Here is a 250,956-nt window from a genome sequence, read left to right as displayed (position 1 = left end):
CTCGAAAGTGTCGAAGGCGATTTAATACATCAGTAAGTAAAATTCAATGGGTTGTACACAACTCTATCAATTTGAGGTCTTATACAATTCTCATTTTCTCTTGCTACGGTATCATCTTTTCTGTAGCCCCTTTAAAAGATATGATAAAAGCATCCAAAGACATCAAACTGATAAAGCTAATCAGAGTCTATGACTTAATGTGGTCTTAAAATGAATGTGTCATTGTAGAACAACGCAATAAAAATGAATAAAGCAATAAAAAAATGATTAGATGCTTTCGAGTAACCTTCGTGATGTTATAATAAATTGGAACAAAAACTTTATTAATGAGGCATCATCGGCAACTGAAAACGGTTCTAAAGATAACTCTCAATCAGCAATAAAACCATCCACGTACTCCAACGCTAACCTCAATCGAAAACGGTAGTGAGAACAATATTTAAATTGGTGTAAAAAAGAAATTTAGGTAAAAGTCATTATTATCAAGTTGTGTTTGCTTCAGAGTAAGATAATATGAACACAACTTGGGAACCTCAATCAAAAATGGTGTACGTTTCATGTCAATTAATGTCGTCGAGAAAAAATACTTTTCCAAATACAAAACTTCATGTTTCATGTAAAATCAAATAGTTATTACCTCTATTCAAATATGTATTTAAAAGTCCATAAGGTCGATCAGTAAGTCTTACTGGAGGACGCATGCATAATACTTGTCTGTGTACACATGCTTTAAGTGGACGAATGGGAGCACAGCAATCTTGAAGTAAAGTTAGATGCTTTCAATTCTGTTGGTAGCCATCATGAACAGGAAGCATATTTTATGACAATAGCATATCGTTTGGCGAAAAGTTCTCTACGCCAAACACGGTCAAACTCTTTAATTATGTCGATTATCACGAACTTCCATGATCAAGCGCCTCACAAAATGCCCAGCAAAATGAAGGCATTGGTTCTCAGTTGAATCACGAGGTCTGAAACAATATTTATGTGAAAAACTACAGAAACAAGCTCAGTAGCAAAAAGTTTAAACATAAACCCGGTTTAATGGCACTGATAAACGCCAAAGACATAGAAAACAAAAACAAAAAAATCACAAACAAGAAACATGAAGAACAGCACAAAACTCCACAAACAGCAAGGTGCATAGTACATACTATATCTAAAAAAAACTAGGTATGTTTATCAAGGATTGTTAGGTACCGCCTTCAAACGGTCGGTAAAATGTAAATTTACTGGGGGGTTTAAACCAGTTTACGTGCACAAACCTCACTCTTATCCCAACAATCCTAAATAAAGAAAAAACGTATAACTAAAGGTAAATTTTATCAAAGTATGCATAAACCTGGACATCGGTCAGAATATTGTTGTTAAGAAGATGATTGAATCGATGCTTACAAAATCTCTTTCGAAGACTTTGCAAAGATAATAAAATGGTTTAAGCCGATAGTTGCAATCTAAATTAGACCCGCTTTCTGTGAATTCTGTAAACTTCCTAGAGCGGTGAAGATATTTCCTAATAAAAAATCTCATCATAAAAAATAAACAAGGAATTTCTCAATATCATATTGTTTTGTCATTTATAATATGACAAAATATTTAAATTTAAAAGAGAGGATATTTGCCGAGTTCATCGACGTTTACTGTATAATATGAGACAGTAAAACGCTTTAAATAAATATGAAAATTAATAAAAAAGAAATGAAACTAAAAGGCCATATCAGCCGATTTTGGAAAACAGCGATTTTATATTAAGGAATTTGCAAGATTTACTTCTTCACAGTCATTTCTGATTTCAATATCGTACTTTTGTTGCGTATGTAAAGAGGACGATTGTTAAGTTAACCTTTGAGACTATTATTCATGAGTATAGAACGTCATGATTTTTAGAAAATAATTTAAAATTTATTAATTTACCAAAATACCTGCAGAATCATAGTACGTGTTCCCTCCTGTTTCACGCTAGCTGCGATGAATACTCACTAAAAATTGTTTTCCTACAATAAGATTTTTTTTTAATGTACATTCACATGAGGCATGTGATCGCCATAACTCTTTTTGAATGCAGTGAAATGTAACAAAATGCATAACATGGATAATAAGGATGTTATCCATTATTTGTATTACGTTATATTTAAATAAATGAAATAGTTATATAAAGTTACTGACACTGACAAAGACATATATGATGTCTAAAAATGATTGCGAGAAAGAAAAGCACAAAAGGGTTGCTCATGTTAAAGATCTACTTTGTAAACCTTGTTGTATGAAATTTACATATTTGTTAGCATTTTAAAACAAACATAAATTGATAGTTTTAAGCAAACATGGTGTTAAGACAAAGAAAATAGTGGATTGTTAAAATTGTACGATTATAATTTCTCCTTGTTATATTGGCATAAGAAGAATGAACATTTAGAAATATTATTTACGTCAGATCAAGCATGTATAAGTTTATAGAATTGTTAAAACCTGAAAATAAGAGTACTGTTTAAATTGTCTAAACATATTTAAGAATCTGTAATTTCTAAGATTTCTACTTAATAATTGGTAATAAGTATATGTATGTTCATCCTCTTATTGTTCATGCATGAATATGCATTTTCTCTTGACAAATTAGTTATTTCTGGTTGTATTCAGCCTACATTGGTTGTGTTTAACCTGACTTGTTGAATTTACATTTGTAAATGTTTGATGTTGTTTGGTTATGTACTTTGTTGGTATACGTCTAATAAAATACTGTTCTGTTCTGATTTGTAAACGCAATCGCAGGTGCACGACTTTACATACTGACCAGCCTCTATATGAATGAAATATGTGTGTATGTGCAGCTAATTTAGAAATGCATCCGACATTACTAACTCAAAGGCCGTAACTTTTAAAAGAGAGTGTTAATTGTCACAAACATTTAGAGCTACATGGGACGGTTGCAATATTGAAAGAAACTCAGTAATTTCATCAACAATCTTGCAGCTTGTTGGACACTGTTGGATAACTGTGAGGTAACCCGAATAAAAGATTTATTGATATTTACGAGCTTAAGTAAAGTAAACTTTTATTTCATTTTTATTTCATTTTTGTGTCTCAAACCATACTACAAAATCACGGCATGGTTTGGGAGCTGTATTGACCCTGAAGGTTTCATTACAGCTTCTATTTGCTAACATTGAACTAGCATGATAATGCACTAGCCGCATAGCCGACTTCTTTTTAATGAGTTCATGACTTGAGACATGGCCGCCGTTGATAAAGATGTATGAACACACCAGGGACTGCAGATTTTTAAATATGTCAGAATGATAGGGATCGAAAGTACTGCTTAGCATGATAAAAAGGTTATTTAAATACAATTTTTTATCTTCAATATGTTAAAATTATTCTCAGTTAAAACACCAAACTACCGCTGTCAGAAATACCTGACGAAATAGTTGGCCCAAATCATCATCATCATCTTTATTAACAATATGTCTTTTTTCTTACCACCAAAGTTTCATACCAAGCAGTCGACAATAAAACATCCGGTCTAGTACGGGGGTCTGTGGCTGCTGTACGGGCACTTCGTAACGGCGATTATCCCAATGGTCAGCAGTCATACGGACACTGAGTCCATCAGTGTTGATATAATCTTGTACCTTTGCAGGGTAATTACAAGGCCAAGTCACACAGCATTTAGTCAAAACATTGACATATTTTGTATTTTACAGGGCCCTCTGTCATTTTTTTTGTAAAAAAATCATTTAAATGACTGTAAAGCAAACAATAGTAAATATTTCACCTTTAAACGTATCAATACTAACACCAATAAAACATTACCTTCCTCATCCTCGTTACCATTACTATCGTCGTCATCGTCGTCGTTGTCGTCCATAATCACTATCATTGAATCGCCCATTGTTATTTTGGTGAAATTCCTTAACATCTATAACGTGTCGATCCTCATTTCCACCACTTTCGTCGTCACCGTCGTTGTTGTCGTCCATAATCAATATCATTGAATCGCCCATTCTTATTATGGTATAACGTGTCGACAAACTTCACTAATCTAAGAAACCGAATACCGCCATCAGCAATATGGCGTACACTTTACGTGTGAGGTGGAACTTACAACTAATAAAGTCAGCAAAATACTTTTTTTCTGTCAACACGTGCCTCGGACTGTTCTTTCTCTTACATAAAAGTTTGACAGTTTTCGACCTTTCACCCTTAGGGTATGGTTCAGTTTAATAAAAAAACAACGTTTCGGTTTATTGAAATGTTTGGCCTGGAATTATAAAATAGCTATAGCGACTTTGTTTATTACATACTTATATTCTTTGACACGCTTTAACACTTCCAAACGTATATGTTTATCTGTAAACATTTATACAAGTGCACTTTGTATCTTAGAAATGTATCACATATTCGTATAAATCATTGTTTTACATATTCTCTTCCGTGATATTTTGCTTTCTTTATTTGTTACATATTCTCTTCCGTGATATTTTGCTTTCTTTATTTGTATAATTCTTGTACTTTTCTTTAAAATAATCTCGTACTTTAATGTATATTTAATTTCCTCATATGCTCATACTGTTTTCCGAATCTTGAGTCTTTAAAAACAAAACGTGTATGTATGCACTGTACTGCTTGTGGACTTTTGTGCTGTTCTTCCATGTTTCTTGTTTGTGATTTTATGTTATATGTCTTTGGCGTTTACCCAGTGCCATTAAACAGGGTTTATTTTTAACCTTTTTGCTACTGAGCTTGTTTCTGTAGCTTTTGGCATAAATATTTTTATATATTTATTAAATATATTCTCTGCAAAATTGTGTCGTTTATTTATGTTTTGCAGTGTATCATTAGGAACAGCTTTAATGATAGAGAACAGTATTTGCTTTGGTTGTTAACAATAATTCACGAGACGAGCTTATGCCATATGCTTTAAAATGTATTTCGTTGAATAAATATAACAATATCAAAGAATTTCTACACTTCCTATACGTATCATCTATAGACAAAAAAAATCTTACAATGCAAATTCAGCTGTGTAGAAATGAAGAAACATCAAGGTAATAATAATAATAATAATAATAATAATAATAATAATAATAATAATATAATAATAATAATAATAATAATAATAATAATAATAATATAGAAGATATTAGTTTTTGTCAGTGTCAAATCGTATTTTATTTCTCGAGTTTCATAAAAAACATATTTTCACGATTTAGAAGTTAGTTTTTCTATGAACCCGAGTGAAATTGAATACGATATTACACTTAAATAAATAAATTTTCTGGGGGCTTTATGCTAATTTTCGGAGTTTTATAATAGTTTGATTTATGGAAACTTATGCAACGCTTTTTTTTCAAATAATTTTATGTAACATTTTCTAGTTCACAAGTGACGTGTTTAATTTTGATAAAGGGGAAGTTACTACAGTGGATTTTTTAAAGTTGATAGTTTCGATCCTTAGTTTGCATTTATACAAGTGCACTTTGTATCTTAGAAATGTATCACATATTCGTATAAATCATTGTTTTACATATTCTCTTCCGTGATATTTTGCTTTCTTTATTTGTATAATTCTTGTACTTTTCTTTAAAATAATCTCGTACTTTTATGTATATTTAATTTCCTCATATGCTCATACTGTTTTCCGAATCTTGAGTCTTTAAAAACAAAACGTGAAACTTGAATATACGTTAATTAAATTGTTAAGGATTAAATCTTTACCTCCACTGTTAATCGATCATCATTGTTTTATCGTTTATCAGTAAATGAAAAAAATATACAATACCTACAAGAGTCATCTTTGTGTGGCTTTAGTATACTTTTAAATTCGAAATTTCTGTGTACGTCCAAAATGCCACATATGTCCTGAATTAGTTTTGTATTTAATAAATTATAGATGTAAACATCAGGTAAACTCCATTTTATAACCGAATAAGTACATTCTGCAATGCGTAGTGAAATCGCATGAAAACAGCTTGACTCACGTAGTCAAATACCTGAATGACCCGATTGCTATCAACAGGGTTGTTCTTATCTAGCTATGCCGCTCTAGTTCTAACCCACTGAAAATGAATTGGGGAGAGGTTGCTGACAGGTGTTTCGATTGTTTACTTTATTTTTTAGCTGTTTATTGACACTTGTAAAATTATAGATATGTTTAGGCGAGTCAGTAACAAAAGTTAAATTTTCACGAGTGGATTTGTATCGAATAACTTACTTCATTTGTAATAGATTTTTAAGTGTATATTTAACTTATATGTTGATTTAAATACTATCATTGATATTATTGACTTTGTAAAAAATAATTTTAGCTCATTATTAATGCTGTTGAAATTGGCACACACTTGGGTGATAAACACCGGGTTTAATTATCTAATATATTTTTATGTATATTTCACACCCGCAAAATGTTCATGATGTATTTGTACACATTCAATTTATGAAAATTGTTGATATATTGCAGGGTGGACAGTATCGGGGGTAATGGCCGTGTAGCGCATGAGGTCAAAAAGAAATGGACAGATATGAAGGTACTGAACAAAGTATTGTAACAGATGATGTGTGGTATTAAACATTATGTTTTCAACATATTGTAATATGTATAGCAGTTAGCTTGATATATTTTGGATTAAAAACATCAAGCTATTTTGGTTGCATTGGACTTGCAGAGTTTCTCTCTTACTGGAAATCAGACTGAAAAATCATCAATCTCCCAAAAGTATACATTGAAACCATCTATTAACAAGTCAACTAGTACAATTGTGTATAAATGCATTCCTTATTTATATATTCATATTTTTCAGATTATGTATCTTTAAAGTTAATTTTGCGTTATTTACTTGTTTTAAATATACTATCGAAAGTGTCAATGTTGCTCTGTAGAATATCCCCATGTGTAACTTCATTTGATTTCATATGATATTATTAACATTGACGCATGGGAAGAAATGGTTATTATAACCCTCAGCCACATACAAACAAATGAATCAATCTGATGCAACAGTGCTTGTTCTTGAAATATATGGATCCAATATAAATATATTGAAAGTGTACTGCTATACTGAAATGATTCTTACCATATGTTTTCTAATGATTTTTACAGATCAGCGAAATAAGAATTATAATTTTCTTTGTTTCAAACATTGATATATCTGTTTGATATTTTTCTTTGCTTCAATATTTTATCCCAATCTTACCTCCATATCGAACAGGAATTGATTATATGGAATATAAATATATATTTATATGTAAGTCTACCATCTCTAGTTCATCACATTAATTTGGTTTTAGTTCACACAATTTAGAAATGATGAAGCCATGTGTATTTTGCGGTGACGTTTATTACCAAACATGATTATGCAAATGGACAGCCAGTTTTTTGTTTTATTTCCCTTGAGCAATGTTGTGATAAACACCTAGTTTTGTATGTATGCACTGTGCTGCTTGTGGAGTTTTGTGCTGTTCTTCCATGTTTCTTGTTTAAACTATTTTTAGTAATCAACTGTTGAATGTTGCCATATGCCAGGGCTCTTGCAAAGCAAATGCGACTACGGCTGCATCCAGTCCCAGTCTACAGCGCCGTTTGACATAATACCCAACATTGCAGGGTACCAATAGTTGGTATTGGTTTCTGGTACTATGAGAAGGTTGTAATTGTTGTGATGCGGTTTACGCTTGAGACTTCGACGAAACCATAATTTCTGACTCTACCTCACAGACCATAGTCTCTCGCAATGCAGTTCATTCCGACCTGAGGAAAATCATGAGTCTACGGGCAGTGACGAGAAGGGACGACCGAATAGCTTAGGTAGCTGGCTTGGTTATATGTTTGGGTCATGTCGCCAGCAGCGTTCTTCATGACGCCATTCTTGGTATCCAATTCTGACCTTGGGACAGGGTCACCTCCAGAAAAGGAATGCATTTTCGATCTTTCATTAGTTGGTGCAATACCCAAAGGGGCTGCTAGTGAATACTCTGGAGTAGTTAAATGCACCTTGTTGAGGTATGAGTGATGCTAAAGATTGGGGTTTTGTTCTGGGCTTGGTTCCTGTCCCCTGAAATGAAAATTGGACAAACGGAAAATGAATATGTCTATCAAATCACTTCTAGCATCTGCTCTTCACTTATTGTTGGAGTATCAGTAGTTGATCCTTCATCCCGCTCTCGAAATGCTCAAATGCACACAAAAATTCTATGTGTCAAAAAGATGTTAATGAATATTTACTTTCACTTGGGATAATGATTTTTGAAGTGAAAATAGAGATGGTATATACAATAACAATAGAGGGAATAAAAAACTAATTTATATTAACAACAACAGACATGTTATATATTCTGAACTTAATTTGAAAATATGACTTATGCGTAATTTTAAACTAATTTATTTCCTTGAAATCAGGCAAGAAGAATTATTTAAACATCTCAATTATATTTTAAACACTTAGCAGTTTCAATTCCAATTGCCAAAGTAAAAATGTTAAAGTTCATCACTGATATCATGGGAAATATTTTAGCTGGACGAGTCACTGAAAAGCTGATAAGATGACTGATACATCGGGTGTGAAAGAGATGCAAAATGCAAACCCAAAAATAAAGTAGCTTGAAATGTTGTAGTAAATTAAATTTTAGTCAAACAAAAACAAATATGTATGAGAGCTAATGCGAAGTTTAAGTGTTAAATGTAACTGAAAAAGAGTATTTCCAGGGAAAAAAATGTATGAACCCTAGAATTAAAAAATGGACACTGAACTGGAATTGAAATATTTAACGTTAGTGAAAACTATGAGTTAAATGTTGTAATGAATGGAACAAAACAACAAACGATGAAACACTGAATAACAACAGAACAATGACATGCACTTACTAAACAATGCGGAATATGAGTATAGACTCACAAAATAATGTTTAGAGGTATGGGGAAGAAATTCAAAATAGGCCGAGCAATTGAAAAATAAAAAAAATGAAATAAAAAAAAGCAAGGTTTAACAATGAAATAAGTTTTTTTAATGTCAAAATTATATGAATATGCAAAATTAAATATTCCTATCAATTCTGTATCATTATTTGTAAGCAAATGACACTAAAACGCGATGCAGAATAATAAACATTGCATGAAATCATGAAGGCTTTAAACACTCGAGATGTCAACAATATTGCAATACTAAACAAAAGAAACAGTGTCGTCGTTGAAAACAAATAATGAAATATGTCATTTAATATCAATATTAAATACAAAAAGACGAAGAATTTCACATGAACAATATAATCAATAAAACGAACCAAAACAATGCATAAACACGTTGCTAGACGTTATATATATCTACATTAATACCAATTTATTCATGATAATTAATTCAAGCATTGCAGTATTCCGAAGTATTAATAACCAGTAGCATCAAATAATGCACGTGGCATGCAACACGTGGCAATAAATATTACAATCTATAAAGTTCTAATAAAGTATTAATATTTATAAAATGTAATTGTGCGTACCAGGTACGCCGTTATTGCTTAATACCCTTAAATAAAACTGTTAAACAATCATTTGTAGAAAATGATTGAAATCTATATGATTAAAATATTGCTTTAAAATTAATTAATTAAAACAACGACATGAAGAATCAAAATGAGTTCCTCATTACTGAGAGAAGATATACACAAATAAACAAGCAGAAATACTGACAAATACGATTGTATGTATTGTTCATTGACAAAGTATAAATCGTTGATACTAACTATGATCTTATATGTTGCTTGTAAGCACATTTGGCTTTCATTTAATTTGGATATTAATACATTTTCAAGAAACATCAAGACACCTATATCAATGATAATAAATAATAAACATCGTATAAAACAAATCATTTTAAATGAGAAAAGAAAACAACAACATCGAAACCTATTGAGAAAAAGCTTTTCAGAACCAGACGAACAATGGGAAACAACCAAATACAACTAATTATAATAATTTTGAAAGATACCCTGTAACAGCAACATTTTTATATCACTAGATATTTGTAGAAGTAAAAAGTGTGAGATACGCCTAGTGGTATCATACCAGGTTTATCCCACCAACATTTTTTTTGTTATAAGGAATTTAAAAATACGGTGTATAATACAGAAAATGCATTCTCTAGTCTGCATTTATGTTTTAAATCCTGTAGTATTTCAGAACAAATGTGAATTTTATTCATAGCTCGGCGGAGAGCACGAGTGGGGTGGAGGGGCCGATGGGAGCGGATGCTCTGACTTGTCTTATACACCACCCACGGGATAGTTAGGCGGGGGAGGGGATTGAAACCCATACTGCGTTACTCGTGCCAGCTGTTGTTGGTGTATAAGCTCTTGTTGTAGTCGAACTTGCTCTTGTAGTAATCTGTTTTGTTCATGCAGAGTTATAATACCGCAGTCCGTACACTTCACGCTCATTTCTGTATCCCCAGTTTGTGTTGAATAGCCTGAGTTGTTGCCCGTCGCTGCTGTCCCAAATGTTACCTCTGCTGCACCTTGATTTTTAATGTTAATGCCTAAATGGCTCCCGTAATTACATTCAGTGCACATGCCAAACAGGTTAACTCCTGCGGACAATATGCAGCCAGCTATAGTCACACCAGATATGGCTCTTACTATGTCTACATATCCAGTTTCCTTATCAAATTCGTTTTTTCCGCGTAGCCCCCCAAAGCCGGCGAAAATTGTGCCTATCAAACAGCCAATGAATACACACACGGACAAAATGAACTAACAAGTGATCTGAAAAACAAACATGGATATATATTAGTTATCGTACAAATTTTGAATTTTATGGAATATATCACAAGCGAGCTTAGCGAACATTTATTGCTGATTAAATTTAGAAAACGATTAAAGAGACAAAGTTATATCATTAATCTCTTTTTCTTGCATTTTGGCTATGTTTGGGTAATTGTGAGGTTGAGCGCGTTCATCGCAACATTTAAGGTAAAACGATTTATTGATATTTATTATCGTTTGTTACGAAGTATTGTGCTTTTTTGTTGATTATCTGTATGTCTCTCCATCTTTGTACCATAATACGAAATAACAGCAAAGTTTGGAAGCTGTATAAACCCTATGGGTGCCATTGCTGTTCCTATTTGTTAACTTTGTACTTGCAGACTAAATCACTTACCGCATGGACTACTCCTTTATTACTTTATTATTTGTGTCATCGGCGCCTTTGAAAGCGATGTACGAACATACCAATGCATAGACCAGTGCCTGTGTGTTTGTAAAACATTATCAGATTAATGTAGAAATAAAAACAGTTAAGCATGATGTACACATTCATCATTTTATTATACTTTTTTATTTAACAATATGTTAAAAATATCAATTCAAAATAAACCATAATTCCGCCGTCAAAACACTGGTCACCTTTTGTGATCCAAATGACCATAATCATCATCTACTGGTTATCATTTCTTTTAATTTCTTAACAAACATTTATTTATACCAAGCAGCCGACGATAAAACATCCGACGTAATATGGGGTTCCGACGCCGCTGACCGGGTACTTGATAACGGCAGTTACTCCAATGACAAGCAGTCCGATTGACAACACTAACTTCAGTATTGCTTAACTTCTGTATCTCTGAATCACAAACGTACGGTTCAACTGCTCAGCCTCTGTTTGAAATGTCGATATACTTAATATTTCATATGGCGCTTTACTAATTTTATTTTAATACACTTTCATTTAAGTGATATGCTTGGGAACTTTACAGTTCGTTGTAGTTCTTCCTGTGACAAGTAAGTGTAAGTTGACGATAAATGCTAATTAAAATTATCGTTATCAAATTGTTATAACCCATACACTACTACAATCGCAAAGGTTACACTTGTATCACTTGGAGCTATTTCAAGTCGTCACAAAATTTTCGCTTGTTTCAGAATTTTCAAACTCAATCCGCTTTATATTTGTTACAAATCATAAAGTGACCACTCGAACGATAAAAAAAGAAAACAAAAAAGAAGGCTTTCGGAAGATAAAGTTAGTGTTGTGTATTTTTTTCAAGCCGTAAACTGTACAACACATGTAACATATAATGCACATGCAATTTTTCATTCCTGACATCTAGATTGAAGCAAATGCCACTGTTTTTATTTCATCATAATTCTGATATTATACTGGAATATGCCTAGAAGACCTTCTGGTAGTCAGTAGACATTACACCAGATTTGCAAAGAATATTTGAAACCAAACGCAGAAGTGCTAACATTAGATATGTCAAAATGCTCAACACTATCCAAATGTTATAATTTTTTCTTGGGATTCTACCTACATTTGTAGGATGGGTTAAGTCACGATTGTGTGGTTATTGTGTGGTTATAAGTTTTGGTTTTACACGCGCTTTTTTAATCGAAATCGATTGTCTTTACTTTTCGATAATGTTTTTAAGGTTTTTGGATATGACTTCTGAAGGATGTACATGTTTTGGTGAATTTGATAATACAAGTCTTACTCTAGGTGCTTATATTTGTGAATATGCGTTCATAAAGGTTGTCATGAAGGTTATCTTAAAGGCTGTCAATATAGTATCCTGTCTAAAACCGGGACATATCGATTTAAATACGAGTTTCAGAAATGCATGTGTCCTTTGTATAATTTGATAAACTTTTTAAAAACTGATGATTCGTTTTCGTGATTAAAAAGCCGACCAGCCCGACCAAGACCCACAGTCCGACCAGCCCGACACAGGCCTCTAAACCAACCAGCCCGACGTATCCCAAAGTTCGACGAAGGCACAAAACCCGACCATTCTGATGGAGGCCAAAGCAAACAGGCAATGAATTTGAGATCAGGAAGTAGCTTGCCTTGTTTAAATAAAAGCGTTAAAGGGACTGGGTCATATTTATGTTAAATGAATTTTTTGTAAGACGAAAGAAAGTGTGGCAAATTATAAGGAGTGTTAAAACAAGGATGTTGATATTTGGCCAAATATCGTCATAGACCACAATGTTCATTAAGGTTAATAACGTCTTTCTTGTGGCGTGATTGGTTGATTGACATTAATTATCACGTGATGTTATCAACATATTGTTTAAAGACATGATATTCAAAATGTTTGTATAAGTTCTGGTGGTGGCCTATAAGTTTAGGTATCGTTTTTTTAACTTGTTCTTGACTAAACCAGCGTGGGTTCGCACTCCACTTTACTTAAAATACTTTTTATACTATAATTGTATTTTTCTGCTATTTCTATACTAAAGAGTAAAATCATGATCAATTAAGTATTTTCAGATAAATTGCCAGAAAACAAATGTTTGGCCCAAAGATATTAGCGAGTCACTTTTACAATATTGATAATAACATACACATTTACTAAGAAAAGTAGAGAAATATTGTACATTATCATCATTGTTTTGTTTTCTATTCAATGATAGAACCCTCAAACACGCTTTAACACTGCCAAAACACATATATGTACTTGTAAAGAGCAATAAAATTGCACTATGTGTCTAATATATATCTCATATGCTCTTGTGATGTTTTGTATATCGCATGTTCTCTTCTTTAAAATAGCCTCGCTCTTATTATTTTAAATAATTATTTCTCTCACATACTCATACTGTCATGCTATTGACTACCATGGTTCTTTGAATAACCGTGAATTTATGGCAATGCTTGAGTGTATGTCCAAACTAAAACATATATCCTGGATTAGTTTTGTATTCAAACATAAATCTTTTATGAATTCTGTATGTAAACAGAAGGCAAACATACCATTTAACATAGATCCGTACTATTACAAAATAACATTTTTTATTTCAAAATGGGATCGCGTGTAAACAGGCACGCTTCACAAAGCATACGATAAATACGTGACCGATACGCGGATTACGCCTGATGCACAATCAACAGCGAATGTGTACGTATTGATCCTCACCTTATTTCATCATGTCCACTTACTACATCTTGTAACCTGTGCTCCTTCATTATTGTATACAATATATATGTAGTTACGAAGACGATCTACGTTTGAAATATCTAAATAAACTGTCTTCTATGTCCTGTTATGTCTGTACCGACTTAGTACAACTGGCATTAACTACACTAATGATGTTAATTTTTTTTAAATGCGTGTAATTAATACCAAATATGCGACGCAAAACAATCTGAAGGCATAAGAGTGGAAACATATCAGCAATACAAAAGGGTAATTTAAATGTTTTCTTCTTATCTCTCTATAAAAGTTGATTTACGTCGCATTTAATCCACATGTATGTATGGATATTTAAGAAATATCATAAAAGTTAATCCCGTTTAAATACCGTTGATTTTATGATTACCGAACACGACAGTATATTACCTATATTTCCAACATTATTAATCTGACCCCCTGTTGCTTCCAAAATTACAGCTCACTTTACAGTATATATGCGCAAAATAAAATAGTTCAGAAACAATCTGGTCAGAATTTCCATCATAACTTATCTGGCCTCCTATGTTGCTTTAATAGTAACAGTATATGCCCGGAATATCCAACACAGCTGATATTGCCCTTCTTATTAATTCCATATTTATTTCGCACTCTACGTTATACGCTGTGAATATTCACCAGGCATGATCTACCCTTCCGGGTGCTTCATCTTCCACACTACAGTATATGCCCTGAACTACCTTCATCTCTCACACTACAGTATATGCCCTGAACTACTTTCATCTCCCACACTACAGTATATGCCCTGAACTACCATCATCTCCCACACTACAGTATATGCCCTGAACTACCATCATCTCCCACACTACAGTATATGCCCTGAACTACCTTCATCTCCCACACTACAGTTTATGCCCTGAACTACCCTCATCACCCACACTACAGTATATGCCCTGAACTACCTTCATCTCCCACACTACAGTATATGCCCTGAACTACCATCAGAAACGAGCTGGCCTCTCCTGTTGCTTCCAAAATTACCGAGCACTCTACATGCCGTAGTGGAATATGCCTAGGGATGCTCCTGGCAGTAAACAAACATTACACACGGTTTGAAAAAAAAACATTTAAAGTTAAAGGCAGAAGTGCTAGAATTAGATATGCCAAAAGCATTATCGATGCATTTCGCACTTCCCGTAGAATTCCCACATCCAGTTAGACTAGCAAAGTCATGGTATGGGTCTATAGGGCACGGTTTTAGGCGTGGAATTTATCATTTTTCACTCTAAACTCAAGTTGATATTTTGTTGTCTAAAACCGCGACATATAGACCTACAGCCGTAGCTTAACTCATCATACCACATATATTTAATTCACTAGGATAGGCCCCGTGTTTTTTGGTATTGATTCTAGTTCAAAACATATTGAATTAGCCCAAACCAATATGAGTTTATGTGTCAGGTTCCCGTTTACCTGCATGTAAGGAAAGAAAAAAAATGACGAGAAATACAATAAGCACAGCGCGTTATTAAACCTATGAGATATATAAGATACTAGCATTTTGGAAACTAAAAAAACTACGCACATGCAAGCTCATAAATCACTAATGCTTAACGTGTAATGATATAAATCTACGCTTGGTCTTTTATATTTCAAAGAATGCAAACGTCCTTGGTATAATATGATTATGTATTTACAAACTGATGTTTTCTGTTTCATAAGCCGAAACAACCCGACGAAAGTCAATTGCCTGACCGACCCGATGAAGGCCAAAAGCCCGGCGAACGCCCAAAGCCCGATCGAAACGTCGAAGGCCAATCGCTTATCAGCCCGACGGAGACTCAAAGCCCGACCAGCCTGACGAAGGCAACAAAACCGATCAGCCCGAGGAAGGCCCAAACCCGACAAGCCCGACGAAAGCCCAAAGCCCGACCAGCCTGACGAAGGCCCAAAGCCCGACCAACCCGAGGAAGGCCCAAACCCGACCAGCCCGACAAAGGCCCGAAACCGACAAGCCCGACGAAGGACCGAAATCGACCAGCCCGACGAAGGCCCAAACCCGACAAGCCCGACGAACGCCCGAAACCGACCAGCCCGACGAAAGCCCAAAGCCCGACCAGCCTGGCGAAGGCCCAAAGCCCGACCAGCCCGCGGAAGGCCCATACCCGACCAGCCCGACAAAGGCCTGAAACCGACCAGCCCGACGAAGGACCGAAACCGACCAGCCCGACGAAGGCCTTAACCCGACAAGCCCGACGAAGGGTCGAAACCGACCAGCCCGACGAAGGACCGAAACCGACCAGCCCGACGAAGGACCGAAACCGACCAGTCCGACGAAGGACCGAGACCGACCAGCCAAACGAAGGCCCAAACCCGACCAGCACGACGAAGGACCGAAACCGACCAGCCCGACGAAGGACCGAAACCGACCAGCCCGACGAAGGACCCTGACGAAGGCCCGACGAAGGACCCTGACGAAGGCCCGAAACCCAACCAGCCAGGTGACGATGTACATATAATCTATTTTACATGGCCTCGTTTGAGACCAGGAATTAAAAAGTTATGGTTTGTTGAAATGTTTTGCCTTGTATAAAGAATAGCATTAACGAGTTTGTTTATAAGATACTTATTTTCTGTGACAAGTTGTAACTAAAAATATATGTATTTATTTGTCTCGTGTGCTCAATTAAATTATGACGATGATCAAGGATTAAATACTGACTATAAATTTATGTCGGATGTTGGTAAATAAAAAGCATACAGTACCTTCAAATGTCATATGTACGTGGCTTAGGTACGTTTCATGCGAATAATCAGTGTATGTCTAAAATTCCACATATATCCCGGATAAGTCTTGTATTTAATGATTTTAATACCTGAATTAAGCCTCGTTCTGTAAGCAGCAATTGTGTAATTTTTGAATGATGAATTATAACGATAGTTTTGTTTATCCTTTTCACTTTTTGTGCATGTCCATTTAATAGTATATCTAATAGTTCGTATAACATTTGCATTCTACATGTTTGTGTTTATAACTTTATACATCATATGTATTTGGTAACGAAGACTATAAAACTTGTACAACTCTGTTCTGTTCTGTTCTGTTTACAGTGGTATGCTAGTATAGATTTAATAACTACACGAACGAGTTATTCATGTGGAAGTAAATCTGCAGGCATCAGGGTGATGTAATTGTTGTTGTTTTTATCTCATCTATAAACGTTAAAGTCACATCCATGACAACTGCGAATTATTGCATATCCATACGCAATTATTTTCACTAAGCACAAAAGAATTGCAGCAAAAAATACATTTTTACTAACTAATTTTGTTTGACTCAGGTGGCAACTACAATAGCCGCTCGTGTAAGATAGGTTCATCCCGACCCTCGCGCAGGGTGTTTTGCGGAAACTCGGTAAACCCCGTTTCCGCAAAACACCCTACGTTCGGGTCGGAATGAACCTATCTTACACTCTCGGACATAGAAGATGCTTATAATCATATCTTATGCCCAGACCAGTCATCAGAAAAAAATCTGATCTAATAATTACCGTACACTCTACAGTATATGACCAAAATATCCATCAGAAATAATCTTGTTGCTGCTGTTGCCTCCATATTTACTGCACACTCTGCAGTACATGTCCAGAAAATACATCAGGAATGATCTGGCCTCTGTTGTTGTTTCCATAATTACAGCACACTCTGCAGTACATGTCCAGAAAATACATCTGGAATGACCTGGCATCTGTTGTTGCTTCCATAATAACCATGATGTCCTGAAGTGTTCAGTCTGGCTAAACTCACAGCATGAGTGGGTTACATAACTAATCAGCCATTTCCATAGGCCCCAAATACAGATAGTAGATGCATTCTCAGTTTTCGAAAGAGTTTTGATGCTCACGTCATTGACATCACTAATGACCAATGAACGGTAAAATACATGGTATTAAATGTTTGAAACAGAACCAGTTAAATGAACCTGACAAATGATTAAAATTGAGTTTGCCAAATGATAAATTTTGGTCAGACAGTTCATGAGCCTGGGAAATGATTAAAATGATTAAACTTAGGTCAGGGAGAACATAATTTATAAAGCAAAGGCTATCTCAAACAAAACTTACAAAAACCAATGAATTATCCAAAAAACTTAAAGGCCAAAGACAATTTCTATGGAGGGTAGACACAACTTATATGTATAACAGACTGCATAGTCTAAACAAAACACACGTAGCTTCAACAGGCATGGCTTCTTCTTTACTTTATAAAACATCCGTGTTTCTTGACTCTGATTGTTTGCCTGTAAGGGTTTCATCTGATTCTCAGTGTAAATATAGGTTTGGCCTAAGTTTCAACATCCCATCAGTTTATAATACCGTTGTTTTACATGTACATATGTTTTTGTATGCAGTTTATATTGACGAATAAACAATGAAATACTAAATTTGGAAATTCAGCCATTGGAAAGCTTCTTATCGTTGATAAACATAAATAGGAAGTATACGTGCAAAACAACAACATATCTCCTTATTGTGGATTATAAGTAAACACATTGTAAACATTGCAAAATGTGAACGTGATATTTGAAACCATAAACATCTTATCAGTCTAGGCTAGGCAATGTTATAATGCGAGGTCGGTTTCTGCATTACACTGCTTTAGCATGACGAATGCACGGCATCATGCACGCGGCTGAATGGATGTAATTTAACATTTTGTATATAAATGTATATATATATCAATCGAAGTTACTCATTCATCCCTGAAATGCTTTACCACGGATATGAAATATTTGCACTGAAGCATAGCGTTTTCACCGATAAAATTCAGTGGTTTCTCGTCATCAATTCGGCATGGTCCTATTTGGGCTATTTTTAAATCATTGAATTTTGTTTTCAATCGTGTGTATTACAGATAAATTTGAATTTTGTCAATTAATATCGTGTTTGACACTAATATGTGTTTGTTTTAAATCGTATGAATTATGCTTTGAATTATATTGGCGTTTTGACAATTCATCAAATGAATCGACTTTTATTAAGAATAATTCAGAATATGCCCACTTATTCTGTCATGCTAACTTACTAGCACAACGTGCTAATAAATTGATAATTAATAGAGGGTATTTGTTGATTTCAGTGTAAGATCGTATTTTATTTCACGAGTGCAATACAAAAACATATTTTCACGAGTGGCGAAGCGGGAGGTTAGTGGTTACAACACTGAGTATTCGATCAAAACTTAAACAATTGATTATCAAGTTTCTTCTATTATGTGCCTGTACCAAGATTTTACATAAATTTAATAATAGTTTGTTTTTACTACTTACAAGTTGAATAAATTGGTCAAATATTATTGGGTTGATGCACGTTGAACCAATATTTAACAATACGCACATCACGTCTGTTAATATATATATATATATATATATATATATTCCTAAGCGATTTGCAATATTTAAGGTGGATCTCTTCTTTTTTATTTGATTTCGAAAAGTCCTTAAACTGAACTCGCATTAATGAGGATCGAACCAACAATTTATTTAAAATGAAAATACCCGTTCAGTTAAATATTATGCATAGATAGTTAAAGTTGTCGACTACTTCAAGTGTTACGTCACTATAGTCCCAAGTTACATAAGCCCTAACTGGGCCGCTTTTACGGAGTATTACCACATTTGTTCTGCTAATAAAAAGTACTCGTACTACTTGTCGAACGCGAATGACAACATTACATTCAACAAAAAAATAACACTTTTCAACATGTAAGGTTGTTCGTGTCCTGCTTACACAATACAAACAATAACAAGATGAGCAATTACCAATGTCACTGTGGCATAAAGGTGCTCTTGGTGAATATGCGCTGACTGAATGGAATCATCACAGTACTGTATGTTATGTATTATAAAAATAAAAAGTTTTCATTTATTCGTACACTACTTATATTAATACGCGATGATTCGCGATCCGAACAAACCGAAAATGTTGTGATCATCGGAAAATATTCGCAATTACCGAAAGGCTGTTCATTAAAAAAAATGGAATTTGCAGTGTAAGTATTTATTCATAATATATTGTGTCATATATACAGGGCATGGCAAACCGCGGATAAAATAAGCGTACAAGCATGTGTAATTGTAAAAGGAGATTCTTAATGATATCGGCTTTGATGTAATGTTTTCCTGAAAAATACAATTGAACCGATCTTTTTTCCACAAGAGTTTACTCGCAGTAGTAAATTATGAGGAGCCATTTACGATACAACAGAAAAAGAAATGCTGTGCAAAACATTCAAAGAGTCATCGGAATGTGGCAGAGATATTTACCAGCCCGGATTAAAAAAAAATGAGAATATATATTTCGGAATGTTCATGAGGTATTAAACAAACGGACACTTTAGAACCAAACGTTTTGGATTGACGGGTTTCAATAGCAATGAATGGTACCAAAACTTGGGCTCACTCTTCGTGCGATTATACTGCGATATAAACACACATAACATCAGAAAAATCGAAAAGAAAATTGTAGCACAAATAGAATGTATCGTACAATGGTGCGTAGGATTTACGAATACAATACTCGAAGTTGATGAAAGATAGTACTCTTGTTCCAATGAGATGACAAGCACACTAAATAATAACAAATATACGATAAAAGGATTATAGCACACATCGTATTGTAAACGATTTTCACTTAATTTGTGGAGAAAATGAACTGGTTCATCATGAATGTACTGTTGATAGGTTATAAACCATCATAGTTGGTAGATAATTATATTTGGTTTGATGAAAATAACAATACAATCTGTATTCCGTACAAATGGTTAAAACCAATATTTACAAGATAGCGCTCTATTTCACTGAATCATAGCTTGGCGGAGGTGCCGATGGGAAGGAAGGATCTGGTGGGGGATACACTCCCCCCGGGGGGTAGTTTGACGGAGGAGGGGGGTTAAATCCATACTGGTTTCCTTGCGCTCGTTGTTGCTGGTTAAACAGCTCTTGTTGGAGCCGTAGGTTCTCTTGAAGCACTCTATTTTGTTCCTGGAGAGTTTGTATATCGGCATTCGCACCCATCCCGCCCATTTGTAAGCCCCCCGTGTGTGTGACAAAAGCAGTGTTGGTGCCTGTTCCGGTTGTTCCTAAAGTTATCACAGCTTGTTGACGATTTTGAATATATACACCAAAATACCTGCCATAGGTGCATACAATACACATGCCGAATACGTTAACACCAAAAGCCGGCAATTATAATATAAGATAGGGTCTTCACTTGGTCCTCATATCCAGTTTTTTCGTCAAAGAGACTACTACCACCTAGACCTCCCATGGCGGCGAAAATCGTACCAACGCAACAGCACATAAATAGAAACATGGACAGAATGTAGTGTCCATAAACCTGAAAAGTTAAGAATATTTAAATATATTGAATTCAGTAAAAAGAACTGATAAAACACCGGCGAGCGCTAAATTGAAAGCGACTTTATCTATATCTAGTTTTTCTTATATAAATATGAAAGCTTTATTCAGATATACCAGTGGTATTAAAATGAAATGTGTCCATAAAGACTAAGTTTATTGCAAGACGCATTTAAAAATGTTCATTATGTTATATTTTTTAAATACGTAAAAAAATACTGAAGGTGTGTATTGACTCATATCTTGTTATGAGCTATATTCGAAAATAGAGTACTGTATTCTAGTTCAGTTGTGTCTATAGCTATTGAAAACACTTGTTTTTCACCGATATAACTTATAGCGATCAGATACAAATAAGTGTTTTATGCTCAGGTAAGCATAGAGTGGTATAATGTTAATCTTTTTTTTCACTTACCGCGCATCCTATTTCTCTTTTCTTGATGTCATCATTATCGATATAGCCGCCTTTAAAAGCGATGAAGGTACACACGATCGCGTTAATCAGACCCTGTAAAATGTAGCATTTGTATTAAAAATCATCATCATCATCAGCAGCAGCAGCAGCATCACCAACAACACAACCACCACCAACAACAACAACATTCACAAAACACCATCACCACCTCCACAAATACCATCAACAACATCATCATCATCATCATCATCATCATCATCATCATCATCTTCATCATCATTAATACATACCAAGCATCCGACGACAAAACATCCGATGAAATATGGAGGTCCGAAGCTGCCTTCCGGGTACTTGGTTACGGCGATGATTCCAATGATCAAGAGTCCGGCAGACAACAGTCCCATCACACCGGCAAAAATCTTGTATTTCTGAAGTGCAACTGCACGGCCTTCCCCTGTTTAAAATATCAACGTCCATGTTTTGTTTACATTATTTTACAGAGTGAAACAATAATAATTACGAGCGATCATGTTATTTTAAAGAATCGGATGAATTCCAGATGAGTTAGGAAGCAGAGATAATCGATAATTGACTTCTTTGTTGTCAGTGACTACGATGATGAATTAAACATACATTTAAGAACATTTTCATCAACAATTAAAAACCTTGTTTAAGATATATAATCTAAATGCTGGGCGATGAATTGGTAGTTGTTTTATAATAATTATGTGGAATAATATTCTTGTAAATGTTTGATTAAACGTTATAATATAAATACAGTATAATAGGCTCTTAAAACCCAGACTGATGAATGACGATCCTTTGTATAGTTATATTAGTTTGAGATGTAGGTATTCATTGATGTGACATAAAAAAATATGTAAGACTTCGCTATTTCAATACAATAGCCCGACCGTAAAAAAGAGTATTTACACGATGTCATTCGCGGTTTAAAACATTAAGCTAGCCTTTTTTTGCAAATACACGTACTTCCTGATTTTTTTTAAATATAGAAACGGTATACTAATATAGTGGCATAGGCGACAGGGTCTGAGCGTATCATGTACATTTGAGTTAACATTGTTAAAACTAAATATTATTCTAATAATTGTTTATCGTGAAGACTCTGTTAGGAACAGTATTATCTATGCATACAAAGGAACAATTTAGATAAATCATCATAATTACTACCATTTACAATAGTTCCTGTAAAGGAATATTATTGATCATTTAACACAATAAATAGATTAAAGTATACAACAACTATATTTAGTTTATTGATAAATAATAATAACGTACCTTCAGTAGTCATTGCTATATTCTGAAGTATTTTCTGATGTTATGCAGCAATAAACGTAATATATAATACTCGTAGCTAAGTCAAGCGGAGAAGTTGATCAGGATCGTCTCTACATCTTGTATGTATGTATCGTGTATCCACTTATAATAATAATTCATCCATGCTGTTTAACTGTATGGCGAATAACAATATTAACTTGTTTGGAGGACGGGGAGTGTAAGTATATATTATGATGAACGCGCACTGTTCAAAATAATAAAGGATGGATGGAACAAATAATTGAAAAGACTTTATAATAGGTTTATATTTCAAATTTTATTCAAATTGATTTAAAAATAAGGAAGTTGTAGACATATGTTGTAAAAAGATCGGAAATCGAAGTGAAATCCAGTTTTTGAGACGTGAAATCCACTCATAACTCATTTATTTTTTAGAATTTTTTTTTTTTGTTGGTCAAATAACCGAAAAGGCTTCATAATATGTTTATATTTCAAATTTTATTTAAATTGATCCAAAAATAAGAAAGTTGCTGACATATTTTGTAAAAAGATCGCAAATCGAAGTGAAATCCACATTTTGAGAAGTGAAATTCACTTTTTGAGACGTGAAATCCACTCATAACTCATTTATTTTTAACAAATATTTATTTTTGTTGATCAAATAACTGAAAAGGCTTCATAATAGGTTTATATTTCAAATTTTATTTAAATTGATCCAAAAATAAGAAAGTTGTAGATATATTTTGAAAAAAGATCGGAAATCGAAGTGAAATCCAGTTTTCGAGAAGTGAAATCCACTTTTTGAGACGTGAAATCCACTCTTTACTCATTTATTTTTAACAAATATTTCTTTTTGTTGAAAAAATATTTGTAAATGCTTGATAATCGGTCAATGTTTTGAATTTTAGTAACATTGGTCAAAAAACAAGAAAGTTGTAGAATATTTTGAAAAAGAGATCGGATATTGAAATTAAATCCACTTTTTGAGAATTGAAATCCTCTCATAACTCATTTATTTTTAACAAATAAATATTTTTTGAACATATAATGAAATAGGCTTCATAATCGGATTATATTTGAAATTTTATTCAAATTGTTCAAAAAATAAGAAAGTTTAATACAGAAATACTTTGAAAATTGATCGGAAATCTGAGTGAAATCCAGTTTTTAAGAAGTGAATTCAACGCATAAATCATTTATTTTGTAACAAATATTTTTTTTAATTAAACATTTAATTGAAAATGCATCATTATCGGTGTATATTTCAAATTTTATTGAAATTGATAAAAAAAAATGAAATGAGATCAACTTTTTTTATTCTTGAGCGTCTATGAGGCTGTAAATATAATTTTAACAAATTAGAACTTTAACATGTAAATCCTTATTTCTTATTATATATAAATATCAGCAAAAGTTGAAAATATTTATATTTTCAATTTAACGGATTACATAAGATTGATATATGTCATTTAATGTTTATAGAAAATGCCATAACTATTAATTTGTCAATATATAAAATGCATTTCACAGCCCCAATAAATTGTCCTATAACTAAACAAACATCGCCACTCGATATGCATGTCTACAAGTTTCTGACTAATAATAAGCCGCGATAGTAATAGCTGATAACGTTAACGTTCAAGCGATTCTACTTTATTAATATCCAATACATACTTGCATGATTGTATTTATTTCCTTATTCTAAGAAGATTTCCTTCTCCAAAATTGGATTTCACTTCTCAAAAAGTAGATTTCACTTCGATTTCCGATCTTTTTTCAAAATATTTTTTCAATTTTCTTATTTTTTTACCAATTTCAATAAAATTTGAAATATAAACCTATTATGAGGCCTTTTGCATTTATATGTTAAATTAAAAAAAAAATGTTCCAAATAAATGTGTTATGGATGGATTTCAAAATAAATGTGTTATGATTTCTAATTATATGTTTAACAAAAAAAAAATATTTGTAAAAATTAAATGAGTTATGAGTGGATTTCACGTCTCAAAAAGTGGATCTCACTTGTCAAAATTTGGATTTCACCTCGATTTCCGATCTTTTTTCGAAAAATTGCTCTTACTTCTTCATTTTTATACCAATTTCGATAAAATTTGAAATATGAATCCCTTATGATGCACTTTTTAATATGTATACAAAAAAAAGAAAAAAATAATAATTAAAATAAATGAGTTATGAGTGGATTTCACTTGTCGAAAACTGGATTTCACCTCGATATCCGATCTATTTTCGAAAAATTGCTCTTACTTCTTCATTTTTTTGACCAATTTCAATAACGTTTGAAATATAAACCCTTTAAGAGGCACTTTCTTATATATATATACAAAAAAAGAAAAAAATATTAATTAAAGTAATAAGTTATGAGTGGATTTCACTTCTCGAAACCTGGATTTCACTTCGATTTTCGATCTATTTTCGAAAAAATCGAAAAATACTTCTTCATTTTTTGACCAATTTCAATAAAATTTGAAATATAAACCCTTCATGAGGCACTTTCCAATATATAAACAATAAAAAATAATTATTAATTAAAAGAAATGAGTTCTGAGTGGATTTCACTTTTTTAGTGGATTTCACGTGAAATCCACTGGATTCCTGTATCACCCCGCACCGATAAAGGATTACTTGGGAAGACGTTTTAATGTTTCTTGATAGGGTGAGACGTCGAAAGTAAGGTCATGGCATGCTGGTAACAACAATAAAACACATTAAAAGGTTAAATAAAAGCTTATTTGTTAACAATAACTGAAACAAATATTACAGGAACTTGAATGACTTTATTTCAGCCTTAAATTTTGCTGAAAGGCCTTCGGAATGCTATTGAAAACCATTTATCATTCATGAATTTCGGCGTGGATCAACCAAATATGATCAAATGAATATGTAAAGTGCCGTTTGTATGTACACTGTATGTTAATGGTTGTCGTAGAACTTATATGGATCGCTCTTTATCGAAGATTTTACGTACACAAGGAAAGCTTTGCAGAGCGTCAACGCGATATCTCATACAAAAGCAATATATCAGCCTACGTTAGGCAATGCTATAATTATGTTATCCCGTTCTGTGCGTCACTGTTTGTTTATATTTGTTAGGGTTTATCAAGGTCTGCCTAATGGCTGCATTATGGCTTGACCCCGCCGTTACGCACTCACGACTTTAATTCTGTTCAAATGCCTTAAGTGACATGTGGTTTTAAGGTCAATACAAGAAAAACTGTGATACAAAGTATCACAGCGGGCCCACAAACAGATCTACCATGTAAATATTTTGAAGTTGGTGATGGCTGATGTCGAGTCAAGGCTATGAAGGAATTCAAAGAGACAGGTTTCAGTATAACTACAAGACATGTTTTCAACATAAAGAAAACGTGTTCTTTTATGCTGATCCCACGGTTATATTTTCATTTTATGTTTATGACCTTATATATCATGCGTGTTTAAATTATAACAATACTTGGAAATGCGTAATGCACATTTTGGTTTGTGTAATGATCTTTGCATTTTGTGTGAGGCGTTCGCTAGTTTTTGTTATGTTTGCCAGTTTGCCTTTGTTGTAATTCAAAAATATAAGATAGAAAACAATTTAAAATGGTTGTCTGAATAACTTTGTACTTGCATGTTAAATGGTAACATTGAATGAAACTGCATTTTGCTCACATTGATATATATATAGATATGCGTTATTCATTGTAATTTCTGTTTTTGAATTCAAAGATATATGCATTTTTAAATTAAATAATTAGTGTTTTGGTATTATTTTGCACTCCGCAAAACAGTTATTGCTTTATAATTCAAACTATTTTCTTAACCTAAAGCATACCGCCAACAGAGATCTTTATCCGATAATGATACCTTTAAAAGGCAATTAAAAGCGGCCATGTCATAATGAGATAAGTCATCTGATAACATCACGGTAGCACATACTCCGATACCTAAAAAGTGGTACCGGGTACCGGGCGATACCGGATACCGGGTATCGGCTTATAGCACCACCCGCCAAAAACGTTGCGAAAATCAGAAACTCGCGCGCTTTTGTCAAACGTACGAAAGACAACTTTGTAAAAAAACAAACTCTGTCTACATTGGGTCAGTTTTTTTACGCATTGACAAATTAGAGAACCAACAGTTTGACAGAGATACTGACAAAGAAAAACAATCAAAGAAAATTGAATCGCTCGAAAAACGTATTAAAGACAAAGACAATGAAATTATTAACCCAAAAAGAGAGGTAAATGAAAATGAATCAAAAAACAAATTCGCGCACAATGAATTCGAACAATACACGCGTTTAAACAATATTCGAATTAGAGGCCTACCGGAAACTAATGACAAAGCCAACCCAGAAAGACCAGAAGAAACGACCCAAAAACTTGTTAAAAAGCTAACCGAACGCAACATTAACGTTACCTTCGATGACATTGACATCGCCCATAGGCTCCGTAAAACTACGGACGGGAAAAGGGATGTCATCTTAAGGTTCAAATCACGCATGAAGCGAGATCTTGTTATGAGGAGCAAACGCAGCCTACGGGGAACCGGGATCTTTATTTTTGATGACTTGACAAAACTTAACCACGATGTTTTTATGAGTGTTCGTCTCAAAATGAAAGACGAGGTTGATCAAGCATGGGTCTCAAACGGAAAGATACTATACAGAAATAAACAGGACCGCATCGTTCGGGTCGATTACAGTGACTACGACAGCTGGCTGGATCTACCTTGGCCACACACGTAACTTTCTTGCGTGAAGTATAGAAACTGTAATCACCGGATTATTTAAGCATAATTATGCAACACATTATTACCCTATTGGATTTATTGACAGTGTAGCTAGGCAAAAGGGCTTAAATGCTGACAATTATCAAATAGATCACGTTAAGAAAACATGCATTACTTGCCCATCCTCCCTCAATACTTAAATATATATAATATTATTTAAGTAATAATATCAGTGGTAAAAGGGTGTAAACTCAAACTTATTGATGTTGTTCCAGTCGAACACTTCTGTTTATAATGCTTCTTTATTTATTTTTTTAAATAGTACAATTACCTCCCTTGTCGTTTTTTTGTTCAAAATACACAACATATGACAATTACCTGCATTCATAAAATTGACATCATTAAAATATTATTAAAATACTATTTAAAACATCAAACCATTGTATTCTTCATTTCGGATATAAATGTATGATAACGTGTAGAGGTCTTAACATCTGAATAGATGACATTTGTATAAAAGGTAAGGTATCCTCGTACTGTTAACACTTTTCTACGGAAACATTCTTAGCCCTTTCTTCACGTTTTTAATTGTAAGACAATGTAACTTGTACCTCTATATTCACATCCTTCGCAATTTATCATCAGATGTACATAATTATACTGTGTCTTTTCGTTTCGCTTTTGTTGAAAAGACAATGTAACTTGTACCTCTATATTCACATGCGTTGCATTTTATCATCAGATGTACATAATTATACTGTGTCTTTTCGTTTCGCTTTTGTTGAAAAGACAATGTAACTTGTACCTCTATATATTTACATGCTTCGCATTTTATCATCAGATGTACATAATTATACTGTGTCTTTTCGTTTCACTTTTGTTGAAAAGACAATGTAAATTGTACCTCTATATTCATATGCTTCGCATTTCATCATCAAATGTACATATACTGTGTCTTTTCGTTTTCGCTTTTGTTGAAAAGACAATGTTACTTGTACCCCTATATTCAAATGCTTCGCATTTTGTCATCAGATGTACATATACCATGTCTTTTCGTTTCGTTTTTGCTGAAAAAGCATTGGAAATGAAGATGTGCCTCTGTATTCTAATATCGTACTCTATTCTAAGATGTCTCTATCGTGATATTTTAATAATAGTGTACCGATTCATTTCCTTTTGAAGAAAATACAAAATTGTTTTAGCATATATTGTGAGATATACTATCATTACTACTCGCCTCTGTATAACCCTCTCTTGCTTACACTGTTAATGTACCTTTTTGGAAATCAGGGTATTTTATGTATATATCATGGATGTAAAACCACACTTAAGCTGTATGCTAATATTGATGCAAATTAGACAAATCATTGTGTATAATGATGTTAATATGTCAAATGAAATGTAATTGTACTAACATGTTAAACAACCATGTTTGCATTTATCTTAACTCAGATGAACCTAAAAAGTATGGTACTTTTTGATAATTAATCGAACAACAAAACAAAAGCGTTTTCTACGTAAACGACGCAAAACATTACATAACGTTCACCCAAAACTATAAATATTTACAGAGTACTTATTTCCATATTAAAAAAAAGATATTTCGATATAGATTAACTCCGCTTAGTATAGATATCTTTCAGTTACACATGCAATTCAGATCAGTCAATTATTTATTATTAAGTAAAAACGTTATCTACTCTACAATCAAAATGGAGGTATTTATGCATAAATCATCACTACCCAACCTAACATGGATACCACCCTATGTACTATTAATGTCAGAGGACTAGGTAATAAAGAAAAAAGGATGCAGATTTTCCATTGGTTGAAAGAACAAAATTCGACGTTCTATCTTTTACAAGAAGTACATTTTCATGAAAAATATAAGGAACAGTGGGAAAAAGAATGGAAAGGTCTTTGTTTTTTTTAGTGGTGTCTCGACAAACAGTAAAGGTGTTGGAATTCTTATTCATCCAACCTATACTTTTGGTGAAATTAAAACGTATCAAATTAAAACAGGAAGAATATTGGCAATTGAACTCTCAATCAACTCTAAAGAGAATACCATTATTAACATATAATATAACATATGGACCAAATACAGACCATATAAACGTTTTCGAAAGTCTGCAAGAATTTATACATAACAATTCTGACAAACGCATTATAATAGGTGGCGATTTTAACACCATTATTGATGCAAGATTAGATAAGAAGAATGGCAACCAAAATAGACATAATCGATGTCGGACTTTTATTAAAAGTATGAACGAAACTTATAATTTAATTGATATATGGCGTTTAAAACACCCCGACAAAAAACAATTTACATGGCATTAAAACTCAAAACCAAGTATACATTGTCGATTAGATTACTTTTTGATATCGGATTCCATTCAAAATCTTGTTACTGATTGTCGTATACGCACAAGTTTCAGAACTGATCATGCATTTGTTAGTCTTCGACTTTGTAAAATTGAAAACAAACGTGGACCAGGATATTTTAAATTTAACAATAGCTTACTGTTTATGCCTGACTACAAGGAAATAATTGAAAATACAATCACAGATACTTTGAATACAAATGAAGACGCAAACCCAGTAACTTTATGGGACATTTTAAAAGGAAATATCAGAAACGCTACGATAACATATTCATCAAATCTAAAAAAAAATACAAATTCAAAAGAAAAAGAAATAATTGACAGCATCGCAAAACTCGAATTAAAACTGGAATTACAAAATATAAATGTTGATGAAATAACAGACCAAATATCGTCCTTAAAAGCTGAGCTTAACGAAATAATATTTAAACGTGTCAATGGCTCAATTCTTAGATCAAAAGCTGTTCATATAGAAAACAATGAAAAAAATACAGCATACTTTTCAAACCTCGAAAAGAGAAGAGCAGAAATGAAAACAATGCATAAACTTAACATTAATAATAAAGTTACAATATTTCAAAAGGAAATAGTTAATGAACAATATAAATTTTATTCTAATTTATACAAGAAAAATACCCTTATTAGACCTGAGTCATCTTTATTAGACTACTCAACAACCAAATTAAACAACGAACAAATGCTATCATGTGAAGGCCTTTTAACAGAACATGATTGTTTTAAAGCACTTAACGAAATGAAAAACAATGAAAGTCCAGGATCAGACGGATTTTCAGTTGAATTTTATAAAACATTTTGGAACAACTTCAAACACCACTACACAAACTCAATTAACACGTCGTTTACATCAGGACATTTATCTTTACTCCAAAAACAAGGTATTATTTCTCTCATTCCAAAACCTGGTAAAGACTCAGAATTTTTATCTAACTGGAGACCGATCAGCTTATTGAATGTAGATTACAAAGTTGCCACAAAAGCCATAGCGAACAGAATAAAATGTATACTGCCATCAATAATAAGCCCCTTCCAAACTGGTTTCATAAAATCTAGATATATAGGAGAAAACGTTAGACTGATAAATGAATGTATATCTTACTTAAACAAAACAAACACACCAGGAATTTTATTTTGTGCTGACTTTGAGAAGGCTTTCGATAGCCTGGACCATTCGTTCATGTTAAATTGTTTACGTCATTTTAATTTTGGTGCCAAATTGATTAAATGGGTTAAACTGTTTTATAATGATATCAGTAGTATAATCATCAACAATGGATATTTTTCTGAGGAATTGAAAATTGAAAGAGGAGTCCGACAAGGTTGCCCTCTCTCTTCTTATCTATTTATTATTTGTATCGATATACTCTCCAACGCTATACAGAACAAAATGGACATTGTAGGCCTAAATATATACAATATTGAGATAAAACAATCACTGTTTGCCGATGACGCGACTTATATAAATGATGGTACCGAAAAATCTTTTACCGCTCTAGTCAATACAATAGATGAGTTCGGACATATATCTGGTTTAAAACTGAACACTAAAAAGTCAATTATATTAAGAGCAGGAAAATTGCAAGACACGAATTTAACTTACTTGCCAGAAAAGAAATTCATATGGACATCGAACGAAGCAAAAACACTTGGTATAAATTTCACAAATGTTGAAAATAGCTTCCTAGACCTCAATTTTCTCCCTAAATTACAAAACTTCAAAAATTGTCTCAAAGGTTGGCATCACAGAAAACTTACTCTTCTTGGCAAAGTGACAGTTATAAAAACATTTGCACTGCCAAAAATTATATATCCATTAACTGTTCTACCAAATCCGCAAAAAAAAACATATTCTTGACGATATAAATAAGATATATTTAACTTTATATGGGATCACAAACCTGATAAAATAAAACGAAATCTACTAATACAAGATTACGAACATGGGGGTTTGAAAGTACCGGACATATATAAACTTGTAAATTCAATTAAAGCGTCATGGGTAAAGAGAATATTAGACCGCTCTAACAAAAGCCAATATAAAACATTTTATTCAAATCTTATTGAGAGATACGGTGGAAACCTGGTTTTTGAGTGTAATTTAAACGATCATTTGATTAACAAAATTTGTCGTGGAAATAAGTTCTTATTTGACATCATTCATTCTTGGAGAGAAGTAAATCAGTTATACCCAAAGATACCGACACAAAAAATCATAATATGGAACAACAAACACTTAATAACAACGGTAGCACTTTTTATTACGGAGATTGGTATGATAAAGGTGTACAATTCATACAACACATATTTGATTACCGTTCAAAAGACTTTTACAAATTTGAAGATATTAAATATTTATACAATATAAAAAATAACGATTACCTTAAATATTATCAACTAATAGCCTGTTTGCCACAATCAATGAGAGATCAAATGAGAGCTGCAATGCCAATAAACGACTCTCAAGACACGCTAAAACACAAAATCGAAACAAGCAAAGTAAAACCAAACACATTACTATACTCAATCCAGTTTTATAAAGAAAGTTACAGCCAAATAGATGAAAAATGGAAACGGGTCATACCAGACGAACATATAGATAACACTCTATGGAAATTAATCTTCACATCTTACTATAGATACACCAATGATGTTACCCTGAGAAGTTTTCAATACAAATTTATAAACAGAATTATACCTACTAACAAATTCTTATACAAGTGTGGAATCTCAAATTCAAGTTTATGTGACTTTTGCGGGGAATACATCGAAACACAGGAACATTTGTTCTGGGAATGTAGAATTACACAAAATCTGTAGTCTCAATTAAAAAGAATAATTGATCAAAACCCAAACTCGATCAATTTAAACAGCTGCTGACCAAATATAACATGCAATTTGTGCTAAATAGCTACTTCTCCGTAGAAAGAGCCACCCCAGATAAACAAACTTGGAAACGCATGGTTAACAATGCTGTTATACTTAAATGCAAGTTATGCTGGGATATCCGTACTTCCAATGATTGCGATTTTATGTTATTTCGTATTCTTCATCCATGTTTACAACCTGCTATTATGTATACTATTTCAAGAAAAAGTAGTTTTCGTCACACAGCAAGGAGTATAGCAAAATTGTGGTGCAGACCTTCGATTTTACGAAACAGACATTGTGCTAAGTGTAACTTAACCTTTCAGGAAGAGCTTGTACATATATTAAGCGAGTGTTACCACACATTAGCAATTAGAGAAGACTTTACTACCCAAATGAATACTATTTTGAATGAACATGACTATGAAAGCCTAAATAACTTAGAACAAATACAATGGACTCTGCGACTTCTCGGAGCACCTTTAGAACCTTTTATAGACACGGACAACAACGCTCTACTTCTGCAATGTTCATACAATTATACATTACGGTGTATAAGTGCATACTTTGACTAGAGTTTCCTGAAGCGACATTTAATAGCGCTTATCATAATAACCGAGCTTGGTTGCTAATCAACTACCGATTATAACCATAATCATAATCACTTTTACCTCAACCTATCTACGTGCACAGCTAAACCGAACAGTATAGAAACATGTTCCGTAAAAGCCTCTTGTTCTGTTTCGTTAGTGTGATTACACAGCAATACTTGTATACAATGCATGCATCGTTTTCTTATACATACCTGTTATTATACTCATCACAGCTATGTTTATAATCACTAATTAAATCGCTAGCTCAAATAACAATGTGGACCCGTTATAGGATGAAAAAAAAATAGAATACAAAACCTAAAAACAAAAGCATCCAATGTACATATGTGTAACTAAATGTATACATATTATATATAATTATGTAAGATACGTTTTCCCTGCTTATTGTGTTAACTTGTTCTATATTGCTCAATGTTAGAGCACCTTACACGTTGTAAATATATTTGCATATCTTCTGTATAGGAGGAAATAAAGATTTGATTTGATTTGATGAAAAACAGAAACACTATACCAACCTTTACATCCTTTCTGAACTATGTAAAACTTAGAGAAAAAATAGAGCGCGAAACAGCTCTAGTCAACAACAAAATGAACTTCCATGAAAACAAATGGCATCTTTTGAATAACTACATAAATGCATAAATACCTCCTATCTATTCTATCTATCTATTCTATCTATTCTATCTATTCTGTCTATTCCATCTATTCTATTCTATTCTTTCTATCCTTTCTACCTGTCCTACCCTCCTTCATTATTATCTTCTTACTTTTTATTTCAACACTTAAATATTGAAAGATTAAAAGATTGCTTCCTGCATTGGCAGTGACCTATATTGACCTTTTTGTACAATATGTTTTTGCGTGTGATATCACTCACACACCAATACTTAAAAAACAAATATTATGTAATACCAATAACAAGTACGCTATATATAAATGTCTCATTGATATGTATATATATATATATATATATATATATATATATATATATATATATATATATATATATATATATATATATATATATATATATATATATATATATATATATATGTTTGCAACGTGTTGTGTTGTATAATATTTGTGAATATTGAATAATAATAAAAATAAAAAAATGTCTACATTATACAGGTCAAAAGTAACACCGTTTATTTAATGACGAGACAATCATTATGGTAAAAACGACATCTCATGTATTCAAGGGAAAAATTGACTGTGTCTACATTTTCAGCTCAAAAGTACTTGATTTTTTTTAAGAAAAAGAGACGCAAAGATTCAACTAAGTTCTTAAGTCCCCATAAACCTTTTACTCACCACGTATTATATATAGCGGGCCGCTGCAGCAGTCATTTTATTTGTATCGCGGCTTTACCGGGGAATGTTGGAATACAATGCTTGATTGGTGTCATTATCGGGATATGAACGCAGTTGGGCTGGTTAAACGGTGTGTAAAAATTAAATCTTAATTTCGTTAAGAAAACTTTAGAGTATTTTTTTCTCACCCATGCCGTAAATAGACCCGACCGGTTTACACTTTATTGATACGAACATAACATAGTCCCAAACTAAAATATATGTAATGTTGAAATGCTAATGAGAACAATTCATTTAACAGATCATAATTAAATTTCCAACATGTCGATTCAAAATGTCGTTTCATGCTTAAACAAAACGGGAGGTGTGTACCTTTATTTATACTCACATTCGGGCAAGGCCCATTCCGTGAGTGCTCTGATAAAATTGTTAGTCATATTTGGTTTTTAAAGTATGGTGCCCAGACAGACCACTGGTGTTTGAACGTGCACCTGTGTATAGAATTGTCACACGGCGCCCCCATTTTAAATCCCTCCTGGAAGACGATTCGTATTTTAGTGGTGCGGAGTGGAATCGAACATAGATAAAAATGCTTTACTCAAGTTCACATTACGTCCTTACTGTCCTGATACGCGTTGTAAACTGTTCACATAACAGTACCTGTTAACATGACAATAACTACTGAGTTGATACGCGTTGTAACCTGTTCACATAACAGTACCTGTTAACATGACGATAACTAGTGAGTTGATACGCGTAGTAACCCGTTCACATAACAGTACCTGTTAACATGACAATAACTATTGAGTTGATACGCGTAGTAACCTGTTCACATAACAGTACCTGTTAACATGACAATAACTACTGAGTTGATACGCGTGGTAACCCGTTCACATAACAGTACCTGTTAACATGACAATAACTACTGAGTTGATACGCGTTGTAACCTGTTCACATAACAGTACCTGTTAACATGACGATAACTAGTGAGTTGATACGCGTAGTAACCCGTTCACATAACAGTACCTGTTAACATGACAATAACTATTGAGTTGATACGCGTAGTAACCTGTTCACATAACAGTACCTGTTAACATGACGATAACTATTAAGTTGATACGCATAGTAACCTGTTCACATAACAGTACATGTTAACATGACGATAACTATTGAGTTGATACGCGTAGTAACCTATTCACATAACAGTACCTGTTAACATGACGATAACTACTGAGTTGATGCGTATGGTGAACTGTTCACAGTTCACAGTACATGTTAACATGAAAATAACTACTGAGTTGATACGCGTGGTGAACTGTTCACATAACAATACCTGTTAACATGACGATAACTATTGAGTTGATACGCGTTGTAACCTGTTCACATAACAGTACCTGTTAACATGACGATAACTACTGAGTTGATGCGTATGGTGAACTGTTCACAGTTCACAGTACATGTTAACATGAAAATAACTACTGAGTTGATACGCGTGGTGAACTGTTCACATAACAGTACCTGTAAACATGACGATAACTACTGAGTTGAAACGCATAGTGAACTGTTCACATGAAATAACCTGTTAACATGACAATAACTACTGAGTTGAAACGCGTGGTGAACTGTTCACATGACATTACCTGTTAACATGACTTTAACTACTGACTTGTAACACGTGGTGAACATGTTAACATAAAAATAACTACTGAGTTGTTCCGCGTGGTGAACTGTTCACATAACATAACCTGTTAACATGACATTAACTATTGAGTTGATACGCGTGGTAAGCCGTTCACATAACAGTATCTGTTAACATGACAATATCGACTGAGTTGATACGCGTAGTATACCGTTAACATAACAGTACCAATTGCCATGACAATGTCTACTGAGTTTTTACGCGTGGTGAACTGTTCACATAACAGTACCTGTTAGCATGACACTAACTACTGAGTTGTTACGCGTCATGAACTGTTCACATCACAATACCTGTTAACATAACAATACCTATTGAGTTGATACGCGTGATAAACTGTTCACATCACAGTACCTGTTAACATGACAATAACTATTGAGTTGATACGCGTGGCAAACCGTTCATATAACAGTACCTGTTAACACGAAATTAACTACTTAGTAGATACGCGTGATAAACTGTTCACATAACAGTACCTGTTAACATGCCAATAATTATTGAGTTAATACGCGTGGCAAACTGTTCATATAACAGTACCTGTGAACATGAAATTAACTACTGAGTTGATACGCGTGGTAACCCGTTCACATAACAGTACCTGTTAACATGACGATAACTATTGAGTTGATACGCGTGGTAAACTGTTCACATTCTGTCTGATCTTAGAGCTCAGTAAATGGCGCTCATGTGTCAAAATTATCTTTCCCCGCTTGCAGCATATGCGCGGGATACAAGACAGAATAGCTTGCTCACTCAAGCGATAATAAGCCGTAACGGAACCAGAGCAGCATCGGCGTTCTACTTTGAAAGTTCGAGCCTTCAACTAGTCTGGAGTTCCTTCCCCTAACACTATCGTTATCGGGTCAGGCAAAGGCCAATAATGGCGGCGCTCAGTTGACGCTATAAGGTTACCATTTATTTTACTTTTGTTGATCAAGTTAATATAACAACGGCATTTGAACACTATTAATATGTAGAATATAATGGAACACTCGAGTTTCGGTGATCACTTGTCTGGAAAGAAATATTGTGACTTAAGTGAAGTTTACGTAATTCGGACGTTGTGTATTTTCGGATGTTTGTCAGTTGAAAATGAATGCCATATTTGACTTCACCCTGTCTTATTAAGACTGATGGTTAAAATGGGAAATTCAAATGAATAATGGAACAAGTAAATATAACTATTACACTTATTGCATGATTTGATTGCTTACTTAAAAATAGAAGTAAAGATAGAAATAAAGATGTTTTATGTTTTAGATTTTCCATGTTTCTAGTTCTGATGTCGGAAGACGTTTGCTGCTCACCGACAAACATCAGGCAAAAAATGGCTATGCCCAATGGCCATTAAAGGTTGCCGTTTATTTTATTTTTGTTGATTCCAATAATGAAACAACGGTATTTTAATACATTTTATATGTAGAAATTAATTACACAATTGATTTCCGTTATTCCTTGACTAGACAGAAACTTGAGGCATAAAAGCTACAATTCCTATTATTTAGGACAAGTAACAATTCCCCAATCTTAATATATCAGCCTTGGAATAATTTTTTGGTAATTGTGAAGGAGGACCATAGGGGTATGGCATTACAACACACCCTGCCCTTGTGGTCAGTTTTTACTACTATTATTTCATTGACCTGGTTTGGGTTTATGTCTTGTCTGAAGCAATGTCAATACAAAACATTTATTTGTTAAGTGTATTGGTTGCAATGGCCGAGATGTCAGCTTATCAGACTCTGATTCAGAGGGTCCGGAGTTCGATCCCTACCTGAAGTTTTGATGAAAACAGTTCTGGTTATAATCAGTAAATGGTTCTTTATTACATACTCAAATCAGATTTTAAAACTACACATCAGTTCATTGCTAAAAACCTAGTATACCTAGTATACAGTTTTGACCATTTAAGCTATCCAAACAATCTGATTTGAGCAATTGCAATCATAAGGATTGTATGAAAAATAAAAAAAAATGTAACACATAGGAACAAAATACTTGTTTATTTTGTGCGTCATTAAAATCTTAACACATGTCTTTTATAATTATCAGACCAAGAGATCACCCTAGGGACCAAATCGCTGGAATTGGATAGTTGGGATAGCTCGTCTGGCCAAGTCCAAATATGAGGTAACTTTGCTTCAAAGGCTCTTACATAGCTTACTGGTAATGCTGTTACACTGTTCTGACCATCGTGACATATATAAATCTGTATGTCTTGCGACTGTGAGTTCATCTAGATACAGAAGAAATCATTAATATAGAACTGTCTAGTGTCGTAATGCACCTTTTACCGATTTCTAAGACTAGATACCACAGGATGATTTAGTGTACTTTTCTTGTTTTATTTTTAGGATAATTAAAAAAATTCTGCTACATTTAGTGAATTTAACCTCCTTATGAACCAGATCTTCAAAGAATTGAAAGCATTACAGATAATACAATTACTTTCCATTCTCGATTTTTTAACATGTTTGGTGTTGGCGAAAATATTTTCACTTGGGGTTTTATTGGCAACAGAAAACTTTTATGTCACACCCACCTGCTCAGCAAATCATATTATGATGAGTTATCAGTAAAGGTAATTATGTGAAAAACTATGTTTTTACAGTTCAGATTGTTATGAGGATGATTTAATATTAAATATATGTTTAAGATTTGAAGCTATTTTGGTTTCAGTTTTCTCTTGTCAAGTTCTGAGAGCTCAGTCAGTTATGTTAGACGACCTTCACATCCCATCCAGAAGAACCAAGGGGCAACTGATGTGGCAGTGCAGGCACAAAGACATAGCCTCAATTTATTTATCTTACAATGTAAAAATTGTTGTCAATTACAAGCTTTAATCCTTGTTTAGTCTTGTTGTTTGGTGAAGGTAGTCATATCTTCAGTCATCCTTCCGTCTGTATGGCCAAGTGGTAAACAATCCGCCTGCGGAGCGGGGGATAGTGGGTTCGATCCCTGGCCGCATCATACCAAAAGACTTTAAAAGTTGGTACAAGTAGCTTTCTTGCCTGGCGCACGGCATTTAAGGGTAGTGCTTGGAAAAGTGGTGTACCCAATACTGGTTTAACCCAGGAAAGTTGTACCCCGTGTATCTGTGTGTCACTACTCCTGTGGGGTTCTCTTTAGCAAATGGGCTGTAAACACTGTAAACACAGTTTATATGTTTATAATGGACATTTATTGTCTTAAACAACGGAAAGCTCGCTCCTATTCGATGTACATACAGGAACTGCCAAAACGAATAAATACACAGAACGAATATAAATGCAAAGAAAATACATAATACACAAAGTTAGAACATACATTTCCGCAATACTTCACGAACCTGTAAACACAGTTTATATGTTTATAATGGACATTTATTGTCTTAAACATCGGAAAGCTCGCGCCTATCCGATGTACTTACAGGAACTGCGCAGGCGTGCCCAAGAACCGAAACGGGTGTTAAAAACGGTCACAGTGCAGTAAATTAAATAAAGGAAATGCATGCAGATCGTTAATGAGGGGTGATAAGATGAAATGAGAGCTCACATATGAATTTATAGAAAAAGACAAAGAAACAAAGACATGATAGACAATAAAACAGTTAAGATGACTATGTTACAATCTAACCTGCGACATACTTCCCCGCCAGGAATAAAATGTCATCCCGACATTTTCATCAATCTAGACTACTACATGACAATAATTAAATCATAAATGCCTGAAGCTAACTTATGACGTAGTCTATGACCATCAAATCTAGCTAACTGACTAATAACAACTATTACTCACACATATTTGTAAATATGTATCTATCTTATTACAGATCAAGCTTAGGACTTGTTAGACAACCCATGCCTTAATATAGGTAAACCAAACGGTTTATTGCAACACTATTTTCTTTGAATGCCATTAGAAACTCAGGTGAAAATCACAGTTGTACCTCTTAAAAGTACATTAACTTAAACTATACGATTTGTGATTGGGTAACCAAAGCACAAACAAGGATGGTTAACATCCAAACAATTTTCATTCCAAAATATTGGAATCTGCCTATTAATGGGTTCAAGTCCAAACCATTTAGGCTTCTAAGCAAACAATATGGAATTCCTTACCAGAAAAATAACCAGCTCAAAGAATAAAACCACTGACTGTTACTAGGTTTTAATAGAGTTGTTTACAAAGGACTATTGTATTACATAAACGCAGTACATAGATGATCTTCATATCCATTAATGTCATATAAATGATAAAAAACAAACAAACAAAAATACACTATATGCACTGTGAAAATAGTTTTCAACCACTGACTTTCATCACATTTATGTCCTCCGATCGGAGTTCATCCACGAGGGTTTCTGCCTCGTCCTCTTCGGCCTTGGATGAACAAAGGGTGGAGCCTCTGGTCTCAATGGGATAGTGCCCGGTCTATGTGCCGGAATAACATACTTATCAGTTGGGGCTGTGTGACAAGGAACATTCTCAAGACAAACTGCGGTATCTGACTGCTTATGAGATTTTGTAGGAAGAAGATTTCCATTATTCCGATCCGCAGCCCCTTCTGCTGTCGAAAAGTGAGGTTCTTGCAATGGAAGTCCCATAAATGGTAGCAGTAAATTCCTATGTAGAAGACGCCGTCTCCAATTTCCACACTCTGGAGCAACCTGAAAAATAGGAATGTCATAATTAGGCTGAGGCTCAACTATGTACACATCCCGATCCCACTTATCTGCTAGCTTACACTTTTCTTGCAGCCCGACGTTCTTTACAAGAACTCTGTCACCTTTTTCTAAACGTACATTCCGGACCCGAAGATCATACCGTTTCTTGTGACGCTTAGCCTGCTTTCGTGCCTCACTGCTTGCCACTTGGTAGGCGAACGCTAACCTTCCCTTCAAGCCATCCACATACTCTGATGAGCTCTTCTTCCGAGACGAGGTGTCTGGTTCAACTCCCAGAAAAGCATCTATGGCTAAACGGGGATGTCTACCAAACATGAGGTAATGGGGCGTAAATCCTGATGTATCATGGCGGGTTGAGTTATAAGCACGAACCAGGGTTGGCACAAACGCCTTCCAATTCGCCTTCTTCTCCTCCTCCAGCGTTCCCAGCATGTTCAGGAGAGTCTGATTGAATCGTTCCGGCATCCCGTTACCTTGAGGATGATAGGGCGTCGTACAAGACTGTTCTACATTTGCCAGGCGGCACAACTCTTTAATGACTGACCCATCAAAATTCCTCCCCTGATCACTATGCAATCTGCTAGGAAAGCCATAATGACAAATAAACGTGTCAAATAACACCTTGGCCGTCGTCTTCGCCGTCTGATTCTTTGTCGGCACTGCTTGAGCAAAATGGGTGAAATGGTCTGTAATAACGAGGATATTCTCATACCAACCAGGCATTAGAAGCCGGTGTCTTTCGACGAATACAGCGAGGGCATCTCCGAACACGTGTCCCCACAAAACCGTCTATCCCAGGCCAAAAAAAATTGGATTTGAAAAGAGAAGATGTGCGACCCACACCTTGATGTCCAGCATGGTCGTGTAAACCAGAGAAAACCATGTCATGAAACGCCTATAGAAGAACAAGTTGATCAACCTCTTGACCGAGAACACTACCCCGGCGGCGCAAGACGCCGTTCTTTATATACAAACTCTGCAACTCTCTCAAGTATCTCCGCACAGGTTCCGGTTCTAACGCACATTGGCGTTTGGTTGGTTTATGTCCAGCTGAAACAATGTTTAATACCCTTGAAACGGTAAGATCTTTTTCCAGCTTCCAATCTATTCCACAAAATGCTTCACTAGGAGGCGATTTATCAACATGCTGTTCCAAGCTAATACATTTAAATGCAGGTGAGATCTCAGATGATATTGCAGAGGCCTTAAAATTGCCTTAACTGCATCGTTAAAGACGACAGATTCCTTCTCTGAAATGCGTGACAAGAAGTCAGCATCGATATTTGAACGACCAGGCCTGTACTGTAAACTGAAATTGTATGCTGACAAGGCTGCGAGCCACCTGTGTGAAGTTGCGTCTAACTTTGCTGTGGACAGAACATATGTAAGTGGGTTGTTGTCCGTGCGAACCATGAAGGAGTTACCATACAGGCAGTCATTGAACTTGTCCACCACTGCCCATTTCTGTGCCAGAAACTCTTAGTTTGTGAGCAGGGTAGTTCCGTTCGTTTGGGCGTAAACCTCGACTAGCGTAAGCTACTACTCGTCCCTTGCCATCGTCCTGCACTTGATACAACACTGCTCCAAGACCAAAAGTGCTAGCATCGGTGTTCAAAATAAAAGGTCGACTGAAATATGCATATGCAAGTACATGTGGGGACGTCAGGAGACCAATCAGCTTATCAAACGCGTTCTGCTGGTTAGGACCCCAGACCCATGGTGCAATGTCGCGCTTCGTTTTACACGCCTTCGACCGCTTGTTAGTTGGGTGACCGACGAGTAAGTCGTTGAGAACCTTTGAGATCTGTGAATAACCAGGAACAAAACGCCGATAATATCCAACAAATCCCAGAAAACTACGCAGTTCCTTCATATTGTTAGGAACTGGCCATTCTTTCAGAGCGCGGACTTTCTCCGGATCAGTTTCAACGCCAGATTCACTAACCACATGACCTAAGTATGTTACCCTTGGTTGAAAGAACTCACATTTCGAACCCTTGAGCTTGAGCCCTGCTTCCTTCAGACGTTCAAAAACTGCCCGCAATCGCTTAAAATGTTCATCGAGAGTCTTCGAAAAAATGATGATATCATCCAGATATATCAAACACTGGCGCAAGTGCAGTTCTCCCATGCATCTCTCAAGCATTCTCTGAAATGTCGCAGGTGCATTGGTAAGCCCGAAGACCATTCTATTACACTCATAAAACCCTAGTGGACCAACGGAAAATGCTGTCTTCTCCTTGTCGGCCTCCTTCATTGCCACTTGCCAGTACCCTGACCGTAAATCCAACTTGCTGAAATAACGAGAGCCAGAAAGAGAGTCAATAGTCTCATCTATACGAGGTAGGGCGTATGCGTCTGGAATAGTACGCGAATTCAACTTGCGAAAATCCATACAGAAGCGAAGAGAGTTAAAATAAATTCTCACAAGAACCACATTAGAGGAAAATGGACTCTTTGATGGACAAATGGCACCCGCAGACAACATTTCTTGCAAGTGTTCTCTAACCTCCTCAAACATACCAGGGGGGATACGCCTATAGCTATCGTTGAAAGGACGGGGACCTGTAAGATTTATTTCATGCTCAACCAGGTTTGTACATCTAAAGTCAGTCGGACCTGTTGAAAATATACTCTTCCATCCCTTGATGAATTGCCTAGCCTCTGCTCTGCGATCTTTTGGAATGGTATCATATGGAAGAGAAATTCCCAAATCCTCAATCGAAGCAGACTGACTTTCTTGCCGAGATGTATTTGAGCCCTCGAACGGATCTACCGTCCTTACAAATTCAACCTCCTGCAACTTTCAAATAGTAGTTTTGGGCATGATCTTCACTGGCCTAACTGTCATGTTGAAGATCCGAACCGGTACTTTGGAGTAAGTACGGTTTGGGTTTACCTTTACCAACCGAGGTCAAACATTGACAGTGTCATTATTGTCGACACCTTCAGTGACTCGATGCATCATTTCGCCAACACCTCTCACTAGGCCGGTTATAACTCTGGCTTCATATGGCTGCAAAGTAACTGGCTTGTCAATTCAAGCTTTCACTGGAACTGCATGTGAGTTCGACATAACTGAAAAAGCTTTCTTCCATGCAAGATCTACGTGCTGTTCTGATGCCTCCACACCTTTGAAGTAACTGATCACATTCGTACCAATAACCAACGGTACAGTGTCTGTATAACGAGTGTCGGACACGATCAGCACAGGAACTGACACAGGTAACAGTGATATACAAGGAACAACTATGTCTACTAGTGCATAACTAACATAGGGTATGATGGCGTCGTTAGCATCGTTAACATTAAAATCTGAAATACTCAAAAGTTCTGGTTGCGGTCAATGAAAGAAAGACTCGCCTAGTGTTGTCATTATAGAACTCGTATCAATCAAACCGAGAGTTTCAACACCATTGACACTAACTGAAGTCTCATTAGCATGGCCAACTAATCCTACTGCAGGGCTCAAAACTGATGGCTCACCTCCTACTGACCCTTTGAGGGAGGAGCCTGCTTGTTTAAAGCACGAGCTTCTTGTCCAACCTCACCAATCTCTTTCTTCGCTGTATCTCCTTCTTCCCCGCTGCCTGCCTTTGGACCATCCCATGTTCTCGGTTTATACTCCATCCTGCTCTTCTTCAACTCCTGAAGCTCTTTCTCCATGTATGAAACTTTAGTTCTCATGGATTTCATTTGTGCCGTCAACTCTCCAAGTTGTTTCATTAGCCTTGTCTCCATTCCCGCTGAGTACTGTCGCACTTCTGCATTCTTAACTGCGCTCACATTCGCTCCTCTGTCTCCCATAGTCCCCCTAATCTCACTCTCCTGACTGACCCTCGGCCCTCTCATGTCCTCTTCAATCTGCCTCAGCTCCCTCCTTAAACTCGTGTAATCCCTCGTAGTTTCAAATTTATACCTTGTCACATTCTTAAAGTCCGTATCCCTCAGTCCTGACTAAAGCTTGTTCCTGAGCATCTCGTCCCTCATATCTCGGTCCAATCCAATATGGCTACTACATAGGAGTTGCTCCAACCTTAAACTGTAGTCAACAATAGACTCATTGTCTCTCTGGCAAGTAGTGTAGAACTGCTCTTTTAGTCGCTCCGAACTAGCAACACTCCCATAGGTGGCGTCCATTTCCCTTAAAATATCAAAAATAGATGCCCATTCCCCAAGATGTATGAGAACGGTACGAGCCTTGCCTCTCAAACTGCTACGAACAGCTTCCAATAACGTTTTGTCTGAATTCATACTACTTCTGATGAGACAATTCACCTCATACTTCCAAACAACAAAGTCTACATCTTCCTTCTTATGTTCACCTGAGAAATGAGGAAGTTTAGGCACTCTGTGTGAAGGGACGCCCATAGGGTAACCAGTGCCAGGGAAATTTCCCTGTGGATAATTACGATATTGAGGAGGAGGGGGTCTCTCAGGAACTCGCTGTTGTAAATATGGTTCGTCACCTGCCTGCCTCGCATTAAAATGTTGCCTATCAACTCCAGCACCTAAGACACTATCGCATTCTGCTCGAGCTCGCGGTTGTATCTGTGAAAGGCGATGCTCCCTTACCGGTGTAGGTGTGCCAAACTGCTGTGATAAACCACCCTGACCTCTACTCAACCTAGGTTGCTGACCTTCAGATTCCACAAAGTACCCAGCCTGGATAACTCGGTCAAGACAATAGTATATGTCATCATCACCATCTCTCCTACTATAATCTCCATCCATGATAACAGATCAGTGAGGAAAGTAACAACTTAATGCAGAAAAGTTAATATTTCAAAAGAGTGGGGAAGTGTGTAATAAATGGTATTTGGTTAACCATGTAATGGTCAAAGAAGGGATATGTGTAATACAAATATGAAATAATTTTGCAAAGCCGGGAGTAATGTAATATCTGAACAATTAAACTGTTCTATTCAATCAAGTTGCCCTGTTTGTGGCACCATACAAATACATAAATAAGCTTTATTTTATAACAAATAATAAAACTGTTTTGCTATCTAAACAGCCTAAAACAGTTAAATGCTCATGAGTAGTTTATTACTGATTAAATTTTACTCTTCACATTATAATTAAATAAATGACACAAATTTACCTTGTATAACCTCTTATGATGTATTTTTAACTTTATGAACTCAAATAACACCAACACATGTTTTTTTATTTTTTTTTCAATATAAATAATACAATAAATTCACAAAAATATCGTTTGGTCAAAATATCTTTTGTAAAATGTTTATCAATTCAATGGGCAGTCAATTTCAAACAAATACCTTTCTGCAACACAGCAAAATCTTACAAGTCTTCTGAAATATCTTCAAACTTTCAAATGCCCGTTTCAATTCAAAGTGAAACATACAACATATACAGTTCCATTGTATAATGTGATTGTTTCACTAAGTTTTCAACACTTATATTGCATTTGCTCTCAACTCAATTTGCTGAAATGATTCATTTTCACCTTCACACTTATATAAAAAAAAGAAAAAGAAAAATCCTTCAATATTTTCCAGATAAACCGCCTGGTCTACTACATTAGAGACAATAGCTCCAACAAGCCGTATGTGATAAACTTAAAACCTAGGAAAGTTGTACCCCGTGTATCTGTGCTTTACACGTAAAAGAACCAAGGGGTCTCTTTGAAAAAGAACTATCTCTTCAGCATGCTGTCCCTTCAGCAAAAACAAAGGACCCCGTTGGAAATAAGTGCTTGCACTTTCACGGGTTATCCTTGACTGAAAGGTCAAAAGAATTTTTTTATACATACATACATACATCCTTACAATATAGTAAGCCAAAGCATTCTGTTGTTTGTCAAGCTTTGTTTTCAGGCTACCTTACTCTTCCTTTGACCTCAAGATCTCAAATAAGGAGTCATCTTGTGTCCTTCACAATCTCTCTACCAAGTGTTAGGACCAAGCTAGTCTTGAGCATTTCTAGTTTCAACCTCACAAGCATTGGTCTACTGACAGAATGACCAGCATATGCAAAGTAATGCACACCCACTTGTTCAAAGTGGGGCAGAACTATCACAATAAATATATGCTAACTGTCACTGTCACAAAATGCTCCTGTCCTAATTTTTATGACATCAGGTTTGGTGATAAGTGGTTAAGCAAAATTTAGAGAGCGGACACTGTGAAGAAATAGTTTGCCATTACAATGGTCATATCTCTTAGAGTGATAGTCTGATAAAATAAATGGATATATGGATGGTTAAATGAACTTGTCCAAGATATAATGGCAAAACACATTTTGACCTTGTAGATAAGACCTAAATAAATTTGTTTGATTAGGGTTACATCCTTTTCCGAAATAGGTAGGGTAGGTTTTCCTTTTATTAGGCTTTATTAATTTCATTTTCATCATTAGATAATGGTGTAAAAGTTATCTTTCCTGTATAAGCATTTAGGTTTTAACTACAAAGTCAAAAGCGATTAAACATTTTGGGTTTTTCATTTTTATTTCAAACTGACTATAAAACAGTAGTGTCGGCGCCTATTCTGTAGGAAGGGTCGGGTAACCCAAAGCAAATGTACTTTTATAGGCCTTAAAATTGGAAAAAGGCCTTCTAATTTAATTGAGCTGAGAACGTATGCACCAGTCAAATGTAACCACGGGGATTTTACCATCAGTTTGTCCCCCCAGGGCAGGCATTTTACCCGGGGTTGGCTGGACGAAAGTCAAAGTCCCCGCTATTCCCTACCTGGTTGGGGGGAGGGGAGGGCATAACTGGTAACAATTTCGTCTTTTTAATACTTTCTGTACTGTGACATCCATTTTCCATTTTATGTAGTTTTTATGTAGGTTGAAAGTTCAAACAAGTTTGGCGAGCTTTATATTATGTATCTATGGTGAAAGCTTACACACCCAGAAAGAAAACTATGGAATGGAAAATGGAAATGGAAATAAACTGACACACTTGTTAATAAGAATATTTAAATCAGGTGATGTAAGTCATTGAACAACAAACTTCTTCCAACATCAGAACTGGGAAATCTGAAAAATAAAACATTAAATCTTTATGCAACCAAACAAATCATGCAATAAATACATTGTTAAAATTATATTGTTCCACTATTCATTTAAAATTCTCATTTTAATCATCAGTCATAATAACAGAAGGTGAAGTCTTATAAGGCATTCATTTACACTTGACAATCATCCGAAAATACACAACGTCCGAATTACGTAAACTTCACTCAAGTCACAATATTTCTTTCCAGACAAGTGATCACCGAAACTCGAGTGTACCATTATATTCTACATATAAATAGTGTTCAAATGCCGTTGTGATATTAACTTGATCAACAAAAGTAAAATAAATGGTAACCTAATAGCGTCCACTGGGTGCCGCCGTTATTGGCCTTTGCCTGACGTACTGTTTGAAATATCAGTAAGCAGGGAACCAGACTAGCCTTCAACACGCCCGTTACGTACACACCATTTACGTTTCAGTTTCATTCTGTACTTTGTTACTATCATTTTCAATTAAGTGCAAAACATGTAGCTTAACTGGGGATGTCAACCACGTAAATACTAGTAAATTTAAAATAAGCGTCGGTATGTATCTGTTCTAATCAGGTGACTTTCACATGATAAATATACACACAATAAACCAGGACACCGTTATATTAACACTATTTTTTAACGGATAAACTTAGCTCAGTTAGCGACAAAATATTCTTTAAATCATTTTATGAGATGTATTATCGGCCTCATACTAGCTTGTATTGACAAGTCTACGCTTATTTTGAAGAAATAAGGTTTTTGCCGATTTAGGGACAAGCTGGTGTCTAGTCCCTTTAATGTGCGAGTCTCAAGTTCATATAAATATAAATATATATGAATGTGACAGGTATTCGAACTGAGATATATTATCTTATATTTGTGCACAGTCACTTCTTACATACAAAGAAAATTATTTGAACGTGCTTTTAATAAAAGTTAAATATTTGAATAGCAAAACTTGCAACGAATGCTGGATGACGGAGGCTGATATTCGACGTAAGCACCGTATATTTTATATTCATGAATTGAGATCATAACTTGCAAATAATTAGATATGTTAGTTTTATAAGATGGCAATAAGTTAAAGGCATTCAATTTCCTCGACTTTGTAACTGGCAAAAGCTCAATTCTCACAGATAAATATCGACAAATAACAAAAACATTTGACAAAAATATTTGACTTTGCGACAAAATTCTCTATAAAATCATGGCCCTGGGGCATGTCAATGAAAAGATATGATTTTAATGTAAATGATGCTAAAGATGTATTAAAGGCACATGTGGAAACACGCGTACGTTTTATATTGTTTTCCAAATTTGTGTTCATTTGTAATACTGGCTTTAGTTCCATTCACCCATATATCAAGCAAAGTAATGAAATGACGGCACGAAGATCATTTCAATTTTCAGTCACAGTATTGAAAATACAGAGATAAGGAAAACATCCAAAAAGAAATCAGTGTGTAGCAATTTTGTGACCTCTATACAGGCTTAATATGATAAAACGACTTCAATCCTTTGTTTAAAGCAGCCCACATGTCCGGAAATGAATGCCCGGCAAGACAAGCAGCAGTTTACTGACAAGACAAGGGCCGTAATGTCTGTTTGCTTAAATAGCGCTTTTTTCTTGCCCTGTGATTTTGCCATTTTTTCAATTCTGTTTCAGACATGTCTTTTTTCCCTTTGTTTTTGTTTTCGTTTCATGATGGCACAGGGTTCATGTGAATATAATTTGTTGCATTCCGCTTTGTTGTAATATGTTTTGTTTATTTCTCTCCACATTTGATGTTGTTTTTCTTTTTTTAATTTGTTTGCATTCCTTAAGTAAGAGCTTATGTTTATTTTTTCAATAAAAGGCGAATATATTTTGTGTTTTAAATTAAGAAATGAATGCGGGATTGATGTCATTATCGGGGTATGAACGCAACTGTGTTGGTCAAAGTGTGTGGAGTCCGATGGAATTCACGCGTACATCGACCCCAATGGGCGCCGCCATTATTGGCCTTTGCCTGACCCGATAAAGATAGTGTTAGGGGAAGGTATTCCAGATTATTTGAAATGTTATCCCTCCCACAAGTACGTAATGGATGCGAATCCGAAACCTGTGTACCAAAGAGTGTCCGAACTACCAATGATGAAGGCTGCGTACTTAATTATATATAAGGTATGAACTGCGGGATTGATATATACCTGGTGCCATTAAACCGGGTTTATGTTTAAACTTTTTGCTACTGAGCTTGTTTCTGTAGCTTTTCGCATACATATTGATGTCAGTATAGTGTAACGCTAATCTGCTTATTTTGTAGTGTATTGTCTTTAATAATTACTATTTGTATATAATATAAATATCATTACGTGTGGTGGAAATAAAGATAAATTGAGTTGAGTTAGGTTACAATGCAAATTCTTTAAGGCAACAATACAGCTGTGTAAAATTGAAGATTGAAGAAACATCAAGGTAATAATAATGATAATAATAATAATAATAATAATAATAATAATAATAATAATAATAATAATAATAATAATAATAATAAAAATAATAATAATAATAATAATAATAATAATAATAATAATAATAATAATAATAATAATAATATTAATAATAATAAAAATAATGATAACAACAACAGCAACAACAACAACAATTGAATTATGTCTTATAAATCAAGACATTTAATAATGAAAAGCATAGTCAATGAAAACTAATGATAAAAAGTTTTTTAGAACTAGATGAACAAGGGGAAAAACCAATATATGCATGAACATTCGGACGACTTGCATGGCCGAGAGTGTAAGATAGGTTTATCCCGACCTGAGCGTACGGTGTTTTGCGGAAACGAGGTTTACCGAGTTTGCGCAAAACACCCTGCGCGAGGGTCGGGATGAACCTATCTTACACGAGCGGCTATGGTAGATGCTTTTTCTCCCACCCCAGTTAAACAAAATTAAGTAAAAATGTATTATTTACTGAAACTCTTTTGTGCTTAGTAAAAATAATTGCGCATGGATATGCGATAATTCGTGGTTGTCATGGATATGCGCGCAGCGATTCAGATGATGTTATTAGTCAAATCAGTCTTTAAATAGTTCTTAGGAGAGTGAAGCATTATTTCTTGAAAGGTGCGTGACAACTGTTTTATGGTGACATTTGAAGCGAGAAATATTTAATTAGCGATTTAAATATTACCACAAGAAAATGTTTCCATAATGCTACAGACGACAGTCTTTAAAAAGGGAGGTAATTACAATGTGAAGACCATTAAAAAGAAGTTCCATACGGGCATTTTATCTTCAACCGTGGGCAAGATAAGAATTTCTAGCATAGCTAAATTATTGGATAACTTATCTGAGGTGGGAGAAAAAAACAACAGTTCGTTATTCAGGAATTAATTTGTAAATATTCCCTATGATAGAAACATTAAACTAACATCAGAAGACATATGCAAATATTGTTTAGATATATATCAATTCGATTAACCCCATTCCAGTTAGGAGTCGAACCCACGGCAACTTTGTTGAAACGCAGATACTCATATCACTTGGCTTTAAAGGTCTAGACACGAGATAAAGCAATTGAAATAAAAAAGAAAATGGTCAAAAACTTACATAAAATTGAAATCGTTGTGTCCAACAAATCTACTGATGCATCACATCGCTTACGACACATGCATCTTTCGTAGGTTTTAAATATCTTTCCAAATTAAATTTTAATTGGTTTGTCTACCACGTTAATACTAGTAATTTAAAAATAGCGTCGGTATATGTATCTGTTATAATCACGTGACTTTTATATGCTAATACTTTAACCTTGAAAACCATTATGCGCTATTTAGAAACGGATAATCTCAGCAGAGACAGCGACAAAATATTCTTCTAATTATGTTAAGTGACGTATTATCGGCCTCATACTTGCTCGAATTGACAATACTATGCTTGTTTTGAGGTCATACTGTATTTGCCGATTTTGGACCATTTGGTGTATATTCTTTTTAACTAACCAACTGTTTGTTATAAGGAATATTTAAACCCAGTGTGCAATACAGAAATATATTCTGTCATTTGTATTTTTAAATCTTTATGCTTAAAATCATGCAGTTGTTCAAAACAAAATATCAAAAAACAAAAGCACTTTATTTCAATGAGTCATAGCTCGGCGGAGGGTCCGATAGGGGCGGAGGAGCCGAGGGGAACGCAGGGGCCGAGGGGAGCTGATGTTCCGGTGTAACAAAGACACCACTCACGGAATAGTTAGGCGAGGCAGGGGCATTAAACCCAATGGTGGATACATATGCCCCCTGCTGTTGGTTAAGAAGCTCTTGTTGGAATCGAACTTGCTCTTGCAGCAATCTGTTTTGTTCCTGCAGGGTGTGTATACTACCCGTACTCATTACACCCATTTCTATACTCCCAGTTTGAGTTAAATTGTCTGAGGTATTGACTGTCGCTGCTGTCTCAAATGTTTCATCTGCTGAACTGCTGCGTTGATGTTGATTGTTCATACCAAAATGGCTCCCGTAATTGCATGCAGTACACATACCAAACACGTTTACTCCTAAAGTCAGTATGCAGCCAGCGATAGTTGCACCAGACAGTGTTCTTACTTTGTCTTGATATTCAGTTGTGTTGTCAGCAGAATAGTTTCCGCTTAGCCAAAAGCCGGCGAAAACTGTGCCTGCCAAACATCCAATAGATAGAAACGAGGACAAAATGAATTGGCAAGCGATCTGAAAAACAAACAAGTTCATGATTATTGTAAGTTGGTTGTAAAGGGCTGGCCACAGTGCAAAAAGTGGGTGGGAAGGTAAAATATTAAACCGTTTAAAAAAGTTCATGTTTTATTTAGTTTTGAGGAACGATCTTTTTTCAAGTGTAAAACATACATTCTTTGGTACATGTTTTGGGCAAGTAAGATGTTGAACAAATTTTACAAAAAAAGATTTTGGAAAAAAAGCATTCACAATCTTTCGAAAAAGTCTGTCGACAGTATCACTTTGTTTTCGTGCCAAAATGCCCCAAACTTCCTAATCAACAATGTCTTGAGTGTTCTTGATGATATCTTTTCAAATTAGAAAGTTATTTAAAAAAAAATAAGGAAATAACAGAGGAAGAAATTCATTTCCTGGTTACAACAATGCAATTTGTTTTTAAATAGCTGCAATCACCACAACGCCTCAAGACATTGTTTATTGGGTAGTTTTGATAAATTTGACGAATAAACATATTCATTTTGTTTTAAGACATTTCTTTGAAAACGTAAATGCTTTAATTTGGAAATCTGATAAAATCTTCCTTCCTTAAAATTGCTTACCTCCTAATAACAACTTTGCATGCTACAACGGATACATAAACTACGCTTGCGAAATATTGAATCTCAAAACAAAATAAAAATGATTTTTTTAAACATTTTAAATGATGGTCCTTCAAACGACGTTTGTATTGTGGTAAACCCTTAAACTAGTATCTGTAAATGTATCAACAATTAAATCTTGTCGTCAGCGAACACCATAATAAAAAATATATGTGCTCGGGTATGCACAGATTTTTCCAGATGAAACAAAAGTGAAATCATTAAGGTCACAACCGCACCAACAAAAGAAAATCATCATATTTAGGCGCGCAAGAGCACTGACTGCATTAAATTTAAGCGGCAATTTTGGGTGAACATAGAAAGGAACATTAGCAAAAATGCTGCTGTCGAATACTTATCACCAACTAATCGGATATATAATTTTTAATGATAATTTAAGTGGAATGTTAATATTGTTTACTCAAATATAAACAATCACAGTAACCAGTACATATGCCTACAATCCAACCATGAGCCTGTTTAAAGGCGCATTGATAAAGGTAAAGCAAACGGCGATCGCAGGACAAGACATATTTAAATACCGACATATCATATAAATCGGTAGTCACTCCGGTCAATACCGAGCAACAATGCCTTTCTGATGGTGAATTGATACAATAATTCGGGAATATTAATTGCTAATAAACTTGAAAATGCATAGGGGATATACTGATAGGACGCTTTTCTGGTGACCTGTATCACATCGAGTTCGGTGTGTAAACACGTATCCGTCGAGACCTATATACTTGCCTATCTAATTATTCCTTTTTATTTTCGGTTTCAATTTGAGTTAATTTAACCGCAATCTGTCAAATGCGCGTATAACTTCTAATGTGTTACGTAGTTTTGTGTGATAAAGTCAAGGGAGGCTAATAGAGCGAAACGAAGTCAGAAGTTACAAAAATCACTTTAATTAGCAAAATAAAAACAAACTATTTTATGTTAACAAATTGCTTATACGAAAACAATTATTAAATGTCACAGCACAAAAAAATAAAAACAAAAAAATAGCGGTACTTATTTTACGAGTATACACTAATCGGCATTTCCCATAGACGTAAAGCGGCCATTTTAAACAAAGTAAATATTCGTGGAATTTTTGACGATCATAATATGCAGAATTGAGGGAAGTTCGTAAGTCAATCGCTATTTCTATCGATGACGCGAATTCACCTTCTTTTTTGTATTGGCGAGCTGCTCATATCAACGATAATAAGCATGGATAATGCAACAATTTATGAAGTTCGAAATGGCAAACAACTAGTTCACTGAAGCATGTGTGAAGTAGCTGTCTAGATATATTGGAAGTGTTCTCTACTTCGTGCTTATCCTCATGGTTCTTTGAAGAACATGAGAACCATGTTCCTGAATATAAACATGCTTCTGGAGCTAAAGTAAAGTTAGTAAATTTAAAAGTTGACAGGTTTTACAAGCTTTTTTGGTCACGCTATTTTAGCAATGCGGAAGTAGTTTCGAGATTAAACACGGTACTCGCATGATATGGAACCAGAATACGACAGGATCATGATACGGATTTTTCAATACGGCGTGCTGTTTTTTCACTGTTGGATATTAAAAAAGAATCTGATAGGCATATAATAAAATAAAACAAATCCATCTATATGATCAAACTTCATCTAGCTGCTTGGCTATGTTGGGTTGTTCTCAAAGCCAAATGACAGTATAGTTTGGAAGCTGTATTAACCCTGGAGGTGTCAATGGTGTTCATATTTGCTAACCTTGAACTTGCAGACTAAATCACTTACCGCATAGCCTACTTCTTTCTTGTTGGTTTCATTATTTGTATCAATGGCGCCTTTGAAAGCGATGTACGAACAAACCAAGCCATAGCCCAGTGCCTGTGTGTTGATTAAAAATGTTAGAATTATAAAGACACAATTACTGTTCAGAATGATCTACACATGCTTTAAAAATATTCACCAGTATGTTTAAAATCTCAAAGCAAAAATAACCCGAATACAACATACAATAACACTGGAAGAATAATTGTGGTCCGAATCACCATTCTCATCTACTGGTTATAATTTCTTTAAATTTCTTAACAACAATGAGTTCATACCAAGCAGCCGACGATAAAACACCCGGTGTAATATGGGTATCCGTAGCTGCTGACCGGATACTTGACAACGGCAGTTACTCCAACGGCCAGCAGTCCGATTGACAGCATAAACATTATTATTGCTAACAGTATGTATCTCTGTAGCGCCGACAAAGGTGGATACCGCTCAGCATCTGTTTAAAATATCGGTGAACTTAGTATTTAATAATTAGGTGTGCTTTACTACTTAAATACACTCCTGTTTGAATGATCTGCTTGGCAACTTTACAGTAGGCCAGAATACTTCCTGTGACAAGTAAGTGTAAGTATGTACGAACTCCTCAATGACTCTATTAATCGGATTAATGATAATTGAAAAAAGAAGAATTCAGTTATCGTTATCAAATTTAAATAACCCAAACATTCATACAATTCCTTAAACTATACTTTCATAAAATCGGAGCAATTTGGGTCGTTTCACGACATCACAATATAATACAAATATACGACAGTAAGCAAACTTAACACACGGTGTTCAACAAATAACTGAATCAAAACGAAGAAGTGCTAAAATTAGATCTGCCAAAATGCTCAACAATACTAAATACTATTAAATTTTCATCGATATTTACCTACATGCTGTAGGATGAGTTTGGTCACGATTGTGTGGTTATAGGTCACTTACGGTTTTGCACGCGCCATATTTATCGAAATTGATTGTTTTAAACTTTCGATTATGTTTTTACTGTTTTTGGAAATGAATTCTTACGGTAATAATTCATGCTCGAAGAACTTACATTTATTTTATGAAATGAATTCATCCGCGTAAAAAAGTTTCATACATGTTATCTTGAAGGCTATCAAATCTTGAATTACATCATTTGTCACCCTTAAACTGAAGTCGATATTGTCCTGTCTTAAACCGGGACCTTTAGCCTTACAACCATAATTAAACACATCATACAACATCAATTACACTTCAGTAGAGTAGGCCCCGGTGCGTTTGAGCATTGATTATGTTTGAAGAGATATCGAATAAGGTCAAACCAAAACAAGTGTATCTTTAGTTCCGGTTCTCATTTACCTACAAGGTAGGAAAGGAGAAATGCCGAGATATAGAATAAGCATAAACAAAACTACGCACTTACAAGCTCATAAATCACTAATTCTTAACATGTTTATAATCATTTTAAGAAAGTGATGTTTTGTTTTCGGTTTCAAATACCCGACGAGCCCGACGAAAACTCACTGCCCGACCAGTCAATGAAGGTCCAACACTCGAGCCCGACGAAGGCCCAAAGCTCAACCAACACGGTGAAGGCCAACAGCCCGACCTGGACGAAGAAGGCCCTAATCCCGATGAAAGCCCGAAGCCCGATCAGCTCGACAAAGCCCCAAAGCCTGATCAGCCCGATAGAGGCTCAAAGCCGGGCCAGCCCGACGAAGGCACCAAAACCGATTAGCCCGACGAAGGCCCCAAGCCCGTCCTGTCCGACGAAGGCCAATGGCCGGTTAAACAGGACGGCGAAGGCCCAAAGCGTCATAAGCCTGGCAAAGCCTTAAACCCAACCAGCCTGACGAATAACGCGAAACCGACCAGCCCGATGAAGACCCAAAACTAGACCAGCTCGACGAAGGCCCAAAACCCAGCCATCCTGACGAAGGCCTAAAGCCCGACCAGCCAGATGACGCTAAACAGGAAATCAATTAAACATGGCCCCTATTCGAGACCAGGAAGTACTTCGAAGTCACTAAGTTTTAATGTTTTTCTTCGTTTACTTCAAAAGTTTTGGCAACAATTCAAAACTAAATAAAAAAGTTTTGATTTCTAGAAATGTTTTGCCTGGTGTTATAAATAGCGTTAACGACTTTATTTTTTACATACTTTTTTCTTTGAAACGCCAAAACGTATATTTTGATACATAAACAACATCATAAGTGCACTTTGTAACTTAGATATATATCACATGTTCGTATAAATCATTGTTTAACATATTCTCTTCTGTGATATCTTGATTTCTATGTTTGTATAATTCTTGTATTTTTCTTTAAAATAGCTCACTCTTTCATGTATTTAATTTTCTCATATGGTCATACTGTATCCCAAATCTTGAATCTTTGAAAAAACGTGAAACTTGAATATACGTTAATTAAATTATGACGATGGTTGAGGATTAGATATTTACCTCCACTTATAATCGATCATCATTGTTTTATCGTTTATCAGTAAATGAAAAAATATACAATACCTACAAGAGTCATCTTTGTGTGGCTTTAGTTTCCTTTTAAATTCGAAATTTCTGTGTTTGTCCAAAATGCCACATATCTCCTGAATGAGTTTTGTATTTAATAAATTTTAGTTGTAAACATCAGGTAAACTCCGTTTTATAACCGAAATACATTTTGTAATGCACAGTGAAATCGCGTGAAAACAGCTCGTCTCACGTAGCCAAATACCTGAATGACCCGATTACTATCAACAGGCTTGCTCTTATCTAGCAATGTCGGTCTAGTTCTAACCCACTGAAAATGAACTGGGGAGAGGTTGCTGACAGGTGTTTCGATGATTGTTTACTTTATTGTTCAGCTATTTATTAACACTTGCAAAATTATGGATATGTTTAGACGAGTCAGTAACAAAAGTTAAATTTTCACGAGTGGATTTGTATCGAATAACTTACTTGATTTGTAATAAATATTTAAGTGTATATTCAACTTATATGTTGATTAAATTGCTATCATTAATTGTATTGACTTTGTAAAAACAAAAATTCAACTCATTATTTTTGTTGTTGAAATTAAACAATGGCACACACATGGGTGTTAAACACCGGGTTTAATTATTGAATATATTTATATGTATATTTCAAACCCGCAAAATGTTCATGATTGATTTGTACACGTTCAATTTATGAAATTTGTTGATGTATTGCAGGGTGGACAGTATCGGGGGTAATGGCCGTGTAGCGCATGAGGTCAAAAATGGACAGATATGAAGGTACTGAACAAAGTATTGTAACAGATGATGTGTGGTATTAAACATTATGTTTTCAACATATTTTATGATGTACAGCAGTTAGCCTGTTATATTTTGGATTAAAAACATCAAGGCATTTTGGTTGCATTGAACTTGCAGTGTTTCTCTCTTACTGGAAATCAGACTGAAAATCATCAATCTCCCAAAAGTATACATTGAAACCATCTATTTACAAGTCAACTAGTACAATTGTGTATAAATGCATCCCTTATGTCTTCATATTTTTCAGATTATGCATATTTTAAGTTTATATTGCGTTATTTACTTGTTTTTAATATACTATCGAAAGTGTCAATGTTGATCTGTACAATATTCCCATGTGTTACTTCATATTGATTTCTTATGATATTATGTGTTTTGTTTGCTTCTCCATAATAAGGAATATCACATAAGTGAGTATTTGTAAAATCACATAGCTATGTAAAGAGGAAGACCCAGCTGGAAAAAAAAACGGAGATGAGGTAGGCCTGGAAAGATTATAAACATTGACGGATAGGAAGGAATGGTTATTATAAGCATCAGCCACATACAAACAAACCTGTTAACAAATGAATCAATCTGATGCAACAGTGCTTGTTCTTGAAATATATGGATCCAATATAAATATATTGAAAGTGTACTGCTATACTGAAATGATTCTTACCATATGTTTTCTAATGATTTTTATATATCAGCGAAATAAGAATTATATTTTTTCTTTGTTTCAAACATTGGTATATCTGTTTGATATTTTTCTTTGCTTCAATATTTTATCCCAATCTTATCTCCATATCAAACAGGAATTGATTATATGGAATATAAATATATATTTATATGTAAGTCTACCATCTCTAGTTCATCACATTAATTTGGTTTTAGTTCACACAATTTAGAAATGATGAAGCCATGTGTGTTTTGCGGTGACGTTTATAACCCAACATGATTATCCAAATGGACAGCCAGTTTTTTTGTTTTATTTCCCTTGAGCAATGTTGTGATAAATACCTAGTTTTGTATGTATGCACTGTGCTGCTTGTGAAGTTTTGTGCTGTTCTTCCATGTTTCTTGTTTGTGATTTTATGTTCTATGTCTTTGGCGTTTACCCAGTGCCATTAAACCGGGTTTATGTTTAACTTTTTTGCTACCGAGTTTGTTCTGTACTTTTCGCATAAATATTTTAATATGTTAATTAAATATATTCTCTGCAAAATTGTGCCATTTATTTATGTTTTGTAGTGTATCATTAGGAACAGCTTTAATGATAGAGAACAGTATTCGCTTTGGTTGTTAACAATAAATGACGAGACGAGCTTATGCCATATGCTTTAATATGTATTTCGTTGAATAAATATAACAATATCAAAGAATTTCTACACTTTCTATACGTATCACCTATAGACAAAAATAATCTTACAATGCAAATTCAGCTGTGTAGTAATGAAGAAACATCAAGGTAATAATAATAATAATAATAATAATAATAATAATAATAATAATAATAATAATAATTAGAAGATATTTGTTTTTGTCAGTGTCAAATCGTATTTTATTTCTCGAGTTTCATAAATAAACATATTTTCACGATTTAAAAGATAGTTTTTCTATGATCCCGGGTCAAATTATTTTATGCAACATTTTCTTGTTCACAAGTGACGTTTTTTAATTTAAATTTTCACTGTTGTTATAACACTGATAAAACTCCATATTCCATCAAAAAGCTTGAAAAAACGTGTTTCTGTTGTTGATTTATACGTTATTAAAAACTTATACCGTAGTAATCCGTTAACACTTACAAAACAAACACAAGGATAAACCTATAATTAAGCTAATAACCTATTTAAAGGCGCACAATATAGATTTGATGGAAAGACATTTTTTTTTTATTTTAATGCATAATCATGTTTAACTCATTTGACTTTAACCAAAAAACTATGAATAAGGTAATATTCAGAAATAAAAGCCTTTAAAAATGAGTAAGTTGAATCTATAGCTTCGCGGCCACAAATTCCCAGCTATATTTGTACCTAAATCGTATGCTTGCTCACTCAAGTCAAATAACGTATCTATCTCATGCGATCATTTAAATATGTCCTTGATCGCAAATCGCTAGAAGTACTATATAAAACCTTTATTCGGCCACTCTTAGAATATGCCGATCTTGTTTGGGACAATCTTACGCAAGCTGATGCAGAAGATCTAGAGAAGATTCAGGATGAGGCAGCGCGAATCATATCCGGGGCAACACGACTCGTTTCCATTTCTAATCTTTATATGGAAACAGGACTTGAACCTCTGAAGGAGAGAAGAAGGAAACATAAACTCACACTCTTTTACAAAATGTTTCATCTCCTTACACCTGCCAATCTCACTTCACTTATTCCGTCCCGAGTTGGTGATACAACCTCTTACAATCTTCGGAATTCTGTTAACCTTCGTAATGTTACTTGTAAAACTCAACAGTTATCGAATTCATTTCTACCAACTACAATATCGTGCTGGAATGCACTTCCGGAAACCGTTCGTTCCTCTCCGTCCTTGCCCTCTTTTAAGTTTAACCTTAACAAGAATAAACAGTTCCTCAATTCTACTATGAGGGTAAACGCAAATTGTGTGTCACACATGCAAGGTTGCGGATGCATTGTAGTAATCTTAATGAACATTTGTTCTCTAAAAACATTATCAATAGCCCAAATTGCCAATGTGGTGAAATTGAGGACACTTACCATTTCTTTTTCACTTCATTTGCCAAACTAAACGTTTTTAATCTCCTTAAGATAAATTAGAACAACCTCGACTCTACAACTGACCTGACCTATCCATGCCCCCCCCCTCTTCCTGCTCTTTACACTACTCTCTTCCATACCCTATGCGCATTTTTGACGTCTCTTCTTCCACACTATCAATCAAACTTTAACGATTACATAAATATACAAACAACAACAACCTTTACACCACTTCAAGCAGCTTGAAAAGGTGACAGAAGCGAGGCATAGTATAAGCTACCATAGCTTCCTTCTCTATTCTGTCAAATTATTTTGTTTTGTGCATATTTCAATTGTATACCTTCCATGTATCACTATCTCCGACCACCATTTAATATTGTATATGCTACAAATGTGTATATCATTGTAATGTCATTTTGAAATAAATACTGTTTAAACCAAAGTCAAATAAGTTAAACACGATAAAGCATTACAATGTAACAAACAACAAACATCAACCCATATCACATGAATGGTGCAACGTCATTGACTCATTAGTATTCAACTGTTCACGCGGTGACCCCATATTTTTTCCATATTGGGTCAGTTAATCATATCGTACTAAAATGGCGACTACTTTCCGATTCCGATGATAAGTGGAACATTTCACATAGGTTGATCAATGTTTACATGTAGTTGACGTGATATATTCGTTACGGGGTTTGTAGGTGACCGGATGGGTCGCTCTAATTCGATATGGTGTTCTTGGAGTCGGGATCCATCTCGATGTTCCAGTCTCCCAAACGAAGACATAACAAAAACCAAAACTAGGCCTGTAGTATCATCGAATCTGGGAAACATGTGTTCGTATCTTCTTTTTCTTCCATTAAGCAACCCGAATTCTAGGCAGAAGCGAATTCAGCCATCCTTCTGTCTTACCAGGACGACATCGGACGAGAACGAACTGTTAGATTCTTTGATGGTCCCGCATTTAAGCATTTAAGCATTTAAGCATTTACCTAATGTTTTGACGGACCTCCTCATACATGCCTTAAGTGATCTTACGTTATGTATGTTAATATGGCATGTTAATAGTGAGGACAATGATGTGCTTGACCCGATTACAGCTACCTATATCTGTGGTTCCTGTAAAAAAGAAATGTTTCCAATTGCCTAATACTTGTCGAACACGAAGAAGCTGATCAGGTATGAGGTTATCTGCGTCAACATTCACGTCTATGTTTTCCATAGTTGTAACTGAAGTTGACGGTTGAATGGTGATTTAAGATGTTAGGACATCAACCACTTTAACTTCATTGATACAACAAATGTCACATTTTGGCTTGTTGAAAAGGGTTAGCAGAACTATTAAAATACGGACAGGATTTTATGCATAACCATCATGCCGTGGCACTTTGATAAAATGGGACCTAACCAGAAAAGAACTGTTAAAGCTGCACTCTCACAGATTGAATGTTTTGACTTTTTTTATTTTTTGTCTTGGAACGAGCCAATTTTTGTGAAAAACAATGGAAACCAGTTATATAAGCCTGCTGACAAAAATTAGATCGCAGATTTTTATATTTAAGTTCAAAAATTGATGTTTTATGCATTTTTCATAAAACAATAATTTTCGAACGGAATCATTGGTTTGCATATATTTACGTAAAAATTGCTCTTTCCAAGACAAAAAAAAAGTTGTAAAAATGGTATATCTGTGAGAGTGCAGCTTTAATTGAACTATTTTTAGTAATCAACTGTTGAATGTTGCCATATGCCATGGCTCTTGCAAAGCGAATGCGATAACGGCTGCATCCAGTCCCAGTCTACAGCGACTTTTGACATAAGTACCCAACATTACAGGGCACCAATAGTTGGTATTGGTTTCTGGTACTATGAGAATGTTGTAATTGTTGTTTACGCAGAAACCTTAATTTCTGACTCTACCTCACGGACCATAGTCTCTCGCAATGCAGTTCATTCCGACCTGAGGAAAATCATGAGTCTACGGGCAGTGCCGAGAAGGGACCACCGAATAGCTTAGGTAGCTGGTTTGGTTATATGTTTGGGTCATGTCGCCAGCAGCGTTCTTCATGACACCATTCGTGGTATCCAATTCTGACCTTGGGACAGGGTCACCTCCAGAAAAGGGATGCATTTTCGATATTTCATAAGTTGGTGCAATACCCAAAGTGGCTGCTAGTGAATGCTCTGGAGTAGTTAAATGCACCTGGGTGGGGTATGAGTGATGCTAAAGATTGGGGTTTGGTTTTGGGCTTGGTCCCTGGCCCCTGAAATGAAAATTGGACAAAGGGAAAATGAATATGTCTATCAAATCACTTCTAGCATCTGCTCTTCAGTTATTGTTCGAGTATCAGTAGTTGGTCCTTCATCCCGCCCTCGAAATGTTCAAATGCACACAAAAATTCTATGTGTCAAAAAGATGTCAATGAATATTTACCTACACTTGGGATAATGATTTTTGAAGTGAAAATAGAGATGGTATATACAATAACAACAGAGGGAATAAATAAAACTGATTTATATAAACAATAATAGACATGTTATATTCTGAACTTAATTTGAAAATATGACTTATGCGTAATTTTAAACTAATTTATTTCCTTGAAATCATGCAAGAAGAATGATTTAAACACCTCAATTATATTTTAAACACTAAGCAGTTTCAATTCCAATTGCCAAAGTAAAAATGTTAAAGTTCATCACTGATATCATGGGAAATATTTTAGCTGGACGAGTCACTGAAAAGCTGATAAGATGACTGATACATCGGGTGTGAAAGAGATGCAAAATGCAAACCCAAAAATAAAGTAGCTTGAAATGTTGTAGTAAATTAAATTTTAGTCAAACAAAAACAAATTTGTATGAGAGCTAATGCGAAGTTTAAGTGTTAAATGTAACTGAAAAAGAGTATTTCCAGGGAAAAAAATGTATGAACCCTAGAATTAAAAAATGGACGCTGAACTGGAATTGAAATATTTAACGTTAGTGAAAACTATGAGGCGCATTTTTTTTAAAAATGTACACGAATCAAATGTTGTAATGAATGGAACAAAACAACAAACGATGAAACACTGAATAACAACAGAACAATGACATGCACTTACTAAACAATGCGGAAAATGAGTATAGACTCACAAAAGAATGTTTAAAGGTGTGGGGAAGAAATTCAAAATTGGCCGAGCAATTGAAAAATAAAAAACAATAAAAAAACAATAAAAAAAACAAGGTTTAACAATGAAATAAATTTTTTCAATGTCAAAATTATATGAATATGCAAAATTAAATATTCCTATCAATTCTGTATCATTATTTGTAAGCAAATGGCACAAAAACGCGATGCAGAATAATAAACAATGCATGAAATCAGGAACACTTTAAACACTCAAAATGTCAACAATATTGCAATACAAAACAAAAGAAACAGTGTCGTCGTTAAAAATAAATAATGAAATATGTCATTTGATATCAATATTTAATGCTAAAAGACGAAGAATCTCGCATGAACAATATAATCAATAAAACGAATCAAAACAATGCATAAACACGTTTCTAGACGCTATATATCTTCATTAATACCAATTCATTCATGATAATTAATTCGAGGAATACAGTATTCCAAAGTATTAATAACACGTAGCTTAAATGCATGCACATGGCATGCAAGTGGCTGTACATATTACAATCTTTAAAGTTCTAATATAGTATTAATTGTTAATATTTATAAATGTAATTGTGCGTACCAGGCACGCCGTTGTTGCTTAATATTCTCATATAAAACTGTTTAACAATCATTTGTAGAAAATGATTGAAATCTATATGATTATAATATTGCTTCAAAATTAATTAATTAAAACAAGGGCATGAAATATCAAAATGAGTTCCTCATTACTGAGAGAAGATATACACAAATAAACAAGCACAAATACTGTATACAATACAATAATAATAACTATATATATACAAAATTGTCTGGTTTGCATTTATGTTTTAAGTCTGTAGTATTTCAGAACAAATGTTAATTAATAAAAAAAACGCTTTATTTCAGTGAGTCATAGCTCGGCGGTGGACACGAGGGGGATGGAGGGGCCGATGGGAACGGATGCTCTGACTTGTCATATACACCACCCACGGGATAGTTAGGCGGGGGAGGGGAATGAACCCCAAGCTGTTTTTGGTTTAGAAGCTCTTGTTGGAGTCGAACTTGCTCTTGTAGTAATCTGTTTTGTTCATGCAGAGTTATAATACCGCACTCCGTACCTATCACGCCCATTTCTATACCCCCAGTTTGTGTTGAATAGCCTGTCGCTGCTGTCCCAAATGTTACGTCTGCTGCACCTTGATTTTTAATGTTATTTCCTAAATGGCTCCCGTTATTACATATAGTGCACATGCCAAACAGGTTTACTCCTGCGGTCAATATGCAGCCAGCTATAGTCACACCAGATAGTGCTCTTACTATGTCTTCATATCCAGTTTCCTTATCAAATTCATTTTTTCCGCGTAGCCCCCCAAAGCCGGCGAAAATTGTGCCTATCAAACAGCCAATGAATAGACACACGGACAAAATGAATTGACAAGTGATCTGAAAAACAAACAAGGATATATATTAGTTATCGTACAAATTTTGAATTTTATGGAATATATCACAAGCGAGCTTAGCGAACATTTATTGCTGATTAAATTTAGAAAACGATTAAAGAGACAAAGTTATATCATTAATCTCTTTCTTGCATTTTGGCTATGTTTGGGTAAATGTGAGGTTTAGCGCGTTCATCGCAACATTTAAGGTAAATGATTTATTGATATTTACTATCGTTTGTTACGAAGTATTGTGCTTTTTTGTTGATAATATATATGTCTCTCCATCTTTGTACCATAATACGAAATAACAGCATAGTTTGGAAGCTGTATAAACCCTATGGGTGTCATTGCTGTTCCTATTTGCTAACTTTGTACCTGCAGACTAAATCACTTACCGCATGGACTACTTCTTTTTTGCTGGTTCCATTATTTGTGTCATCGGCGCCTTTGAAGGCGATGTACGAACATACCAATGCATAGATCAGTGCCTGTGTGTTTGTAAAACATTATCAGAATTATATAGAAATAAAAACAGTTAAGCATGATATACACATCATTTTATTATACTTTTTATTTAACAATATGTTAAAAATATCAATACAAAACAAACAAATATACGGCCGTCAAAACACTGGTCGAAATATTGTGGTCCAAATGACCATAATCATCTTCTACTGGCTATCATTTCTTTTAATTTCTTCACAAACATTTATTCATACCAAGCAGCCGACGATAAAACATCCGCCGTAATATGGGGTTCCGACGCCGCTGACCGGGTACTTGATAACGGCAGTTACTCCAATGACTAGCAGTCCGACTGACAGCACATACATCAGTATTGCTAAACTTTTGTATCTCTGCAGCGCCAAAGTACGGTTGAACCGCTCAGCCTCTAATTGAAATGTCGATATTAGATGGTGCTTTACTTACTTTATTTTAATACATTTTTCTTTGAATGATATGCTTGGGGGCTTTACAGTAGGCATACTACTTCATGTGACAAGTAAGTGTAAGTTTAAACGAATTGCTCAATGACTCTATTAATAGGATTAATGCTTATTGAAATCCGTTATAACCCAAAGACTACTACAATCGCATAAGCAATAATTCCATAACTCGAACAAGTTCCAAGTCGTCACACAATGTTAGCTCATTCCAGAATTTTTAAACTCAACCCGCTTAATATTTGTTACAAAACCTAAAGTGACCACTTGAACGAAAAAGAGAGAAAAAAATGAATATTTTCGGAAGATAAAGTTAGCGTTCTGTAATTTTTCTACAAGCCGTAAAAAGTACAACAAAGGTTACATATATTGCAAAGAATTTTTTGTTCCTGATATGTCGATTGAGCCAAATGCCACTGTTTTTATTTCATCATAATTCTGATATTATACTGGAATATGCCGAGAAACCCTCTGGTAGTCAGCAGACATTTCACCAGATTTGCAAAGAATATTTGAAACAAAACGCAGAAGTGCTAACATTAGATTTGTCAAAATGCTCAACACTGCCCAAATGTTATTAACTTTTCTTGGGAACCTACATAATGTAGGATGAGTTAAGTCACGGTTGTGTTGTTACAGGTTTCGGTTTTACACTCGCCTTTTTAACCGAAATCGATTGTTTTTACTTTTCGATAATGTTTTTAAGGTTTTTGGATATGAATTCAGAAGGATGTTCATGTAATGGTGCATTTGATAATACAAGTCTTACTCGAGGTGCTTATATTTGTGAATATTTGTCATAAGGTTGTCATAAAGCTTATCTTGAAGGCTGTCAAATCTTGGATTTTATAATTTTTCACCTTAAATATGAAGTCGATATATTATCCTGTCTAAAACCGGAACCTATAGCCTCAAAACCGTATCGAAACTCATCATAATAAACATCCACTTCACTAGGGTTTGACCCCGTGATTTAGAGAATTGATACTATTTGAAGAGTTATTCAATTAGGCCAAACCAAAATTGGTTGATATTAAGCGTCAGTTTCCCATTTACCAATAAGGGAGGAAAGAAAGAAAATTCGGGAAATAGTACAAGCCTAGAACCCGTATGCTATTTAAACTATGAGAAATATAAGATACTAGTATATATAGCACGTGAAGGCATTTGGAAAACTAAAACGCAAAGCATGGCACTTGCATAAATCACTAATGCTAAACGTGTTATGATATTCTACTACGCTATCGATTTGAATACGAGTTTCAAAAATGCATGTGTCTTTTGTATAATTTGATAATCTTTTTTTTATAAAAACTGATGTTTCGTTTTCGTTATTGAAAGGCCGTACAGCCCGACGAAAGCCCACAGTCCGATCAGCCCGACACAGGCCTCTAAACCAACCAGCCCGACGTAGCCCAAAGCCAGACCAGCCCGACGAAGGCACAACAACGACCATCATACTGACGGAAACCCAAAGCACGATGACGCTAGACAGACAGGCTTCATTTGAGATCAGGAAGTAGCTTGGTGTCAATATATTTTTCATTACACGGTTATAAGACTCATAAACATATTACATTTTTATTATTAATCATTGCCGGGTGATTTTGAATTTCGTCTTGAGCGATATTATCTTAAATGCTCTACTTTCACAAATGTTTGGGCAATAATTATAATTTAATATAAAAGTTTCCAAACAATGAAAGAGTTTGCCTGATTTAAATAAAAGCCTTAAAGGGATTGGTTCATGTTTATGTTAAATGCACTTTTTGTAAATCATGAGGAGTGTTAAAACTAGGATGTTGATATTTGGTCAAATATCGTCATAGACCACAATGTTCATTAACGTTAATAGCGTCTTTGTTCTGGCGTGATTGGTTAATTGACATTATCACGTGATGTTATCAAAGTATTGCTTAAAGGTCATAACATTCATAATTATAGTATAAGTCCTGTTGGCCTATTGGTTAAGGTGTCGGTTTTCTAATTTGTTCTTGACTTTACCAGCGTGGGTTCGCACCCCACTTCAACCAAAATACTTTGTATACTACAATTGTATTTTTTCGGCAATATTCATATCCAAGAGTAAAATAATGACCAATGAAGTATTGTCAGATGAATGACCGAAAAAAACAAAACAGTTTGGTCCAAAAATATCAGCGAGTCACTTTAATGATCATAATATACATATTTACTTAGAAAGTTAAAAAATGTTGTACATTATAACTTATAAGTATTTGCTTTCTATTCGATGTTAGAAGTATAATAAGAACCATCAAACACGTTTTAACACTGCCAAAACATATATAGTTCTTTGAATAACCGTGCATTTATATTTATTAAACTATGATGATGATTAAGCATACAATTTCTATACCCCCTGTATATTGATTTTACGAAAAAGGAAACAGCCATTTATATTGTTGCTTAGTAAATGAAAACATAAGTACCTTCAACTGTCATTTTTGCCCGTCTTTTATGGCAGTGTTTAAGTGTATGTCCAAACTAAGACATATACCCTGGATTAGTTTTGTATTCAAACATAAACCTGTTTTGAATTCTGTATGTAAACATCGATCCGTCCTATTACAAAATAACATTTTTTTTTATTTCAAAATGGGACCGCGTGTAAACAGGCACGCTTCACAAAGCATACGATAAATTCGTGACCGATACGCGGATTACGCCTCATGCACAATCAACAGCGAATGTGTACGTATTGATCCCCCACCTTATTTCATCAGCTGGTATTAACTACACAAATGATATTGTTTTTTTTCAAATGCGTGTATTTAATACCAAATACTTAATACCAAATATGCGATTCAAAGCAATCTGAAGGCATAAGAGTCGAAACATGTCAGCAATAAAAAGGGTGATTTAAATGTATTCTTCTTATCTCTCTAAAAAAGTTGATTTATGTCGCATTTAATCCCCATGAATGTATGGATATTTAAGAAATATCATAAAAGTTTAACTTAATCCCGTTTAAATGCCGTTGCTTCTATGATTACCGTTCACGACAGTATACTACCTATATTTCCAACATTATTGATCTGACCCCCTGTTGCTTCCAAAATTACAGCTCACTTTACAGTATATATGCGCAAAATAAAATATTTCAGAAACAATCTGGTCAGAATTTCCATCATAACTTATCTGGCCTCCTATATTGCTTTAATAGTAACAGTATATGCCCGGAATATCCAACACAGTTGATATTGCCCTTCTTATTTATTCCATTATTATTTCGCACTCCACGTTATATGCCGTGAATATTCACCAGGTTTGATGTAGCCCCTCCGAGTATATGCCCTGAACTACCTTCATCTCCCACACTACAGTATATGCCCTGAACTACCTTCATCTCCCACACTACAGTATATGCCCTGAACTACCTTCATCCTGAACTACCTTCATCTCCCACACTACTGTATATGCCCTGAACTACTTTCATCCCCCACACTACAGTATATGCCCTCAACTACCTTCATCCCGCCACACTACAGTATATGCCCTGAGCTACCTTCATCTCCCACACTACAATATATGCCTTGAGCTACCTTCATCTCCAAAACTACAGTATATGCCCTGAACTACCTTCATCTCCCACACTAAAGTATATGCCCTGAACTACCTTCATCTCCCACACTACAGTATATACCCTGAATAACCTCCATCTCCCACACTACAGTATATGCCCTGAACTACCTTCATCTCCCACACTGCGGTATATGCCCTGAACTACCTTCATCTCCAACACTGCAGTATATGCCCTGAACTACCCTCATCTCCCCACACTTCAGTATATGCCCTGAACTACCTTCATCTCCCCACACTACAGTATATGCCCTGAACTACATTCATCTCCCCACACTTCAGTATATGCCCTGAACTACCTTCATCTCCAACACTACAGTATATGCCGTGAACTACCTTCATCTCCCACACTACAGTATATGCCCTCAACTACCTTCATCCCCCACACTACAGTATATACCTTGAACTACCTTCATCCCCCCACACAACAGTATATGCCCTGAGCTACCTTCATCTCCCACACTACAGTATATGCCCTGAACTACCTTCATCTCCCAAACTACAGTATATGCCCTGAACTACCTTCATCTCCCACACTACAATATATGCCCTGAACTACCTTCATCTCCCACACAACAGTATATGCCCTGAACTACCTTCATCTCCCACACAACAGTATATGCCCTGAACTACCTTCATCCCCCCACAATACAATATATGCCCTGAACTACCTTCATCCCCTCACACTACAATATATGCCCTGAACTACCTTCATCCCCCCACACTACAGTATATGACCTGAACAACCTTCATCTCCCACACTACAGTATATGCCCTGAACTACCTTCATCCCCCCACACTACAGTATATGCCCTGAACTACCTTCATCTCCCATACTACAGTATATGCCCTGAACTACCTTCATCTCCCACACAACAGTATATGCCCTGAACTACCTTCATCTCCCACACTACAGTATATGCCCTGAACTACCTTCATCCCCCACACTACAGTATATGCCCTGAACTACCTTAATCCTCCCACACTACAGTATATGCCCTGAACTACATTCATCTCCCACACTACAGTATATGCCCTGAACTACATTCAACTCCCACACTACAGTATATGCCCTGAACTACCTACATCTCCCACACTACAGTATATGCTATGCCCTGAACTACCTTCATTTCCCCACACTTCAGTATATGCCCAGAACTACCTTCATCTCCCCACACTACAGTATATGCCCTGAACTACATTCATCTCCCACACTACAGTATATGCCCTGAACTACCTTCATCTTCCACACTACAGTATATACCCTGAATAGCCTCCATCTCCCACACTACAGTATATGCCCTGAACTACCTTCATCTCCCACACTGCAGTATATGCCCTGAACTACCTTCATCTCCCACACTACAGTATATGCCCTGAACTACCCTCATCTCCCCACACTACAGTAACATGCTCTGAACTACCTTCATCTCCCCACATTACAGTAATATGCCCTGACCTACCTTCATCTCCCCACACTACAGTATATGCCCTGAACTACCTTCATCTCCCACACTACAGTATATGCCCTGAACTACCTTCATCCCCCCACACTACAGTATATGCCCTGAACTACCTTCATCCCCCACACTACAGTATAAGCCCTGAACTACCTTCATCTCCCACACTACAGTATATGCCCTGAACTACCTTCATCTCCCACACTACAGTATATACCCTGAATATCCTCCATCTCCCACACTACAGTATATGCCCTGAACTACCTTCATCTCCCACACTGCAGTATATGCCCTGAACTACCTTCATCTCCAACACTGCAGTATATGCCCTGAACTACCTTCATCTCCCCACACTTCAGTATATGCCCTGAACTACCTTCATCTCCCCACACTACAGTATATGCCCTGAACTACATTCATCTCCCACACTTCAGTATATTCCCTGAACTACCTTCATCTCCCACACTACAGTATATGCCCTGAACTACCTTCATCTCCCCACACTACAGTAATATGCTCTGAACTACCTTCATCTCCCCACATTACAGTAATATGCCCTGAACCCCCTTCATTTCCCCACACTACAGTATATACCCTGAATAACCTCCATCTCCCACACTACAGTATATGCCCTGAACTACCTTCATCCCCCCACACTACAGTATATGCCCTGAACTACCTTCATCTCCCACACTGCAGTATATGCCCTGAACTACCTTCATCTCCCACACTACAGTATATGCCCTGAACTACCTTCATCTCCCCACACTACAGTAATATGCTCTGAACTACCTTCATCTCCCCACATTACAGTAATATGCCCTGAACTACCTTCATCTCCCCACACTACAGTATATGCCCTGAACTACCTTCATCTCCCACACTACAGTATATGCCCTGAACTACCTTCATCCCCCCACACTACAGTATATGCCCTGAGCTACCTTCATCTCCCACACTACAGTATATGCCCTGAACTACCTTCATCCCCCAACACTACAGTATATGCCCTGAACTACCTTCATCCCCCACACTACAGTATATGCCCTGAACTACCTTCATCTCCCACACTACAGTATATGCCCTGAACTACCTTCATCTCCCACACTACAGTATATGCCCTGAACTACCTTCATCTCCCACACTACAGTATATGCCCTGAACTACCTTCATCTCCCACACTGCAGTATATGCCCTGAACTACCTTCATCTCCCACACTACAGTATATGCCCTGAACTACCTTCATCCCCCACACTACAGTAATATGCTTTGAACTACCTTCATCTCCCCACACTACAGTAATATGCTTTGAACTACCTTCATCTCCCCACACTACAGTAATATGCTTTGAACTACCTTCATCTCCCCACACTACAGTAATATGCCCTGAGCTACCTTCATCTCCCCACACTACAGTATATACCCTGAATAACCTCCATCTCCCACACTGCAGTATATGCCCTGAACTACCTTCATCTCCCACACTACAGTATATGCCCTGAACTACCTTCATCCCCCCACACTACAGTATATGACCTGAACAACCTTCATCTCCCCACACTACAGTATATGCCCTGAACTACCTTCATCCCCCCACACTACAGTATATGCCCTGAACTACCTTCATCTCCCACACTACAGTATATGCCCTGAACTACCTTCATCCCCCACACTACAGTATATGCCCTGAACTACCTTCATCCCCCCACACTACAGTATATGCCCTGAACTACCTTCATCTCCCACACTACAGTATATGCCCTGAACTACCTTCATCCCCCCACACTACAGTATATGCCCTGAACTACCTTCATCTCCCACACTACAGTATATGCCCTGAACTACCTTCATCTCACACACTACAGTATATGCCCTGAACTACCTTCATCTCCCCACACTACAGTAATATGCTCTGAACTACCTTCATCTCCCCACATTACAGTAATATGCCCTGAACTACCTTCATCTCCTCACACTACAGTATATGCCCTGAACTACCTTCATCTCCCACACTACAGTATATGCCCTGAACTACCTTCATCCCCCCACACTACAGTATATGCCCTGAGCTACCTTCATCTCCCACACTACAGTATATGCCATGAACTACCTTCATCCCCCAACACTACAGTATATGCCCTGAACTACCTTCATCTCCCACACTACAGTATATGCCCTGAACTACCTTCATCTCCCACACTACAGTAATATGCTTTGAACTACCTTCATCTCCCCACACTACAGTAATATGCTTTGAACTACCTTCATCTCCCCACACTACAGTAATATGCTTTGAACTACCTTCATCTCCCCACACTACAGTAATATGCCCTGAGCTACCTTCATCTCCCCACACTACAGTATATGCCCTGAACTACCTTCATCTCCCACACTACAGTATATGCCCTGAACTACCTTCATCTCCCACACTACAGTATATGCCCTGAACTACTTTCATCTCCCACACTACAGTATATGCCCTGAACTACCTTCATCTCCCACACTACAGTATATGCCCTGAACTACCTTCATCTCCCACACTACAGTATGGGGTTGAAAAAAACATTTGAAATTTAAGGCAGACGTGCTAGAATTAGATTTGCCAAAGGCATTATCAATGCATTTCGCCCTTCCCATAGACTTCCCACATTATCCTGTAAGATTAGTTAAGTCACGGTAGGGGTCTATAAGGCACAGTTTTAGACGTGCCTTGTTAACCGAATTCAATTGTTATTTCTTTTCGAAAATGTTGGTTCGGCTTTTGGGTATGAATTCTTATGGATGCTCATGGGATGGAATTTGATAATATAACTCATTCTCGAGGTATTAGCATTTATTAATATGCGTTTATCTGAGTTAAGGTTCCAGATGCTATCAAACCTTGGATTTTATCATTTTTCACTCTAAACTAAAGTCGATATTTTGTTGTCTAAAACCGCGACATATAGACCTACAGTCCTAGCTAAACTCATCTTACCACATGTATTTACTTTACTAGGATAGGCCCCGTGTTTTTTGTAATGATTCTGAGTTCAAAACATATTGAATTAGCCCAAACCAATATGAGTTTATGTGTCAGGTTCCCGTTTACCTGCATGCAAGGAAAGAAAAATATGACGAGAAATGCAATAAGCACAGTGCCTTTATGTTATTCAACCGATGAGATATATAAGATACTAGCATACATACAGCAGGTGATGGCATAAATCACTAATGCTAAACGTGTAATGTATAAATCTACGCTTGGTCTATTATATTTCAAAAAATGCAAACGTCCTTGGTATAATATGATTATGTATTTACGAACTGATGTTCTCTGTTTCATAAGCCGAAACAACCCGACGAAAGTCAATTGCCTGACCGACCCGACGAAGGCCAAAAGCCCGGCGAACGTCCAAAGCCCGATCGAAACGTCGAAGGCCAATCGCTAATAAGCCCGACGGAGTCTCAAAGCAAAACCGATCAGCCCGGCGAAGGCCCAAAACCCGACCAGCCAGAGGAATGCCCAAAACCGACCAGCCCGTCGAAGGCCCAAAACCGACCAGCCCGACGAAGGGCCGAAACCGACCAGCCCGACGAAGGCCCAAACCAGACCAGCTCGACGAAGGCCCGAAACCGACCAGCCCGACGAAGGACCGAAAGGGACCAGCCCGTCGAAGGCCCAAAACCGACCAGCCCGTCGAAGGCCCGAAACCGACCAGCCCGACGAAGGACCGAAACCGACCAGCCCGACGAAGGCCCAAACCCGACCAGCCCGACGAGGGACCGAAACCGATCAGCCCGACGAAGGACCGAAACCGACCAGCCCGACGAAAGCCAAAACCCGAACAACCCGACGAAGGACCGAAACCGACCAGTCCGACGAAGAACCGAAACCGATCAGCCCGACGAAGGACCGAAACCGACCAGCACGACGAAGGACCGAAACCGACCAGCCCGACGAATGACCCTGACGAAGGCCCGACAAAGGACCCTGACGAAGGCCCGAAGCCCAACCAGCCAGGTGACGCTGTACATATAATCTATTTAACATGGTCTCGTTTGAGACCAGGAAGTAAAAAGTTATGGTTTGTTGAAATGTTTTGCCTTATATTATAGAACAGCATTAACGAGTTTGTTTATAAGATACTTATTTTCTGAGACAAGTTGTAACGATGCCAGTACGTACATAATGTAAACAGCTATCAAAGTGCATTATGTATCTAAAAAATATTTTCTTATAAATCATTGTTAAACATGTGTCTCTCCCGTGCTATTTTGCTTTATATACATTTGTTTATCTCATGATTTTTACTTAAAATCTATGTATTTATTTGTCTCATGTGCTCAATGAAATTATGACGATGATCAAGGATTACATACTGACTATAAATTTATGTCGAATGTTGGTAAATAAAAAGCATACAGTACCTTCAAAGGTCATATGTACGTGGCTTAGTTACGTTTTATGCGAATAATCAGTGTATGTCCAAAATTCCACATATATCCTGGATAAGTCTTGTATGATTAATGATTAATGGATGAAACATCAGGTAAACTCCGTTTAAGTTAAAAAACACATGCTGTATTGCACAATGAAATTGCCTGTAAACAAGCAATACTCACGTAGTCAAATACCTGAATTAAGCCTCGTTCTGTAAGCAGCAATTGTGTATTTATTGAATTATGAATTATAACGATAGTTCTGTTTATCCTTTTCACTTTTTGTGTCCATTTAATAGTATATCTAATAGTTCGTATAACATTTGCATTCTACATGTTTGTGTTTATAACTTTATACATCATATGTATTTGGTAACGAAGACTATAAAACTTGTACAACTCTGTTCTGTTCTGTTTACAGTGGTATGCTAGTATAGATTTAATAACTACACGAACGAGTTATTCATGTGGGAGTCAATCTGCAGGCATCAGGGTGATGTAATTGTTGTTGTTTTTATCTCATCTATAAACGTTAAAGTCCCGGTATGTTTTACAAATGTAAAACTGATCGAAGTGTACTTATATCCAAATAACTTCTCTTAACATTTTTGACATTTTTTTAACCCCAAGCCTTGGTAATTTCTAAAACATACCGGGACTTTAACATAATCTGAATCACTGCGCGCATATCCATGACAACCACGAATTATCGCATATCCATACGCAATTATTTTCACTAAGCACAAAAGAGTTCCAGCTAAAAAAAGCATCTACCAAAGCCGCTCGTGTAAGATTATAAGTATCTTCCATGGCCGATAGTGTAAGATAGGTTCATTCCGACCCGAGCGTAGGGTGTTTTGCGGAAACGAGGTTTACCGAGGTGGGAGAAATGTTCATCTCGACCCTCGTGCAGGGTGTTTTGCGGAAACTCGGTAAACCCCGTTTCCGCAAAACACACTACGTTCGGGTCGGAATGGACCTATTTTACACTCTTGGACATGGAAAAAAAACTGCTTCAATAATTACCGTACACTCTACAGTATATGACCAAAATATCCATCAGAAAGAATCTTGTTGCTGCTGTTGCCTCCATATTTACTGCACACTCTGCAGTACATGTCCTGAAAATACATCAGAAATGATCTGGCCTCTGTTGTTGCTTCCATAATTACAGAACACCCTGCAGTACATGTCCAGAAAATACATCCGCAATGATCTGGCCTCTGTTTTTGTATCCATAATTACAGAACACCCTGCAGTACATGTCCAGAAAATACATCCGCAATGATCTGGCCTCTGTTTTTGTATCCATAATTACAGCACACCCTGCAGTACATGTCAAGAAAATACATCCGCAATGATCTGGCCTCTGCTGTTACTTCCATAATAACCATGTTGTCATGAAGTGGTCAATCTGGCTATACTCACAGCATGAGTGGGTTACATAACTAATCTGCCATTTCCATAGGCCCCAAATACAGACAGTATAGGAATTTTATAGTTTTTGGAAGAGTTTTGATTCTCACGTCATTGACATCACTGCTCAAACAGTAAAGTACATGGTATGTAATGTTTGAAACAAAACCAGTTTAATGAACCTGACAAAGGATTAAAATTAAGCTTGCCAAATGATTACTTTTGGTCAGACAGTTCATGAGCCCTGGAAATGATTAAACTTAGGTCAGGCAGAACACAAATTATAAAGCAACGGCTATCTCAAACAAGACTTATAAAAAGCAATGTATTATCAAAATAACTAAAAGGCCAATGACAATCTCTATGGAGGGTAGACACAACTTATATGTATAACAGACTGCATAGTCTAAACAAAACACACGTAGCTTCAACAGGCATGACTTCTTCTTTACTTAATGGTACATCCTTGTTTCTTGACTCTGACTGTTTGCCTGTAAGGGTTTCATCTGATTCTCAGTGTAAATATAGGTTTGGCCTAAGTTTCAACATCCCATAAGTTTATAATGCACCAGTCAATTGTAACCACGGCCCCCAGATCCGGGGAATAGCGGGGACTTTGACTTTCGGTCCAGCCAACCCCGGCTAAAATCCCCGCCCTGCGTGGACGAACTGATGGTAAAATCTCCGCAAAATGCCCCCGCACCCCAAGGACCCTAGATAAGACCCATTCCCCGCCATATTTTGCGCGAAGACAAAACCACCGCATTCACCCGGCACTGCGGGTACACCTGAAAGGTAAAAAAACGGCCCATTTCCCCGGCTATCCCCGGTATACCCCCGGACCTGGGGGGGGGCGTGGTTACAATTGACTGGTGCATAATACTGTTGTTTTACATGTACATATGTTTTTGTATGCAATTTATATTGACGAATATTTACACCTCAACTTCCATTCCTTAAATGAACGTCATTTCGGCAATTGCGTTCATCAATCGATGAACCCAACATCTTCGGATATGTTCGGATCGCAATTCAATGCATAACAATATACATGAAAACTATTTATCTTGTTATTGTTTGTATTGTGTCAGAAGGTCCCGTAAAATATAAGTCAACATTTTAGAAAGTGTTAGTTTTTAAATTTTAAATGTGTAGTTGCCATAACTGTTTGAATTTTACGTTTAAAAGGGATTTCAAGTGGTTGATCTTTTCCCGCGATATTGTGACGTCATTTGAAAAAAATGCTTCCGGTTAGAGTCGGGTCGTTCTATTTACAGAATGGGTAGGAATGGGTTACTGAAAAGTTTTTTTTAAATGAAATTAAGATTTTTAGCAATTCTTGAATGAAATAATGAACTATTGGTGTAAATATAAGTAATGAATTGCGGGCGTGATGTCATTATAGGGGATATGAACGCAATTGGGCTGGCCAAAGTACTCGTGGAGTCCTTCGGACTCCACACACTTTGACCAGCCCAATTGCGTTCATACCCCGATAATGACATCACGCCCGCAATTCATTCCTTAAATAAACAATGAAATAATAAATTTGGAAATTCAGCCATTGTAAAGCTTCTTATCGTTGATAAACATAAATACGAAGTATACGTGCAAAAAAACAGCATATCTCCTTATTGTGGATTATAGGTAAACACATTGTAAACATTGCAAAATGTGAACGTGATATTTGATACCAAAACAACTTATCAGTCTAGGCTAGGCAATGTTATAATGCGAGGTCGGTATCTGCATTACACTGCTTTAACATGACGAATGCACGGCATCAAAAACGCGGCTGAATGGGTTTAATTTAACATTATAAATCAATCGACGTTACTCATTCATCCCCGACATGCGTTACCACGGACATGAAATATCTGCACTGGAGCATAGCGTTTTCATCGATAAAATTCAGTGGTTTCCCGTTATCAATTCGGCATGGTCCTTTTTGGCCTTCGTTTAAATCATTAAGTTTTGTTTTCAATCGTGTGTATTACAGTTAAATGTAAATTGTGTCAATTAATATCGTGTTTGGCACTAATATTTGTTTGTTATAAATCGTATGAATTAAGCTTTGAATTATATTGGCGTTTTGAAAATCCATCAAATGTGTAGACTTTAAATCAGAATTATTCAGAATATGCCCGTATATTCTGTCATGCTAACTTACTAGCACAACATGATAATAAATCGTTAAAAAATAGAGGATATTTGTTTATTTCAGTGTAAGATCGTATTTTATTTCACGAGTGCCATAGACAAATATATTTTCACGAGTGGCGAAGCGGGAGGTTATTGTAAACCCCCTCCCCCCTCCAGGTCCGGTGGTATACCGGGGATAGCCGGGAAAATGGGCCGTGTTTTTACCTTTCAGGTGTCCCCGCAGTGCCGGGTTGAATGCGGTGGTTTTGTCTTCGCGCAAAATATAGCGGGGAATGGGCCTTACCTAGGGTCCCTGGGGTGCGGGGGCATTTGGCGGGGATTTTACCATCAGTTCGTCCCCGCAGTGCGGGGATTTTACCCGGGGTTGGCTGGACCGACAGTCAAAGTCCCCGCTATTCCCCGGACTTGGGGAGGGGGGCGTGGTTAGAATTGACTGGTGCATTAGCGGTTACAACACTGATGTATACTATCAAAACTTAAACAATACCTTTGATTAACAAGTTTCTTCTATTATTTGCCTGTACCAAGAGTTTACATGAATTTACAATAGTTGGTTTGTTATTACTAATACAAGTTGAATAAATCTGGTCAAATATTATTGAATTGATGCACTTTGAACCAATATTTAACAATAAACACATAACGGTCTGCTAATATGTATAGGACAGCGCCCTTATTCTCCGTAAACAGCCGCTGTACATGTACATTTTTAACTCTTAAAAACGATTTGCAAAATTTAAGGTGGATCCTTTCTATGTATATTGAAAACACCTTAAACTGAACTCGCATGATTGAGGATCGAACCTACAAATGAGTCAAACAATTGAAGCGCAATGTTCGTAGGTGCGTCATAATTATTGTTATGCTTTGTTAATACATTCATAGTTTTTAGAGCCTTACCGCCTACATATTGTTTATTCAAAATGAAAGTGCTCGTATAGTTAAATAATTGCCTAGATAGTCAAAGTTGTCGACTACTTCAAGTGTTACGTCACTATAGTCCCAAGTTTTATTAGCCCTAACTGGGCAGCGTTTACAGAGTACTACCACATTTGATCTGGTCATAAAAAGTACTCATACTACCGGCCAAACACGAATGACAACATTACATTTCACAAAAAAAAATAACAATTTTCAACATGTCAAGTTGTTCGTGGCCTGCTGACATAATACAAACAATATTAAGATAAACAATTATTAATGCCACTGTGGCATGAAGTTGCCCTTGGTGAATACGCGCACACTGAAATGAATCATCAGGGTACTGTATGTTATCTATTATGAAAATAAAAAGTTTTCATTCATTCGTACACTACTTATGTTGTGCCGTGCGTGTTTAACTATAAACGCAATGCACTATTGGTAGGTTATAAACCATCATAGTTTGTAGATAAGTATATTTAGTTTGATGAAAATAGCAATACAATTTAAACGTATGGCCGCTGTATTGCGTCTTTATGCTAGAGCATTCAACGCATAAACACAATGACGCATGAAACGATTTTAGTTATTCCGTACAAATGGTTAAAACCAATATTTACAAGATAGCACTCTATTTCACTGAATCATAGCTTGGCGGAGGTGCCGATGGGAAGGAAGGATCCGGTGGGGGATACACTCCCCCCGGGGGGTAGTTTGACGGAGGAGGGGGGTTAAATCCATACTGGTTTCCTTGCGCTCGTTGTTGCTGGTTAAACAGCTCTTGTTGGAGCCGTAGGTTCTCTTGAAGCAGTCTATTTTGTTCCTGAAGAGTTTGTATATCGGCATTCGCACCCATACCGCCCATTTGTAAGCCCCCCGTGTGTGTGACAAAAGCAGTGTTGGTGCCTGTTCCGGTTGTTCCGAATGTTATCACAGCTCTACCTCGTTGACGATTTTGAATATGAACACCAAAATAGCTGCCATAGGTGCATACGATACACATGCCGAACACGTTAACACCTAACGTCAATATGCAGCCGGCAATTATAATACCAGATAGGGTCTTCACTTTGTCCTCATATCCAGTTTTTTCGTCAAAGTAACTACTATGACCTAGACCTCCGATGCCGGCGAGAATCGTACCAATGAAACAGCCCATAAATAGAAACATGGACAGTATGTAGTGTCCAGTCATCTGAAAAAAAAGTAAAGAATATTTAAATATACTGTATTCAGTAACAAGAGCTGTCACAGAGACAGCGCGCTCGACTATTCCGCCGCTTTTCAATGTAAGGAACATGCATGGATCACTGTTAGATTAGATTTCAATGCAATACATGGTGTGCTGAGATATTAACATAAATGTGGTTCCATGCACAATTTTAACGAGAATTTCTAAGTCTAATAATAAAGGGCCATTATTTGCAAAATACAGTTATCTAACTTGGTTATTCAATTAGGTTGAGTGGTTGAATACCATTGTATAAAGTATCAATGTAATACATCAAATAGCTGCTGAGATATTATCCTATGTGTGCTAACATGCAAGACCTTAACCCGAATTTCTAAGTCGCATAATAAAGGGGCAAAATTTATATATTATGAAAAATAGAGTTATCTTACTTGATTAAATAAGAAGGTTAAATAGATGGAAGCATGTGTGTAAAGTATCAATGCAATACATGAAGTATTCGCTGAGGTATTGACTTAAAAGTGGTTGCATGCAAAACCTTAACCAGAATTTTTATGTCGAATAAAAAAGGGGCCACTATTTTGATAATGCAAACTGGAGTCTTACTTGGTTATTTAAGTAGATTGGATGGTTGAGTACCATTGTGTAAAGTCTCAATGCAATCCATCAACTAATTGCTGAGATATTAACCTATGTGTGCTTACATGCAAAACCTTAACCAGAATTTCTAAGTCAAATAATGAAGGCCCATAATTTGCATTATATTCAAAAAAGTGTTATCAGGGAATACATATCTAATGTTTAAATGTAATACATAATATATTTGCTGAGATATTGACTTAAATGTAGTTACATGCAAAACCTTAACCAGAATTTCTAAGTGGAATAATAAAGAGCAATTATTTTGCATTAAATGCAAACTAGAGTTATTTAACTTGGTTAATTAGGTAGGTTGGATGGTTGAGTACCATTGTATAAAGTCTCAATGCAATACCTCAAGTAGTTTCTGAGATATTAACCTATGTGTGCTTACACGCAAAACCTTAACCAGAATTTCTAAGTCGAATAATAAAGGCCTATTATTTGCATTATATTCAAATAATTGTTATCTAACGTTCATTTATTTAGTATGTAAGATAGTTGGGAATACATATCCAAAGTTTCAATACAATAACTGATGTATTTACTGAGATAATGACTTACAGGTGCTTACATGCAAAACCTTAACCAAAGTGTGACGCCAACGCCGACCCAGACGCCAGGGTGAGTAGTATAGCTCTCCTTATTCTTCGAATAGTCGAGCTAAAAACAAGTGATAAAACGCCGGCGAGCGCTAAATTAAAAGCGACTTTATCTCTAGTCTAAGGTTTGTTTAGATATGAAAGCTTTATTCAAATATACCAGTGGTATTAAAATGAAATGTGTCCATAAAGACTAAGTTTATTGAAGTAATAAATGCCAAAGACACATTTAAAAATGCTAATCATGTTAAAATTCTTAAATACGTAAACAATACTGAAGGTGTGTATTGACTCATTTCTTGTTATGAGCTATACCGGATATAAAGTACTGTATTCCAGTTCAGTTGTGTCGATAGCTATTGAAAACACTTATGTTTTTCACCGATATAACTTATAGCGATCAGATACAAATAAGTGTTTTATGTTCATGTGTAAATTGAAACCGCCAAACAAAGATAAACATAGCGTGGTATATGACCAATTTTATTTCACTTACCGCGCATCCTATTTCTCTTTTCTTGATGTCATCATTATCGATATCGCCGCCTTTAAAAGCGATGAAGGTACACACCAGCGCGTGAATCAGACCCTGTAAAATGTAGCATTTGTATTAAATCATCATCATCATCATCATCATCATCATCATCATCATGGTCGTCATCATCATCATCATCACAACCACCACCACCACCACCACCACCAATAACAACAACATTCACAAAAACAACAACATCATCAACCCCCACAACTACCATCATCATCATCATCATCATCATCATCATCATCATCATCATCATCATCATCATCATCATCATCTCATCATCATCAATACATACCAAACATCCGACGACAAAACATCCGATGAAATATGGGGGTCCGAAGCCGCTATCGGGGTACTTGGAAACGGCGATAATTCCAATGATCAAGAGTCCGGCAGACAACAGTCCCATTAGACCGGCTAAAATCTTGTATCTCTGAAGTGCCACAGCACGGCCTTCCCCTGTTTAAAATATCAACGTTCATGTTTTGTTTTTATTTTGATTTTTTTACAGAGTGAAACAATAATAACGAGCGATCATGTAATCTTAAAGAAACAAGATGCATTTCAGATGAGTTACGTAAAAGCAGAGAGAAATGATGATTGACTGCTATGTTGTCAGTGACTACGATGATGAATAAAACATACATGTAGGAACACTTTCAACAACAATTAAAAACCTTGTATAAGATATATAGCCTAAATGTTCCAGGCGATGTATTGCTAGTTGTTTTATATTTATTATGCGGATTCTTCTTCTTATAAATGTTTAATTACATGCTATAATATAAACGTATTTAATAGGCTCTTTAAACCCAGACAGATGAGTGGCAATCATTTGTATAGTTATTCTATTTTTAGATGTATGTTATCATTAAAGAGACATAAGAAAACTGTGAAGGACGTCGCTATTTTAATACAATAGCCCGACCTTAAAAAGACTATGTTCACGATGTTCTCGTGAAATATTTCAATATAGAAACGGTATACTAATATAGTGGCATAGGCGACTGGGACTGGGCGTATCATGTACATTTAAGTTAACATTGTTAAAACTAAGTATGATATAAAAATAGTTAACGTGAAGACTCTATTAGGAACAGTATTATCTATGCATACAAAGAAACAATTTACATAAATCATCATAATTTATACCATTTACAGTAGATCATATATATAAAGAAATATTCATTGCTCATTTAACACAATAAATATAATTAAGTATACAACAAGTATATTTAGTTTATTGATAAATAATAATAACGTACCTTCAGTGGTCATGACTATTTCCTGAAGTTTTAACGAATAAGTATACGATATTTGTATCAGTACATGTCAACTCCAAGTTGTTATACTTTCATTTTACTGTATTACAAAATCTCCTTCACCTCATTCAGATATTTATATTTCAAAATGGCAGTTGGACAACACAGGTATGACCTAGATGGAAACAAAATACAAATATCAGATCGATACGCAGTCACTTGTACAGTGATCCACAATGCCCTCTGCAGGCTTCGATCAGCAGCAATAAACGTAATACCAGTGTGTATGTATCGTGTATCCACTTGTATGAATAATTCATCCATGCTGTTTAACTGCATGACGAATAACAATATCAACTTGTTTGGAGGACGGGGAGTGTAAGTATATAGTTATGATGAACATACACTGTTCAAAATAATAAAGGATTACTTGGAAAGACGTTTTAACGCTTCATGATAGAGACGTGGAAAATAAGACCATGGTATGCTGGTAACAACAATAAAACACATTAAAGGTTATATAAAAGCTTATTTGTTAACAATTACTGAAATGAATATGACAGGAACTTTGATGACTTTATTTCAGCCTTAAATTTTGCTGAAAGCTTCGGAATGCTATTGAAAACCATTTATCACTGATGAATTTAGGCGTGGATTAACCAAATATGGTCAAATGAATATGTAACAAGCCGTTTGTATGTACACTGTATGTTGTCGTAGAACTTGTATGGATCGCTCTTACCCATGATTTAATGTAAACAAGGAAAGTTTTGCAGAGCGTCAACGCGATATCTCATCAAAAGCAATACATCAGCCTACGTTAGGCAATGCTATAATTATGTGGTCCCGTTCTGCGCGTCACTGTTTGTTTATATGTGTTAGAGTTTATCAAGGCCTGTCTAGTGGCTGCATTATGGCTTGACCCCGCCGTTACGCAATCACGACATTAATTATGTTCAAATGCCATAAGTGACATGTGGTTTTAAGGTCAATATGATTTAATTTGTATCGGGGCTGTACCGGGGAATGTTGGAATAACATGCCTGATTCATGTCATTATCGGGATATGAACGCAGTTGGGGTGGTTAAAGCGTTTGGAAATTAAATCTTAATTTCGTTTAAGAATACCTTAGAGTAGTTTTTTCGCACCCATGCCGTGAATAGAACGACCCGACCGGTTAACACGTTTATTGATACGAACATAACTTGGCATAGTCCCACACTAAAATATCTTTTTAACGTAGAATTGAAATGCTAATGACCACAATTCCTTAAATAGATCATAAGTAACTTTCCAACATGTCGATTCAATATGTCCGTGCCATGCTTATACAATCCGTGAGGTGTGTACGTTTATTTATACTCACACTCGGGCAAGGCCCTTTCGGTGATTGCTCTGATAAGATTGTTAGTCATATAAGGTGTTTGATCGTGCACCTGTGTATAGAATTGTCACACCGGACCCCTATTTTACGTCCCTCCAGGAAGTCGATTCGTATTTTTTATTGGTGCTCAGTGGAATCGAAACTGGATTAATAAATGCTTTACTCAAGTTCAGACTACGTCCTTACTGCGTCCCTGCTAGGCATTCACTGCGTTCCACACGTTCAAAATACGTTCTTACTGCGCGCATCTCCACCCGGGTACCACGTCGAATGCGTTCTTAATACGCGGGCAACACGTCGAATGCGTTCTTATTACGCGTGCAACACGTCCAATGCGTTCTTATTACGCGTGCAACACCTCCAATGCGTTCTTAATACGCTTGCAACACGTCAAATGCGTTCTTATTACGCGTGCAACACCTCCAATGCGTTCGTATTACGCGTGCAACACGTCCAATGCGTTCTTATTACGCGTGCAACACCTCCAATGCGTTCTTATTACGCGTGCAACACGTCCAATGCGTTCTTTGTACGTTCTTACTACGACCAGGAAGATTGTACTACGCGCTTACCAAGTGCTTATCACGTCCTCATTACGTTCTTAATTATGTCTTGAATTTATTTGTAAATGTAATCGAGATGGAATTACAGTGTTCTATTTATAACTGGCCTATTTTCATTCATATTAAGTGTTGGTATAAAAATGAAGTTAAAGGGTAGTTGAATCCCGTACTCATACATGATCACTGTTCATAACCTGACAGGACATGGTAAGAACCTGATACACACGTGTCTTAGACGTGTAAAGAACTGAAAGAACGTCTTAACAACCGAACAAGGTCTTCTACAACATGACACGAACGTACCATAGTCGTAGTTAAAGTGTGGAGAGGTTGTGGTGAGAACTCCATTGACGTAGCAAGAACTCAGTGACAAGCTAGAGACAACGCGATGAGTTAACCAAGTTCTGACTGCCAGATGTTTGATTCCACTCCAGTGCAATACGGCGGTATTCCACTGTTGTGACATCACGTCATAAAAAGTATCGTTGCGTGATGTTAAAATGACGTCATAAAACAAAATAGTGCGTCGTTAAAATGACATTTATTAAGAAAACATGTGGCTTTTAAGTGATCTAACCAGTAATGTATATAATAAAAGGGTTATTAGTACTGCGTTTTGATCCGGAATGTAATCCGAATCTGCAAAGATCCACTCGAGTCGAATACAACCTCCCTGATCCAAACGCAGTACTAATAGCCCTATTATATTCACCGTCAAATCTGCTCTACATGATATGGAGCTACAGTAAATAGGGTTAATCCTCGATTGTCATTGGCCCACAAATATGTGCAAACAAAAACTATATATTTGTGTCAAGTATATTATCAGTGGGTGTGTACCACGTGATAAATTACGTCATATATGCTACGTCGGAAGGGAACATTTTCTTTAAAATAAAACTTAAATCAAAGATAACTTTTCTTTTACTACACCATTTTAAATAAACAAAGGGCAGTCTATGTCGCTTAAAGAGCCCCGCCTTCGTTTTCGGAATTTGATAAGGTGATTAGTTTTATCAAACACTTCGACAAGCCTGTTTCCAAAATAATGTTTTGACTCTCAATGAAACTCTGGTAAAAGACCAAAGGCGGGACTCCGTAAGCGGCGTAGACTGAGCTATGTTTCATTTAAAATGGTGAAGAAATAGAGAAGTTATCTTTGTTTAAAGTATTCATTCGAAGCAAAATATTGCCTTCCGACGTAGCATTTATGACGCAATTTATCAAGCAGCATACACACACTGATTATACTACATGTAGTGCGAAACTAGTGCTAGCTCCCTATGATGCTGTGCATCGTAAATAAATCGTTTAAGATTAACATTATGTTTTCTAGCTTTATTTCAATATTTGATAATTGACTTGTTTGCATTTTAAACTACTGCTTCATTAAACTGTTAGTCCATTATGTACTTACGTACCTGAATGCATTTTGTGTTATTGGTAAATCGCTGAATAATGATATTTGCAAACAAAGAGCTTAACTTTACAAAATTAATGAAAAATAAGTAATAGCAAAATAGCAAAACAAAAGATCGATGGTCAGTGCTCAATACTTCAACATGCTTAATTTAACGAGCATTTTGATTGGTCGACGATGACATAAGGAAGAGATCTAATTTTAGCTAGACACTTGGCTTTGCAGGGATTGATCTATAGGTTACATTTATCATACCCATTGTGAATGAAAATGTGACCGCTACAAATTAATTATTTTCATTCCCGTTTTGCGCGTGGTGAAATGTTCACATAACAGTACCTGTGAACATGACGATAACTACTGAGTTGATACGCGTGGTAAACTGTTCACATAACAGTACCCGTTAACATGACGATAACTACTGAGTTGATACGCGTGGTAAACTGTTCACATAACAGTACCCGTTAACATGACAATAACTACAGAGTTGAAACGCGTTGTAAACTGTTAACTTAGCGGTACCTGTTTACATGACAATAACTACAGAGTTGAAACGCGTTGTAAACTGTTAACTTAGCGGTACCTGTTTACATGACAATAACTACAGAGTTGAAACGCGTTGTAAACTGTTAACTTAGCGGTACCTGTTTACATGACAATAACTACTGAGTTGATACGCGTTGTAAATTGTTAACTTAGCGGTACCTGTTTACATGACAATAACTACAGAGTTGAAACGCGTTGTAAACTGTTAACTTAGCGGTACCTGTTAACATGACAATAACTACAGAGTTGAAACGCGTTGTAAACTGTTAACTTAGCGGTACCTGTTAACATGACAATAACTACAGAGTTGAAACGCGTTGTAAACTGTTAACTTAGCGGTACCTGTTAACATGACAATAACTACAGAGTTGAAACGCGTTGTAAACTGTTAACTTAGCGGTACCTGTTAACATGACAATAACTTCAGAGTTGAAACGCGTTGTAAACTGTTATATAACAATATACACACTATAAACCAGGAAACCATTATGCACTACTTTGAACGGGTAAACTTAGATGAGTCAGCGACAAAATATTCCTTTAATCCTGTTCAATGATGTTTTATCGGCCTCATACTCTAGGCTTATTTTAAAGGAATAAGGAATTTGACAACGTGCTTATTAATAAAAATTAAATAATTGAATAGTAAAACTTGCAACGAATGCTGGATGACGGAGGCTGATATTCGACGTAAGCTCCGTAAAGTTTAAATTCATGCATTGAAATCATAACTTGCAAATCAATAAATCTGTAAGTTTTCAAAGATGGCAATGAGTTAAGTGCTTTGTAACTGGCAAAAGTTCAATTCTCACTAATAAATATCGACAAATAACAAAAATAGAGCACAAAAAAGTATTTGACATTACGACAAAGATCTTTTTAAAACAGGGCCCAGGGGCATGTCAATAAAAGGTATGATTTTTAACGTAAATAATATTAAAGACGTATAAAAGGCAAATAAGGCAACGCATTTTGTATTGTTTCCCAACTTCGTGTTCATTTGTTATACTGGCTTTAGTTGAATTCACCCAAATATCTTGCAAAATAATGAAACGATGGCACTGAAATAATTTTTTAGTCACAGTATCAATAGTACAGATGAAGAAAATTTAAAGAAAATGTCAGTGTGTTGCAATTTTGTGACCTTTATACAGGCTTAAGATGATAAAAGTTACGACTCCAATCCTTTATTTAAACAAGCCCACATGTCGGGACAATGAATGCCCGGCAAGACAAGCATCAGTAAGTTTACTTGCTTCTCACTCACTACCGGTATGTCGGAAAGCTAAGACAAGGGCAGTAATGTCTTTTTTTTTTCAAATCTGTTTCAGCCATGTCTTTTTTTCTGTGTCTTAGTTTTCGTTTCATGATCCGCGTTTCACTTTGTTGTAATATGTTTTGTTTATTTCACTTTTCATTTGATGCTGTTTTTCTTTGTTTAATTTGTTTGTATTTCTCAAGTGAGAGCTTATGTTTATTTTTCTTTCTAGATGATGAACCTGAAATGCATTACATTATGTTGAAACAAATACTTATTTGAAAAAAAAATGCACCAAATTTGGATAGTTTTAACTCAACTGTATACCTGCAGTGCGTTCAGTAAGGCGAGCGTTTACAAAACGCTCGCAAACGTTTTGTTTTGTATCTCTGTTGCAACGCAGCGCATACACGTTAAGCGGGAAACCAAACAGCAAACGTTCGCCGCAAACATGTTTACTGAACGCGTTGCTGGTAATGCAGAAAAGTTTATATTTGTTGTATGACGTTTTAACGTTTATCATAACGTTGATGAACAATTTTAAGACATATAAAAAAAGAGAATACATTTCGTGTCTTTTAATACAAAATATTCACCTTTTCAGTGTGGCTTTTACGCAACAAATGTATTATCATCCATATTGTTCATTGTTATGGCACAAAACTAAGTTTTAGTATTTAGCATTAAATCGTCGCTAGAGTGATAACACACGATTTACGGCGTCAAGATGGACATTTTTAAGACATAACAATTATTCTAATAAAACCGGTCAACTAAATGATATTAAAAGTAATAACATGCTAGCTAATCTACGGTAAAACTCATTATTTAGCTCGAGAACAAGGGTATCATTCAACATTCAATCGAATATAATAAGGCCTTAAAGTTGGAAAAACGAAAAACCAACATGTAAAAACACAAGTACCACTTATATTACCTTCCTCCCGATCTGCATCCATGCTGTTTGATTTTGAATTGAGACGCTTGAAAATGACGTCAAATACTTAATCCGACATAAATTCCCGCAAAACAAAATATAATAAACGTTTGTAACGCGTATTTCGTCGTCTCCGTCGGAAATCTTAGTTACATGTCATCTTCATTTTTTGGTAGAAAATGGCCACTAAAATGATGTAATAATTAAGAGTTGTTCAAAATTATTGAATTTGAAATAGAGGATCAGATCCGCATTTTATTTATGACTATAGGTTTATGAAATATATTGTATTTGATAGAGTAATAAGGAAAATGGGTCAAAACAAATATAATCATAATTATGTTACGATTTTCGACGTACGATGTTACGTCTTTGCTTAAAAAAGAAAAACAATTTAAAACCACCAGAATAACAACCTTAGGCTTGGACTAAATAAGTTTCTTCAAATGAGTATGTAACGTGCCGACACGTATGTACAATGTATGTTCAATCGGTGTCGTGAAACTTGTATGTGTCGCTTTTATAGATAATATTCCCTAGCCTACTTTGCATTAGAGGCTGAACTGATTTAATCTTTACCAATCATTTACAAATATCAACATTCCCCTTGCCCTTTGTGTAGATAAAACGTTCATAGACGTTCATATTGCTTTAATACTGCATGAACACAGTAGTGCAAGCTTTCGCGCTTCATGGAATTTTCTCGCGAGACAAATTGCGATCAATCCTTAAATAATCCCGTTTTTCATGATCGTCGCTGAATATATAGTTTTACCAGTTACATTTTCAATTCAAACTAAGAAGTGAAACTTTCATCAACTTTAATAACTAATTTTAATATGAACTTTAGTAGCATCGCTGTTGCTCAAAACTGGGAACCCCTCTTTTGAAACGAATAATATTATGATATGAGAAACAATTGCATATGTTTAAAAAACAAACATAATCCTATTTTTCAAACGTGTTCCTGAAGCTCAAAAGCTTTCTTTTCTGTTTTCGTTTGAAGACGTCTAGAAGTTCACCTTATGTCTCAAAGTGCGCTTTCGGACCAAAGTCGTATTCTATTTGCCACCACTGCTTCATTTAAGTAATCCACCTCCAACAAAGATGGGTAGAACACTATCATGGCTCCCTATTGTGTCAATGCAATTTATCTAAAATTGAAACAGGTCTCTTAGTCTCTCAGTACCTGTTTGAGGTGGCAGCCATTTTCTTGGACTAGCAGTGTTAAAGCCACACTTTTATTGACACCTCCTTCTTTGCATATGATGATAGCCCGAAAAGCACCAGATATTTATATCTCAACTTTCGTTCCTTAACTGAACTGCCTTTCGGCAATTGCGGATATTTTCCTATAAACTCAATATAATCGGATATGTTCGATTCGCGAATCATCGCATGTTAACATACGTGTAAATGGGAAAATGTGTATCTTGTTATTGTTTATATTGTGTCAGCAGGCATTGAAAAACTTAAATCAACCTGTAAGATTTTTAATTCACTATGCCTATATCTGAAAGATCGTTCAGCTTAATTAATTAAAAAAAAACGCAACCGCCATATACGTTTCCATTCTACCTGATTAAAATTTGGCTTGTGGTCTACCACCGTTGATCGAATTTCATCTTCGTTCAAGTGTTGAACAATGCAGATGTTCTTGATATGTGTGTTTCGGCTATCAATTCAATCAGTTCTAATAAAGACAATTAGAAAAAGTTTTGTCCAGTAACAAGCTACAGGCTGAAAGAATTATTAAAGCATACACACTATTGCACATTCTTCTCCCAGAAATGTCCTTGGAGCACCTTCAAACGAGTTTAGAGAACGTCGTAAATGACTTATGAACGTAGTCTCCAGTGTTGCTTTTAACTGTAAACAAACCATTTATGAATATAATATATAAACTGTTTTATTAGGTATAGATCTAAAAGAAAAGCCAAGTTTGGTGTAGTTTGTCTTTAATGATGTTTTACATGCATTTTCTTGTTCATGCAGATAAAATCAGACCATTATTTTGCCCGCAGGATATTAAATTTAATTAATTTGCATTTGCTAAATTAAATATGGTAATTTAGAAAACAATTTTATCTGTAGAACATCTCATTTTTCATTGATTATAATAATACTTGTTTATTGGGAATAAAATAAACGATACAACTTAAGGTCCTGCAGAACCATACACAAACGTGTCAATATAAAGCAAACCCGTTTCGTGCTTGCTTGTTGGAAATTACCGTGTCCATTCGTTGAACTTGGTGGACTATCATTTCATTATTGGTGTACATGCATATGGTAATAGTGTGGTGGTAATTAAAAGCACCTGTATTTAGAACAAAACAGCAACTCCCACACCAATGAAATCGTGAACGTGTAAAGCCTGGTATAAGGCGCCGATAGTGTGTTTGTTGAAGAGAAACATAATCACCGACATTTTACCAAAACTACTGACACTTCGCACTTAACATGCGCGTGACCACACTAAGAAGACTAGTCCCACGGGGCGTCGCTCTGATCACTATGATTATCGTCTTGGTTGTGATTGATCTGTATACGCTCCGCCTCAACAGTATGGATAACACCGCACACGGTAAGTACAGTAGTAAAGGTTTACCATCCCAGAAAAAATTCTTGTGTGTCTGGGACAGCTATAATCATCAGTCAATCTGAAAATTTCTAGGTATTTACCCGAGGTATTTAGTCATTTTCGACAAACGAAAGTTTTTTTAATTGATTCTTTATTTCCTTATTACGTACACCTTTCGATAATAGCTTTCTGCCAGTCATTTAAGCTCAATTTTGCTAATTTTATTTGAGGGACATACTTACGAATGCATGAATATATTTTATGGTTCATGCATAACGAATTGAACGAATATATTTTGTAATACATGACCTATAACCAACTTATAGTTGAACGTTTAAGTGACTCGCTCATGTTTTTGGATAAAAACCCCAGTTTTCCCGGTAATGCATCTGATACCACTTATTTTATCATTTTTTACTCAATGATATCGAAATTGCAGAAAAATACAGTTATAGCATAAAAAAGTATCTTGGTTTTAGTGGGGTTCCAACCCACTCCGGTAAATTCAAGAAAAAATGTTTTAAAAAACAGCCGGCTAGTCCAGACGGCCACTGGGACCTTAAAAGTGTTGACCTGTTAATGATATATTAATAACAGCATATGATAATGCAAATCAACCAATCAAGAAACATCACCTCCCATAATTAATTTTCAATCGCGCCAAGTTACTAACGCTTATGAAAATTGTGGTCTTCAAAGACGATATTTGAGCAAATATCAACATCTGATGAAGGGTTCCAGCTATTGGGTTTTCTTGTTTTAAACACTCCTGATGATTTGCCACACTTTATTTCGTAATTAAAAAGAGCAATTCACAAACCATGAGCGAGTTACGTTAAAACTCCAAAACATGGAATTTTATGAATACAGTGAACACCATTTCTGGTCATATACTGGTGTAACTATATAAGCATTATGCTTAACAATCATCTTCAAAATAGACCAAATTGAGAACAAAATATGTGAGGGTTCAACTCGACGTTTCGATTTCTTAATAGTTTAGGCATTTTTTCTACCAGCTACGCACTGTTAATTAGACATTTATAATTGAAGTTGCGTACTCAATTTGGAAACATCTTGCAAAGATTGCCACCAGTCTTGCTCAAATGAACGCTTTACACATGCCCCGGAAGACGCGAGCCTCATTAAAAGAAAAAAAATGAAAAAGGTTCAGTTTCTACGGTTTTTAGTGCCAACAAATGCTCAGAATTGTGTTACCAAATATATAACCATTACAAACGCTTTTATCAGATAGGTAACCTTATGTTTTGTTTTTGACAGTTGTCTTTCAATAATAACGAGTAATTGGTCCTATAGTCAGTTGTAAGTGTAAAGAGGAATAGGTAATAAACAATGACAGAATAAAAACAAAACCATCCTCCTTCATTTGCCTGAGAAACTATATTCTATTTTGGCTACCGAAGGACCGAAGTGTGTAAGTGTGCGTTTGGCAGGCGTGATTCTGTCAGATCGTTAGCTGTCGTGAATACTGAATAAAGAGGTTGGTTTTAGACACACATGAACGACTTCTTCCGTATTTCTTTTTCTTTTCGATATACAGTTCAATTCAATGAAATCAAACGATTGATGTTCATCGTTCGTTATTTCTCTCTCTTTGAAGGTCCTCCACTCATCCAGCGTGATGTTGTCACACCGACGTCAAAGGCGGAAGAGATGCGTCAGAGAACGGAACATCTACGAAGCGCATGCGTAATGTATCCAAAACGACGAATCGTCAAAGCGGTGCTAAGCAGCAAGCCGCTGTTTTATTTATCGGATCGGCACAAACTGAGCTACTGTCGCGTGGCAAAAGTTGGGAGCACGTTTTGGACGCAAGTCTTCCTGTCGCTGCACGGCGTCAACCGGCGCCAGGGAAAACAGGACGCTGACGACACGGTATTTGACCTTCCACGTGACGCCGCGCACGGGAAAATGAAACAACACGGTAACATAACCACGAAGTCGGTTGAGCGCCTAAATGGTACTACTTCCTTTCTCGTGGCTCGGAGTCCGTATTCTAGATTGTTTTCGTCCTATATTGATCAAATTTATTTGCCAAATAAATGGAATATAGCTAGATCTATGGGAATAAAAGGCGATAAGTGTGGAAACAATGTAACTTTTGGACAGTTTCTTAGGTCTATCTCAAGTAAGATTTTGGATAGAAAGTTAACGGATTTACACTGGGCTCCCATATACAGTATATGTATGCCTTGTGACTATAAAATAGACATGGTTGCTAAGCAAGAAACATTTAATGACGACGTGGAATATATTCTAGATAAAGCAAACGTTGAACAACATATAAGGGATGAAGTGAATAAAGCCATTAATGAACAAAACCTCATAGAACACTCGTTACAAACCCTCGTAGGTACGTATGTCACAAAAGGCCACCATAGGCCAATAATACCGAAAGGATGTGTTTCTGAAAAAGAGCTTGCAAGAAGAATATGGCACGCATTCCAAATTCAAGGTTACATACACAATGACGTCGAGTTTCCGGAACGAGAGTTCAATGACGTCACGGAGGAGGAAACAGAAGCACGCCTGCAGAAGGCGGTCAACGAGGCTGTGGAGCGCCGGAAGTTGAGTGGTGGCGAGCGCGCGGCTCAGAGGCACGCCTGGATGGTGAAATTTTGGAAGGGAGTCAGTTCGGAGGTTTTAAAGATGTCACATGACGCGTATTATGAGGACTTTTTCATGTTTGGTTATGACATTGATCCTAGCATAATGTGAAAGACATACAAACAATTAACAATTATTAAATACAAACAATCCTATCGTTGTATATGCCGACGTTTATTTCAAACATTTAAATATGTTCCTGGCCAAATACTCGTGTGCGTGTGTGTTTGTCGTGCGTGCATATCTGTGTGTGCGTCCGTACGTATGTGTGTGCGTTTTGTCTACGTTTAAGATCTTTGCGGTATATTTTAGATGCTTCACAATATGTATAATAAAATACTTCCAATGTGATATTTTTACAAATATGATATTTATAGAATCAGTCATTTTTATTCACAGTTGAATTCCGCCTTTTTTGGTGGCGATACCACGAGGAAGGGGCGCGTCGCACAGGGGCGATAAGCGCTTTCTTCTCAAAGTCGATAGACGCATACTGACAGCCGCTCTTTCTATGTATGTCCACTATGCAGTCATAATGGCCGGCGTCTGCGGTCGGGTCTGTGCAGTCCAGTGCAGCGTAATGGAGCTCACGGTGCTTTATACGACTCTGTAAGAATATAATTCATAATTATGAACATTTCCTTCAGATATATTGACATAAAATCATGATGGTGACGTCGAGGACGACAACGGTGGCGGTGCTGGATGACGATGATGATGATGATGATGATGATGATGATGATGAGAATGATGATGCATTATTAAAAATGAAATAACGATTTTACAGTCCCACCTTACGCCTGAATGAGCGGGCAGCGACCAAAACCTGTCCTGTTATGTTTGAATACGTTGGCCCGTAATTCGCGTAGGCGGCGCCTGACCCGCGCGGTAATTCTGTCCCTAGCTTACTGACGTCAACGTCAGGGGGGAATGTCACTGAAAACGTTTTAGACCTTGCTTCATCGCCAATTGTGTTATGTCTTTGTGATTTGGGTATCACTTGAGAATATTCCGCCGCTTTTGTTTCTTTTCCCATGTCCAATCGTCTTTGAGACTTAGGAATCACATGAGAATATTCCGGCGAAGTGTTTCTTGTATCACCTTCAGCGTTATGATTTCTTTGAGACTTAGGAATCACTTGAGAATATTCTGGTTCATTGTTAATAGTTCCCGTCCATGTGGTCTGTTTTCTTTGAAACGTTGGTGTAACCGATTCATACTCTGGAGGCACACGTTTATCATCTAAACGACCCGAAGCTGGGTTGACGGATGACCGGCAATCCTGTATTTTTGCATACTGGTCTTCACAGGAAGATGTGGGAACGCCCTGGTCAGGACGTTTAGGCAGTATCCGGGCTGTTGCTTTTTCGGTTTCGAGAGCTGCGTCGTGGCTTTTGTGTTGGCCTAAAATATTTTCCATACTTGAATATGTTTCAAATGTCGCAAAGGACTTCCAAAATAGAAAGATAATATTTGTTTACATATATCAATATCGATACAATAATTGTTAGACAAGCTATGAATACATTAGTAGTTTGCCTATTCCTGCGATGGAAACTGTGATAACAGGCAGATCATCAACAAACTTACATGCACCCGGGCATTATCATAATGATACTATTACAAATAAAAACATATGTACGAATTACGTATTGATAAACTATTTACGATAATATTGAACTATAAACTGATTAAGCAAAACATGTATATATAGAAGCACAGGAAGTCGTCTTAAATATCATCAGCAAATGCCACATGATGCAAGATATCCAATTATTCTCCCAAGAAAGAATTGGACAACAAAACTTATTGTGAAACATCACCATGAAATACAAAATCATGCAGGGACTAATCAAACATTATTTGCACTGAACACTAGGTTTTGGGTTGTAGCTGGAAGAGAAGAAATTAGAGAGTATGAAAATGAATGTAGAGAGTGTCGAAGACGCAAGAAGAAATTAGGACAACAGATCATGGCCACGATACCGAGTAACAGAACAGAGGGTACTATGAGAGCATTCAGTGATGTAGCGGTAGACTTTGCCGGCCCCTTCATGACGAAGCAAGGTCGAGGAAAAACAAGACTTAAGAGATACTTGTGTGTTTTTACATGTACCAAAACAAGAGCAGTTCATTTTGAGGTTGCCTTCAGCTTAGAGACAGACAGTTTCCTGAATGCGTTTTACAGATTTGTGAGTCGCCGAGGTCTTCCCAATGTAGTAGTGTCTGATAATGGCACAAACTTTGTAGGTGCGGTTCGAGAACTCAGGGACTTATATGATAAACTCGATAAAGATAGAATTGAGCGGTCTGCCGCCAATAGGGGGGTACGATGGCGTTTTAACCCTCCTCTAGCGCCTCATTTCGGAGGTGTACACGAATCAATGGTCAAAAGTGCAAAACGAGTAATGGTCGCAATACTTAGTAAAGCTGACATTACTGATGAGGAATTAGTCACAGCAGTTGTAGGTGCAGAAGGGCTTGTTAATAGTAGGCCACTCACATACCAATCATCACATCCTGAGGATAATTGTGTACTGACACCAAATCATTTTCTTCATGGTCAGGTTGGAGGACAGTTTGCACCAGATTCAGTAGATACCACCAGCTTTACAATTACAAAAAGATGGCGATTCATTCAAGAGCTGGTTAAACATTTCTGGAGAAGGTGGCACCAGGAGTTCTTACCAACCCTTGGAGTGCGCAGAAAATGGAACCACACTCATCGAGACTTCTGTGTAGGAGACGTAGTGCTCGTTGTTGATCCAGATTCTTCGCGTGGCCAGTGGAATCTCGGAAGAGTCACCAACACCCAGCCGGGAATTGATGGACATGTTCGTGTCGTTAGTCTTCAGGTCCGTGGCAAGGTCATGAAACGACCCATAACACGTCTGTGTCTTATCGAAGAAAATTCAGTGTAATTTCGAAGATAAAAAAAAAACAAAAAACAAAAACTGTTCCAGATGTCGAAGAAACCGGATGTATATCACAGTTGTGTTATTTAAAAATGTAGTGTTAGAGCCATAATAATGCTCTTTCATATTAATGCAAGTGTTTAGGAAGTGTAAGAGCCATAATAATGCTCTTTCATTGTGAAAACCAAGTTAATATCACTTCAGTATTGTACAAAAGAAGAAAAAGAAGAAATCTAAAGTATTTACAGTTGAAGATTTCTTATTTGTATAAAACTAATATAAACTGTTGTGTATATTTTGATTTAAATGAACTTTGATTTGAAGTTAAATTACCAAACATTAAACATAGTTGTATAATAATATTTGATTGATCTTAGCACTATGAAATCTGTGAGGTTTTTATGAATTATTGTTAGAATATAATTGTACCAATATGATAAAACATGTTCACTATAGTTGAGTTGTGCTAAAAGTAATTTAAAGGTAAATATATTATGTCATTAAATACATAAGTATATTAAAATTGAGTCATGAAAGTAATAAATCATACGGTTTGAAATTAAATCACACTTAAATTGCTTAAACTATGATTTGAATTATTATTTATTGTTTTTTAGAATTGAATACTGTTTTGAAGTAAGGTTGTGTAAGGAAACATAACTTGGTGAAAATTATATATCATGGGCTGTATAAAAGATTACTTGAATTGTTGTGTTGGTATATAATGGAATTGGTTCCCAAGCGGGGAAAATTGTACCAACACTTTTATGTGTAAAGCTTACTTTATTTTCAAGTTACAAGTGTTAAATAACGATTGTTTGTGAGAGAAAACCATTTAATAATTATTGTAATTATGATATGCATTTTGAAATGTGTTCATGGTTAAATATCATTGTTAATGGTAATTTCAGAGGAACTGAAAAAATATGGTATACTTATTGAATGTAACTTTCACTGCAATTGACAGAATTGAGAATACTATATGATACAAAAGTTTGTTAAGTATTATAGCAATTTATGATAGTCAATTTAGAGATTTGTCATTACAGTTGAGAAATACTTATATACATGTATTAACATTATAGTGAAAATAGTATGTCTGTTATTCATTGTTTATTGCATTTGAGTTTGAGAATTTGATGAGTATGTTTCATCAACAGGGGGGATATGTTGTGAAGGCATTTATGGATCAGTGGAATGTAACCTTAATCGATTGAGTTTTTTTTGGAATGAATGAAGTAAAGAAAATAGTAGCATGGTGAAAATAAACATAGAAAAATTAAACCTGTCAGTTGAAAACAATTATAGATTAAAAATAGGTAATCATACAGAACAGGCGGGATTTAGATCACGTATAGGAACTGTTGATAATATTTTCCTCATGCAAGGTATATAACTATTACTAGTATGTTGAATCAAAGGAAACGTTTATACTGCGCTTTTATGGATTAAACAAAAGCATTTGTGAGAGATAATATGTGGTATAAATTGATGAAACTTGGAACTAGGAGTGATATGTTGAATATAGTAAAATCTATGTAGGATTCGGTCAAATCTAAGGTGAAACATAATACTGTTTAGGAGATAATTTTAATTGTGTTCGCGGTGTAAGACAAGGAGAAAGTATGTCGCCTTTCCTTTTCTCGATGTTTCTGAGTGTCATAGAATATATTTTTATACAAAAAGGTTGAGATGGGATTGATGTCGATATGTTTTAGGTATTCCTTATTTTTATATGCTGATGATATTGTTATATTTGCAGACTCAGCAAATGAGCTGAAGTAAAGATAAGATGCTATGCTTAAATACTTTAATTTATGGAAATTAGTTGTAAATACAGATAAAACACAAATTATGATATTTAGTACGACAGGGAGAAATAATTTAAAGTTGTATAACAATAATGAGGAATTGTAAATCGTCAATAGTTTTTTATATCAAGGCGTGGAGTTTAGCAACGGAGGATCCTTTTCGGACGCCCAAACTACATGGGCAGACCAGGCGCTTTAAGCCTTTTTTAAATGAATTAGTATATTTATAAGTTCTCTTGTCTGTAATTAAAGCATGGACATGATCTATTCTATAAACTAATTGCACCAATTTTGAAAGAAACAAGAAGTACATAAAAAGGATTTATATTATGCTTAAAATGACATAAACCGAAATGCAAACAAACCGAATTAGTGTTCACTTACCAAAGATCTTCTTTGTAGTTTAGGTTTATATGGGGCATGGTTTTATCAAGAAATAGGTTATGTTGAATTATTTTTGTCAACATAAGTGAACCAGCGGTTGAAAGGTAGCTTCATCCAAGATTGACATGGCAGACTTAATGTAATTATTAGAAGACGAATATAATTTTGTTTTTGAGTGCACATTGTATAATAAACATAAAGGTAAATATTTTCCTATGTATTATAGCGAACATTCCACCCAGTATGCATAAATAAGTGGAACTTTTTAATATCTAAATTAACTTTTGAAAAGTTGTAAGTATTTTATTTTTAAAACATTTCAATTAAGAAACACCGCACTATGCTCCATGTATAGTGTAATTATCATTTATTTTAATTGACAATTACAGAATCAAGCACTCTTTTGAAGCCTAAATATAAACAAGTAGCGCATCTCCCTATGTCTGCATGCATGTATTAGTCTTTATTCATTTATTTTTTGCATAAATTTTGAGCTTTTTTAATCGTCATATAAGGTTGTTTAATTCCCTTCTAATACAAAATAAATGACAACAGCATAGAAATGAAGACAATTGAATTGAAATTAACGGTAATTTTAGTAAAACTTACGATTTCTGCGGACAATCAAGACAGACCCGACCACGATAACCACAACGATGATTGCTGCCATCACTATGGCAACCACAGTTGCAATGTTTGGTCCAGTCGATATATTTACACTGTTGTCTGAATCTACGTCTAGCACACTGCCTACAGGCGGGTCTGATTTCGTTGAATCCTCATTGATATCTACAATATATTGTAATTACTTTTATTTAAGAGGTTAACATATGTCAGGGAAGAGGGTAGATATTACTTGCAAACTAAAGGGTTGGGGCAGGTACAAGCGGTCAAATTGTATAAATTCAACACAAAAACAGTACTTAAATCAGGGCTCAGCTCATGCATGTTCTATCACATGTTGAAGCGACTATTAAATTAGCGACATTAAAATAGTTAATGCCCAGAATAACTAATTGTTGCAACATGATTTTTATCTTATTTGTCTATTCACTATAATCGTTATTTAAGCAACCGTAACTAATTGAAAACGTTAACGTACCGGTCATAGTTAGCCTATGTGTTGTAGTAACGGTGCTCACGTGCGTTGTTTCCGGCATCTTCCACGTGAACGTCCAACGTGAACTCTGCAATGTTAAACCGCTTTGCCAGCAGTCCAGAAAATACTGACCATTATCTGCTGCGCTTATGTTGTATACGGTGAGAAAGTTACCTGACTCATTATATTTCGGATCGAGTTTAGGGCTGTCTTTCAAGGGTATTACAATGATTGGTGCGCGTTTTGCAGATTCAAACAGCCAGCGACGGTGGTTGTAGGTGATATTAGCCATAAAAAAAGGGGCTCGGGTAAAAACGGAGCTTGAGAATGTCTTCATTTTGGTCACCTCTCACATTTCCGCAACCTGCAAAAGAATCATAAAGATATCAATCAATTGCAGGTTTTGAACAACCCGAGGATCATGACAATTTTTTACAGTTGAAAATTAAAAAAGGACATAGCTGAGTCCATCAATGAGATTGCTCTACTAACTTAAATATACAAGATCTATTTACAGAACAGAAATATTTTATTACATGTACAGATTACAGTTTTTTTTTTTTGCGTTACATGGTATAAATATATCAACATTGTAACTATACTATGCGTATTAATGATTTATAAAGGGTGAACTGAACAAGTTATGTTGGAATTCATCAAAGTTAGTACAAGAATATTATTTGACTTTCGTATTGGTTTACATGTTGGAACAGTAATTTTCAATATATGACTTACTAGCATGACAAATATAGTATAAAATATCTAAACATAAGGTTAAACTTGAGTTAAATATTCTAAATGTAAAATATTCTCACACAATATCTCACACTGAAAAAAATCATTATTGATATATCAGCCAAATTTTGGTTTCGATATATGATGTGGATGTTTAGAGACTCCATTCTGTTAATGTTAAATGCTTCATTGCTCAATTTAGATTAAGACTTAAACACACTTATATCACCCAGTGGAGAGAAGCCGTTAGTACGTCAACCGGATTTACACTATTTCCTGCTCCTATATAGTGACTAAATGAGAGAGTATATTCCTTTTTTAAATATTATATAAATAGGCCAAGCATGTTCAAATTTATTCAACTTCTCAATGTAAGAAATAAATACTAACTGCATAAACTAGCATTGCATATCGTTAACGCTTCTAAACGAAGAAACAATATTATCAATATTGTACAGTAGAATATATTTTGTAATACATTTCCTTCTCTATTGTAGTTTGTGACATGTTATGCATAATAAAGCTAATTAGTTCTATTAATTGTGGTTTAGTCTTATTTCATTACTTGTGTATCTATGAATTTCTGATTTATGTATACGATGATAAACTGTATATTCTTAAATCAAAATAAAATGTATGTTAGGTTATGTTATATCAAGTAACAAAGTCACACATTAACCTCATTTATTGTTGCGCTTACTTAAAGCATTAACACTTCCTACATCCCTGATTGTTGTGCTTCTTCTTACACTAATATCCTTCTATCGCAGTTGTTTGTTGCGCAATTTATTGACATGAGTACCCTTCTACCTCAATTATTGGTTGTGTTATCTATTGACATGAGTACTCTTCTACCTCAATTATTCACTGCGTTATCTATTGACATGATTACCCTTCTACCTCAATTATTGGTTGTGTTATCTATTGACATGAATACCCTACTACCTCAATTAGTCACTGCGTTATCTATTGACATGAGTATCCTTCTACCTCAATTATTGGTTGTGTTATCTATTGACGTGAATACCCTACTACCTCAATTAGTCACTGCGTTATCTATTGACATGAGTATCCTTCTACCTCAATTATTGGTTGTGTTATCTATTGACATGAATACCCTACTACCTCAATTAGTCACTGCGTTATCAATTGACATGATTACCCTTATACCTCAATTATTGGTTCTGTTATCTGTTGACATGAGTACCCTTCTACCTCAATTATTGGTTGTGTTATCTATTGACATGAGTACTCTTCTACCTCAATTAGTCACTGCGTTATCTATTGACTTGAGTACCCTTCTACCTCAATTAGTCACTGTGCTATCTATTGAAATGATTACCCTTCTACCTCAATTATTGGTTGTGTTATCTATTGACATGAGTACTCTTCTACCTCAATTAGTCACTGCGTTATCTATTGACTTGAGTACCCTTCTACCTCAATTATTCACTGTGTTATCTATTGACATGAGTACCATTCTACCCCAATTATTCACTGCTTTATATACTGACATGAGTATCCTTCTACCTCAATTATTCACTGTGTTATCTATTGACATGAGTACCATTCTACCTCAATTATTCACTGCGTTATCTGTTGACATGAGTACCCTTCTGTCTCAATTATTCACTGCGTTATCTGTTGACATGAGTACCCTTCTGCATCAATTATTCACTGCGTTATCTATTGACATGAGTACCCTTTTACCTCAATTATTCACTGCGTTATCTGTTGACATGAGTACCCTTCTACCTCAATTATTGGTTGTGTTATCTATAAACATCACCATCTATCGACCTCAATTATTCACTGTGTTATCTGTTGACATGAGTACCCTTTTACCTCAATTGTTGTTTCTGTTATCTATTGACATGAGTACCCTTCTACTTCAATTATACACTGTGTTATCTATTGACATGAGTACCCTTCTACCTCAATTATACACTGTGTTATCTATTGACATGAGTACCCTTCTACCTCAATTATTCACTGTGTTATCTATTGACATGAGTACCCTTCTACCTCAATTATTTACTGTGTTATCTATTGACACGAGTACTCTTCTACCTCAATTATTTACTGTGTTATCTGTTGACATGAGTACCCTTCTGCCTCAATTATACACAGCGTTATCTATTGACATGAGTACCCTTTTACCTCAATTATTATTTGTGTTATCTATTGACATGAGTACCCTTCTACCTCAATTATTGTTTGTGTTATCTATTGACATGAGTACCCTTTTACCTCAAACTCCGGTTGACCTTACTTAGGACATGACCTTTCTTTTATCACAATTATTAGATGCGCTTATTTAATTATTTTGTTTACAAAAATTATTTTAATTAGAATGTAAACCCTTAAGGTATTACGACCCTTATGAGCATATTTCAAACTATGATCAGCTTGATAATTTCTAAATGTGTATCATTTTCTGGAATCAAAAACACAATTTAAAAGATAAATAACAATTGTTAAATAACAATTTTATCAAAACTTGAATTACCCTACCCCCCCCCCATTTCAGATTTTATTATGAAAACAACATTACCCGAGAGACAAGAAATATACTTTATTTAAATTATTTTTCAACATTTTGGTAATAATTTGATATCAGAGTAACAAGTAATAGATTTGCTTTCAGAAATGATACATTATTGATCACATTATCAAAAAATATAATCAAACTGTACTGAAATAGCCATATGGTATGACAATTTTAGCATACTGTTTTGACCGCGTAAAAATTGGAACATAGTCGTTTAAAGCAAAATCAACAAGTTCAAGAAATATTCATTTAGTTTGAAATTCCGAATCACCTATTTTAGCTGAAAAAAGGCAATATAAACTTGAAAGCTTATGAAAACAAAGAAGAAAAATGGAAAAAGATATATGTGCTTTTGGATTGATTCGAACCTCTACCTTGAAACCCTCGAAATATTTGTAGTCATGTGCTTAACAACATAGGCTACAGCATTAACATTGAAGAGTTAAAAGTGGAGGTTTTCATTACGTGTGTGCTACCTTAAACAGCTCAATACTACATTATGTATAACTTACTTCTTTCCTCGGATCGGGCCCACTTTTGAAGCAAAGCAATAATCAGCAGACTCGCTAGAAGTTTGTATTCCATCGTGTGTTTCATCTTTATCATTCGCTATGTTAAATGGAACAGATTCTTGTGGTTTGATCATTAGGCGATAAACTCCTGATTAAAATAATAGATTACATGTTGTTTCAAATAAACTTTGCCGTTGTTAAACTGTAGACAGAAAAATGCATAAATATTTCAGTGATGTATCCTTGTATCAGTCATACTGAGCACTTATGTTGCTAACATTTCATGTGTACGTTGAAACCAGACTTACAACATTAAAGTTACAAGTGCAACCTTTAAAGATATAGGTGTGTTCTCTAGCGAGTAAGATTCCGGAAGCGCGTGAGTGTGTTTTCCTTACTGTTTATCTAATGTTAAGGAAGCATGCATTCACTGTTACCAGCGCTTCATTTGTCAACAGGGGTGCAGTAGTGAGTAATGACAAATCATTGAAATGAGCTTTACATAACGACTTGAATGGAAATATACATATCTTGTGAACCTGGTAACATTCGTGTTAAGTTGAAGATAATACCTAACGGTACATAAGACAAACTGTTTGTTTCAGTGTAATATCGCAATATATTTTACCGAGTGGGCGCCAAAAACCTATATTTAATGAGTGACGTAGCCACGTGTAAAATATATACTTACGGTGTTCATGAGCTGATCTTACGCGTAGGTAAACGTGTTTTTTTTTGTTTAGTTTTTTTGTTTATTACATGCCTGTATATACAAATTGTCTATTTAAGTGTAAGATCGCAAAATACCCAGTAAGCGCGGAAACTATATTTAAGTCGCCTCTGTTTATTATATGCCTACAATGGAAACGAAATAATAGTTGATTGTAATTTTCAGAAAATCGCGCAAATTCTTTTCAGAAATGACGTCGTTACGATGGGATCCCAGCCTCTCTGCTCGTTGACTTTTGATTTGAAGTTAGGTCGGGCTAAGATTTCCAAACAGTAAAATCATTCAAATTGTCACTCTTTCAAACAAGGAAATTTGATATTTATTTCACTATTAAAATAGTTAATACAATTAATATCTTTAAATTACGGGAGCATCTAACAAAAAAAAAATATTCGATGACATCAAGCTTGACTGCGACACGATATGTTTAATATGACGTATCTACGCGTGTCCAAAATCGATGTATCTGTATTCTTTGGTTTCTAAGTAGACTTTTTGGCGGTAGGCGTTAAAGATAAAAAATTTAAACATGTACGTGGAACTTGGTAAGTCTGTTACGAACAAAATACATTGTAACATTAAAATGCGAAAGACAACAACATATAACAAAGTGTAAATTGTGTTATATTAAATAAAATACAAATATTAAAGTGCTTATAGCAAATTATTGCAAATAATTGCCAATCTAAAAATAGTAAAAATGTTGATTTTCTTAGTGCGGTCATACGCCAAGCTTACCACCGACAATTCAATCTGCATTGAATTAAATGTTCAGTTCCGGGCGTGCACTTTTACTTTGCTTCGATATCAACCATCACTTAAATAAACATGTCTTTCAGAGTTTAAATTGATAAACGACAATGGTAAAATACTTTGCTCTTCAAACCGACCGAAGACGCAATATCTCCTTTTTGTTTAAAATAAAAAAAAAAACTAATAAGGAGCATGCAACTTATTGTGGAGAGTTTCGTGATAAATAAATTGATTGACATACAAAGTTGAATGATTGTGGTATTTATTTGTCATATATGTATATTTCTTTTGATTGCTTTAAAGCATAACCTCGTATCTACTGCCTTTGTAAACATTCATCGGAAAACATGTTTCAGTTGGGTTCATGACAAGGAGAGAGGTTGGCCATTGTAACTCCCAAAACTACTATAGAATATGCATTCCGAAACTTCCGTTGGATAGGCAAACATAATAAACATACATATTAGCATATATTTGGACCACAGAAGTCATTTGATTTGATTTTTACAATGACAAACACTATTTTTACCGTAACTCACGGTTTCTATAGAATTATAAATTTCTCAAGATATCGCACAGGAACCGAGTATAATGTACATTTTTTTCCATTAGCCGTTAAAGAGCGGAACATCTACGTAGCGCATGCGCAATGTATTCAAAACGACGGATCGTGAAAGCGGTGCTGAGCAGCAAGCCGCTGTTTTATTTATCGGATCGGCACAAACTGAGCTACTGTCGCGTGGCAAATGTTGGGAGCACGTTTTGGACGCAGGTCTTCCTGTCGCTGCACGGCGTCAACCGGCGCCAGGGAAAACAGGACGCTGGCGACACGGTATTTGACCTTCCACGTGACGCCGCGCACGGGAAAATGAAACAACACGGTAACATTACCACGAAGTCGGTTGAGCGCCTAAATGGTACTACTTCCTTTCTCGTGGCTCGGAGTCCGTATTCTAGATTGTTTTCGTCTTATATTGATCAAATTTATTTGCCAAATAAATGGAATATAGCTAGATCTATGTGAATAAAAGGCGATACATGTGGAAACAATGTAACGTTTGGACAGTTTCTTTGGTCTATCTCAAGTAAGATTTTGGATAGAAAGTTCACGGATTTACACTGGGCTCCCATATACAGTATATGTATGCCTTGTGATTATAAAATAGACATGGTTGCTAAGCAAGAAACATTTAATGACGACGTGAAATATATTCTAGATAAAGCAAACGTAGAACAACATATAAGAGATGAAGTGAATAAAGCCATTAATGAACAAAACCTCATAGAACACTCGTTACGAACCCTCGTAGGTACGTATGCCACAAAAGGCCACCATAGGCCAATAATACCGAAAGGGTGTGTTTCTGAAAAAGAGCTTGCAAGAAGAATATGGCACGCATTCCAAATTCAAGGTTACACAACAATGACGTCGAGTTTCCGGAACGAGAGTTCAATGACGTCACGGAGGAGGAAACAGAAGCACGCCTGCAGAAGGCGGTCAACGAGGCTGTGGAGCGCCGGAAGTTGAGTGGTGGCGAGTGCGCGGCTCAGAGGCACGCCTGGATGGTGAAATTTTGCAAGGGAGTCAGTTCGGAGGTTTTAAAGATGTCACATGACGCGTATTATGAGGACTTTTTCATGTTTGGTTATGACATTGATCCTAGCATAATGTGAAAGACATACAAACAATTAACAATTATTAAATACAAACAATCTTATTGTTGTATATGCAGACGTTTATTTCAAACATTTAAATATGTTCCTGGCCAAATACTCGTGTGCGTGTGTGTTTGTCGTGCGTGCATATCTGTGTGTGCGTCCGTACGTATGTGTGTGCGTTTTGTCTACGTTTTAGATCTTTGCGGTATATTTTAGATGCTTCACAATATGTATAATAAAATACTACCAATGTGATATTTTAACAAATATGATATTTATAGAATCAGTCATTTTTATTCACAGTTGACTTCCGCCTTTTTTGGTGGCGATACCACGAGGAAGGGGCGCGTCGCACAGGGGCGATAAACGCTTTCTTCTCAAAGTCGATAGACGCATACTGACAGCCGCTCTTTCTATGTATGTCCACTATGCAGTCATAATGGCCGGCGTCTGCGGTCGGGTCTGTGCAGTCCAGTGCAGCGTAATGGAGCTCACGGTGCTTTATGCGACTCTGTAAGAATATAATTCATATGAACATTTCCTTCAGATATATTGACATAAAATCATGATGGTGAAATCGAGGACGACAACGGTGGCGGCGCTGGATGACGATGATGATGATGATGATGATGATGATGATGATGAGAATGATGATGCATTATTAAAAATGAAATAACGATTTTACAGTCCCACCTTACGCCTGAATGAGCGGGCAGCGACCAAAACCTGTCCTGTTATGTTTGAATACGTTGGCCCGTAATTCGCGTAGGCGTCGCCTGACCCGCGCGGTAATTCTGTCCCTAGCTTACTGACGTCAACGTTAGGGGGGAATGTCACTGAAAACGTTTTAGACCTTGCTTCATCGCCAATTGTGTTATGTCTTTGTGATTTGGGTATCACTTGAGAATATTCCGCCGCTTTTGTTTCTTTTCCCATGTCCAATCGTCTTTGAGACTTAGGAATCACATGAGAATATTCCGGCGAAGTGTTTCTTGTATCACCTTCAGCGTTATGATTTCTTTGAGACTTAGGAATCACTTGAGAATATTCTGGTGCATTGTTAATAGTTCCCGTCCATGTGGTCTGTTTTCTTTGAAACGTTGGTGTAACCGATTCATACTCTGGGGGAACACGTTTATCATCTAAACGACCCGAAGCTGGGTTGACGGATGACCGGCAATCCTGTATTTTTGCATACTGGTCTTCACAGGAAGATGTGGGAACGCCCTGGTCAGGACGTTTAGGCAGTATCCGGGCTGTTGCTTTTTCGGTTTCGAGAGCTGCGTCGTGGCTTTTGTGTTGGCCTAAAATATTTTCCATACTTGAATATGTTTCAAATGTCGCAAAGGACTTCCAAAATAGAAAGATAATATTTGTTTACAAATATCAATATCGATACAATAATTGTTAGACAAGCTATGAATACATTAGTAGTTTGCCTATTCCTGCGATGGAAACTGTGATAACAGGCAGATCATCAACAAACTTACATGCACCCGGGCATTATCATAATGATACTATTACAAATAAAAACATATGTACGAATTACGTATTGATAAACTATTTACGATAATATTGAACTATAAACTGATTAAGCAAAACATGTATATATAGAAGCACAGGAAGTCGTCTTAAATATCATCAGCAAATGCCACATGATGCATGATATCTAATTATTCTCCCAAGAAAGAATTGGACAACAAAACTTATTGTGAAACATCACCATGAAATACAAAATCATGCAGGGACTAATCAAACATTATTTGCACTGAACACTAGGTTTTGGGTTGTAGCTGGAAGAGAAGAAATTAGAGAGTATGAAAATGAATGTAGAGAGTGTCGAAGACGCAAGAAGAAATTAGGACAACAGATCATGGCCACGATACCGAGTAACAGAACAGAGGGTACTATGAGAGCATTCAGTGATGTAGCGGTAGACTTTGCCGGCCCCTTCATGACGAAGCAAGGTCGAGGAAAAACAAGACTTAAGAGATACTTGTGTGTTTTTACATGTACCAAAACAAGAGCAGTTCATTTTGAGGTTGCCTTCAGCTTAGAGACAGACAGTTTCCTGAATGCGTTTTACAGATTTGTGAGTCGCCGAGGTCTTCCCAATGTAGTAGTGTCTGATAATGGCACAAACTTTGTAGGTGCGGTTCGAGAACTCAGGGACTTATATGATAAACTCGATAAAGATAGAATTGAGCGGTCTGCCGCCAATAGGGGGGTACGATGGCGTTTTAACCCTCCTCTAGCGCCTCATTTCGGAGGTGTACACGAATCAATGGTCAAAAGTGCAAAACGAGTAATGGTCGCAATACTTAGTAAAGCTGACATTACTGATGAGGAATTAGTCACAGCAGTTGTAGGTGCAGAAGGGCTTGTTAATAGTAGGCCACTCACATACCAATCATCACATCCTGAGGATAATTGTGTACTGACACCAAATCATTTTCTTCATGGTCAGGTTGGAGGACAGTTTGCACCAGATTCAGTAGATACCACCAGCTTTACAATTACAAAAAGATGGCGATTCATTCAAGAGCTGGTTAAACATTTCTGGAGAAGGTGGCACCAGGAGTTCTTACCAACCCTTGGAGTGCGCAGAAAATGGAACCACACTCATCGAGACTTCTGTGTAGGAGACGTAGTGCTCGTTGTTGATCCAGATTCTTCGCGTGGCCAGTGGAATCTCGGAAGAGTCACCAACACCCATCCGGGAATTGATGGACATGTTCGTGTCGTTAGTCTTCAGGTCCGTGGCAAGGTCATGAAACGACCCATAACACGTCTGTGTCTTATCGAAGAAAATTCAGTGTAATTTCGAAGATAAAAAAAAACAAAAAACAAAAACTGTTCCAGATGTCGAAGAAACCGGATGTATATCACAGTTGTGTTATTTAAAAATGTAGTGTTAGAGCCATAATAATGCTCTTTCATATTAATGCAAGTGTTTAGGAAGTGTAAGAGCCATAATAATGCTCTTTCATTGTGAAAACCAAGTTAATATCACTTCAGTATTGTACAAAAGAAGAAAAAGAAGAAATCTAAAGTATTTACAGTTGAAGATTTCTTATTTGTATAAAACTAATATAAACTGTTGTGTATATTTTGATTTAAATGAACTTTGATTTGAAGTTAAATTACCAAACATTAAACATAGTTGTATAATAATATTTGATTGATCTTAGCACTATGAAATCTGTGAGGTTTTTATGAATTATTGTTAGAATATAATTGTACCAATATGATAAAACATGTTCACTATAGTTGAGTTGTGCTAAAAGTAATTTAAAGGTAAATATATTATGTCATTAAATACATAAGTATATTAAAATTGAGTCATGAAAGTAATAAATCATACGGTTTGAAATTAAATCACACTTAAATTGCTTAAACTATGATTTGAATTATTATTTATTGTTTTTTAGAATTGAATACTGTTTTGAAGTAAGGTTGTGTAAGGAAACATAACTTGGTGAAAATTATATATCATGGGCTGTATAAAAGATTACTTGAATTGTTGTGTTGGTATATAATGGAATTGGTTCCCAAGCGGGGAAAATTGTACCAACACTTTTATGTGTAAAGCTTACTTTATTTTCAAGTTACAAGTGTTAAATAACGATTGTTTGTGAGAGAAAACCATTTAATAATTATTGTAATTATGATATGCATTTTGAAATGTGTTCATGGTTAAATATCATTGTTAATGGTAATTTCAGAGGAACTGAAAAAATATGGTATACTTATTGAATGTAACTTTCACTGCAATTGACAGAATTGAGAATACTATATGATACAAAAGTTTGTTAAGTATTATAGCAATTTATGATAGTCAATTTAGAGATTTGTCATTACAGTTGAGAAATACTTATATACATGTATTAACATTATAGTGAAAATAGTATGTCTGTTATTCATTGTTTATTGCATTTGAGTTTGAGAATTTGATGAGTATGTTTCATCAACAGGGGGGATATGTTGTGAAGGCATTTATGGATCAGTGGAATGTAACCTTAATCGATTGAGTTTTTTTTTGGAATGAATGAAGTAAAGAAAATAGTAGCATGGTGAAAATAAACATAGAAAAATTAAACATTTAAGTTATGTTCATGCCCCTGTCAGTTGAAAACAATTATAGATTAAAAATAGGTAATCATACAGAACAGGCGGGATTTAGATCACGTATAGGAACTGTTGATAATATTTTCCTCATGCAAGGTATATAACTATTACTAGTATGTTGAATCAAAGGAAACGTTTATACTGCGCTTTTATGGATTAAACAAAAGCATTTGTGAGAGATAATATGTGGTATAAATTGATGAAACTTGGAACTAGGAGTGATATGTTGAATATAGTAAAATCTATGTAGGATTCGGTCAAATCTAAGGTGAAACATAATACTGTTTAGGAGATAATTTTAATTGTGTTCGCGGTGTAAGACAAGGAGAAAGTATGTCGCCTTTCCTTTTCTCGATGTTTCTGAGTGTCATAGAATATATTTTTATACAAAAAGGTTGAGATGGGATTGATGTCGATATGTTTTAGGTATTCCTTATTTTTATATGCTGATGATATTGTTATATTTGCAGACTCAGCAAATGAGCTGAAGTAAAGATAAGATGCTATGCTTAAATACTTTAATTTATGGAAATTAGTTGTAAATACAGATAAAACACAAATTATGATATTTAGTACGACAGGGAGAAATAATTTAAAGTTGTATAACAATAATGAGGAATTGTAAATCGTCAATAGTTTTTTTATATCAAGGCGTGGAGTTTAGCAACGGAGGATCCTTTTCGGACGCCCAAACTACATGGGCAGACCAGGCGCTTTAAGCCTTTTTTAAATGAATTAGTATATTTATAAGTTCTCTTGTCTGTAATTAAAGCATGGACATGATCTATTCTATAAACTAATTGCACCAATTTTGAAAGAAACAAGAAGTACATAAAAAGGATTTATATTATGCTTAAAATGACATAAACCGAAATGCAAACAAACCGAATTAGTGTTCACTTACCAAAGATCTTCTTTGTAGTTTAGGTTTATATGGGGCATGGTTTTATCAAGAAATAGGTTATGTTGAATTATTTTTGTCAACATAAGTGAACCAGCGGTTGAAAGGTAGCTTCATCCAAGATTGACATGGCAGACTTAATGTAATTATTAGAAGACGAATATAATTTTGTTTTTGAGTGCACATTGTATAATAAACATAAAGGTAAATATTTTCCTATGTATTATAGCGAACATTCCACCCAGTATGCATAAATAAGTGGAATATCTAAATTAACTTTTGAAAAGTTGTAAGTATTTTATTTTTAAAACATTTCAATTAAGAAACACCGCACTATGCTCCATGTATAGTGTAATTATCATTTATTTTTATTGACAATTACAGAATCAAGCACTCTTTTGAAGCCTAAATATAAACAAGTAGCGCATCTCCCTATGTCTGCATGCATGTATTAGTCTTTATTCATTTATTTTTTGCATAAATTTTGAGCTTTTTTAATCGTCATATAAGGTTGTTTAATTCCCTTCTAATACAAAATAAATGACAACAGCATAGAAATGAAGACAATTGAATTGAAATTAACGGTAATTTTAGTAAAACTTACGATTTCTGCGGACAATCAAGACAGATCCGACCACGATAACCACAACGATGATTGCTGCCATCACTATGGCAACCACAGTTGCAATGTTTGGTCCAGTCGATATATTTACACTGTTGTCTGAATCTACGTCTAGCACACTGCCTACAGGCGGGTCTGATTTCGTTGAATCCTCATTGATATCTACAATATATTGTAATTACTTTTATTTAAGAGGTTAACATATGTCAGGGAAGAGGGTAGATATTACTTGCAAACTAAAGGGTTGGGGCAGGTACAAGCGGTCAAATTGTATAAATTCAACACAAAAACAGTACTTAAATCAGGGCTCAGCTCATGCATGTTCTATCACATGTTGAAGCGACTATTAAATTAGCGACATTAAAATAGTTAATGCCCAGAATAACTAATTGTTGCAACATGATTTTTATCTTATTTGTCTATTCACTATAATCGTTATTTAAGCAACCGTAACTAATTGAAAACGTTAACGTACCGGTCATAGTTAGCCTATGTGTTGTAGTAACGGTGCTCACGTGCGTTGTTTCCGGCATCTTCCACGTGAACGTCCAACGTGAACTCTGCAATGTTAAACCGCTTTGCCAGCAGTCCAGAAAATACTGACCATTATCTGCTGCGCTTATGTTGTATACGGTGAGAAAGTTACCTGACTCATTATATTTCGGATCGAGTTTAGGGCTGTCTTTCAAGGGTATTACAATGATTGGTGCGCGTTTTGCAGATTCAAACAGCCAGCGACGGTGGTTGTAGGTGATATTAGCCATAAAAAAGGGGCTCGGGTAAAAACGGAGCTTGAGAATGTCTTTATTTTGGTCACCTCTCACATTTCCGCAACCTGCAAAAGAATCATAAAGATATCAATCAATTGCAGGTTTTGAACAACCCGAAGATCATGACAATTTTTTACAGTTGAAAATTAAAAAAGGACATAGCTGAGTCCATCAATGAGATTGCTCTACTAACTCAAATATACAAGATCTATTTACAGAACAGAAATATTTTATTACATGTACAGATTACAGTTGTTTTTTTTGCGTTACATGGTATAAATATATCAACATTGTAACTATACTATGCGTATTAATGATTTATAAAGGGTGAACTGAACAAGTTATGTTGGAATTCATCAAAGTTAGTACAATAATATTATTTGACTTTCGTATTGGTTTACATGTTGGAACAGTAATTTTCAATATATGACTTACTAGCATGACAAATATAGTATAAAATATCTAAACATAAGGTTAAACTTGAGTTAAATATTCTAAATGTAAAATATTCTCACACAATATCTCACACTGAAAAAAATCATTATTGATATATCAGCCAAATTTTGGTTTCGATATATGATGTGGATGTTTAGAGACTCCATTCTGTTAATGTTAAATGCTTCATTGCTCAATTTAGATTAAGACTTAAACACACTTATATCACCCAGTGGAGAGAAGCCGTTAGTACGTCAACCGGATTTACACTATTTCCTGCTCCTATATAGTGACTAAATGAGAGAGTATATTCCTTTTTTAAATATTATATAAATAGGCCAAGCATGTTCAAATTTATTCAACTTCTCAATGTAAGAAATAAATACTAACTGCATAAACTAGCATTGCATATCGTTAACGCTTCTAAACGAAGAAACAATATTATCAATATTGTACAGTAGAATATATTTTGTAATACATTTCCTTCTCTATTGTAGTTTGTGACATGTTATGCATAATAAAGCTAATTAGTGCTATTAATTGTGGTTTAGTCTTATTTCATTACTTGTGTATCTATGAATTTCTGATTTATGTATACGATGATAAACTGTATATTCTTAAATCAAAATAAAATGTATGTTAGGTTATGTTATATCAAGTAACAAAGTCACACATTAACCTCATTTATTGTTGCGCTTACTTAAAGCATTAACACTTCCTACATCCCTGATTGTTGTGCTTCTTCTTACACTTATATCCTTCTATCGCAGTTGTTTGTTGCGCAATTTATTGACATGAGTACCCTTCTACCTCAATTATTGGTTGTGTTATCTATTGACATGAGTACTCTTCTACCTCAATTATTCACTGCGTTATCTATTGACATGATTACCCTTCTACCTCAATTATTGGTTGTGTTATCTATTGACATGAATACCCTACTACCTCAATTAGTCACTGCGTTATCTATTGACATGAGTACCCTTCTACCACAATTATTCACTGTGTTATCTATTGACATGAGTACCCTTCTAACTCAATTTTTCACTGTATTATCTATTGACATGAGTACCCTTCTACCTCAATTATTGGTTGTGTTATCTATTGACATGAGTACTCTTCTACCTCAATTAGTCACTGCGTTATCTATTGACATGAGTACCCTTCTACCTCAATTATTCACTGTGTTATCTATTGACATGAGCACTCTTCTACCCCAATTATTCACTGCTTTATATATTGACATGAGTACCCTTCTACCTCAATTATTCACTGCGTTATCTGTTGACATGAGTACCCTTCTGTCTCAATTATTCACTGCGTTATCTGTTGACATGAGTACCCTTCTGCATCAATTATTCACTGCGTTATCTATTGACATGAGTACCCTTCTACCTCAATTATACACTGTGTTATCTATTGACATGAGTACCCTTCTACCTCAATTATACACTGTGTTATCTATTGACATGAGTACCCTTCTACCTCAATTATTCACTGTGTTATCTATTGACATGAGTACCCTTCTACCTCAATTATTTACTGTGTTATCTATTGACACGAGTACTCTTCTACCTCAATTATTTACTGTGTTATCTATTGACATGAGTACCCTTCTACCTCAATTATTGTTTGTGTTATCTATTGACATGAGTACCCTTTTACCTCAAACTCCGGTTGACCATACTTAGAACATGACCTTTCTTTTATCACAATTATTAGATGCGCTTATTTAATAATTTTGTTTACAAAAATTATTTTAATTAGAATGTAAACCCTTAAGGTATTACGACCCTTATGGGCATCATTTCAAACTATGATCAGCTTGATAAATTCTAAATGTGTATCATTTTCTGGAATCAAAAACACAATTTAAAAGATAAATAACAATTGTTAAATAACAATTTTATCAAAACTTGAATTACCCTACCCCCCCCCCCATTTCAGATTTTATTATGAAAACAACATTACCCGAGAGACAAGAAATATACTTTATTTAAATTATTTTTCAACATTTTGGTAATAATTTGATATCAGAGTAACAAGTAATAGATTTGCTTTCAGAAATGATACATTATTGATCACATTATCAAAAAATATAATCAAACTGTACTGAAATAGCCATATGGTATGACAATTTTAGCATACTGTTTTGACCGCGTAAAAATTGGAACATAGTCGTTTAAAGCAAAATCAACAAGTTCTAGAAATATTAATTTAGTTTGAAATTCCGAATCACCTATTTTAGCTGAAAAAAGGCAATATAAACTTGAAAGCTTATGAAAACAAAGAAGAAAAATGGAAAAAGAATCTTTAAAGATATATGTGCTTCTGGATTGATTCGAACCTCTACCTTGAAACCCTCGAAATATTTGTAGTCATGTGCTTAACAACATAGGCTACAGCATTAACATTGAAGAGTTAAAAGTGGAGGTTTTCATTACGTGTGTGCTACCTTAAACAGCTCAATACTACATTATGTATAACTTACTTCTTTCCTCGGATCGGGCCCACTTTTGAAGCAAAGCAATAATCAGCAGACTCGCTAGAAGTTTGTATTCCATCGTGTGTTTCATCTTTATCATTCGCTATGTTAAATGGAACAGATTCTTGTGGTTTGATCATTAGGCGATAAACTCCTGATTAAAATAATAGATTACATGTTGTTTCAAATAAACTTTGCCGTTGTTAAACTGTAGACAGAAAAATGCATAAATATTTCAGTGATGTATCCTTGTATCAGTCATACTGAGCACTGATGTTGCTAACATTTCATGTGTACGTTGAAACCAGACTTACAACATTAAAGTTACAAGTGCAATCTTTAAGGATATGGGTGTGTTCTCTAGCGAGTAAGATTCCGGAAGCGCGTGAGTGTGTTTTCCTTACTGTTTATCTAATGTTAAGGAAGCATGCATTCACTGTTACCAGCGCTTCATCTGTCAACAGGGGTGCAGTAGTGAGTAATGACAAATCATTGAAATGAGCTTTACATAACGACTTGAATGGAAATATACATATCTTGTGAACCTGGTAACATTCGTGTTAAGTTGAAGATAATGCCTAACGGTACATAAGACGAACTGTTTGTTTCAGTGTAAGATCGCAATATATTTTACCGAGTGGGCGCCAAAAACTATATTTAATGAGTGACGTAGCCACGTGTAAAATATATACTTATGGTGTTCATGAGCTGATCTTACGCGTAGGCAAACATGTTTTTTTTTTTTTTTTTTTTTTTTGTTTATTACATGCCTGTATATACAAATTGTCTATTTAAGTGTAAGATCGCAAAATACCCAGTAAGCGCGGAAACTATATTTAAGTCGCCTCTGTTTATTATATGCCTACAATGGAAACGAAATAATAGTTAATTGTAATTTTCAGAAAATCGCGCAAATTCTTTTCAGAAATGACGTCGTTGCGATGGGATCCCAGCCTCTCTGCTCGTTGACTTTTGATTTGAAGTTAGGTCGGGCTAAGATTTCCAAACAGTAAAATCATTCAAATTGTCACTCTTTCAAACAAGGAAATTTGATTTTTATTTCACTATTAAAATAGTTAATACAATTAATATCTTTAAATTACGGGAGCATCTAACAAAAAAATAAATATTCGACGACATCAAGCTTGACTGCGACACGATATGTTTAATATGACGTATCAACGCGTGTCCAAAATCGATGTATCTGTATTCTTTGGTTTCTAAGTAGACTTTTTGGCGGTAGGCGTTAAAGATAAAAAATTTAAACATGTACGTGGAACTTGGTAAGTCTGTTACGAACAAAATACATTGTAACATTAAAATGCGAAAGACAACAACATATAACAAAGTGTAAATTGTGTTATATTAAATAAAATACAAATATTAAAGTGCTAATAGCAAATTATTGCAAATAATTGCCAATCTAAAAATAGTAAAAATGTTGATTTTCTTAGTGCGATCATACGCCAAGCTTACCACCGACAATTCAATCTGCATTGAATTAAATGTTCAGTTCCGGGCGTGCACTTTTACTTTGCTTCGATATCAACCATCACTTAAATAAACATGTCTTTCAGAGTTTAAATTGATAAACGACAATAGTAAAATACTTTGCTCTTCAAACCGACCGAAGACGCAATATCTCCTTTTTGTTTAAAATAAAAAAAAAACTAATAAGGAGCATGCAACTTATTGTGGAGAGTTTCGTGATAAATAAATTGATTGACATACAAAGTTGAATGATTGTGGTATTTATTTGTCATATATGTATATTTCTTTTGATTGCTTTAAAGCATAACCTCGTATCTACTGCCTTTGTAAACATTCATCGGAAAACATGTTTCAGTTGGGTTCATGACAAGGAGAGAGGTTGGCCATTGTAACTCCCAAAACTACTATAGAATATGCATTCCGGAACTTCCGTTTGATAGGCAAACATAATAAACATGCATATAAGCGTATATTTGGACCACAAAAGTCATTTGATTTGATTTTTACAATGACAAACACTATTTTTACCGTAACCCACGGTGTTTATAGAATTATAAATTGCTCAAGATATCGCACAGGAACCGAGTATAATGTACATTTTTTCCCTTAGCCGCTAAAGAGCGGAACATCTACGTAGCGCATGCGCAATGTATTCAAAACGACGGATCGTGAAAGCGGTGCTGAGCAGCAAGCCGCTGTTTTATTTATCGGATCGGCACAAACTGAACTACTGTCGCGTGGCAAATGTTGGGAGCACGTTTTGGACGCAGGTCTTCCTGTCGCTGCACGGCGTCAACCGGCGCCAGGGAAAACAGGACGCTGGCGACACGGTATTTGACCTTCCACGTGACGCCGCGCACGGGAAAATGAAACAACACGGTAACATTACCACGAAGTCGGTTGAGCGCCTAAATGGTACTACTTCCTTTCTCGTGGCTCGGAGTCCGTATTCTAGATTGTTTTCGTCTTATATTGATCAAATTTATTTGCCAAATAAATGGAATATAGCTAGATCTATGGGAATAAAAGGCGATAAATGTGGAAACAATGTAACGTTTGGACAGTTTCTTTGGTCTATCTCAAGTAAGATTTTGGATAGAAAGTTCACGGATTTACACTGGGCTCCCATATACAGTATATGTATGCCTTGTGATTATAAAATAGACATGGTTGCTAAGCAAGAAACATTTAATGACGACGTGAAATATATTCTAGATAAAGCAAACGTAGAACAACATATAAGATGAAGTGAATAAAGCCATTAATGAACAAAACCTCATAGAACACTCGTTACGAACCCTCGTAGGTACGTATGCCACAAAAGGCCACCATAGGCCAATAATACCGAAAGGGTGTGTTTCTGAAAAAGAGCTTGCAAGAAGAATATGGCACGCATTCCAAATTCAAGGTTACACAACAATGACGTCGAGTTTCCGGAACGAGAGTTCAATGACGTCACGGAGGAGGAAACAGAAGCACGCCTGCAGAAGGCGGTCAACGAGGCTGTGGAGCGCCGGAAGTTGAGTGGTGGCGAGTGCGCGGCTCAGAGGCACGCCTGGATGGTGAAATTTTGCAAGGGAGTCAGTTCGGAGGTTTTAAAGATGTCACATGACGCGTATTATGAGGACTTTTTCATGTTTGGTTATGACATTGATCCTAGCATAATGTGAAAGACATACAAACAATTAACAATTATTAAATACAAACAATCCTATTGTTGTATATGCAGACGTTTATTTCAAACATTTAAACATGTTCCTGGCCAAATACTCGTGTGCGTGTGTGTTTGTCGTGCTTGCATATCTGTATGTGCGTCCGTACGTATGTGTGTGCGTTTTGTCTACGTTTAAGATCTTTGCGGTATATTTTAGATGCTTCACAATATGTATAATAAAATACTACCAATGTGATATTTTAACAAATATGATATTTATAGAATCAGTCATTTTTATTCACAGTTGACTTCCGCCTTTTTTGGTGGCGATACCACGAGGAAGGGGCGCGTCGCACAGGGGCGATAAACGCTTTCTTCTCAAAGTCGATAGACGCATACTGACAGCCGCTCTTTCTATGTATGTCCACTATGCAGTCATAATGGCCGGCGTCTGCGGTCGGGTCTGTGCAGTCCAGTGCAGCGTAATGGAGCTCACGGTGCTTTATGCGACTCTGTAAGAATATAATTCATATGAACATTTCCTTCAGATATATTGACATAAAATCATGATGGTGAAATCGAGGACGACAACGGTGGCGGCGCTGGATGATGATGATGATGATGATGATGATGATGATGATGATGATGAGAATGATGATGCATTATCAAAAATGAAATAACGATTTAACAGTCCCACCTTACGCCTGAATGAGCGGGCAGCGACCAAAACCTGTCCTGTTATGTTTGAATACGTTGGCCCGTAATTCGCGTAGGCGTCGCCTGACCCGCGCGGTAATTCTGTCCCTAGCTTACTGACGTCAACGTTAGGGGGGAATGTCACTGAAAACGTTTTAGACCTTGCTTCATCGCCAATTGTGTTATGTCTTTGTGATTTGGGTATCACTTGAGAATATTCCGCCGCTTTTGTTTCTTTTCCCATGTCCAATCGTCTTTGAGACTTAGGAATCACATGAGAATATTCCGGCGAAGTGTTTCTTGTATCACCTTCAGCGTTATGATTTCTTTGAGACTTAGGAATCACTTGAGAATATTCTGGTGCATTGTTAATAGTTCCCGTCCATGTGGTCTGTTTTCTTTGAAACGTTGGTGTAACCGATTCATACTCTGGGGGAACACGTTTATCATCTAAACGACCCGAAGCTGGGTTGACGGATGACCGGCAATCCTGTATTTTTGCATACTGGTCTTCACAGGAAGATGTGGGAACGCCCTGGTCAGGACGTTTAGGTAGTATCCGAGCTGTTGGTTTTTCGGTTTCGAGAGCTGCGTCGTGGCGTTTGTGTTGGCCTAAAATATTTTCCATACTTGAATATGTTTCAAATGTCGCAAAGGACTTCCAAAATAGAAAGATAATATTTGTTTACAAATATCAATATCGATACAATAATTGTTAGACAAGCTATGAATACATTAGTAGTTTGCATATTCCTGCGATGGAAACTGTGATAACAGGCAGACCATCAACAAGCTCACATGCACCGGGCATTATCATAATGATACTATTATAAATAAAAACATATGTACGAATTACGTATTGATAAACTATTTACGAGAATATTGAACTATAAACTGATTAAGCAAAACATGAATATATAGAAGCACAGGCGGGATTTAGATCACGTATAGGACTGTTGATAATATTTTCCTCTTGCAAGGAATTATAACTATTACTAGTATGTTGAATCAAAGGACACGTTTATACTGCGCTTTTATGGATTAAACAAAAGCATTTGTGAGAGATAATATGTGGTATAAATTGATGAAACTTGGAACTAGGAGTGATATGTTGAATATAGTAAAATCTATGTAGGATTCGGTCAAATCTAAGGTGAAACATAATACTGTTTAGGAGATAATTTTAATTGTGTTCGTGGTGTAAGACAAGGAGAAAGTATGTGTCATAGAATATATTTTTATACATAAAGGTTGAGATTGGATTGATGTCGATATGTTTTAGGTATTCCTTATTTTTATATGCTGATGATATTGTTATATTTGCAGACTCAGCAAATGAGCTGAAGTAAAGATAAGATGCGTTGCTTAAATACTTTAATTTATGGAAATTAGTTGTAAATACAGATAAAACACAAATTATGATATTTAGTACGACAGGGAGAAATAATTTAAAGTTGTATTACAATAATGAGGAATTATAAATCGTCAATTATAGTTTTTCATATCTAGGCGTGGAGTTTAGCAACGGAGGATCCTTTTCGGACGCCCAAACTACATGGGCAGACCAGGCGCTTTAAGCCTTTTTTTAAATGAATTAGTATATTTATAAGTTCTCTTGTCTGTAATTAAAGCATGGACATGATCTATTCTATAAACTAATTGCACCAATTTTGAAAGAAACAAGAAGTACATAAAAAGGATTATTATTTTGCATAAAATGACATAAACCGAAATGCAAACAAACCGAATTAGTGTTCACTTACCAAAGATCTTCTTTGTAGTTTAGGTTTATATGGGGCATGTTTTTATCAAGAATTTGGTTATGTTGAATTATTTTTGTCATCATAAGTGAACCAGCGGTTGAAAGGTAGCTTCATCCAAGATTGACATGGCAGACTTAATGTAATTATTATATGACGAATATAATTTTGTTTTTGAGTGCACATTGTATAATAAACATAAAGGTAAATATTTTCCTAGGTATTATAGCGAACATTCCACCCAGTATGCATAAATAAGTGGAACATTTTAATATCTAAATTAATTTTTGAAAAGTTGTAAGTATTTTATTTTTAAAACATTTCAATTAAGAAACACCGCACTATGCTCCATGTATAGTGTAATTGTCATTTATTTGTATTGACAATTACAGAATCAAGCACTCTTTTGAAGCGTAAATATAAACAAGTAGCGCATCTCCCTATGTCTGCATTCATGTATTAGTCTTTATTCATTTTTTATGCATAAATTTTGAGCTTTTTTTAATCGCCATTGTAAATGTACATGTTTGCCAGATGGGTTTAAGCCCTTCTTGGAAATAAATGTTCTGTTGTGTTCATATAAGGTTGTTTAATTCCCTTCTAATACAAAATAAATGACAATAGCATATAAATGAAGACAACTGAATCGAAATTAACGGTAATTTTAGTAAAACTTACGATTTCTGCGGACAATCAAGACAGACCCGACCACGATAACCACAACGATGATTGCTGCCATCACTATGGCAACCACAGTTGCAATGTTTGGTCCAGTCGATATATTTACACTGTTGTCTGAATCTACGTCTAGCACACTGCCTACAGGCGGGTCTGATTTCGTTGAATCCCCATTGATATCTACAATATATTGTAATTACTTTTATTTAAGAGGTTAACATATGTCAGGGAAGAGAGTAGATATTACTTGCAAACTAAAGGGTTGGGGGAAGTACAAGCGGTCAAATTGTATAAACTCAACACAAAAACAGTTCTTAAATCAGGGCTCAGCTCATGCATGTTCTATCACATGTTGAAGCGACTATTAAATTAGCGACATTTAAATAGTTAATGCCCAGAATAACTAATTGTTGCAACATGATTTTTATCTTATTTGTCTAATCACTATAATCGTTATTTAAGCAACCGTAACTAATTTAAAACGTTAACGTACCGGTCATAGTTACCCTATGTGTTGTAGTAACGGTGCTCACGTGCGTTGTTTCCGGCATCTTCCACGTGAACGTCCAACGTGAACTCTGCAATGTTAAACCGCTTTGCCAGCAGTCCAGAAAATACTGACCATTATCTGCTGCGCTTATGTTGTATACGGTGAGAAAGTTACCTGACTCATTATATTTCGGATCGAGTTTAGGGCTGTCTTTCAAAGGTATTACAATGATTGGTGCGCGTTTTGCAGATTCAAACAGCCAGCGACGGTGGTTGTAGGTGATATGAGCCACAAAAAAGGGGCTCGGGTAAAAACGGAGCTTGAGAATGTCTTCATTTTGGTCACCTCTCACATTTCCGCAACCTGCAAAAGAATCATAAAGATATCAATCAATTGCAGGTTTTGAACAACCCGAATATCACGACAATTTCTTACAGTTTGAAATTAAAAAAGGACATAGCTGAGTCCATCAATGAGATTGCTCTACTAACTCAAATATACAAGAACTGTTTACAGAACAGAAATATTTTATTACATGTACAGATTACAGTTTTTTTGCGTTACATGGTATAAATATATCAACGTTGCAACTATACTATGCCGTATTAATGATATATAAAGGGTGAACTGAAAAAGTTCATCAAATTCATCAAAGTTAGTACAAGAATATTATTTGACTTTCGTATTGGTTTACATGTTGGAACAGTAATTTTCAATATATGACTTACTAGCATGACAAATATAGTATAAAATATCTAAACATAAGGTTAAACTTGAGTTGAATATTCTAAATGTAAAACATTCTCACACAATACCTCACACTGAAAATAACAAATTATAGATACATCAGCCAAATTTTGGCTTCGATATATAATGTGGATGTTTAGAGACTCCGTTATGTTAATGTTAAATTGCTTCATTGCTCAATTTAGATTAAGACTTAAAGGCACTTATATCACCCAGTCGAGAGAAGCCGTTAGAACGTCAGCCGGATTAACACTATTTCGTGTTCGTATATATTGACTAAAGGAGAGAGTATATTCCATCTTTAAATATTATATAAATAGGCCAAGCATTTTCAAAGTTATTAAACTTCTCAATGTCAGAAATAAATACCAATTGCATAAACTAGCATTGTAATATATCGTTAACGCTTCTAAACAAAGAGACAAGTAGAATTCATATTGTAATGCATTTCCTTCTCTATTATAGTTTGTGGCATGTTATGCATGAGGAAGCTAATTAGAACTATCAATTGTGGTTGAGTTTTTTTCATTATTTGTGTATTTATGAATTTCTTATTTATGAATATGAGGATAAGGTGTATATTCTTAAATCAAAATATATTTATGTTACTTTATGTTATGTCTAATAACAAAGTCACACATTAACCTCATTTATTGTTGCCCTTACTTATAGTTATTAGTTGTGTTATCTGTTTACATGAGTACGCTTCTACCTCAATTGTTCACTGCGTTATCTGTTAACATGAGTACGCTTCTACCTCAATTATTCACTGCGCTATCTGTTGACATGAGTACGTATTTACCTCAATTATTCACTGCGTTATCTGTTAACATGAGTACGCTTCAACCTCAATTATTCACTGCGTTATCTGTTGACATGAGTACGCTTTTACCTCAATTATTCACTGCGTTATCTGTTGACATGAGTACGCTTCTACCTCAATTAGTGTTTGTGTTATCTGTTGACATGAGTACGCTTCTACCTCAATTATTCACTGCGTTATCTGTTGACATGAGTACGCTTCTACCTCAATTATTCACTGTGTTATCTGTTGACATGACTACGCTTCTACCTCAATTATTCACTGTGTTATCTATTGACATGAGTACCCTTCTACCTCAATTATTGTTTTATGCTATCTATTGACATGAGTACCCTTCTACCTCAATTATTGTTTTATGTTATCTATTGTCATGCGTAACCCTCTACCTCAATTATTCACTACGCTATCTATTGACATGAGTACCCTTCTACCTCAATTATTGTTTGTTTTATCTATTGAACTGAGTACCCTTCTCTCTCAATTATTCATTGCGTTATATATTGACGTGAGTACCCTTTTACCTCAATTATTGTTTGTTTTATCTATTGAACTGAGTACCCTTCTACCACAATTATTCACTGCGTTATTTGTTGACATGAGTACCCTTCTACCTCAATTATTGTTTGTTTTATCTATTGAACTGAGTACCCTTCTACCACAATTATTCACTACGTTATTTATTGACATGAGTACCCTTCTACCTCAATTATTGTTTGTTTTATCTATTGAACTGAGTACCCTTCTACCACAATTATTCACTACGTTATTTATTGACATGAGTACCCTTCTACCTCAATTATTCACTGAGTTATTTATTGACATGAGTATCCTTCTACCTCAATTATTGTTTGTTTTATCATTTGAACTGAGTACCCTTCTACCTCAATTATTGTTTGTGTTATCTGTTGACATGAGTACCCTCCTACTTAAATTATTCACTGTGTTATTTATTGACATGAGTACCCTTCTACCTCAATTATTGTTTGTTTTATCTATTGAACTGAGTACCCTTCTACCTCAATTATTGTTTGTGTTATCTATTGACACGAGTACCCTACTACCTCATTTATATACTTTGTTATTTATTGACATGAGTACCCTTCTACCTCAAGTATTGTTTGTGTTATCTGTTGACATGAATATCCTTCTACCTCAATTGTTGGTTGTGTTATTTATTGACATGAGTACCCTTCTACCTCAATAATTGTTTGTGTTATCTACTGACATGAGTACCCTTATACCTCAAATATTGTTTGTGTTATCTGTTGACATGAGTATCCTTCTACCTCAATTGTTGGTTGTGTTATCTATTGACATGATTACCCTTCTACTTCAATTATTGTTTGTGTTATCTGTTGACATGAGTATCCTACTACCTCAATTATTCACTGCGTTATTTATTGACATGAGTATCATTCTACCTCAATATTTGTTTTTGTTATCTATTGACATGAGTACTCTTCTACCTCAATAATTGTTTGTGTTATCTATTGACATGAGTATCATTCTACCTCAATAATTGTTTGTGTTATCTATTGACATGAGTATCATTCTACCTCAATTATTGTTTGCGTTATCTATTGACATGAGTATCATTCTACCTCAATAATTGTTTGTGTTATCTATTGACATGAGTATCATTCTACCTCAATAATTGTTTGTGTTATCTATTGACATGAGTATCATTCTACCTCAATTATTGTTTGCGTTATTTATTGACATGAGTACCCTTTAACCTCAAAAGCCGGTTGTCCATACTAATGACATGACCTTTCTTTTATCACAATTATTAGATGCGCTTATTTAATAATTTTGTTTACAAAATTATTTTAATTAGAACGTAACCCCTAAGGTACGACCCAAATGGGCATCATTTCAAACTACTAATCAGCTTGATAATTTCTAAATGTGTATCATTTCCTGGAATCTAAAACAAAATTTAAAAGATTTGTACCGTCAAATAACAATTTTATCTAAACTTGAATTACCATACCCCCATTTCAGATTTTGTTATAAAAACAACATTAGCCGAGAGAGAGGAAATAGCGTTTATTTCATTTATTGTTCAACATTTTGGTAATAATTTGATATCAGAGTAACAAGTAATATATTTGTTCTCAGAAATATACATTATTGATCTCATCATCAAACAGTATAGCCATATGGTATGACAATTTTAAAATACTGTTTTGACCGCGTAAAAAATGGTTTTAAAACAAGATCAACAAGTTCTAGAAATATTCATTCAGTCTGAAATTCCGAACCACCTACTTCAGCCGGGCCTGAACGTATTGAACTCTTCAAAAAGCTAATATTTGATAAGAAACAAAAAAAACAATATAGACTTCTGTAAAAATGTAAGCTTACGGGTGTGCTACCTTAAACAGCTCAATTCTACATTATGCATAACTTACTCCTTTCCTCAGATCGGGCCCACTTTTGAAGCACAGCAATAATCAGTAGACTCGCTAGAAGTTTGTATTCCATTGTGTGTTTCATCTTTATCATTCTCAATGTTAAATGGAACAGATTCTTGTAGTTTGATCATTGGACGGAAAGATCCTGATTAAAATAATAGATTACATGTTGTTTAAATTAACTGTGCCGTTGTTAAACTGTAGCCAAATATATATTTCAGTGGTGTTGCCACACAATCATATCCTAGTATCCATCTTACTGAGCACTTATCTTGCTAAAAGTTCATGTGTACGTTGAAACCAGATTTACAAAATTAAAGTTACAAGTGTAATCTTTAAAGATATGAATGTGATCTCTAGTTAGTAAGATTCCGGAAGCGAGTGAGTGTTTACTCCTTACTGTTTATCTAATGTTAAGGAAGCATGCATTCACTGTTACCAGCACTTCATCTATCAACAGGGGTGCACATATATGGTGTGTCATTTACTAGTGCGTAATGATAAACAATTGAAATAAACACTTCAAATACATGAATGGAAACATACATATCTTGTGAACCTTGTTATTTTGTTAAGTTGAAGATAATATCTAACGGTATATAAAGACAAACAGTCTGTTTCATTGTAAGATCGCAACATATTTCACCGAGTGGGTTGCCAAAAACTATATTTAATGAGTGACGTAGCCAAGAGTAAAATCTTTCTTTAAGGTGTTCACGGAGCTTATCTTACACGTAGGCAAACATGTTTTTTTTACCCTGTAAGCGCAAAAAAATATATTTAAGTGGCTTCTGTTCTGTTTCTAAATGCAATTTAGATGCCAGGCATAAATTATACTAATATAATTTTTAATTTTTTTCAAAGTGTCGCTAGACTATTTTTTATCGTATGATATTGATATTTATTGTTTTTAATTCAGACGACCAGTTAAATACCACATTTCATTTTATTGTGTTTCATATTGTTAAGTATGTTGTACATTTATTGTTCAAAAGCTGTCTAGTATTTTAATGATATTGCTTGTAGTTAGCTATCAGATTATATCGTTGTAAAGCGCCATTGAACGTGTATATGAAAAGGGCGCTATATAAGTTTGGTAAATAATAATAATAATATGCCTAAAATGGAAACGAAATAATAGTTAATTGTAATTTTCAGAAAATCACGCAAAATTGTATGTTACCGTTACGTCATTTCAGAAATGACGTCGTTAGGATGAGATCCCAGCCCTCGCGATATGTTTGATATGACGTCATGTTCGGTACGTCTCAAATTGTGCACCGTTCACTTGAACAGACTTTAAGGAAAACGCCTTTGTTGAGTACAGTAATATAATTTGTCGATGATGATAAGAAATTACAAGTTAAAAAAGTAATATTTTTGAACACATAAATTATCAACGATGCATTTGATAGCATGTCCAAAGGGGATTATCTACGGGTGTCCAAATTTGACTTTAGACTATTAATAAGTTAGTGTTTTTTTTGGCGGTAGGCGTTGAAGATATTTAAAAAAAAAAAAAAACATGTACGTGTAATGTGGTAAGTCTGTTACGAACAAAATACATTGTTACATTGAAATGCAAAAGACATCAAAATATTATAAATTGTGTTTTGTGTTGTATTAAATAAAATGCAGGGATAAAAATGCTACTAGCAAATTATTGCAAATAATTGCCAATCTAGAAATTGTATAAATGTTGCTTTTCCTAGTGCGGTCATACGCCAAGCTTAACACCGACAATTCAATCTGCATTACTATCGTGGTTCCGTGATTATCTCAGTAATCGTAGGCAACGCGTAGTTCTCCCTGGCTCCATGTCTAGTTGGGCCCAACTTGAGGCCGGTGTTCCGCAAGGTTCCATTCTAGGTCCCCTTTTATTTCTTATATTCATAAATGACATTGTTGTTAATATTGGTAGTAATATTAGGTTATTCGCAGACGATACCAGTCTGTACATTCTGGTTGATGAGCCCCTGAGGGCCACTGAAATAATCCAGAGGGATATTCATAGCATAAGTAGTTGGGCTGATAAATGGTTACTAACCTTTAACCCTGCAAAAACTATGTCAATTTTGTTTTCCCGAAAACGACAACCTCGTTTCTACCCCGAGTTAACTATGTATGGTCAACAAATTTCAGAAACTAACTCGCACAAACATCTTGGTTTGGTCCTCTCCAGTGACTGTACATGGCACGAGCACTTTGAGTACATTAGAAGTAAGGCCCTCAAACGCATATGCATCATGCGAAAGCTAAAATTCCGTTTGGACAGAAAATGTCTAGAAATTATCTATTTTTCATACATTCGCCCAATTCTTGAATATGCTGATACAGTGTGGGATAATTGTACAGACTACGAAAAAAATGAACTTCAAAAGATTCAAAATGAGGCCGGTAGAATCGTCTGTGGGGCTACAAAGCTAGTATCTATTTCCGTTCTTCACAAGGAACTGAGCTGGCCTACTCTTTCAGAAAGACGACTCAATCACAAACTATGTCTCTTCTATAAAATGGACAACGGCCTTGTACCTGAGTATTTATCATCCCTTACACCCCAAACTGTTGGTTCTCATAATTATCCACTACGCAATGCATCTAATACAAGAACGGTTATGTCACGTACTAGTTCTTACTTTTCCTCTTTCCTTCCTTCTTCTGTACGTGCATGGAATGAACTTTCTCGGGATGTGCGGGACAGCCCTTCTATTGCTTCTTTCAAGAGATCTATTTCAAATCAATCTTCAGTCTGCCCTCCATACTATTACAACGGTAGCCGTCGCTTGCAGGTACTCCACGCTCGACTGCGTACTAGTTGTAGTGCCCTTAACTATCACCTCTTTTGCAAAAACATAATAATTTCTGCTCTATGCGAATGTGGTGAAGTTGAAAGTAGCACTCACTTCTTCCTGCATTGTCCCTTGTATACGGATATTCGACAAACCTTAATTCGTGATATGTCTAGAATCACACGTGTTGACATTGATATCATTCTCAACGGTGATCCTACCCTTAACAACGAGAGCAACTCAAAAATCTTCAGTTTTGTTCATAACTTCTTACAAAACTGAAACGCTTCTGATTATGCTATATTCCCAGACTTGACCCTTTCTACCAAACGGTACAGGTACCCAACTATCATCAATCTAACTATCATCAAACTTACATATACTCTCGCTCTGTCTACTTTTTTTCATCCATCCATCTTTTTTTTGTTACCCAAATCATCATTTTTATACACTATTTCAAACGCTTTCTTTCGTTCTCTTAAGATAATATTCTGTATGTTTTCATTAACAACATATATACATGTAATTAAAATTGTCTAACCTTCTCATTACTCTGCATAACGTGTAACTTAATTCTCACGGAGAGAAACTTTATAAGCTATGCTTTCGTTTCAATCCGATTCAATATAATAATGCAAATACTTAAATTATATTTAACGTGTATTATATGTATATTGAGATATGTTGAATAAAATATGTTTAAACCAATCTGCATTGAGTTAAATGTTCAGTTCCGGGCGTGCTCGTTTATTTTGCTTCGATATTGACTATCACTTCAATGAACATGTCATTCAGAGTTTAAATTGATACACGACAAAGGTGTATGGAGGCTATTCGTTGCCAAAAGTCAAGACGTGTAATTCCCACAATGTGCTTCGTAATCGTACTAAATATCTCTTACATTTGTCAATGTAGACGTGCTATTTGTTGTTTCTATTCGTCAGTTTTTCTGTATTGATTTGTCATTTGTCATTATAGTAGTCAAAATGTATATTGTCAGATCGACCCTGTATAAACTCACTAAAACATAGATCGTATAACTTGCCTTTAACAATATGATGATGTAATTTAGAAAGCCGAATCATGCATATGTAAAACTGCAATCCTACAGTCGACACTCGCATTCGTAAAATGAACATTTGCAGTCCAACAAGTCCAGGTTTACAAAAGTCAATTGACAAGTTCAGAATTACAAGGATAGACGATTTCGCCTATACATTATATGGTAAATGTCACCGAAAGAAACGAAGGTGAATGGGCGGAGCTAACAAATCAGATTGTCTTTCGTTTATTTTCGTCGAATCAAGCAAGGGAGATAACATCTTCGCCTACCTCCTGTAAATTCCCGGTTGTAAGTTCGAGTACTCTCTCTTTTTTTCACAATAAAAACTAAAATTAACTTCATCTTTTATTTTATTTTGACGATCAATGTTCCTAAATGGGTTATAAATCACCATATTATTTAGTCAATTGCAGTTGGGTGTATCTGAGCTGGGCTCACGGACCTAGATTTATACTGCCACTGTCAGTTGTTTTTTTTTACTTATATACCCAAGCAAGCAAAAATTATTCATTTATTTTATTTACAAGTGGACCATGGGCGGATCGTTTAGTGGGGGGGGGCTGTAGGGCCTGTGCCCCCCATTTGGCCCGCAAGTTAACTTAAAGGTTAATTTTTATGTCATTATTTCTCAGAATTTTTTTTAATTACGCCATAATGGACCAATTCAGACTAAAAATATTTAAAATATTCTAGGGGGAGTACCCCTAAACCCCACTTCCCACATTTTAAACATATTAATGTCATGCCCACTCGAGGGATGATGTCCAAAAAGTTGTGCCCCTAAGTAACGCCCCTCTAACGCAAGTCCCTGTTCAAAACCTGCTCCAGCAAACCCACGAAACTTTTGATGGACATCATAATGATATCCACCTAGTTTTGTTTGATGTTATACATTTACTATCTTAATAAGCATGTATGGTGTAAACGTGTAATTTCAATACATCATTGAAACAAAACAACAGCCCTCCAACCCACTTGTGTCCCCCAGTTATGTGAATAATTTCAACTTAATGAAAATTTAGATTTTTTTCTTCGTAAATTTTAAATTATCTAATATTACTTGCAATCTTAAACATTGCAAAAATGCAAGAAAGTGTCCTCCAATGGTAGAATTTGAAATAGTGTTTATAGTAATTTAAAGCTGCACTCTCACAGATTGACAGTTTTGACAACCTCTTTTTGTCCCAGACTCGGCTGATTTTGGCAGCAATGCTTTCTATACAAATAATAAGATTACTCACACTAAAACAGATCTAAATTGTTTGAAAAACTGCCGACATTTTTCCTTTTTCTTTAAACGTTACTGTAGTAACACTTTTAGCCATAAAACATCAATTTGCGAACGTAAAACTGAAAAACTGTATCTGATTTTTTGTCAGCAGTCTTATACCACTGGTATCCAGACATTTACGCAAAAATTGGCTAATTCCAAAACAAAAGATAAAAATAGTTGTCAACACGGTCAATCTGTGAGAGTGCAGCTTTAAAAGAAAAATAAGACAATGGGACTTTTCATATATATATCAAGTATAATTCAATGCTAATGACTTACATTTTGTTGTGTTTGAGTCAAGTATCAGTTTGCATACATCTCATTTCATGTCATATGTGCGTATTAATAACTATTATATAGACAAAAACATGTTGTAATATCATATATTATTTTATTCGACATGAAATAATTTATAATCCATCCTGTTTCCAAATCATAGTCCATAATGTCATAATATAGATTATTCGTAATGTCCATAATAACGTTCGCAATGTCCATGGTCCAAAGTATCCATAATTGGTTTAAATAGAGCCGAGTGATAGCGGAAATTTCCGAAAGACGTAAGGAGGAGTTAAGACATGGTTAAGGCGGAGTTAAGACATGGTTAAGGCGGAGCTATCTATAAATAAAATTAAATTCATCTCGTAAACATGTTGAACTGCGAATGAAAAGTCACCACCATACAATGTACTTTGTAGAACTACGAACTGAAATATGTCTTCTACACACCGCAATGTAAAACTCGGCATGTGACTTTCACAGAATGACATGTGTTTAACATACACAACTTTATAAACACGACTGAATCGTCTGTTGAATAGATGCAACGAGAATAAAACTCCAATTGGTACAATGAAAAATGAAAATGTGCAGTGTAAAATGTAAACATACAACCGATGAGTTGGCGGTTGTAAAATGTAAATTGGTAAATCATCAATGTTACAAACCTAAAATACACACATACACGTCTGGACTTTTGGCAACGAATAGCCTCCATATGATTGTGGTATTTATTTGTCATATATTTATATGCGTTTAATTGCTGTAAAACATAACCGTTGCTCGTATCTACTGTCTTTGTAAACATTCATCGGAAAACATGTTTCAGTTGGGTTCATGAAGGAGAGAGGTTGGCCATTGTAACTCCCAAAACTACGAAAGAATATGCATACCGAAACTTCCGTTTGATAAGCAAACGTGATAAAAAATAAAAATTAGCATATTTTTGGACCACAAAAGTCATTTGATTTGATTTTTACCATGACAAACACTATTGTTTTACCATTACCTACGTTTTTCTATAGAATTATAAATTGCTCAAGATATCGCCCAGGAACCGAGTATAGTGTACACTTATTCCCTTAGCCTGCGCTATGTTTTGTAAAAATGATATTGAAAGGTAACAAACTTTTAGCGGTTTTTCTATCTGATGCGAAATGTATTTTTGTTATTGCAATAACCTTTTGTGACGTCACAAACCAAGTAGTATGACTACACTGCAGGTCATGGGATATCGTGCACAGATGATAGAGATATCCAGTACAGGGTGTTTCCAGTGTATAGTACTGACACTGGAAGATGCTTAGTAATGCTGGTGGTGTCCTTGGGTTGAAGGGCACGTGTCTCACCACTGGACCACCTGACCATAAAGTTTCGATACATTGTATTTTTGTTACGCAGTATGCAACGTTTTAAAGTGTTATACAGTATATACAATATGGTGATACGCGGTACGCCAAATTTAAAATTCAAAAGATTTAAGTATGCAGCCTTCATCATTGGTAGTTCGGAGTTATACACTCTTTGGTACACAGGATTCGGATTCGCACGCATTCATTTCGTAATTGCGGGAGGGATAACATTCTAATGTGATTGCTATTAGAATGTATAACCCACATCGTTTGCGTCACATTCTTTTTATTTCTGTGTACCATAACGTACGTCTGTATGGTGTTCCATACGTCCTCGTACACGATGTGGCTAAATGTTGTATTGTGTAGGCTTAACACTTGTGTATTGATCTTTTTTTATAATACTAATAAATATAAATGTAGAAATCCAGATGGCAGGTCTAATTGTACAATACATTGAAAGGACATTAACCAGAATACAATCTCTAATACTACTCTTTTGTCCGACAATGTCGGCTTTTAAATAAATTGGCAAAAGTTACCACCATAGTACACTGTATGAGAGAGATGTGTCCGATCCATATCTTGTCACACAAGGTCAGATTTTGAAAACTATTTGGAATTCCTACACATGGGTGAGCGAGGATATTTTCATCACATTCAGTGATAACTCCAGTTATAACCATTTAATACATCTCATAAAATTAGTTTATTCTTAATTGTTTATGTTCATATATTGAAAATAAAAATCATTATTCAACTTGTAAGCTGTTTAGGCGGGAAAGGGGCATGAGATGAGCCACATCATGCATGTTCGACCCAATTTATAGCACTGAGGCCCGTGCTCGTGACATCGAGCAAGAAAAACATAGCTACCTATGCCAATGTGTAGCATTGGCCTGGTCCTAAGTGATGGCACAGATGGCGCGCTTTGCTTTTTATGCTTGCAACGCGGGATATCGGCATGGAATGGCCGGGTTACCCCAGGCATATTTGACTCATTTTATAACACTTCGGCTCGTGCTCGAGGAAACAAACAAACGTCACGTTGTAGGATAGGCCTCACAGGTGCTTGTGACTATCCTTGCTTTTAAGACTGGCTTTTCGGGATATGGGGAATAAAATCGGCCTCCCTGGGAATCGTTTATTCTGCCTGGAGAAGAACCCAAGCTTACAATTTTAAGTTTTATATTTGCTAAAACATAGTATTGATAATGTATTTGCAAACATGTGGAACAAAACCTTTTGACAGTAATTGCTGAAACAACAAAAGAGACAGTCGATTTATCGTGTGTTTTTGTTATAAATTTTCTTTCGTTCAGTGGAAACTGTGGCGCCACAAAATGTTGTTTGTACGTTGACTGTCAATCAGATCGGCAATACCTAATGACATTAGAAAACCTGCCCATTAGTGGGTTTCTAAAATAGATATGCCCGTTTGTGTGAATTATATAAACAGACCCCTAACTTGCCCGTTTGTGTGGCCCTGTCCATTTATGCATCCTATACATCTATTACTCAAAATAACAAAATAAAATGATTATAATGCAAAAAGTTTGGATAAATCTTTCCACAAAAATAAACAATATTTATGAGTTCAAATATTATTTTTTCAACAGTACCACGTCTAAAAATAATCAGTTTCCATTGAATAAAATACATGTATATCACATTTGATAAAACATTCTATTTACTTGCATAATTGTCAACCTCCACGTGGTTAAAAAATCTATTTCAAGAATATAAAGCACGCACCCCTTTCACTAATCTTTACTTGTCACATTTACTCTTTTCTTTTTTGCGATTCTTCCATTTATACCAAGACGACGGGGCCTTCCTTATAGGGGCAACAAACGCCTTCTGCTCAAAGTCAATGCTGGCGTACTGGCACTTCAATGCTCCAATTCCTCCAGCCCCATCATCTGCGCCACAGGAAGTCCCGCGCTCCGGGTCGTCTGCTTCGACATGAGCCAACTCGGCGTATTGGAGCTCGTTACCTGCGGCTGATTCTGTAGCCTGTTGGGAGTGAAAGGCTGTGAGTGAGTTAATGAGTGAAGTTGGCTTTTAGTGAGGGAGTGAGTGAACGAGTCCTTAAACGATTTAAAGAATGACAACTGCTTCACAATTAAATTATATCATCTGGACAATGCATAAATATACCCTGCATTGAAATATGTTAGACTACGTTTCTTTAAGAATAAAACTTGTACCTTAGATGAGTGTTGCCGAGAAACTTGATTTGCGATGTTATTATAGGTCGGTCCGGACATATCGTCATGGTGAGGCAACAACATGCTTCCGCGGCACCGACCCCCACCTTCATTTAACTTTCGTGACTTTCTCTGTTCGTCTTTTGAGCTCAATGTTTTTCTCTTATTGACTTTTGCATACACAACTATGTCTCCAGGTTTATCTATATCTTTGTTGTAGTTGTTCTTAGCGTCTTTAGCACAAGCTCCCCCGGTGTCGGCAACTGTATTGTCGGATTCACTTAACTTTACATTATTTTCTGGTCGTTTTGGAAGACTTGGGGATCGTCCGACCGTTTTTTTCCTTGAGTCTTTAATAACTGCACTGCCGTCGATTCTGGCGTAGTCGTCAGCATTTATGTCAATTTCGTTGTATATAGAGCCTTAAAAGATACATATATATAAAATTGCTGCTTCCAAAATGTTATCAATGTTAAAGAAACTTTTTCCAATCGTTAAGGTTTTTGTGGCTAACGATTTTTAAGTCACCGCTTGCGATGCAATGGGGCACAAAACAAAACAGTGTGTTTACGTTAGATAACGCCAGGGACCTGTAAGCTATAATTGAACTCATTCTTCTTGAAGCTAACAATTAAGAACAAATTGGAAGCCTTAATGCTTCATTTATTGTTGTTGCTATTGTGGAATTAGTTTCAAGATCTTTCCAAGTTTCGAGTTGAAAACGTTTTTGATGAAGATGGAAATAAATATCTACATATTGGTTTGCTTCTTTTCAAGGATAGATTGCCACATTTAAAGACGAGTTGCTGGTATGGCGTGCTTCTATGTTCTAAATAGATCCGATCATCGAATTTACTCAAACATTCCTGGATGTTTGAAAATTACAAACGGGTTTTATAAGACGGGTCTAAATTATGCTAGCATTTCCCAACTAAGTTAAAATAAAGTCCACTTACTACTATCTTCCGCCACACATGGCCTGAAATGAAAAACCTATATATTTATAAAAAGAATGGGCAGTCTCAAAATAAAATCATGAACAATTACATGTAAGACATACACGTAGTTATCTCGAAATAAGCGAGCGCAGTTTTAATTCATTTCATTTCTTTAAATATTGTAAAACAGTGACTTACCCTGATCTCGCTCCCTCGTCTTTTACTAGACGACCGCCTGCTGGAAAATAAACATTTTTTTTTTATTAGGCACATCGTAATTTAAGATATATCAGAAAATCTTACTTAATGATAGACCTATTCCTCTCTGTCCATTTTATTAGAAATAGTTCACTTTTTTCTCCTTTGAACTATTTTGGACCTTTTCTGAATAGCAAGTTAGTTCATTATAAGTATGTATTTTAACTTTACATTTATGTGCATGATCTTCTCAAATACATCTTGTAAGCTGAAGAGATATATCTAAAGAATCTACAAATGCTTGCACTACTTGACTAGAGCATCTCTCCACGGTTTTACAGTTATGGATATCTATATCAGGATGGTATCATGGCACAGAGTAACACATATATCAACACCAACACAGCTGCGGCAAAGAGATCAGAAACTACAACAGACGACAACACACTAATCTATGGAAGTGGGCGGTAGCGAGTATTACAAAGACGAAGTCAATGGTAATGCAATAAAATTAAGGGACAAAAAACATTACAGAAGCAGCGAGTCAGATGTTAATGACAATAATGTCGAACATCAGATACTAGTGTATGCAACAAGAACAAAAAAACAGACATTGAGATAAAAACATTGTGTTACCATTGGCCATCGAGACCCTCTTCTTTTTCACAAGCAGTACAGTGCCAGCGATGATGACGGTGATGATGACAAGGCAGATAGCTACGACGCTAATGACAGTACCATTAAGCGGGGTGGTTGCGGTGACAGGGATTACCAGACTGCTTCCAAGTTGAGGCCCCGACGGTGTGGTTGCTGTAACAGAGAGTGTGATAGTGAAATACATGGTAGTACTAGTTACAGGAATAGTTCCTATATTTAGTACTCTATATACAGGTAATACAATGAGTCGATAAAATGTACTAGTTCCAGCTTATGTAATCAATGATATAATAGAAACCACAAAAATATGTCAAACAGGCAGAAATTTAACAAAATAGGAAATTGAAGGCACAACTTTTTTATTAAATGGTTTCAATTTTAAGGCTTGAAATGTCTATTAACAAAACCATTGGTATTTAAATACCTATCTCCGTGTTTTCCTCATTCTTGAACAATGTAGCATTGACAGTACACGTTGTTGACGCCGTCATCACATCACCATATTTATTATTTACGAATTCAAAACAGTCGACCCTGTATACCCCATAATCAAACGTGCTGTCTCGATGAATCGTCAAATTAAACGTATTCCTGGCTTTATCAATGCCCACCTGCCACAAGTTTAAAACTGTAAGATTTTCCATAATAGCAAAAAATAAATAATGCCAACAACTTAATTGAATCTTTAACAAAATCTTCAGAGGTACAATTAAGCTTACCACTATAATGGTTTATCTTGACTCGAATAAAAAAATATATTTTGAGCGATCGAAAACAAATGTTCATTGAAAGAAAAATGCAAACTTTCTCCTTGATCAACTCGGTCCTCTAAGTCTTTAACATGAATGTATAATTATTAAACTCGCTATCTGGACATATTATTATAACTCTTTGTTTCTGAAGAATCAAATCAACCTAGTATTATCATACAAAACAGAAGTTATTGGGGCAATACATGTAAATAAACAATCAATAACAAACGCTACCGTCTGCTCTTCTTATCTCATATAATTGGATATCTAATGAAATACAAAGAGTATTATTGTAAACACCATTCTATGTCGCAGATACTACTGAATTCCCTGGAAGAAGACAGTGCTATAGAAATTACTTCAATCATCCCACTCGGCTCGTACGGAAAAAGTAAGTCACAGTACACTTGATATACTGATACAAATGTTTTAGTAAATCTAGTTGAATGTGCTTTATTTTAATTTCTTTTTCCAAATTGTTTGATATGGTAACTGAGATGTTATTACGATGGTATTAGGCCGTGCATGTATTCATGCTTGACTCAAGGTATATAATGTATGTGCATATATGTTTTATACAATAAACGGCTTCCCATCACGTAATTCTAAACAGTATCGTAACAGTGAGTGACCGTGCTGTCAAACTAGGTGAATGGCGGATGGAATACCTGGTCCTTATACCATCGGATAACGACTTTGGCAGAACTCTCAACAATACTGCTCGGCTCGAGCACACACGTCCGCGATGTTCCATGGCTTACACCGTAAAGTCGGCCACAGGCTGAGAGAAAACATGACTATGTAACAGAACATAACTATGTAACAGAACATAGCATGCCTATGTAACAGAACATAACATAACTATGTAACAGAACATAACATGACTATGTATATCGAGGGATGTTAATGAAAGGTGCCTAATAAATACGGAATTGTTTCGTTTTCATTCCATGGTCGAATACTATAACTTTCACTATGGGTGATTCCGACTTTGAATAAAAGATATTGAGTAGTATTATACCTCACTTTTGTCTACAATGGTAAGATCCCATTACCCGAAAAAGAGATATTTTGACTGTCAGAAACATTTGCAACATTTTTGACACGTGACCAAGCGAAATTTCACTGTCAGGTCATGTGACCGCAATGACATTTTGGATGTCATATAAGGGCAAATAACTGCTTCAATATTTAAGATAAATCATGACGTGATTGCCTCCCTTATACACATACAGTAGTGACGTCACTGTTCAATGTGTACACAAAAACATCAGACGACAGAAAATTAACGGTGGAATTATGTTCTAGATATAATTATTTTATTATTTACATTATATTTTGTTTACCTGGTTAAACTTGTTTTTAAAATTAAATGCATTAAACACATTTTAAAACTTGTTTATGTACTTAATTTTGTTCGGTATAATAAAATAAATATCATATGGCAGCATGTGTGACATTGATATTGTTAACCCTCGAAACAGAATGTCATCCTCGGCAGTAATATGAACATGAATAAATCATAGGTCTTTAAAATTGGATCGAGGTTAAGAATAGTTAGTGTAAGCAAATGTTGTTAAAAGCGACTTTTGAACAGCAAATAAGTTTTTTTATAAATACCTTATAAATACAACATTGTTGATATTGATTATTTAAAAAATGAATGACTTACTTTGAGTGACTTGATTCGATTGACACGCCAAACAAATAACCAAGAAACTGACCACAATCCATCTACACGCTGAATCACATACAAACTCACACATCTTACCATTAGGACACTTTTAAAAAACAACGACAACAACAACAACATCAACCTATCAACACCAGTCAATGTTATGTGGTTATCACAGTTGTGTTGTTTTAGGAGACAGACAGCGAATATTAAACCTATTGTGATTATAAGTACTGACAAAACCCAAATCGGCGTTGAATACGTGACTATTCAGGAAATCGGCAATTAAGCGCATGGTTATAGATATGTTGTTTGTTTCTTCTGATAAGTAATGTGATCACCAAACAAAAAAATACAGGATTATAAGTATCTTCCATGGCCGAGAGTGTAAGATTATAAGTATCTTCCATGACCGAGAGTGTAAGATAGGTTCATTCCGACCCGAGCGTAGGGTGTGTTGCGGAAACAAGGTTTACCGAGTTTCCGCAAAACACCCTGCGCGAGGGTCGGGATGAAACTATCTTACACGAGCGGCTAAATTAGATGCTTTTCCTCCCACCTCAGTTAAACAAAATTAATTAAAAATGTATTTTTTGCTGAAACTCTTTTGTGCTTATTGAAAATAATTGCGTATGGTAAGCGAAAGCACGTGATTGTCATGGATACGCGCGCAGTGATCCAGTTAATGTTAATAGTCAAATCGGTATTTTTAAATAGTTCTAAGGAAAATGAAGCATAATGTGACTCCTTTTTAACGGTCGTCACATTATAATTACCCCCCTTGTTGAAGATTGTCGTCTGTAGCATCATGGAAACCTTGTCTTGTGGCAATATTTAGAACGGTAATTATTTTTTTCTCGCTTCAAATGTCACTATAAAACAGTTTTCACGCACATTTCAAGAAATAATGCGTCACTCTCCTCCGAACTATTTAAAGATCGAATGACTGTTAACATAACCCGAATCACTGCGCGCATATCCATGACAACCACGTGCTATCGCATATCCATACGCAATTATTTTCACTAAGCACAAAAGAGTTCCAGCAAAAAATACATTTTACTTAATTTTGTTTAACTGAGGTGGGAGAAAAAGCATCTACCATAGCCGCTCGTGTAAGACCCTCGCGCAGGGTGTTTATTGGAAACTCGGTAAACTTCTTTTCCGCAAAACACCCTACGCTCGGGTCGGAATGAACCTATCTAACACTCTCGGCCATGGAAGATACTTATAATCTAGCATGGTTAAATTATTGGATCAACTTATCTGAGGTGGGAGAAAGGTTCATCATGGATATGCGCGCAGCGTTTCAGATAATGTTATTAGTCAAATCGGTCTTTAAATAGTTCTAGGGAGAGTGAAGCATTATTTCTTGAAAGGTACGTGATAACTGTTTTTTGGTGACATTTGAAGCGAGAAATATTTAACAAGGGAGGTAATTACAATGTGGAGACCATTAAAAAGAAGTTCCATACGGGCATTTTATCTTCGACCGTGGGCAAGATAAGAATTTCTAGAATAGCTAAATTATTGGATCTACTTATCTGAGGTGGGAGAAATATGCTTTACACGCCTTCACAAACCGGCTAGCGTTCTTCTATGTTGCACTAGATTACTTTAGAATATAACCAACATTGACAGCCAATGATATTGCAGATAGGCAATCAGTGACACTCTTGTTCATAATCAATTCATACACATGTATAATAAACATAATTTTGAGTGGTAAACCTTTAACAACATACTAAATTATGCATTTATGGAAAATATTAATTACTAATAACAAGATTGTGACCGTGTATTTAATGCTGAAAACGCAAAAATATTAAATAATTGGTGAATGCTAAAAGATTTACTGTGATCTACTATAGTCTCATAACGTAGAAATACCGTGTTTTATGCACATTTCCTTCAAATTAAACTCGGTATCCTTCATAAGAACCATTGTTTTGTACATTTATTCACCTTTTCAGAATATATAAACAAAAGTGGTAATTGTGTTCAATTTCATGTGGGAATAAGAGTGCATCTTAAAGAGTTTCACTTTTCGCGAGAGTTTAAAGATCCGCCCACTGCCGCTCATCCGATACATAATCCCTGCGTCAGATTTTGCGTTGAACATGTGTCAGCCAATGAGGTTGTATCCTAAGGCAGTTAGATGACCTGAATTAAAATCTTAACAATTAAGAAAGGCTCGTTCGCTACGCTCATTCCGCCCATTCTTAATCATTAAGATTTTAATTCACATCATCTACCTATAACTTAAGTGACAGTCAACGGTGTCGTTCTCTGAATGCATTAGAAACATTAAAAATGAAATGAACTCAACTTAGAAAAGATGAGTAAACAGGATAAGCGAATCATAGTAATAAGAATTCAGAACTCATTCAAAAGATTAATGTGACTGACAATAGTCAACTTCCGTATGTAAAATTAAAGTGAAGTATCTACTGTACTATATGTGATGTTTATCAGAGGTTTAAGTTCCTTCATGCCCTTATATGTGCTGCACGAACAAAGTACAAAGTAATCCAACGAGTAGAGTGTCAAAGTGTGGGGTTTTAACTTATTTTTCAATCCAAAGCGAAAATAGGTCTTCGATGACGTTCCGAAAGAATGGGTCCTCGAAAAGAGCGATGGCAGCGAATTTGATAGTCTCTGAGACGTCTAGACACAGTCCAACGATGTATCGGTCTACCACGAGTTCCGACGATCCTGACTGCGGTTGCTTGTGTCGTCAAAAAGCCGGTTCGCGCAAATGACGTGGACGTAAATATACGTCTTGACGGGGAGTAGTTACCCTTGGTGCACCTGTGCGAGGTCGGCCATTTACCGTCCGTAGAAGTAGTTCGTTAAAAACAAAATATTAATTAATTGGAGTGTTCTAACGTGTATTTTGTTTTACTAAGTTTGAATAATTGCCAATGAAGTGCATTTTTGCTTAAATAATAAAAATTCCCGAGAGTAAAGTTCTAACGTTTAACTGCTATATTATAATCACTACGCGATCTACTTGCAGCGTATTTAAATGTAAAGAATTGTGAAATCGTAAACCGTTCGTATACATCTAAGGTTCGATGGAAAATGACCGAGGTATTTCGAATGCAGAGGGTCATACTGCGCTCTTCCATTTTCAGTAGAATGCAATATTTGAATTTGAATATCCTACCGGTTAAGCGCTTATGAACCATCTTGGCTGCTAAATCATAGAAAGCGACCAGTAAATAATGTCTTAAAGAAACTGTTAGTCCTCATGAATTGTATTCAACATGATTCAATATGGTTGATCTGGATGGGCGTAGCTAAACTTTGATAAAAAGGGACACTCAATTGGACCGTATTAACCCAATTATCAATATAGTTTCGAAAAATAAAGAAAGGTTTGCTTAACCAATTAATTCCATAAGTCCTGGGCAGAGACAGTGGAAAATGAGAGTGAAATATATCTTTATACAAGCAGGTTTCTCAAGGGTTTGTAGAACAACTTGACCACTTTTTTTCAAGTACGCATTTTAAGGCATTAAGATACTTTTTGAAAATCAAACATTTAGTTTCAGTTTCAGTTTTTCTTTCTTCGAAAACATCATCAGTGAAAAAAACGAACACAACTAGAACACATTTGTTTACCAGATGTAAATAACTGATGTTTGTAAGCATACGAAATCACAAAACGGATAATTCCCTTTTTGTGCTATCACCACAAAACACGTAAACCTTTGAACATGTTTAAATTATTAAACCTGACGTTGTTTTTGTTGTAGTATTCCTCCAATATTTTATTTTGATTATTTATATGAACATCAAAGTGTCAACACCTCTTCTTCAATATTACCTGAATGGAGTTTTATATGAGAAAGCATGAAAAAGTGTTATTTTTAGACTTTGTTTAAGTGAAATTTAGATTTTATCAACACATACATTGCATGTTTTAGTATTTGACCAATAGCTGACGGAAGTGTCATTTCTGTACTCTCAGAGATATTCTAAAGATGCTGCGTTCGCTGGAATCATGGAATCGCAATACGCGAGTGATTATTCATGCTGAATAAAACGTGGAAGGGAGTGTTATGCACCAGTCAATTGTAACCACGCCCCCTCCCATGGTCCGGGGGTATACCAGGGATAGCAAGGGAAATGGGCCGTGTTTTTACCTTCCAGGCGGCCCCGCAGTGCCGGGTGCATGCGTGGGTTTCGTCTTTGCGTCAACAATAAAGGGGAATGAGCCTTATATAGGGTCCCTGGAGTTCGGGGCATTTGGCGGGGATTTTACCAGCAGTTGGTCCCCCGCAAGGACCGAAAGTCAAAGTCCCCGCTATTCTCCGGACCTGGAGTGGCCGTGGTTACAATTGTCTGTTGAATTATAAACAAGGCTCTTTTCTGCAACAATGTTTTCATATCACCCAGTTTCTTCCTTATTGTTGACCATTTCATCTACTAGTATTAACTGTTTTGAGAGAAAATACATCGAAAAGGGAACTGCATGATTATATGGCAAGCAGTCGCATCGTCCTTCCGTTGCAGCTAAAACTTTTAATTGTATTCGATGTTCGATCAATCTTTACATAACTAGAACTGTAAAGCAGTATGGGTAAGTGTGTGGCTCATAACTTTCATTGCTCGCCCATCAAAGGTTAAGGTAAAATGTGGACTTCAGCGTTTTCATAGTTACAAGAGATGTTTGCGAATTGTTTATGGATCAGAATCATCAGGAGTATTTATTGGAAATCATTCAACCAAGTTCGAGGACCGTATGTCCATGCATAAACTAGTTATCAATCAAACAAAGTTTTTTGTGTATAATGTCTCTGTGAGCATGAAATTTGACCTAGACATTCAAACCTGCAGGTCACGACCAACCTCCTACCAAGTTTGGGGATCTTAGTCCCAAGCGTTCTCTAGTAATCCCTCGGGCAAGGGTTTGTCTACTGATAGAAATTCTAATTCTTGTCAGAACTGTAACTTATTCAATTTCAATTTGAATCTGGTGGATGTGATCAAAATTTACAAAATTGTAGAGCAGGGCCGGTATTCATAAAACATCTTGTCATTTTTTACTCGATTTCTCAGTGTTCAAAGTCCAAATTGAAGAAATGGTCAAGTTTTTAACATAACAAGAGCTGTCACAGAGACAGCGCGCTCGACTATTCCGCCGCTTTTCAGTGTAAGGATTGAAAAGTTATGGCAAAACATGCATGGATCACTGTTAGATTAGATTTCAATGCAATACATGATGTGCGGAGATATTAACATAAATGTGGTTACATGCAAAATTTTAACCAGAATTTCTAAGTGTAATAATAAAGGTCCATTATTTGCAAAACACAGTAATCTAACGTGATTATTCAATTAGGTTGGGTGGTTGAATACCATTGTATAAAGTCTCAATGCAATACATCAAGTAGTTGCTGAGATATTATCCTATGTGTGCTAACATGCAAGACCTTAACCAGAATTTCTAAGTCACATAATAAAGGGGCAAAAAATACATAATATGAAAGATAGAGTTATCTTACTTGATCAAATAAGAAGGTTAAATGGTTGGGCGCCTGTGTGTAAAGTTTCAATGCAATACATGATGTATTTGCTGAAGCATTGACTTAAAAGTGGTTACATGCAAAACCTTAACCAGAATTTCTATGTTGAATAAAAAGGGGCCATTATTTGAATATAATGCAAAGTAGAGTTATCTTACTTGGTTATTTAAGTAGATTGGATGGTTGAGTACCATTTTTATAAAGTCTCAATGCAATTCATCCAGTAGTTGCTGAGATATTAACCTATGTGTGCTTACATGCGAAACCTTAACCAGAATTTCTGAGTCGAATAATAAAGGGCAATAATTTTGCATTAAATGCAAACTAGAGTTATCTAACTTGGTAAATTAAGTAGGTTGGATGGTTGAGTACCATTGTATCAAGTCTCAATGCAATACCTTAAGCAGTTGCTGAGATATTAACCTATGTGTACTTGCACGCAAAACCTTAACCAGAATTTCTAAGTCAAATAATAAAGGCCTATTATTGGCATTAAATGCAAAGTAGAGTTATCAAACTTGGTTAATTAAGTAGGTTGGATGGTTGAGTATCATTGTATAAAGCCTCAATGTAATACCTCAAGTAGTTGCTGAGATATTAACCTATGTGTGCTTGCACGCAAAACCTTAACCAGAATTTCTAAGTCAAATAATAAAGGCCTATTATTGGCATTAAATGCAAAGTAGAGTTATCAAACTTGGTTAATTAAGTAGGTTGGAGGGTTGAGTACCATTGTATAAAGTCTCAATGCAATACCTCAAGTAGTTCCTGAGATATTAACCTATGTGTGCTTGCACGCAAAACCTTAAACAAGGGGTGATGCCGACGCAGACGCCGAAGCTTGGGTGAGTAGTATTGCTCTCCTTATTCTTCGAATAGTCGAGCTAAAAATACAAAACACAAACAAAATTAATGAAAATAAATTATTTTAGAGATCATTTAGTTAATACATGATATTATGACCAGTGAGATACAAAACTGAAAAAAAATGACTTCAGTTGGGAAATGGCTTAAGAATTAAGATGTTTTATGAATACCGGTCCAGCACAAGAAGGTGCAGATCATATCCTAGTTGTATATGTGTCTCAGAATGGGGAGGTGGCACTGGCACCAGATTTTCAAACTCAATCATTTTTTTAAAAAATCAAAAAAAAATCTTATAATTCCTTACTAAAAATTATAATACCGAATATGTAAAAAAAATATTGATTTTTTTTTTTTTTTTAAATATGCACTTTGTACTTAAAAAATGATTGAGTTTGAAAATCCGGTGCCAGTGGGAGGTGGGTCACAAATGGCAGTTGGGCTCTCAACTCAAATGTCCAGGAAGCATTTAACGGTCACACAGCTCATTGGAATTCATTGTTATAGTTTGTGTGTCAGCTGTAACTTTCTAACAGTATCAAATATTGACCAAATTTTATTAAACTATATATCAACATGGCAATGTGATGCAAATGGTATTCGTGCTTTCGCCTTGTCAGGGTCATACTAGCCAATTACCAGATTTTATAGTCATCTTCCTCCAAATTTAACTTATATAGAGAATACTTGAAACATTTATAGAATATAATGAAATGTAAAATGAGATGTGTGTTATACCTGTGATAACAACATCAATGTGAAGTCTTACTACGTTACGATGGGCAAATCATTAGCAAGTAAAACTATCCGGTGAAGGAAAGTCTTGACATGTTCTTTACTTCAAAACATTGGAAAAGTTTATAAAAACTATAAAATACAGTTGAAATTTATTGCATTCATAAGGTATTTGCAAACAGAATATACCTTAATAATACCCACTAGTGCATGTATGCCATAGTGGAAATACACATTACAAGGTAGCAACTTTTATGCACCACCAAAGATGAAACACAATTATAATAACACAGAATGTTTTGGCAGTCCTAGGGATGAAAAATACTTTCATTTTTTTATTAAAGATTACACATTACACATAAAGGTCATTAATTATGAGAAACTTCATAACTATTCTAACAAGAGCCGTCGTAAGACAGCGCGCTCGACATCGCCGCTTTGACTTAGAAGTGAATACAATAACAATGTAATAATACCAAGTTTGGTCTATTTATGTCAAACCTAACTAAAATTATTCAATACATACGGTGACTTTGATGCTGCCCTCCCACCACCCGAAAAATGACGCAAGTCATTCAAATAAATTGATTTCCCATTATGAAAATGTGGTAAAAAATATACAAATATGCCTTTCAAAAGAAATTAAAAAAAAAAAAAAATTATAATAAAAAATCAATGACCATATAGTATAGCCCTCCTTGTTTTCCCTTGGTAAAAAACTGGTTAAGAATGTAAAAATGTGCCTGTCAAAAGAAAAAAAAATATATATATATATATTCAAGGGACACAATTTGTATTTAGGGTTAAAATGGAGTTATGTTTCTTGTTGTAAGATGATTGTAAATAATTTTGAATTTTATTAAGTGCATTGAATGAAAGGTATAGAAGTTTTTTTTATTAAAATCCCAACTTGCCCTTAACTTTTACTTGCCTAAAACTTTAACCTAAGTCAATCAGGGGCCATAACTTGTATTAAGGATATGGAGTTATGTAACCTCATTGGGTGATGGTCCTGAACAATTTTGTGTGAAGTATTTAATAAATATCCCAACCTGCCCTAAAACTTTAACCTAAGTCCAATAGTCAATCAAGTGCCATAATTTGTATAAAAGATAATATGGAGTTATCTAACCTCATCATGTGATGGCCCTGAACAACTGTGTGAAGTATTAAGTCAATTGAATGAATGGTATTGGAGTTTTAAGTGAAAATCCCAACTTGCCCTAAAACTTTAACCTAAGTCAATCAGGGGCCATAACTTGTATTAAGGATAATATGGAGTTATGTAACCTCATTGTGTTATGGTCCTGAACAACTGTGTGAAGTATTAAGTCAATTGAACAAAGGGTATAAAAGTTATTTATAAATATCCCAACCTGCCCTCAAACTTTAACCTGAGTTTCATAGTCAATCAGGGGCCATAATCTGTGTAAAGAATAATATGGAGTTATCTAACCTCATCATGTGATGGCCCTGAACAACTGTGTGAAGTATTAACTCAATTGAATGAAAGGTATTGGAGTTTTAAGTGAACATCCCAACTTGCCCTAAAACTTTAACCTGCCCTAAAACTTTAACCTAAGTCAATCAGGGGCCATAACTTGTATTAAGGATAATATGGAGTTATGTAACCTCATTGTGTGATGGTCCTGAACAACTGTGTGAAGTATTAAGTCAATTGAACAAAGGGTATAGAAGTTATTTATAAATATCCCAACCTGCCCTAAAACTTTAACCTGAGTTTCATAGTCAATCAGGGGCCATAATCTGTGTAAAGAATAATATGGAGTTATCTAACCTCATCATTTGATGGCCCTGAACAACTGTGTGAAGTATTAACTCAATTGAATGAAAGGTATTGGACTTATAAGTGAAAATCCCAACTTGCCCTAAAACTTTAACCGGACGCCGACGCCGGGGCGAGTAGTATAGCCCACCTATTCTTCGAATAGTCGAGCTAAAAACCTCAATAAGAGCACTGTAAGCGGGTGTAAAGGCTCAACTGTTGTTGTCTTTACATGGGCGTAACTAAACAGTTATTAAATGGTACACAACTCATATGAATACGGTAACTGGTAACATATGTATCAAATGTCATTTGAATCTCTGAGTTTTTAAGTTCTAACCAAAGTTAAAAAAGATATCACAAAGTCACCACCAATGATTACACAAACAATTTCACATTATCTTGACTTTTCTTCGAAAAAAGTACATGTATTTGATCTTAGCTTTTATCTTTTCTTCTTGTCTAACAAGCTTTGAGCAAATTCCTCATATTTTTCCAAATCGTCAAAGTAATCGGTGTGATCGATATATTTTCCATCTTGAGCCAAGTAGCCTTCGATCGGCATTGTGTTCACCGGTCCATTCAAACTGTACTCCAGAAGTTTTGGGTCAAGCTGAAAATAGCATAGAAAAGTTTTAGAATGATGCAAGAATCATGCAATACATGAACACACCCTTTTTCCTGAATTAATCTGACAACCCGTTAGTACACGCATATTTGACTAAAAGACCTTTACTTTAATCCCTTTACTCAGATATTCTGATTTGTCAATTCTTGTGCTCAGTTTGCTTTTTGCGCATTTCTCAATGTTTAAGTTGGTGATGAGCCTTTTAAAGTAATCAGAAAACATTTTTGAATAAACATCCCGCCATGTTCTATATCATCAACTTAAAAAGATCCATGAAAAATCTTGAAAATAAAGCCCTTATGAAATCAAAACTGTAATACTTCTCAGATTTTACACATTTCATAAGCTACATCTTAAATGACTCACGGTATGGAGCAGGACTTCAACGTGTAAGCTTGTACATAAAGCCATAACCTTTACCACCAGACCACTCCCACCTCTTAGTGGGGACCAATTGAGACACCTCTACAAACAGACCACTCCCACCTGTTAGTGGGGACCAATTGAGACACCTCTACCAACAGACCACTCTCACCTCTTAGTGGGGACCAATCGAGACACCTATACCAACAGGCCACTCTCACCTCTTAGTGGGGACCAATTGAGACACCTATACCAACAGACCACTCTCACCTCTTAGTGGGGACCAATTGAGACACCTCTACCAACAGACCTCTCTCATCTCTTAGTGGGGACCAATTGAGACACCTCTACCAACAGACCTCTCTCACCTCTTAGTGGGGACCAATTGAGACACCTATACCAACAGACCACTCTCACCTCTTAGTGGGGACCAATTGAGACACCTATACCAACAGACCACTCTCACCTCTTAGTGGGGACCAATTGAGACACCTATACCAACAGACCACTCTCACCTCTTAGTGGGGACCAATTGAGACACCTCTACCAACAGACCTCTCTCATCTCTTAGTGGGAACCAATTGAGACACCTCTACCAACAGACCTCTCTCATCTCTTAGTGGGGACCAATTGAGACACCTATACCAACAGACCACTCTCACCTTTTAGTGGGGACCAATTGAGACACCTATACCAACAGACCACTCTCACCTCTTAGTGGGGACCAATTAAGACACTTCTACCAACAGACCTCTCTCATCTCTTAGTGGGGACCAATTGAGACACCTCTACCAACAGATCACTCTCACATCTTAATGGGGACCAATTGAGACACCTCAACTACTAGACAACTCTCACCTGTTTAGCTTGTATATAAAGCTCCTCTGACTCCTCCCTCAGCATTTGTAAGGCTCTGTCCTGGGTCCTCCAGAGCCGGTTGAAGGCGCGACAGTTCTCCAGGTGTTCAGCCATCTTGTGACGACACCATTCCTTTTCCAAGAGGATTTCCTGTTCCAGTTGTTCCGGGGTCAGAGGGTCTATTGCACGATCCCGCCGCCTGTTCAAAGTAGGTATGGGTATCAAAATAATAAAATTAATATCAAAATGGAAAACATATGAAGCAGAACTTAACCTTACCGAAAAGTAATGAATGTTTCAGTAAGACATTTGTAGTATAAAATATTTTGATGACAATTACACCCTTTTATTATGGTTAACTTGATAATAAGTTACCAACAAGGTTTTCAAAATATACCATGCTTTGAATGATGAAAAAACAACAATATATATGTTGAAAAACAAAGGCAAAAAAAGCTTGTTTGTGAAAGATTTAAGAATTAAACTAGAGCTATCACTGAAGGTGATAAATACCCCCCGAACGCCGCCTCTCATTATGATTTATCATTGTATGAAGTTTTATGCTATTCCATCTAATAGTTTTCAAGTTACTGTCCAGACAAAAGTTTGACAAAGAAAAAACACAGAAAAAGGCAATAACTCTGTAATTTGCTAAAAAAGTGTAGTGATTCATGTACACTGAACTCCTTCTCATTGTGCTGTACCATTGTATAAAGTTTTATTACATTCCATCCGGTAGTTTTCAAGTTATACTCCGGACAAGAAAAAAGTCACAAAAGACAATAACTCTGTAATTGGCTGCAATAGAATCGCGGTTCCTGTACACTAGACTCCCTCTTATTAGGATCTATCACTGTATGAAAATTTATTAAATTCCATCCAATAGTTTTCAAGTTATGCTCCGGACAAGAAAAAAGTAGCAAAGGGCAGTAACTCTGTAATTAGCTGAAATATAATTGCGGTTCCTGTACACTGCACTCCCTCTCATTATGATCTATCAGTGTATTAAGTTTCATTAAATTCCATCCAATAGTTTTCAAGTTATGCTCCGGACAAGAAAAAAGTAACAAAGGGCAGTAACTCTGCAATTAGCTGAAAAAGAATTGCTGTTCCTGTACACTGCACTCCCACTCATTATGATCTATCACTGTACGAAGTTTTATTAAATTCCATTCAATAGTTTTCAAGTTATGCTCCGGACAAGAAAAAGTAACAAAGGGCAGTAACTCTGTAATTAGCTGAAATAGAATTGCGGTTCCTGTACACTGCACTCACTCTCATAAGGATCTATCACTGTATGAAGTTTCATTAAATTCCATCCAATAGTTTTCAAGTTATGGTCTGGACAAGAAAAAGTAACAAAGGGCAGTAACTCTGTAATTAGCTGAAATAGAATTGCTGTGTCTGTACACTGCACTCCCTCTCATTATGATTTATCACTGTATGAAGTTTTATTAAATTCCATCCAATAGTTTTCAAGTTATGCTCCGGACAAGAAACTTGGGAAAAAATTGACAGCAAAAAAACAAATAAAGGGCAATAACTCAGTAATAAGCTGAAGTAGAGTTATGGTTCTTGAACACTGCACTTCCTCTCATTGTGCTTTACTATTGTATGAAGTTTCAATGAATTCCATCCAGTACTTTTCAAATTATACTCCGGACAAGAAAAAGTAGCAAAGAGCAATAACTCAGTAATAAGCAAGAATAGAGTTATGGTTATTGTACACTGCACTCCCTCTCATTATGATCTATCACTGTATGAAGTTTTATTAAATTCCATCCAATAGTTTTCAAGTTATGCTCCGGACAAGAAAAAAGGAACAAAGAGCAGTAACTCTGTAATAAGCTGAAATAGAGTTATGGTTCTTGTGCACTGCACTTCCTCTCATTGTGCTTTACCATTGTATGAAGTTTTAATAAATTCCATCAAGTAGTTTGCAAGTTAATGTCTGGGAAAAAAATTGACAGCAAAAAAACAAATAAAGGGCAATAACTCAGTAATAAGCTGAAGTAGAGTTATGGTTCTTGAACACTGCACTTCCTCTCATTGTGCTTTACTATTGTATGAAGTTTCAATGAATTCCATCCAGTACTTTTCAAATTATACTCCGGACAAAAAAAAGTAGCAAAGAGCAATAACTCAGTAATAAGCAAGAATAGAGTTATGGTTATTGTACACTGCACTTCCTCTCATTATGCTCTGTCATTGTATGAAGTTTAATCCAATTCCATCCAGTAGTTTTTAAGTTATGCTCCGGACAAGGAAATTGCAACGGACTGACCGACCGACCACAGGGTGACTCCAATATACCCCCTTCAAACTTCGTTTGTCGGGGGTATAAAAAAAGTGTTATTTAAGGTTGAGGAACACGCTCCCCTCTTGTATAAAGGAATGTAAACCATTGGCAAGTTTCAAAAAGGCATTCAAAACTCACTATTTCATTTAAAGATGCACTATTACTCCCCAAAAAGATTTAACACATTTAATACAAATGTTTTAATATACCAAAATGGATGAACAAATGTAGAAAACAATGGTTCTTTTGAAGGTTACCGAGTATCAATTTAAAAAAAAATGTGAAGAAAAGTGTCACTTTAATTGTACGGGAAGTGATTATCTATAATATCAAATTGATATAATAACGATAAATAATTTCGATAAATAATTTCAAATATGTATATATATATATTCTGGGGATTAATCACACACCTCCAGCGTAGGGAATAAGGGACATTCAACCGTGCAAAGGTAAGGACTTCATTACTTAGATTTAAGTTGCTTAAGTTACAATGTAAGTGTGCTGTGTATGCAATATATTTGAACAATGTGTTGGGTTCCTATTCAAACTGATCCCTTTAGTTACTCATACATATAGTGTCAGTACCTGTGTGTGTAAAGCATATTCATTGTTTCTAAACATTAAAATTACATTAACTTTAAAGACTGTTTTAATGATATTGTAATGTTTTATAAAATCTCTTTTTTTATAAATATGATGTTTTAAATTACAATTAGGCATTGGAAAATTCATTTTAGACGTTTTATTATTGTGAAAGGTAATTTTGTTTTCATTTCATGTTGTATTGTTTGTCTACCTGTATATTCTGTGACATATAATTTGTAAAGCACTTTTGAACGTGTATTTCTATATAAAGCACTTTACAATCTGGTATATAATAATAATAATAACGTACGTTTCAACTTTTGAAAAGGAACATTATCAGGACCCAAATGACTTTTTAAACAGTACACAAGAACCATTTGGGATCATTGACTGACAAAGTTTCGGTTTCATGATTTGTGTGAAAAACAATAATTGTGGTTATGGTGATTCAGACAGCAGAATGATCCATTTGATCTGCAATCAGTCACATTCAGACAGCAGAATGATCCATTTGATCTGCAATCAGTCATGCTACCAAATGAGCTGTACGTATTAGATTCAGGAAAAGTTTGCTTAATTTGTGTTTTTAGCTAAATCTTCAAAACAATTATTGAATCCCAGCTAGATACCAGATCAACTTACCTTATGCTAATTTTCAATGATTCAAAACTAGGCCCCAGATTTGCTTAAATAAGTAACGATGTCAGAAGGTGACCTTTTATGTGGCAACCCATGCAGAGCATAATTATATATTATGATAATGATATGGTTTAAATCAGAATGCATTTACCCTGACATGATGTCCTTCTTCAGTTGTGGCGGTGTCTCCAGCTCCTCAATTGGTCGTAGGTCACGAATGGTTTGTCGTGACAAACGCCTGTTTGAAAATCATTAAACAATGATTAATTTTAACTTCAAGGTAGATAGGCTTTTATGACAAATTAAGCTACATTGGTGGTAAGGAATTCACATCTGACTCAAAATACTGCAAATGGGGTTTCTATATAGCCCTTTCAATCGAAATATACTAAACCAATTATGGTTAGCTTTTACACTTTAACAAAACAACCCAATCTTCCTGTCCAGTTGTGAAAAGAGGTCAAAAAACAAGCCACTGACATACAAATATTCCTCACAATATGAATAGAGTAAACAAAATAACACAAGGTTATTCCGCATTTGAAGATTCTTATCAAGATTCATGTAACTACCTGAGCTCTTTTTCCAGTTTTTTCTTCCGGCGTGTTAGCTGTTCTTGTGACATCAGTAGAAGTTTCTTGGACTTTGATACGGTCGGAATGCCCCTAGTTACCAAAGAAAACACTGTTTTATTACCTCAATAAACAAACAGGAAATTGATGACAACCAGTACAATTGAAGAGACTAATAATACAATATGAGACAATGGCTTCAAGATAGAAATGTTTAAGAAACAAAACAAAAAGACTATGACATGAAAATTTCCACATTGAACATGAAAATGATTAAATGGATATAATGAAGAAATCTTTAATATACTCACTGGTGAACTTGAGAAACTCCAAACCCTATTACTGTGGAGCTGTGAAATCCATGACCCCCGCTGTTTGAAACAGACATACATCTGAAATTAATATGAATATGAATGCACATTAATTACCTGTAAAGCAATCCTTCTATTTAGTTTTTGGCCATGGCTTTTTCATCAAGCTTTAGCAGTGGCCAAAATTCAGCTACTTCTCAAATAATAAACATGTATAATTCTTTCCCCAATTTTAGACAATCATTTCCAAAAATTAATGTAATAAATAAAAAATAAAATAATATCATAATAATAATTGTTTGTGCTGATGTAATAATGGTTATGTTTGTTTCAAATTGTATGTCAATCTTCCTAACTATTCTGAATAAATGAGCATGAAGCTTCCAAACTTTCCTATTTTAAACTAGAAGTGATAAAAGTTTAACTTTAAATGATGTTGTGGTTCCATTAGCCCTTTTTAAGTCCCGATCCTAATTTATTGTTTTGGAAATGTTGACATTGTTATCTGTGAGAAGTGATTCAGTTTAAGTGAATTGTGTTTCTGTCTAAGTTTCTTGGAAAAATTAATATTGCACTGTATTTTTTCTTACCTTTTTGGGGCCAAACTTTGGCCACATTCGTGATTCCTAATGCTAAAATGTATACTTTTTTGCCAAATTTAAAAATAAAAAATTAACAATTTGATTTTTAAAATTAAAATATGAAATGCTACTTCTTTCGTAATCTCAATTTTATTAATTCCAATTTGGGTTCCAGGGTTAAAGCATATAATTCGTTTGGTGCATTATTTGTTGGTATGTGTGCCTCATGATAAGACAACATCATTTTTTTAAATACCAGTCAGATATGATCTAAACTGAAATATAAATTCAAATTAATATCGAAACTCTTTTTAACAAAAGTTTAATAAGCATATTTGTTGTCTGTCTCATAGGACGAAACGTTACAAACGAAAGGAAAAGCTGTTTTTTTTATGCATTTTATGCTTGTTTTAAACAAAAGAAATTGCAGTTACATGGTAAAATATAACTAGCATGAACCACAAGGGGGACAACCAAATTTGCACTGTTTTCAATGTCCCAAAAAATGGTAAGAAAATGGAGGGATTGAAAGGGGTTCCATTTACGCCATTTAAAGGTGTTTATACATTTATAAGTATGAAGCAAATCAAATGGCTGATGGTTTAAGTAAATACATTGATGTGGTGGACATTTTTCTCAACCAAAAAATGCAAGAATCACTTGAAAATTTTAGACTTTGTTAAAGAAAGGTTTATAATAAAGATTCTGCACCACTGCGAAAATGTGATAGAAATATAGTTTCGTACTCATTCTTTCAAAGAAGTAACTATTGGCTTTAGGCGTGTTTATTAATAATTTTGTGTTTAAGTAAGTATTTTTAAGTGTAATATGTTACTATCAGGGCTTCTAAAATTTTGGAACCTCAATCGGTCCGGATCCAGCCACAATCTGTCTGGATCCGGCGACCCCCCCCCCCCCAAAAAAAGAAAGGCCTGTTCAAAAGTCCGAATATTTAGAAATGTCACACATGTCTTTTCTGTCAATATTTTTTCGCGATATCGCAATTCCTAAGAGGGTTCTAGAGCCGCATAGCCGATTCAGATAGTCATTGATACAAGCTTAATTCAAATGAGATTCTCATCGATCGTAAATAACTTAGGCTGTCGGGAAGCGGTCAGACAACAAAAAGTGATACAGTATTATGTTTTATTTGCTTAATGCATCTACAGTGGGTCAACATTCAACTGATACTCGTGTATAATAATATCTATCTAGATTTATAATTGGGACTTAAAGCTATAAGTGTGATATCGACAACGATTTTTTCATAACTGCGAACTAAAATGTCGTAAGCGGCGCACTCAGCTTCCAGCCTATGTAGTTAATCAAGCGTGTCGCTGTTGATATCCTATATATGACTAGGTTCGGATTAACAATGACATATGCAATTTAAAAGAACAATTTAAATTTAACAGTTTGGTAATCAACAAACGGATATATCATGTAATGATCGACGACAACATAGCATATTCATATTGCCATGTGAAAATATGGACCGATTTTAACACTTCATCAGGATAGCTGCACAAGCACTTAATTAACACATAGTTTGTTTAATTGTGTCTTCTGCCAATACCAAAACACGTGATTGGACCGATCGCAAGGGTCTGCTAATTAACAGATAGGCTTTAGAGTGTTCAGCGTAGCGGAAAAAGCAGCTGGTCGCATCAGTCTCATGGTAACTAAGACACTTTTATGACCTATTGGGGGTAGTTTTGAATGTGTGAATGACCCGTAAATGTTTGTGTATTACAATTTCTACAACTTTGACTTAGTCGTTTTGGACCGAAATTCTAAAAAAAAGAGAAAATTTTGGACCGATTTTTTTTTTACACTTTTTTAAACTGAAATTGGTCTTGCTCGGCCAAAATCGGTCCAGACCGGGAAATTGCCGGTTTTTAGAAGCCCTGGTTACTATGATTTCTTTATTGCGGAAGTGCCTAATTCTACCTCTCTGGAGAAACAAATTAACCTCTCTGGCAGAGCAAAATTGAGGTTAAATTTCAGTGACTTTGGTGACTCAGACCATGAGTGATGCATTGTATCAATTTATATCCATGTTACAAGCAAAAAATACACAAATGATCATTGTTGGATCACCCTGATACACTTCATTGTGTACCGTGGGCAATTTGGCCAGGAAAATCTCTTGAATAATTAATTTACCAGATGCTTTGCAGTTGAAAAATGTTCTGGCGAATGCTGTAACGTATTGCTTCAGTTTATTTCTCCTAGTCACCAATAGTTCAGAACCCGCCCCAAACAGTACAAAACGATACTTCAAAGCTTCTCTATATATTAACGTGATGTTCTTCCATCAACATGAGACAGGAACTAACTATTCCTGTTGTTGTTGTTGAGTTTATAAAGGTCTGCCCGCGCCCTATAATGGCTGCATTATGGCTTGACCCCGTCACATCCCCAAGTGTGACTTAAACAGAATTTTGAATCCTAAGGGGGAGTTTTACCCCCATCGGTTGATGGGATATTCGCCAAAGGAGTAATTTTGTACCCAAAATGCCGCGAAACCTGCGATGAATGACATGTAGAGTGGCCCCACAGCTCTGAATATTGGATATGGTTTCATTTCTCTAGTCTTAACTACAGTTGTAATTTAGATATTGCGCTGTATCTTAAAATCATTTACGTGTAAGAATGGTATTTTTTCGAGGATGGGCAAGACTCGCTATCAGTTCATTGACAAGAAAGTGTTGTGAGAACAGGACTTTTCGCCCACTATATGTATTTATATTTCTAATATATATATGAACTGACCACTTTGTTGTCGATGCCCGACTATTGTCTCACTATTTAATTATTGAAACTTCTTCAAGACCAGAGAGTGCGTTGACATTACTTGTTTTCCCAACATGTTCTTTAAACGTTCATGTACATATACAGAGAGGGTTACTATGGTTTATTTTTTTAAACATTTCTATGCCTTTCGCTGCTTATATACAGTAACATCACATGACCAAACCGGAATGATCCATTTTAACCACTCTTTTGGATGAACCTATTATATATAACTTACATTAAGAGTAGGGGTGTCAAGTTTATTAATCTTTAGAATAAGCAGGAAAACATTCAGAATATAACTTCTTTTGTATCAATTTATGATTTAACAGCTAAGTTTAGACATTTTAATACCATAACAGTACAAAAAGATACTTCAAAGCTTCTCTATATATTAACGTGATGTTTTTTAAATTTCACTAAAACAGAAATGTAAATGAAAATGTAAACTGTTCTCTTAAAATGAATAGTATTGTCTCAAGCCTGTTGAGACGTTAAGGGAAGGATGAATTTTAGACTAAAACGGATCCTGTCTAATCTGAGATACTCACAATCAGTCATTTTAGCGTCTTAGAACTTAACCTCCCAATCTTATAATTGGGATTTGGATTCCTATCAATATGGTTACCAAAACATCTTGATAACACCTTCTTTTCCCAAATTGTATCAAAATATGGTAAGATGTAACCTTGAAATCAGAGATGATAGGTCACGAAATTACATGTCAATTACATATCAAATTATACTGAACATGCGCCGTGGCCTTTATGACTGCTGAACATGAAAACAAATACCTTTAACATAAATAAGTTTTGTATAATGTTATAAAACTCTTTGAGGGTTTTTACCTGATAAGTTTACATAAATTCATGATGAGGACAATTTTGTGATTAACCAGTGAACGAAAAAATATATTTTAATGTTGGATTTATGGTAACAAACTGAGAGTTTCTATCGTGAAATATATATATATATTATTTTTATTACTATATATCGTTTTTCTATGATATATTATTTACCTCGTTTACAAAGAAATATATAAAACAAATCAAATTTCGTTCAATAATTTACCGTGGTAGGTCAAAGGTCGCGACTTAGATTTCGCGCCAAAGACAAATTTGCCGGGAGAGTGGTGGACATCATGCTGAAATAGTCTCAGTCTTTCTCACAAAAAAATGGTGCTTCAAAACAGCGGAAGATTCAAAACCGACGCTGGTAAAGGAGAAAACAATGCTGGGTAATTATTTTCTCATTCTTTTAACTATGTCTTCCTAAATAAATCTAAAATGAAGGCTGTTTCAAATATTTCAAAACGGTCGAAGGTGTTTTTTGGTTTGCGATTTCATTATATGCTCCTGAGGCTGCACATCAGTTTATGATATTAATTAACTCCTGAAGTTAATGTGCAATTATAAAATCAAGTTACAGTAAAGAAGAGTCTGCAGAAAAGCGCGTAACGAAGGCCAGACAGAATGACGAAATTGACGTAAAGTTTGGGTTTGAGAGGTACAAGGACCCACAGGAGCGATGTGGTTGGATGATCAACATGCACCCGGTCAGTTTTATAACCTTTTTAACCAGGTAACAAAGTTGTTGCATGTATGATTTTTACATCTCATTGGATACCTCTTAAAATGCAGAAATTTAGAAAGCCCAGAAACCATCTTAACCAGTACAGGACTCTTGCTTGAATTACGAATATCTCAATTTTGCACTTGACTCTCCCTGCATTATTTTGTTGGTTTATTGTTCTTATTCTTTTTTTAGGAGCAAATAGTTCACATTTTGGTATTTTTTAAGTTTATGGTGCACAAGTTAAGTTGTATTTTCAGGCTGATATCATGGATGAAGACAAACGCTTGGTCAGTGCGGTTGATTACTACTTTGTTGAAGATGATGGTGGGAGATTTAAGGTATCTTGAAGTTGTTACAATAAAAATGCGCATATGTATAAGAATTCTGGCTTGTCCATCCAAAAGAAAAATTTTGATGACTAGTGATTGCAGTTGCATCATCTTGCCTAAACTTGAACCATGCCTGCAAGGCTGTCAGGGTTGTACAACTGTTCAGTTGTGGTTCTTGTTCAGTTGAAGAAAATGTTGGTGGTACACTCTTGTTAAGACATTTGTAAAGCATCTTGTAACCTGTATAATCTGAATGGAGGAGGTAACTCTGTTGAAGGAATTTGAAAATAAAATTCTTAGTGGATTTCAAATTTGTCCCAATGTTGCAAAGGAACACTATGCATTGAAATCACTAAAGATCATTAAATTCATTATAGGCAACCTTGCCGTATAGGCCTTACTTCTATGTGCTGTGTAAGAAGGGAACTGAGCGGGAAGTTGCTGCCTACCTGACCAAGAAGTTCTCTGGGAAGATTGCATCTGTCGAAACTGTTAACAAAGAGGATCTTGAGCTGGTAATAGACTGGGGACATTTTATAAGTAAAATGATGGGCAGGTCGAGCAATATCAAACCAGATCTAGCTTGACCCACTGGTTGTGTTCTAAACTGGTTATTTGTTTTGGGTTAACTGACCCTACCAAATAAAGGCCTCCGACCCAAATTTTTTAAAATTAAAAAAATAGACACATTTTTAAAACATGTAGTGCCATTAATTTTGACAGAATAAAGCTCCATAGCGACAGCTTAATAGGAATGGCACTTGCAAGAAAATTATCTTGACTAAGAAAATTCGGTAAAAAATCCTTACCTTGTAATTGTGATGATTTTTCGCTTAACAATTATTTTTTAAGGTCTAAAAAGTGATTCTCTTAGTTTTTATGAATATGTTTGGGAAACCTGTATGAACTATTTTTCGTACCTACCTTTGTATAAGTTAACTGAATGTTCATTTATTTAGATCTAGGCATTTGTGTGTGCTCTTGCCAAATTTACAATGTTGTAATACTGATTGAAAACATTTTTAAGATTGCGCATCTTTGCCAGGCACACCGATAACTCATGTGAGCAATCGCCCCAATCCAAGAAAAGCTTAAGTATGCAAAGTTTATAAGGACTGGCAGAAATTGAAATAATTAAACTTCAACTCTGCACTGTTTTAATGGAAACCACATATGGTTCAGAAGTGTTATACTGTTTAATTTAGACTTTCCATCGAATTAATCAGAAGCTCATGTGAAGTATATTGAATCAATATATTCTTTTAAGTTAGGTCCTGAAAATTGGGACTAGTGCCTTAAATTTTTGAACTCATTTGTAGTCCTAGAAGTCCTGGGACTCGTTGAAAGAAAATTAAAAAAATACACTAGCAATAATAATCTTTACCTAAGATCTCAAGTATTACAACAATGTACCATTTTTAGCTTGACTATTCGAAGAATAAGGAGAGCTATCCTATTCACCTGAGCGTTGGCGTAACCACTTATGCAAGTTTTTGAAAGAGTTTTTGTACCACCTCAAATATTTTCAAAGTCCATTGACATCTGGCTTTGAAACTTTGCACGCTTGTTCACCATCATAACCCCAACCTGTACACAGGAGGAGGTAACACGATCAAGCATTTTGACAAAATTATGCCCCTTTTTCAACTTAGAATTTACGTTAAAGTTTGCGTACCACCTCAAATATTTTTAAAGTCCATTGACATCTGGCTTTGAAACTTTGCACACTTGTTCACCATCATGCCCCCAACCTGTACTCAAATATTTTCCATTCAATTTATGTAAATATCTCAGCACATCATGTATTGCATTGAAATCTTATCTAACAGTGATCCATGCATGTTTCGCAAAAACTTTTACATCCATACACCGAAAAGCGGCGGAAAAGTCGAGCGCGCTGTCTCTGTGACAGCTCTTGTCTAGGTTGTTTACATTGCAGTAAGGGCAGTGGGCAGGAAATTTTATATTCTGGTTTTACTGACAAAAAGAATATTTATAACATGATGTTGAAAATTGGTTTTTATTTTTTAATCAAAGTAAGACTATGTTTTGTAGGATATGCTCAAAATGTAAATTTGATCATTTCAGCATAACCATTTGGTTGGTTTAAAAAGGCAGTATGTCAAATTGTCATTCCTCTCCGTTGAAGACTTGATGAAAGTTAAGCGTGACATCCAGCCTGCTGTACGCAAAAACAAGGCCAATGACAAGTCACATGAAGTCTACACAAGGTATCTTAACTATTTGCCTACATATGGTGAAAAAACTTGTTTGATTGTGAAACTTAATGAAAATTTGGGTTGTCTTGATGAAGCACAATTTAAACAACATTTATCTCGCAGCCATTATAAGTAATGCAAGTGTAATGGTTGCATTGCTGGCACTTGAAAACATATTGTGATTTATTGTTTCAGTTACATGGATGATGATGATCTCGTCTCGAAGAAGACAGTTGACCAAATGGAGAACATAGTTGACATCAGGTTTGTGGTTTCAGAAACTCCCCATGTTTGAGTTATAAAAATGTCACCAAACGTATTAAGTATACCATACTAAACATGTATTGTTGGAATCCTTACTATCAGTCAAATTGTCGAGTCATAACAGCAGAATTAAGACTTTGGGCATATTGAATATTAATTGACTGAGGTCAAACTTTAACATAGGGTACTGTGTTTTTCTTTTAAAAATACGCACATACAACAAATATTTTCTGGGTCAACATTTTTAATACAATAGATTTGAATTCTGTTTCACTTTTGGAGGAAATTTACATAGTATCTGACCAGTTCTGAACTTGAGCCCAAAACGAGTGAGAAAATTCTGGAGCGAACCGCATTTTAAAGTTAACAGACGTTAACTTCTGCAAGCTTGATGAAGCAGATCTATTTCTTCTGCAGAGAGCATGATGTCCCATACCATGTGCGAGTGTCTATAGACCTTAGCCTGAATGTTGGCCACTGGTATTCTGTGAGGGGAAGGGGCAGCCAGGCACCAGAGATCAAACGAAGGGAGGATCTGGTCCATAGACCTGTGAGTGGTAATTTCTCTTCAAGAGTTTTAATTTTCAATTGTTTTATACTCGTCAAGTTATAATTATTTGAGATTTGCATTAAAAATAGTAATATGTACCTTGAATGGATATAAATTGAGTTGAAAATAATTTATTTAATTTATATAACTTTATTGTGTCTTAGTGTCAGGACCCCTTATTGGGTAAAAGTCTCCTATGATTTTCAGTGTGTTGGCATCCCTGTTATTGTTACATTTCAGGACCCAGTGGTGCTAGCATTTGATATTGAGACTACAAAACTTCCCCTGAAGTTTCCCGACTCCACTATTGACCAGATCATTATGATCTCATACATGATCGATGGACAGGGATACCTGATTACTAATAGGGAGATAATATTCCAGGACATAGAAGACTTTGAATATACTCCAAGACCCGAGTTTCCCGGGCCGTTCATTATATTTAATGAATCTGATGAGGTAAGAGTATTTGTCTTTACACTGAAGTAGCTTTCCTTGTGTGAACATTGTGGGGTTGGGGAAGCATTTCAATAAGATTGTGTAACAAGTGAAATGAGTCATCATTTGTTTGGTCAAGGTGTTCAGATTTTTTTGAATTGAAGTCATTTTAAAAATTAAGATTATTTTGTGTTCATATTTTTAAAATAAATTGAGAGTGAAACACCAGTAAGTAAGTGAGCTGTTGATACTAAATCTTTTTGGGAACACCCGAAGTGTTTATTTATTTTTTATAGGAAACATGGGATTTTACTGACATTTCTTTTCAGTTTTCACTTCTACAGAGGTTCTTTGACCACATACTGGAGGTCAAGCCTCACATATTTGCTACATACAACGGTGACCTTTTCGACTGGTATGGAAATTACTTCAAAATGTTCAGTCACTAATACTGTATGAGTTACGAGAAATTGACTAAAAACTTTTCACTGAATGATTAGTTAGTAAAACCTGGTATTCTGTCACAGATTATGGAACTTGATTGAACAAGACTGAATGCTAAAATATTTGGCTTCAACTTTTTTTAAACGCCATTTTACTGATGCTTGGTTTGTAGTAAGCTCAAGCAGGGGACTTGTTCTTTATTTTAAAAATGTTTTTTTTAGGCCGTTTGTGGAGGCACGGGCAGCCTTCCATGGTCTGGACATGTCTCGCGAAATTGGTTTCGAGAAAGACAGCCAGGATGAGTACAAAGCCAGACCCGCCATACACATGGACTGCTTCAGGTGAAGATTGCACTGTGATCTAGATAGATTGAGATAACTTGCTTCTTGATTTTAATAGAAATAGACTTCCAGTGTTCAGTGGCTTATTAATTATTATTATTATTATAAAATGTGATTTCATCATGACAATATTTCTAACAGTGACATGCTGGGTTAAGCATGATGAGTCCTGTAAAGTTGTGAAATCTGATATTTCAGATGGGTTAAAAGAGACAGCTATTTGCCAGTTGGTAGTCGGGGTTTGAAGGCTGTTGCAAAGGTGAGCTAAAACTGACTGACTGATGATTTGGTTGAAGAAAAATGTTAATGTGCAGAACTGGTATATAAAAACTATAAAAGTATAATCTTAAAATGATTTCTTGAACTGTGTTTAGTTCAACAAATTTGTTGAACTACTTATTTATCATTACATTGCATGTTTTATGTCAAAGTAAATAAGGGTGAACTTGTGCATTTGAGGGCGCAGTTTGAACAAATTAAACTTCTGTTTTTGTATAGAATAAGGACCGTCTCACACTAAACCTTTGATTTATTTCTTCATAGCAAACTTGAAACCCCATCATTTTTCAGGCCAAGCTGAGATATGACCCAACTGAACTTGATCCTGAGGAGATGTGCCGAATGGCGACAGAGGAACCCCAAGTGTTGTCCAACTACTCTGTGTCTGATGCAGTGGCCACATTCTACCTGTACCAGGAATATGTGCATCCGTTCACCTTCGCCCTGTGCACCATCATCCCTATGGAGCCGGATGAGGTAAGGGCAGGGGTGGGGAAATGCTTTATAATACAATTTGTCAAATCATGTGGGAAGTAGTTTTAAAATGAATCCAGAAAACATTGTGTTTTGAGTATGAATCAACTTTGAGGTAAAGGTAAATATTAAATTAAGTGTAATTAAGCAGTTACAAGGCAGAGGTAATAAATAAATGGTGTGGAGATGAGCAGTTACATTACTGTTGCTGAATTTTATGTGTAAGATTTTTAGTGCTTTTATTGTATGGATTTTAATTTCTCCCAAGATCTCTATTGATTTCTATATCAGGTACTTAGAAAGGGATCTGGTACCCTGTGTGAAGCCTTGTTGATGGTTCAGGCTTACCATGCAAACATCGTGTTCCCCAACAAGCAAGAGTCTGTGCTGAACAAGCTGACAGAGGACGGACACCTCATGGACAGTGAGACCTATGTTGGTGGACATGTAGAGGCATTAGAGTCGGGGGTCTTCAGGGCAGATATCCCCTGCAGGTTCAGAATGGTAATATTTAAATTTAAGCTGTTCCTTTTTTTTATGGAAAAAATCTGGATAATGTGTTAGCCTTAGAACAGGCAGTCTAAACCTTGACCTCGTCCATAACTAAAAAATGTTCAAGGATCTTTAGTTTTGGAGTAAAAACCTTATTCTACTGAAAAATACAGACTTGTTTGTGTTGGCTTCTCAGAATTCTATAGAATGATACTGTTTTGTGGGTATAAACCATTCTACTAATTGTGGTACTTTGGACTTATAAAGGTCAAGAATGAGCTGGAATTTATTAATTTTACGCTCTGGCAGTTGCAACAAGAGACTTGTAACTATAAAATAGTGTTGGGTCTTCCTTGAATCTCTAATCCAGCTGCTCTCCTTTTTAATACTCCAAATTAAGACACTTCTTTAAAATAATTGTAGCAGAAGGAATATAGAGCCAACATCTTGTAAAGCAGTTGTCATTTAGCATAGTTGTTAATGGATTGATCTTGAACTTGACATGTTGCAGGTGCCTGAAGCCTTCCAGAATCTGATTGACAAAGTGGAGGGAACAATGAGGTTCTCTATTGAAGTAGAGGAGAAAATACCCATGGATCAGGTCACAAACTTGAACGAGGTAAACAAAATAATTTTAAAATATACTATAATATATAGTAAGTATAATACGAGTAATTGGCAATTGCATGTATATTGACTATTTATTATATTCAGATAATTAAGATGAGTATAAATTTAATACTCCATCACCTCTTCCTTCTTGTGTTATTATTTCAAAAAGTGATAGTAATATATAACAAATCTTAAATTATGTCTGCAGTTATTTCATAAAGACATAATTCTAATCTTAATTTAATGATCTCGCCTTGTTGATGATAACATATACCAGGGCTTTTTCTATAGTACCCACGGGTCCGACTATTGGACCCATTCCCAAAGCAAAATATAAGATATTTTTCCCAATCTTCAGAAAAGTCCCAATTTTTTTTTGAAATTCTTTTTACCTGTACTGGTTCATTTTCAACATCGTAATAAATCATGTGATGTGAAGTTTTTTTGGTAATTGAACTCAGAAATCATTGATTTCTATCACATTCAGAGATATAAAATATTATCTGTGATGATTTATTGCAATAGATATTTACACCCCAAGGATTGGTATTTCAGCCATTGTGGGTCTTTTAAAGGGAAAATTAACTAATATTAAATCATTTCCTAATTCACAGGAGACTAGACAGCTTTTTCTTTCACTGTAATATTTCCCAATTTCCACATTTTCCCGACGCAAAATTTCCCAAAATGTCTAGGGTCTTTTTCCCAAAATGGGCAGAAAAAGCCCTGTATACTCATTGATTAATTTCTCAGGTATGCACTGATATCATAGAGCGGTTATCAATGTTGCGTGACTGTCCTAATAGACTGGAGAACCCAATCATCTACCATCTGGATGTCGGAGCCATGTACCCCAACATCATTCTCACCAACAGACTTCAGGTGAGTTTGTAATTTTTTTTAAACAGGGAAACATGGACACAAATTCCCAGGGTACACCCAAATTTGTCAACCACGAGACTTTGGAAAACTGTAACATATTATTCAGTGCTTGAATGCTTATTTTTCTGAGTCAAACTGCTTGGATCTTTGGATTTTTATCATTGGATAATGGTGTTGAAATAATCTTTTGTATAAGCATTTAAGGTTTTCAACTACTAAGTGAAAATCAATAAAAAAAAAGGGGGGGGGGGTAACCCGAACCAAATGTATTTATTTTTTTAGGCCTTTTTTTAGGCCTGAGCAGAGAACCTATTTGTGGTAATCACTCTTGCTCTATAATTGCAGCCCCCTGCCATAGTAGATGAGGCAACTTGTGCTGCATGTGACTTCAACAAGCCTGGAGCAACGTGCCAACGGAGAATGCCTTGGATGTGGAGGGGAGAAATCAGTATGTACAACACACTTTGTTTTCTTTCTATGATTTAAATGTTTAATTACATACATAACTACGTCAAATACTACTATGGAAAAGCCACTAAGATAACAAGGAAAAAGCCAAGAAAGGTTCGAAAACATGTATATGTTGGAATAGAATTAACAATAGAGTTACCAATCTGATAGTTGACCAAAGGAAGAGATGAGGAGGATTTTGGTGTTGAAAGACCAAGTCACTGGTCAGCCAAAGTGGTTGTGATATGGAGATATTAGTCAGATCACAGCCTGCTTTGGTGAGCTGGTTTCTTGGAGAGTAGACTGATGATATTAAAAGTAAACTAGTCCATCAATTCCCCTTTGTATTTCATCCAAGCGGATCAGTATCTGTTTTGGGTCCATCAAAGTGGCTATGAAATGCTGCTCAGAGCAAATCACAGTCAGCTTTGGTGAGCCTGATTCAGTTCTTAACTTCAGAAAAAAGCCAGAATGGATGAAAAATGTAATCCTGTTGAAGTCGGTGAAGCAGGATGACACCGGAAGACTTGCTTTCATCTTTCAAACAGGAGTGGATCTGAAATATCAGTATATTTGGTGCTAAAGGAACCAGATGACTTGAGAGGAAGACTTTCACAACATGCATTATTACTTGTAGTGGCCGTCAAAACAAGCTGTGAATGGGTGTGCCTAGCCTGATCACAGCCTGCTTTGATGAGCTGCTGTAATGTAGCCTCAACTGACAGAAAGGTGAAGGACAATTCACATATTTTGAAATGAAAGTGAAAAGATCTGATGTGAGAGAGAAAGGAAAGAATTGCCATGTAGGATTCCCAAGAGATGGTAGAGGGATTAAAATAACATTTTGAAGGAAGGATTTACAGCAATAAGGAAATTGATAGACTCGAGATATTTAGATGATTGGTTCATCATAAAAGGATTGTATTGTTTAAAAAAAGGTGTATTTGGGTCATCAAATGTTGATGTGAACTGGTTTATTGTATTCAGATCACAGCAAGCTTTGATGAGCTCACGTACATGTTTGCATCTGGATGTTGATAAAGACAATTGAGTGAACAGAAAAGAAACTGGAGCTGTGGATATGTCACAAGAAATTTGGAATTTTCTGCTAACAAAAATCTACAATATATATCCTGGATGATTGTGATAAGAACAAACATACATGTACATTAATTAAATGTGACTTGTTGCTAGTGTCTTAAACTTCCAAATATATTGGCATAAAGTGAAGTACCTCACTAGAATGACTGAAATGTCTGTCAAAGTGGTTGTGAACTGATGAATACATTACCAGATCACAGCCTGCTTTGATGAGCAGTTCTCACTTACCAACAATGAAAACCCTGGCAAGGATTCCTGGAATGGAAATGTACTTGTATTCCTCCTGCAGAGATGGAAATGCACAAACACTTTAATTTCAAAACTCAATTCATGAGGTCAAGTTTTCACATGAATGAAATATTTGATTTCTCAAAAGAATGTACTACAGAATAATGGTATAATTGAAAGAAATGGGGTATAGGCACTGAGGTTTTGTCTTTTATTGACAGCTAGCAAACTGATGGTTTCAGATATGAATGAAGACGATGGAGGCTTTAATAAAGCATTGAAGATGAAAGAAATGGTAAATGATTGAAAAAGGCTTTTGAGAGACTGTCAAAGTGGTTGTGAGCCTGTAATAATGTAAGGATCACAGCCTGCTTTGATGGGCTACTGAAGCCAACTCGACTGGCTGTGCAATACCAGGAGAAGCAAATTAAAAAAACCCATCTTATCCAACATAGTTTGCCTTGTCAACAGTGTATAGACAGAATGGAAATCCTAACAGCTTAAAAAAGTTACACCAACAACCTGTATACTTCTAGTACAGCATCATTATTTCCTGTTGTTGTTTTTTAAAGCAGTTTCATTCAATGCTTTTTTGTCGTGCCCCCATGTAAAAACATAAATTGAAAAAATGTTATAACATTTTAATATTACAGGAAACTGGCATCTATATTACCAAAAATAATTCAAGTCTTTAGAATGTATTTCCAGCACGTTTTCCTCTCAAGAGAAGTGTGTTACAGTTGATTAAATTGAACAGTATTCACTTGTGTAATAATTTCATTGATCTTGATAAACATGTTACTCTACTGTTGCTAGTGCCGGCAACAAGGAGCGAATACCATCGTATACAGCAGCAGTTAGAGAATGAAAAGTTCCCTCCTTCGGAGCCCGGTCGACGGCCCCGTGCCTTCCATGAACTCCCCAGGCTGGAGCAGGCCGAGATTGAAAAGAAACGACTGGCAGGTATGATTTGTTTTAAGTGATGCCATCCCTCAGCAACAGTAAATGTGCTTCCAAAAAGTCTCAAATAGAAAAGAGCTTTAGTACTGAAATTAAAATAACCCAGTAATGTGATTGTACACTGCCATTTCAACCAACCGATGTGATTTGTGAGCAGATTTTCTTTGTAAACTGATGTTAAAGAAGTTTATGGGTTACCTTTGGTTGATACAGTCCAAACTCCTGTCGACATCTGATATCTCGATTTTCTGGTTGTGTCATACTTTTTTCCTGGTCCCAAAGATATTTTTATTTCTCTAAGATATTTCTGCTAATGTCGATTTTTCTTTCTCTAAGATATTTCTGCTAATGTCGATTTTTCTATCTCGATTTTTTCGCTATGTCGACACATTTCACTCCCTGTGGTCAAATTACACATTTTCTGTGTTCATTATGTCGATCTGCAAATCAAGCTGCATATGTGTGCAGCATGTCGCTAAATAACCAAGTGTGTAATATAATGCATATAATTAGTTATTTGGTTTATGTTTTTGACATTAGAGACAATAATTACCTAAGCTCGTGATTTTTTTTATGTATAAAACGTGCAGATTTTTATCGATTCAATGACAATCTCAAATGAGATCTCAGAAAGAATAACTTTAAAATGTCAGATGTTAGTTGCACTGTTCTGGTCAACCAATTCAGAGGAGGTCCCAGTGTAAAATAAGTGTTTTATATCAGTGTTTGTGTAATGATAAACATGAATTAAATAAAATGAACACAAATAATAATTTATTTTTTTCAAGCTTGCTGTTTTCACTACGAAAAAATATAAATGACCAATTCATTTGCGGATTTAAACGTGAGACATAATTCGGACTCGTGGTTTGGGTTTGGTGCTATATTTTTGTATTTCGAACTTTTGCCCTAGGTCCCGATGAGTTTGTCATAGCAAGTTTGGAACAATTGTAACAATTGACACTTCCAGTTTGCTTCAAGGAGAGCTCCTAAAAGGTCTTCCAAATCATCTGATGAGCTGTTATAGAAGCCTTGGCTAAGACCACTCCTTTTTAACCAGGTTTTCACATAGTGAAACCTGCTTATTAGAATGACAAACGTCGTTGTTCGGGCTGGCGGGCGGCGTCAAACTCACCTATGAAACTGAATAACTTAAGTAAGGGTTGCCATATCTTGACCAAACTTGATCTATAGAAAGAGTTTATGAGTACCTTTCATGGGATTGCGTTTGGGATCCCTAGGGTCAAGGTTAAGGTCACTGTTACTAAAAAAAGAAAAACGGTTGAAACTGAATGCTTTAGTTAGGGATGACATATCTTGACTTAACTTGGTCTATAGGAAGAGTTTATGGATACCTTTCATGGGATTGTGTTTGGGGTCCCTAGGGTCAAGGTGAAGGTCACTGTTACTAAAAAAGAAAAACGCTTGAAACTGAATAACTTTAGTAAGGGTTGACATATCTTGACCAAACTTGATCTATAGAAAGAGTTTATAAGTACCTTTCATGGGATTGCGTTTGGTGTCCCTAGGGTCAAGGTTAAGGTCACTGTTACTAAAGATAGAAAAACGGTTGAAACTGAATAACTTCAGTTAGGGATGACATATCTTGACTAAACTTGGTCTAAAGGAAGAGTTTATGGAGACCTTTCATGGGATTGTGTTTGGGGACCCAAGGGCCAAGGTCAAGGTCACTGTTACTAAAAATAGAAATACAGTTGAAACTGAATAACTTTAGTTAGGGTTGACATATCTTGACCAAACTTGTTCTATAGGAAGAGTTTATGAATACCTTTCATGGGATTGCGTTTGGGGTCCCTAGGGTCAAGGTCACTGTAACTAAAAATAGAAAAACGGTTGAAACTGAATATCTTTAGTTAGGGTTGACATATCTTGACCAAACTTGGTCTATGGGAAGAGTTTATGGATACTTTCATGGGATTGCGTTTGGGGTCCCTAGGGTCAAGGTCACTGTTATTAAAAATAGAAAAGTAGTTGAAACTGAATAGCTTTAGTCAGGGTCCACATATCTTGACCAAACCAAGTATAAAGGAAGAGTTTATAGCTACCTTTCATGGGATTGCGTTTGGGGTCCCTAGATTCAAGGTCAAGGACACTGTTACTAAAAATAGAAAAATGGTTGAAACTGAATAACTTATGTTAGCGTTGACATATCCTGACCCAACTTGGTATAAAGGAAGAGTTTATGGATACGTTTCAATGGCTTGCATTTGGGGTCCCTAGGGTCAATGTCACTGTTACTAAAAATAGAAAAACAGACACAGGCTGAAGTTCTTCTGACATCATTAAAAACCTGGTTTTGTCGCATTGCGGCGTTTCTTGTTTATTTTTTGGTTTACTAGAATTTTTGTAAAAAATGTCCACCGGGTGGTCAAAAAAAAAAGGGGGGGGGGGACATACTCTTAAAGGGTGCATTTAATGCATTTATTAATGCATGTTTTAATACACTCAAAGTTCTAATACAACACACAGTTTAAATCTTACATACTATGCATATAAAACATCAATGAATTTGACTATAAAACATGTATACATGTATAAACTACACTTTTTATCAAAGTCACATTTGTTTAGCTTTAAGGGTAAGATAAAAGCAAAATGAATGCAGAACACTTAAAAACTGACCAATATTGAATTTAAAAAAAAAAAAAACAACAGAGAAGGCACATTTTACGCATTAAAATGCACAAAAATTGCACTGTATTGTTTTAATACATTACATTTTCTAAACATTGTCTGTTTTTTCAATATTGGAAAATTTCAATAAAGTGAAATAATTACCTAATTTGTAAACAAGGAAGTAACATATTATGAAGACATTTGAGCTTTAATATATTGTGAAGACAATTCCTGAAAAACTAAAAACCAAACTAGACCTAGATTTGAGTTTTAATTAACCCTTATATATTCGGACCTTGTTGTGTGCAACTCGATCCATGCTAAGTCCTGATATTTTCGAACCGGGATATTTACCATGGGATGTTCACCAAGTCCATTTCAAATTCAATTCTTGCAGCAAATTACCACATCAGTATATAAAAATTATATAGCAAAATAATAAATCTAGCATTTGACTTAAGTATATGTACCAATGATAGTAAACTGACAGAGAAATCCATAATTATGTATCGGATATTTTCATTTTCTCCCAACTTCGCCATTTTGTGTATGCATTCACAGGGCATCTATACATGTTTGTTTCTTTTGATTTTAAAGAGTATTCCGGAGCAACAAACCAGTCGAGATCTACTGCATTCGTACTCTTATCTGTTCATGTTTTTTTTTTCATTTCACACCAAAATCAATACGGTCGGGAAAATATTTTTGAAAAAAAGAAGTGAAATTCAAATTATTATTTTTTGTACTATTTGGAAAATTAGACCCGCCGGGTTTGTAAACCAATTTATATAAAGTAGTGGCCTAATCCAATCTTCACCAAATTTAGTCGGTATGTGTATGTGCATTAGACTTCCCGAAAGTTAAAAACAGTGTCTGTTATTCAATCTATCCGACCCAAACAGATAGATGTCAAGGAACCAAAAAAGAATAAGAAAATAAAGATGTTTTTCTTTCTTTTTATCATAGTCTTTTATAATTTTCTTTTTATGCCCAACAAAAATGGTGAAGCATACTGATATGCCCTTGACCATCGGTCAACTCAAACTATTTCAACGATAGTCAAAGAAACCTTGGTGGAATGTTGTTGTCACTAGTTGTGATTAAGTTTTGTACCTAGTGTTTTTCTAACACATAAATGCAAAACCCAGTTACTTGGCCTAAAACCCAGTAACCATAGGAAAAAGTGCTCGTTGTATGTATGTATTTCTTTAGACCTTGCGGTCAAGGATAACCCGAGAAAGTGCAAGCACTTAATTCCAATGGGGTCCTTTGTTTTTGCTGAAGGGACAGTATGCTGAAGAGACAGTGGTGGGATCCGGGTGCGATACCCTAGCTCTTTTTCAAAGAGACCCGTTGGTTCTTTTACGACATAACGTGCTCTGTGTAAAGACCCGATACACGGGGTACAACTTTCCTGGGTTGAACCAGTACTGAGTACACCACTTTCCCAAGCACTACCCTTTAAATGCAGAGAGCCAGGCAAGAGAGCTACTTGTACCAACTTTTAAACGTCTTTTGGTATGATGCGGCCAAGGATCGAACCCTGACCTCCCGTTCCGTAGGCAGATGCTTAACCATTAGGCCACAGACACGGTATAGCCATTCATTCAAGTAACTTGTGACTTATCGTGATTTAATTTAAGAAAATCGGTCTTGTGACAATAACGTTAGAAACCTTTGTCAATCATCACACAATTTGGGGAGATTGTGTATGGGAATTGTATCTGAGACTATTTGGATAACCAGCCATATAGCTCTAGTCACTGGAGAGAAATAGCCCTTTAAATAAAGAAGATTACTTAAAATCAGTCATGTACAATCTATGACTTTCGAAGACCTTGTCCAATCATCCTATCACCACAATTTGGATGGTGTGTATGTGAGCTTAAATAGTTTCTCAGGTCAAAATGTTTTTATCCCCGATCTAGAATATTGCCGAAAGGCATACAAGAAGACCAAGCATACAAGAATGGAGGAACGAACAGCCACCATCTGTCAACGTGAGAACTCGTTCTATGTGGATACAGTGAGGGCTTTCAGGGACAGGAGATATGAGTTCAAGGGTCTTACCAAGGTACACATGCGTAATCTGTTTGTTATGCCAACTATTTTCACAGTTTCTTGGGGATCAGAAAATAATAATTTGCTAGTGACCCGGCTGATGTGGGTTTGAGCTCCAAACTAAGCATAACTTTTCCACACAGGTTAACTTTGCATTTTGTAAAAATACCCCGAGTATGTACATGTATGATAGGTTAGGAGGTCACTCACCAAACCACATACATTTTTAAACATTTTTTAACCTTAAAATTTCATAAATATGTCAAGCTACATTGTACATGAGGATGTGCATGTAAAAATGTACAAGCTGTCTTGCCAGTAAACGGAAAATTTGGTCATAAAAAATAAAAATAAAACAACTTGAGTCACGCAGAGATAAGAAATTGTTATTTTTTTGGCCAAGTCATCGGTCCTCGAGTTAGTTCTATTTGAAGCTTTGACACTTCCAAAGTCCAAACCATAACAATATATATGAATCGTAAAATCTATTTGAAATGCTAATACACTAACACCAACAAGGGCTGCAATAGCACATTGTTTTCTGTTTTACTCATCATCTACAGTCTTTGCATCTTCAAAAAGTAAAAACAAATGTTTTAAAAAGGTCTGGAAGAAGAAGCTATCAGAGGCCGAGGATTCGAAAGATGCGTCAGAAATCAAGAAGGCTAACGGCATGGTGGTGCTGTACGATTCCCTGCAGCTGGCACACAAGTGTATCCTCAACTCTTTCTATGGCTACGTCATGAGGAAGGGGTAGGAACTTTGTTTTGTGTAAAGTTTCATCATCAAATTTGCGTGAAAATAACTGTTTTGGATATTATGAAATTTTCATATTTATCATCAATTCTGTGTTAGCCAGAACACGTTAGACAGACATTGCAGGTTGCTTTTAATACTTTCCACTGGAAGTGCAAAGCACAGAGGACATTAATTGTCAGTGGATTTTGGTCTAGACAAAATAGAGGCATCCAAATATATTCAACATGATCTAGCAAAGTTCACATTATATCACAGACGTTCTAAGAAGGTGTGAGTTTGCTCCCCACTAAAACCAGGTGTTTTTTTATACATTTATTGAATTTTGCTTGTGTTTTCGAGATGAATTACCATGATATAAAATTTTGTTCCAAAAACATAATTGATTGTCTTTAAAATAATTTCCTTTTAAAGCCTCTAATCTCTTGAAAAAGAGGATAATTTTATAACACAATGTATGACACATCAAGAATAGTGTGATGAGATAGTTGATGAACCTGTTCTAAGTTTGAGAAAAATGGGCATGTTTTTCAATTCCATCTCAGGGCTCGCTGGTACAGTATGGAGATGGCAGGAATCGTGTGCTTAACTGGTGCCCATATCATCACCAAGGCCAGGGAAATTGTGGAACAGATTGGGTAAGCCTTTTACATAAGATTTCCCAGTGTTTTTGCTAATTAAATTGATGAGAAGGTGATTTTGAAATCAGCTTGAGCTCCCTTTTACCCATGTTTTAAGGCTTGGAGGGTGGCAGTATCATCAGTGACATTTCTTCCTAAAACAGTAAATATGTGCATTGATGGTTGAAAACTCGTATAACATGTTTTCATTTGTATAATGGATGTGTTTCGACTGATGTTTGAGCAACTATGTGGCAGCATCTTTTCACTTACTGGGTAGAAAATGTTAGAATACCAGGTACATACTCATGGCATAAATCTACTTCTTCTGTTACAACTCGTGTAGACTGAACCATGACTCCAGCAGAACTTGACAAAAAGGCAGACGAATATTTTCATTGAAGATTTTTGAGCAGGGGAACTTTTGCCTGCCTTTTGGGGTAATACGTTCCTTTTAAAGGAGGAATGGCTCCAAAACCAGGCTGAAATATGTCCACTTAGTAAGACCATTTACATGTAGTACGATGATGTACATTATGTATTTCTGGGAGAGTGTTTCTAAGGTATTTATTGTACAAATGAGCTTGTTAGTTTATGAAGTCATAGGTGTAAATGGTAATTTTGATCGCTGGTAACCCTGTTGCTGGTAACCCTGTATCATTGATGGGGTATTGCTTGCTGATGCATATGTGTGAAGTAAATGATGGAACACATTATAGGTAAAGTTATTAGAGTTTGAACTTTTGTTCTTAATATCAACCGAAATTGGATGGGAATAAGACAATTTTGCAATCGTTCAAGGTCCAAGAAAGTTGCTTGTAATATTATTTCTGGAATATTTATAATATTCTTTATCTAGAAATAAAACACTTTCAAATGATACTATATTACCATGGGTCACAAGACATCCAAAATTCACACAATTACCTTGTACAAAATAGCAAGACAAAATTACATGGGCCTCTTACATGCCATTCCTAGGCGTCCCCTCGAGCTGGACACAGACGGTATCTGGTGTGTGCTGCCTGCGACGTTCCCTGAGAACTACGTCATTAAAACCAACAACCCCAAGAAACCCAAGGTCACCATCTCTTACCCTGGGGCTATGCTGAATGTCATGGTCAAGGTAAAATACATGCATTGCATAACATACGATTTTAAATTATATTACAGGAAATTGTTTGAAATATTGCATTAAGATTACTTCTAGTATAGGTGTGGTTGCTAACTGCAGACTTAATGAAACAAAGCGGTTAAAGATTGTTAAAATCGTTAATTTATTTATGGTAACACCCTCTTTTTGGCTACTGGTACATTTCTACCAATCTTTCAATATGATCGGCAGTTTATCAACAGTCCTCTCTGCTTACAGGTCTTCAAAATCTCACTTTTACCTAGCTCTCAAGTGCAATGTTCATATTTATAGGACTTCTTCACAAACGACCAATACCAGGAGCTTGTCAACACTGATACAATGGAGTACAAGGTCCGCAGTGAGAACTCCATCTTCTTTGAGGTTGATGGGCCGTATCTCTCCATGATTCTCCCTGCATCAAAGGAGGAGGGCAAGAAGCTGAAGAAACGATATGCAGTGTTCAACTTTGATGGCTCCCTTGCTGAACTGAAGGTCAGTGTGGTGTTGTTGTCCATTCAAAGTGCATTGTAAGTTTATGTTGTTGACACAACAATAAACAAGTTAAATACCTATTCATGTTGTCAACTGGTAAATGAAACGGCTATTTAAATGGTCAATGTGTCAATGAATTTAAAAAATAAAAATGTCTCTCCGATTGTGTTAAAAAATAGTAACTTGTAACTGCCACCTTTTGAACCTTAAGGCTATTTGAGAAATTATGAGACTTTTGACTCAGATAATTTTAATTTACGACTAAAATCCATATTAAAATGACCCCCTGAACTTAAATAAAGTTAAGCAAAATAGATTCAGAAATGATCTTTTCCCAGTATTTGATCAACACCCCAGGTATGGTGAATTGTTTCATATGAACTAGGTATCCACCCAATCAGTACCATAATGTTTCCTTCTACAGGGGTTTGAAGTAAAACGTAATGGTGAGCTTGAGCTGATCAAGATCTTCCAGTCATCGGTGTTTGAGGCTTTCCTTAAGGGGAAGACCCTGGAGGAGTGTTACAGTGCAGTGGCCAAGGTGGCAGATTACTGGCTGGATGTGCTGTTCAGCAAGGTGGGTAGTTTTAGTAATAATGGGCTTCTTTATTCTTTCAGGGTTAACAAAAGCCTTACACTTTTGAAGTACCTTTGATGTTCTTTTACATATACCTTACGTATACCTTACGTAATAAACTTATTTTTTTCTTAACAAGACATGTTCAAATACTTGATGATATACTTTGTCCACCATGTTTGCAGGCAGCGAATATGCCGGACTCTGAGCTATTTGAGTTGATCTCGGAGAAGCGAAGTATGTCTCGGAAACTCGAGGACTATGGATCCCAGAAGTCTACCTCCATCTCTACGGCTAGAAGACTGGCAGAAGTACGCTATTTTTCTTCATTGTTTCTCATTCAGACAACTTTAAAAACATGTACTTGTTGATTCTAGCTAGAATGTAAAAAAGAACTAATCTGTTTTGAATGACATGTTTTTTTAGTCTGCTTCTGGGGTACGGACTTCAGTGGTGTCAGTATTCTTATGCTGGAGATTGAAACTGAGCTTATAGTTTGTGTCAAGCATGGAACTTTCAGCAAGAAACATTTCTTTTGTGTTTCTCTCTACATCTATATGTCAGATAATTTTATGTCACTAAATTAAGTTTTGGCTCTTCTTTTTTAAGAAGATAAGTCAAATAATATTCAAGCAAAGCCATGGAATTTTTGGCATAATGCAAAACATGTAGCATCGATTATAACTCTAAAAGCAATAAAAGAATCAATTGAACAAGGTATAATTATTGCAAGAAATATAAGCACATCTGAAGCAAGGCCCATAGTTTTGACATTGTTAATTGTTGACTAATGCCTTGTTTGGCTGGGGGAAAAAAAGACTCAATAAAACACAAGTCTATCTTGCTGTTTTGTGTTCAGTTTCTGGGAGACCAGATGGTTAAGGATGCGGGTCTTAGCTGCAAGTTTGTCATCTCCAAGAAGCCCGAGGGAGCACCCGTCACAGAAAGGTCAGTTCTGTTCCTCTCAATTTTTTTTTAATGGTGATTCTATATTCCTTTGAAGCTTTATAATATGAAGCATATATGGTATGTATGGAAATTTATGGAACAAGTTTGAAATAGTACCTAATAATTAGGGCTTTTGGGAAGTTTTTTTTAACTTTTCTGATAAGAATTCATAATATGTATTAAATGGCAACAAAAGTATTTGTATGTGTGCTTTATCTGAAGGGTATCATTTCAGGGCTATTCCCATGACCATATTTGAGGCTGAACCTGGTGTGAAGAAGCACTACCTTAGAAAGTGGCTAAAAGCCCCTGGAATGAACAGCTTTGACATCAGAGAGGTGAGACATACGCTTCTTATTCTGTGAGCAGCAATATATGTAAAAGTGCGGTATTCCAGAGGGATTCTTCAGTCAGAGGTCCTGTGACCCTCATGCAATATGGTGCCTCTAGTTATGATATGGGGTGTCGATGAAATGGTAAACACTCACTGACAGTTTCTTTTGGCGTTCCCGAGGATGCACTGTTCTGCATCAGGGTAATCCCTCAATTCACTACTACTTTACAGTCTTTGTAGAAACAGATAGCAATATATATATATATATTTAGTCCCTTGGAAAACATAGCAGAATCAGTATGGTTTTCAATCTAAGAGGCAAACCCTGAAGTATCAGTTGAGACTTTTTTTAGACAAGAATGTTTTAACCAGGTTTCTTAAAAAAAGTTATCATGGTTAACTGATTAGGGTTTATCGGTTTTGTTGGGTTTTTGGGGTTGGTAGGGAAAAAATGGAATAAGGTTTATTTTCAAGGAATTACCTAATACATTGAAACTTTGTATTCGGGAAGTTATAAAGGTGAAGACTTACATTGGAATTGCATTTGAGGTCATAGGCATAAAGGTCATGGTTGCCTTTAGAAAAATGCTTGTTGCTTAATACTTCATTGGAATTGATGTGTACAGTAGTGATGAAACATGTGTAGGAAGCTTTTGTGAAGACAAACCTTGTAGTCTCTTTTGAGATAAGTTTGGTCAAGGTTGCTGATACTAAAATAAGAAAAAGATTGTTTCTGTCATGAAATTAGAATCAGAAACTATTACATTTAAATGATATTGAAACACCTGTATTTTCAGATTTTAGATTGGCAGTACTACATAGAGAGATTGGGAGGTACTGTCATGAAGATCATTACCATTCCTGCGGCTCTGCAGAATGTGAGTTTCTTGAAATTGCATAATAGATTTAGAATCCATATACAAGGTTTTATGATCTTTGGTGACAAGGAAAAATTACAACTATTAAAAAAAAACACCATTTGCTTATTATGCCCCCTAAGGTGGGCATATTAAAATCGCACCGTCCGTCCGTGTGTCCGGCTCAATAACTCGTGTCCGGGCTGTAACTTTCCCTTGTATGGACAGATTTTAAAATAACTTGCCACATGTGTTCCACATACCAAGACGACGTGTCGCGTGCAAGACCCGTGCCCCTACCTCTTAGGTCAAGGTCACACTTAGTGTTTATTCACAATGGAGTGCTGCATTTGGACATAGAGTGTAGGTTGTCGTGTCCGGGCTGTTACTTTCCCATGTATGGACAGATTTTAAAATAACTTGCCACATGTGTTCCACATACCAAGACGACGTGTCGCGTGCAAGACCCGTGCCCCTACCTCTAAGGTCAAGGTCACACTTAGTGTTTATTCACAATGGAGTGCTGCATATAGGACATAGAGTATAGGTTGTCGTGTCCGGGCTGTAACTTTCCCATGTATGGACAGATTTTAAAATTACTTGCCACATGTGCTCCACATACCAAGACAACGTGTCGCGTGAACGACCCGTGTCCCTACCTCTAAGGTCAAGGTCACACTTAGTGTTTATTCACAATGGAGTGCTGCATATAAGGACATTGAGTATAGGTTGTCGTGTCCGGGCTGTAACTTTCCCTTGTATGGACAGATTTTAAAATAACTTGCCACATGTGTTCCACATACCAAGATGACGTGTCGCGTGCAAGACCCGTGTCCCTACCTCTAAGGTCAAGGTCACACTTAGGTGTTTATTCACAACAGAGTGCTGCATATAAGGACATAGAGTGTAAGTTGTCGTGTCCGGGCTGTAACTTTCCCTTGTATGGACAGATTTTAAAATAACTTGCCACATGTGTTCCACATACCAAGACGACGTGTCGCATGACAGACCCACGTCCCTATCTCAAAGGTCAAGGTCACACTTGGGTGTTTATTCACAATGGAATGCTGCATATATAAGGACATAACAGTGTTGGTTGTCAACTATGGGTGGTATTTTTTATGTTTAGAGGCAATTTAAAATAACTTGCCATATGTATTTGACATGTAAAGGCAAGATCAACTTTTCATGTACTGACCTTGTTCATAGGTCAATGTCACAATCGGGGGCATTCGTCACATACTGTGACAGCTCTTGTTTTCTTCTTGCTTTTGTTCTAACCTCTAGTCATTATAAATGTAAAATTTCCTCATTTAAAGTTTCTTTGATATGCTGACAGTGGTTGCTTGTCCACATGTGGAGTGGACTTTTTGTCATGAAGGTAAAGGGTCAAAATATAATATTTCAATAGTTGTACTGAAGTGTCAAAACCCAGCTTTGGATCCTGACAATTAAAAGCCCAGTAGCTATGGCTCAATTTTACTTTTAAATAGAAGTTAATCATAGCATCTCTTTTTTTTTCTACTGCAGGTAGCCAACCCAGTTCCACGTATAGCCCACCCCGACTGGTTACAGAAGAAGTTACTGGAACGCAATGATGTGTTCAAACAAAAGAAAATCAGCGAGATATTTGCAGCGGCTGCTAAACCTACACAGGTACTTTGAGCAAGCCAGAAAAGCATTTTACCAGTGCAGAGCTTGTTCTAATTTTGACCACTGTCTTTGGACAGAATTAACTGAATCGCAATCAAATGGATATGTCACTTATTCCTTAAGTTAATTACACATGGATAATTAAACGTAAATCATACTGACTGACACTGTATATTTTAATGTGTATCATTCAGGATGACTCAGTACGTTTAAACGTGTTATCTTACAGACTGACACTGTATGCTTAAACATGTATCATACAGGATGACTTGGTCTTCAAGAAGCCAGCAGCATTACAAGACATGGAAGATATTGGTTCCAGGCCTGCGGTGGGTCCCAGGGGAGTGGCCACCTCTAACAAGCGTAAACGCACAAGTGACGAGTTCTCACAAAGTCAGGATGACTCCCAGCTGGACGGTTCCCAGTCATGGAGAGATGCGTTGGGCCCACCACCATCAGCAGGAAACACTATGGTTTGTAGAATATTGCAGGGTTTAAAATAATCTCTTGTCCATTGTTGTGTTTAAGTTATAATATGGTTGGCAAACCTATCCCCTGAAAAAGATTTCTTGCTTGAAAAGTACTTGAATTTTAGGCTGCTGAATGAGAAGTTCTTGAATTTGCACAAAACTTAAAACTACTTGATTTATTTTTTTTTGTCTTGAAAAGTGCATGTATTTTCAGAAATAGTGCTTTAATTTTCTTAATTTTCCTTGTTCTGCTTAAAAGAAAAGTGTCTCACTCTGTAGTAAAAAAGGTCCATCATTACAAAAAAAAAGATCTTAGTGGACACTTGGCTTGTAAATGTTTAGGCGGGAATCTGTATGTGTGACGGTACAGGTTTTAGACTTCAGTGGTACAATTTACATGAGCATCAGTCTATATCCTGTTCCGTTTAGTTTTATGCTGTGAAGGTCACTGAAAATGTGAATGTCTTGCATTTCAACTATCAACTGTAATAGAAGGAGGGTGAAAGAGAAAAGAGCTGTGCTAAATAATCTCTCAGAAGAATTAAGACAATTAATCTAAATCTTAAAAGACAACTAATGCTTTGACAGGTCACTATGTCACAAATATGTGTTATTTTATAGTTTGTTATTTAAGACAGTCCTTGAATATCGAATAGATGTTCTTGAAATATCTTTGAAAACTCCTTGAATTTTATGCCAATCTGGCTGTATAAACCCTGGAGAACAATATCGTATGTTGACACAATTACGTCCCAGGTCTTACGATGTTATTAAGTTTCAATTGATTGGGTCCATTGTGGCAATATGCTCGAGTGAAAAGCCTCAAAAGACCAATAATGACATAATAGTCAATCTTGTGACATACACATTTTTTTAAAAACAATCACACATTTAATATTCAGGATGAACAGTTAGCATGGCTGGCATACCACAAGAAGAAGTGGGCCATGCAGATTCGTGAGAGGAAGGAGAGCAGGAAACGACGACGTGTCGCGTTTGACGACGGGCCATCACATATGCCGTTGACCTCAAGTAGTCGTGGTATTGGAGGGTTCCTGAGGAGAACTGCCCGCTCCATCATGGACATGCCCTGGCAGATTGTACAGGTAATGGGTATTGAGTTCGGTAGTGATGTACATAGAATAATTGTATGTAAAGAGTTGTACTGAAAATTTGTCAGTGTCTGCTGGCCTGGCATTGTGTAGAATGTAAGTTGAAGACAGTGAATGATTGTAATATTTTCTAAAATAATCCCTCTAGAAATACCTGTGAGGGAATTTATTCCATTTTGTGACTGAAATTCTTATAATAATCATATTTTCTATTGCATTGTAATAAATTGCGAGCCTCAATCTTCTTTTGGATTGACTTAGGACTGCTGTCCCCATTAAAAGCATAATTTTCTAGCATGACTAAATTCACTGAATGTGCCTGTGTATTTTCTCTTGCTTTAATTCATCAAACATATATTTCAGTTGATAGAGTCAGGTCACCCCGGTCAGTTCAAGCTGTGGGCCCTGATTGGCAGTGACCTACATGCCATGAAGCTGAACGTCCCAAGGATCTTCTATGTGAACCAGAAAACTCCCAAGGTTGGAGAAGGACAGTGTAAGTTTGTTAATATATGTATATGTATGTATCTATGTATTATTACACACTTATTAAAAAAAAGATTTGTGTGATTCTATTTACATGTAACTCAAGCCATGTTATTTCTTTGGAAACAAGATGTTTGAATACAAAAAGGGAACTAATGTTCTTGCTATATCAAATAGAAGTAACACTCAAATGGCATCTGCTATCTGTTAGTTTGACTTTGTTTTTCACCTGCATTGCTGTAGTATTTGAATTGCACAGTTGAGAAAGCCAGGACAACTTTATGTGCAGTTTTAAAAAGTATGGATTCTTCATGCTACTTTAAACAGAAAATTGTTCAAACTTAATTTTCAAATGCACAGTATGGCGAAAGGTGATAAAGACACTACCTCGTGCCCACCCAATCATGAATCTCTATGAGTATTCCGTACCCGAGGATGTGTACCAGGAGCACATTAACGAGATCAGTGCGGACCTCTCGTCCCCGGAAATTGAGGGCGTGTATGAGACACACGTCCCGCTGCTGTTTAGGGCTCTTGTGCGTGTAGGGTGTGTTACCATGGTGAATAGGGACTTCTCCAAGCAGATGGCTGGACGGGTAAGTTTGAAATTATAGTTTATCTTTGTTTGAACTTAAAGTGATATGTTTGAAACATGTAAAATTTGAGAATTATTGTAAGAGTGGAATTCATTTAGATTCATTGCAAAAGTTGTATCAAAGTCATTTGAAAGGTTGTTAAATAGTGGGATCTTGATCTACCTTGGTATTCGGTATTTATATGGCTTGGATAGTGTTTATATTGTATATGAAACCAATAATATGGACATTTTCTATCTGATAAAGTGTTTTTTGACTATTGAAACAGATGTTTGTCTTAGGCAATATGATTTTCCTCTCCTTCATGTAATTTCACACAATTTTCTGGGAAATTCATTAGGCATTTTGTATATATGTATATTTTAAGGAGACCGACACGTTTGAGCTGGAAAATTTGGAGTTCCGGACTCTTGCACAATTCTCGTACCTTGAGCCAGGATCCATCAAGAACCTGTACCTCTATCATCATGTCTGGTAGGGACCACCTGTTACTTGTGAAATACATCGAATGATGTTTTTTACAAATTTGTATTAGAACCTTATTTTTCTTATTTTCCTTTGGTTAGCTTTAATTTTGATTCCATCTGAATATGATGATGAGAGATGAGTTGATGTCATAAAATACTTCTATATCTATATAAATCTTGGTTTACTTTCAGTGGCAGTAAGATGCTGTATGGATTGTTTTTCCCCATGTCCAAAAAGGGAACTATATTTGTGGTGGACACTGTCCGAAGTGATCAGATGCCGAACGTAAATGCAATGTTCAATGCTGAAAGAAATGTCAAGTAAGGGTTCAATCTTTGCTTGTAACTAATAAGAGTATTTTAGGACTATGGATTATAATTAAATTTTGTTAATAATAGAAACAGAATTAAATAATTCAATGCTGCTAACTCATATTAATTTTAATTTTCAGATGTAGTCATCAGAGATGGTTTAATAAAAGAGTAGGGATATGATGATAGAGTACCTGCTTTGAGGTATTTGTTTTCTTCTTCCAGGGTATCGCAGGGTAAGGATGAGGCCATGTTGCCTGAGGCTGGCCACAAGTTTGACTATAAGCTAGAGAAAGATGTGAACCAGGTGTTCCGGACTGTGCAGAGAATGCTGTCAGCATACAAGGACGAGAAGCGTGGGCCAACGTACATAGCCGTACAGTCTTCACTAGGTACGTGAGTTTTGGTCTTATTTAAGGATGTTAACTAGGTGTTCAAAACTGTTTAGAGAATGTTGTCTGTGTACATTAGGATGAAAAAAGCGAAATTTTATCGTATAATGTTAAACACCCTTAATTTATTATGTTCATAGTTTGATGATTTGTATTTATTATATGACCTAAACTTGAAGAAACCTTCAAGAACATATTTCAGGTATATGTTAATGTAAGTTAATTATACAGTTATGATTTTTGGTGTAAATTTCACGGCTGGTTTTGCAGATTTCCAGCACCTGATAGCTGACATGCCAGGACTGGGAGATTTCCCGCTAGTACCAATACACATATCTGACAGGTGGGTGGTGTAATGTTGTCAGTGTAATGTATATAACAGACCCAAAACGGGATGGTTTAATATAGCTTTATTACATTCATTGGCCACTACATCCCTCCTTTACATGGATTTGATTTTACTTATAAGAAAAAAGATTAATAAATCATATACTGTGAAATCATTAATGTTCGTGGGGCATTAATGTTTGTGGTTTTCGTGGGTAGGGTGATCCACGAATTAAAGATCCCACGAAATATAGACCCTCTATTCACTTTTTCAACTGCCATGTTATGTACCTACTAGTTAATTCGTTGAAGAAGTCGCAGTATACAGCGTTTATACCTTTCTCACTGTATATTTTACTATCATTTTTTTGTTAGTATATTATATCTGCCTCAAATAATAAACAAATCGATTCAATGTGTTTTTAACTTTTTATGTGCTTAAACGTGTGCTGTTAATGAAAATCTCCAGGTTTACAAGATGTGCGTAATGAGTGTCAGTACTCGATTTTTTTATTTAATAAAAAAAAATAATCGATTACATTGGAGGTTACTGAGTACAAAGTACAAAACAACGCGTTCAATATATGTATTAAACAAAAACGTGTGAATAAATATTGAAATGATCTTGTTTACTCAAATATACGCACCTTTTCGGTGTTTTCACAGTTTGCAAAATTCTTAATTGGTATTCAATGGCTTCCCCTATCTGTATTTATGATCAGGGTACATCATCTTTTATGACCTTAATTCCCAATCAAATCGATAATTGACATGGGTATATGCACTAATTGGCATCTCGTACCACATTAGCGAGTGTCATAAACCGTGTGACGTAGAAGACGAAAACCACGGACGAGCGCGTGGAGATTATGCAGACGTTCGCATATTAGTTGTTGTTTTTTTAAAATGAAAAATCACGAATTCAAGTACCCACGAAAATGTATTTTTTCGGCAAACAACGAAATTTCATGCCAACGAATATAAATGATTTCACAGTAGACATATTTTCATGAATTATTCATAAAACATTGTATTATTTCTTTTTAACAAAAACTATAATTTTCTTAAATATCATTGCAATAATCAAATCACTTGCAACCATGTATTAAAATAAACAAGAATATTGTCTGTCTATAAATTAACCTCTGACCCTTTTTCCTCACAAATTTAGAAAATGTCAAGTAATAAAACTGTCTAATAGCACACACATTATAGATCATTAAGAACAAGCATTAAGTTCGAATGTTAGATAATCCGGCTTGTTCCTATAACATTTAAGATGTAATTGTAAATGGTTTAACCGGGAAGAGATTTCCTAGCAAATGTCTGTTTAATTATCATGATGCGGTTGTAAATCAGTTTCGTATCTCTGCAATGTTCTGGTCTATTCTACGGACGCTCCCAGAATTTTGAGGTTAATTGTTATTACTTCACGGAATTGGTTAACACACTTCACGAATTAAGTTTATTAGTATTTTTCATGGGAATAGTTTTTTTTTTTATTATTGTTATTAACACTCTATTATTATCTAGAAACTCATTTATACTATGCAGGCATTATTATGGCCTGGATGAAAACACAACATACAATTAACACTCATTCAATCACGATAACGTTTCGGCTTCTGACGATGTCTGTTTGGTCGCTATTGTTCATTTTCATTGTTTTGCTGCTCGGGCGGTCCTGAACGCTGTTTATGTTGTTGGGTGTGTGTGGGCAGTACAGGTACCAACTTAAAGTGTGCGGCGTCGCGTGTCATTTCACGGCCATCATAGCGTACTGTGACCATGGATCCCTTGCGTCTGATGACGTATCCCCATTTATGACTGAATGGCGTTGTTAATTTATTTTGTTTGGGTTGTTTAACAAGGACTGGATCGCCTGGCTGTAATGTACACGGTTTTGCCTTCCGTTTCTCATCGGCGTGCTTTTTGTTCTTTTGCTTTGATTTAGTGTCCCTTTTGCATACATATATATCATTTCTAGGCACGGTAAATGTTGGAAGCTTTGTCTTCATTTTGTGATTGAACATTATTTCAAATGGCGAAAGTCCTGTGTTTGGATGTGGGGTTGATCTGTAATTCATTGTCGCAGTTTTCATTGTTTTTACTAGTGGCTTCATAAATGCTTCTACCAATCCGTTGGCTTGTGGGGCTAGTGGGGTTTCCTTCCGGTGTTAGAACCCGATACTGTTTGCAAATTGCGTAAATTCATGGCTATTGAATGGCGCTCCGTTGTCGGATTTTACCACATTTGGAATTGAGAACATTACAAAAATTATTTCAAGGTGCGATATGACATTTTGTGCAGTCAGGCTTGTTAACTTTTCAACTAAGGGGTATCTACTGTAGTCACAGATAATTACCATAAAATATTCATCCCACGGTTTCTTTGGTAATGGGCTTGGCTTGATTGGTTCTACCGTCGTTTGTGGTGATGCAGACATGCATGGTATGCAATTCTTGCATTGTTCGTCGACTAATTTGTCCAGATAGGGGAACCAGCAGGTTTCTCGTAAGAGCGCTTTTGTTCTGTTTCTCCCTTGGTGACCTTTGTGTGCTAGGTTAATTACATTTGATTGCAGGCTGTTTGGGATGCACAGCCTGATTCCTCGTAGGAGAACGTTTCCATGCTCTGTTGACAGGACGGTCAATTCGTCTGCAAGCTGCTGATAACAGTTATAGCTGCCATCACCGGCGCATGTTTGCTTAATCGTGTTGTTTTGAAGCGCGGACATTATGCATGTCAACACACAATCTTGGGCTGTGGCACTTGCCACGTCTTGAAGATTTAATGACTTGGGCACTGCGGCATTGGCAATAAAATCCACATATTCCTCAGCTATGTTTTCGTGTGAGTAATTATTTATTGGATTTCGGGAGCAGTAATCTGCTATCATTTTATTTCCATGCATGTGCTTGACTGTAAAATTGTAGGTGGTAAGTCTCAATTGCCATCGTTCAAGTCTAGCTGACTGTATTTGTTTAGAGTTTTTGCATATTGAGAGCAGGGATCTGCAGTCGGTTACTAGCTGGAATGCCTTTCCATACAAGTAAATGTGAAAATGTTTGCAGCCCCAGACACATGCAAGCATTTCTCGTTCTGTTTGGCTGTAACGCTTTTCCACTGGCGTCAATGACCGGCTTCCATATGCGATCACTTTGTTTTCTTGTATTAATATCCCTGATATTCCATCGGGGCTTGCATCTACCCAGAGTTCTGTGTGTTTTTTTCGGGTCAAAGTAGCTCATCAATGTATCGCTGCATAGCGCGTGTTTCAGCTGGTTGAAAGCAGTCTGCTGCTGATTTGTCCATTTAAAATCGCTGCTATCTTTCAATAAATCGCGCAGGGGTGCCGTAATTGTAGAGTACTTGTCAATGAACTTTGAGAGGTAATTTGTCATACCTAAGAATGACCTTAATTAACTGCTGTTATTTTGGCGGGATCGGGACTTATGCCTTTGTCCGATAAAACAAAGCCTTTGAATTTGACAGAGGTTTTACCAAATTCGCACTTCTGCTTGTTGTGTGTGAGATTTTTGTCTTGCATTCGTTGTAGTACGGCTTCGAGTCTCAGTTTGGTGTGTGTATTATAATGTCATCCGATATGTTCAATGTTCCCTCGAGACCTGTTAGCACTTGTTGTATTTCATTCTGGAATATTTCTGGCGATACGTTTACACCAAAATTCAGTCGTTTGTACCTGTATAATCCGCCATGTGATGCAAACACTGTTAAGTTGCGTGACACGTCGGACAGCTCAAGCTGGTGAAATCCTCTACTAAAATCCACTTTGGAGAACACCTTTGAGCCGTTTAATTCCAGGATTATGTGATCAGTTGTAGGCACTACATGACGCTCGTGTTTCAATGCTTGATTTGCTTTTCTTATATCTACACAAAGCCTTATTTGGTCTGGAGCGTTCGGCTTCGGTGCTACAACAATGTTCGAAACTCAAGGTGTCGGCCTGTCCACCTTTTCAATGACATCTTGCTGTTCAAGTCGTTTTATTTCCTGTTCCACTTTTTCTCGCACGTGGAATGGAATTCTTCTAGCTGGTTGTGCTATAGGCACAACGTTTTCGTCAACATGGAACTTGATTAGCTTGTCTTTTAATTTGCCTAGTCCAGTGAACACGGACTGATATTTGTCACATAATTCCTCGTATTTGTTACTGTTCACTGAGTTTATTACTGGCACAATACCGAGTTCAACAGATGTCTGGTAACTGATTAATGTCACTGATGATCCCTGAACAATGTGAAATTCTGCTGCTGTCACTTTTGATTTAGTTTCCACTGTAAATGTATATTTGCCTTTTATAGTTAACGGTTTATTTTGTGCAAATGCGAACACTTCTATGTTTGTTTTCTTCAGCATTGGCCTTGGTTCCATTTTGTTAACAACATCTTGGCTGATTATGTTTATTGAACTTCCGGTATCAATTCGAGTTTTCGTTTGAACACCATTTATGCTTAATATTATCTTTGGCACTTTGTTATCTGTCAAAACGTTGACTCTAAATAATGTGTCTATATCCGACATTGAATGCTCTTTTTGTGCCTCATTTTTCACCTGGTTAATTCCATGAACCTGAGCCTTACACGTTCGTTTTCTGCATACGCCAATGAAGTGGTTTGGTTTACGACAATAATTACATGTCGCTCCATAAGCTGGGCACTTGGTTTGGTGTGGATATATTTTGCCACAGTTTCTGCACGTTTGTCTTGATTGTGACTGTTGTTTTCTTTGTGCTGCTGATGGATAGCTATAATTTGCATGTTGTGATTTTGTGTGTAGCGGTGTGGCTTTTATTTTGTTTACGTCGCTGTGTTGTGGTTCCGTTGATTTGGCTTGTCTGTCCGCAATTTCCATTGTTCTTCCCATTGTTAAAATGTCTTTAAGCGGCTTGTCTTCTTCCAGACATTTTAGTCGTAGTTTCTTTGACCCGCAGCCTTGGATGATTTGGCTCTTTATTTCACTGTCTTTGTCCGAAATTTCACAATTGTTTGCCTTTTGGCGGAGGCGAGTTACAAATTGGTCTATTGTTTCGGCGTGATGTTGTTTTAGGTTCCTAAATTCGCTCGAACTCTGTTTTTCTTCTTTTTTCTTCGGTTGGAAATTGCTTGACGTCATCGTAGTTTGAATCGCTGTCTCCAAGATTCAATGTTTCATATATTTTGAATACTTCATCTCCGGCATAGTGAAGTAATAGCGCTTTCCTCCGTTTTTTGGAGTCAATGCTATGTCCTGTGAACAAATTTTCCAACTTTGTCACGTATTTAGTCCATCGTGTGCCAAGGGACGTTTCCTGCCCGTACACATCAAATTTCGGGAACGGCGCTAATCCAGCCATTATGCGTTAATCCGGACACTGACGTATTTCATATGTTAATCTACTAGCACTTTAATCCTCAATCCTCGTCGCCAATGTAATGTTGTCAGTGTAATGTATATAACAGACCCAAAACGGGATGGTTTAATATAGCTTTATTACATTCATACTCATACGAACATGATCTTGAATCTAATCAATAACTGAACTATCAACATACATACACGCCAGAGGCGGGCTTATCATACACAGAGGCGGGTTTATCAATACTTGGCTCTGATTGGCCACTACAAGTAGCCTTTTATTTTTTAACAAAAATTTAAAGTTAAATGTTGACAGTATTAAAAGAAAGGGGTTAAGCTTTAAATAGGGAAAAAAATGCCTTTTTGTTGATTTATGAAAATAAGCAAGTAAACAGTTCTAAATAATGAAGGAATAGATTTGATAGGAGTAGAGAAGTTATAAAATACAAATGAAATAGGACAGGTGAAAATAATTTGTTCTCTAAATTTCTTTATGTAATATGAATACCTGCCCATAGGTACAAATCTTGCTAATAGTGTACATGTTGTATGTTTTATAGTGAGAATCTGTACAATGTGTTGGACTGGCAGAGGGTGGGATGTCGTCGGATGCTACAACACTACATGAATGTGGACATCATACTGCAGGTAAGAGACCAAAGAATAAGCAACGTGTTCATAATTTGCTCCGACTCCTGGATCTTGCAGTTTGGGATTCAGTCAGTCTTTTAATTCATGTAGAATTATTGCCCGCATTCTAAAACTTCTTTCTGAATTTTGCTTAATTATTGCTAATGAAATAAATGTTATTTGAATATTTTCTTTTCTGTATGAATATGAATTTCATTGTCTTTTATCTTATGACATAGAGAAAATTCATTGAAGTTAAACCAGTCCGAAGTTGAAAAGCCTAAATTGGCGGCAGTTAGTGAGTGGTATCAGGCGGCTTTATTATCACTTGACCAGTCTATATTTACATGTTTGAACAATTACAAGACAGCTGGTAAAATAGAATTCTAAGGTGAGTTGCATAGGCAGAGAGTACCACATAGCGGTTTGTGAGGGTGCTCTTTACCTTAGCAATTACCTGAATCAAACTAGATGACAGACCTGTTGTGCTTTTTTCTAGCCTACTGTTGCCTAGAGATATGTGTAAAGCGCTCAATGATTAACTTACCCATGATATCTGAATGAACCTTTCAAAGGCCATGATGGAGCAGTGCCGATACCTTCATATGCCTGTTGGTAACTTCCCTAAGGACATCACAATGGCCGGCTGTGACATTTTCTTCGCTAGACATCTGAACCGACATAACCATGTTCTCTGGTGCTCCCCGACGGAAAGACCTGACCTTGGTGGAAAGGAAGCTGACGATAATCGACTCGGAATTCAGGTGGAGAATTTGACAACGGAGATTAACAATGCCGGGGCGTACTCCACTGTTTGCGTTGAGCTGGATATGAACAGTCTTGCTGTGGATACCATTATAGAGGTAACTTGGTTAAGGATGATATTTTTATAGGCCTATTCATAGAACTGGACACTTGATAGTTTCTTCACCTGCAGTGGATGGGTGGCATCCAGTATGTTTTCCAATTAATGACATAAGGAGCTTTAGACCAATCATCACCAAATATGGTAAGAAAGTGTATGGGTATATTCCCTTGGACAAGCTTGGTATCTAGTCATATTGCTCAAGTTACTTGAAAGTTATCTCCTTTAACTGTATAAATTATCTAAAATCAGGCTTGTCTGATTAATTACTTTAGAGTCCTTTGCCCAAATTAAGCATGAATGTGAATGGGCATTGTATCTCGCATAAGTTTGATTACCAGCCTTATTGCTGAAGTTACTGTTGAGTGTTCCTCCTTTAATGATAGAAATTTCCATTGGCAAAAACTATTTGCAGTGTCGGCTCTCTAAATTTGTCCGATGTACAACCACTTATCCTGGTTAGCCTTGGCCAAAAAAAAAAAATGTTTAAGAAAACTTGTTGCTGGGAACAGGACAGTGACAGGCTTCACAAGCTAAGGTAAGTGGGTGTAAACTAATCTGAATACTGCAATAGAAAGTACATGTTATCATATATGTTATCATATTTTTCTTTTTTCCAGTCGTCACATGTGAATGATCAAGAAGGAGCGAGTGCTATGAGTTTTGACACAATGCCCCAGGCCAATATTGAAGAGCTAGTACAAGGACAGGGGGCAGCTACCATGATGACTAGCTACGATGAGACAGCATTGTGTTCCACAGCTTTTAGGTGAGCATAAATGACATGACGCATTGTTTTTTTAAAATGATGTGATTTTTGACGTGATGTTCTATATTGACTGTCCTTCTTCACTTTTGCTGTGCTAATATATTTTGATTATGAATTAATATAAGTTAATCTGAAAAAAAAATTAATATAAGTTAATCTGAAAAAAAAAAATGTTTATCCTATCATATTTCAATTTCAGGATTCTGAAGAGTATGGTACAGAGCTGGGTACGAGATGTAACGGTGCATTCCAACGTGTTTGCAGACAACCAGATCATACACTTCTACAGGTAATACCAACCCACATGATGGTACTGGGTTTATATAAATCATGTTTGTGAAAACAGAATTGAAAGTATTTTAGAATATTTGATTTTGTTGTAAACCATAATGGCCCATTTTAGCAAGATAGTTTTTGCTCATCAGTATTTCACCTTTAATTTGCTCAAATCTCTTCATACACTTAGTAAAAACAGACTAGTGTAGGTCTATCATCTTATTCTGACAGCTGCAAAGTTATATTATTGTCTATAGTATGTTGAATGCTTTTCCTCCCCAGATGGTTACGCAGCCCAAATGCTCTACTGTACGATCCTGCTCTCAGAAGGACCCTCCATAACATGATGAAGAAAGTGTTCATGCAGGTGTGTGTATATTCATTAATCTATTAATTACCGAAGGTATGGATAACCAGCCTTTTACATGTATGTATATGTGTAACTTTTAATTTCTAGAAAATCTTCCTTGAAAAATAGATTTGAAATCAAACTACAGAATCATTGATACTCCAGTTCTTATTGCTCTGAACTGTTGTTATATACAAGATAGCTTCCTGAAAATTAATACAAAGTAACCTGACACTGTTATGTCAGAGACCGTTTGTGAAGCAAAAATGAAATCATTTCCTTCTTTTACCCACACCATGACAAATGTTTCATATCTGTTAACAGCTGATGGGAGAGTTTAAGAGATTGGGTTTACCCACACCATGACAAATGTTTCATATCTGTTAACAGCTGATGGGAGAGTTTAAGAGATTGGGTTCCAACATTGTGTATGCCAACTTCAACCGCGTGGTCCTGTGTACGAAGAAGCGGCGATTGATGGATGCCCTGGCCTACGTGGAGTACATTACTAACACTATCAAGGGGAAGGAACTGTTTCATCTAATAGAGATGTCATATGAACAGTGCTGGGAATATCTTCTATGGCTAGACCCTGTAAGTTAACCATTTTCTCTTTAAGTAAGTTCAAGTAAGTTTTATGTGAAAGTAGTCTTGATCAAAAGTAAACTTTGAATCGTTAAGTTGACAACCTTTTATTATATCTCTTACCTTCATCAGATCAGAATTATATTTCACCATACAGTGGTTAGATACAAAGTACTTGGGGTTTAGATTTAGAAAAAGATGAAGAAAAATTGTGTACGGTGAAAGTTGTTTCAATTTAGAACATATCATAATCATCCATATGGTTGAAAGAAGTTTATAAACTAAATATTTGCTTCAGCACTTTCACATGTAAATTAAAATGAAGCCTATCATCCTTACAAGTCATCAGATGAAATTTGAGCAACAAACCTGAATCCTTATGTAACTATTTGCCTTTGAGACTTGCAATGTGAACTATTTATTTGAACAGACAATTTTACCAGTGCTGGGCTTTGGTTGGGACTCATGATAATTTGACAACTTCCATCAAGTTTAAGATCAATGATATTTTGACCTTCTGTTCCCACAGGCAAACTATGGAGGCATCAAGGGGAAGCTACCCTCAGAGGCAGAGGTGGAGGTGGTTGCCCCAGAGACCGCGGAAAGGGGAGAGGACAGTGATGAGGAAGAGAGGGTCGGGGAGGATGAAGGGGAGGAGTTGAATAAAAGCGACGAGGAGGAGGCGCCGGAAATTGAGATGAACTGGAACATCATGCACTTCCTGCCCACTGCTGCAGCCTGTCAGACCAACTTTAATGTAAGTGTCAATTAGGAGTGTTTTATCAAGAAACCAAGGGGCTATATCCCATCTAGGAGATCTTCACCAGTTGTACCTCACTGAAGAAGATCTGTCCTAGGTACAAAATCTATCCAAGGATCCTTGATGAGACAGCCCGCAGTAACGCATGTCAAGAGCAGATTTGTGCTTTGATAACAAACAATATGAAGATTATTATTTTTCTACTACACATAATGAATGTTAAGGCAATAGGGTGTGTAAGTTGTTTTCCACAGATCATTTTTCAATACTTATAAATCACCAAAGTCACTAGTTTCATGTATATTCCTATTACCAGATGATCATAGCAGGCTACATACTGTCTGTGTACAGCAACTTCCAGGAAGAGCAGCGGCGACTGACACCCGGTAACACACCGGTAAGACGTAGAAACACAAGCCAGTCCCAGAGTTACCTCCCTGACACAACAACTACGCCATCAAGTGTGTCTTTCACACAGAATCTGATCTCTGGGGATCTTGCTCAGCAGATGTTTGCGTGAGTGTTTATTATTTAATTTCTTAAATTGTATACTACATAATACATGTATGATATATATAAGACTTTGCAAAATTTAGAAGTAACCAAGGTTTAAAGAGGACCTGAGTTCTAAACTTGTAGTCATCATGTTATAATGTAGGTCTAGATTTGCCACAGTGGGTCAGAGCTATTTTGAATGATTTTGATAGAATTAAAATTATCAACATAATTTCGAGTTACATGTACATGATAGTAATATAATTAATTTCCAGTCTGACCCAGAAGATACATACTAAGCTGAGTGGTAATCGTACGAAGGGAGAACTAGCAGAGGAGTTTCCCCGACCTCCTGGCTCACATCTCGCCCTTCACAACCCTGCCCTGGAGTTTGTCAAGGCCATTTGCAAGGTCAATGTCATTGTGTAATCTTACTAATTTTAAAAGTTTCTAGTGTATGTAGGCATTTATAAATCTTTATTATCTTATGGGAAAATACTCACATCTCACCCAATATTAGCCAGCACTTTAGTGTGTCAAGGCTGTTTGTGAGGTATTCTAGTTGACATGGTCTGGTTAATATTTTTTGTCATAAGAACTCTTCTTTAAACATACTATGGACAAAAAAGGAATATGGTTATTTAAGTTGAATTTAAGGTATTTCCCCTGATAAATATTTGTACAACTGACAGCAATGTCTCCCAACAGTGGAATCACGCTTGTAGAAGATTACGACTTGAGATTTCAGAAAGTGTAGTAGGAGACACTTGGTCATTTTAGTCTTAAAGACAAAGAAGTGTCAAACCTACAGATGATCACAGTAAAATTGTGCAATTTCTTATTTCCTCCATCGTTATAGGTGCTATCACTGGATGCAAACATCAACCTACAAGTTAGCAAACTTCAGCGTGACCTTCTCAAGCTGATTGGTATTGGCGAGTTTGCCCCAGAGGCAGTCTTCCTCGATCCCTGTCTGTCGTATGTGCTCCCGGAGGTGATCTGTAAAGCTTGTAACCACATCCGTGACCTTGACTTGTGCAGGGACCCCTACCTTAGCCAGTCTGGACCAGGGTATGTTCTATTATCAGAGTAACTTCGAGTGATTTGGGGAAACGGGCTTTTCAACCAGTTATACAAAAAATATTCACATTGCAATTTTGCATCCAAATAAGAACATTCAGGCCTTTTCAAACCTTCTAACATGTCTAAAGTCACAGCCTCAATTTGGCATTCATGGTTGCTGCTTGTCAATTATGTATATCTTGGGTGTTGAGTTTCAAGGGAGTCGAGCAGTTCAAATTAACAGTTTGTTATTTGATACAATTTTATATGTATTCAGGTTCAGGTGATTGCATATTCAAGAAATGCTAATTTTTAAGATAGGTGGTTACATGTTAAGTATTGTTTGGATTTTTAATGTGTCTAAAGTTTGACTCCTACAGAAAAGAAATCAACATTGTTAAGGAAAATGCTTACATCAAATATATCAACAGTTGTGAAACATGGGTATGTAATCCTTGTGTAATGTTTTGTTATGCATATTTGCACAGTGCCCAGTGGTCATGTATACAGTGTAAAGAAGAGTACGACCTTGAAGAGATAGAGCAGTCACTGATTGACTCCGTTCACAGGAAGTCCATGGCCTACGTCCTACAAGATCTCGAGTGTGCCAAGTGTAATCAGGTATTGGTCTCACATCAGTGTGGTTTTTTTCGTGAAATTTACTGCCGAATAACGGCTGTTTCCCCTCGCTGAAAATCGTCCAATTTCCCCCAAAAATAGTCATATTTTCCCAAAAAAGGTATTCAATTCCCCTCAGAAATGAATAAAAAATAAAATTATGAATTGTCAGGGGTTTTTTTCAGCAATATTTATAGCCGGTATTCGGTCATGTTCCCAATGGCATAAAGTATCCTTTTTTCCCACTTTTGAATAAAAATTCCCAATCTGGAGTTCTAAAACTTCAAAAGAAAATAAGAATACAAGACGATGAAAATATAAACAAAACATTTATTACCTCTAAATGCAAGGGTCTATTCACAGAGGCATACAATGATGTAATATCTGGGTCATGGTGAAAGGTGGATTTTCATTGGTTTAACTATATTTTTTATCCAATCAGAGAGCATGTTAACAAATTAAGAGTTAAAAACATGTGTCATTGTTAACAAAAGGATTAATAATTCAAAACTGACAGTAAATTATTTGGTGCAGGAGGGGATTAGAATAACTAATAGACAATGCTGTTCTTTGTCATGCCTCACCTACATGTTTACATACATGACATTGACCTTCATTGCCAATATCGGAAAATGACAGAACTGAGAAGTGAAACTGAAAGTAGACAACTGGGTGAAATGACAAAGTATTTATCTATTATAATGATGGTGTATTTACTTTTTGATGAATGCCTAAGGAAACATGTTGATGAAATTTTACAAATTCATTCATTTGTTTTTTGATCAATTGCAAACAAGTCTGACTATTTGGAAATTGGAAAAAATATTGATATATTCATTCCATTCTCTCTATGAGTGTGAAACAGTCATCATTTTTAATAGACAGCAGGTTTTGTATCCAATTTAAGAGGAGGAAAAGCCCATTAAATTCTCTGAAATTTTTAAGAAATTGTTAATTAAAAAATTGATCATTTCAAAGTCAGTTAAAACAAGGGATTTAACAATGTAAGGTGTTAACAGAGTCAGTGCATATTACGATGAAAATACCAATGTTATTCATTATAGTATTATATAAATTATATCCTTTGTTATTATTTATGAAGAATTTCCCAACATTGATAGGGATTGGCACAAAAATCATGTTTTACATGTTTTGATGATAGTAACTGTCATTAAAGAGAGTTGAAACAGTTTTAATAGGTTTCTTTGTTACTGGTTATTTTCAATGACCATTTTAATGTTCATTGTATTTTCCCAATTTTGGGAATTAACGTGCTTATTTTCCCAATTGTAAAGCCACAGGTGGTTTTGAAAATTTAAATAAAAATCACTGCACGTAATCCACACCACACTGGTTGTCATTCAGCCATTCATTTGACCAATAAACGTAATATATCTCGTCTATATATAATAGCACATGGTTGTATAATTGAATGGATTACTTTGACTACCTCGTTCAAACAACCTCTGACATGTGACAAGGTGGAACTAGACTCCCATTCGCGTCATATTGGTTGGCCAATTGCTAAAACATTGGCTTTCATTTTTTACCTGTTGAATAGCTACAAAAAAAACGATAATATTGAGTATGAGAAATAACGATTTTCACAATAAACTAATACTTCAATAATGATTTTGAATGCTTAAGTTACTTTTATCTGTGTTGTACATGTTTTTCTTCTGTGATTGTGAGAATTTGTAAAGGAATATGTCCATTACAAAATACTGCTTTCATCTATGTATGTGTTTTTTCAAAGCAATGAAAATCCAAAACTTCTATTTTTGTACCTGGGACAAATATTGTATGCGCAGTAGATCAATGTTATGGTGAAGTTAATATATGTCTCATGTATTTCAGGTGAAGGATACAAACATGCGGACCTATTGTACGTGTGCGGGGGAGTTCAAGAACATCGCCACCCTGGATGACATGGGCAAACAGCTGCGCACATTCAGGGGCATAGCCAGGTAAGGGTTTTTCAGGCAGCATTGGCTTTTTAGCTTGTCTATTTTGCAGAGTTTTTTTCATACATGGTAAGAGCTACCCAAACTACACAAGTGGCAATATGAACATTTGTGGCAAGGACCATAACTCTGGCTAAAGTTTTTGATGAGTTTTATCTCATATTGGTTGAAAAGGGAATAGAAGGCAATCATTGGCATCCGTTTTCTGTGATTTTGATTATAAGTGTTTGTTTGAGTGTTGAAATTTCATCAGGTTAAATCATTTAAAGGCCTAGTTTAAGGAATGTTCGGCATGATAATCCCCTGCTGTGCGTCTCGTGCTAATTGCACTGGTGTCACAGTAAGGGCCAATTTCCTGTGTATTTGTTTCTTGGCTCAAGGCCAGTTTTAGGGTCCGTCTTTATAATGAACTCCCTGAAACTGCACAGCAGGATACTCAGATTTGAGACAATTAGGCAATAAGATTAAGATCAATAAAGGGGGGTTGTGTAAAGAATTGCCTGTTTTTGACAATAATCTGTTGGTATGACGTCTGATTTATGATGATACGGCCATGTGTTTTGCAACTTGGATCATTTCTTGGTGTATTTTTTGTTTTCATCGTACTGTTTTCCCCCCATTTCAGCCATTACAACATGGTCCTGCTCCAAGAGACGGTGGAATGGATCCTGAAACTCAACCCTCAGATTATCGACCATTGAGGGAAAGGATACGGTGAATCCACTGTGCTTATGTGACTTGTGTGTGAATTTGGCTTCCTGGACGGGTTTGGGATGACTATATATATATATTTATATGATATAGGTAGTTCTCGGAGGGAACTAGACTGAATCCATTAAACTTCTGCACAGTGGTTACTTACCTTCGTAAACAGCAATTCTTCCGTCAGCCTAATCACTAAAATATGAACAAAATCATCAAGATCAGCTTGTTAATTGGTCAGTTTAACAAAACTAGGACTATATTGTCTAAAATAGTTATAGCCAATGGTTGCATTGTCAAATTTATGAACTGGAAAATATCTGCCAGGCCATCTTGACAGATTCCCTTGTGTGTAAAATGTATTCCTGGTTACGAGATGCATGTCACTTGTGTTTATAGCAATTTGTTTTCCTGCTTATAAAACATACTGTACATGTATCTTGGGTGCTGATATTTATAATTATATATATAAATTTTTGAAGAAATTTTCCTGCACATTATAGGAAACTGGTGTTTGCTACTTGTTACAAATTATCCATTTCCATTGGATTAAGAGATGATTCTGAACTACACTTCGGCCAAAAATCTTAAGAAAGACGGCCCTGCCACAGTGATTGTTAATTACTGTAATATTACCACTCTCCGTCTTGTAGATTACATTAACGTAGTAGGCAAATTTCATGTTCCATAGAATTGTATATGTCTCGCTGAATAAACATTTACGGTAGGTATAACTGTAATGTCTCAACAAGTGCTAATATTTGATTTCTTCCAACAATCAATGTCGTAAATTCGTAATACATGTATATCAATAATATATTCATCATTATTAATGTGAACAGTGTCTTGCTATGATTTCGTTTACATAATGTACATATGTCTGTGATAAAATAAACTGTAAGATGAATACTTGATCTGTTGTTTACTTATATTTAGACAGAAAATTCTGAATTATTATGAGCTTTCTATATGCTGTGAACATTTTATATGTAAGAAAGTGAATAACCAGTCAATTGTGAAAATTGAGGAGAAAAATGGTAAATTGCCCATTGTGTATAAACTATGGGTCAGGTGTGATTGTCGGTCATGTTAGACTAAACAAATCTCGAAACAAATAAAAATGATTGACGACCTTCTACACAATCTTCATGAGTGTGTTTTCGTGTTATTTATGTCAACAACATTTTCGTACACCAGAGCGATGCTGCTATGCGTTAGATTTATCAGTATGTTGGAAGAAAAAATACACTTGGTGACACTGTAATGACCATGTGTTTAGCTGGAGTTAAGTAGTGGTCGAGTGTCGGATCAAGTTTAAATATGGGCAAAGATTCTAATTTCGTAAAATGCCTAGCATAAGCACTTCCTTCAAATTCTCCATGGCTCTCGATTGCTTCCATGAACTTCATTGCGCAACAATGTTTGACAATAGGCTTGTTGCCATTGTAACATGGGACCATATCACATTTTTGAGAAGGTTAAATGTACACACAAAGTACATGACTTGCCTAGTTGCTTCTGACACACAAAGTATATGACTTACCAGTTGCTTCTGACACACAGTCTATGACTTGCCCAGTCGCTTCTGACACTCAAAGTATATGACTTGCCTAGTTGCTTCTGACACTCAAAGTATACGACTTGCCTAGTTGCTTCTGACACACAAAGTACATGACTTGCCTAGTTGCTTCTGACACAAAGTATATAGATTGCCTTGTAGCTTTTGACAATACTCTTTTGTACTGTATTGTTAAAATAAAAGCTCGTTAATTACAAGAGAAGCTATGATTTTAACAATTAAAAAATAGTAGAGAACCATAAGCAATCATACCGAATGCTTAGTTCTAAGCAAAAATGTTTGAAATGTTAAGGCATATATTAATTACAGAAGTTATGTACATTTCAAATAGTTGGGACATATTACAAATCCGTAATCCTTCCGAAATAAACTAAATATAATGTAACGTATAAGCCCTGGTATGATGCTTTTTACCAGTCGACATAGCTTAAGGAAGCAGGTCATAGGAATTTTTCAAGATCATACAAGGACAATATTTATATTCGTTAGCAAAACTGTACCAAATGTCCAAAAGCTTGAGCATGTATGCTTCTAAAAAGGTTAGCTCGAAAGGTTATGCGAGGGAAGAAATGCAAAACTGCATAGAAGGTTCACTTTTCAAAATCGTGTAGTTAATGTCAAAACTTGGCCGGGAGTTTCAGAGAGCATTTTCAAAATCTCCGTCATAGCCACATCCGATCATATTAACGAACGATCATGGCTTAAAGGAATTTGGGTCACCAAAAGAAGATATCTGTGGAATTTCGTAAACATTTGTTCTTAGATTTTGGGGTAGAAACTATTTAAAAGTCTGTCCCTTTCGGTTTGCTTTGTCAACCACAGTTCTACTTGTATTGGAATAAATATAGCCACACTTGTGTAGGAAATAATGCCATAAACTTACCTGTGAATTAGAACTAGTTTCAGACTATATAAATCAATGTAACGAAGTCACGCCTCTAGCGGCCACGTTTTTAACGGATCAACTAGGCTAAAGCAATTTTGGAAGAGTGTCCATGTTGGGTTGTATTTTTATCAATACGATCGTATTTGACGGACTGAGTTTGTAAATATGAGATCGCGGTCAGGTCATGTTCGTTGGTCAACATATATGCAGGTCATTGTTAAGATTCACTTTAACAATGAAAGTGTTGAACTTTTTTGCTGCCAGTGCACTGTTTCAATCACATGGAAACTGCAATTTTCAGCCTTCCCTCGGGGTTTCCTTCAAGAACATATCCTTAAAATTAATTAAGTCTTATCCAGCCACAAATCGTAGTTGACAGTTTCAGCACTAACTAGTTTATCTAAAAGATGAATACTATTTTCGACACATTTTTTTGCAATAGTGTTTTGTTACTTGAACTTTTCAGGTTTATTTGGCAAAGAATGAAAATGGTGTTGAAGATTTTGTTATAAAGTATATAATTATATCCAAAACCATTCACCATCCTTGACTTATCTGCGACCTATACCCAAAACTAGGTTGAACGAATGTATAGTCATAACCTAGTGTCTTACACGAAACGCATCCGTAGATTTTATGCGTTTAAGAAGTCGTAGAACATTTGACGTTTAGAAAGTCATGATGTAGGCCGTGTGGGGTCCCAAGGTTAGTAAGAAAGGCGTTGTTAACAATTCAGAAACCTCCACCCAACTTGGTGAATGAAATACCGTGGCAATATGGGTCATGCTGAATCAAGATTTAGCATCTCGAACAACCTTATAACCTTCTGCACGTACAAATACAGTTGTCACCATATAATTATATTCATCAGATTTAATCAAAATATTTGTCTTGTATTCAATACTCTTTACAATTGGCAACATTCGTAGATCATCTAAAGGTCACGGACGTGCTGGATCGTAAGGACAAAGTGAGATGTACCCTCTCCGGAAGTTGCACTCGAATCGGCTGCAACACCAAGAGTTGTAATTGTTTTTTTCAATGTACGATCGCAATATATTTCACCGAGTGAGCACCAAAAGCTACATTTCAGTTACTTCTGGTTGAAGTATTGCGATTTTACATTGAAACAAACATTTTTTTTATTTCTATCTTTAGACTGAAAAGGATTTATAAGGGACACAAATCATTGTGGATTTCGGGAAAAAAACGCCTAATTGTATGCGGACATAACGTCATTTCGGAAATGACGTCTTTGAAATTGTTTCCCAGCTCTGTGCGCTCCGCGGTGGAGCTGGCTTAAGACAGTGAAACATAGTGTGTTTTTATTCAAGTTACTGACGAAATCTTTACAATCCACCGGAAAGCATATACTGATATACACTACTTGTTTCCAACATGGTTTATTGTCTCGAACAATCAGGCAGTGTTCATATCGTCAACCAATGAGATGGTTTGTTTTCTTTTGTCAGGAAGCATAAAACTAGCTAAGCTAATGCCTTTTCTCATTATTCTTTTTTGCTGTAAGAATATCATAGTCAAGCATGATTTTTGAATTTCAATCATTTGTTAAAACATGTACACCATTTTCTGAACATATTTACTACGTATAATTGCAAATGTACTGTACCCTACTCGCAAATTGCCTTTTCGCAAAGCATTATTTGGGGATAATTATTATCAAAGAAATATAAAAAGAAATTTAAGATATTCGATGGTCTAAAAAAATTGACACAAGAACTATATAAAATAATTTAAAATGTTTTTGTCTGTTAGTACAAATCACTGTTTTCTTCAAGCTTACACATCGGAAGTATTGAAGTAGAATGCTCTTCAGACTTAGATTAAATCTCGTCCATTACACTTGATACATTCGCTGATTGACTAGTTGAGAAAACACACACTGCCCGTCAATCGAAGTTTGTCTAAACACAGTCTCGCTGAAAGTGGTAACCAGCTCCATTGTATTCCCAAGCGGACTCATCCACGTCCGTATTCACATGGCGGGACAGGTAACACTGTCTCCAGTCCGGAAAGTAGTCGAATGATCGACAAACGAATGCTTCCTCCGTAGAACAGCGCGTTGAACACTGTGCAAGCGATGTTTCGTTCAGGTGAAGATCGTTGTAACCGCGGATGATGCGATTCGGGGACGTCTGGTATGTGCTGCCGTATTCGGCACAGGATGGTACACACGTGCCTTCACCATGGCTGTAGCTTAGACCGAGATGGCACTGACACTTGTCAGCGCGACACTCGCTTTCCGGCGTGACGCACTCGCCACTGTCACTGGAGCAGGGCGTACCGATTCCACCGTACCTAAGTCCACCCATAGAGCTTATCTTAACGTGCGCTGTCTTGTTAGCTTTCTGGATACGGTTATCAAACGTGGTTAGTTGGTCTTCAATGTCTGTTTTGAGCTTAACAATGAAGGCATCGGTTGAAACCACCTTGTCAGCCATTTCATCAATCACCGCTGCCGTACTTTGTCTCAGTTTACCTTCTTTCTCTTTCCCAGCCATCACCTTTTGAATAATCGATGCAATTCTTCTCTCAAGATTTGCAAGCCTTCTTTCTAGCCCTTCGCTGCTTAGTTCATCGTCTTCATTACTGTCCGAATCTTCTTTGAGAGCGTTATTTATCATATTTGTTAGATTGTCCCTTGTACTATTAAACTGTATTTTCAAAATACCTTCAACTTCTGTCAGCTGGTCCGTTATACTTTGGAGACTCTTGATATCTTTTCTGAGTTTAAAATGACAATTCACCGAACCGATGATGACACAGTAAATCAAACAATTTAAAGCAAACATGTTTGCGATTTGTTGAAATGTCGACCGAATAGTTTATGATTGTATTGTTCAATTATATGTATAAATGTTCTAAAAAGAGGAAACCACATCTTATGTTTGTTGTTGAGTCGACATCCGGTCCTTGAGTGTTTTACATTAAATAGTATGTCACAAAATAAGAAGTTTTCTTTAACTGAACGAGGAACCCTTAAATATTCTAGCCGACTTCGTCTGGACGAAAGGAATATATTTTATTTCACCAACAGAGTGTGCTGGTGGAAACGTTTCATTTTTTTACTGGTGGAAACGTTTCATTTTTAATTTAATTGAAATGTTCAAAAATACAGTTATAGCTGAAACACATTTAGGTTTATAACAAGAAGCGAGCTTGTGCACAAATTAATACACCCGTTGTGATATTTGAATTATAATATATCAGTAACACGAGCAGTAAATGATGACAGGACAACCTTGGTACGGTCAGTAAATGGTGGGGTAACCGCCATTGCACGATCAGTAAATGGTGGGGTTACTGCATTGGAACGGGCAGTTAATGGTGGGTAATCGCCTTGACACGGTCAGTAAATGATGGGGTAACCGCATTGGCACGGTCAGTAAACGGTGGGGTAACCGCATTGGCACGGGCAGTTAATAGTGGTAAAACCGCCTTGGCAGGTCAATAAATGGTGGGGTAACCGCCATTGCACGATCAGTATATGGTGGGGTAACCGCATTGGCACGGGCAGTTAATAGTGGGGTAACCGCCTTGGCACGGTCAGTAAATGATGGGGTAAACGCCTTGACACGGTCAGTAAAAGGTGGGGTAACCGCATTGACACGGTCATTTTACCCAAGATCGGAAACGGGTGATTCAAATTAGCTTACATATGATTTTTGAAAGGGACTATACAGCAGACTGGCACCAAAAAAAGTTTTTTTCTGTAATGAATCTCAGGACAATTATTTCATAAAATGTTTTACTCTTTGGTATCATAATTAAAAAAAAAACACACAAAATGTTTAGAAAAAATCGAGGACCGTGTTCGAACCAGTGTCGCCAAAATTGCAATGCAGTGTTATCTCCACTGTGCTACGAAGGCTTACTCTAACCATTTTGAATATTTAAGCTAGATACCTTACTTGGTAATAACACGTGATATCATCGACTAGTCAATCACGCATAACAATGAATTTTACTAGGTATACATACCTAGTAGTCTTTCTTAATGGAAAACTACGAAAAAAATCAGAAAACTAAATTAATTTTAAACTATGTGGTACTTCAGTTAGTTAGTTTCAATGCATTGTACACATCGAAACCAAGTTTATGTCAGTATTCGACAATTTTCTTTTTCCCCGCTATTTCATCATAGGGTGCATAGTCCCTTCAATGGAGCTAAACTAAATTTAAAATAAATCAGATCCGCTTATTTATATTTCATTTAGACTTTTAGTGTTTCTTTGACATCAGACGATATAGTTTAATAATTTAATGTCTTCAAAGATTCTCTGCGCCATACCCGACGGCTGTCCACTAATCATCCATTGCCAAAATATCAGCCACCGTCAACTCTCTCACGTGCTGTGTTGAGATTATTTTCCTTCGTTTTCTTTCAATGAGTTGCTTTACCTCCAACGCATTAAATGAATCAAGTCCGAGGTTCTCAAGAGTCTGGGTTGAAGTCAGCTGGTCTTTTTGCAGACCTGTGAAATTTGTAGCAAACTAAATCAGCATGTCTCTTGGAAAACATGTTATAATGACACTACTTAACAAATATGAAATTAATGTTTTGATAATAAATAACGTCATATATACGCATAAAATGATTTATTTAGATACTTGTTAGTTAAATACGTAAAGGTTCCTTATTTGTTTTAAGATCATATTATTATTCGATAGGTAAAGGAATAATGACTAAGAAGTGTTAATTTCAAAAGTGTCGTCTGATGCAATAATAAAATCACAAAACACCCGTTCAAAAACCAATACCTAGAATGTCAAAAATCCGTTCTGAGAAATTGTTTGCGGGATAGGTTCCTGCGTCTGCCTTCTCCGCATGCACAAAGCTGGACACCACAGGTTCTTGTTGCAGTAACAGTTGGCCCAGCACTTCCAAACATGAGGCAAAGGTTTGTGAGGTAGTGCCAGAAATCTCTTTGGTCTGTCCATTCAATCTCTTATGTGAAACTCCCACGCCTCCGACTAAACCATATTGAATGGCCAATGCTTATTGTTTACTTGTTTAACTTTTTTATTCCTCGAACTGTTAAATACTTACTTATATAAAGATTCTCGAAAAATATACAGGTCACTAACACAGACTACGTACATGCTTGAAAAATGTTTAAACTTATTTTATTACTCGAACAGTTAGACAATAACTTGTATAAAAATAGGTCTCGGACAATATACAGTCACTAAACCGGCATACGTACATGTACGCTTCACTGACAATTGCTAGCCTTTTATCGGTCTGAAACAAATGACATAAAAAGGTAGATCACCTGCAAGATTATCACGTCGTCTGTATTCAATAATTCTCTCCATAGCCGAGTTTGCAAAACTGTAGTTGGAGAGTCCTTCATATCCGAGCTTACTCATGAGCGTGGAAAATACAACAAAGTGGTCAACACATGGAAAGCATCGTCTTGTGACTTTGTCCAGATTCTTTGCTCCATCAACTTTGGGGTCACATACTTGTTTAAAGAACTCCGGTGTTTGGTCAAGAAACAAACCGTCTTTAAGTACCTGTAATAATAAAAATTAACCAGTGATCGATGCAAGCAATTGTTTTAGCCTAAGAAGATTTTAGAGTTGTATAGCCATTAGATTAAGAAGCCATTTAACGAGGATGAGTGACTTACCAATGCCAAGTGGAAAACCCCGCCAAGCGGTACCGTCAGTTTATCAATGAGGTCTTCTGCTTCTGCTAGTTTCGAGACGTCATTAGCAGCAGTAACGACCTTAGTTCCTCGAACCTAAACAAGCAGTGTTCTCTTATAGATATTTTGGGCGACATATGAATTACGCAGAACATGTATCTTTTAACTTTCGTACAAATATTATTATAAAGCATTATAAAAACATTTCTTATAAAATGTTTTGGAAAGAAGTCGACATTAAATGGCAAACAATGAAGCCACTTTAATGTTTAAATCTTTGAATAATTGGACGTATTTTTGGCATTATTTGTTTCTCAAATACTCACCTCCATCTGTTGTAATTTCCTCCTCTGGTAACCGGTTTGAACACCAGACCGGGAAGTCAAAACAAGATGACGGGCCCCTCTAATGGATAACCAGTCTGCCAATTCAAGTCCCATTCCTCCAAGACCACCGGCAACAATATACGATTTCAATGGATGAAAGAATGCCCTCGGTTGACATGGTATTTCTTCTTATCTTTCGATGTCATCCTTTATCTATCAAAGTTAACACGTACTATTATTTTCAGTAAAAATATTATCGTTTCAACGAAAAGTATATATCAAAACGTTTTGTAGACAAGTGCTATATCACTGTTGTATAATTCATTTCAAAGGCCTAGTTTAATCCTTCTATAAAGGACCTCCCCCCCCCAAAAAAAAACAAAAAAAAAAACAAAACAACAACAACAACAACATCAACAAAAAACAACAACAACAACACAACAACAACAACAAAACACAACGACAAACAAACAAACAAAAATATGTGTATAATACACAACCTCTGTGTATTGATCTTAGTCCAATTGCCTAATTGTCTTATCAGATCTCCGATCTGAGTTACCTGCTGTGCAGTTTGGGAGGTTTTATTATAGAAATGGACTCTTAATGGCCTTGAGCCAATATACAAATACACAGGAAATTGGCCCCTACTGTGACATAAGTACAACTAACAGAAGATGCACAGTACGGGATTGTCATGCCAAACATTCCTTAAACTACGCCTTTAAATATCACATGAAACTTGTTTTTGGTTAAACATAACCCACACATATTCTTCTGTATTACACTTGTGTAATATATAACTCGCTCCACATGTTTGTAAACAATTTAATTGGAAACAACGATTGCTTTGTTCGGAATATTCCATCAAGTCTTACGTATATTTCTTGTTAAAAACAACAAAGGAAAACCTTGTATTTCATTTTGATTTCATGAAAAACATTCATAAAGCTTTCAGTATTTATCTGGAAATGACGTCAAGAGCATATCACAAAATTATGACGTCTTAAAACTATGTGAGAATCGCCATTTAAAAGAAAGCAACTGTTGTTAAAAATATATTGTTTATGAAGTGAATCTTACTCATTCATTGTACTTATAATCGTAATTAAACAATCGGGTATTATTTTGTTTTAAATCATTCGGGGGTAGTGCATTTCTGCAATGCATGTAGCGCGAACAATGGCAAGGCGTCGTCAGTTTGTCATATTTGGCTCATTTACAGCGCAGGTAGGACATTCTCGTTATTTATTTTTTTCAGGAAAATTTTTTTCATAAAAAGAGTCTGGCAATCTTCATCAGGTAATACACAATATTGTTCAACTCGTCCATGAGTTGAGCCAAAGTTTCGCTTACTTACACATAATTTCCTGTACTCGTTAAATACAATTGACTCGTGACAGGATCTATTATATTGCTGTCAACAGTAGTACAGATTATGTATGTTGTTGTCAAAAATATTTACAGTAGACCTGTTTTAAAAGATCAGTATCGGTAATGCTATGCAAATTATTTCGTCAATCCGATAGCCAAAATAACCTACAAACATGTCATAAATTAAACACAAAGATCGACCGCCAGAAGAGGAACTGAAATACAAGCAATTGTTCAGACCTGAAAGCTTTCCGATTTTTAAAGGAATGATTATGTTTCTGTGCAGTGTATTTTAAGGTTATGCGCCGAAAAGAGAATATTCACACAAATGTGAGTTTTATATCGTCTATGACTGATACTACCATCTTAAGCCCTGAATTCTTGCGAATATCTATGTAGTGTCCATTGCATAACTACATGAACGACCACGTTTTCGAGTGCGGGCATAGCTTTAGGCACTTAACATTTTGACATTTTTGATTTGTGCCCCCCACTTTTTTGTTTTAAGTGTTGGCAGGGGGTTTGGGGGGACTCCCACACGAACATTTTAATACGTTTAGATATAAAGTGAAACAACTTTTATTATTTGATACCTTAATCTTTCCGCTATGGTTACCGCTCATCATCAACCTGAAGGCTTCCTCTGCCTGTGCTGCTGGAAAGACATGTCTGTCTAACGGCCTAATGTTCAATGCCTTTCTGTACAAGTTTTTGCAACTGTTTACATACCAGCCCTCCCTTTTCATGTAGAAAGTCTAGATGAATGCCTAAGAAACGTGCGTTCTTAAGAAACAGTGATAGTCCTGTAAAACAGGCGTACGTTCCGAAACATTCGTTACCAAAACTATAACATCGCTTTACTTTCAATTATAAGTATTGGTCTTGGTAAAAGGCTCTTGAAATTTAAGGACTTATATGACTTAAAATGACTTACTCAATGACTTACTATCTCAATTTCGTAATGACAATAAATCGACACATTTAGCTTAAATCAGATTTTATCGTATGATTTTAATGCAATAACGTTTAGCTTGGTAAATTCGTACAATCTAGTTACCAAGTGGTTTGTCGATGATCAAATCAGACTTCCCTACTTCAAGAAAACACTCGTCAGGTGCAAGTACTCGTAAACTTGCTTCTTTCAGATCACCCGTCAGCGAGTTCAGTACTTTGTTAACTCCTATAATATAAGCGAATATACAATGTCTCTTAAAATTCAATTATTTATTAAAATCTGTTAATAAAAAGAATAACTTAGTGTATCATCAAATTATGAGCATTTTGTTCGGAACATACACAATCCTCGAATTTCCTCCATGGTAGTAAATTTCAAAGTCGTTACATACCATGAACACCAGTTGCTTTCATAATCTTCTGCTCAAAGTCCTTATTTCTGGAGCTAAAAATATTTTTTTCTTTTCAGACTTTGGAATTTCTCCAGAAGATAGCCTGTCTTTTCTTCGCTCCCAACAGTCGTGTAGATGATGCAGCAATTACAGCCTGACCTAGTGCGCCACTTCCGGAATGAATAAGCACGTGCTCACCAAGTGTCATGTTTCCCCGTAAAACAAACGCATAATATGAACAGAACAGAACAGAAAATTTATTGTTAACTTGAACATATACAATTCATCGTTGTTACAATAACATAACACATGGCATGGCAATAGTTGATAAATGCGAGAGTGCATTATACATATATTCATATATGAACTAACAATGATTTCAACATGTTAAAAGTTAAGCATTATTATTCAAAGCAGTATATCGTAGCTTAAAAGCATGTTTGCAATACAAAGCTAGTTTTCGTAGACATGCAGCATTTTCCGAGTTTAATAATTGAATGAATTTAAACATGCTTGGTTTTGCAGAGGAAAATTTAGTTATGTATTTTTCCTAATGTCATTATATTTCGGACAAATCAAAACAAAATGATATTCATCTTCGATATCATTATGAACACATAAAACACATTAACTTATATATCATATTTTTAAAAATATACCAAAATGTAAAACAAAAGATCAGGTCAGAGACCGAGTTCGAACCGGTGTCGCCAAAATGCAGTCCAGTGTTGTATCCACTGTGCTACGAAGACTAACCCTAAACATTTGGAAAATTTAAGCTATATAAGAATGAATTCTACTTAGGTATACATACCTAGTTAAATCTTTTTAATGGAAAAATATGAAGAAAAAAACTGTGAAAAGTAAATTAATTGTTAACTATGTGGTACTTCAGTTAGTTAGTTTCAATGCATTGTACACATCGATACCGAGTTTATGTCAGTTTTCGACAATTTTCTTTCTTTTTTTTTCGCTATTTCATCATTCTGTGCATAGCCCCTTTAAGGTCTAGTAAAGTATCAAACATTATGTCTATAACAGTTTTGAGGCTTGTAAGTCTAAGCTTCCCTTTATTTTGATCGTCAAAGATTTTGTGTAAGGACACTAAGTCAAAATCAAAAAGGCTAATTTGCAAGTCATGACCAACCTCCATTTTAACCAAGTTTGGTGATCATAAGCCAAAGCTTATTCTAGTTATCAATCAGACTAACCTTTTTGTGTTCAAGGTCATCTTTAGCCACCCTACCACAGATCCATAGACCCGAACCTTCAAAACTTGTTATCAGTCGGACTAGGTTCGGTCCGCTTGGTCAATGGACCAAACACAGATAGATTTACATATATGCATTTTGCAATATAACCACTACTTTATGAAATTTATTGATCTGGCATTTTTACCTCAAATATTTCTATATTTTAAAAATATGTCTTGGATTAAAAATGTCTAAATTTTGTACTTATGTCTCGCTTAAAAGAAGTACTTCATAGCAAGGGATGCAACTTTTTTTAAATTTCTATTCTCCTTTCATTAGAATGATTTCAGTTAAAGCAGAAATGATAAAATCTTAATACATTTTTGTACATGGCTTTGTATTTGTGAATTTTCTGAACTTGCGATATATTTAATTATTTTTGAACACTCACTGAAATATTTGCAAAAAAGGAAGGCACGGTATAATAAGGCTGCATATATTAAGTATCCAATGATATAATTTCATAGTGCATCCTTAAATACTAAAAATGATTTACAGATACATATTTAGACTAATCAACATTTTACGTAATATCTAAAGGTTCTTACAAATTATTTATAATATTATTCTTCATATATATATATATATATATATATATATATATATATATATATATATATATATATATATATATATATATATATATATATATATATATATATATATATTATATATATATATATATATATATATATATATATATATATATATATATATATATATATATATATATATATATATATACATTATTTAGTAAACAGTACTGTTTCAACAATTTAAACAAATATATAGTTACAAATCAAATGTTGCTGTATTATGGCAAACACTGGGTAATCCATCAGTACTTAAACTAAACTGGAACGTCAGATCAACTCATAAAAGATGGAACCTGGTAACTTCCCACTGGCCTGCCTCTTGGAACAACTGGGCCATGATTTTACCAGTTATTGGTAAGTGTTCTTTTAGACCATGTTGGTCAGAAATGTGATCTAACAAATCAGGACTGTCCGGAACTGGAATGTCGGACCAGTTTCAATACACAAACCGCACTTTTTCCTATTCCTTCAAAATGATGGGCAGTGACATGGAAATTCCTCAATCCAACTTCTGCATTGACTTCATTTATTCCTTTAGTCAAATATGGACAGTGTGAGCTGTTGAGACAGCTCCTGTGACATCATGTTTTATTGTGAAGAATGTCCAGCATAGGTATGGCTTGTCATCTAGTGTAGCTGGCAGCCTGCTCAGAAGCTTGTCCACAGCCCCATATGTGTGGCCAGTCATCCATTATTCTCATTTTAATCTGAAAATAATACAGATAGTACATATATATGCATATTTATAATATGATATCCGCCTCTATACACTTTACTTCTCTAGAATGTTCCAACAGGCTTGATGTGACAAGACAAAATGTGAAGACAAATAAACAGTGAGATACTACAAGTATATCGAATTTTCTGTCTGATTTAATACGATTAATAAAAACAGGACAGGTGAAACTTCATATACAAATATTTTTCAAACGTCATTTCTAAGCATTCTTTATGATTAGATTATTTAATATTTCACAACTAAAATACTTTCAGGAAGTCATAAGATTAACCATTTATATATACATGATATACACAAATTAAAAAGGTATTTATACTTCTGAAACACTGTTGCACAAGCCACTGGGCACAAAGAGGTTGATGAAGGTTTTCCTGATGCCCTTTGAGGCTTCCCCACAATAATGAGAAAGACGACCTCTGAGAGAGATGGTGGTTATTTCCTGAAACATGAATATTTATACATGTTGTACATAATTTTTAAAGAAGGACTCTTGACAATATACAGAATGCTGTACATAAAATGAGTCCTTTAAAAAAATGCTTTGGAAAAATCGCAGAGCTTATAATCAGCAAACACCTAAACCTCTTGATTCTTTTCTCAATTGACCAACAGAGGAAGTAAATTGATTTTTTTTCAAGAATCCATGGAAACCAGTGATATAAAACTGCTGACAAAAAATTAGATCACATTTTTAATATATCTAAGTTTAAAAAATATATGTTTTATATGCATTTTTCTTTAACCCTTAGTAATAGTTTAAGCTATAAAACATTGGTCTTCTAACGAAAATATGCAATATGATCTATTCAGTTTTTTATCATTGGTTTGCAGATACTTACCCAAAAATTTGCTCTTTCCAAGACAAAAAATAAAAAAGTTGTAAAACGGTAAATTTGTGAGAGTGCAGCTTTAATAATAATTAATATATTCTTGAAGTGAAGCTGTTATGTGCTAAAAATAGAACCCAATGAAAAATAAGCATATCCTTATAAGCCTAGTTTCATGTGAAGAATTCAAGTTTTTACTGAATCAAATAGACATATAGGCAAATGACTGAAAAGCATTCATAGTTAAGAGTATTTTTGAAACTTATAATGAAAGTCATTTGCATTTATTTAATATAAGCATGAAAAACTAATGTGTTATTTATTCTAAACTCCTTTATAATAATGTAGGACAAAACATCCCATGTCATTTTTGACTAAGGGGACAAAACAAGTCCAACCCATTTTGACAGGGTTGACAAAACAACCCAGATCATTTTGACATGTTGGACAAAATAACCAGGAAAATATTGGCAGTTCAAAAGGTTTAAACCCCCCTCCCATCCTACCAACACTTGAAAGATTAAAACTAATTGGTCATTATCAAGATGTGTTTTATTACCCCTAATAAACACCCTTTTTCACTTAATTTATTAGGTTTAGAAATGTTACTATGGAGATCTTTATCACAGCATAAGGAATACACAGTGACTTTAATCATAAGGATTTGCTACAAAGCTACAGTATAATATTAAGTTCAGCATTATGATAATCCTTTCTTCAAATCACTCTTCTTAAAAAGGAGTTCAAGGCCAAACTATACTATTCATATTCACTACAGGCTGCTTTGCATGACAATTATTAATTTCAGATATTTGCTTTAAACAATTTATTTTAAATTATAAAAACACCATCTCATAGTTTTCAGTTTTCATCTTCTTTTTGATATTGACATGCTAATATTAAAGGGGCCTCATGTGTTTTTAGACTATCTGCGCATGCGCGCATGTAGTCTTAAGACCACAAACTCCCAAGAACTACTTCTATTCATGTCGTTTTAACCCATTGTTTTGTCTCAATGCGCTCTATGTTTAACAGAATGACATCGAAACCATACAAATGGATTGGTCGTGTAACAGTCCGAGTATGAGTTTTTGCTTGTTCGGCTATTTCTGCGCTGTAATTATGTATCCCGGCGTTTTATTTTTAGCAGAATATAACTATTTTTAGATCGTTATATTTATCAGATTAATTAGGGTCAAGAAAATGGAGGCTCTGGTAGGAAGATAACATACAGTATTGATATTGACTCTAGTTTACCCCATGATGTATCAGAAATTATTACCCACCGCAAGTGTCCCATCGCCTGCAGGATTTGTTATTTAAACCTGACGTGACCCTGAAACACGCTTATTTGTAATGGTGATTTTTTATTTGACTTTTATAAGATAAGAAACAAATATAATTATTGTCTTAGTGTTAAAATAGTTGTATCTCAGGTTTCGCATTGCTAATGCTTCAAATACTATACATTGTAATTTACCTGCTACACAATAACAAGATACTATTCATTCTATGATTTTAGGCGTTTATATTTCTAATGAGATGTTTTCATTTTTTAATAAAAGCTTCGTTCCGGTGTATTCTTGGCATAGTTTTAGACATTAGGCTTTCAATTTATATAAGCACACATGCTCTGATACGACAGTGAGTCGTGCATACGTTTGGTGAAGCAAAGTAGTTTGGATTAAACCTGTTTAACATCGAAAGGGTACGAAGCATTCATAACAGCACTAGAACTGTTTCTACACAGGTACTTACATTAAACATAAATAACATTAAATTTATTAATAAGCACAATCCTATTCTCATTCATAAAAACAGACTAGTTCCGATATTCTAAACATAGTTTCTGCATACATTAACTGACCACATGTTTGTCCTCACTGCGGGAAAGCGACCATCTTATAAACTCTGTATTTTAAAAGGTATTATTGCAAAAGTTGCTCGTAAAAATAAAATCATTTTCCTTAAAGAATTAAAACGTGTAAGTTCATAGAATTTGTCTAACGTATGCTATCTAATCAAAGCACCGAAAAACCTTTAGACGCGATTGAAAAGAGCATTTACTGTAACTTCAAATACATGGGGATACGTCGACTGAATTGATATAAAGCTGTGCATTTTGAATGGAATTATTGCTGAAGTTGTTTGTAAAAAAATGATTTTCCCTAAACAAAATATATATATATATATATGATGTATTGTATTTTCCTATCGTATAATATCTAATCAAAGCAACGAAATACCTTTAGAAACGATTGAAATGGGACATGCATTGTAACACTAAATACATGGGGATGGGGGATTATGACGATTGAAGTGACATTTACAGAAACAAAATGACACAAGACGCCATAAAGATTATAAGTGTCTTCCATGGCCGAGAGTGTAAGATAGGTTCATTCCGACCCGAGCGTAGGGTGTTTTGCGGAAACGAGGTTTACCGAGTTTCCGCAAAACACCCTGCGCGAGGGTCGGGATGAACCTATCTTACACGAGCGGCTATGGTAGATGCTTTTTCTCCCACCTCAGTTAAACAAAACTAAGTAAAATGTATTTTTTGCTGGAACTCTTTTATGCTTAGTGAAAACAATTGCGTATGGATATGCGATAATTCGTGGTTGTCATGGATATGCGCGCAGTGATTTTGATTATGTGAATAGTCAAACCGGTCTTCAAATAGTTCTAAGGAGAGTGAAGCATTATTTCTTGAAAGGTGCGTGAAAACTGTTTTATGGTGACATTTGAAGCGAGAAATAATTATTTAGCGTTCTAAATATTGCCACAAGACAAGGTTTCCATGATGCTACAGACGACAGTCTTTAACAAGGGAGGTAATTGCAATGTGATGACCATAAAAAGGAGTTCCATACGGGCATTTTATCTTCGCCCGTGGGCAAGATAAGAATTTCTAGCACGGATAAATTATTGGATCTACTTATCTGAGCTGGGAGAAATAGATATGTTTGTTGCTTCGCCCAGTGTGGGCACAAGCGCTGTCGGCACATTTTTCACTTTTATTTATGTGCTCTTCACCCATTCCCATAGTTCAAATAAAATTTGCAACTTTCACATATTTGCCCGCAGTCTTTCAGCACCTCGCGCTTTGATTAATATTTACGTTAGTCTTATGTAGTAAGGCAAATTTAAGGTGAAATTATTTGTGCATTTTTAATGCATAATTCTTCTTTTTGCTAAAATTGCTAATTGTTTGTTATTTCAATTGTTGTTGTTTTTATGTATCAAAAGACATCTTGAAACTATTTCAAAAAGTATTCTGGAATTTCAGTTTTTATTTTTTTTGTTTTTATTTAGAAAATAGTTTCTTTTAGAGTGTGAAAAAGCCAGAAGATACTATGAATTGAGTCTGGACTTTTGTTGTTTTTTACAATTGTTAAATTTTGTTTTGGCTTACTGTTTATTCAGTATTTTTAGCACATTTCTTTGTATGGTGCAGTAGGCCATCTGGCACCTAGACATCAAAGATTTTAGAGTAATAACAAATCTTACTCTCTTGTCTTATTTGCATAATTATATTATATGTTTTAATTGGCCATAGGACCCTTTCCATAATTTTGTTTAAAGTATTTTAATTGGTTACATTTAATTTGTATCCTCCTACCATTTTCTCATTGGAAGAGGACATTTTTGTAAATAGGTACTTTTAGAATTTTATAAGAAAAAGGAGGGGACTTGAGTGTATTTTTTACTTTCAATTAGGAAACATCTAAATTCTTGTAAGTGGCATAACCGCAGCCACAGTGGCATAACAAGAGACTTCTAAATAGGTCGGCCACATATGAAGATTTCATATAACGGTACATGAAGCAAACTTTTACACTGAATTTACAATTGGATTAATGTTACTTGTTATTTGTAATCTCTGAGTTGAAAGGAACTTTATGCGCTAAATAAACAAATGGAAAACTTGAACAAGTCACTGTGTTGAAAACTACATCAGCCAAACAGAATTACTCTTAAGAATGACCAACGGAGTCTGTCAGCAGGGACGGAAAGCGAGGAGGCACAGGGGCACTACCGAGCTAATTTCCCCAATCATTCAGAGTACCCCCTGTGACCGCGCCAACGGGCTTCGCGCCCAAGTCTTAGCGAAAGACTGCGCGTCAGTACGGCTCTCCCCTACTAGTGAGAGTGCCCCCCCCCCTCGAGGGAAACCGACGGGCGACCAGCCCTGTGACACTTATATTACAGCTGCAATCTCACAGATTGAACGTGTTGACAACTTTTTTTTAATTTTTGTCTTCGAACAAGCGAATTTTTGCGTAAATATCTGCAAACCTGAGTCACATGACATGACATCATTGACAAAATAAGGATTAAAAAATCTTTGTTTCCGCCCAACTGACCCTATTTTTATCCACAACAATTTTGTTTGAAGCCAGATGTGCATACTGTATATTTTTTTCCTTAATTACGTTGTATTGTCTGTGAATTGCCAATATCAACTCCACTGTCCTAGATAACAGGATAATGGTTTTGATATTGGTCCCATGTATTATCATTAAATTTAGAATTGTAGGAATTTTATTCAAGACCCTTTGCAAGATGTGTCATGTTTGGTGTCAATATTATGCTTGAATTATCATATTTTATATTTGTCATTGTTAGATATTTAATTCGTATCAGAAAATGAGGAATAATTAAACCTTTAAAGTTTTTTCCTCAGTTGGTAAGAATTACACCTGTTGTTGCTGTTGGGTTAAAAAAAGTCTGCTTGCCTATGGCTCCATTATGGCTTGACCCTGTCACACCCCCTAGCCAGTGTGACTGAAACATATTTGTGAGGCCAAAGGGGGATCCACCTATATTGAATGTCAGTATTTATTTTAGCTCCATCCCTTTACTTGACCTGACATCGCCCCTTTCACTGAACTTGACATCTGATTGGCTGAATGAATATGTCTTTTAAAGGTTTCCTTATGACTGACAGCCCCCCCCCCCCCCCGAGAAAGACTGGTCATTTGAGACAATCACAATCATATTTTGAAAAGGGGGCTATATGCATGACTATGAATTGGCTTGTAATTGATTTAAGATAATGATCATTATCTGCAGGTATAATATGCACTTAAATTCATAAAAAATTCATGTTCCTTATACTATGAAAATTTTGGCATGGGAAAACCTAGTTATGTTAATTCCAGGCTATATGTATTAACATAACAGGGTTTTCCCATGCCGGTACAAATAAAAGGTGAATTTCGAGCTATTAAAATTCGTGTAAAAGTCCAATGACTCTATTGTTTCCTAAGTAACATGTATATATTACAACGGTTTAATTTTATTTGTACCGGAGGATTAGGTCGGAAAAACCAGAATATCTATAATTCCGGGCTACAACTATTAAGAGCATATACATATACTATCCTACTCATCTGATATATTGGGGATTAAATTTATGTACCAGTACATTATCTTACAGATAGTGATGGTCATTATCAAACTATTATCCTGATTTATAAGTAAGTTGTTGAGTGAAAACTATTTTTTAAAGTTTAAATTGAGACAATAAGGTGGATGATATGTTAAGTTATTGAAAGCTTTGAAGATTTTATACAAAAGTTGTCTCAATTTATGATTTCGAAAACCATTAAATTGGCAGGCCAAGCATCATAAGCCACTCACAGGCTTTGATAAAATTTGTTAAAAGACAAAAAATAAATATTTACTTTCTTAGTGTTGCAATGCAAAATATACTGGGCCTACTTTCTATCGAGTAAAACATTCTTAATATATAAAGCTTTTTTTCCATTTGCCAAATAATGGAAAATTATTTGAAATTGATTTTGAAAATTAATTATTTCTTATCCTGACTATATATTTAGTCTTTAAAACAGACTCTCTTTCTTTTAAACTCTAAAATATCTTTAAAAATAAAATACATTTAAACCCATTAAGATTTAATTGATTATTTAAACAGGCCAGTCTGCATTGCTTCTTCAGTAAGGATTTTAGTCAAAATCATATATCTGTACGAACAAGACATTACACCATAGGTAATTATGAACCTTCCCCCCATAATTATGCATATTTGTATACATGTATTAGCTAGACAATATACAACGATAAGTATATTGTTTATATAGGATCTGACACGAGTTGTCATTTAATACAAGATTTTATTAAACGAGTTCATGAAATTTGTTAGTAAGCGAGCCTCTGGCGAGCTTACTAACAACTTTCATGGACGAGTTTAATAAAATTCTTGAATTTAATGACAACGAGTGTCAGATCTTTTTTATCACATGCTTTAAACGGTGTTTTATTACCAATTAAGTTGCACTTTCTGAACCGATTGTTTGACAGCCAAAGTACTCAGAGTAGAATGTCAACGATGCGCCATATAAATAGTTCCAAATTAAAATGACAAAAGTAACTAGCAGTTATCAAGTTTTAAAATCTGATAAAGCGCTTAACAAGTCACAAATATAAGTGTGTAGTAAAATATCCAACAACATGAATAACGAACGATTTTAACAAAAACAAAAAATAAGTACACAATTTGATGACGTCACACTCAGAGTACATGCATTTACGCGGTTTATGTGACCGATAGGTCTGTCAAGTTTTACTGTGTGCACGGATTTAAAAGTTATTCACTGTCGCTTTCTACGATGATTTTGCAGCGTTTTCTTGGTGTACATGTTGTTTCACAACATGCAGATGATAACGGCGAAGCCTTACTCTGTACTGCATGGATGTTGATGTTGAAATTTTTTATTTCCACCAGGAATGTTTCCAGAGAATATGATGTTCTAGCCGCCATGGGATGAGTAATGAGATGTCTGTGCTGCGGAATTCGTATTTGTGTTTTCGGTAACCGACAGCTGATAAAATTGGCAAGCAAATGGCATTGATTGCATATTGCTTGTGTAGGTCAAGATTGAAATGTTTGAAATATTCCTGTGGTGTTTGTCACTATTGTGGCTGTCTTTGTTGACTGACTGGATATTTCTGTGACTAGTAATCTGCATTATCTGGTTGGCGGAACATTGTTATCAGAAAGTTTTTGTACAATATGCTTTCTGGCACTAGTCTATGATTCGTTAGCCATTTCTCTCCCGGAAGTCTTACAGCTTCATTATTACGGTATGTATTTGTTGCCATTTAAACCATTTTGTTTACAAACAATGCGGAGGGATACCTAGGTTGCGTGTGATTAGTCTGGCCAATAGAAATGTCTGATAGGTTATCTTACACATGTGTAAGATAAAAATATTCGTAATGGGTATATTACACGGAAAACAAGGGTAAGCATGTGATAAATATAAGTACGCAAATAAATGCATTAATAAATAAATAAATACAGATTTATACCGGTAAATAGATTTATAAATATAAACATTTTAGGAAAGATAAACATTAGTACTAGAGATTTGACCGTTGTGCCAATTTTACATGCGTCGGATCATTTTCACAAGATTTAACCCCGTTAAGGTTAATAAAACAGACTTAATTGTGTCCATTTAATGCCTCTTTAATATGTAGGGGCGGACCAAGTATTTGACGTTAGAGGGGGCGTAACTTAGGGGCGTAGCCTTTTCACTTGCGCCCCTCCCTCAGGCTAGAAAATTCATCATACCCAATATTACACACTGATTTTAGCTTTTGAACCTTAGCTGTATTTAAGATTATGAAGCTAGTATCCATATATATAAAGCAATCGTGAGCTCATAAAAGCAAACATGAACTTTATTTTCCAAATGCTATTAATTATAACTTTATAAGAACATTACTCTTTGCTATTTTATGCCTAAATTGGAATCATGACATGTTTTATCATTCGTCAATGAATCCTAGAATTTGTTACACAATCTTAATTCTCCTTTCTAGATAAAAGCCAATACTTTACCGATGAAGAAAATATGGCAAAAGGAAATACTGTAATTTTCGAAAAAATCGGCAGTTTTTGCGGGTCATAAAATAATTTTTATACGTCACCAATATGGTGTCATCAATTTGTCTCCGTCTATATTTTCTTCACGGAAAGATAACTGGTACATTCATAACTGAAACTTAACAGTGTGGCATTACTAGCGATTCATTTGGCAAGTTTGCCTCCGATATTTAGCGACTGTGAAGATTAAATGATCGTATGGAATCGACAGCGGCTTTATTTAAAAAAAAAATGGGTTGCTGTCATATAAGGCATTGGTCCAAATATCACGAAAATAACCTCATTCGTTCACGTGATGAGAGTAATTCAAGGAAAGCATCTCTTATTTACCACAAGGTCGATGCTCAACATAAATATACCATTCTTAGTTAAGTAGGGCTTGACTAAAAAACAATAACCAAGACCCTACTTAACACCATGGTGACAATTTGTACCAAGTTTCATGTTGCTGTAGTTGCTGCTATTGCTAGTGGTAATACTGATGTTGTTGTTGCTGCTGTTGCTGATGATGCATGCTCTTGGTGTTGTTATTACTGCTGCTGCTGTATTTGTTGTTATTGTTGTTGTTGTTGTTGTTGATGATGATGATGATGTTCTTGTTGTTGTAGAGGTAGAAAACGTTGACTTGGGATCAGCAGTAATAATGATATTTATTTTTGTTGTTTTTGTTTCGGTTGTTATTTTTCTTGATCGGGTTTTAGATTATGGATACACGAGTAGTAACGGATGTAATCATCGCTGTAGTATCATTTATAAGACAAGTAGTAAAGTCATTATTCTATTAAAATATCAAATGAAGTTCGCTTTTGCAAGATTTATACACTTGTTGTAGTATTGTATATTGCAATGCAAACTTTCTTTTTCCAACCAACTATGTTAAATGATTCAATCTTAACAAATTGCCAGACGATTAACAAAGGTCTTGTTTTAATTTAAAGACCAAGGCCAAACAAACACCAAACAAGAGACATGTTTATGACGTCATATATATATTTAAATTGTCATGGAGAGCAGAAAATACATGATGCGCAAATTTATAACACAATCTATATTTAATTTACATAGTATTCGCTGAATATAGTGCTGTAAAAATACATCGACCAACCTAATTAAATGATTCAGGTCCACGTCAGCTATTACATTTGTCGTTCTCAAAACAGACATTAGGAACAAAAACGAAATAATGCAGAGCAATTGAGAAAACGAGAACGAACACGAAATTCTAGATTTTCGATTTCCATGTGATTGAAGTAATGAAGAAAAGCTGTACAAATAGCATGCAAAGTGAAATAATTATGTTTTTAAAAACAGTACAATTATAGGATGTACATGTAGATGTAAGTAAGCAATGTCTCAGATGTCTGGACATCTTGTTGAAATCAAACTACTAGATTTCAATCTGCTTCTGCAATTACATAAATTATAGTATACATCATGAAAAAATAAACGACGACAAAGATGATTATCAATACTAATTTAAAATATTTCATGGTTTCAAAACATACTTCGTGATGAGACAAACAAACAAACAAAAAAGTAAAATATGATAATTATATTGTAGTACATCACAAAAAATACATTTCTATTGTCCTCATACAACCGATGTTGTTGATTTTTGTTATGTAGTATAAACAGACTTTTCTACCAAGCCTAAAGTAAATCTGTTGACAGTGGTCATACGCCAATGCCATTTTGAAGACGTCCGTGCAATGGATGGGATGCCTTTAGTCATAACGCTAAATGCAGCATGACCGTACGTTTTGAATGTTCCATAGTATTGTGCCTTTTATCATACATGGCTTTATTTTTTAATGTACTGTAGACAAACACATAATACGAATACACATGCAATAAATAAAACCATTTCTATGTGGTTATTTATGCAAAACTAGATTAAAGATTAATTATCTAAGATTAATGCGAACAGTAAATATTAATTGAATCATATGTTATACATTGAATAAAAAACATACTCTACACGAAAAATCGAACATTTACTAGCAACCAAAAAGCAAACCATGAGTCGTCTATATAAGATTAATTATAGATTAAATGATAAAAGCTTTGCACACTGCAGGTTCTCAAAATATCAGATCAGTGGCAGATAGAGTTCTAATGGTTTGGGTGTCCAGGCCTGGCATGATTTTCGACCCAAACCAATGGTTCTTTCTCAAGGGCTCTGAAAACGGGCACCAGTACTGGTTTCGACCAAGGAAACGGAAACAAGTGATACACAAATAAGCTTTTATATGACCTCATTACGGAGTTTATCTACATTTACACTGAATCAGATCCGCTTATTATGTCAAATTCTTAATGTTTTACTCCGTTTTTACATCAGACGATGTCAAATAATAATAACAATAATAATAATAATAATAATAATAATAATAATAATAATAATAATAATGTATTCAAGCTTTCTCTCTGCCACGCCCGCCGGCTGTCCACTAATCATCCATTGCCAAAATGTCAGCCACCGTCAACTCTCTCATTTGCTGGGTTGAAATAATTTTCCTGTGTTTTCTTTCAACGAGTTGCTTTACCTCCAACGCACTAAATGAATCAAGCCCGAGGTTCTCAAGAGTCTGTGTTGAAGTCAGCTGGTCTTTTTGCAGACCTGTGAAATTTATTGCAAATTAATGTTTAAGTCTCGTAGGAAGCTTGTTATATGACACTACCTAATTAGATACCTATTTGTCTTAAGATGATATAATTATTATGAATGTTAAAAGATAAAGGAATATAACTGTATTAAACAATGCTGATTTCAAAAGTGCCCTCTGACGCAGTATTTAATCCCATAATACCCATTTAATCACCAGTACCTAGAATGTCAAAAATCCGTTCTGACAAAATATTTGTGGGATGAGTTCCTACATCTTCCTTTTCCGCAAGCACAAAGCTTGTCACTACCGGTTCTTGTTGCAGTAAGAGTTGGTCCAGCACTTCCAGACATGAGGCAATGCTTTGAGAAGTAGTGCCAGCAATCTCCTTCGTCTGTCCCTTCAATCTCTTATGTGAAACTCCCACGTCTCCGACTAAACCATACTGAATGGCCAAACCTTCAATAAAGAACAAACACTGCAGGCTTACAAATGTTTCCATCTAAGTTTTTAACTTTTTTCATTCCGTGAACAGGTAAATAATTACTTGTATACAAATTGTTCTCGGAAATTTTCCAGGTCAGTATAACGGTATACGTACATGGACAAGCCTTTTATTGTTCTGAAACAAATGAAATAAAAATAGGTAGATCACCTGCATGATTGTCACGCCGTCTGTATTCAATAATTCTCTCCATAGCCGAGTTTGCAAAAGCGTAGTTTGAGAGTCCTTCATATCCAATCTTACTTATGAGGGTGGAAAATACAACAAAGTGATCTACACATATTGAGCCTCGTCTTGTGACCCTGTCCAGATTCTTTGCTCCTTCAATTTTGGGATCACATACTTGTTTGAAGAACTCAGGTGTTTGGTCAAGAAACAAACTGTCTTTTAGTACCTGTAATAATAATAACAAGACATGTCACAATAAGCGATGGATGCCCCAAACGTGCGATTTAGTTCAATGGATTATACAATCACTCATATGCCTACATTTAGGAGGGCAACAAATAACGACCCCCATGATTGTTGAGATCGAGTGTAGATGAGTAATGCAGTAAGAGGAAAGCGTCGCGAGGCTTGCACGCGAAACGTTTTTTTTATATATATTTCAAACAGCAGTGCTATTTTTTAATCTCTCCATGCGTGACAAAACGTACAGACCGGACACGACACTATACTTTATAACAATGTAACAGCATTTAATGAGGATTAGGTTCCAAGTTTGACCTTGACCTTTGAGTTATGGTCGTCGGTATTGCACGTTACACGTTGTCATTCAATACGGAACACATGCGCCAATTATTTCAAAATCCCTCAGTGCATGACGTTACAGCCCGTAAACTACAAACTATAATGTAGGTCCACATATGCAGCATTTCATAATGATAAATCTCCAAGTGTGACCTTGACATTTAAGGTAGGGAATTCAATCTAGTTGGGCAGATAGACTCAATGAATTACTTGGATTTAATTTTAACCGTGGATATATAGGCAGTATTTTGAAGAGCACTTGCCTTCTAGTTTTTGAAGATGAATTCCTAAAACAAAATATAGGGTTGAATATAGCTTCCTTACATAACTAAGCTTTCAGTCCTTTGATTTTATGAAGATTTTGCTAATTCATGTTATCTTTAAAACCTTTTTTGGCTAAAAGTAAAACTTTTTTGGCTGACTACACCACATTTGACTTCATTTTCTTCAAATATTTTACATTTTCAAATCATTTGTAAGGAAAGATTTGCTAATACATGTCGCTTTTATTTTTTAATAATGTTTTCTTTATTTGTTCCCAGTTCTTTTTATTATGAAACTTTATCATCACACAGTTTTAAAACCTTTATTTTATAAGGCAGACTGTGTGTAATGTTAATTGTTTTAAACAATGACTACATCGTATCTTTGAAAAGGTTTTGCATTAGGTGCTCTGAATTGTATTCCTCCGTCTGCAGATAGAGTTGGTATTTCTTATCATAGAAGTACTTGGGGATTACCTTTAAGTTTATTGTTATTTGTTTTATTGTCAAGTTCCTCAAGTTAATGCATACTTTGATAATATTTACCTTTTGCGTTTTATCTTTATTTAGGATTGTTAGGATAAGAGTGATATTTGTGCACTGGGTTAAAACCCCCAATAAATTAACATTTTACTGACCGTTCCAAGGCGGTTCCCTAACAATCCTTGATAAACATACCTAGTTTATTATATACAGTATGTTTGCACTGTGCTACTTGTGGAGTTTTGTGCTGTTCTTCCATGTATCTTGTTTGTGATTTTATGTTGTATGTCTTTTTCGTTAACCTAGTGTTATTAAAACGGGTTTATGTTTAAACGTTTTGCTACTGAGCTTGTTTCTGTAGCTTTTCGCATAAATTTTGCACGCGACACTTTGTCTTAATCTGTTGAACACATGTGCCAAATAATTATAAAATGCTCCCTTTAATAAAAAAATACAGACCGGACATAGCAAACTGGACTAACAGACAAATTAATTTTAATGCGCATAATACACCAGCCATCGATGCAAGCATTGCTTAGCCTAACACTATTTCTTGGTTATCAAAATGCAATCGTCATATTGGTAACATGTTTTCTCGACTGGTCATTTAAACATGTATTTAAATCAACACCTCGATTAAAACTCATGAGTACCTTAAGTAACTTACCAATGCCAAGTGAAAAACGCCGCCAAGCGGTACCGTCAGTTTAACAATGAGGTCTTCTGCTTCTGCTAGTTTCGAGACGTCATTCGCAGCAATAACGACATTCGTTCCTCGTACCTTAACAAGCATAATATTAAACATATATCGTAATACTTTGGTGCAAGTATCATTATTCGAGCATTATTAACTCATTTATAATTAATAGTTTGGAAACTTTTTATAAAATTGCATTGGATTTAGCCACTTAAATGTTTACATATTGACATATTTATATAACGGTTTTTGTACAATATATTTTTCAAATTCTCACCTCCATCTGTTGTAACTTCCTCTTCTGGTACCCGGTTCGAACACCTGACCGGGAAGTCAAAACAAGATGGCGGGCCCCTCGAATGGATAGCCAGTCTGCCAATTCAAGGCCCATACCTCCAAGACCACCGGTTACAATATACGATTTCATTGAGTCAAAGTTTACCCTAGCTTGAAATGGTATTTTGTCTAATATTCCGATGTCATCCTTCATCTAGTAAAGTTAGATCGTACAGTTATTTTCAGTAAAAATAATATCGTTTCAACGAAGTGTATAATTCATTTTAGCTTATCACATGTTTGTCACATGTTAAGTTTCAGTATAACACTTGTGTCATATAACAATATCACTTCGTATGTTTTTTCAACAATTATATTGGAAACAATAATTGCTATACTGGTAATAGTCGATCAAGTCATACATTTATTTCATTTGAATACATTTTCCAATTAATTCATCAAATGAATACATGGCTCCTATAACGAAATTATGACGTCATACAACCAGGTGTGACGTCATGAATTTTAAGAAAACAAATTTTAGTAAAAGGATAGTGAAAATTTTTTAGTATTCATTTATTTATAGTCGGAATTAAAACAAATACTTTTTTGTTCTACATTTCTGTAATGTGCGAATCGCGAAATTACATTACATTGTCAGTCTGTGGTATTCAGTTCATCATCAGCGCAGGTGAAACAGGGAGGATTTGTCTTTTTATATCTTATAGGAAAAATATATTTGATAAAAAGAATATGACACTCGACATCATATAATACACAATTTTATTCAACTCTTCTTGAACTTGTTGAATAAAATTGTGTATTGTATGACTACTCTTGACATATCCTACGAATATATATATACCAGGAAAGTGTTAGCAAGCAAGCCTTTGGTTTAAATCCTGGTCGAGCTGAATAATATATAAAAAATTTAGAAACGGAAGTACGAACAATTGTATAGACAAATAAAAGGCGGTTCATTTTGCTAAAGGTATAGGTACGACCTACCTACCGTAAGATCAACCTGAATACGCTGCATTAAAACTATTTAAAAGGCATCCTCTTTTACAGGAATTTGTTTCTGTGCAATGTGTAATCTGGTCATACGCGTAGAAGAGACGAGGAATACAAATGTGTTTTTAAATAATGATGTGCATAGTACCCATGTTGTGTAATGATTTTATCATGTAAATAATTATATCAAAACAGTTTTCACCGTTTTTGACTGATACTTACATTTTTGGCTTTGAGTGCTAACTATTGAAAATACTTGTGAATGTTCATGTATATTCTATTGCATTATTATTTGAAAGGCAACATACACACGTTCCTATACCCTCTGTCTAGTCATGAAATAAAACAAAGTTTGTTCTTCAAAACTTTACAATACCTTAAGAAGAATCTTTCCCCTGTGTTTCCCGCTCGTCATTAACCGGAAGGCTTCCTCTACCTGTGTTGCTGGAAAGACATGTCTGTCTAACGGCCTAACGACACCTTGTTCAATGCCTTTCTGTACTAGTTTCTGTAACTGTTGACATACCAGTCCTCCCTTTTCATGCAAAACGTCTAGATGGATTCCTAAGAAACTTGCGTTCTTAAGGAACATGGATTGTCCTAAAAGTAAGACGTACGTTCCAGAATATTCGTTACCAAAAATATAACACCAATTTACTTTCAATTATAAATATTGGATTGTTAAAAAGCTCCTTAAATTAAAAGTCGTATACGACTCACAAATACTTAGACAATGACTTGCTTTCTCAATTTTGCAATGACAATAAATGAAAACTTCCAACCTATCAAAATGTATCCTATCAAAATAATGAGGTAACTTGTAGCTTAGAAGCTGACAATCATACAAAGATCTAGTTACCAAGCGGTTTGTTGCTGATCAAATCAGACTTCCCCACTTCAAGAAAACACCCGTCAGGTGCAAGTACTCGTAAACTTGCTTCTTTCAGATCATCCGTCAGCGAGTTCAGTACTTTGTCAACTCCTATAATATAAGCGAATGTACACATGGTTTGAAACCCATTTTTGATACAAAACAGTATGAAATTTATTAATAAAAAAGAATAACTGTTTTATGAAATTATGAGGTTTTTTTCAGAACATACAACATGCTGTTGTATTTTCTCCATTTAAAGTCGTTACTTACCATGACCACCAGTCGCTGCCATAATCTTCTGCTCAAAATCTTTATTTCTTGAGCTAAAAATATTTTGTCTCTTCAGTTTTTGGAATTTCTCCAGAAGATAGCCTGCCTTTTCTTCGCTCCCAACAGTCGTATAGATGGTGCAGTCATAACTTAACGCTACCGCAATTGCAGCCTGGCCTAGTGCGCCACTTCCGGAATGAATTAACACGTGCTCACCATGTGTCATGTTTCCTCGTAAAACAAACGCATAATATGCAGTAGCATACGCAACGGGGACTGTGGCAGCCTCTTCCAAACTCCATTGATCCGGAACAACCCACCACCAGTCTTCCGATATTTCTACCCGTGTAGCGATACCCTAGTTACATATGTGGACAATAGTTGTAATGACGAATTACATAAACGAAATAGTCAAACACAACATCAGAAGTCGATATGCAGTATTAAAATTGAAGTTATTGAATACATATCAAAACAATAACTTAATGTCAATAAAAAGGAATAGAGGCAACACCATGGAACAGAGGAATTCTGTTTTTCTTGCTTGAATGTTTTTGTGCGTGATATAATGGTCATTTACCTGTTTTCCAGTTACGCCCATGATATTTTGTCCATTGCAGTCAATACCAGAGAATTCCATTCCGAGCAAATTGTTTCTTGTCTGAGCCGACTTTGGAATTGTATCCACTGGAAGCTTTCCGGTAGCCAACATAACATCCCGAAAGTTTAAAGCAACAAATGCTGTTTCGGCAAATTGTGTTTCATCGCCAGTTGATGAGCACTGTTGTTTCCATGATAATGAAGTTAAGTCTCCAATATCATCTATCTCAAGATGTTTAGGAATGGCTTCAATCTTTGGCAGGCCTGTATTTTAACGTATATTATCACATACATAAACCACCTTTTTATTAAATTGGATTTATATAACTCAATACTAATCAGATTTTTATATTTAAAACCTCACTAATATATTCAGATCTCTGAATGAATATAATTGGTTAAAAATAGTTACCAATGGTTGATTGTTTACCAAACAAATTCTTCCTTTGTTTCAAGGCCTTTCATTATATCAAAGTGGTGGGGATGGTCAAAACGTTTAAATATTTCAATTTTACTTAGTTTTGATATACAAGAGTAAAACATATATCCTTTGCAACGTGGTCTGGTGTAATAAGGAGTTGCACATTTGTTAAGATGAAATAATTGTTGAAAGTCATGTTGTAATTCCGTTCGTTTCTATACAGAAAATTCTTTCGAGAATATGAATATGTTTTATGTCAAAATATTCCAGATGATCCTTTGAACAATATCGTGTTCTTCTTGATGTTATATTTTTGATGTAAGAAAGATATTTAACAAAAGAGTAAAAATAATGATTTAAAATCACTTCTTAGTTACATTTTCATGAATACTTTACGACAAAACCACAATATATTGTTATCACCTTGAAACATTCCTTATCTTACTACACGTTTTCGTCAATATGCAAAATCCTTTTTAACCCAATCTGATTAAATTCTGCTATTTCAAAATTTACAAACATTGTTTGAAACACCTAGACATGTCTGAGAGAATGTATGTATCATGCTGGCGAAATATTGAACTTCGAAAGATTTACACATTTGTGAAAAGTCAATAAATAAATAAATGTGTTTTTGTCCTTTCAACCCACTTTTGAAATCCTTAAAAATGGCATATTAATCAATATAACACCTCTTATATTATAATATTTAATCATATTCATATATATCGGATCAAGGTCTACGATTAAGTCTGAAAGTACCATTCACATTTTACGATATGTGAAGGTTTTGCCAAAGTTGAAAAGTCACATACATTGTAAAAATAAACATAAAATAAATTCCTAAAATTTAAACTTATGGTTTACCTTCCAACAAGGATCCTGAAAACGTTCCCCATTTCCCAGCATAATGTATATTGAAAACGAGATCTAAATCTTTTCTGTCTTTAATAAACTTCTCCGCTGAGGGGTTTTGGGTCTTTGAAGCAAGGAAGACACACCTTAGAAAAAAAATACAGAGATGGACATCGTTATTCTAACAAGATCCTATTTTTAAAAATTGCAACGATCAAATAAAATTAAAATATATCCTGAAACCCATAACACCAATTCGAATTCCTTTTATTACATTATAAATATTAGTAAAATTATAAGTAGTTTTTCAGAGACATATGAAGTGAATATTCCATACCTGATTTGATCGCCACTCGGTTCTTGGCGCAATGAATTAACCAATCCAACAATTCCAGAAGATACATCTTCACTATATAGCCATATTCTGTCTGCTTCCAGTTCATCTCGTGTTTTCAAGACATTTTGCAACTCGTATACCCATTGAAAGCCCGTCGCAGGAATCTCAATAATTTTCTCTTCGGTTTTTATCTTCAGACATGATTTTCTCAATAGACAAACGAAGCTATATACTGTGCACTTTCTAAGCGCTACAATCTTGCATTTTGCTGATCTTGAAACACCGCATTTGCTATTAAGGATGTCAGCAACAGATCGATTGTCAGTCTGACTGATGATAGGGGCTATTAGGAAAAGAAGAAACCCATTTGTTTTCAGATTTGGTAGTAGATCGTCAATATTTGGTAATAACGTTTCTTCTGTCGTTTCTTTGACTATGATGTCATATAAATCTGTTTGAGCCTGGGCCCCTTCAAATGTGCTTTCCTTTCCACTAGAATTAATAGATGAAACTCTGTTTGGCATTTCTTGTTCAAACGACGCAGAGTGCCGTAGCTGATATACCATGCTATCTCGTAGATATTCCGAGGTCTTGTTTGCGCAGCAGGTAAATACTCGTAATTTGATTGGAGTGTTTTCACATGCGATTGACAGCATGTCATGTAAAACATCCTTCAAATGATCTGTATCTCTTTCTGTTTGTGTATCAATATATGGCCTGAAGGAATAGGACATAAGCGTTGGAAATTGGGCTTCCTTTCTTCGATTGATCGTCGCATATTGTGTATTTCCCAACACTACTCCTCTCGCCTGGATTGTTTTCGCGACAACATTCACCTGTGCTGGCACTGAAATGAAAGTACAATTTTGAAAATCAGAAAATAAGTTTATTTAAAAGTTATATGTTGGTTTCTGATTGATTATCTAATATCACGGTTAAATGAAAGCAATAGTATAAACTTTATACAATGGACAAGGTCAGTTATTCAAAATTTAAAAGTTATACGTTATTAAGAGGATTTTTTTACTCCAAAGAACTTCTCATGAGTCCCTTGAAACAATATCTCGAACGAACCTATGTCACTCTGTTTAATTTTCAAGCTTGTATCTTGTGGACTGATCTCAAGAAATGACATCATTCTAGGAATTTTAAGTGCCCTGGAATTATCCTGGAAAATCTTCATTTGAAAAAGCAGATCTAGAAAAGGAATCCAGTCCCCTTTCCACTCCAGCATCACCTGTTGCACTGAAATTAATATTTCAAACATTTATCAACATGTAGCAAAGAGTTTCTATAGTTATCTGTTTGACGTACAGAATATTTTCAGTAAATCTCAAACGTTTTAAATTTTAATTATTAAATGTGAATGGACTCGATTGAAATGTAATTTCATACCATTTATGTCAGACTTGACAATTCCTCTAAAGTCCGGTCCATAGTCATAACCCATCAGCTTAAGTTCCTGGTAAATGTCTTCTTTTGTCAGTTCAAACTTTGCTTTTTCTTTGCTGTCCCAAATAGATGTTGGTTTGTCCACAAGGTGAATTTCGCCAAATGCAATCAGGCCACCGTCATTGTTCATTTCAAACTTGTTTTGACCCGTCATGAGGGTGGTCGATATTCTCTCAAGACCTACAATTAATGTATGAAAAAAGAATGCGTCAAAATTTCAGATATTAAAATTGTTTAGTGGCACAACATAAACCATGGTCCAACAAACCAAAATGAAAAATCCATTTAATTATGATCTTACTTTGCTCATCGGACAAAAAGACCGTTCTTTCGAACGAAACATTTTTGAGGACTACTGCAGTATCCCAAATGGATCTTCCTATGAATGTGGCATATGCCTTCCAGGCGAGATAGATAATGCCAGCTGCAGGGAAGATACAATGGCCATCAATTACGTGGTCTTTCAAAACTGCATGATCCCCATGTATCGAAAAGTCAAGGTTGTGCTCAAAGACATTTGCTGCGCTTCCTCCAAGAAATTCTTTGGCCGTTGGAACTTGAAAGCATTCTCTGTGATCCCATTTGACCAAAGGCGCCAAGAAAACATTTTGCGCGTAATTCTGAAGGTTGTTGGCTACTTGTGTGTTTGTTTTGAAATCAACTCCGTTTATCCACAAACTAGATAATACAAATAAACAATTTATTCCACTTCAATTGAAATTAACCGTCTATACTTTTTGATTATTGAACTATGATGACAAATAAATACAACACAAAACATATACGCTGTATTAAGAGACTGTGTATCATATATATATCAGGGCGTACAAAATTGAAACTATACCTTCCAATTGTTTTGAGAATGTTTTTCATCATTTCGTAGACAGTTTTTCTTCATAAATCCAAAGACATGGTTCTTGTCTTTTAGTGATCTTTTCAACAATGTTTGGAGAAGGGCATGCGGTGCCACTTCCACAACAAGAGCGTCATCAGGAATCGTTGTTACTGCTTCATGGAACAGAACCGGGTTCAGAAGATTGTTGACCAGAAACATCGGTGAACAGGGTAGAAGTTCAGGTCGTTCGTTGCATGGAACAGATGTCGTAATCCATTTACCTGATACATGTTTTGGCTCAGGTATAATCTAAAAAACAATGTGGATACAAAAACCGTTATATAGGTATAAAAGGTTAAAGCAGTGAACCGTTTGCACTGCAAAGATATGGTACTGTTCTATAATAATAGAAGAAAGATCCTATGAAAAATCAAAATACAGACAAATTTTAAAATCAATTTCAATTTTATATGTATGCACTGTGCTGCTATTGGGGTTTTGTGCTGTTCTTCCGTGTTTTTTGTTTGTGATTTTATGTTATATGTCTTTGGCGTTTACCCAGTGCCATTAAACCTGGTTTATGTTTAAACTTTTTGCTACTAGGCTTGTTTCTGTAGCTTTTTGCATAAATATTTAAAAGCGAACCATTTCTTAACGTTCGAACACACTGGTAAAAACAATACTTACCTTCTTCAGCATTTCCATAAACGCATGTTTTACTCCGGAGATCAAATAAGAGTGAAAAGCTATGCCGCTGCAATCTACCTCTTTCGCAAAGATGTTTTTGCTTTTCATGTCACAAACAAACGTTTGTATTATACTTTCTTTTCCCGCCACCGTTACAGAATCTGAGGCATTGTGACACGCAACAGTTACTCCATCTGGGCAAATCGATAGTGCTTCCTCGACTGATAGCCCTGCAAATGAATAGCAACAATATCTCATTTTCAAATTAAACATCTCATAAACTAGAACGATATGTGTCGACATTGGATTGGTCTAACAGCGAAACTTTATTACCTTAGCTGTAGATTTATCCTAACTATATTATTTTAGCTAGACTTTTCTCAGAATAAGAAGGGTATACTACTCGCCACGGCGTCTGCGTCTGTGTCTGTGTCTGTGTCAGCGACTGTGTCAGCGGCAATGTCCGGTTAATTGGCATTTTCACCTATTATTTCAATTCCCTTCATTTCATTTAATAATTCACGCAGTTGTTTAGGACCATCACGCAAAGTGGTTACATATCTTCATATCATCCTTTATGGAAATGATGGCCTCTGATTGACTTACGAACTTATGTATAACAGTTTAATGACACATTGTGTCAGGTTAAAGTTAACGGGAAGTTGGGATTTATATTTATAACTTCTATACCGTTTATTAGATTGACTTAATACATCACACAATCTTTAACGGCCATCTTACAATAATTTCATTCTATAAACACATTTTGCCCCCTGATTGACATAGTAACTTAAGTTAAAGTTTAAGGGCACATTGTGTCCGGTTAAAGTTGTAGGGCAAGTTAGGTTTCACTAACTTCTGCTATACCCTTCATTCAATCGACAAAATACTTCTCACAGTTGTTGACGACCATCACACAATTTGGTTACATAACTCAATAGTATCCTAAATACAAATTATGGTCCATGACTGACTTCATAAAGTTTGTTTAACGTTTTAGGATACTTTGGTTTTGAACTCAGATCTAAAGAACTGTTCATTCATATGGCCGTCATAATTTACTAAGTTGCCATCGCACACGACTAGGTTACACAATTCAATATTAACCCTAACTATTAATTATTGCCTTTATTTTTAAACAGTGTTTTCACAAAGTGAAACCTGGTTATAATAATGACTTTCGTTGTTGTGCTGGCGGGCGGCGTAATACTCACCTATTGTATCGAACAATCTGAGTAAGGTTTGGTATATATATATATATATATATATATATATATATATATATATATATATATATATATATATATATATATATATATATATAGTGACCAAACTTGGTATATAGATTTAGTTTATGGAGACCTTTCATCGGATTGCGTTTGGAGCCCATAGGGTCAGTGTCAAGGTGACTGGTATTAAAATAGATAACCGTTTCGTACTGAATTACCTTAGTTTGAAATGACGTATTGTAACCAAACTTGGTATGTAGGAAGAGTTTATGTATGACTTCCACGGGATTATATTTCAGGTCATTAGTGTATTGTCAAGGTCACTGTTACCAAAAATAGATAAAACAGTTGCGACTAAATCTCACAACGAAGGCTGAAGTGCTTTTGACAATCACTCAACACCTGGTTTCGTCGCATTGCGGCATTTCTGGTTTCCTTTTAAACTGTTTAAACTGACTATTTATCGGTTCTGACTTATAACAGCAGTATTTTATTCATTTCTTAGACCTAACAGTGTTAAGTCAAGCACGCTATCCTGCGGAAGCTCTTGTTTGTTAACGAATTGATTAATATGACATGGCAGCGTCAATCTATATTTGTTTTTATTCCCATACCAACCTATTGCTGCCATAGCCCCTTTCGGCATGCACGTGTTTTCTAAGCACTGTCCTCTGAAGAAAGCTGTTAGAAGGGCTTGCTCATGCGTCAGACATCCATCAGCATAAGCACAAGCCAGCTCACCAACGGAATGCCCTATGTATCCTGATACCTCAATCCCCAAATCACGTATCAAGGAATGCAACGCAATCTAGATAATAATGTAAGCGTGTTGTATAAACCGTAATTATATCACGGACGCAATTAAATTGGTTATCATTACGTTACATTAAACCAATAATCAATAACCAATACATTACCTGAATAGAATGAACACGAAAATTATAGTGGGTGTCTATAGCTGTTTTTACCATAATCATATCGAAAGTATGCAACGAAATCAGTTTCCTTATGACGTTTACCGACGTTAACTTACATAATTACTAAGCACTGGCTTACCTGTATTGCAAGAATGCACACGAAACTCTTGGTTGGTGTATCAATAGCTGTGTTTTCGTCGGTAAGAGTTTCGATAAGACTAAATCCCTCTTTCTTGAGAATTTCATCAGATGTTTTCAAGGATTCGAACACCACATCGATGCCCACCAGTTGTTTGCCCATACCACTCCATTGACATCCCATGCCTGTGAATATCAGCCAAACATCCTTCTTCTTTGAGTTCACTGGATTCTGAAATATATGAATTTAAGTTATTTAAAATGATTCGTAAAAGACAATTCATAGATACACTTGAAGCTTGAGTTGGAACTTAAATCTAAGATATACCAATTATATACTTTTGAGAAAGGATACAGTGCAAAGACAATCCGCGCTGAAATTTGAGTTTATCCAGACATACCACTTCTATGCTGTCCACATTCGGTCCAATTGCCATTCCCCTGTAATTTGATTTCCTTTTAAAAAGGGTAGCTGAGCAGAACTGTTCATAATTGAAATTGTTCAAAAGAGCAAGTGATTCTCTGACACCGTTCTCTGTTCTGCCATTTGTGACCAACAGGAGTTTTCTATGCAGCATATTCGACGATACTCCAGTCACTTTTTTGGAAACGCTTCTCTCCTTGTGCAAAATAACATGAGCATTTGTTCCTCCGAATCCAAAGGAATTGATTCCAACCAAACCACCTTTCCATGGCGTATTTTCTTTAACGACTTGAACTCTGCCGTTCACTAGACCTTCAATCTTTTTATTTAGATTCGCGAAGTGTATGTTACCTGGTAAAACGTTTTCGTCCATTGCCAACACGACTTTTAGGATACCTACCAAACCTGCAGACAAATACATTTTTACGGTTATCATTCGGATGTATTTCTAAGATTAATTACCAAAAACATACTCAGAATTATGTTTCCTTAGTGTGAGACTAGACGTACGAAATTTTAATTAACAATCGGGCATCGATCTGTTGTGATCCTTTTGTTAATTAAAGCAGACGAATCAATACATGTTCAATTCAGAAATACATACCAGAAACTTCTTCTGTGTGTCCAATATTTGATTTAACAGATCCAACCATCAGTTGACCAGATCTCCCTTCACATAACACATCACAAATTGCATCGATCTCCGCCTTGTCACCAGCCTGAGTCCCTGTACCATGAGCCTCTACATAGGCTACCTCAGAAACATTCACATTCACCTCTTTGTAAACCGCTCGTATAAGGTGTACTAGGCATTCTTTTGAAGGAGAAAAAATAGCTGAAATATATATTCAAAGGAACAATCAGAATAAACCGGCTAATTAATAACCCATAGTGTAATATTTCACCACACTTTTAACTATGATAAAAGCATTAAAACAATACTGTACGTATACTTGCAGCTTGATAATGAACAATGTACAATGCACATACCAACATGTACTCAAAAATGCTTTTGGCAGTTACGGCTTGACAGAAATAAATTACTTCATTACTTCGTTCAGCTGCGTATATGTATCAGATGGTGTGTATGGCGAATCTAATAGACGTTAAAAGCCTTATAAACTATAGTACTACCATCTGTTGAAAAATAATGAAGATGCATAATAAGAACAGTTATTTCTGGGTTGAGGACAAACGCATTAAAGCTAGACGAATTATCTGACATTATTTTAGTAACCTTTATCTGGCTGTCCGTTGTTCATAACTTTTGTCCCAAGAACTGTGGCATAATTTCTTTTTGCATGCGCTCTCCTCTGGAGTAATATGGCCACGACTCCTTCGCTTATACAGTAACCATCAGCTGAATGAAAACATGAAAACGAAGTTTAAAACAATTCTATATTAAAATTCAAACATCAAAATGATAAAAGTAATTTAATCTTTAATTATTTGATATAACAACTGCCTCCTTGAAAATTAATTCGTTTCACAAATTCATCCTCTCATTGGCGCATTACCTTCTTTATCAAACGATGAACAACGCCCGTTTGGTGATAGCATTCCTAACTTAAGATACTGTAAAGATTCTAGCGGGTTCAGAATGATTTTCGCAGCAGCAACAATGGCGCTGTCACATTGATTACTGCGAATACTTCTTACAGCGCTGTCAATGGCAACAAGACTTGAGGAACATGCTGTGCTTAAGGTCATACTTGGTCCTGGAAAAGTGGGCAAAATGTTAATACACATTTGAAATCTAAACTTTTTCACTATTTATTTGGTTAAGTTCAAAAACTACAGAAACAAGCTCAGTAGCCGAAAGCTTAAACATGAAGCCCGTTTGATGGCACAGGGTAAACGTCAAAGACAGATACTTGTGTAATCCTTCTAATGATATTGTAAACAATACTCATTGCTTTACCGTATCACGTGGTATGCGTTTGTTAAACTTCCGATCCCGAATGAGACTGTAAAAATACTTGCCTTGGAACCCAAACGTGTGCGAAATTTCATTGGACAACATGGTAGAATGACAACCAGTCATCTCAAACCCAGATATTTTATCTGCTTGTTTTGTCCACGCAGTATGGGCGTCTGAAGGGCGCGAACCAACAAATACCCCAGTCGGTGATCCTTTAAGACTTTCCATAGAGCAACCTATGCGAATTAGATAAAATATGAACAATTATTAAGCTGGCCCCAGCGGGGTAATACATAAGGCTTTCAAACAAAAAGTAATCAAAGTTAATCACAGTTTGTTGAAAACACGACCTGTACAAGTAATTGGAACTAACTGTACATACACAATGTATAAAATGTACAAACGGGCATCAGTACTTGTACATACTGGCATCGATTCTAGTACATTCAGTCATCAGTACTGGTACATATGGACATCAGTACTAGTATATAAAGTCATCAATGATGTCCCTTGATTAATGGCGACACATGTTTATTTGCTCTGACAATTTCACTTGTTTGTTGTTTTCAAAATGGGATTGGATTTATCCGTGTATATGATGCGTATTGGGGCTTTAAGGATGCCATTTCATACAAAGTTGTGTATGCATGGATTTATAGTGCAGAAACGTTGTGTGTCTTTGTTTTTGAGGCTCTCAATTGTTTTGTCATGCTGATGGTCACGTGTGGGACTAAAGAAACAATTTATGGGCGTAGAGGCTCTCCTAGCGGCTCGTCATCGTCCCAAGGGAGGGGCTCCTGTAGCTCAACGAGAAACAGCCGACATGCTCGGTTACAAGTGGTGTTATCGGTGTATCGACCAGTGGCCATGCTTTCAATGGAGGCGATAAGGATATTTTTAGGTTAGTGATGTCCCTGAAATCTGACCTCAACAAAGGTATGAGCTATATAAACACTTCTCTCGATTCAGTGAACTAAAAAAATCATTTAGATTAAGTATCTTCAGTTTGCAAAGATCTAAAAAGGCAGAAAATGGTCTGTTGAAGGATAATAGTATTCAGCTGCAAACTAAACTAGAGAGACTTGAATTAATTGTTGACAGAATGGATGGTTAGTCACGCAGAAACAATTTATTGATTGATGGATGTCAGGGCGAGAAATACGAGTCGCCAGGTGTGGCTGAAAATAAAGTCAAGCATTTTCGGAGTGACACTCTTTTAATGCCCAACGTCGATGACACTTGCATAGAGAGTGCTCAGCGACTGCCCAGAGGTGGGTCTGCAGGTGCACCCACTATTATTGTCAGATTTGCCAGTATTTTGGATAAGCAAACCACTCTTCACAGTGCAAGGTCAACGTTAACACATGACTAGGGATATACATTGACAGAAGACTTTACATCACGTGTTCGAAACCACTTGGTAAACGCATGGTCGAGGCTAGAATCAGGGATCAATTTGCTATCGTCCGATTCGATAAATTGATTATCGACGATAAGATTTATCGACACGATAAAAAATGGGCATTAAGTGTGTTCGAAAAACTGCCGCGGACCACGTGAACAAGCATTGTTGACAATCACAGCCCAATCGAATGACGACCCATCATCCAATCACAGCAAAGTAAATGGTCAGGGCCAGCCAAGCGAGGAGCGAGAAACTAGTGCATAAGATAGTGGCCGAGGCTCAGCTAACTGTCACAGTTCTATTTTTAAGAACACTGTTAACACGAATGTATATGAGAAATCCGATATTACAAACATCAACATCCTTAGCTGGAATCTTTCAGGTATAAAGAAATATTATGACAACTGTGATATAAAAGAACACTTCTGGAATTCTGATATCATAACTTATGTGAAACATGGAGCAACTTTAGTGGCAAATTTGTTTCGTTTCTTATTGACTTTTGTTGTTTTGACAATGTTAGGAAAAAGAAAGGCTCGTATCGAAATGATGGAGGTTAATGTGTGTTTATTAAGCATACTCTGATTATAGATAAAGTATTCATTAGAATTTAAAGCAAACTGAAGTTGCAAACTGTATAAAATTTAAAGTTGAAAGTTCGTATTTTGTCAATGTGAAGGACATTTTAAAGATGTTTGTTTATATATCACCTGAGGATTCTATGAAAATAATGACCTTAAGGAATTGAGCTTTTAAAACAATTTAATGGTAGAATATCCGAAATGTTTACTGTATATAGCTGGTGATTTTAATGCCAGAACCAAAGATTATCTAGACTGTATTCCTGATGACAATTTAAATTATATTTTGGTAATGTAAATTACATTGAGGATGATTTTGAAATACCTTGGAATAATAGAAATGTTAAGCATAATAATTATGGCATTGATTTAATGGAACTGTGTTGTATATCCGGAGTACATATTCTAAATGGAACATTATTTGACTATTTAGAGGGTAATATTACGTGTACATCTGGGAACGGGGTTTCGATCGTCGATTATAACATTTCTTCATCCGAATAGTTTAAATATGTTTCACATTTTAAAGTCTTGGACAGGGATGAATCGCACCACTTTCCGGTAAACTGTAAATTTACTTTCTCGATTAGTTGCAAGTTCAAACGTTAATATGCAAATAATCAATATAGTACCGTGACTGACAATGAGACATCAGCTCATTTACACTTAAATTTAACCTTGCTTATGATGACATCATAGCGGCGATACGCAATGATATTAATAATGCAGTGTGCCTGCATTTAGTTGAAATGTTTAAAGCAATGCGGCCTCTTAAAAAGACAACAGATTAGTTAAATACAGTCAAATCACCATGGTTGGGAGATATGTGCGACGAGAAAAAAAATATGGCAAAATGGAGATCTCTTAGGAAGTTTCGTGTTTCAAACAGTTTAGTTTACTTACAGTTGTATCAACGCGCAAAACGAGAGTTTAAGGCATATGTGTTAAGTAGAAAACTGCGATACCAATCGACAAAAAGAAATGAGCTAATAGAAACCCGGAGCAATCCTTAAGAAAATTGGAACGTTTTGCGTAGCTCGGGGAAAAGGGCTGCCGTAAATAATAATGATATATCTTGCGATGCTCGGTATACTACTTCGCAAACTTGTTCCGTGTAGATGATCATTTTAATATAGAATATGTAGACGATGAACGGAATATATATATGATAATGATACGCCAGTTGACGAGCAGTTAAACTCATTACGTCATTACTGACGACGAAGTGTTGTTTGCGATAAAAGTTAAGTTAAAATCAGGCAAAGCTCCTGATCCAGATATGATCCTTGTAGAATTCATAACTACTACAAAACATGTTACAGTACTTTGATTTATATTGAAAGTATATTGTTCAGTTCTAATATATCGTTTATATAATTGGGCTGAAATGTACAGTAAAATAGACGAAGCACAAGCTGGCTTCCGGGTCGGGTACTCGACAACTGATAATGTTTTTACCTTAAGCGCTTTAACACAGAAGTAATTAACAAAAAGCCGTGGAAGACTGCATGTTTTATATGTAGATTTTGCTAAAGCATTTAATAATCTTATACACCATAAACTGTTTGTAAGCCTGTTGAATAAGGGAGTAGGTGGCAAGTTTTTAAATGCTTTGAAAGCTATGTATTCAAATATCAATGCTAGCGTGGAAAGTGAAAACCAATAACGGCCTTACTGATATTTTCCCATGTTTGAAGGGGACCAGACAGGGGGATATAAGTAGCCTCCTATTGTTTGTATTATTTATAAATGATATCTGTGCATACCTTAGAAACTACAGTGAAAACGGTAACTTTGTAACTATAGATATACCTGATATTGTTGCACTCATATTTGCAGAGGACAACCCGGTTAAAACTATACTTCAATTACAACGCCAGATTAATGCTAAATACACATTTTGTGAAAATACAGGCATCAAGGTTAATGTTGGTAAAACAGAGGTTATGGTATTTCATAGGGTTGGCCCACTCAAAAATACGGAACAATGGACGTTTGGCGAAACCCCTTTAAGTGTAGCATCTTTTTATAAATATATGGGGCTACTATTTACACCTAAACTATCCTGGCCTCGATCGCAAAATAAACTATGCATTCTATGAAGTCAATAAACTGCAGACGTGGCTACCAGAATAAAATGGCTATCTTAATTACATAGAGAGTTTCAAGATATTTGACTCGATGGATAAACCTTTATTGTTATATGGAGCAGAGATATGGTATTGCAAACATTATCTTGGTGTAAATAAAACAACTAATAATAATAACAACTGAAATGGTCTTAGGTGAGTTTGGACGACTTCCACTTTGTAGATAGTATTACTCGTTATATTAAATATTGGTGCAAACTATTACATTTGCCAAGGCAGCGGTATCCTAAAGCATGTTACATTATGCTAAAAACATAGACAGCTCTGGAAGGCGTACATGGGCGTCAGAAGGTAGAGAAACGTTTTCAATATGGTTTTCATTTTGTATGGATTTCACAGAAAATTGGGGATATTGACCAGTTTATATAAACTCACTGATAAAAGAGTATGTACTTATTGTTTTAATAATTATATAGTCATTGTTGAGGACGAGTTACGTGCGTTTTTTGAATGTAAAAAGTTTGAATAGGCTAGGAATATGTACCTGAGAAACCTGAACTCTAGTTATTTTACTATAGACATATTTTATGCTAAATTGTCTAGCAAAAATTGTACTGAACTTTTCAATACTGCTTATTAGATATATACGATTTTATATAGCTTTGAAACTGCTCTCTGACAGAACACTTTTAAATCTCCCTAAAACTGTCTTAAACGTAAAATATATTTACAATCAACACACATTGAAACTCAATAAATTGTTTCATAGACAACTTGACGCTATATCACCTGTGTTCAAGTCACATGTGTTGATAAATAAATATATTTAATCTTTATCATAAGTTCAAAATTAACATTAACATTTGTTTTTCTTTCTATGGATAACATCGCATTATATTATACTTTGTTCATCCTTTTTATAGATAACAGTGCATTCTATTATCTTTTGTACATGTATGTGTGTATTTTGTCGGAATTACGTTCAAATACTTGTTCATGGGCTTTATGTACACTGTGTTTTGGCCGGTTGCCTTTTATCACGAATAAAATGAGTTTGAGTTTGAGTTCTAGTGCATACGGGCATCCTTACTGGTACATACGGGCATCCTTACTGGTACATACGGGCATCAGTTCTAGTGCATACGGGCATCCTTACTGGTACATACGGGCATCAGTTCAAGTGCATACGGGCATCCTTACTGGTGCATACGGGCATTAGTACTAGTGCATACGGGCATCCGTACTGGTGTTTACGGGCATCAGTACTAGTGCATACGGGCATCCGTTCTGGAACATACAGCCATCAGTACTGATACATACGGACATCCGTATTGGTACATACGGACATCAGTACTGGTACATACGGGCATCAGTACTGTTACATACGGGCATCAGTACTAGTACATACTGGCATCAGTTCTAGTACATACGGATATCAGTACTGGTACATACGGACATCATTACTGGTACATACGGGCATCAGTATTGGTACATACGGCCATCAGTATTGGTACATAGTTACGGCCATCAGTATTGTTACATACGGGCATCAGTATTGGTACATACGGACATCATTACTGGTACATACGGGCATCAGTATTGGTACATACGGCCATCAGTATTGGTACATAGTTACGGCCATCAGTATTGTTACATACGGGCATCAGTATTGGTACATACGGACGTCAGTACTGGTACATACAGCCATCAGTTCTGGTGCATACCAACATCAAAACAAGTACATACGGGCATCAGTATTGATACATACAGGCGTCAGTATTGATACATACAGGCGTCAGTACTAGGTCATACGGACATCAGTACTGGTACATACGGACGTCAGTTCTAGTACATACGGGCATAAGTACTGGTACATACGGACATCAGTACTGGTACATACGGACATCAGTACTGGTACATACGGACATCAGTTCTGGTACATACGGTCATCAGATCTGCTACATACGGACATCAGTTCTAGTACATACGGACATCAGATCTGGTACATACGGACATCAGTTCTGGTACATACGGTCATCAGATCTGGTACATACGGACATCAGTTCTAGTACATACGGACATCAGTACTGGTACATACGGACATCAGTTCTGGTACATACGGACATCAGATCTAGTACATACGGACATCAGTACTGGTACATACGGACATCAGTACTGGTACATACGGGCATCAGTACTGGTACATACGGACGTCAGTTCTAGTACATACGGGCATAAGTACTGGTACATACGGTCATCAGTACTAGTACATACGGACATCAGTACTGGTACATACGGGCATAAGTACTGGTACATACGGACATCAGTACTGGTACATACGGACATCAGTTCTGGTACATACGGTCATCAGATCTGCTACATACGGACATCAGTTCTAGTACATACGGACATCAGATCTGGTACATACGGACATCAGTTCTGGTACATACGGTCATCAGATCTGGTACATACGGACATCAGTTCTAGTACATACGGACATCAGATCTGGTACATACGGACATCAGTTCTGGTACATACGGACGTCAGTACTGGTACATAAGGGCATCAGAACTGGTACATACCGGCATCAGTACTGGTATATATGGACATCAATTCTAGTACATACACTCATCATTACTTGTACATACGGACACAATAACTTTTAAATACGGGCATCAGTACTATATCAGTACAAGAACATACGGACATTAGTATTAGTACATACGTGCATCAGTACTGATACATACTTGCATCAGTACTGGTACATATGGGCATCAGTACTAAAATATACGGACATCAGTACTAGGCCAGTACAAGTACATACGGACATTAGTTCTTGTACATACAGGCATCAGAACTTGTACATACTGGCATTAGTGATTGTACATACGGGCATCAGTTCTAGTACATACTGACGTTAGAACAAGTACATACGGACATCAGTACAAGTACATACG

General features: G+C 35.7%; 11 protein-coding genes, 1 long non-coding RNA gene and 1 pseudogene across 16 annotated transcripts; 3 read left to right on the top strand and 10 right to left on the bottom strand.

Annotated features, from left to right (window-relative positions):
• Positions 1 to 19,969: 19,969 nt before the first annotated feature.
• Positions 19,970 to 23,160, bottom strand: LOC128234162 (uncharacterized; annotated as a pseudogene).
• Positions 23,161 to 37,524: 14,364 nt separating this feature from the next.
• On the top strand, positions 37,525 to 39,437 carry LOC128234163 (uncharacterized). The gene is made up of 4 exons (XR_008260894.1): positions 37,525 to 37,564; positions 37,918 to 38,010; positions 38,710 to 38,787; positions 39,337 to 39,437. It is a non-coding gene; the product is annotated as an uncharacterized LOC128234163 (long non-coding RNA).
• Positions 39,438 to 50,992: 11,555 nt separating this feature from the next.
• On the bottom strand, positions 50,993 to 58,205 carry LOC128234159 (uncharacterized). Of its 2 annotated transcripts, none has more exons than XM_052948195.1 (4): positions 58,003 to 58,205; positions 55,775 to 55,947; positions 55,461 to 55,553; positions 50,993 to 53,071 (listed from the first exon to the last, which is right to left on the bottom strand). In XM_052948195.1, the coding sequence occupies exons 1-4, from the start codon at positions 58,013 to 58,015 to the stop codon at positions 52,478 to 52,480; spliced, it is 873 nt and encodes a 290-aa protein (XP_052804155.1). In that variant the 5' UTR covers positions 58,016 to 58,205; the 3' UTR covers positions 50,993 to 52,477. The 2 variants fall into 2 exon arrangements, with proteins under 2 accessions (XP_052804155.1, XP_052804156.1); XM_052948196.1 differs by having other exon boundaries at positions 58,007 to 58,205.
• Positions 58,206 to 63,996: 5,791 nt separating this feature from the next.
• On the bottom strand, positions 63,997 to 77,326 carry LOC128234161 (uncharacterized). Of its 3 annotated transcripts, none has more exons than XM_052948199.1 (4): positions 76,687 to 77,326; positions 66,796 to 66,966; positions 66,472 to 66,564; positions 63,997 to 66,077 (listed from the first exon to the last, which is right to left on the bottom strand). In XM_052948199.1, exons 2-4 carry the CDS (start codon positions 66,907 to 66,909, stop codon positions 65,532 to 65,534), a joined length of 753 nt encoding a protein of 250 aa, XP_052804159.1. In that variant the 5' UTR covers positions 66,910 to 66,966; positions 76,687 to 77,326; the 3' UTR covers positions 63,997 to 65,531. The 3 variants fall into 3 exon arrangements, with proteins under 3 accessions (XP_052804159.1, XP_052804158.1, XP_052804157.1); XM_052948198.1 differs by having other exon boundaries at positions 66,796 to 66,968; positions 76,699 to 77,326; XM_052948197.1 differs by lacking the exon at positions 76,687 to 77,326 and adding an exon at positions 76,492 to 76,680 and having other exon boundaries at positions 66,796 to 66,968.
• A 3,244-nt stretch (positions 77,327 to 80,570) lies between these two features.
• LOC128233564 (uncharacterized) lies at positions 80,571 to 85,588 on the bottom strand. The gene is made up of 4 exons (XM_052947297.1): positions 85,243 to 85,588; positions 84,273 to 84,436; positions 83,933 to 84,025; positions 80,571 to 82,198 (listed from the first exon to the last, which is right to left on the bottom strand). The coding sequence occupies exons 1-4, from the start codon at positions 85,253 to 85,255 to the stop codon at positions 81,635 to 81,637; spliced, it is 834 nt and encodes a 277-aa protein (XP_052803257.1). The 5' UTR covers positions 85,256 to 85,588; the 3' UTR covers positions 80,571 to 81,634.
• A 7,912-nt stretch (positions 85,589 to 93,500) lies between these two features.
• LOC128233993 (carbohydrate sulfotransferase 12-like) lies at positions 93,501 to 96,671 on the top strand. The gene is made up of 2 exons (XM_052947910.1): positions 93,501 to 93,935; positions 95,554 to 96,671. Exons 1-2 carry the CDS (start codon positions 93,812 to 93,814, stop codon positions 96,669 to 96,671), a joined length of 1,242 nt encoding a protein of 413 aa, XP_052803870.1. The 5' UTR covers positions 93,501 to 93,811.
• Positions 96,000 to 106,856, bottom strand: LOC128233992 (uncharacterized). 2 transcript variants are annotated; one of them, XM_052947908.1, is made up of 5 exons: positions 106,568 to 106,856; positions 102,773 to 103,133; positions 102,280 to 102,459; positions 97,354 to 97,964; positions 96,654 to 97,167 (listed from the first exon to the last, which is right to left on the bottom strand). In XM_052947908.1, exons 2-5 carry the CDS (start codon positions 103,104 to 103,106, stop codon positions 96,940 to 96,942), a joined length of 1,353 nt encoding a protein of 450 aa, XP_052803868.1. In that variant the 5' UTR covers positions 103,107 to 103,133; positions 106,568 to 106,856; the 3' UTR covers positions 96,654 to 96,939. The 2 variants fall into 2 exon arrangements, with proteins under 2 accessions (XP_052803869.1, XP_052803868.1); XM_052947909.1 differs by lacking the exons at positions 102,773 to 103,133; positions 106,568 to 106,856 and adding an exon at positions 99,253 to 99,457 and having other exon boundaries at positions 96,000 to 97,167; positions 102,280 to 102,406.
• Positions 106,857 to 109,765: 2,909 nt separating this feature from the next.
• Positions 109,766 to 119,360, bottom strand: LOC128233611 (uncharacterized). The gene is made up of 5 exons (XM_052947365.1): positions 119,057 to 119,360; positions 115,836 to 116,195; positions 115,343 to 115,522; positions 110,403 to 111,013; positions 109,766 to 110,220 (listed from the first exon to the last, which is right to left on the bottom strand). The coding sequence occupies exons 1-5, from the start codon at positions 119,148 to 119,150 to the stop codon at positions 109,993 to 109,995; spliced, it is 1,473 nt and encodes a 490-aa protein (XP_052803325.1). The 5' UTR covers positions 119,151 to 119,360; the 3' UTR covers positions 109,766 to 109,992.
• A 2,895-nt stretch (positions 119,361 to 122,255) lies between these two features.
• On the bottom strand, positions 122,256 to 130,179 carry LOC128233474 (uncharacterized). Its single transcript, XM_052947157.1, has 5 exons — positions 129,804 to 130,179; positions 125,823 to 126,182; positions 125,330 to 125,509; positions 122,893 to 123,503; positions 122,256 to 122,707 (listed from the first exon to the last, which is right to left on the bottom strand). Exons 1-5 carry the CDS (start codon positions 129,895 to 129,897, stop codon positions 122,480 to 122,482), a joined length of 1,473 nt encoding a protein of 490 aa, XP_052803117.1. The 5' UTR covers positions 129,898 to 130,179; the 3' UTR covers positions 122,256 to 122,479.
• Positions 130,180 to 137,691: 7,512 nt separating this feature from the next.
• LOC128233868 (uncharacterized) lies at positions 137,692 to 143,216 on the bottom strand. The gene is made up of 8 exons (XM_052947735.1): positions 142,990 to 143,216; positions 141,986 to 142,098; positions 140,990 to 141,176; positions 140,545 to 140,718; positions 139,909 to 139,948; positions 139,729 to 139,751; positions 138,773 to 139,194; positions 137,692 to 138,578 (listed from the first exon to the last, which is right to left on the bottom strand). Exons 1-8 carry the CDS (start codon positions 143,081 to 143,083, stop codon positions 138,333 to 138,335), a joined length of 1,299 nt encoding a protein of 432 aa, XP_052803695.1. The 5' UTR covers positions 143,084 to 143,216; the 3' UTR covers positions 137,692 to 138,332.
• Positions 143,217 to 150,265: 7,049 nt separating this feature from the next.
• Positions 150,266 to 162,450, bottom strand: LOC128233728 (39S ribosomal protein L40, mitochondrial-like). The gene is made up of 6 exons (XM_052947548.1): positions 162,395 to 162,450; positions 158,170 to 158,250; positions 157,859 to 157,951; positions 157,438 to 157,524; positions 153,761 to 153,959; positions 150,266 to 152,524 (listed from the first exon to the last, which is right to left on the bottom strand). Exons 1-6 carry the CDS (start codon positions 162,415 to 162,417, stop codon positions 152,357 to 152,359), a joined length of 651 nt encoding a protein of 216 aa, XP_052803508.1. The 5' UTR covers positions 162,418 to 162,450; the 3' UTR covers positions 150,266 to 152,356.
• Positions 162,451 to 162,645: 195 nt separating this feature from the next.
• On the top strand, positions 162,646 to 204,736 carry LOC128235268 (DNA polymerase epsilon catalytic subunit A-like). Its single transcript, XM_052950072.1, has 49 exons — positions 162,646 to 162,783; positions 162,969 to 163,101; positions 163,379 to 163,459; positions 163,828 to 163,965; positions 165,539 to 165,681; positions 165,865 to 165,933; positions 166,351 to 166,483; positions 166,724 to 166,942; positions 167,251 to 167,336; positions 167,587 to 167,706; positions 167,905 to 167,965; positions 168,277 to 168,462; positions 168,751 to 168,963; positions 169,463 to 169,570; positions 170,317 to 170,445; positions 170,791 to 170,893; positions 173,041 to 173,187; positions 177,750 to 177,895; positions 178,487 to 178,635; positions 179,184 to 179,276; positions 180,240 to 180,384; positions 180,685 to 180,885; positions 181,310 to 181,462; positions 181,648 to 181,773; positions 182,322 to 182,410; positions 182,646 to 182,748; positions 183,542 to 183,622; positions 185,132 to 185,257; positions 185,518 to 185,727; positions 186,627 to 186,830; positions 187,200 to 187,332; positions 187,683 to 187,918; positions 188,286 to 188,392; positions 188,578 to 188,706; positions 188,923 to 189,089; positions 189,360 to 189,432; positions 195,336 to 195,423; positions 195,981 to 196,268; positions 196,891 to 197,039; positions 197,239 to 197,328; positions 197,598 to 197,682; positions 198,055 to 198,258; positions 198,779 to 199,006; positions 199,326 to 199,525; positions 199,780 to 199,915; positions 200,364 to 200,575; positions 201,055 to 201,187; positions 203,042 to 203,151; positions 203,774 to 204,736. The coding sequence occupies exons 1-49, from the start codon at positions 162,722 to 162,724 to the stop codon at positions 203,847 to 203,849; spliced, it is 6,801 nt and encodes a 2,266-aa protein (XP_052806032.1). The 5' UTR covers positions 162,646 to 162,721; the 3' UTR covers positions 203,850 to 204,736.
• A 5,905-nt stretch (positions 204,737 to 210,641) lies between these two features.
• Positions 210,642 to 212,430, bottom strand: LOC128235733 (fatty acid synthase-like). Its single transcript, XM_052950535.1, has 5 exons — positions 212,317 to 212,430; positions 211,973 to 212,086; positions 211,613 to 211,856; positions 211,098 to 211,310; positions 210,642 to 210,811 (listed from the first exon to the last, which is right to left on the bottom strand). The coding sequence occupies exons 1-5, from the start codon at positions 212,428 to 212,430 to the stop codon at positions 210,642 to 210,644; spliced, it is 855 nt and encodes a 284-aa protein (XP_052806495.1).
• Between the last annotated feature and the right edge of the window lie 38,526 nt (positions 212,431 to 250,956).

Source organism: Mya arenaria, chromosome 5 (assembly GCF_026914265.1).
Source record: "Mya arenaria isolate MELC-2E11 chromosome 5, ASM2691426v1".
Lineage (NCBI taxonomy): Eukaryota > Metazoa > Mollusca > Bivalvia > Myida > Myidae > Mya > Mya arenaria.
Note: the sequence above shows the minus strand (reverse complement) of the source record. Positions and strands in the feature narration are given on the sequence as shown.

What these genes read in the sequence shown, in the direction of transcription:
- LOC128233868 (XM_052947735.1), bottom strand. Translation starts at nt 143,083, where the DNA reads ATGTGTGAGTTTGTATGTGATTCAGCGTGTAGATGGATTGTGGTCAGT. An exon ending in ATCGAATCAAGTCACTCAAA is followed by an intron (nt 142,099 to 142,989) that starts GTAAGTCATTCA and finishes GTTTTCTCTCAG; the next exon opens with CCTGTGGCCGACTTTACGGT. An exon ending in ATGTGTGGCGGAAGATAGTA is followed by an intron (nt 139,195 to 139,728) that starts GTAAGTGGACTT and finishes GTATCTTTTAAG; the next exon opens with GCTCTATATACAACGAAATT.
- LOC128235268 (XM_052950072.1), top strand. Translation starts at nt 162,722, where the DNA reads ATGGTGCTTCAAAACAGCGGAAGATTCAAAACCGACGCTGGTAAAGGA. An exon ending in GAGAACATAGTTGACATCAG is followed by an intron (nt 165,934 to 166,350) that starts GTTTGTGGTTTC and finishes TTTCTTCTGCAG; the next exon opens with AGAGCATGATGTCCCATACC. An exon ending in TTGTGTTCCACAGCTTTTAG is followed by an intron (nt 197,040 to 197,238) that starts GTGAGCATAAAT and finishes TTTCAATTTCAG; the next exon opens with GATTCTGAAGAGTATGGTAC.
- LOC128233611 (XM_052947365.1), bottom strand. Translation starts at nt 119,150, where the DNA reads ATGATAAAGATGAAACACACGATGGAATACAAACTTCTAGCGAGTCTG. An exon ending in ACATAGGCTAACTATGACCG is followed by an intron (nt 115,523 to 115,835) that starts GTACGTTAACGT and finishes AATATATTGTAG; the next exon opens with ATATCAATGAGGATTCAACG. An exon ending in CCCGCTCATTCAGGCGTAAG is followed by an intron (nt 110,221 to 110,402) that starts GTGGGACTGTAA and finishes ATATTCTTACAG; the next exon opens with AGTCGCATAAAGCACCGTGA.
- LOC128233474 (XM_052947157.1), bottom strand. Translation starts at nt 129,897, where the DNA reads ATGATAAAGATGAAACACACAATGGAATACAAACTTCTAGCGAGTCTA. An exon ending in GGCCCGATCTGAGGAAAGGA is followed by an intron (nt 126,183 to 129,803) that starts GTAAGTTATGCA and finishes ATTCTTTTGCAG; the next exon opens with GTTGCGGAAATGTGAGAGGT. An exon ending in CTTGATTGTCCGCAGAAATC is followed by an intron (nt 123,504 to 125,329) that starts GTAAGTTTTACT and finishes AAAATATTTTAG; the next exon opens with GCCAACACAAACGCCACGAC.
- LOC128235733 (XM_052950535.1), bottom strand. Translation starts at nt 212,430, where the DNA reads ATGGGACTTGAATTGGCAGACTGGTTATCCATTAGAGGGGCCCGTCAT. An exon ending in GGGTTTTCCACTTGGCATTG is followed by an intron (nt 211,857 to 211,972) that starts GTAAGTCACTCA and finishes TTATTATTACAG; the next exon opens with GTACTTAAAGACGGTTTGTT. An exon ending in ACGGATTTTTGACATTCTAG is followed by an intron (nt 210,812 to 211,097) that starts GTATTGGTTTTT and finishes CAAATTTCACAG; the next exon opens with GTCTGCAAAAAGACCAGCTG.
- LOC128233728 (XM_052947548.1), bottom strand. Translation starts at nt 162,417, where the DNA reads ATGAATTTATGTAAACTTATCAG. An exon ending in AATTTATGTAAACTTATCAG is followed by an intron (nt 158,251 to 162,394) that starts GTAAAAACCCTC and finishes TATTAATTTCAG; the next exon opens with ATGTATGTCTGTTTCAAACA. An exon ending in AAACTGGAAAAAGAGCTCAG is followed by an intron (nt 157,525 to 157,858) that starts GTAGTTACATGA and finishes ATTTTCAAACAG; the next exon opens with GCGTTTGTCACGACAAACCA.
- LOC128233564 (XM_052947297.1), bottom strand. An exon ending in GTTTTGTCGTCGGATGTTTG is followed by an intron (nt 84,026 to 84,272) that starts GTATGTATTGAT and finishes TACATTTTACAG; the next exon opens with GGTCTGATTCACGCGCTGGT. An exon ending in AAAGAGAAATAGGATGCGCG is followed by an intron (nt 82,199 to 83,932) that starts GTAAGTGAAATA and finishes CTTTTTTTTCAG; the next exon opens with ATGACTGGACACTACATACT.
- LOC128233992 (XM_052947908.1), bottom strand. Translation starts at nt 103,106, where the DNA reads ATGAAGACATTCTCAAGCTCCGTTTTTACCCGAGCCCCTTTTTTTATG. An exon ending in ACATAGGCTAACTATGACCG is followed by an intron (nt 102,460 to 102,772) that starts GTACGTTAACGT and finishes AATATATTGTAG; the next exon opens with ATATCAATGAGGATTCAACG. An exon ending in CCCGCTCATTCAGGCGTAAG is followed by an intron (nt 97,168 to 97,353) that starts GTGGGACTGTAA and finishes ATATTCTTACAG; the next exon opens with AGTCGTATAAAGCACCGTGA.
- LOC128234159 (XM_052948195.1), bottom strand. An exon ending in GTTTTATCGTCGGCTGCTTG is followed by an intron (nt 55,554 to 55,774) that starts GTATGAACTCAT and finishes ATCAACACACAG; the next exon opens with GCACTGGGCTATGGCTTGGT. An exon ending in AGAAAGAAGTAGGCTATGCG is followed by an intron (nt 53,072 to 55,460) that starts GTAAGTGATTTA and finishes TTTGTTTTTCAG; the next exon opens with ATCGCTTGCCAATTCATTTT.
- LOC128234161 (XM_052948197.1), bottom strand. An exon ending in GTTTTATCGTCGGCTGCTTG is followed by an intron (nt 66,565 to 66,795) that starts GTATGAATAAAT and finishes ACAAACACACAG; the next exon opens with GCACTGATCTATGCATTGGT. An exon ending in AAAAAGAAGTAGTCCATGCG is followed by an intron (nt 66,078 to 66,471) that starts GTAAGTGATTTA and finishes TTTGTTTTTCAG; the next exon opens with ATCACTTGTCAATTCATTTT.
- LOC128233993 (XM_052947910.1), top strand. Translation starts at nt 93,812, where the DNA reads ATGCGCGTGACCACACTAAGAAGACTAGTCCCACGGGGCGTCGCTCTG. An exon ending in TATGGATAACACCGCACACG is followed by an intron (nt 93,936 to 95,553) that starts GTAAGTACAGTA and finishes CTCTCTTTGAAG; the next exon opens with GTCCTCCACTCATCCAGCGT.